Raw genomic sequence first — 252,791 nt, 5'->3', positions numbered from 1 at the left:
GCTGGTGTGCACTGACATAAATAATAAACAAGACAGTAAACAGAAGTCAATGAAGAGACAGAGGAAAGAAATGAAATGCAGGCAAAGTGGTTACTCAAGAAGGCTTGGAAGGACCTGGCCTTTAATCTCAGATTTAAAAGAGACCCAGAGCTGTGAGAAATCTCCTAATAGGAGAAAGCCTACATGTAAAGGCCCAGAAACAAGGAACTTTGCATTCTCACAAACTGACCAAAGGCAGTGTAGCTGGAAAGCAGTGAGCAAGAAAGTGTTTCTCCTGTATGCATGTGTGTATGTGTGTATGCATGCATGCATGGATGTGCACTTTATATATGCTGTCCCAGTGGAGGCCAGAAAGGGCGTCATGTCTCCCTAGAGCTGGGGCTATGATGGTTTCAATCCGGGGTCCTAAGAACTGAACCCAGGTCTTACACAAGAGCAGCTGTGCTCTTAACCAAAGAGCCATCTCTTCAGCCTGCGATATTACTTTTTGATTTACAAAACATGGTGGCAATTATCAATAATGGCCATACTGTGATAGTGTTAACGGATCTTTTTGATTAGACCTGCAAGTTCAGATTCACATTATTGAACTAGTCTTATTTATTGGCAGTTGCTCTGTGGTAGCAACTTTCTCGCCATAACATGTTACTGGGCACAGGCACCCCAAATTTCAAATCTCTATATACTAATTCCTGCAATCTTCTTTAATCCTTTTCAGCTACTACAGCAAAATGCTCTATACTTGGTAGCTTACAAACAATAGAAATTTATTTCTGATTGTTCTGGAGGATGAGAGGCCCAGAGTCAAGGCACCAAGGGCCCTGGGCTCTGCAGGGGTCCCTTTCTTTGTTCATGGATGGGCATGTTTGTGCTGCTAACCTCATCTGATAGATTTGAGAGATGAGCTGGCTCTCTGAGAGCTGTTTTATAAGATCATAACTAACTTGCCCTCTTCATCTAGTCATAGCTCAAGGTTCAGCCTCCAAACAGCAGAGACCAGGAATTCAGTGTTTGCATTTTAGGGAAACACAAGCATTCAGACCACAGCACCACTCTTCCAAGGATGTCAGACCTTGTAACCCTTATCAACTTCTATATGCCTTGTATATTCTCTTCAAATAACAACTTTCTTGCTACCACTTCTTTAAAATAATTGATTAATTCCCCCATGCAAAGTCTATAGCAATAAAAATGTATAACTCCTAAGTTCCTCATGATAAATAAATAAATTAATTAATTTAAAAAATCTGACATTTTTGTTCAGTATTTGCATGGGCGGGGGCCTTACTCCAATCTGTATTTGTACTCAAGTCAAGTCAAGATTTTGCTGTGCATCAACTTTTGCCTCAATAGCAGTAAAGTAACCATGAATAACCAATCCTATAGAAGCTGTTCCTCAAGAAAGCAAGCAGAATAAAATGGGTAAACACTATAGTTCTTATTCCCACAACTGTCACTAAGCTGTTGCTGGAATGCAAGCTTTCTGTCTTTTCCAGACCGTTAGCTGACCAAGGTTTGATATCTGGCCAGGTGACTTACACAGTCACACAAAAAGCATCAGAGCCTTTGGGTGGTTCTGCCTGTATGAGGTTTCCGTGGTTTTCATTTTGCCCCAGAGCATGGCAGTTCTAGGAAATGGTCTGGTGATTCTCTAGGTCCCATCCTTGCTCCCACACTCCACAGGTGACTCCAGTTCCTCCTTAGGATCTGTCATACAGCCACCCGAGTCTCTCTTGGTTTGGTCACTCAGCATCATGAGGAGTTCTCAGCCTCTAGTTCAATGAGTCCCTGCTGTTGTTATCTTAATGTCCTAATATCTTTCAATGCAAGACCTCATTTCTGTCAATTGCAAACACCAAGATGTCACCACTGGTTTAAGGTCCAGTATTGGTGTGATGATGATGATGATATATTTTGGCAGACAAAGAACAATATGATGGGAAGTCCAGTTCTACACACACACACACACACACGCACATGCATACACACACACACACAAACTTGCTTTGTTTCTAGTTTATATATTCTGACTACAGGAGGTAATGAATCAATATGAACTCTAGCTAAGAACAGCATGGGCCCTAGACTAATGAGGTGCCATTTCTTGGCTGTTGCTAGCAGGTTGTTGATAGCTTCTACATTATAGGGCAGTTCCCTCTTCAAACTGAAATACATAATAAGACTAATGAATTCCATAGGTTTAATACTTCTTTCATGGTAACTATTTTTTTAAGATTTATTTATTTAGTATACAGTATCCTACATGCATCTATGCCTGCACACAAGAAGAAGGCACCCGATTTTGTTATAGATGGTTGTGAGCCACCATGTGGTGGCTGGTAATTGACCTCAGGACCTCTGGAAGAAAAGCCAATGCTCTTAACCTCTGAGCCATCTCTCCATCCTCAAGAATTTTTTTTTAATGTAAGAAGAAAGTAGTATATGAAACTATAGTGAGGTAGGAAGTGTTCAGTAATTGGTGAGTAGCAGAAAACTAGCACCCTAAAGGATGACTAAAAGAACAAAATATGTCTCCCTCCCTACGAGAAGAAGACTAGTTATTCTATGCAGCCAGTCCTCCTTGTGTATGTGAATCTTCAGAGGCTCTGCTTTGGTTGCCCTTTGTAAATTGGGTGCTCAATAGTGAATGACAGGTGTAAGGACCTACCTGCTGCTAAATCCATACTCTTAACACTATTTTACTTTGTGCACGGGCCCCAATGGGTAACTAGGAAGAAGGGTGATGGACACTCAGAGTTGGTGTAGTGTGGCCTCTCAGAGGACTCAAAAATTAGTGTGTGTGTGTGTGTGTGTGTGTGTGTGTGTGTGTGTGTGTGCTGATCCCCAGGATGAATTATTGGTGAGATAAGAAGGCAGGTCATAGAACTGCAGGAATGATGAAGACCTGGATGGAAATTAACCAGCAGTGTGAGGTCTTGGGGAACCACTGGACAGATTTTAGGACTACTGGCCATTTTTCTGCTTTTGCACAACATTCAAAGTCTGGACACAAGCTCACTTTGGCCACGTGCCCATCTATTGATCAAGACTCCATGATTTACAGACCCAACCTGACATCATACAACTCAGGAGAGTTATTTCTAGTCAATGTAATAACCATAAATTTGTGGTTTGTGACACAGGTAAGAAAGTAATCCATATAAGAAAGGTGCAAAATCCAACTAGGTAGTAGATATTAGTCACAGCACTAGCACCGGGAAGTAGAAGGGTAAGAACCAATTAACTTCAGCAGTCAGTGGAGATTGATTGCAACTTGGAGGGAGGCAAGTTAGCAATAAGTTGTCAAGGACCCAAATTAGGCAGTTAGATTTATGAAAGGGGTTAGAGCAAGACTTGTGTAGGAAGTTGTAGTAAAAATAAAATAGCCAGATGAAGCCATTTGCAAGAAAGGGACTCTTTTCTACATTAATGGGTTCTGTGTATGACATGAAGCCTAAGTCAAACTTTCTGGAGAAATAGGCTCAGTCCCGGGTCTTTGTCCAGAATCACTAAGAACTACATCAAACTTATTGAACAGATGGAAGATAAATAACTTAGCAATTTTGGGCTGGTGTGAAGCTATGCACAGATGAAGACAATGCTTGAATCAAATCCAGGAATCTACATCTTCTTGTGCCAAATTTAGAATGGAAAAGGCAAAACTAGGTCACACAACACAGAAAATACAAGAATAGGAAAAGAAGGGGTCTTCACAGTGTATATCTCAATAGTATGAGCAATTTTGTTCTTAATTTTGGCACACTGAACTTGCTATTTTCTTTTTCTTTTTAAAACAAATTATTTATTCACTTTAAATTCCGTTCACTGCCCCCTTCCAGTACCCCCCTCACACAGTCCCTCTCCCCATCCCCCTGCCCATTGTCCTCTGAGAGGGTGGAGACTCCACCTAGGAATCCCCCCAACCCTGGTGTTAGACTTCAAGGCCATACCCAATAGTTACTTAGAAATGGCCAGGTATATAAGGACTATTCTGGCTTCTCTCTCCCCACTCCCTCCCTCTCTTTACCCCTCTCTCTTCTTCCCCCTCCCTCTTCTCTCTCCCTTCTTCTCTCTCTCCCTTTCTCCATCTCTTTGCCTCCCTTCCTCCTCTTTCCCTCTCCCTCCCTTCTTCTCCCCTTTCCCTCCCTCCCTTCCTCTCCCTTTCTTCTCTTCCCTCTCCCTCCCTCCCTCCCCCTCCTCTCCCTCCCTCCCCTCCTCTCCCTCCCTTTCCATCTTTGTCTTCTCTCCCCACATGTTCCCCTGCTGGCCTCTTCCATTCTTTCTCTCTCCTCTCTCTCTGTCCCCTTTCTTTCTCTGCCTCTCCTTCCTTCTTCAGACCCCCTTCCCAAGTCCCAAATAAACTCCCTCCTATAGTTGGCCTGTCACCTGTTATACAGCTGATACCTGGGGGGAATGCCTCAAACATGGGCACCCCCTCCCAATGCATCATACTTCATTTTATAAAATATATCACCTGGTACATCAAGTGTCTACAGCGCTAGACACATCCTCTCCCACGGAGGCCGGACAAGGCAGCCCAGTTAGAGGAGCATATTCCAGACAGACAATGGCTTTAGAAACAGGCCCCACTCCAGTTGGGGGACCCACATGAAGACCCAAGCTGCACATCTGCTACATATGTGTGTGTGGGGGGGAACTATTTCAGCTCTTAAAGTTTTAATTTTAATTTTTAAAGGTACAGAATTAATAGGCACATTTTGACAGTATGGTAGCCCCCACTTTAACTGCAAGGGATAACTTCTAAAATCCCTAGTAGATATCCGAAGTTGTGGATAGTACAAAACACTTCATATGCAATTTTTTCCTACATTTACAGATTTCCTTCTTTCACGGACACATAAACATGGGTTGGCTAATCTTGGTTGTCAACTTGATCACACCTAGGGTGAATTAAAACCCAAGCATCTGGGGACTCCAGTGAAGAGTTTGCTTGTCAGATTATCTCAAACAGGAAGACCCACCCTAAACCTGGCGCAGGCCTCCTCTCCACATTAGAGGAGACTGAAGAGGGAAGCCTTTGCTTTCTGCTTTCTTGTCCTCACTCTGCCTGGCAAGTTCATTTATCCTGTCGCTGTAGCTTTGCTTCAGGGTTCTTACAACCCACTGTCTCAGGATTGCAACATAGTCACTGTTTTGTGTTATATGTTCCTGGCATGTTACAAACATGAGATGCTGTGCATATTAGTATCTTAAACATACTGCAAGTTGTTGGCTGTAATCAAGGGGAAAAATACATTTTCACATTTAGTATCCTACTAATCTGGGCTCAGTTACCTTCATTATTCTGTCCTAAGGAAAAAAAAAATCAAATTTGTAAGATAACCTCAGATTCCTAAAACACATTCAATAAACTACAGGTGGCAAGGATGCTATTGATACCAAGTGTATTAATATGTGGTATATTTTAGTTAAAAAAATTTAGAAGAGAATTTTATGACTCTGATCTAAAAGAATTTAGGTTGATGAGAAAATTGGCAAATATTTGCTAACAACGAAGCTCCTAAAAATGTACAAGTTGCGACTCAAATATTATGAATTTTAAAAATGCTAAGTAGGGCCACAAAAATCAAACACAGATGGCTAAAAGCAATTTGTTTCATAAGCACAGATTTATGGCCTAGTTAATCAATATTTAAATTATATATGTGTAGTCCGGTTGTTAAGCCGTTTCTCCACAACTGCAAATTAATATTAACGAGCAATTCAATGACACCCAACAGCAGCATTCTGTCATTGTTCTAGAGCAAGCATTGATTTTAATTGAAAATATTAATGTTGTACAATTCTGTCAGTTTAAGGACATAATTGTCCAGAAGCAGCAAGACCTAATTCTGCTGTGACTCTAATGGATCTGAGAGCCAAGCCTCAATGGTGACTGGTTAGCAACTGCCAATCACTTTAGGTGACATTGAAGGATTTACACACGCATTGTAAATAGCTGATTCTGGCCTGACTTGGTGGTAGTCTGAGGCTAGTCTGCTTGAAGAACTGCCTGCTGTCTAAGATGGTCTGCTTTATTACGGTCAAGCAATTCAATCATTGCGCCATGGACACTGTCACTCAATCCAGCCGATAGAGAGATGAGCACAGAGAGGAGTCTGGGGAAAGCATGGCAATAGACCAGCAGCCTCTGCGATCCAGCATCCAATGAGAGGCCTGATTAAAAGATGGGCTGAATGTTGCCGGGGACAGAGTGAACCTGGGTTAGCTAACACTGGAGTAAGATGTACTAGCATCAGGATTACAAATGACAACCTATGCTGGTGTGGGCGTGTCAAAACAGAGCTCTTATACGCCAGTGGTGGGAATGTAAACAAAGGCAGCACTGGAGAAATCAGTCTCTCGAAACCTAGAGCTAGAAATGCCGTATGGCGCAGCTATGTACTGTAACGCCTGGCTGGATGATGGCTGATCTTGATTTTCAAATTGACTATACTTGGAATCAAGTGAAGCCCAAGCCCCTGGGCACTCCAAGAGAGAACGTCTTCATCATATTGCATAAGACAGGCATGCACACCCTAAATACAGGCTACATTTCCCATGGCAGCCCATGTATAAGAACATAAAAAACGAAACTTTGGTGTTTTGCCTGCTTGCTCTCATTCTTGCTAGTAAGTCTATCTGTCCTGGTGCTGTGGCATGTCTTCACCAAGAGTCTTCACTGCTTCTTCATGATTTTACAATGGAAAATTTAGACTGAAATTAGCATCCCTCCAGGAATTTTCTTAGAGTCAAACACCAGACTGGAACTGCAAAGATACCAACCTCATGGACTGAGCAACCGCTGTATAATCTGCCTACTGTGAGACAACCATTGTTGGACTATCCTGACTACTTCCTGTAAGCCAGTCTAGTAAATCACACACACACACACACACACACACACACACACACACACTTTCTCCCTCTCTTCATATGTACACATACACACACACACACATATATATAAATGCTTACATATATACTATATACTATATAATGTAGAATTATAATATATAATATATACAATATATTATGTGCAATATAGTATATAACATATAATGTATGACATAATGTATAACATATAGCATATAATATAATATGATATATAATATATGACAATAGAATATATAGTACACAATATATTTCTGTAATTTATTTTTATATTTATATATTTATAATGTACATTTATATTTTGTATATTATTTACATATTTATATTACATATCATATTTTATACTTTATATGATTGCATGTTACATATATAATTATAGCATATGTACCAGGTCTGTTCTTTTAGAGAACTCTAATAAAGCATGTACCTACTGATCTTTACCTTTTACTATAGAGACACTGTCTTAGTCAGGGTTTCTATTCCTGCACAAACATCATGACCAAGAAGCAAGTTGGGGAGGAAAGGGTTTATTCGGCTTACACTTCCATACTGCTGTTCATCACCAAAGGAAGTCAGGACTGGAACTCAAGCAGGTCAGAAAGCAGGAGCCGATGCAGAGGCCATGGAGGGATGTTCTTTACTGGCTTGCCTCCCCTGGCTTGCTCAGCCTACTCTCTTATAGAACCCAAGACTACCAGCCCAGGGATGGTCCCACCCACAAGGGGCCTTTCCCCCTTGATCACTAATTGAGAAAATGCCTTACAGTTGGATCTCGTGGAGGCATTTCCTCAACTGAAGCTCCTTTCTCTGTGATAACTCAGCTGTGTCAAGTTGACACAAAAATAGCCAGTACAATTGACCCCTTGTCAACTTGACACACAAACACATCACTAGTAAGCCTCAACCCTTACATTCTTATTCATCCCCAAGATCTAAATAACTTTAAAAGTCCCACAGTCTTTACATATTCTTAAAATTTCAATCTCTTTAAAATATCCATCTCTTTTAAAATCCAAAGTCTTTTTACAATTAAAAGTCTCTTAACTGTGGGCTCCACTAAAACAGTTTCTTCCTTCAAGAGGGAAAATATCAGGGCACAGTCACAATCAAAGCAAAAATCAATCTCCAACAGTCCAATGTCTGGGATCCAACTCACGATCTTCTGGGCTCCTCCAAGGGCTTGGGTCACTTCTCCAGCCATGCCCTTTGTAGCACACACGTCGTCCTCTGGGCTCCAGATGCCTGTACTCCACTGCTGCTGCTGCTCTTGGTGGTCATCTCGTGGTACTGGCATCTCCAAAACACTGCATGACCCCTTTAGTCCTGGGCCTTCAATTGCAACTGAGGCTGCACCTTCACCAATGGCCTTCCATGGCCTCTCACAGTGCCAAGCCTCAGCTGCTCTGTGTGACCCCTTCATGCCTTCAAAACCAGTACCACCTGGGTGACCCTTCCACATTACCAAGTCCCGCTGCAGAAGTACAACCTTGCCTATCTCTGGAACACAGCCTCTTTGTGCTTTCAGAAAACACTTCCCAGAAGATGTCACCTCAACAATGCTGGTCTCTTCTTAATCACCGCTAATTTCTTAGCTCCAGCTAACCAGCATCAATAGTCCCAGTAATGCAAAGTTTTTGCTTTAGTAGTTCTGGTATCTTGTTAATCACAGCTGATTCTTCAGCCCCAGCTAACCAGAACTACAAAATCTTTACAATCAAAACAGCAATGGCCCTGAAAAAGAGTCTTTAAATTTCCCTCTGAAATTTCACAAACCAGACCTCCATCTTCTGCACTGTTCTCAACATTATCTTCCAGGCTCCTACACAACATCTGACAGAGCTCTTAACAACGAATGGATCTTCAAGCCCAAAGTTCCAAAGTCCTTCAGCAGTCCTCCCCAAAACATGGTCAGGTTGTCACAGGAATACCCCACTCTGCTGGTACCAATTTGTCTTAGTCAGGGTTTCTATTCCTGCACAAACATCATGACCAAGAAGCAAGTTGGGGAGGAAAGGGTTTATTCGGCTTACACTTCCATACTGCTGTTCATCACCAAAGGAAGTCAGGACTGGAACTCAAGCAGGTCAGAAAGCAGGAGCCGATGCAGAGGCCATGGAGGGATGTTCTTTACTGGCTTGCCTCCCCTGGCTTGCTCAGCCTGTTCTCTTATAGAACCCAAGACTACCAGCCCAGGGATGGTCCCACCCACAAGGGGCCTTTCCCCCTTGATCACTAATTGAGAAAATGCCTTACAGTTGGATCTCGTGGAGGCATTTCCTCAACTGAAGCTCCTTTCTCTGTGATAACTCAGCTGTGTCAAGTTGACACAAAAATAGCCAGTACAGACACTTACAGTGTTTCCCTGTAGAAACACATCCACGTTCACTATTGCTCTACTCACTACTGTTAGCAAATGGGATCAACCTAGATGCCTATCGACAGATAACTGGATTGCAACAATGCGATCCATATATACAGAGAATGTTACTCAGCTAGGATGGGAAGTGAAATCATCAAATCTGCAGGGGAACGAAGTACCCGGGGGAAATATATTGAGTTAAACGACTCAAACTGAGAATGACAGAGCGTGTGTGCTCTCTCTCCTGAGTGGAGCCTACCTTCACTTTTCTGCTTTGTTTTGTCTGTTTCCGTTGGAGCCCAGGTGAAAGCCAGTAGACTAGGAAGAGGCCTTGGTGGTTATGTGAAGGGGAGCCATACACAGTAGGTGAGGACAAATGTGTTCAGGTGGATTTCTGAGGGTGAAGACCATGACCAGGAAGGGGAGTGGGAGTGTGGAAGAGATGATGAGAACTGTATGGAGCCTACTGTCTCACAGACCGACTTTAAAATAGTGGATGTGTAGTGGATCACAGGTGTCTTGAAAGATGAGGTGTGAATACTGAGGGTAAAGGACTATGTTAGGGAGAGGGAATAGGAGAGAGAGGAGGAGGTAGTGAGGGGTTAAACAAAATGAAAGGCCTATAAACAAATTAAAACAAACATCCTCATGGAAATTGATGGCTCTTCTAAGTTGTCAACTTAACTACACCTGGAATTAAATAAAAACCCCAGTCGCTGGCCACACCTGTGAGGAATTTTGGTTAGAAGACCCACACTAAATCTAGTCCACACGCTCTTGTCACAGACTATAGAAAGGACAAGGAAGAAAACAGCTTTCGCTCTTTGCCTGCTTGCCCTCACACTTAACTTACTAATGTGAGAAACTACGTTTCTGGGATTCCGGCATATTCCGAAGACCAGTTGAGACATCCAGCATCATGGACTGAACAACTACTGGACTCTCAGACTTTTCACTGGGAGACAGCCATTACTGAACTGGCTGGACCACAGCCTGTAAACCACTTTATAAATCCTCTTTTATATATAGATTAATTCTATCAGTTCTGTACCTCTGAGAACCGAGACTAATACAGAAAACCACTAGTTAGCAAGCAAATTTCAAAGTACAACTTTTGAAGGGTTGGGGGGAAGGCATGGAGAGATGGCTCAACAATTAAGGGCATTAGCTGCTTTTCTGGAAGACCCAGGTTTGATTCCCCACACTCATGTGGCAGCTCTCAAGTCTCTGTAATCACAGACTTGTTGGATAAAGACTTAAAATCAGTGACCTTAAAAGCTCTCACCCTTGTTACACCTCTAGCTAAGGAACTATAGGCAGTTGACAGCTGCTGGGAGAAGGCCAGAACACAAGTGTGTGGCCCCTGGTAGGTCCACCATATGCCAGTGGAAGGCCACATGAAGGTTATAAAAGCACACTGGTTAAAGTAAGAAATCTACCAGTCAGGGCTGGCAAGGTGCCCAGGACCTCCTGTTTCAACCGATGGAGTGCTGACCTTGTGTGGCGCCACACACAGTTCTCTTTGACTTGACCAAGTTCACCCTTTGTATTACATAAGTATCTAGGTTCTTTGAAACTATGTAATATCCTGCATTTAGATACTCTCTAAATTATTTCTTTTAAGATTTGTGGGTCCCTGTTTTATTAACACCTTGTGGTCTGCTTCTGTATGCTCTTTAAATGCTCAGATGTGGTTGGGGTCAGCACATCCATGCTGATCCATATGTCTGTTTGTTCTGATTGTGTGCTGCTGTGGTAATATCCTAGGAAATCCACCTATGCTCCTGATCACCAACACACATCACTGATGTGCCCACACACAGAGGACACACATCAGTGGCCATTGTCACCTAACCCTGCCCATACTCATAGGAATAAAAAAAAAAAAAAAGACTAGTTTTTAGATCTGAAAATGTCACGATTCTGAACAAGGAAGATAAGAAAGACATCTAGACTTTCCCTGTGTTTGGGATTCCTTTGTTTACCTTATAGCTGGGTATAATAGTTTGGGAAACTATTATAATTTGAGACTTCTAGGGAATTTAATATACTCATCTGCACTGAATTGTTTTTGCTAAAATATGTTTGAAAATTAGATTTAAATTTGAGTAGAAAGAAATTGTTAAGGGGAGGAATTTGATATGTAATTAAACATGAATTTGTTCATGTTCAGCCTTTACTTTCCTTCTGCCATGACTCAATACTGCTATGGATATGCAGGGATGGAGAAAGGAAAACTCAACAAAGACATTTCCGTGCAACACAGAGGGACGGTAGAGGATTTTTCCTTACCAGGAAGAACTCGAAGATGTCAGGGTGAAGTCTGAGAATAAATTCTCAAGTTTAACTTGTTTTTTGTTTGTTTGTTTTTGCTTCATTTTTCTACTCTCAACATATTCATTCTGTCATCAGCACTTGAATCCTCACATGAAGAAGTGAAATAACATAGATGTGTGAAATCCAGCATGCCCTTGGCAGTACAGGTCACGCCCAGTACAATCACTTCTGCTAGAAATCTTGTGACATGTGACACATGACACAAGACCTGTGGCTGGAGCAGAACTCGTGATGACATGTAAGAACCCCGTGGCTTGGCCCTCGGCTTCTTACTCCTGGCATGACGTCAGTCGGGTGGAATAAAACCCCTGAGTCTGTTTCCTCTTTGGTGGATGGAAAGAATCCTTCCGCTTGCCAGATACCACTAACTGAAACTTAAATGAGAGATAGTGCCTGCCTGTCTTGACAACACATGGACCTGCAATGTGTTTCTCAAAGGTGAGGTTTAACTAATCCTTAGGACTCACAACATGGAGATGGACATAGAGAAAATAATAGTCCTGAAATAAAATCTACTTTGGAATATTTGCAAATTAATTATGAGAGTTGCAAAGATAACAAGGTGAGCCCCCACATCCCCCCTTGACCCACGTTGGTGTCTTCTCGGGTCAACTAAATTTAAATTTGAGTAGAAAGAGAAATTGTCAATCTTATATTCCTGTGGTAAATTTGTTCACACCAAGAAACTGACATTGGTATTTTATTAACTAATAACCAAGCTTTCACCAAATGGACTTCCCTAGGCTTTGTTTTACTCTCCTTTCCAGCACAAAGATCCATCCGGGATGCTGAATTTGATCCTCATATTCCTCAACCAAACATCTTCAAGTTTCTTTTGCTGCAATGAAACTCCATGACCAAACGCCACTTGAAGAGAAAAGGGTTTATTTCATTCCCAGTTCTTAGAACAGATCACCATCAAAAGCAGTGAGGGCAGGCATTCAGTGCACGCAGGAGACTGAAGGTCATAGAGGGATCTGCTTACTGGCTTGCTCCCATGGTTTGCCCAGACTGCTTTCTTATAGAAGCCAGGACCACCAGCTGAGGGATGGCACCACCCATAATGGCCTGAGCCCTCCCACATCAATCACTAATTAAGAAAATGCCCTACTGGCTTGCTAATGGTCTGATCTTATGAAGGCACTTTCTTTTTTATTCTTAAGACTTATTTATTTTATGTCTGTAAGTACACTGTTGCTGTCTTGAGACGCACTAGAAGAGGGACCCGTTACAGATGGTTTTTAGCTGCCATGTGATTGCTAGAAATTGAACTCAGTACCTCTGGAAGAGCAGTCAGTGCTTTTAATCGCTGAACCATCTCTCTAGCCTGGAGGTATTTTCTTAAATGAGGTTCCTTCCTCTGTAATGATTCTAGCTTGTGTCAGGTTGACATAAAACCAGTCAGCACAACAACTTTCTCTGAATTTCCTTTTACTTTTCCTGGATTGAGAGGTGCAGACTTTTGCCCGTATTTCATACTCTGTCCCCAGGCTTCACCTTCTGGTGTGGTTAGCCTGGGTTTGGGCTCTCAGTATGGCAGAAAGGATACCTGGTATCTACAGAGCATCAGTGGGGATGTTCTCTTACTCACCCAGGTTAAGCCGTATCTGTCGACTTCTCCACTGCAGTTACATTGTTGCCCTTTCTATACATCAGCCTTCGAGGACCAGAGGATAAAATTATACCGGTGGGAAGAGTAGAGAACAGATAGTAGTAGTGTTTGTGTGTTGTGGTGGAGGGATATACCTACATATATTCATTGGAATTTTTCTATCAGGGAAACTAGTATTTTTTAAGCCGTCAAACAATGGAAACAAAGTTGATGAGCTCCTTGAAGTGCCAAACTATACCCCGGAGGCCCCAACAGGTGTCGCTGTTGAGAGAGATTGAGTCTGTCTTTGGCTGAACACTGAACTCCTTGATAGACCTGAAAAGTATCGTATCCATTATTCTTCCTCCAGGAAAGATTTCTTTTGTAAGTAAGAAAAAATAACATTCACGTTCTCAAACCTGGTCGACATGAAATGGTGTATGTGAGCTTCTAGATCAGCTTCAAAGTTAGTACTGTTTCAGCAGGCTTCCTCCTGCTTAGAACTCAGACCTCTCTACTCGAGGTAGTAAACCGGGACAAGAGAAGGGTAAGGGCATAAATTAGATGTGATACTGAAATGACAAACAATCATGTGAAGCGTCACAGCTTCTGGTCCGAATGGCTTCTCTAAATATGTAGAGGTTCATTGAACTTATGGTCTGATTCCTGGATTTGATTCATTTCAGTGTGTGAGCTTTTTTTTTCAAGAATTGAAAATTATTGATATTTTTGCAAACTCTTTTTTATCTGACCCAGTAATCATTTCCAAGAATAGTTATTAGAATTGAGAAAAATAGGGAAGTGGTATTGTGGTTTTGACCTAACGCCTCTTAGTAAGGACTCTGGAGATCATATGAATGTTTTCTGTGACCCAAAGGGCTTTTGCCTATCTAAATTACCTCAGTGACCACCTGGTCCTCAAGTTACAGAGGAGAATGCCTTAGGTGGCTGCCAAACTGGATTGACAAGATGGGCTCAGAGATAGTGCAGGAGGAGCAAAAGCCTCTTGAGCAGGCAAGCTTTCTGAAGCCTTCACACTGGGATGTCACGAATGCAGGGCAAACATTTATTCGTATATATGAATATATGTATATGTAAATATGTATATATGTACCATATAGATATACCAGATTATCAAAGACCAATTACAAGGAATTTTTTTTCCTGATCATCATTTTAATATTGCAAACCCAACAATACATTAAAATTAAGATGCATTCTGATTATTTATGTGGTTGGAATTTATTATTTAGAGAAAGATCTCATATAGCCAGGCTTCCCTTGAACTTCTGTTTGCACTGTCCAACTGTCTTTATCTCCTTGGTCTGAGGTTACAGGCATGCACAATTATACCTGGTATTGGGAACCAAATCCTGGATTCTTCATGAACTCTGTAGAGTGAATCCTCTCCTTCAATGTGTCTCCCTTGAATCACTGCAGGCCAGTAAGATGACTCAGCTGGGATAAGCACTCGCTTCCGACCTGACTGCCTGAGTTTGGTCCTAAGGAGCAACAGGAGAGAAGGAGAGATCTGACTCCTGTGAATTCTCTAATCTCCACACATGGGTGGCATGACATGCTTCACATGCACACACACACATGCACACATAAAATCAATAAATACTATAATTTAATAAAATAAATCATGGAAAACAATAGATTATTGGACCATCACCTAATTCTATATAACAATGTATCTTATAAGGATAGATTAGATAGGTTTGAACATGTTACCAGATGATTCTAAGATAGTAAAAGTCTTATTAAATATTATTTATCAATTTTTGAGTAATTACCATGTGCTGAAAATTTTCACATGCATTTTTTAGTTTTCAAAACAGCACTATGAGTAAACGTTATTAAATAACGTACCTAAAAGTCAGAGAGCCCGTGAGTGGATGCTATACCAGCCTGCAAGATCAAATCCAGGCCAGTCCAGTTGTGGGGGCAGGAATTCCCTGTGCTGCCTTGGCTAGTCTACCACTGACTGCAGTTACCCTTTAACATGGAAAATATTTGGCCAAAAAATATTTTTTGTAAAAAAAAGTTGGATTTATGTTTATGGCACCGGGTTGTGTTTTGGGACTTGATCTTAGTAAGCGCCTGGCAAATAAATCTTAGCTGAAATCTCTCAGAACAGTAGACAGAGTTTTTTTTTTTTTTAAATAACTCTTTTAGTTTTCTTTATTTTATTTTCTGTATGAGTGTTTTGTCTGCATGTATGCATGTTCACCACAAGTGTGGGTGGTACCCAGGGAGGTCAGAAGAGGAGATTGGCTACACTGGAACTGGAGTTAGTTACGGATGTTTGTGAACCACCCTCTGGGAGCTGGGAACTGAACCTGGCTTCTTCAAAATAGCACCAAGTGGTCTTAACCAGGAGCCATTTCTCCAGCCTCGATACATGGTTTTAAATGTAGATTTGCATGTGCTGGGTGGTCTTCTAATGCACAAACTTGAATATGCTATAAGAATCCAGCTGAAACTGTCCAGCAGGGGGGAAAAAAAAAAGAACAGATGATCTGAAATAAGGACTTGGAAAAACTTTGAGAAAAAGACAATTTCCCTAGTTCTGAGTGGTTAGAACTATTACCACAATGTCATTATCATTATGGCCTTAAAAATAACCATGATGCTATTTCTGTGTCAGCAATGGAGGAATAAGGCAAGGAGGAAAAGTTTGTCTGTGACAAAAGGGCCTGTCACCTTGTCTTAAAGCAGATTCCCCCAAGCTGAAACATTCCCTGGGGTGAGGGAGAGTGAGGTGGGGGTGGGGAAGACTGGCTTCAACAGAATGTCACTTTGTCTGGGAGGGTAAACACCTGCAAGATTCACAAGGCCACTCCCTTCCCAGCTATAGGAGGAGCAAACCACTTCAGGGGAAGAGATGCTGATCAATCGACCTAACTGTGGTGACTCCTTGGCTCTGTAGAGCTGTCTGAGTTGTGCAGAGGGCGGGGTGGTGGTGGGTTAGAGCCTTCACAGTTTGTGAACTGTGTTGGGGTCTGCTCTTCAGTTGATGTACCTGTTTTTGAGTCACTGAGCTCCTGTAACCCCTTGCTCATACTCCTACACTAAAACCCATTGGTTTGCCAAGCTGGGCTTTGCTACAGTAGTTATTTGGTCTGCTTTGGTTCCCTTTCTGGGGTTCATAGGTGTGTGTGACAGCTCACCTGGGTCTCTCCTAGGTTTTTGGACTTTCAACATTTTCTCAATAAGGTTTTAGTGACATGGCGAGAAATCTGCTACCAGCCTGATTGGCCATCAGCCTTGTCTGGCTCATTACACAGTCTAATTGCCCTGGCCGCACTGGTGTTTGGGAGAGGGTCTTTAGGAGATGAACAGATATGTGGGAAATACTTTTATAATCAGGGCTTTAAAAAAAGAAAAATTAAAAGGCCAGAGAGCTCCCTTGTCTTCTCTGCCCTGTGCAGACACAGTGAATGAGTGAGGGAGAGAGAGAGAGGAAGAAAAAGGAGGAAGAAAGGAAGGAGAGGAGGAGGAAGAGGAGGAAGAGGAAAAGGAAGGAGAAGAAGAAGATCGCGATGATCTTGACGAAGCTGCAGCAGCTGCAGCAGCAAGGGACCTCCTCCGTCCGCTCTGCCAGATAAGGTGAAGTGGAGAAAGATAAGAGGACCACTGTCTGTGAGCCCGGAAGCTAGCTTCAGCGGATATGGAGTCTTCTGAAGAACTCCACACCCACCACAACTATGAGGAAGACATTGGTGGTGTTAAGCCATCTCTGGGGTCCTTGGATTTTGTTTCTGCAGTCCAGTGGATCTCAGATTGCTGGCCCACTGTGTCTGGAGTGGGAAACAGGATGCTCCACTTTACAGTGTTACTTGTCCAAGGTCAGATAGCGATTTGGCAGCTAAATCAAGCCCAGAACTGGGTGTTCCTGCCTCCTAACTATGCTAAAATCTCACAAGTATCTTTTTTTTTGTGCCTCCCTTTTTTTTCTTTACACTTAAAAATGCAAATGAGAGGGCATCACACAAGCAGCAGAGGTCCATGTCTCTTCCAGTTCACCAGATTCAAACTTGCTCTAATCTAGGTGATCGGGTCCCCTCTCTCAGCTGCACGCATGCTCAAATAAGACCCATGATGGTCTCAACACAGCAACTGGCATGAAAGAATGCAACAATTTATCAGTAAGCATAATACGTGTGATTTCTGGTTAAGAATCATGACTCTGAAAGAAAAGCCCAGTGAGGTTGAAAACCAAACCCAACCAAAAGCAAAAAACGAGGACCAAAATAAGAGTTCATTTGTAAGCCTGGTGTGGTGACTCACACACTGAATCCCAGCATTCTAGAGGCAGAGGCAGGAGGATCTCCGGGTTCAAGACCATCCTGGTCTATACAGAGAGATCTGGGACAGCTAGGGCTACACAGAGAAACCCCATCGACCAAAGAATGAATACATAATAGCAGAGAAGGCAATTGATAACCTGTGGTTTCTTGGTATTTTCAACACTTCTGTTGAACGCTCGCAGGTTAAAGCGTTCTGAACAGAGAGGCCCTGGGAAGCTAGTCATTATTACCAGAAAAGTCAGTGTAGCTGCAGTCCACTACGTTCATTCCTCCCTACAGGAAACACGATGGAAGATGATTCCCCCTTTGCTGCACTTTGAACACTAGGGGGCTTCTAGTATCAAGAAACAAGCACAGGACATTGCAGAAAACGCCCTACAATCCTAGTGCCTGCATTTATTCAAGCCCTCACCCCTAATGGAAACACAGGAAGGGCTTGACCATCTCTCCTCAGGCAAGTGATGGGACATGTTGGTTTGATTAGGTAAAGGCTCTGACCAGAATATAAATAAATAATAAATAATTACAACCAGCTTCTGAGTCATTATCGGTTTGTTTAAGGTCCAGACCCTGCATGTTGACTCTTCATAGTGTGGCCAGAAGTTAGTTATGACTCTTTAAGAAAAGATACATTGATGTTCTGTCCTTAGTGTCATTATGTGGGCTTCCTATTTTTAATATTTTTTGCTTGAGATATCTAAGATGATATACGATAAAATGCTAAGTAGATGAAAAGCTACTGACTTTAAAGATATATCCTTTGGAATATAGTCATGTGCCTTATTCTGTGTGTTTGTGGTGTGTGTGTGTGTGTGTGGTGCATGCATGCCAGAGGTAAATGCTAAGTGTCTTTCTCTACATCTCTTAACTTTTTCATACAGGGTCTCTTACTTAGCCTGGAGCTCATTGTCTGGGGCTGAATTATAGCCAGCAAACTCCAGCAAGCTCCAGCAAGCTCTCCGTCTCCATACAGCACCAGGCCCTGGCTCTCTTTATTTGAGATGTGGCAGGGGAAGAGGTGTTTATGGTCCTGTTGTCTATGCCCTTCTCCTCCAAGGATGAGAGCGAACAATATGGATAAAAATGGGGAAAGCTGAAAATGCCCACAGACTAGAACCAAGACTCGGTTTCCAAGGGCAGCCTGGGCAAGAGGCACAAGACAAAGGGTTCATCTGGGGAGATGAGCCAACCTGGCTACTCACAAAGGCAGTAGACAGAGCTCCCTAATTAGGTGACAGTAGGGGACATTCTGCGGGAAGGGGCCATATAGGCCCCCGAGGCACATGCTTCCCTTTGAAGGGGTTGGTAATGAAGCTATAAAGAATGGACGTCTCCTTTGCCATGATCGGCTCCTGTGGACCCATGAGCAGGAACTCTCTTCCCAGTCTGGAGTCGACGTGAGTACTTACTGGAGAGTGAGACAAACCTGAGACCCACAGCCCAGTGAGAGCTTTCTCCAAGAAACAAATAGCAATGTGGGCACCTACATCAATAAAGGTGGAAGTAGGAGGCCAAGGTCAGCCTCCTGAGGTTTTCTTGTAGTTAGGCCTTCGGGCGCTTTGAGTCCAAAATAAGTTCAAGTAGAAAAAGAAATTATAGATCCCTCTCAGCTCCCTCTGCTTCCCCTTCCCCTCATTTTCTGTCCCCTCCCCCCGATCTTTCTCTCTCTCTCTCTCTGTGCTCAAGTATGCATGCATGCATGCATGCATGTGTGCGTGTGTGAGTGCTTCCTTGTACCGTTTCGGTGTCTGGCTGCAGACATATTCGACCCTGTATCCTGCTTCTAACTCTATTTTTATCCCTGTATCTTCTGCGCTTGTCACATTGCCTGCACTCTCTAGCTTTCACCATGCAGAGATATTGATCTTCGGAGATATAACTAGCCAACCACCATTCCATCTCATTCACCCGTTCACTCTAGTTTGCAAGTCAACCAAGTAGAGCATTTAGGATACAATCTTTGGCAGTTCATCTCAATGCCAACTTGGAAAATTAGTTTCCTTGTTTTCTCTGTGTCTTACGGGGCCCCACTCTGGAGCTCCCAGCAAACTCTCAGCAAAACAAACAAACAAACAAACAAACAAATAAAGGCTAAATGAACATGATCAATCCCCCTTGGTCTCTGAAGGAGGGCAGCAAATAATAATTTTCTTCATCTGAAATCCGAACAAACTGAAGGGGACAAAGTGACAGGTAGAGCCCAGAGTGCTGTCCATTTCACTGCTGGTGGCTAATCGAAGCCTGTCACCTGGTGAGGGGCAAACATGTCTTTGCCCTGAACCCTGGGCACTGCACGCACGGTCACTCTTCTCAGTCTCTGCAGTGTGATCAGAGCAGGATTCCTGGGTTCAGAGTCTCCTGCTGGTGTGGGAGAGTCACTAGGTACCCTGCTTCTCCTGACCCTTCAGTTTGTCTAGTTGACAGGCATGCGTGCAGAGGCCAGGGTTTGTAGGAAACCAGAGAGCTGGGGAGAAGTCTTCCATTTCACTACAGCTAAAATAGGAAACCACTTCCTCTGGGGAATTATGATATCAAGTTTCAACTGTAACTTTCTTTTGTTAGTTCAGTCTATTAACATATCGGTCCACAAATGTCCTTTATCGTGTGCTGGGGAGAATTAAGATTTCAAAATTCTCAGAGGTTACAACCGACTGCTAGTCTCTATTATTGTGCATAAAAATTAACTCTTTCAGGGAATGATGGTATATGCCTGACACCACAGCACCTGGTAGGCTGAGGCAGGAGAATTGCTGTGAGTTGAAAGCCCTGTCTAGGATGTCTAACAATACACTGCCTTAAAACCCTACAAAATATGACAACAATTCTTATCTACTGTCAACTGTCCTCATAAAATACATCTCTTTACATACTGTGAAAAGAAAAATAGAAACCACAGACCACTCCTGAGATGATGGTGAAAGAAAAGAATAATAATTTTATAGTAGCACAGAAACCATGATTCATTAGAAACCTAACTAAGCACAATGCATACTGGCCATCTAGCTGAAATATGTATTGTGGTCATTTCCCATTTTGACAGCTCAGTGTGAAGCCCTTAGTATATTAAATGTGATTTAATACCTCACATTTTCCAACTTATGAATAAATTATTGATTTAAGATTTGTCTGCTACTTTAATGTGTAAGGGGATAATATATAGAAATTACATGACATTTTACATTTTTAAGGTAATTTGCAGACAGCACCGCTGGGAGTGGATCAGAGGCAGTATACACATTATTTCCACGAGTGTTCTGGGGAATACAGTCATACAGATTGCTATGCTTAGAAATTGTACATAAGTAGACTGCTGGGTAAGGTGACTCAAGTCTACAAAAGCACTAAAGGACATTCACAGGAAGTGGGATGGGCTAACCCCATTTGGTATAGCTGTGCTAAGAGTATGAATGGCATGCTAGTATTGGTCACACGACTTCAAATAGGGGCCAGGAACCTTGTTCCCTGTGGCTAAGATTGACAAAATGGAGTAAGATACTTTCACAGTAGCCTTTCAAATCAGTCTCAAGATGGGATGTAGGAAGCAGAGGGGTCGGTTCACAATGAGGGAAAGAGAGCAGTTCACTGCTTCTGTACTGACTGCAGTTGTGCCAGTGGAGCAGTGCCCTTCAGGAATGTTTTCTCATTGGTGAAGAGCTGACGGGCATTACAGGAGTGAGTAGCCAGGTAAAATTCTCCCCCCTGGTCCCATCATCACCTCTCCTGTCTACAGTTTTCTTAGGTACCTACAGTCTTCCTGCCTGCGCTTCAAGGGAAACCTTTATATCAGAGAAACTTACAACAGTAAGAACTTCCCTCTCTGCACTGTTCCTAGTTCTGACTTCTATAAACTGTGTTTAAGACTATTCCTGTTTCTATTGCTATGCTTTGAGAAAGCTTGTGTTTCAAATACAATGACTATCCCTCATGCCCCAGATGTAATCCAGTAATCAACTGAAGGCATCAAGAATCCTGATTCTTGGGGCTGGAGAGATGGCTCAGCAGTTAAGAGCACTGACTGCTCTTTCAAAGGTCCTGAGTTCAAACCCCAGCAACCACATGGTGGCTCACAACCACCTGTAATGAGATCTGACAGCCTCTTCTGGTATGTCTGAAGACAGCTACACTGTACTAGGATATAATAAGTAAATAAACCTAAAAAGAAAAAAAGAATCCTGAGTCTTTCTATATCCAGTATCATCATTCCTGCAGTGTTGAATTTTATCGTCATACCTATCATCCCACGACCGGAACATTGGGCACTTTGTGGTTAGATGGCCATCATATCTGATTCTAGCCCAGAAGAGACTGCATGCAAAGGCCCCATCATCATTTCTCAGAACTGTGACATCTCCACTTGACCCTATGTGCGGGCTAGAAAAGGAGATTTTAGCTTTTGCTGCTTTCTTAAGAGAAAAAGATGGGGAAGAGAGAACAGGATGTGAAGGTGGACCAGCTAGACAACGGTGATTCCAACAGATAGGAACTAAAGAAATCTCTTGTTCCTCTCCCCAGGGGCCAGAAGTGCTTGATTCTGTTCCCCGTGTTTCGCCACTACATCAGTGATTTCATGTAGCATACCTTATTTGTTTAAAGGAAATTCCACTTGCACCACAGCAAGTATAGCAATCACATGATGTTAATCTGTTCATTAATTCTGTCCACGTTCAGTTAGTGAGGCTCTGCTGTACCCACCATGCCAAGCACCATAGTACCAAGTTGACTTGTGTATATTACTGTCATTGAGCATACGCAGTATCCATAGTGCTTAATGAGAGATACAGTTATTAGAAGGAACACTCAACTTACGATGATTTAAACCATATGGACACTTTATAGTTTACTCAAGAATATTCACAAGGGTCTAGGCATGGTGGCACATGCCCATCATTCCATCAGAAAGAAAGTTCAAAAGGAAATAAGGAGTTGACATTGTGAAGGTGTTGGGTCATGTCCCTATAGCCTTCCTATCCTCATGGATACAAGATGGTTGTTGTAATGCCAAACATTTAATGCTTAGGAAGATGGGGGAAACACGCTCTCAGGCTTCCCTGCTTGAGCACAGAGTATTTTCCTTAGTAGATTCATTGGCTACAGGGGCATTGAGTAACCGCCACAGAGTTTAAGGGAAGTGAGAGGAGCATCTGTTGAACAAAGGGGGCGGGATTGGAAGTAACATTGGATAAGCAACTGAAAGTGTTGTCATGAATGCCCACAGTCTCCCATACCTCCATGATACCATCTGACTACTCAACAGCCCTGCTTAAGCCAAACATTCTGCTCCCAAGACTGGAACAGGAGGGACACCAGCATCTGCTGTGTGGGAACTTCCGGCTGTGAAGAAACTTAGGGATACTTTGAAGATGTAAATCGAATGCAAAGGTTTTCAAAGATAGCATAATGCATGTGCTGGTAAAGTATACATGCCAGAATCTGGAGGGTAATTCAGAAGATTTTATAGCTTGAGAAGATAATTATATGGTGGGATGAAAAAGAAATGAGTCGTGATTCTATAGCTGCTTTGAGTGAGACACTGGAAGGATCCAGACCTGTCACCTCATCTGTGCAGTCACCCACTTGCACAGATTAGATGACCCCTAGCTCCCTTCTCCGAGGTAGGAGTGCCCATATTGCCATCACACTGACAGTTCAGAAACATTAAATGGAATTGGTTTCAAGCTCTGTTTTACAAATGAGGGGACAGACTCATCTGAGTTGGAATGTCGAGTCCCAGGAAGTGCAGCACACAAGGACTCCACACATAATGAATATTTCATTCTGATAGGATTCTAAGCTTTGACTTCTTCATTTCTTCCTTTTTCATATTAGCCAAACCTCTCCGGTGGTAATGTTTACATTACTTAATAGAATGCAAATAATGAGTTTTTTTTTTTTTTTTTTAGAAGTCTGTGTTTTAATCATATGCTTACAGGTTAATCAGTTGTTTCTCTGTGAAATGATAACTGCCTTCGTGGCTTTTCTCTCCCTTTTTTTTTGAGAATTAGATGAAGTCATCTATTCATACACCCAGTGTACTGACACGCAGTAATGAAAGAATTTGCAGTTGGCATGATCACAATGGATGCCTCCTTGGCAATCCATGTCACTTTTTCAAGCTCCTCTAAGCTTGAGAAAGTGTCCTAGACTGGATACCCAGTGGGTAGTGTGTGAGTGAGTGTGTGTGGGTGCGTCTGGCTGCCACTGTATAATTTTGTCTAGGCTGGTATCTGCTACCTCCACATTACATAGATATGAGATATGTGATAGCCAGGCGGTGGTATTTAGCTACAAGTCAGACCTGTTATTATATGGCCACCATGTTCAATAACTGGTGATTTGCACAAGCAGAGTTAAAAACGTACGTTAACAAAGGAAAACTTCAAATCCAGATCTCTAAACCTGAGGATCATGGGTGAGCTAAAAACCATGTGACATTTTGAAACATGACTTCCCAGCCTTGGCCCTACTCACACTTCAAGCTAGATGATTCTGGGCGGGCCCTGTGTAGTTACAGAGCAGACCCCTGGCTTTATGGACTGGCTGCCAGTAGGGCCTTCCCAGTCTATGGGTCATGCTTACCCCAAATATCTCCAGACTCTGCCAAATGTCTTCCAGGAGCTATTCTTTCCTCTTCTCAAGAATATTGTGATAAACTTAATGTGTATTACATCACTTTCCTGGGTGGCTTATTACCTGTATCCTATTCCTACAAAGGAAAGGCTTGGAATCAATCACTTAAAACCGTTCAAACAACCTGTCTCCAACTGATGCTGCCTAATTAAACCATGTACTCGAAATTTTATTATGAAATATATTCCTACCCAGTTATTACTTCCAGCTGCTTTGAAAAAGGCACATCACAAAAACTGCATCTAAGCAAGTATGTACTTCAAAAGTTGCTGGTCCCAGATGGCAGCTTCCTAAAATAACTGTCCTCTGTGGAGACTCCAGAGGTCAGTCAGTCACCCACAAAACACGGATCTGGCTTCCGAAGGGTTAAAAAGGCTGATGGCAAGTCAGAACTGGGCAGGTCCTAAGAAGAAATCAAAAGGAGCAGATTTTCAGAAAGGAAATTTAGAGGTTGTGTAGATAGATGTTAAGGCTGATCGTGGGTTGGGGAGTGGAGTGGGTAAGAGGCAGGGAAGGGGACGGGAGGAGAAAGGAGGGTAGCAGAAAGAGGAGAGAGGGTGAGAGGGGAGGTAAGGGAGTGGGGGAAACCCAGGAAAGAGGAAGAGGAAAGAGAGGAAGAGAAATATCTTGAAAGAAGTTCCCAAAGGTTTGCAGCTGTTGGGAGAGGCTTGGCAGGGGAGTAGTCTGCCTTCTTTCTCTCTGGCTTTGCCCCCACGGAATCCAGCAGCCTCGCGTGGCGTGCCCAGCCTTCTCTTTCCTACGTCCACACCCGTCATGCTCTCTGCCCTCCAAAGTGACCACTTCTCAAGAGCCCCTTAAAGCTCATAGACATCGCTCTCCCCATCTCTGAGGCTACTTCCCATCCTGGTCCTCATAACACTGCAGCCCCAGACCCCAGGGATTGACCCAGAAAAGCAAACAGGGGTCGGGTGTGGCCTCGGCGCCCCCCGGGGAGCTGCGGGGAAGGCGAGCAACTTTCTCCCTGGATTCTCAGTCTGTCTGCCGCCCCCACTCTCGCGCGTCCAGGACTGCGCGGCGGGGCCGAGGGGAGGGGACAGCGGCAAAGGGAGGGCGGGGAAGAGGCGGCGCGTGCCTCGCCTGCCAAAGCTGGAGCCGGCATCCACCGTGTTCCCGGGCCGCACGGCCGCAGCCGGCGGGCTCTCCGGGCGGGTCCTCCCACCCCAGCTCTCCAGACTCGCCTCGATCTCCGTCCGGATAGTGGCAAAGGCAAGAAAGACAGTCTTCTTTGGTGCCGCGCTGTCCCCGCCAGGGAAAGACAGCAAGTTGTGCTGCGCACGGGACCCGCGAGGGACCGCGGCCGCCGCCCGGCCGGGTAAGTAGAGCGCCCCGGGGCCCCGTGCCGGGCGCCCGGGTCCCTCCTGTCTTTCCGAGTGGCATGGTTCAGCTAAGGTCCTGTCGGCCTCCGGGGGGTGCTGCCTTCCTTTCCATCCTTATCCCTCCCTTTCTCAGAGCCGGCTGCAAGAACTTCCCCGTGCCGCTTTGCATCCAGAGATCATTGTGTGTGTTCCTGTGTGCTCCAGGGTGCGGTGCGTGCGTCTAGCAGTTTTGGGGGAGGATGGTGGCTTTAAGTTCATCTGGACTAGGGTAACTCACTCCAGCTGAGAAAGAGGCCTCCCTTCTTCCCACTCCCCACCTTTAATGGTAACCCCCAGACCAACTCAACTTCAGCCTCTGCTCACAGCTGACAAGATTTTAAAAACCGTAGCCAGAGGGAGCTCCCCTTTGGGTAGAATCCAGAGCAGAGGGCGAGCAAAGTGTATGAGACTAGAGTTTGGAAGCAGTTTGCAGATGAAACCCGACGGGGTGGGGGTGTTCTTCTGTGTTCTCTGTGGAGAGTGTAGCCAGGTGTGCAAGCCAGCCCACCTCGTCGAACCCTTTTGAATAGCTGACTTGACATTAGGTATTGGAAAAGAGTGAGTGCCTGGTCTGAAATGGCCAGCAGGTGAAAGCACTGAAGCCAAGGAGTCAAAATAGGAGGCGTGAACACATTTGCCCCGGAAAATTAAGACAGAAGGCGTTTTCAGTGTTATCGAGTACTGGGGGTGTGTAACTATGGGTTTATCCAATGTATACACCCGAGGGGTGAATACTGTTAATCAAATTTACAGTACTTCTGTAATTGTATGAGGTTCCCACTATCATGTTGCTTGGCTGGCAACTCATCAAGTGATGCCGAGGAGTGACAAGAAACTAAGTGTGAACTTGCAAGCCAAATAAACAAACTACTGTATGGTCCATTTTATTTTAATATCCGGAATTATGTCTCCTGCTAGTAAAAAAAATGCTACATTGCTTTTAATGTGAGTATGTGAAATGAATTCATTGGCTTGGCAAATAGAAGCCATTCGTTTCTTTAAGTAAATAGCTGTCAGAGTTAATTTGGGAGCATTTTTACAGGAGATAAAGACGTGGAAAAGTTTTGAGCTAGTTTGGCAAAACTTGTATAGAGATGCGTATGGAGAGAATTAGTTCTTCCCACTTTTGAAGCGTTGAAAGAAGTTTGAAGTTTCCTAAATGAAAATCGTGGAGCTTCTTGAGATGTATAAATATGCTAGACATACTTAGCTCTCCTTGTTTCCTATTCCATTTTACCAGGGGCCACCAGCCATCTTCACTCCAAAGTATGAGGAGCTGATCGCCGTAAGACTGAAGCTCTGTTACAGCCAGTAGCTACATACGCCTTGAAAAGCGGTGGACTACCTGGGAGTTTCTTGTGACCACACGCCTTCCTTCACACCTCTAGTGCAATCACAGTGGACCCTCATTGCACTGCCTGTTGGAAGATGGCGTCCAGCCTGACTTGTACTGGGGTGATCTGGGCTTTGCTTTCCTTCCTTTCCGCTGCCACCTCCTGCGTGGGGTTCTTCATGCCGTACTGGCTCTGGGGGTCTCAGCTAGGCAAGCCTGTATCCTTTGGCACTTTCCGAAGGTGCTCCTATCCCGTTCACGATGAGAGTCGGCAGATGATGGTGATGGTGGAGGAGTGCGGGCGCTATGCCTCCTTCCAGGGCATCCCCAGCACCGAGTGGAGGATCTGTACCATAGTGACAGGCCTTGGCTGCGGCCTGCTGCTCCTGGTGGCTCTCACTGCCCTGATGGGTTGCTGCGTGTCGGAACTCATCTCCAGGACTGTAGGAAGAGTGGCTGGGGGAATCCAGTTCCTGGGGGGTAAGTGACTTTGCCAAACTTGAGTTGTTTCCATAGAATCTCAAAGCAGTATAGAAAATTATGTTTCATTTATCTTCTGATGCTTGGTTGTAATTGGCATTTGGAGTGCAAGAAAAAAATAGATCTGAAGTGGCCATGGTAAGAGATCCAGCAAAGTCCAAGATTTTTGCCAGAATTCTTTTTACAGTGTCAGGGTTCTTTATGCCTGTTCATCCTTAAATATATGCATCCGTGGCCTGCTGTATACAACCTATGAGACACAAACATGTATGGGCTGTGTGTAACATATATGCTAGGGAGACAGTTGGTATTTCATAGCATCTTGGCCTTTTTGTCCAACAGTAGACCCATGGATTGTTTTTGCCTTGCTAAACACTTGAGGTCTTTAGAGGCAAAGACTTCGTAAAAAAAATGCAAAAAGTGTCCTATTCAATACTGTGATCATGATGAAAACCCCATAAGACTCTCAGTGGATATAACACTGACCTTTGTTTAATTTTATAATACTTTTCGAAGTAAGTTTCAGATGCCCAATTTCATCTTGGCAAGTATATTTTTTCACTATGTTACAAATACAGTTCTAGGCTGATTACAGTATGAGATCTTAACTTCTTTGGTAACTTTTTCTGTGAGGGGAAAGAAAAGAATACAGTGTTTAAAGAATGGTGTGTGCTGTCCCAAACACGCTGGATAGTCTCAGTAACACCAGACGAGGTCTGACTTTCACTTGGCGCGCTTCCAGCCAGGATTGCTTCAATATCTCTGGTCATATGGTTCTAATTGCACTTTATATGTTTTCTATTGAGCCTTTTCACCTCCATCCCTCAACCTGACTGGAGGAACTTGTCTGATTTGCAATATGGCCTGGTGAAATATGACAGCCTGCATAGATGGGACAGACGGAAGGGAAACAGGAAGCTGGGAAAACCTGGGAAAGTGTGTGCAGAGCTTCATAACAAAGGAAAAGTGTATTATTCTTCCACTTGATAGTTTTCTTGCAGTCTTTTCTGAAGACTCCAGAAGGAGAAAGGGCCCATGAAATGGCCATGTTTGAGGTATCCGATACAGATTAGAGAGCCCCTTATTTCAGATTACTTATCGTAGAGCTTTGTAAGTCAGCGTGCTGAGAATGGGTACAGCAAAGCCACTTTGTGTTTCCCGGCAAGACTTAGATTTATGTGCATGCCTTTGTGTTCTTATCTGGAATTAGCTTCCCTGGGGTTTCCCATCTCACACTGTGCCGGGACTGGGGGTGCTTTGGGGGCTGTCAGTCGCTCCTGCCTGTTTTCCTATTCCTTTATTGGCTTTAATACACATGTTTATACAGAAATGTAGTAAAACTCTTAGGAAACAAGCAGGTTGTCATTGAAGAGTGTAACTGTAAACCCAGTGTTTGAAAACTTGTTGTTGCAGACTTTCAGAGCAGAGCTAACGCTAGGGCGAGGGAGAGGAATCTTTTTCTTTAAGAATGAACGGAGCTTGCTGGTGTTTTACTTGGCTCAGGAAAAACGCTTAGGCAGTTCCATTCTCTCCTCTTATGGTAAATATTACTTTCCATTTTTTTTTCATTTTAGAGCAGAGACTGCTATTATTTCTGGCAGAATAGGAAAATGCTTACAAAGAGAAATCAGCTTTTATTGATTACCTTTAAACGTGTAAGGAAGGAAGGCCACAAGAAGTGAATCTGAGGCCCAGGAGACTTCTTCTTCTTCTCTCTCTAAGCTGGGTATAGATTTTTTTGAATTATGTGGAGCTAACTCTTCATTCTATAGAATACCCAAGGGGATTGACATTTGATATATATATATATATGCATATATATACATACACACATATACATATATATAATTTTATATACACATATATAAAATAACCATGCTTTGCTTTGTATATATGTTTCATGATCTTGTGTATAGATTTATTTTTGAATTATATGGAGCTAACTCTTCATTCTATAGAATACACTTGAGACACACACATGCATATATATTAGATAATCATACTTTGCTCTTCTCTCCTCCTTCTCTCCCTATGTCCCTCCACCCCTCCACCCTCTGTTCCTCCATCCCTCCCTTCTTTCTTCTGTTTTCTTCTGGTGTGCACTTGTGTTTCTGTGTAGCTTGTGTACATATGTAGGTGCCTGCACAAGGGCCAGGAATGGAATCCGGTATCCTGCTCCTTCATCCTCCACCTTATTCCCTTGAGACAGAGTCTCTCACAGAATCTGGAATTCGACCAGCAGCCTGAAAGCCTAACAATGCTGCTGGGTTGGTACAAGAAAGCCCGACTTTTCCCATGTCCTGGGACTTGAACCCAGGCCTTTACACTCATGCAGTGGGCGTTCTTACCCATCTCAACAGCCTCCAATAGGTGGCATTGCCTTATTTCCTATACATGTTTCTTAGGTCAGGCAAAAATCTTGTAGTAAAAACCTAAGGGAGTTATTTAAAAAACACCTACCTCTTAAATAGATGTGCCTGTTACCACAGAAAATTGTGTATTTATAGTTAATAAGTAACATGAAGTTTGGAGAGAGTTTGAAACTCTGTCGCTAACCATCAACAGCCAATAGGAGAAAAGATGACAGGACAAAATGCCTTCAGAAGGTTTTTTTTTCTCCAGTTGTTCACTACATAATTGTTTCTTATTTTTAAATTCTCAAAACGTATGTGGTTAGTAGGTTTATTTGATTCTTCATAAAATGGGTGAGTATTTTTAAAGACCAGGAGATGGCAAATCAGGGAGTTCTGAGAGTCTTGAGATCAGTGTCAGAATGGAAGAGCATTTAGGAGACTCTGCCGGGAGAGAGACAGACTCTCTTACTAAAAATGAATCTCCAAGCAGGGTTATGTTTAGCTAAAGTGAGGGTTGTTCCAAAAACAACAGGAAGCAGCGGAATGGTGAGATACAGAGGCATCTTGCTTACTGTGGCCTGCTGGGTCTGGAGTCTGCCCATATGGTGTGACATCGGGCAGCGTAACCCCTGCAGTATTTTGGAACAAGGTAAAGGACAGAGTGTCATCCTTGGATTTGAGTATTCTTGTGATGGCTGCTCGGAAGTTAAAATGTCTCCTTCCAGCCAGTAGGCCAACATAAAATGGGGACTTCTGTATAAAGACCTCCAATCTTAGGAATGTTTCATGAGACGAATGCCATATTCCCTAAGATAACTTGTAGGTGAACTTTATTGCTGCTATCTTTATTAGAAGTCATGCTGATGTCATAATTTAAAGACAGTGAGCATTAAGTTTTACTTATTCTTCAGTTTTTAAAAGGTCTGTAGAAAGGCTTTAGAAAATATGTATAATAAAAATATTAGCATGTATGGGGTGTGCTTAGGGTGTTTTGAAAAAAAAAAGATGTCTGACTTCTGTCTCTCTTTACCCAGTATAAAATTGTGTAACCATTAAAGACACACACACACACACAGAGAGAGAGAGAGAGAGAGAGAGAGAGAGAGAGAGAGAGAGAGAGAGATTCAGTCAATCATGCCTCCTAGGGCACACATATGGTATATGCTCTACCACTAAACTATACCCCTAGCTTCAGGTCCTTAACTGGATAGCAATCTCTGTCTCTCTGTCTCTGTCTCTATTTCTGTCTCTGTATCTCTCTGACTCTCTCTCTCTCTCTCTCTCTCTCTCTCTCTCTCTCTCTCTCTCTCACACACACACACACACAGAGGACTTGATATTTGCTTTCTTGACAACTTTCTAGGTGATAATGCTGCTGTTGCTTCTGGGGACACAGTTTAAACTGCTGCTTTGTGAACAACATTTCTTATTTTAGGATGACTTCCTAAATGGTAAATGGTTGACTTTGAGAACTTAAAGTGAGTTGTGCCATGACCACATCTAAGCTCCCATAATCTAGCTAAAGAGGGTTCCCACCTTTGCAGTCTGGTTTTTGTTGGGTATATCTGAGTTGCCTCATTCTTGTTACCTTTTTCTGGAATTGACTTTAAATGTATAATATGCATTTCTCAATATGTTTCTAATATCTATGTTATATAAAACTTCCCCTCATTTATCATTCTTCTATACCAGAGATAAGATTTTATAGGAGGAAAACTAGAAACATGACCATAGTTTAGCCTCTGTAGTTGGCACATAGTGGGTCTGGGTCTCTAGTAAGGATTTGTTCACTGGGATGGCTCAGGCAGCTGCTGGTCAACTCCGTAGCACCAGGGAAACCTTGTAATGGTTAAGTCGGGAGGGTACCTGAGGGGCAACATTTGATTGGTGGAGAGTTTCCTGGTCTTCAATAGATGTATGAAAGAAGATGGTCCCCTCTTGCTCAGTGGTAGGACTTTCTGCTCACCCAGTTCCACCTTTCATCGAACCTCTCGTGTGTACTGATGACCCACAAGGAATAAGATTGAGCTGGAGACATAGAGTGTGACATGGTGGGAGCAGGAAGACCCACTGTGTGGTATGACACTAACATTGCATGCCAGAGCCTGCCTGCTCCAAGTTCTAGGCTTCTTACATGCAGGAATGACAACACATTAGCTATTCATTCATAAAACCTGTAACACCAAAGTGTGTAGTGCCATACATTGTAATGTTTGTGAAAGGCAGGTTTTGTGTAGCCATTGATGTCAGTCCTAGTTTTCACTTGAAGAGCTTTTCTGAGCTTTGATCTAAGACTTTTCCCATTGTTTGGATACTTTGCTGTGGAGCTTCTAAGCCTCTCATGCAGGGATTCAATGTAGCATTCGTTTATTTCTACAAGGTGCCTAGAGATATCACCAGTGAGCTTGTTCCCCATGAACAGTCCAGAGCTCTTCCCCAGAGAGTGTTCAGTAGGGCTAGGTTAAGCCAAGGTGGAACAGGTTAACAAGCTTCTCCAGGAACGACAGGCCCAGCTGGTGCACAGAACCCTTGAACAATCCAATGCTACTCACCGAAACCCTCATTCATTACTATGTGTAAGTCATATTGCATAGGTCGCAGTGTAGAGTATATAGGTGTCAATCTTAGCGCCATCGGACTTGTTATTTGGGAAGAAGGTTTGAGATGAAGAACATTAGAATTGGGGCTGTGGAAACAGACATGTTAATTTGGAGGTTGCTTTCTTTATAGTATCCTATTTGCCTTAGGCGATAGTTACCCTAATGCATGCAATTATAAAGCTAAGAGAACCAACTGTTACTTTCCATGCTCTGCTTTGGGAAAGATTACATTTCGAGAGCTATGCTCGAGTCCTTTGCCTTGAGATCTTATGATGCAACCTCATAATCTTTTGGTTTATGAATCTTAGGCTCTTGGTTTCTTTTTGGGGAGAATTGTACTCAGCCCCACCCCCACCCCACTCCCAGTTTGAGTTATTGTTTTTTCTTTCTTTTTTCCCCCAATGTTGTATCTCTGAAATAAACAATAATAATGACAATAATTCTTAAAAATGACAGACTATGGCGTTGTCCATGGCACAGGGCTGGCCACATGAGCAGCACCACAGCAATCCTCCCTTCAATTGCTGAGATTTCTGACTTGCTTCGGTTCCTCTGTATTTTTTTTTCAAAGTGGAGAGTCATGTGGTTTTTTTCACATACCCACTATGTTGCCACCAGCTAATCCATTCATAGCTAGAGACTACAGAGGCTGGAGTCACGAGTGGATTAGTTAGCCTCACTAGTATATCAGCTGCAAACTGGTTTGTCGTCACACCGTGAACTGACTGAGGGGTGTGAATTAATAGCCATTTGTTAGAAAGAGCTCAAGAAAGACCATTGAGATCCTTACATTGTGTCCATATGGCCTCACAAGCGCCACATAGTTTGCATACTACACCAAGGTACCATTGTCCACCATCAGGACTTGAACCTTTCAACTTAGCCAGGGTGGCTCTGTAGGTAGGAGTTAAAAATCAGAAAAATAGTTATACAAGACCAACAGTTTTCATCCTTGATGCCTCTAGAATTGACCTTGCTGCTCTCTAAGTATAATTCTCAAGAAGGCCTGGGGAACGTTAATTTCTGTTTGTACTGAGATGTGTGAGCAGGAATAATCTAATTAGCGGGAGCAAGAAGAGTTCAAAGTGCTTAGTTATGAAAATGATCAGATTCCATTACAACAGATCTCTATAGATGCTTTGGCATGTTGAGGCATATACACAGTCTTGGGGGGGGGGGGGAGAATGGACTGGATATATAACATTTAACTTGGGTTCAATCTTGTGAAGAAATCTGAAGTACAATTTTCATGTCTAAGCAAGAAACTCACTCTTTTTATAGATGAGAACACCGAATTTAAGAGTGAGACCAAAGATGTCCCCACTTTTAAAAATCAGTGAAACTACAAATACTATCACTATCCTATGAAAGTGTTAATTAAATGCTGCCTTATGGAGCTGGAGAGATGGCTCTATCTAGTCCATGTTCTTGCAGAAGACCTGGGTTTAGTTCTCAGCACATTGGATTCTCAGCTACCTGTAACTCTGCCTCCTAGAGATCCAGTTCTCCCTCTAGGACCCTCAAGCATGTGCTCATACACACAAATACACATAAACAAAAATAAATCCTTTTACAAGCTATTTTATGTTATATATTGAATTTAGAGTTTCTGAGCATGATCAGTACTGAATCTTTTTAACACAGGTGATCAGTTTGAAGATTTATTTATTTATTTATTTATGTGTGGATGTTTTGTCTGTGTGCCATGTGTGTGCAGTGACTTCAGAGGCTGGGAAAGACATCAGATCCTCTGGAGCTGGAGTTACAGATGGTTGTGAGCTGTCATGTGGGTGCCAGAAACCAAACTCAGGTCCTTTGTAAGACCAGCAAGTGGTCTCAACCTCTGAACTGTTTCTTCTGCCTTCAGGTGAATATTTTTCTCTGTTGGACTCAGCTTATGAGTCTGGCAGAAACCTGGTAGTTGTATTATACAGCAACATTTCACAAAAATTCATTGCAGGTTGGTGGTAATAGTCCACTTGTTGGTAAGGCCGATCCTTCCTGATTGAACCATTATCCTAGCCTCCTCACTATAGGTTTTTAATATGGCTGTCTCACTCATCTATCATCTATCTATCTATCTATCTATCTATCTATCTATCTACCTATCATCTATCATTCATCTATCATCACCTATCATCTATATATCTATCTATCATCTATCTATCTATCTATCTATCTATCTATCTATCTGACTAGGGGGATATAACTGTTTCCATTTTGTACTCTATCTTCAATTTACAATCAGAGAAAAAAAGATATTATACCTCTAGTTGTAAACATTAAATTGCAAATGTCATTCTCACATAATATTCTAGGAAGGGGAAGAACAAAGTCAAAATGTTAAAATAAGATCTTATTTTTGGAGTCCAGCAAAGTGCCTGAGAGAATTGTGATAATAATTTGCTATCTGCTCCAAACTCAATAGAATATGAGCTCTTTGAAAGTTTTTTTTTTTCCAGAACAGCAGATGCTTGCCTTGTGTTGAATATTGATGTTAGCATCTGCTGTCAAGATGCCCAAACTATGGTATCAGAAATTGTGCAAACAAATGTGCCGACAGGGCTAGGAAGCTTTCAGTATCTGCCCAAGAGTATTTGTGTGCACCCTCTGCGTGGGTATGATAGAAGATCAGCCCATGGTGTGCTTATTCAAACTCAGCTTCAGATCCAAGTCCTTTATTCTAAATATTCAGTATTGCTAGGATTGAGAGAGAGGTAGGGGCAGGTGGACAGGCAAGGATATACCTTTGGAGCTCTGCAATGCTTTATTGCTGGCCAGATTCCCACTTTGGAAAGTGTTCTACAGAATCATATTGTGGCCATTGAGTTTCTACCCTCTCTTCATGCTTTGGGGAGAAGGCTCATCTCTGTCTTCATTTCCCTTCTCTCAAACCCTCCAGTCAGAATTCATACTGGATTTATAGAGCCCTTGGCTGGTGATTCCTCTGAGCTGGACTCTGCAAAATATATGAGTCAAAGAGGAATGTGGATGAAGAAGGAAAGGAAGGAACAGGGAGAGGGAGAGGGAGAGGGAGAGGGAGAGGGAGAGGGAGAGGGAGAGGGAGAGGGAGATGTTGGCAACTGGTTGTCACTGACCAGATAAATAGCAACGGTCTTTCTGGTCTCAAGTCCAAGTGACACCTCGAAGGTCACTGTCATTCATGAGGAGGAAGATATCTTCAGATTCAGAAAGCAAGGAGGTCAGCTCAGCATGGGGCATTTTGTTGTTCAAATTCTAGTGGGAGTTCCAGCTTCTTGAGGTCAAGGGGAAGTCGGGAAGGCTGAGCATGGAACTTATAAGAATGGTCAGGATTAGAACACACAGAGTTTCAAGGGTTGTGGTTTTGAAACTTCATATAAGAAGACATTTCTTCAGGTACTCCCAAGTAGGCAGAGCGTTCGCATCTCACATTGGCTGTGCTGGCTGAAAGGAGAGTGTCTAGCAGCAGCCATGTCTGACTGACTTAATGGTGGATGTTAAGCCTTCCCTGGAGAGTGCCAGCTGCTTGGCAGTTTTGTGATGGTTCAGGGTCACAGGGGACTTTTCACTTGATGGGAGTTTTTTGCTGCCTGGAGTAGAACACAATGGAAATCAAGGTGGGATAAAATCCTTTTGCATAATGTTCGTTAACAAAAGACCACCTTAGGGAAGATAGAGTCCAGAAATGTCCAAGTACTGGACAAAAGGCAGAAAGGTGAAGGGTGAATACCATAACTTTTTGTAGGCTTTTTTTTCTTTCTTTTTTTCTGGTCTCATGCATAAAGATGGTGTTCTATTTTGATCCCCTGGTGGGAAAAAAGTCAGTTCATTCATCCCCTCTCCACTGGTGGCTGTCCTGATTATAGCCTCTTGTAGGAGCCATTTAAAATTCAATTTGGCTGCCCGAGCCCTCAGTGCTCAGTGGGTTTATTAAATGACACAGCAGTGACTTCTCCTTCCCCGCGTGGCCCCTTTTGATACACATTTGACTTTGCTGCAATTTCAGAAAACTGTGTTCCGTGTGCAGTGGCCTCACCGTAATGGTGTTTCAGTCCAATTAAGACAGACCCAGAGATCTGAGTCTGAGGGAGTTGGAAGACAGTAGAAATGGCATGAAAGAAATGTTTACTTTTCTCTGAACTCTTGCTTCTGAGCTTGTTAGCTTGTTAGGCTTGTAGCTTGTTTGGTGGCATTTTGTTTTGTTTTGTTTTGTTTTGTTTTGTTTTGTTTTGTTTTATTGGTGTTACCGTTAGGGTTGTAGTGTTTGGTGACATTTTATTTTATTTTATTGTTTTGGTGTTACTGATAGGGTTGTAGTATTCTGTGGGCTGTTTTTGCGGCATCACCCATGGCCCAAGTGCAGACTAATATTTACCCCACGCGGGGTATGTCAGAATTTACATGGAGTTAGATTTTAAAACAAAGTCTTCCCGAGTTAGCAAGTCAAACGACACATTAGTATTTTTTTTCCCTCAAGTTAGCAGATCTTCAGGTACTGCTCACTGCCTGTGGGTCCCTGTGCAAACTAAGAAGGCAGGACACATGCGTCAGCCTGGTGTCTCTGACCCCCGCCTCTGTTTGTTCAGTTAGTACTTAAGAAATACTATCTCATTGACGTTTTACGTATATCTATCAATATACTATCAAGCCTGATAAAATAGATTACCAATAAACAATGTCTATTACTGATAGGCCACTGAATCAATCCTTACTGACTCCTGCTGTGTGCTGCTGCAGTACTATTAGAGGGGAAGCTGAGTAAGAGCACACCAGTAGGGAAGAACATGGAACCATAGCACTGAGGCTAAGGCAGGCACGGAGGAAGAGAGAATGAGGGACACAGGAGAGGAGAATGGGCTGCATTTTCACCTGTTGCTGGTTTACTGTTGGGCAACACCACAGCTCTCCTGTTGGTTTGTGAAGTATTAGTATTCTTATTTATTTACTTAATACTTTTTATTTATTTTATTAATCATTACATCATTTATTATTCATTATATATCATTATTTTATTACTATTTATTATTATCATTACTAATTTATTATTATATCTATTATTTAGTTTATTAAAGACATAAAAAGGTCCTCTTTTTGTGTGCACGTGTGCACGTTGGTATCTTTTTGATCACTCTCTACTATATGTATTGAGGTAGGTCTCTCCATGAACCGAGGCTTGTCTCTTTGCCTGGTCTTGCCAGCCAGCTCGTGCTGGTGATTCTCTGCCTCTGCCTCCCATGTGCTGGGGTCACATGGGGTCACCATGACTCCTCCATAAGCTTTGTGTGGGGCCACAAGCTTGTGTGTTAAGCACTTCCCCTGCTAAGTCATCTTCCCGAGCCTGAAACTCCATCTTTTTTTGTTGTTGTTGTTCTTTTTAAACTCAGTGTTTGCCTTCCACAGATCATGGTCTGAGATGCCCCGTGGGTATCTGGAATGTTCTCGGTGTCCACACAACTGTGTCTTGCTTCTGCAGAGTGTTGCCGATGTTCCTTCTCATTTATACTTTTCAGTCTTATCTGTTTCTTCCGAGAGACACTGCCTGTGGTGTCTACACTGGGTGTAGAACTCAGGGCTTTGTATCTGCAGAGCAAACACGTTACCTCTGAGCCACACCGGTACCAAGACACATTTCTTTTAACTGCCCCCCACCCCCGTATCTCTTCCAGTACATGTATTTTTAGCATGATAACAACTTGTTTGTATTCTTGAAGAATTCAAAATCACGTTGAACATAGCAAGAGGACCATGTACTAAACTTATGCTTTCCCACTTAATCTTGAGATGGCACAACAACTTTGTGGTTGCAACTGTGATGGGTGTAATAAAAGGAGTTTGTGATTCAGGGTATAACACTGAGGAGTTTGTAAGTTGACAGCTCTAGCTGCTAGACTCTTTCCTTCAGCAATACACCACTGTTATTCTACAAACAGAAGGCTTCAACACTGTTACTGAGTTGGATTGTCACCGAATGATGCTTGTAATGTTATTTACAGGTGTGTATTGCAGTGATGTGAGGATTGGAGCTCAGCTCAGGTTTTTTTGAGAGCTGGCATTTCTGATCTTCAGGGGAACTGAGAAATAAAGAGTATATATTTTTTAAACACTGTCACAAGTACAGTGTAAAGGAAAGATACTTTGACATTGGTGTTAGAGACGGGGCGTGTAAATTTCACTGTAAAAATGAGTCATTTTGAAACCAGAGACTGAATCCTGGAAATGAAAAGAAATTTTGTCTTGAATGTACTGGGAGGTAGTTACTTCATGTGATATGCAAATTATATGTAACTAAACCATGGTGCCACAACCATGACTCTGGCGTGCATTCACCATGTAGCATTCAGTATTGTCCCCAGTGTCCTGGTACACTTAAAACACTGGTGCAGTACAGAGTCAGCCTTCTGCCTGGACCCCCCTCTCAGTTTGTTTTATTCTTTTCCATCTATCTTCATGGTTCTGAGAGAATAATCTTGACTGATTGCGGCCCTACATTTCTCAATTGCCCCTGTAAGACAAGGGCTTCCTGTGATGCTTCTCCGGCCCCACTGGTGATGGGAGGAGCTTCGGACCTCTTGCCATATCAGCTAAACTGAATCCTTTAGGGTTTTCCTTGCCAAGTCCTATCTCCGTGCTTTCGAGAGCTCTGTCTTTCACCTTTACTCCCCCCTGCCTCCCACCCCCCACAACTCTGCAGAGCCAGCTCTGCCTCTTTCCAGACCCCCTGAGAGAGCAGACTTCCTGTGGCATCACCCCTGCACATCTGGTGAGGAGCCCCGCTGCCACAGCTCCTGTGGAGTCTATCAGCATCTTTCTCTTTCTAGTGGAGGTGGTGAGAGCACTGTGCCCCGTTGTGTGACTGTCATGTGCCCCTGCTGCAGTCTCAGCAAACTTTGCCCTGTCTCATTTTCCTACACACTGGATTGCTGACTCCCATAAAATCATTCAGGAAAACTTTACATCCAGGTGTTCATTGGAGCGAGATACAATATTGGGGCTGATGCCACGCTTGGTCCATGTTCTCGGCATTGTACTGCTGAGTTCCTGAGTTCCTTCCTTTGTCTGGACGAGTCACTTTGTGTCTCATACCCGAGTACCTCATTGTACAAGGCAGGGTGGGCATTTTCTCTTTTGCACTCTATCGGTGCTATGCTGAAAATAAAGCCATGTTTAAGTGTAAATATTTCCGATCCACATTCAGTATCCAAAGGTGGCCTTTTCTTCGGTTTTCATTTTGCAAGCATTCCTACCATCAGCCATTGACGATGTAGTCAGTGCCATAAGTGTTCCCTTGGAACGGTTCAGAGCTATTTCTTCCTGATGATCCTATCGGGGTATCTAACAGGCCAGGGTGCTTTTTATCTTATTCCAAGATGATTGACCCGGCCATTTACTTCAGACAAAAGCCAATTCCTTTTCTGAAAGGATAAAATGAAGATTGCCACTGTGTGTGTTAAAGGCAGTGGGTATCTTCAGAAGTCTTTTCTTGGTCTTTGTGGACATATATTTTCTGTCAGGCTGCCAAGGTTTTCAGCGCTACCCAACATTTCTATTTGAAAGAATTAGCCAATCCAAGACGTAGTGTTGGGCTGTGGAAGGATCCTGTAAGCTGTCTGTTGATCCTGACCTGTGCAAGTGCCTACCTATTCCCTGTCCCACCCATATGGAGCGATATAGCCAAGTTCCTCCAAGCAAAACTGAAGTGGTAAATATTTGAAATTTTACCTCTAGTAAATACCTCAATTGCTGTATTTTTCTTTGCTATCACCTTTGGAAGGTGACCAAAAGACATACATTGACTGATTGATTGATTGATTGAGGTCAGGGTCTCACTATGTAGTACTGACTAGTCTGGAACTTGATACGTAGATCAGACTGCTCTCAAATTCACAGAGGTCCACCTGCCTCTGCCTCCAGAATGCCGAAAATAAAGGCGTGTACCCCCACGCCTGGCTGACAAGGCGGTTCATGGAACACCTCGTAGCTCATGCTGATGCTTGGAAGCCGCTGCTTCTGTGACACGTGGGACTGCTGAGTGTGTGTGCCTTGCTCCCCTCGAGCGTTTACTGCTTTTGTTTTGCTTTGGAATAGCTTTGCTGTATCACTGCGTATGGGGAGAGGGGAGGGAATGACTTAAATATTATTCCCTCCTTTTCCTTTTCATTTGTCTTTTGACTCAGGATAGTGAGTGTGTCCCGTCAAACTTAATTTTCTCATACCTGTAGCACATCTTACATACTGAGACTTCATTACTGATTGATTGACACATTGATGGTCAGGTAATTTTGAACCTGAGCATGGTGGCACATGTCTGTGATCTCAGCACTCTGGGTGTTGTGGCAGGAGAGTCAGGAGTTTGAGGACAACCTTACCACGAGGCAAGTGTCTTAGTCAGGGTTTCTAAGTGCAACAAAAACACGGTGACAAAAAAGCAAGTTGGAGAGGAGAAAGGGTCTCTTTGCTTTACACTGGCAGATCACAATCCATCACTGCAGGAGCCAGGAAAGAAACTCAAGCAGGGCTGGAACCTGGAAGCAAGAGCTGGTGCAGAAGCCATGGAGGGCTGCTGCTTACAGGCTTGCTTTCCATGGCTTGCTCAGCCTGCTCTGATAGAACCCAGGACCACCAGCCCAAGGATAGCATTACCCACGATGGGCTAGGCTCTCCCTCATTGATCACTAGTTGAGAAAAATGACTTACAGCTGGGTCTCATGGAGGCATTTTCTCAGCTGAATCTCCTTCCTCTCTGATGACTCCAGCTTGAATCAAAAGCTGGACCCCCCAACCCAGCAAGTTTGCAGCCAGCCTGTGCTATGTATAACAGGGCAAGAAACAACGACTTTAATTCTATTAGTTGAAACAAAAGAGCAATTGGCTAGTGGCATTGGTCATCTCCAACATAGAACAGGTGACATAATTTGAAGAACAGTCAAAATGAACACACAGGCCTCCAAGGTAAAAAAAATATATATATATATATATATATATATATATATATATATACATCATACATACACACACACACACACACACACACACACACACACACACACATATATATATATATATTGGTAGGCAATAGAAGAGCCTTAAAAATTATGAGTGAGCCTGCATCCCTGTCCAGGATGCACATCTCTCTACTATTCTTAATGTGGAAAGTAGAGAGAGGTTTGAATTAGTAGTGCGTGCGTGTGTGTATGCACACGTGTGTGAGTACCTGGCAGTGTATGCAGAGGCCAGAGCAAGACTTTGGGTATCTTACTCTATTGATCTCCATTTTATTCATTGAACCTGGAGCTAATTTGTCAACCAGCAAAGCCTTGGGGATCCTTTTCTCGTGTCTGCTCCCTACAGGGCTGGACTTGCAGGCAGCATAGTCCTAGCTTTTCCTGTGCTTGCTGGAGATCTGGACTCAGAGCCTCATCTTGGGAAGCAAGCGCTCTTTCCCCTGCTATGTCCCACCAGCCCCCATCTCCTGAAATGAATGGACACCATCATTTCATTTCCAGGCCGTGGTAAGAAAGCTTCCTGCTTAGACTGTTTCTGGTCTAGGGGGAATGAATGTTTACGCTTCTACCTGTCCTGACCCAAATTGGCACTAATGCTTAATTTACCATCTTTGGCATGTGCCTTGTATCAGTAAGGACAGCATTTAAAGCCTTACACCTTACCAATCTAAGCAGCCTGTTCTCATCTGTAGGCCCAGGACTTTTAGAGGCTTTTTGCTGTATTGCACAGGTGAGTCAACAACCCAGCTCTAGTCTGCACAAACTCTGGTAAAGCTATTATAAATCAGAGTAGCGGAAAGTGAACTGAGTTCTACTTTAGTTTGAAACAACATAAGGATATGTCTAAAATGAGATAGTCAGAGTCTCTGGTTCCACGATTAGGAAAGAAAACTTCCTGTTCAGGAAAATGCCCCCAGGGGAGGTTTCATTTACACAAGAAATTGAACTGTAATAAGGCAGGAGGAAGAGATGTCTCCTTTAGGATGCCTTGCACAGTACATACACATGAATAAAAAGTAACTACTAGCTACTCTGTGATCTCCACAGACTTTGAGGTAAAGAGGCCTTCACTTCATATATCAGACTGTTTGAGTAATGGATCCCAAAGAAAGAGAAATCTCCCTGAAATACCACGATGAGGAAAGAGCAAACAACAAAACAAGCATCCCCAACGCCAGCCAGAGGCCCTGGCTTTCCAGGAGAAGATCCCATACAATTTTGATTTTGATAAGCAAGCCGATCCCTTTGTAAGACAGAGCAGGGCTGAGAGGTCAGTGATGAGCTATCTGTGTGAGGGCCAAGGGCAGCACACAGGATGTTCCTAGGGAAAGAATAAGACAGGAAGTGGGAAGAGTAGAGGAAACAGCCCCCCAGCACAGTTTAGATGTGAACACAGGAAACTAAGTGGCCTTTTGCACTTGGTGAAGAAAATTTGACAGTGGTGTGCTTTGCCAAAGCAGAGGTAAAGGTAGAAGGGGCGCATCCTAAGTGGATTCCATTGTATGTGTATGTGTGTGTGCATGTGTGTGTGTGCGTGTGCGTGCACGAACACATATACACTATTAGGAACTGTATAGTACTGCTGTTCAAAGCCTCATGTGAGTAACTGTAGTTCTTTTGTATCTTGCATGCTCTTTTTATGTTTGGCTGCTTTGTATCTAATTTTAGGTACCTTTGAGGCACTTTCTCGGTGACTTCCTATCATGCTATCTGGTTGCTGCTTGTATAGGTCACAGGCAGAGCTCCAGGACGTTCCTTGTCCTTGCTATGATACCTTATCCATCCCATGCCTTCCCTCCCTGGTTTAACGTTTGCATTTATAACCTTATACACATGACGAGCTTTAAGAATGACTTAAAGCTGCCAGGATCCTTGTCTTTGGTGCATTGATAGAAGATCTTTTGAATGTTAACTCCCAACACTGCATTCAGCTATTATCCAAACAGGTTTACAAAGCCATTTGTGGGTTACCACTTTGTAGAATACAAAAGAAACATAATTCTGGTCTTTCGCAATTTTGTCCACCTATCTGGAGATGCTAAGCCTCTGCTACGTGCCAGGAAGTGAGCTGAGGGCTAAATAGTTTTAGATGATCAAGCTAGGGTGCATGGATTTTGCTTTCATGCAGTTTCCCTTTTAAATTCTATGTATGTATGTATGTATGTATGTATGTATGTATGTATGTAAACTAACAGTGGAAATCAGGATAGAAAATTGTTCTAGGCCCCATTGAAAATTAAGTAATCAGGTTTCAGGACGGATGGATGAAGAATGTGCTGCATCTATAGAAAGCCCTCTGTGTTTGTGGAGTCTTCTAACATCCCTGATTTTGGGATGGAGGTCACTTTGCTGGTGCTGGGCCCTTTGCTTGGAGGTAGCACTTGATCCCTCTAAGCTGGACACAGCCTGGAGCTTCTGAGATGGATGGCAGGAAGAACTTTTGCTTGGTAATGCAGAAGGAATGTGAAACACAAACAGGATAGGAACAATCTTGTAGTACTTTCCAAATTTAATTTCTAGGGCGAAACACAAACAGAGTTGAGAGAAAGATGACCAGCCGAGAAATCTAACTTCTGGAAATGATTTGGCTTCGGTTCAATTTTTGTATGAGTCTCACAGGCACTTGGAAACTGCTTTTGATAATAAGCACCATCTCCTCCCTGAGGCCCAAAGAGTCACTCAGTGCCTGGGATCTCTGCCTTCCAGTAAGGACTCTAGACAGACTCTTGCTCGACTTGCATGCACATGGTCGTCCTTGAGGAGGAGTGCCTGTCTACCTGAACTATATCAACCCTTTCTGAGGCTGGAGACACAGAAGTTAACATTCTCTCTCTCTCTCTCTCTCTCTCTCTCTCTCTCTCTCTCTCTCTGTGTGTGTGTCTGTGTGTGTATGAGTGAGTGTATATGAGTGTGCATGTATATGAGTATGTGTCTATGTGTGTGAGAGTGTGTGTATGTATGAGAGTGTGTGTATGAATGTGTATGTATGTATGTATGTATGTATGTGTGTTTGTGTGTGAGTGTGTATATGTATGTATATATGGGTATGTGTGTATTTGTGTGTGTGAGTATAAGTGTGTGAGTGTCTATGTGTGTATGTTATTGAGCTTTCTGACTCAGAGCCTCTTTCTCTAAAACCCTGGCTAGTTATATTAATACTCTTTATGTCTCTGTCTCTCACACAAATGAGAGAGAGCGCCACACACAGCATTTTGCTCTGTTTACTAGTTTTATATCTTTTTATAGATCTGAATTGAAATTGATCCGTAGAAGAAGCATGTTAGATCCAAACAGGCCATTGTTCTGGGTAAAGCGAATGATTGTGCCCACTAAACTCTATTCAGACTCACCACAAACTCACGTTCCTCTGAAGGATGTTTTCCTGCCCCAAGTTTATACTGAGCATCCTCCTTCAGAATTCTAACAGGCTATTTTATTTTCATAAAACATTTCATAAAAGGCAGTAGTTCCCATTTTAGGTTGTTACAAGCTATGAAGATGTGTGCCAAGCCACCCATTTTAAGGAGCAAATTCTCCTCACACTGGTTTCCTATATAAAATTTATCATGCTTTGCCTTTTACGATATATAATATTGGCAAAAAGAAAAAGAAATTCCCCTCAACCAAGTAACTGGGACCATTTGCTCGAATTCTCTCTGGAGTTAAGAATTATGGAGAAAGTGGTAAGAATGAAGTGTTTTTGTTGCTCTAGAGCAGAAAATATCATTTCCATAAGAGTTTGTTAATAAATAGTATTTGGGGTGTCATGGGCCATATTGTCTCTGTGAAAGGCATTCTCCTCTATGGGAAAGAGTCTGGAGATAGTTTGTGGACAAGTGAAAGTTGTGTTTAATAGTTAAGCTTTATTTTAAAAACAGGCTGCAGGTTAAATTTACTCTCTGTTTTTGTACAATTTCTTGGCTCCTGCCAGCAAATCCATCCTGGAAGTCTCTTTTTGTCTTTTTTTTTTTTTTTTTAATGTTTTAACTTTTTCTCAGAGGAGAGGAAAGTGGAAGGAAGAAGGAGGAAGAAGATGGCAGAGGAGCAGAGAGGAGAAGAGAGGAGGGGAGGGGAGGAGGGAGAGGAGAGGAAGGGAAGGAGGGGAGGAAGGAGAGGAGGGGAGGAGGAGGGGATGGAAGAGGAGGGAGAGAAGAAGAGATGAAGAGAGCAGAGGAAATGAGGGGAGAGAAGGGGAGGGGAGAAGGAGGGGAGGGAAGGGGGAGAGGAGAAGAGAAGAGGGGAAGAGGAGGGGAGGGGGAGAGGAGAAGATATGAGGGGAGAGGAGAGGAGATAAGGGGTAGGATGGGGAGGAGGGAGAGGAGAGAAGAAGAGAGGAAGGGGAAAAGCGGAGGGGAGAGGAGGGGAGAAGGGAGAGGACAGGAGGGGAGAGGATGAAGAAACAGACCTTATGTGGTCTACAAGGTCTAAAATATTTTGAATTTTTTTGGAAAAATTTATTGTGATTGCTTACTTCTTTCTTAATAATCTCAAGTTATGTTTGGATTTGGGGGGTCTTTGTCTATTTCATTCTCCTTCAACTTCAATAATAGGAGATAAAGAGAATTTATTACAGAAAGTATGGTCTTTAAAATTTGTAAAATATCAGATTTCAGAGAAAGATAAACTGATAATTTTCTTCAGTCAGTCCTTTTCCTTATAATTTAATATTTTATAGAGCATTTAAAAATTTAGTTTTATTTTATATGTATGGGTATTTTTTTTCCTGTATGTATGTATTCAACAATGAGTAGAGTGTCTGTGGAGATCAGAAGAGGGCATCAGATCCCTGGAACTAGAGTTACAGATGGTTGTAAGCCACCATGCTGGGATCTGAACTCCAGTCCATTGGAAGAGCAGCCAAGTGCTTTGAACCACCAAGGCATCTCTCCAGGGCCTTTATAAGACATATATATATGTGTGTGTGTATGTGTGTGTGTGTGTGTGTGTGTGTATGTATAGATGTACATATCTATACATAGATGCTACATGTTTAGCCAATGTCTTCTCAGTATATTAAAGAAAATTGTAGTTATAAACCCTGGCTTTAGGGGAAAGCAAGTAGCAAGTTTAAAGTCACAGGCAGAAGCAGTCCTGTCTGGTTTTTCCTTCAGCTCTGTTCCCAGCAACTTGTGTTTGCTGTCAGCTCAACCTCAGTAACCTGGAAGGGACCCACAGCACAGGACACACACTCCACAGTTTCTGCCATAGAGAGATGGATGTTAATGTTTCCAAAGTTTTAGCAAGTAGAAAGTGCCTGGTTACCAAGAAAGTAAAAGGACTAGAAAGCTTAGCAGTGTTAGGTTCCTTTGTACTCGTGTGCAGCTACTTACTATTTCCACCCAAGAGAGCCCCATCTGAAGACACAATTCTTTTCCCTTTGTCACAAAAACCATGTGTCTGGGGCTACACACTAGAGAGGAACAACTTGCCATGAAATAAATAAATAAATAAATAGATAAAATTGTCTCTCAAGTTCCCAGAAGTCATCTCTGCATTTCTTTGCATTTGTCTTTCAGGTGTACCTCAGGGCACCGCAGGTTACAAATTGAGTTAAAAAAAAAATCTAAATACAATGGCCCCGGGGCTTTTCCGCCTTTTATTTGACAGCCACCTTTCTTGTAGAGTTGTTGTTCGTTGTGTGACTTCCCCCTAAGCCGGTTGGTGCAGCAGAGGGACAGAGGGTGGGACCCATTCTCTCCAGACTGGCTCGCTCGATGGCTGGGGTGGTAGCCCAAGCTGTGAGTCAACTCCCCGGAGTCTGTGAACTCCAAAGGGATGATCTCCATGCGAGCAGTTCTTCACATCTCAGAAGGGCTTCCAGCTTCACCTCTCGCAGCCACCCCGCCAGGAATTGGCCAGGGCTAAACTGTATACGGGATGCATTTTTCTAATAAGCAAATGTTCCTTCAGAAAGCACTGAGGGCTAAAGCTCCCAGCCTCCTGCACGGTCCCCAGAAAATGGTCAGTCTCTCTTCTGCTGTGTTTCTGTGACCATTTCTTCCTCGTTCTGTTGGGTTCTTTGCTGTCCTGTGGCAGTTTGCCAGCATTCCATCTTATTTTAACAACCACCTAAATATAAAAACCACGGCACCAGAATTGTAACCGAGGCTTCATTTCGCAATAACAATTGTGTTATCATATGTAGCCTGCAGTGAACCCAGCTAAATTCTAGCCTTTCCTTTTTGTCAGCAGTGCTTAGAATTGACATTCCTAACATACACTGGGTTCTACTTTTGAAGAAAGAATTTTTTGCCGCCCCTTGATATTGTAATGCAACTTTAACATCTTTCCTAACTCCTCCCAGTTTATCTTCCTTCTTTATAGGAGATGAGCTGGGTAGCAAGCTTGTTGGAAGAGTTTGACTTGGTTCTAAGCAAATGGTGTATTTTATTCTTCTATGCTCCACACACCCCTTTGCTGAGAATGCAACCCAGGGCCTGTGCATTTTGGTGACAGTCTCTATGTGCCTTTTGTACTATGAGTCTTACATGCAAATTGCAGGATTTTGATTGCCTTTGGGGAATACACAACAAGTCTCTGCCCCCTCATATGACAGACGGCCCTGGGAATGCTATCTATTCACCTCCCCTAACAGGAAAAGCAGAGGTTCTGGGAAAAAAAGAATCATGCCAGACTCATTCTTCACCTTGTTCTCAGGTCCCTGAGTTAGCCTCTATATTTTATGACCTCAAATTATTAATATAATCTGTTACCTGGCAGGAACAATAAAATACAGAGACATGACAGTAGATTAATAAAGATCTGATGAGGAACAAAAATCTCCTGATCACTCTATGAAATGCTGTTCCCAGGGCAGCAGAAATTATGGTCCAAGTCCCAGGCCTGTGCTTGCTTGTCTGTTTTACTCTTATTAGCCAGGAAGACATTAAAATATGTCACAGTGCTGCTCTGCAGAATGCCTCTGTGCTGCTGACTTGCAAACTTGGTCCTCTTAGCTTGTTCTCGAGCATCTATTTTGACCCGTGTAAGTCACTTACCAACCCCGTGGATTCATTCATTGGAGTCAACTAAGAATGTGTTGCTTTGTTGGATAATTCTCATTTATATTCTTTCTCTCTCTCTCTCTCTCTCTTTCTCTCTCTCTCTCCCTCTCTCTCCCATATTAGCCTATGTCTTTTATGACTCATAATGAGGAATTTTTTTAAAAAATTACTATCACCCCCACTGTGGTCATTACCAGTCTTCACTCATCCTTATGCATAAAATACTTTTTTTTCCTTTACATACCCTCTATTTCCCCTCTGTGTGGAATTTATTCCCCCCTTGGTGTGTGGGGACAAATTAAGTTCATAACAGTCATTAATGATAATGGGAAGAGTATATAAATCTTTGATGCATTGAAAACTGAATGGGGCTCTGGTGGGTCTTTTCCTGTATCTTTCCTTACCAGATTTTGTTTGACAGCACATACAGTAGGTTGTGTAAAGTATATTTACTCATATTTTTCTCCTTATTGTAGGTACACAATACACACACACACACACACACACACACACACACACACAGGCATAGTACTTCTCTATGTGTGAAGACTGCCCTTTACTGCTTGGTATCCCCGTGAGGAGGAGAAACTGATTTGGCTTATTCTGCTCTCCAGGCTTAATACTGAACACAACATTATGCTAATAGTGGGAGCTCGATAAGGTTTTATGAGCACAGGAATGAGAGAGACCGTGAACATTAAAGTGAGTGACGACTCACCCTGTCTGGGCATGATCCTAATGCTAAGATAAATACTGTAAGAGCAAGTGCATAGATGTGCATCGTTATGTGTGGGAACCCTGTAGGGAAATGACAAGAATTCAAAATTTAAAACTAGTGAAGCTTGGCGCTCATCCTAGTAACCACGGACTGAGTTTTTGGGGAATTTCCCTCAAGTCTTTAGACTCAGTTTTTCCATCTTTGGCAGTGAGTTGATAGCTCTTGTCCCTTAAGGGCTGCCATGAGAAGCCCTGGAAGTGTTTGCTCTTTGACTCACCAAACATCCCCATAGGCCAGTTCTCCTAGGCTAAGTTTAAAGACAGACAAGATCCAACTATTTTCATCCTGATTTCACAGACTGTGAAAGGGGGAAGGGGGTCTTGTCCAGGTCTATAGTCTACACATACCCCATGAGACTTTATGAACATGAGATCTCCTGTTCTAGGTTGTGGGAGGGCCTGAGATTCCTGAGAGACTGATGTTGCTGGTCCACGGAGCACAACTTGACTATAAAGGCTCTAAGGAGCAGTTAGCAAGCAACAGTGCAGAGCAGGAAATGCTGTAGAGGGCTTCCCAACGAGGGCTGCAGTGCTGCTCAGTCAGCACGTGCTCAGCGCCGATACAGCTGGGTCCAATTTTCAGCACTGTAAAGCACAAAGTTTGAGCATAAAAGTAGACTGAGAAAGAAAGCTGGAGCTATCCCTGGTGGGGAGGAGGGACAAGCTAGGCTACACTGCCAAGAAATGGGCGATCTGGGTGCTGAAGAGGTGCGGTGATTTCTCAGGCAGAAACCCAGAAAGGTTTTGGTTCTCCCGATGTAGGCTGCAGCTAACTGCAGCTAGGGAGTAAGAAAAGCTAAAGAAGAAGACTGTGATAAGAGAAGAGCCTAGAAAGCTAATTTAGAGTCAGATGAGCAAGAACTGGCCGTGTTTTCAAGGGTAATTCTGGGAATCAGTGTAGAAATTAACTAGTTAAGTAGGAGGGAGAAGGTTCAATAGAAATATTGCACAGTATACAGAAAACTGTTGGGAAATATTCATCACAAGGGAGATTATGCTTGGATACTGAATACTTGCAGGGAGCAAATGCCCCTTGAAAGAGTAAGGCTAAGCTGAGGGGCAAGTGTTTAGCTTTCCATAGGCTTTGGAGACACATGGAACAGGGATTGAGTTCTCCCGTGGTTTGTCATGGTAAATCTTGGTTCTCAGCTCAGTTAGATGAGACAGACATGCCTAGGAGGTCAGGAAAGCACACCGTGTGTGTGTTTGTGTGTGTGTGTGTGTGTGTGTGAGTGTGTGCATGCGCATCTCCTGAGATAACTAAAAGCTCTGACCTGAATGTGAACAGCTATACAACCTCTTAGGCTCAGGGCCCAGGGGAGATGGAAAGGAAGAAAAAAGAAATCTACATGGTGTGAACTATTCTCCCTCCCTGCTTCCTGGCCACCATGATGTGGGCTCTTTTACTCTGTGACGATAGATGGAAACCTCAGAAATCATGAGCCAAAATAAATCTTTCCTTTCTGGATTTCAGTTGACTTTCTGGGCATTGTGTCACAGTGTCAAGAAAGGCTAACACATAGCTATATAACCTTGATATAAGTTACTAGTTTTTTGACTTTCTTCTTATCATTACAGTGACGGTAATAAATACTGTCACCCTCTTCTGGGCTCTATGGGTGCTACACACATGCAGGACACACACATACATGTAGGCAAAATCTCTTATGCATGAAGTAAAATGAATCTTTAAGTCTTTTGGAGCTGGAGGTTGGCCTAATAGTCAGGAGCACTTATTCCTTTTGCAGTACACTGGAGTTCAAGTCCCAGTGCTCACAGTGTGGCTCACAACTATTTGCAACCCTAGTTACAGGGGGTATGATGCCCTCATCTGGCCTTTGTGAGCACTGCATGCATGTGGTGAACATACAGACAGACAGACAACATTCATACACATAAAATAAACCTTAGGAATCTTTAACACTTATATAGGTGCCCACTGTTATCCTGACAAGAATATTGTACTATGCATAATACCTAAATTAATATCATAAAAATGTTGCATTCCTTTATGTTCATTGGTGTGAACACCAGTTTCAGGAAACTAATATTTAATAAATTCACTGAAGCTTATTTTTCTGTCAGTCTCAGCTAATAACTTTATAGATGAAGGAAATGGTGACCTATGGTGATTCTGAGCTTTTTCTGAAGGTCACTGAGCTGCTTTCTCGAGGGATACCAACAAGGAGTTTATAGAACTCTCAGCTGAATACAGTTGTTTATATCTGAAAGTAGCTATTTCATGATTCTTCATACTAATGTGTCATTTTTCTCTCTTCTCTTCAGAGCAAAATGCAAAAACTTTTTCTTTAAATGAAAAAAAAACCCACAGAGTTTTGTTTTGCAAAGTTTGGTTGTTTGCAAAATCATCACTTATGTGTCAAATTCTGCCAAATGTGACAGACAGACAAAGAGTGAGACTAGAAAGACACTTCTGGAATGTCTTGATTCTAATTGAAATTAGCATAGTTGTTGTTGACAGTCTTTGGATCAGGAGTGGAACATCTGCTGCTGTATTGTGACATTGAAGTGAGAATTTTGAAAGAGCCAAAAGTAGCTTCATTTTGTGCAGAACCATAGTTCTGGATCTTGGTCATAGGTATTCATTTGCCCCAGGTCTTGCTATGTTTCTTGGTTAAACAATTACATTTTGTTCTGATCACATTCTCTCTCCTCTTGGAAACTAAGATCATTAATTTATTAATTTAGTGTTATATTTAGTAATATACTACATTAATATTAACCTTAACATATGAATCCTGTGCTATATCATGGTGTATGAAGGGCACAAAGATTCAAGAACTGTGTGGCCAACAGATTCACAACCTTCTAGCATCCTGACTAAAAAGAGATCAAGCTGTAATGAAGATCTTATCAGGATGGAGGTGTGGTTATAACATTAAGGGAAAGGTCAGATCTACCTAGGATGCACAGACAGGCGCAGGAATGGAGAATGGCAGGATGCATGCCTACACAGGAGAGCTCTTAGTTGTATCAGTTCATTGAAGGTCATTAACAGAGGAAGAAGGGGGATGACAACACTTCAGAGCTCTGAGATATGAAAGCGTATGAATTCCTTTGGTGGTGACTCCAGTTGTAACAGGACTGAAGAAGTCCAGAGGGCTGCAGTCGTTGAACAGCAAGAAGAGAAAGTTGGCATCAGATGATGGAGAATCTTGGCGTTCAGGCTAAGCAGTTCAGAACATCCTGTGGGATCCTGGGAGCTTTTAAGGGCCCTGACTTGAACTGGTGGGGTGATATGTCCTAACAGGTATTTTTGTAAAATAATGGTTCTGATTTAGCAGGAAATTGCTGCCATGATTAAAGAATGAACTAGAAAAGAGCAAGGAATGAGGAAAGGAGGTCTTTTATAGGGTAACGTGAAGAGCTACACTGGACACAAAGGATGGGGAGACATGACCTAAGTGACCCATGATGGGAAGAATGGGAGAGGGACAGGCTGGAGTATAAGGAATAACCCTGAGTCATAGCACATGGTGATACTGAAGACAGAAAGTGCAAGAAAAAAAAAAGACACAAAACAATTCTGAGTTTCAAGGAGCAATTCGGAACCAATCGTGATTGTAACTTTATTGTGTGTAATAAGCTATCCCCACATTTAACGTCTTTGAGCCACAATCATATGACGGCTGTGTGCATGGGTTGATGAGTTGGTAATGCGGTTCTTCTGAAGTGGCCTGGCTTAGGTTAGAATCACCTTTCATTCATGGGTCTATCCTGTGCAAAGGAAGAGTCTACTGGCCGGCTGGCTTGTGCTGACCTCAGCTAACATCTTTCCCTTAGTCTGGGTCTTATCACACAGCAGGCATGTTCAGGTTTTGTTTTCAAGATTGCAGTGCAAGATCCCAATGTGAAAATGGCCTTTGGAGAGGGAGTCTCTATACCGAGATGGTACATATCCCATGACACTCTCCTAGCCAAAGCAAGCGACTGGGCTGGGCTGTTCAGTTTTATAGGGCGAACTACAAGTATACATTTCATGTCTGGGTAAGGTTACTGCTATAATCAGCCTACCCAAATGACACATAATTATTAGGTGCATATCAAAATAATCTAAAAATTATATTCCATTAATTCCATTCATCTACTTCCCAGAGAAAAATTAAGATAAATGGTGTTCTAATGTGGGTATACAATTGTTGAAACATTTACTTTATTTTCACTTATGTTTTTGTTGGACATACCGAAATACTATTCTGCTTTCTCTTTCTTAGTTTTCTGGGCTTTATATGTCTGCATTTGGCCTCAATAAAGTCTCTTTTATATAGAAGAATATCCTGACAAGCGATCCTACCAATATCTCAAAGCATTCTTGACATTCTTGATTACCATTTCTGAAAAGGCATCCATTGAATAAAAGTATTTGAATATGCCAGTAAAGGTGCCTACATGGTCCTTGGGTGGAGGCCTCCAGTGCACAGGCTTCCTGAACTGCATAAGCTGACTTGCTGTGTTGCTGGTGCCTTAGAAATACGCAAGTACTCTGGTAGTACAGGCAAGGTGTGCTTTGTCTCAGTGACTTGACTTCAGTTTTATTAATCATGTTTAGCTGCCCCATGCAGAGTCTGTGAATAGCTTTTCCAGGAAAGACCACCTGCAGTGAAATTATTAAGTCTATCTGGTGGGCCTGAATACATTCCTTATGAAGTTCAATCTCTAATGTAGAATAGACACTTGGGAAGCAATTATTATTAATTACAGACCCTTTCATCACATCTTTTGATCCCATGCATACCCCAATCCTCTCTGCTCTTCGTTCATAACAAGGATAGCTCAACAACAGCTTCTGTGCCTCGAAGAACAAAGAGACTTTTTGAAAAATATCCAATTTACCAATTATCGTCACAATCATAGTCTTTGAATGTGGTCCCGTATGTTTCTCTCAGACAATACATTCTCCTTGTATTAGTGCTGGCCTTTTGCCTATGTTACAGGCTTCAAGGGATGTGTTTAAAATGCCCTGCTGATGTCAAGATTGGCCTGGTCATGTGTCTAATTAATTTTGATTAAAAAACTCTCATGAATGAGGTGAATGCATGTAGTTACTGATCCATGAAGACACATGTACCTGGCACAGGTGTTCAAATTTTGTGTTCTTGTGAATTTTTTTTTTCTGAGGTTGAAATGATTATGTTTGAAGCCTGGAAAGATGGTTTCGTTGGGAAGGTGCTTGCCACACAAGCATGAGGGCTGGAGTGCAGTGCCCAGTATTTGTGCAGGTCCAGGGCAGTGCACGCCTGTCACTTCAGTGCTAGAGAGGCAGAGACAGGAGGAGGCCTGGGGCCTGCTGGCCAGCCAGGAGAACCAAATGAGCAACCTCAGGCTCAGTGAGAGAACAAGAAGAGTAGAATACAACTGAGGTTAACTTCTGGCCCTCAACACATCATAGTCAACGCCACAGATTTTATTCATATATAAGTAAGGAATTTAGTCAAGACATTCACAATTTTTATTTAGTAGAAACTTGTAGGTACAGAGAACTATCATATTAGTAAGTAATGACTATATATTTGTTAATGATCAAAAATCTGGAAGTGGAATACTCTCATCAGAAACAGACTATAACCCCCAAAGGCCTTTCCCTCGTGACCCACCTCCATCAACCATGTCTTAACTTTTAAAAGTCCTATAGTATCTCAAAACAATTTCACAGATACAGGGGACCAAGTATCCAAATACACGATTCTATGGGGGGCCTTTCACAAGACAAGAAAAATAATATATAGTTTTTAAAATTCTATGGTAATTCTTGTAAATCCTTCACACATTTGCCTCTTTCCTGATAAAAATTCTATTTTCTTAGAAAAGGTTCATGTACTTGGTATCAAAAATTGGAATAATTCTATTTATAGCATTTCCCTTAGACTCTATTTGCTTTTCAAGAATACAAAGCTCACTGCTAACATAATAAGCGGATGTAAACTGGATTTATTTTATTCGTAAACAGTAATCAACAGAGGCAGGTCTAGTTAATAGCTTTATAATTGTTACTGGAAATGGGTCTTACTATATTACCTCATAGTTATGCAAAACTTAAACAGAAGACTGAAACCACTTTAGTTATCAAAATTTAAAGACAAATTAAGTATAAAGAAGTCCTCTATAATAACAGAGATGGGTCCACTGGCCAATAAGCTTTCTGGGTAGATATCCAGTTCACAATCTAATATATAAATTGAAAAATCATACTACTAAAGATTATTTCTTCCGATTGAAGGTAAAATTGTTTTTAAATGCCATCTTTAACAAGATGTTATTTGAGGGGGCCTGGAGAAGTGGCTAAGTGGTTAGAAGCATTTGCTGTTCTTGCAAAAGACCTGGGTTTGTTTCCCAGCATCTGAAGAATGCCTCACAAGCATCTGTCAGTCCAGCTGGGTGGACTCGATGACCTCTTCTTGCCTTCAAGGGGATGATCTGGGGTCTGGGATCAAACTCAGGTCTTCAGGCATGGAAGCAGGTGCCCTTGGCTGTGGAGCCATCTTGCTGGATCCTAGCCTGCTGTGTTTGGATTCATCCTCTGTACACCTCCAGTTCTTTTCTGCAGATAGTGAGCACTGGATGGTCATGGAAGACGTCTACAATGTAATGTTTTGTTCTTACATGCATAGAATGTTGTAAAGCAACAAAAGATCCCACAGTAACAGAGCACATGTGTTAAAGTTGACAGCAAGAAAATTCTGTCCTGTGGAAGCAGCCAAATCAGTTTTGACCCAAGGTTTATCTGTTATCAAATTTGCCCCCTCTTTTAGTAACAGGTTTGCGTTGTGTATCAAGATTTCAGTGAAAATAATGATTATTCTCTTTTTTCCTTCTGCTGTCAATGATGATAACCAGTGTATCCCAGTCGGAATGGATAGCTCTGTTGCACACAGAAAATGGAACTCTGCATAGTTTCCCAAAGTATTTGAACTATAAAGGAAGTGGTAGAGTGTAGTTGCTAAAGAATCTGTAAGCAAACTCTTTATGTAGATCACGAGAATGCTTTGAAATCTTAGACATCCTCCTGATATGTGTGACATTTTTCATCACGATACTGGCATGTCTTCATGCTAATCAGTTCTCAGAAGTGCAGAACTGCACAGGACCCATTCAGAATCTTTATTTTAGATTATATAGTTGTAGATTCCTGAGCCCCAAGGGACTGGTGGTGTCATGCAAGGCTGAACTAAAATTTCTGGCAGCCCCGAGCTCCCAGTTCCCACCACTTGTGCTTGCAGATCAGCCTGCTGCATCTTTGGATTCTACCTTTGTAAATTCAACCAAGTGAAGATTAAGAATACTGTATTTGGGAAGAATGACTGTGTCCATCCTGGCTGTACAGACTTCTTTCCTTGTCACAAGCAAAACAGCATAACTTCCATTTGCATAACATTTATTTTGAGGTAGTATTTTATTAATCTAGAGATGACCTAAGTCCTCAGAAGAATGTGTGTGTTATGTGCAAATGTTGCCACATTTCCTAGAAAGAATTGGGACGTAGGGAGATTGGTTAGCTGAATGGAGGCCTGGAACCTTTGGTATCCAGGTCAGCTTGCATGGGTACCATGGAAATAGCTATCATTTTGTTTAACTCTCATCAGAAATGATTCTAAAACAATCTTTGTGTCTTCAGGACCAGTTTCCACTGCACAGATGCAGGATAAAATAAGTGTAGACCCCAAATCATAAACTAAGAGGAAGAAAGAAATTGTAGGAAGAGACTCCTTAGAAGAGCCCAACCCCCAAATTGTACGTCTATCACCAAGCAACTGCTAGTAGGGTTTTTATTATATTTGAGTGACAACACTGCGCTGGGCAGTGGGCTAGACAGGCAAAGGAGACAAGTCTTCCGGCAAAACACGACACAGCTAACTAAGGGCCAGGCAGGCAACTTGTGATACGGTGTGCACATGCGCATGCCTGTATGTGAGAGAGAGCATGTGTATATGTGTATTTATTTTTCTACTAAATACTCTTACTTAATGTTGAAGAAAGACCTTGTACTTGATTCAAAACATCAAAACACACCACAGTCTGATCTTACCCAGTGTTACTTTGTGTACGTTCTGCTGGTCATTCTTTGATCTCTTCTGTCTTTTCTACAGTGTAACTTTATTTTCTACTATATAGCTGTTATTCTGGTGAAGGTGTAGAATATTGCTAACATGAAGAGTCTCCTAATTCTTTTTTTTTTTTCCACTTTCACCCTGCCTGGAGTACCTACTAACATAGTAACCTGTGATACACGTTTAGAGTGAGCACAGACTACATGCCAGATGGTGTGAGGCACAAAGAGAAGTCACCCCTGCTCTTGAACAAGTCACATCTCAGAAATGGAAGTAAGCGTGGGAGAAACAGTTTGCCAACTCCACCAACAGGTACCGTAGGAAGCTTTGTAAGCGGGAAGGGGGCACTGCACATGAGCTGGGGTAGGTAGGGCTCTGCTTAGAGTAAGGGTCTTGAGGGTTATTAGGTAGGACTTAGAAGCAGAGCATGGTACTGAGGATCTCACGTGAGGCTTGAAACCTAGAAGGAGCCACAGCACATGGTTAAAGAGGACGGGCAATGCAACGTCACAGGATTCGGAGGGCAGAGCAGAGATTTGAACCCAAGAATTGTGAGATATGTCTGCAGATTTTTATTTTCCATCTAAAAGTTTTCTTAAAGGGAAAATATGGGGAAATGACAGGACTTAATTCATCTTCCAGCTGTGGCTTTAAAGTGACTTAGACCAAACCCTTCCCAGGGTGGCTGTCTCTATGATGAGTCTCCTGCATGGAACCATGGAGGTGGAGGATGCTTTTAAGAGCAGGATTGAGTCACCCTGAGTGGCTTTTGTTCCCAAGTATGTGCCACCATGGTTGCCATCGAAACAACCTGCCAGATGACAGGAGACATAAACCTTTGCCAAGCTTGCCAGACTTCTGTGTTCCCAACAGAATATGTCTGTACGATTGCTTCTCTATAGCCGAGTACTTGCCTTGCCTTTCAACCTCTACCTGAACCAGAAATCAGAGGTCTGACAATTAAAAATAGGTTGAAGAGAATGTAATTTTGTTGTTTCCTCATTAACACAGTGGTTTAAATTCTTAGACAAGAATTGTCCAATGTAACCTTGTTTTGAGGTAGGGTAAACTATTTTATACTGATAACACTAATCAGTAACCCCAAAGAGCCCCTCAGTGGGTTGAAACTTCTATGAAGCAGACTATAGATATCCATAATGACCTTCTCCTCCCCCCAAAGCTTTTCTTTTTCAGTGAGAAGAACTGACCCCAGCTTCGTGTTCATACTAAGCAAGTACCCCGTCACTGAGTGCTCCCTTTATTAAATTGTGATGAAAAACCTCACTGCATTGCCCAGGGTGGCCTTGAACTTACAACCCTCCTACCTCAGCCTCTGGTATAGCTGGCAGCATAGGCACCATCCACTGCCAACAAAAGCCTTTTAATAGGTTAGGGTGGAGATAAATCTCCCCTCCTCTTGACAACACTGACATATGTTTCAAGCTACCAATTAGTGTAGAACTATGGTAATATTTCTAATAATGGCTGTGTTTTGTCCTGGGTGGGTGGGATCTTTGGAAATGAGTTTTTAAAAAAATAATTAACATGATTATAAACAGCCTTTAAACAATACTTAAAGATATTTTTTCTCTTATCTGTGAATTTAAATGACTCCTCGAGCAATATATCGAACTAATTAGCAATCTATAATGTAGCATTCTTTTTCCAAAGGCTCCTACTCACTATCCAATTTGAGCTACAAAGAAGATCAACATGAAAAATGTGATCTGGACTGTGTGAATTTATGTTCTATTTCATCTACTTTTATGACCTTGAAGCTTGGCAGGCATTCTACCCCCAACCCTCATATTCTGTGTCCAGAGAATTTATTGACCATTTAAACTCTCTGGATTTATAAAAAATATAAGTTAAATTATGATTTGACTTTCTTTGTATTAATGAGCCTATATAACAAGGCTCTCAGGTATATATATATATATCTTTTTATATGATATGTATATTTGCCTGCATGTATGTCTCTGCACCACGGGTGTGCAGTGCCCGAGGAGGCCAGGTGAGGGTGCCATATCCCCTGGAATTGTTACAGATTGTTTTGAGTAGCCCTGTGGGTGCTGGGAACTAAACCCAGAACTTCTGAGAGAAGAGCCTGTGCTCTTAGCCACTGAGCCATCCTCCAGCTCCCATATCTCAGTTCTTACTCATCATCTGATTGAAATTCCTTCAGAAACAAAGTCTATTTAACTTTCATGATATGTCACAGCCTATAAAAGTTTATTACTTTTGGTTTTAATAGCAAAGCTGAATAGACTGGAGCTTCTGCTGGTAGGCGAACCCTTAATGGGGAGTCTGAGCCAATGGTGTGACTTGATTAACTGTCTAAATATTTAATGCCGAATTTTATGTCTCTAATGTCATCTTGAAGAGCAGCCTGAGTTTGTGAGGGTCATTCTTGAAGATAATTCATTTATAGGAACCCAGAGACACAGACAAGTATATTCTAATAATATCTGTTTGGCTTAGTATGAGGTATTATCTTTTCTTTAAAGCATCCAGATTGAGGCTGGTTTATTCAAAAGCAGTGAGACCTGAATCTATTCTCCCAAGCCAGGGCCTCTGTGGCCATTGTCTAACAGACCTGGAAGAGTGTATTGGTTCTAGATGGGAGGGACCTGTTGACTTTTCCACTTGTCTTTGTAAGTTATCTAGTTGCTATAGCTCAACTCTGAAAATTTCCCTAAGGGGTCCATGCACTAGCCTCTAGCTTTATACCATCAGGAAGTGGTGGCCAAACTGGAACCAAGCGGGAAGGAACTAGGTGACTAGAGACAAGTTCTAGAGGGGATTGTGGGATCGCAGTCTCTTCCTGTTCTTTGGTTCCCTAACAGGGGGTGAGAGGACCTCTTTCTACGCACCTTACACATTACACAGCTCCACAAAACAATAGAGTGACTTGATGAAACCTACAGTACTGGCCTCCTTTAGGAAGGGTTGTTTCAGATTTTCATTATAGGACCAGAACAGTAACTTACATCGTGGTCAAGCCCTGATCATGCTCAGGCCACAGATCCTTGGTTGTGACCCATGAGCTAGGAGAACTTTCTCAAGAGCTGAATCTTCTTCTTAATGTTTGTCTCCTTTAACTACAGATTATTTTAAAAGGTCACAGAGATACCAGCTGGAAATAGGACTAGGGGTGTAAAGAAACACTTTGCAGCTTAATATGGACGAACCTCAGTATTGCTTTGGAGATAAGGCCTCGAATAGCCCAGGTTGACCAAGAGCTCTTCACCTGCCTGTGCTAAGAGGTTAGGAACGTGTCACTCTGGATGGCTAGATCTTCATTTTTAAGTGAAGGAATGTCATAGAAATGCAACCAAATGACTAAAGGTTATAAACCTCAAAGAGATGGAATAAAAATATGATTATTGAGATTTATATAGAGAAGATAAACTTTAAGTTCTTATTTACCTTACCAAGTGAATACAATGTCAAAGCTCAGAAATTTCCTATCACACAAGATTCTAGAACTTCAATCTTCCTTGGCATGAAATATACCAGGCATAGAAGAATAACAGGCATTCAAACCTGTGACCTTTTAAAATGGACTTTTGGTTTGTTGATCTTAGATTTTATTTTGATTTACATCTATCCTTGGATTTTTTTTTTTTGTTACAAACTTGTGTTTTATGGCCAAGACCGGTTTTGTTCACATGTTAGCTAGAACCACATGGATGTATTTGATAGTCCAATGTATTTAGCACCATGAAAGCAGAGTTATCAGTGACCTAACCTGCCCTATCATCTTCAAGCAGGAATGCATTTCAAGCAAGAAGAGAGCTGGAATGAGAGGGAGGAAGACACTGTAGACAGTGAATGAACTCTAAGAGGCCCCAAAGACCCCTATGAGTAGGAAGACAGTTAATTGAAATAGCCACTGCTCTCTCATAGGACATGGCCTATGATTGGCCTATGAGATGAGCAGGGGAAAGCCAGAATTTATTATTTCACAACTCAAGGTAGAATTTCAACCCTGTTCTTCTCATGGGCCATACACATAATTTGATGAGTAATAGGAAATGCTGGTGAATGATAAGAAGGGAGGGGGAGGAAAAGGGGAGAGATTTGCAAACTGGGCTGGCATCTGACCTCCCTGAAGTGACTGAAGAAGGACAGGCAGGAAGATCTCAGAGTACAGTACAATTCTGGTCTCAGCCAGGCCGAGCAGGACTCTCTGAATAAGCATTGCCTGCTAGAAGAACCTTGAGTTGGACAGGTGAGATTGAGTCTCATACACCTGTGCTGCTCAGTCATTGGCTGAGTGCTGTGGAAGAGGAGGGTTGAAGAGGTTGCAACTTATCTGTGGATGGACTCTGCATCCTTCATGCAGGCGATCTGAGTGATTCAACTCCACAGCTACCACAGATAATCACAAAAAATAACCAGGATCATGCCTCCTCCTCTTCTGTCATGGTCTCTATAGCTTCACAGTCATCAAATGGATGCATAATTGTATTGAATGCAAGACCTGAAGGGTGTCAAAGAGAGACAGGACAGTGTATATTTCTTTAACTCTTTAGAACTTGCTCCAGGGTAAACATGCTTTCCTAGTAATAGAAGTTAGCTGCTGGCTCATATGAAAACAGGGCTATTACCTGACAAGCAAGTAGATCTTCTGCCAACAAGATGAAAAGACACACGGCATACAAAGACAGAGGGATGTGATTACCCCGCCTTCCTCCTCCTTCTGACAAAGCATCAAGCACAGAACTGAAGTCATTAATCAAGCACTCTTCATAGATGGTTAAATATGCTTATTCTGTTCATTTATTCCTTGAGGTTTTATTTGGCTTGTTAGTGGTCTCTGTGGGACCCCATGCTCCCTCTTTCTTGTGACCAGAGCTTGATTGCTTATTCACTTTAATAACCAAGAACAGGTAGGTGATTGTGACCCTCAGAAAAGGATAAAATCACCACACGTGGATGATACCCTGCATTTAATAAATCTTCAGGTTAATTTATATTTTATTTACCTTAGCTATAACATTTAAAATAGTACATATGTATTTAGAGCATCTTCAACCAGATAAAAAACATCAGCCAGTAAAGCAGAGAGTATGTACTAGGTCTGAATGCATAAAGCAGCCTCATCAAGCTCTAGCGGTTGTCGCTCAGTGCTTTATACAAATGGTCTGATTCCCTATCAAAGTGGATACAAATGAATTTTTGCCAAGATTTCTTCCAATAAGAAATTAATCTGGGGGCTGAAGAAATGGCTCAGTGGTTAAGAACACTGACTGGTCTTCCAGAAGTCCTGAGTTCCCAGCAACCCAACTATTTGTGATGGGATGGGATGAAATCTGATGTGCCTGAAGACAGTGACAGTGTATTTACATACATAAAATACATAGATGTTTTTAAAAAGAAATTATTTTTTACTACTTATGATGTTAGCCAAATCACTAAAAGCAGATAGGTAACCATTAGGGTCACCTAGTCCCTTTGCTGTATTGTGCTCAGAGCAAAATGTAGGGGCAGAGAAAGGAGATGCATGGGCCCTGACCTGTAGTGGCGTGGTTATGGTGGTGCCATGCATTGAAAAAGTACTGAAGTCTCGCTCCAGGTACCTGTGAGTATGACCTTGTTTAGAAATGCCCCCTTATGGACATAGTCAAGCCAGGATGGAAGCATTAGAGTGGGCCTTAATCTAATATGACTGGGGTCCCTAGAACAATGGGGAATTTTGGAAACACTACAACAAATAAGGGAGGGGGTCCTTACCCAGAGCTTTCAGCACAGTCCTCCTGAACCTTAGGCGTTTCTAGCCTTTAGAACTCTAACAGAACAAAATCTTCTCCTTTTATGATGCCAGTTATGATAGCCATAGGAAAATAACATGGGTAACATTTCTAGTGGAAATAATTCACTAACAATATGAAAACATGTAATTATCACCACTGATTTATTTGAACGGGTAATGCATGGGTGTGCTGCACATTTATAGCATTATTAATGACATAGAGTATAAAAGATCACTATCTGCTCAGGTCTCCCCAGAGGACATCTGCTCTTACCATTCACGTATACAGGACATTTAGATATACTTACACTTTTCATTCCAATCCCTCTCAACAAATGACAACCTACCATTCACATATTTGAAATCTTGACTATTTAACTTGTAAGATATTTTGAGGGTTGAGAGGTGGATCAATAGCTAAGAGCACTTCCTGCTTTTACAGAGGGCCAGAGTTCTGTTCCCAACACCTGTATCTTGTCGTCACAACTGCCTATAGCTTCAGTTCCCAGAGATCTGATGGCCTGTTTTGTCCTTGGCAGGTACCATCCAGTGCATGTACAGACAGACAGGCACTAACATAGACACATAAAACAAAATTAGCAAGTCTTTAAAAAGACATTTTGAAATTTTTGAATATAAATTTTTGAACATTTATAGGGCTGCGCAAGAATTTTTTTTTCTTTTAGTATTTCGAGACAGGGTTTCTCTATGTAACTCTGGCTCTCCTAGTACTTGCTCTGTAGACCAGGCTGGCCTAAAACTCAAGAGATGTGCCTGTCTCTGTCCCCTGAGTTTTGGGATTAAAGCATGTGCCACCACTGCTCAGCTGCAAGAAGGAATTTTAAATCTTTATCCCAGTTAATCCTAGGAGTTTCCTTCATCTGCTTTCGGTCACTGTCTCTCAGCCCCACACAGTCACGTAAACGCTTAATACCAGCATGCTTTGCAAAGTTTGGATTAGTTCCTCTTGTCGTGGTGTCAAAGCGAATGAAAGAAGCTACGTAAGGAAGGGGAGGCTTTATTCAGGCTCATACTTAGGCAAGGTGTGGTCAGTCCTGGCAAGGATTCAAGGCAGCAGAGGGACGCGTGGCTGCAACTGTTCGCATCTTAACAGGCCAGGATGTGGAGAGGGATGCAGAAGGTCAGCTAGTCAATAGCCTCAGAAAGCCTGCTCCTAAGATCCTGTGTTTCCTAGCTAGACCCCATGTCCAAAAGACTCTACAACCTCTTAAAAAGGCTTCACCAGCAGGGATCCAAGTGATAAGATGAGATGCCCCGCCCCTTCTCATGCACGTGTGGTGTGTGTATGCGTGTGTGTATGTGTGTGTTTGTGTGTGCGCACGCACCCGCATGGGCATTTGGGTACGTCAGAGCATCAGGAGGGGTGCACTCCACATTCATACTTAGCTGCCACCCATGAGCCAGGAGCTTGCTATATAAAGCAGTCTAACTTGTTGGGTGGAGGTAGGAGAGTAACAAGAGAATACCAATTTCCTGACCATAAAGAACATAAAAGACAGATTTTCTATTGGAACAGGATCAACTTCTATTTGTGCTGTAGACTCCTGAAAAGGATGAAGGCTGGCAATTTTATGAGTAGTTGTGATTATTGCCAAATTGCCTCAAGGTGAGCTTCATGCTAAAATACTTATCTCCTGTCTTTTATTTGTCATCACTGAAAAACATATTTCTTTGCTGTCATAAATCTAATTTTCCTGTGTAAGAGGTTATTCTCAGCAAGAAAAAAAACTCAATTTTGATATTTCCGAATGCTCTAATAGGCTCAAGACTACAGGGGCACATACATGTTTTGTATTGAGGTTGTGAGCCCATGATAGGCATAACTCAGTGTGCTGACCCCAGATTATCATGACTATCACAGCCAGCCCTGTTTCAGTTGGAGATTTGACAGCTGGCAATAGGAGGGACTTGTCAGGGTTTAGATTAAGAAGTGTCCCTGTCTTAGAGTTTTACTGCTGTGAACAGACACCATTACCAAGGCAACTCTTATAAAGAACATTTATTTGGAGCTGGCTTAGAGGTTCAGAGGTTTTGTCCATTATCAAGGCAGGAACATGGCAGCATTCAGGCAGACATGGTGCAGGAGGAGCTGGGAGTTCTACATCTTCATCTGAAGGCTGTTAGCAGAACACTCAATTCCAGGATGATAGGATGAAGGTCTTAAAGCCCACACCTACAGGGCCACATCTTCTAATAGTGCCTCTCCCTGGGCTGAGCATATACAAACCATCACAGTCCCCAAGCCCCACCAGACAAGACTCACATATCTAATGGTTGACCTCTAGCTGGTGGCACTGTTTGGAGAGGTTCAAGAAACTGTGGAAGATGAGACATAGCAGAAGGAAATAGGTCAGTGGGTCATGCCCTTCTGCACTGAATCCTGTGCTGACCCCTCATGCTGCTTTCTGGTTTTAGCAGAAGGAAATAGGTCAGTGGGTCATGTTCTTGTGTAATAAGTCCTCTTCTCATCCCTCACGCTGCTTCCTGGTCACTATGTGGTGACCACCTTTGCTCCTTTCTGTTCTCCCTCCTATGAGCAGAGCCATGGACTGAGTCCTCTGAAGACAAGAGTACAAATAAACCTGAACCTCTTTCATGTTCTTCTGTCAGTGGGAAGCTCACTGACACAGGAAGCATTGTCTATGAAGTGAAGGAAGGGAGGTGTCCTTCCGTCACTCTTACCCTGAGGCACATATGGACATAAAGAAAGCAGTGCGATTTCAGAAGCGCTATAGATACAGGGAGGGTTAGGTCCCTGCAGATCACACCAAAAACCTCTGATCTACAGAAGCCTCAAGGGGTAGTAGGGCCACTAGCTTTTACTCAACTGTCTCTGTGGAAACACCATTGGTGTCCTGGCTAAGGAGATTGTTTCTGGCTCCTATGTGTGGTAGGTAATGAAGTTCAGACTAATGAGATGTAGGTGGAAGTCATGCTGGCACATCTGTGCTGTAAGGGAAATCATATCTTTGTTGGTGCTAAAATTACTGTGGGGATACACAGGTAATGGTGGAAACAGGAGCTGTCGCCTCAAGCTCAATGGGAAAGTCACATGTTGATAATGGTTATCTCACCAATCTGGGATGCTACCCCTCTCATTAAGGCTCCTGAATTTAAGGCTTGGGGCCATTCTTTGTTTTACCAATAAAGATGGTGCCCTAATTAATTTACCCCATGACCAGATGTTGATAGGAGCCAAAGCACCCACATCCATATCTCTTCTGGAATCAAATATTGAACATAATATGGGTGTTTTGGAAGCATCCTACAGTCCAAGATTGTTATGTATTTTTCTCCTTCTATTTATTCAATTTTGTGTTTCAGAAATATAGATGGCTTAAGGTAAGCCTGGCCATTATAGTGTGTATTAGTTATAGCATATTTTCCAAACTGCTTTTCAGAAACCTCACATTTACCAGCACTTCTACAAAAGCAGTGAGGGGCAGGGTTAGGGGATAGCAGGTTTGAAAAAGTCCTGGGTCAAATTACTTCAGCCGATTTTTTTTTTTTCAAGTCAGTGAGGATCCACTATGCTTCTTTTTTTTTTTTTTCCAGAGGTAAGAATGGTGTGGGATGTATTTCAGTGTTATTTGGCTGTGACCTCTCTCTTTGGAACACCTAACAAATGTTCTTACACATGGCTAAGAGTAGCAGCCTTTGGGGTTACCACCATACCGTACTTACAGGTTCTTATTAAAGATAACTATGCATCTTACGTCTCTTATTTTCAAACACAGAGAACAACTTTATTTTCCTTTCCTTTTGATCCTAGGAGTACGTACATGAGAAGAGGAAACAGCGCAGGGCTTTATAGAAAGGAGCTGATGCAGGTTTTAATCCTGATACAACATTGTAATGATATATTTTTATTTGTTTTATGCGATTTGGGTTATGTTTCAGATTTTTCTGGGAAAGATTCTACTGTAACAAAAATAAGTCAATAAACCACTGCTGGTATTTGTTGAGCAGTGGCAGTTGCTATATTGGAAAACATCAACTGGGGCTGAGCTGTGGCGGGCAATGAATTTAGATGTGTTGTAATACCCCCTTGGAAGCCACTGGGGGGTTGAGTGGGGGCAGCTGTAAAGTCAGCATCATTTTTTTTTTTTTTTTTTTTTTTTTTTTTTTTGTCTTCTGCTCTTTTATCACAACAGAAAGCAGTTTGGGCCGGGCTGGAGAGAGGAAGGGTTATCAGTCAGGAAGTTTCTAGCCATGCAGGGGATGAGCACAAAGGGAAGATGGTTCGGATAACTTCCAGACTTCCCATCATCCGTATCAACACTGATGGCGGTATACTTTGAGTAGATCTAGCTTGTGACTTTTCAGAACCACAAACTAAGAATAGATGATCAAAAAAATGTACAAAGGGCTCTGGAAACTATCCAAGCCAGGCCTGTCTTCATCGTGGCTTTTGGCAGCTGTATGTGAGGGGCACTGGCAAAGGGCACTCGGTGAGTTTTGGTTATGCCATCAGCCCTAAGCCACAGGATTCTCCTTTCTTTCTTGTGTGTGTGGGAAAGGTAGAGGTCAAGTCAAGGTGTCACTTTCCGTCCATCATCTTCATTTTCTTTTCCTTTCTAAGTTGGGGTTCTGGGAGTCGAACTCGGGTTGGGCTTGGGTTGTTTGCTTGTGGTGCACACTGTAACAACTGCACCACTTCCCAGCTCAGACTCTCTGCCTTCTTGAGTGTTCTTGTAGCTGAGGGTTGAATGGGAAATTATATATATATTAGCATCAACAGTTTGTTCTGTAGTTGAGCATCCTGTACTCCTTGTGTGATAGTTGAAGTTTGGAGGGGAGATTTGCAAAGCCTTGGGGGACACAAGCCCTGTTTCACAGGTGTGTTTAGGTATGGAAGGTCTCAAAGGGAACCTGGTTGAGATCTAAGGAGCCTTTGCCCCGCTACCCAGCTGTTTTACATTCTTGACTTAAATATACCATTGCATGGACACTTATTTGTCTAAATGCACATGCATCAGTCTCAGAAAAATGTTTTGGCTTGAGTTGTCTTGGAATCTCAAGAGGACATCAAGGAACATTTTGTTAATTTAAAATAATCTCTTCCATTTTTCCTGAGTGTGCCCTAAAGATTTCACTGGTTTTTTGTTGTTGTTGTTGTTGTTGTTTTGTTTTTAAAAAGCTATCTGCTCAGATGGGAACAAACTATAAGACCAACTATCTACACAGAAGCAACAGGTACATTAAAGCCTCCTCTATGCCCTCCTAAGACGCAACCTGTTTCCAACAGTTCTGCCCATTTTTCTGTTAGAAATAGCTTGCAATATATTCAGGAAGGCACTGTTCACTCAGAGCATGTCCCTGGGGCAGGGTCCATGTCCAGACTGTTTTGTGCCTGTTCTGTCAACCCGTTTTCCTCACCAATGTCACTGGTCAAAGCTGTGGCTTGCTTCATGTGGTAATGATCCTGGCCTGGCTTGGCAATAGTTCTATGAAAACTGGAAGTGGTTCATCGTGTCCTGCCCAAGTTGTTGAAGTCACCCATGCATACCATCCTTGTTACTGTGCATAATTAGCTGGTGTTCCTCTGTCTATAGCAGGTGGGGGATGCTTCCTTCCAGTGGGGCTTCTATTTCATTCTCTAACTAGCTCTCTACTCATGACACAATGCTGTCTGGTGGAGCTTTGTCTCTGAGTGTCTGTGGTTGGGATTTTTAATGTCACCAAGAATTCTTTCTTCTTTCCATATGCCATATTTCAGATTCAGCCACACGTGCGTAGCATTTCATTTTGCTTGTCAAGACTTACAACTGGCCACATTCCAGAGGATGCTCTTTACTGGAGATACAACACAACTTGGATGGTGTCTTTTGATGACCCTGGTCTTGATGGCACACCCTGGGAACTTTTCCAGGAAAGAATGTTGTCTCATCCCACATGGGAAGAAGCTCAACCCCATAAGTACAACCATGATACTCAGCTTGCTCGTGCCCTCACCTCCAGGCATACATCTTCCTACATCCCTTCTAGTCACTGGAGCTCCTACGTGGGATGTAGCAACATGTGGTTTCCTGGTTACCTGCCTTCTATAGTAACTTCACATATTGTTCACCTGATAAGTCTTAATTAGTTTAATTAATATTAATTAATTTAGCATTTAACAGTTATTTATTGAGCTTCTACTATGGACAGTGCCAATGTACATAGATGAAACACATGGAAAACATTCAATTTTGTTCATCATTTTAAAAGCATGGAAGCATCCACATCCTTCTTAGGCTACATATAGTCTGTGAATTGAATTTTGGGTTGAACTTTTGGGCTAATATCCACTTAGTAAATAGATAAAATATCCAAAAAAATTGTATTGATAAATAAAAACTTTCCCAACAATTAAAAAAAAATGGCATGCCATGCTATGCTCATGGGTGCAATAGTGATACAAATATTATAGGAGTAACCAACTCTGTTCTGGTATTATAGATCTAGCCAATAATCCATAGTCAGGGAGCTTATAGCACCCCACAAAAAATAAAGAAAACATTCAATTATCTTGGATTGGGTAGATTAATCTTTGGGCAAACCTCAGCAAAAAAAAAAAATACTTCTTTCATATAATTTTAGTCTTCCTGTCACTTTGTACAAAACTTTCTTTTACATTGTTACTTTTGTGTCATGTGGTGATTGCTTATTTCATCTGGGATCCCTCTCTGCCCATCACTCCTGACCATAAGAGCTTTGAGTTCATGGCTACTTATTTATTTGCTTCCAAGAAAACTGCTCGGTGCATTGAAGCACATAAAAGGGAGAATAGTGTGGGATTCACTGGAATCCCAACCCCAGTCCTTAGTCAGTTAAAGTTATTCAACTTTAAAACCCTGGCTTTCCAGTTAGAAGGTTAGAGATAAGAGTACCCATCTAAGTCAACTCAATAGGGTGTATTCGTTGCTTTTATTCTTTCCTTAGACTTTAAATGAGAGCTCGCCTTAGTACAGCGCCTTATCACGAGTGTCCCTTACATGACATATGAACATTTGAAGTGTTTGTCTATCTGTAGTCCCATCATTCCCTCCTTCTGGGACTATTCACCTAGTAGGAACTTGTGAATAATTATTGTTGAACGTGGGCTCTGCCAATGAGCATGGCTTTGGGTAGGCATGGGTCATGGACTAGGGTACTGTTGAGTAGGCATGGGTGTGTGTTTGCTTGGCTGTGGCACTTCTGTGGATTGGATGCTGAGAGAGAGTAAGGTTGCCCTGTAGCTGCCATTACAGATGCTATCCCTTACTGCCTTGGCTTCCTACCCACCTTTCTTTAGACAAGATAGAGTAATCCCTTGAAAATCAAGTCATGCAGGATTTTTTTTCCATTCTAAAAAAGAAAATCTAAGCAACAGAATAAATAAACTTATTATTCATTCATTTCATTCAGTGCTGTGCTAATTCTTCTTGCCAAAAGGGGAAAAATAAATTTATAAGAAATTCCAGGAAGACTATCTAGAGGCCTAAAAATAAAAATCCTGGTTTTATTTTAAGCTTGTCAACAGGGGTGACAAGTGCAAGAATTGTAGCCCAGCTGTGCGGGAAGCACCTCATAAATTCTACATCCCTCTCTGTTTTATCTTGCCAGTCACTTTCTCTAAAATGGAAATGATCTTAATGTCACAAGAGAAAGTGGGAACGTTCTATTTTCATTTGTAAAGTGGTAAGGTGATAAGTGGAGGTTTATAGGGATGCTGGACTGTTTTTGTAGCTGGACTCTGGGGCGGTGGGGTGGCCTACAGTCTGTCCCCCAGGCTCATCAGTATGCTCCTGCCCCTGCCATTGTTCCTTTGAGATCTCCAGTAGCAGGGGAGGGGTCCTGATGAGAAGTGTTTTCATTTCCCTTTCTCGCTCAGCTCATGCACAATCCAAAGGTCTAGTTCTTTTCAGGCACATCAGGGGAGGGATTGTCAGGAACGGGTGGGTGCTGCTGTATCTGTTAACAAGAATATTTAGCTTGACTAGGGGATCAGGCCAGGGTTAGAGTATATTTAGATGTCTAGAGCTGACTTAGACTCCAAGGCTGAGAGTGAGGAGTGGGTCAAGCAGTTCATCTGTTTGAATTCTGCCTTGCTTTATACTATGAACCCAAAGTCAAATGGCCTCTACCCTTCTCACAGGGGACTCGAATTGAAAGCAGATGCAAGCCTGTGTGAGCAGCCAGACCGTCAACGAGCAAAGCTTAACCAGGCAGAAAAGAAGTCAGAAAAATCACATTTTCTGGTTTAAATTTTATAACCATACATCTCATAGGAAAAAAAGATTAATTTATAATTGAAGAGGGCAATTAGAGATAGAAATAACTGGTTGTTACTAAATCTTTGTTTTTGACAACTTGGCCAATGCCTGGCACCTGAAAAGATGTTTCCATGATGAAAATAAAGGGAAGTGTGGACGTTTCCCCCATTCCGCTGGGTTTATATTCTCTTTGCAAAGGTTACAAGCAGCTGTGAAAGCAAAGAAGCAGAGATGCAGGAGGAGGAGGAACATATAACGTAAAGAAGCCTTTGTTTGCCACCAACACTGGGAAGTCCTTGGGCTCAGAGCAAGACTTCAAACCTCACATGTCTGCTATGACCAAGAAGTGTTTCATGGTTCAGCTACTGGGAGCCTGGTGTGGCCCTGAGGGATGAACACTGTCAGGTCCACGGGTCACAGCACGAGGCTGTCTTAGGAAAAAAGAAAAACACAACCCCAGATGTGTCATCTGTGTAAGAGGTAGATTGCTGGGTTGTGGGACATCGTAGGGACAGCCATGGGGTCAGCAGCTCAGAGGGAAAGGAGACAGGAACAGTAAACGTAAGGTTTACTCCAGGAAAGTGCTTGACTCTTTACGTTTATGGCAATCTATAATCAGACAGGTGACGTCTTACTAGTCAAACCATCTCACACAATGAAAGTCTTTGCTGCAATGTCGAGGCCAGTTCAGTGGTCAGGAGACAGTTGGGAACACAAACACACAAACCCCAGAATGTCATTATTAAATACAAAATCCTTATGGCTGTGGAGAAGAGGAAAACAAACTATTAACAAACTGGAAGGAAAAATTCTAGATATTTAGCATTTTAGTGTATCAAACATTGCTGAAACTTAAGGGCTAGCAAGCACTGAGAATGGGCAAAAAGGCAGTCATTTAAAGAGGAACGTATATAACTTGTAGTACAACTTAGCAGATTTTTGAACAAACAGAATATGCCATTTTGAACCTTGATTAAATATATAATTTAGAAGTGAATTTAGCTGAACATATCTAGCAGAAAGGGCCTCTCGGGATCTGCTGTTCGAGTCTGGAAGGTGCATCTCAACAGTTTTGGTTCTTCCAGAGCAATCACTTCAAGCCTTCAAATTACAGATTCAAAACAAGAGCGCTGTAATCTCAGTGGCTTCGATGACTACTTGGAAGCTAGATTGATAGGTCTGGAGGTAAAGTGCGCCGGGCAGAAAGAACGCATGTCTGGCTTTCCTGAGAACTGCTGTTCTCTGCTCTAGTCCTGTCTGTGGACTCAGCACAACAGCGTTCACCTGGAGGTGCTGCACAGTCCTGAGTAACACTCCACAGTGCTGGGTGGGCAGCCTACAAGCATATAAAGGCAGACATTAATACCTGTGACTTCTCCCATGGCTAGCCACCTCTTTGAGGCAGGGTCTTTCACTAGACAGAACTCACTGGTTGTCTAGACTCTCTGGCCAGAGAGTGCCTCTTGTCTCCATTGTCCCTAGTGCTGGAATACTGGTGCACACCACCATGCCTGGCTCTTTATGGGAGTGTGCAGGATCAGAACTCAGAGCCTTATTTGTACAACAAGCACTTTACTGACTGAGCCATCTCCCTAGCCCCCAATTCATTTACCTTTTATTATTAGTTGTGATTGCAATATTCTAAAGTGACTGTTATGATGGAATGGCCCCAAATGTTTCTGAACAATGATATTTATGCTGTTTATCCTGCAGCTTTGGTTCTGGTTTTGATGAAAGATAAAATCGTGTTCTGCCTGCAAGCCCCTCCCATATGCATTACTTAGCGCTTTATCAATATCCACATGCATATTTTCTATAAACACAGGCTGTTTAAAGTGCACTTCTGTCTATCTCAGATCAATCGGAATTTTAGTCTCTACTTGCTGATGTCTGTACTAGGTAAGGGTCTGGGTTTATAATGGGGAATAAACTCTTGAGGTTTTATTAGTCAGTCTGAGGCATGTTCTAATTGTTAAGATCTTTGTGATTTCTTTTAAAACATTTCTTCCCACTTGAGGAGATGATCATGCATGTATTTAATTCCTAACCAAGACACAGATAATATGAATCTGTTTTACTAAGGAGGATGAAGGTTTGCAGTTTAGCTGACAAGACTCAGTCGAGTCTAGAATCTTGACTTTCTTAAGGGTTAGTAACTGTGGTGTAGCATTTTGTCCTCTGCATCCACCAACTGTTAGGTAAAAGGGAGGATTAATGCACTGAATCTGTAACCTTGAATCTTTCTGTGACAATTATGCTTGCTGCATTGATTATCATAAATGCCCCTTGAATGCACAGGTTTCTGTCACACAGCTATGGACATTTCCTAGCAAGGCAGCTTACAAAGAAGCAAAACGGGCTGGAGAGGGGGCTTGGTGGTCAAGGCAACCTGGCTCATAAGCATGGGGACCTACCTGATTTTGGAACCTAGCACCCACATATGAAGCCAGGCATGGGCACATGTGTCTCGCCTGTATTCCCAACACTGTCATCGGGGTACACTAAGGGAATCACTGGGGCTTGCTGGCCACCACCCAAGGTCTAGGTTCAGTGTGAGACCCAAGCTCAAGTGAACAAGGTAGAGGATAATAGACGAGGTCACTAGTGTCCTCCTCTGGACTCATTGTACATGTACATGGGTGTGTGCACATATACATGTGCTCATGCACATGTGCTCAGACAAAACATGTACATATATACATATAACACATACACGTGCTCAGACAACACACACACACATATGCACATGTACTCCCATAACATACATGCACATGTGTTCACACACACACACACACACACACACACACACACACACAGAGAGAGAGAGAGAGAGAGAGAGAGACAAAATTCCCTAACTACATGAGCCTTTGCCTTCTGTCCTTGGCCTGGCCAGCCTTGTTATTTTGTGTGTGTGTTTTTCAAAGTATGTAAGATGAAGATGTAAGGGTATGGAGGATCCTAAATAACATTTACCAGTTACTGTCCCTTCCTGAGGGACTTTATGGCTTTAAGTTAACCATTGAGTGGTTTGTCTCCAGTGAGCAACTAAGAATGAATTTATTATGGCTGACATACAGACTAAAGATAATATTAAACACAGGGAGACCCATGGCATTGCTGCATTGGGTAAAAATCCTTCCAGAAATACAATACCATGATGAGGGACATTCTTATGGAAATTAGTTGTGTCATTATCTGTTCAATATAAATTTTAAGTGAGGAGAGAACTGTGCCTGGGTGTCATTCATTTTTGATCATTTTTGAAATCTGAACGTTAAGGAAAAATAGATAATACTTCTTCTCAGGTAGTGACCCCCGTCCACAAGCCCGTGATTGGAGATTGTGATAAAAATGGCTCTTAGCTGAATCTGAGAAAAAGAATCATGATTCTGATGTAAAAGACCTGGAAATCAAAGACAAAAGCCTGCCACTCCTGGGGCTACCTGAAGTCTGGGAGGCGAGCTGGCTTAGCACCTCTCTCCTGCCCTCTCCTCCATGGTTCCTTTGTGTAGACCTGAAATGCCCGCTTTGCTGTGCTGGGGTGAAATGTCCTTCCTGCCAGCCAGGGTCTCTTCACCTGCTCCATTTGGGCTCATCTTCTGGGCATTGTTTCCGCTGCTCGTGGCAGGGAGCAGAATCCCTCCTCAAGTTTTGTTTCCTTTTCTGGTTTTGCATTTGGATCATCCTGTATCCCTCAGACTCAGAAGCCCTAAGTGGATGGATGCAATCTTGTGTGTCCTGTCTACTTCTTCATACCGTTTGCCACAGGAGCAGTTAGCTGGTTCTGTACTGAGCTGTGTTAAGGCTCATTACGCTAATGGCCTCTGTGCTCCCTGATAGCACATGTGTCTGTCTCTTTCCCCACTACGTCCACTCCTCCACAGGGGGTGTAGAGCAAGTGTGGTAGGTATTTATTTATCCTCCAGAGTGTTTTTATCTGGAAGAGCACAGAGGTTTAATAAAAGCCCAGACATCTTCCTCTTTTTTTTTCTTTCTCACAACATACCTTCTACAGATCAAAATAGATTATGTGCAAAGGGCCCCAGGGGATTAAATCAAGTGCTTGCACCTTTATTGAGCCAGGTAGTGGTACCAGCCACAAGATGCCCACATCCTGGAAACTGTGTGATACAACATTGTAGTGAAGCTCAAAAGATGTGTAATTAAATATAGTTTTTAATCTCTCCCAACCCCCTACTCCTAGACTTACCTGTAATCTGTAGCTTCCCTTAAATAAATAGATAGATAGATAGATAGATAGATAGATAGATAGATAGATAGATTATTGATAAAGATCATGATTTTTTTTGAGGAAAATCCAGACTTTCTCAGTATTTCTTTCTTCCTCCCCCATTTTGTCTCTCTCTTATGTGCTCTTCTCTCTCTCTCTCTCTCTCTCTCTCTCTCTCTCTCTCTCTCTCTCACACACACACACACACACACACATTTTTACTATTTTTTGGGTACAGACCCACCCTCACTGTATCCAGGTTCTTTCTCATTAGACCCCTACTACTCCTCAGAAACATTCAGGAAACATTTTGTGTCCTTAACATGAGCCCTCTTTTCCTTGTCACTTCCCCCTAAGCAGAGGGACCTCAGTCCACGTGGCATTTGCACTATATCTGGGGTTGTAAGGAGTCTAGAGATGTCAGGACGTATGTGGAGATGGTGTGTGTGATGGAAAGTACCATCTGCCCTATGAGAGGGACGGCGTACCTGTGGGTTTGATGAGTGCTAGACCAAGTTCCACGCAGCAAGGGTCAATTGCATCTCATTCTCAAGAAAGCAATGGTGTCCCTACATTCTGTACCCTCTTCCCGCCCATTAGTGAAGCTTCCATGTAGTGTTCTGGATGCCTATCAGTTTCTTTACATCCCAAGAGTACTGCCAGATTCTAACTATCTTGTCATTGACTTGGCTTGACATGGCTTTTGCTTCTACTCTTGTGGTCTTCTCCTATCCCTCTGTAATATGTTTCCACAGTCCTTCCTTGTCAGTGTTAAGATATGTTAATTTGCTTTCTATTTCTTCTTCCTCCTCTGTAGAGAGAATCTCTTATAAGCACTTTCTGTCAACGAAAGAAGCTTATGGCCAATGAGCTCAGGTATTTCCTAATACGAGGGACCCTGGTAGGAAGAGAGGATTATGGGAAATAGTGAGAGAATTAAAGGAGATGCTGGGAGAGATGCTGAGGGGGAGACACTGCACTGGAGGAGATGCTGAGGAAGACACTAAGGAAGAAGCAGGTTGGGACTACAGGAGAGGTAACTGACTATGAGGGAAGACATGGAACCGTTTGAATGGGTTAAATAAGTTATGAGTTAGGTCAGGGAATGAGCCAAAGCTCATGCCCAAAGCATTTATTAATAAATAGTCTCAGAGCTGTCTTTCCAGGAGCAGGAGCTAGAAAAACAAAAGATGATTTTTTACACTCCTCCTTCTCCTCCTCTTCCTCCCTCTCCCCCTCCCCCTCCTCTCTTTCCCTTTCTCTACCCCCCTCACCTTTCTTCTTTGCTTTCCTCTGTCCTCCCTACCCTCTCTTGCCCTCTCCACACCACTTAAGTTCTTTTTAAAGTGAGGAGTAGTGGCTCATGCCTGCAGCCACAGCCCTCAGGAGGCTGAGATAGGGGGATTGTGATAAGTCTGAAGCTTTCCTGGTCTAAATATGGAGTCCCAGATCAGTCAGGTCTATAGAGTGAGACCCTGTGTCAGGCAACCAAAATTTTTAAAAGAAAAATCTTTCTTCTGTCACCCTCTTCTGACTTATTTTAATCCTAGCTTCCAATCAGGAACTTTGATTTATATCTCATCTTTTGTAAAGTAAATGGGTGTTATTTGTGTATTTATTCAGACAACACACGAGCCGTAGCATAAAATGGTACACAAGTAAAGCTACAGACCTTGAATTTTTCAGTAACACCTTTAGCCACGTGGTTTTTAAATCTCCCCAGAATGCTCTCCACAATCCAGTGCATTTGCAATCATAAAGTTATTTACCATTTGAGTGTAGTTGCTGAGTCCTCTTGCTATTTAGGTCTTCATGTCCATTTCAGTTGTCATGTGACACTTCTGGCTTCTACCTAGTTTCTAGACTCCTAAGTCCTTGTCAAAGTAATACATATTGGTTACCAGAGGCTACGTAATTCTGCATAGCAGACACGTTTGCATGGATTGGCTGTAAAACCTAAAACTAAATAGGGGAGGAAATGAAAATCCCAAATGATTATATAAATTGTACAGCATCATAGATTCGTTAAGAGTCACAGTAAGCCTTGAATTTACTGCAGGCCTCTCCTGAAATTAAATTTCCCTCGTTCTATATTTTATGGTTGCTAATGCCAGATACGCAATCATGAAGGATTTAAGTTATGTGGATTGCAACCTTCTCTTTCAGGCTGACTTTTATCATGTTTGTTGTTGTGTTTGTCACTGTGCTTACAGCTTTGCATTCTCCAGTACCTGAGAAATACCCTGTATCTGGTTATAATTTAGCCAGTGTTTATCAAGGCATGAGCAGGAGCAGGAACACAGGAGAGTTGTCCAGTCCTGGGGGGTTCGTATCAAGGTGACTCTCCCCTACTCAACACACTTAGTATAGTGTAAGTATACAAGGTGTTCCTAGGCACAGTGGTGGCCAGTTTGTGGTAATCTATGTGTGTGTATATGTGTAAGTGTGTGTATGTGTTAACTGTGTATCTATATGGGTGTGAGTAAATGTGTGTATGTGTGTGTATGTAGGTGTGTATGAGAGTGTGCATGTATGGAAGCATATATGTATATGTGTGGGTATGTAAGTATATGTATGTGTTTGTATATGTAAATGTGTGTATATGTGTGTGTATGTGTGTATGAGTGTGAGTATATACAAGTGTCTGTGAGTCTACATATGTGTGTAAGTATATATGTGTGAGAGAGTGTGTATGTATGTGAGTGTATATGTATGTGTATCTAAGTGTATGCTTATATGTGTGAGAGAGTATATGTGTGTGTGAGTGAGCATATGTAAGTATGTGTATATGTTAGTATGTGTGTATATATATGTGTGTGTGTGTGAGTGTGTGTATGTGAGTGTGAATGTATATGTATATGTGTATGAATATGTATATGTGTGTGTGAATGTCTGGTATGTTTATGTGTGTAAGTGTGTGTGTGTGTGTGTGTGTGTGTGTGTGTGTGTGTATGTATGTGTATCTTAGGGTTTTATTGCTATTCAAAGACACCATCACCAAGGCAACTCTTATAAAGGCAAACACTTAACTGGTGCTGGCTTACAGTTTCAGAGGTTCAGTCCATTATCATCATGGCAGGAAGCATGGCAACATGCAAGCAGACATGGTGCTGGAGGAGCCTAGACTTCTACATCTTATTCTGAAGACAGCCAAGAGAAAACTATCCTTCTGCTGGCAGCCAGGAGAAGCTCTGATTCCACACTGGGCAGGGCTTGAGCATAGGAAACCTCAAAGCCTATCCCTACAGTGACACACTTACTGACTCCAATAAGGCCACACTGACTCCAATAAGGCCACACTGACTCCAATAAGGCCACACTGACTCCAATAAGGCCACACCTTCTAATAGTGTTGCTTCCTGTGAGCCAAGCATTCAAACACATGAGTCTATGGGAGCCAAACTTATTCAAACCACCACAGTGTGTATGTGTGAGTATGTAAGTGTATGTGTATATGTGTGAATGTGTGTGAGTGTATGTGTCTTTGTGTATAAGTGTATATGTGTGTGTATATATGAATGTATGTGTGTGTATATATGAATGTGTGTATGAATGTAAGTGTGTGTATGAGTTTGTATGTGACTATGTGTGTATGCCTGTAAGTGATTGTGTGTATGTGTGTGTATGTGTATACACATACATGCAAAAGGGTTAGGATGAGTTGGCAGCTGGGAGAAAAGCAACTAGAAAGTCAACGTAATGGGGCAAGAGACAGTGAAGGAAGGTGGGCAGAGAGTAGTGACCACCTACTTCCTTTCAGGATTCCATTACCTTGTCCTTCATTGATTAGTCTCTCCTTGTTGGTTGATCAGAACTAATTAAACCTCAAATCACAAGGTTTCTTTTGTTCTCTTCCACCTTTTGAAACAACAGAGTTATCAGCCAACAGGTCAGCTGTCCAGCAGCTCTCAGCTGCTCTGCAGTTGGCACAGTAAGGCATATTGCTACATAATGACTACGCCTGTATAACTTAAGAAAAGGCTCCACTTGGTTGCTGTCCCTGTTAATGTGGTTGATAAACAGCAAGCATGCAGCATATTTTATGAGTACTCTCACTGGTATGAAAATCCTATGTCTTCTATTGATCAAATGGCATGAACCCAGCAGTGAAGCAGGGGGATCTTCAAATATTGTAGAAGCATTGAATCCTCATTTTTAGCCCCTAATTTCCTTTTCACTACACAGAACGCACATGAAACACATGTATAGGGAATTGCAGCCTGATGGTACAACCTGGTTATATGTGCCTTTGATAGCTTAGGGCATTCTGAAGGCCTCCTTGCTAAAATCCAATTCAAGATGAAAGGATCACACAGATATTGTACCGTGCAGCCCTAGAGAGGGACGGGATTTAAAAATAGGTTATCTTTACTTCAAACTTGGAAGAAGTATTGATTGAAGCTGAGAGCAAGGGCTTTTGTCTCTGATTTATCTAAATGGTCTATGTGAAAGGCTGCAGGTATCGTGTGCTCCCTCTGTCCTATGGAAGCAAGCCAGCTGGCAAGAAAGCAACAGTGTGATAGCTTTCTATCATGGTAACAGAATGCCCGAGTCAATTAACTTATAAAGAGAAGGGTTTATTTTGGGCTCAAAGTTCAGAAGTCCAAGACTACAACTGGGTGGAATCACTGCTTTGGAGCCTGTGATGATGTAGCTCTTCATGGTGGGTCCATGTGATGGAGCAAAAACCACCTCATGGCCAGGACAGAGAGAAAAGGAGGAAGGCGCAGGATTCCACATGCCCTCCAGTAACACAGAGGTCTCCTAGGAGTTTCCTGTTACAACACCTACCGTCCCCAGGAGTGCCACATTAGAAACCAAGCCTTAAACTCATGGGCCTTCAAGGGAGACTGGAGACACAAAATATAGAAGCTGCTATATTTGTAGAAGCAGTCCAGGATTATGCAGAATTTAACCATGGGCATTTCCTTTCAGATCATGTTGGATGCTGGTATCTTGGCTGTCATGGCCCCAAAGCCATGCTATGCATGACTTACCTGGAGTCAAATTATCTTCTGTTCTCTGTTAGAAACAGCCAAAACTACTTTCTTTATCCTTCAGGAACCTACATACATCCAAAGGTAACCCCTCTTGTATTATTGCAAAAGGTGGTATTAATACATGGGGCGCACCTAATGGTCACAAAAGAGTGAAAATGGATCAGAATTCCATTCTCAGCTTTGATGACACAGTTCTCATATATCTTGTGTGTGTGTGTGTGTAAATGCTCAATGGGTATTTTGTTATTAAAGTTATGAAATGAGAAAATTCCTCAGTATAATTGATATTTGAGCTCTCCTGCAGTTGTGAGGGCAAGATGAAAAGGGAAGCTCATTACTAACCATCCCTGAAAGTGTTCTAGCCCTCAGACTAGGCTAAGACTTTGATGCTAAATAACCCATCAGTAATGTGAAGAAATAGTCTCCACCAACTTTACTGAAAAACTGGTGTGTTCAAAAGTCAAGCTAAGGTCAAATGCATTAGCAACTCTTTAAAAGAGGATTTGAGGTAGAATTTCTGCCCTTATCAAATTTCCCAAGTAAATTTATATTTGAATTAGTCTTGTCAATTTTGTGGTATTTACAATATCATGTGTCATGCTTCTGTCGACGCGCTTATAGTCTCTGGTTTTGAGGCATCGGAGTAGAAAGACTTGTTTTAGTGATAATATTTCTCATTTTGGGAGAATGTTGCTGGTTTTCAGATGTTTGTTTTTGTTTTAAAAAATAGTTTTTCTGAGTGTCCTATTTTTGTTACTGTTTGGCAGTAGTCAGAGCTGGCTTGTGTTAGCTATTTGAAATGTTTGGGTTATTATTTGTCTGCCATTTAGCCCTTTCTGACCAAAGTCTCAATATACACGAAATGCATTGACTTGGCGAATCATTTGACTAGTCACATCAACTGTCATCTGAAGAGGAAATTGAATCTGGATGAGGAAGTCCTGAGTCGGGATGGTTTGGGGTCTCTGAAACTGACAGAAGGGAGAGCTGTCTGCCTTTGTGTTTGAATGGAAGTGTTATCAGTAATATTTTGGCTTGGGGTAGCTGTTTTATTTTTCAGGGATCAGGAACTACCTCTAAGAAGCTGGCTTTGTAGGGAGCTTCTGACAGAGAAACCTAGCTTATACTTTCGAGTTCCTATGGGGTTAATCATTTTTTTATCTTATCCCTTGGCCCTAAAGTATATAGAAATGGTGTTAGGACAATGGCATAATAACACACAGTGAAACACTTCTGCCTGTGTTATATTGAAAAATAAGTGACTGTTACCAGGGTAGAACTCAAAGTTATGCATCTTTTAGAGCCACCATGCTCAGCTCTATCATGGGCAGTGAAATGCATAAAGCTGCATGCATTGTAATAAAACGTGCAGGAGCAGCATAGAAAGCCAGTCTGAACTCCAGACCCAGCTTCCTCTAAACTGCTGACATTATAATATGCTTACTTCTGCATTGTTCTTAGTGTATGCAAACAGAGTTTTCATTTACGCAAAACTTGGCCAGTGTAGACAGCATAAAGAGAGCATAATGAATGAGCTCCGTGGGATTGTTTAAGTCGTTTAAAGCTTCTCCTTATTTAGGCCCTGACTTTCCAAGCAGCCTCATTGCTTAATATCTGGTTTATTGATTCATTTTCGCACTGATATCAGACAAGATGTGACTTACCTTTACAGTTTTACAGACATACCTGTTTTCTTCTTCTTCTTCTTCTTGTTCTTCTTGTTCTTCTTGTTCTTCTTGTTCTTCTTCTTCTTCTTGTTCTTCTTCTTCTTCTTCTTCTTCTTCTTCTTCTTCTTCTTCTTCTTCTTCTTCTTCTTCTTCTTCTTCTTCTTCTTCTTCTTCTTCGTTTTTGTTTTTATTTTTTGTTTTTGTTTTTTGTTTGTTTGTTTATTTGTTTCAAGACAGGGTTTCTCTGTGTAGCCCTGGCTGTCCTGGAACTCACTTTGTAGACCAGGCTGGCCTCAAACTCAGAAACCCACCTGCCTCTGCCTCTCAAGTGTTGGAATTAAAAGCGTGTACCACCACGACCCAGCTTTCTTTTTTTTTTTTTTTAATATTTTTATTACATATTTTCCTCAGTTACATTTCCAATGCTATCCCAAAAGCCCCCATAGCGCCCCCCACTTCCCTACCCACCCATTCCCATTCTTTTGGCCCTGGCATTCCCCTATATTGGGGCATATAAAGTTTGCAAGTCCAATGGGCCTCTCTTTCCAATGATGGCCGACTAGGCCATCTTTCGATACATATGCAGCTAGAGACAAGAGCTCCGGGGTTCTGGTTAGTACATCATGTTGTTCTGACAATAGGGTTGCAGATCCCTTTAGCTCCTTGGGTACTTTCTCTAGCTTCTCCATTGGGAGCCCTGTGATACATCCAATAGCTGACTGTGAACATCCACTCCTGTGTTTGCTAGGCCCCGGCATCGTCTCACAAGAAACAGCTATATTAGGGTCCTTTCAGCAAAATCTTGCTAGTGTATGCAGTGGTGTCAGCATTTAGAAGCTGCTTATGGGAAGGATCCCTGGATACGGCAGTCTCTAAATGGTCCATCCTTTCATCACAGCTACGAACTTTGTCTCTGTAACTCCTTCCCTGGGTGTTTTGTTCCCAATTCTAAGAAGGGGCACAGTGTCCACACTTTGGTCTTCATTCTTCTTGAGTTTCATGCGTTTATCAAATTGTATCTTATATCTTGGGTATCCTAAGTTTTGGGCTAATATCCACTTATCAGTGAATACATATTGTGTGAGTTCTTTTGTGATTGTGTTACTTCACTCAAGATGATGCCCTCCAGGTCCATCCATTTGGCTAGGAATTTCATAAATTCATTCTTTTTAATAGCTGAGTAGTACTCCATTGTGTAAATGTACCATAATTTCTGTATCCATTCCTCTGTTGAGGGACATCTGGGTTCTTTCCAGCTTCTGGCTATTATAAATAGGGCTGCTATGAACATAGTGGAGCATGTGTCCTTTTTACCGGTTGGGACATCTTCTGGATATATGCCCAGGAGAGGTATTGCTGGATCCTCCGGTAGTACTATGTCCAATTTTCTGAGGAACCGCCAGACTGATTTCCAGAGTGGTTGTACAAGCTTGCAATCCCACCAACAATGGAGGAGTGTTCCTCTTTCTCCACATCCTCGCCAGCATCTGCTGTCACCTGAATTTTTGATCTTAGCCATTCTGACTGGTGTGAGGTGGAATCTCAGGGTTGTTTTGATTTGCATTTCCCTGATGATTAAGGATGTTGAACATTTTTTCAGGTGCTTCTCTGCCATTCGGTATTCCTCAGGTGAGAATTCTTTGTTCAGTTCTGAGCCCCATTTTTTAATGGGGTTATTTGACTTTCTGGAGTCCACCTTCTTGAGTTCTTTATATATATTGGATATTAGTCCCTTATCTGATTTAGGATAGGTGAAGATCCTTTCCCAATCTGTTGGTGGTTTTTTGTCTTATTGATGGTGTCTTTAGCCTTGCAGAAGCTTTGTAGTTTCATGAGGTCCCACTTGTCAATTCTCGATCTTACAGCACAAGCCATTACTGTTCTATTCAAGAATTTTTCCCCTGTGCCCATATCTTCAAGGCTTTTCCCCACTTTCTCCTCTATAAGTTTCAGTGTCTCTGGTTTTATGTGAAGTTCCTTGATCCACTTAGACTTGACCTTAGTACAAGGAGATAGGAATGGATCGATTCGCATTCTTCTACATGTTAACAACCAGTTGTGCCAGCACCATTTGTTGAAAATGCTGTCTTTCTTCCACTGGATGTTTTTAGCTCCCTTGTCGAAGATCAAGTGACTGTAGGTGTGTGGGTTCATTTCTGGGTCTTCAATTCTATTCCATTGGTCTATTTGTCTGTCACTATACCAGTACCATGCAGTTTTTATCACAATTGCTCTGTAGTAAAGCTTTAGGTCCGGCATGGTGATTCCACCAGAGGTTCTTTTATCCTTGAGAAGAGTTTTTGCTATCCTAGGTTTTTTGTTATTCCAGATGAATTTGCAGATTGCACTTTCTAATTCATTGAAGAATTGATTTGGAATTTTGATGGGGATTGCATTGAATCTGTAGATTGCTTTTGGCAAGATAGCCATTTTTACAATGTTGATCCTGCCAATCCATGAGCGTGGGAGATCTTTCCATCTTCTGAGATCTTCTATAATTTCTTTCTTCGGAGACTTAGAGTTTTTATTATACAGATCTTTCACTTCCTTAGTTAGAGTCACGCCAAGATATTTTATATTATTTGTGACTATTGAGAAGGGTGTTGTTTCCCTAATTTCTTTCTCAGCCTGTTTATTCTTTGTGTAGAGAAAGGCCATTGATTTGTTTGAGTTAATTTTATATCCAGCTACTTCACCGAAGCTGTTTATCAGGCTTAGGAGTTCTCTGGTGGAATTTTTAGGGTCACTTATATATACTATCATATCATCTGCAAAAAGTGATATTTTGACTTCATCTTTTCCAATTTGTATCCCTTTGATCTCCTTTTGTTGTCGAATTGCTCTGGCTAGGACTTCAAGTACAATGTTAAATAGGTATGGAGAAAGTGGACAGCCTTGTCTAGTCCCTGATTTTAGAGGGATTGCTTCAAGCTTCTCACCATTTACTTTGATGTTGGCTACTGGTTTGCTGTAGATTGCTTTTATCATGTTTAGGTATGGGCCTTGAATTCCTGATCTTTCCAAGACTTTTATCATGAATGGGTGTTGGATCTTGTCAAATGCTTTTTCTGCATCTAACGAGATGACCATGTGGTTTTTGTCTTTGAGTTTGTTTATATACTGGATTACGTTGATGGATTTCCGTATATTGAACCATCCCTGCATCCCTGGGATGAAACCTACTTGGTCAGGATGGATGATTGTTTTGATGTGTTCTTGGATTCGGTTAGCAAGAACTTTATTGAGGATTTTTGCATCAATATTCATAAGGGATATTGGTCTGAAGTTTTCTATCTTTGTTGGGTCTTTTTGTGGTTTAGGTATCAGAGTAATTGTGGCTTCATAGAATGAGTTGGGTAGAGTACCTTCTGTTTCTATTTTGTGGAATAGTTTGTGAAGAACTGGGATTAGATCTTTTTTGAAGGTCTGATAGAACTCTGCACTAAACCCATCTGGTCCTGGGCTTTTTTTAGTTGGGAGACTATTAATGACTGCTTCTATTTCTTTGGGGGATATAGGGCTGTTTAGATCATTAACCTGATCTTGATTCAACTTTGGTACCTGGTATCTGTCTAGGAACTTCTCCATTTCATCCAGGTTCTCCAGTTTTGTTGAGTATAGCCTTTGGTAGAAGGATCTGATGGTGTTTTGGATGTCTTCAGGATCTGTTGTTATGTCTCCTTTTTCATTTCTGATTTTGTTAATTAGGATGCTTTCCCTGTGCCCTCTAGTGAGTCTGGCTAAGGGTTTATCTATCTTGTTGATTTTCTCAAAGAACCAGCTCCTTGATTGGTTGATTCTTTGAATAGTTTTTCTTGTTTCCACTTGGTTGATTTCGCCCCTGAGTTTGATTATTTCCTGCCGTCTACTCCTCTTGGGTGAATTTGCTTCCTTTTGTTCTAGTGCTTTTAGGTGTGTTGTCAAGCTGCTAATGTGTGCTCTCTCTAGTTTCCTTTTGGAGGCACTCAGAGCTATGAGTTTTCCTCTTAGAAATGCTTTCATTGTGTCCCATAAGTTTGGGTATGTTGTGGCTTCATTTTCATTGAACTCTAAAAAGTCCTTAATTTCTTTCTTTATTCCTTCCTTGACCAAGGTATCATTGAGAAGAGTGTTGTTCAGTTTCCACGTGAATGTTGGCTTTCTATTATTTATTTTGTTATTGAAGATCAGCCTTAGTCCATGGTGATCTGATAGGATGCATGGGACAATTTCAATATTTTTGTATCTGTTGAGGCCTGTTTTGTGACCAATTATGTGGTCAATTTTGGAGAAGGTACCATGAGGTGCTGAGAAGAAGGTATATCCTTTTGTTTTAGGATAGAATGTTCTGTAGATATCTGCCAGATCCATTTGATTCATAATTTCTGTTAGTTTCACTGTGTCCCTTTTTAGTTTCTGTTTCCATGATCTGTCCATTGGTGAAAGTGGTGTGTTGAAGTCTCCCACTATTATTGTATGAGGTGCAATGTGTGCTTTGAGCTTTACTAAAGTTTCTTTAATGAATGTGGCTGCCTTTGTATTTGGAGCATAGATATTCAGGATTGATAGTTCCTCTTGGAGGATTTTACCTTTGATGAGTATGAAGTGTCCCTCCCTGTCTTTTTTAATGACTTTGGGTTGGAAGTCAATCTTATCAGATATTAGAATGGCTACTTCAGCTTGTTTCTTCATACCATTTGCTTGGAAAATTGTTTTCCAGCCTTTCATTCTGAGGTAGTGTCTATCTTTTTCTCTGAGATGAGTTTCCTGTAAGCAGCAAAATGTTGGGTCTTGTTTGTGTAGCCAGTTTGTTAGTCTATGTCTTTTTATCGGGGAGTTGAGTCCATTGATATTAAGAGATATTAAGGAAAAGTAATTGTTGTTTCCTGTAATTTTGTTGTTAAAGTTGGCATTCTGTTCTTTTGGCTGTCTTCTTTTAGGTTTGTTGAGGGATTACCTTCTTGTTGTTTCTAGGGCGTGGTTCCTGTCCTTGTATTGGTTTTTTTCTGTTATTATCCTTTGAAGGGCTGGATTCGTGGAGAGATAATGTGTGAATTTGGTTTTGTTGTAGAATACTTTGGTTTCTCCATCTATGTTAATTGAGAGTTTGGCTGGGTATAGTAGCCTGGGCTGGAGTTTGTGTTCTTTTAGTGTCTGTATAACATCTGTCCAGGATCTTCTGGCTTTCATAGTCTCTGGTGAGAAATCTGGTGTAATTCTGATAGGCTTGCCTTTATATGTTACTTGGCCTTTTTCTCTTACTGCTTTTAGTATTCTGTCTTTATTTAGAGCATTTGTTGTTCTGATTATTATGTCGGGAGGTATTTCTTTTCTGGTCCAGTCTATTTGGAGTTCTGTAGGCTTCTTGTATGTTCATGGGCATCTCTTTCTTTAGATTTGGGAAGTTTTCTTCTATAATTTTGTTGAAGATGTTTGCTGGTTTTTTGAGTTGAAAATCTTCATTCTCATCCACTCCTATTATCCGTAGGTTTGGTCTTCTCATTGTGTCCTGTATTTCTTGGATGTTTTGAGTTAGGATCTTTTTGCTTTTTACATTTTCCTTGATTGTTGTGCCGATGTTCTCTATGGAATCTTCTGCACCTGAGATTCTCTCTTCCATCTCTTGTATTCTGTTGCTGATGCTGGTATCTATGGTTCCAGATTTCTTTCCTAGGGTTTCTATCTCCAGTGTTGCCTCATTTTGGGTTTTCTTTATTGTGTCTACTTCCCTTTTTAGGTCTAGTATGGTTTTGTTCATTTCCATCATCTGTTTGGATGTGTTTTCCTGTTTTTCTCTAAGGACTTCTACCCGTTTGATTATGTTATCCTGTTTTTCTTTAAGGATTTGTAACTCTTTAGCAGTGTTCTCCTGCAATTCTTTAAGGGATTTTTGTGCTTCCTCTTTACTGTCTTTTACCTGTTTACCAGTGTTCCTTTGTATTTCTTTAAGTGTATTATTAAAGTCCTTCTTGTAGTCCTCTACCATCATCATGAGATATGCTTTTAGATCCGTGTCTAGCTTTTCCGGTGTGTTGGGGTGCCCTGGACTGGGCGAAGTGGGAGTGCTGGGTTCTGATGATGGTGAGTGGTCTTGGTTTCTGTTAGTAAGATTATTACGTTTACCTTTTGCTATCTGGTAATCTCTGGGGTTAGTTGTTGTCGTTGTCACTGCTTAAAGATTGGAGCAGAAGCTGTGTTCCACTCACCAGCAGTCTCAAAATTTTTTGGCGGGGGTTGTGGGTGTCAGCTGACCCCGCGCTCTAGCTACCCCGGTGCTGGTCCTGCTGGAAGAGGCCTGTGGTCCTACTCAGGCCGGTTTTCTGCTTCCCTAACTAATGCAGTCTCAGGTCCCGCGTGCCATTGGATTGGAGCAGAAGCTGTGTTCCACTCACCAGAACTCTTAAGATCCTGTGGCGGGTGTTGTGGGTAGCTGGCGAGTGTCAGCCGACCCTGCGCCCTAGCTACCCCGGCGCTTTTTTGACAGGAGAGGCTTGTGGCCCTACTGAGGCCGGATTTCTGCCTCCCCAACCAAATCAGTCTCAGGTCCCGCGTGATTGGACTGGAGCAGAAGCTGTGTTCCACTCACCAGCAGTCTCAAAATCCTGTGGCGGGGGTCCTGGGTAGCTGGCGGGCGTCAGCCGACCCTGCGCTCTAGCTACCCTGGTGCTGGTCCGGCCGGAAGAGCTCTTTTTTTTTTTTTAATTAATTTTTTTTTACTTACTCATTTTATATCCTACTCCCAGGTATAAAATGAATAAGTAAAAAAATTGTGGAGGGGGCCTCCTCCTGGTCACCCCGTTCCACAATCCTTCCTTCATTCCTCTTCCTCTTCTCCTCGGAGCGGGTGGGGCCCCCCTGGGTATCCACTGACCCCGGCACTTCAAGTCTGAGAGACTAGGCACTTCCTTTCCCATTAAGCCCAGACAAGGCAGCCCAGTTAGAAGAACACCTCCCATGTACAGGCAATAGCTTCTGGGATAGAGCCCAGTCCAGTTGTTTGGAACCCGCATGAAGACCAAGCTGCACATCTGCTATATATGTGCAGGGAGCCCTAAGTTCAGCATGTGTATGTTCCATGGTTGGTGGTTCAGTCTCTGAGAGCCCCAAGGGTCCAGGTTAGTTGATACTGTTGGTCTTCCTGAGGAGTTCCTATCCCCTTCAGGACCAGTAATCCTTCCTCCTGTTCTTCCGTAAGAGTCCCCAAGCTCCATCCACTGTTGGGCTGTGGGTGTCTGTAGGCATCTGAGTCAGCTGCTGGGTGGAGCCTCTCAGAGGACAGCATGCTCCTGTCTGCAAGCATAACAGAGCATCATCAATAGTGTTAGGGGTTGGTGCCTGCCTATGGGATGGATCTCAAGTTGAGGACACACCTGTTTTCAATCCTAAGTCACAGGTGGAGTTTCTGAATATCTAAATTTTAAAATTCCCTCTCTCCAGTTAGTTTGAATGTATCAAAAAGCTGAGAGGTTGTCACAAGAGGATGTGAACATATAACAAGTTCTGGGAGATGTACTGCCAGTCCTGAAATTTCCCGTGGGTTTGTCCAATGTGAGCTGTCAGAAAAGGTAGAAAATATGAAGCTAATGAAATAGAAAATATAAATATTATATTAGACTCTTTCACCATTCAAAAATATTCCTACAAGGGCCATTTCAGCTAAAATGCTTCTATAATACATTCAGAACATGTGTTGGCTCACCATCTAGATTGCTGAAAGATATTGGCAAACTATTTTTCAAGGAGGTATCTTGGGTCTTGTGTTGTTTACCAGAAGGCAACTTGTATAAGGCCCAAAATACCCACATTTCAATACTTCAGTATCTTGGAAAAGTGCTAAGTACCTAGCTTCACTACTAACTGGGAAATTTCAGTGCTGTTGAAGTCAACAAACGTACAACGAGGATTTACTGAGTGATGGAAAAACATGGAGGGCTTTGAACAGTATGACCCTAAAGCATCTCAACTTCACTCTGAATGTTGGATAAGCCATTGAAGGCGGGATGGATGCTGGTAGATTTCCCCCTTTAGGAAGATTGCCTGCAGGGAATAGATGCGTAGGAAGAAAGGAAGGGTGCCACAGAGTCTAGAAGTCCAGCCAATAGACTGTTCCAGCATTTGAAGCTGGAGAGAATGAGACAGACTTGGCAATGCAGGAGGTCAATATGGAGGAGGCTGCAAATGTGGATATGGTGAACACATAGTTGTTTACTTTCCCTGGCTAGACGGTTCACATCAAAATAGAACACTTTAATAAGGACCCCTGAACCATGTATTAGCCCAAACTGAAAGCGCCCTAGACACCATGTATCAGAGGGGAATGGAATGGAAGGGTGAAATGTCTGACAGTAGACACTCGGTAGTAGATGATCCCAATAAAAGATGATGTCCAGAGGACTTGAGGTTATCTTAGATTTGGGATATAAAACAGGGAGACAATGTAACTATTTTTAAAACCAAGGTGGGGGAAGTATGAGTTACATCTGACCCCCTGACACGCTAACCTACTTAGAGCACAAGTATATAACAAGTGTTATTTTCCCTTATTCTCTTTGTTTTTCATTGTTTCTTTTCCAATCAGCAAATTGCGTTTTAAATAGACTTGGGTAGGCAGGAACTAATGATATAATTTAGAAGTGTAAATGTTCTCATTACCCCCCTACCGTCCACAGCATTTGTCTTTGGAGCTTTCGGGAGCAGTTGGCAAGCCCTTCCCTTTAGCACCATGGGAGGGTTCCTTTAAATCCGTTTCCAGAAAAATCTATTGTCTGGGGAATCACATAGGGAGAGGAGAAGTTTTAAAAACCCGATCTTCTAAAACTCCAGGTGTAGTCTGATTTCCAATATAAAACCAAAAGTTGCCATTCTATGGGGTGTTTAAAGTAATAGGAGGCTGATATAAGAGGCTTGGTGTGTTGGGCTGGACAGCAGTACTGTTATAGCTCCCTCCTGTGCTGGCACTTTGGATGTTTGCTTTGTGTTTCCACGATTGTCTTTGGGATTGTAAATTACTTAGGCAGGCTCATCACAGTCAATTAAATTCAACATCCAATTTTCATCAAGGTTTTCCTTTTATCTAATTTTACTGTGCAGCGAATTGAGGCTTGTGGAGGTCAAGTGCCTTGGCTAAGGTCATCTGGCACGTTAATGTCTTAGCTTAGATAAGTTTAGACCCTGTTGATTCCATGATGCATTCATCTGTCTGCTAATTAGCACCTCTCCATCCTTGTTGCTTAGCTTGTGAACTGGCTGTTTTAAGAGATCTCAACACCCAGTGGGATTTATGGGAAATCTGTAAGCTCATGAATTATCTTTTATCTGGAAAATAAGAAAATAGAGATCAATTATGATAATCTCTAGTGTGCAGGAAGGGGGTCTCTAGGGATTTGATAACCCCTGCCAGCAAAATCAGCACTGGGCGATTTGGGTCCTTGACTGGAGTTGAATGATAATCCATATACTATGTGGGATTCGAGGCTGGCATGGTGGAAGGTGGGAAGGCCCGCAAATGAATTACTTCATTCCAGGGGCATGAAGTCTTCCAGGGAACAAATATTCTGCATTCATTTCCTAGAGCCTGCTGGAAGTGTGGCGGAGCTGTTCTGTTGATGTCGGGGGAGGGTATTGTCTACAAAGACACAAATATGAAGCTTACAGGAATCCAGCTGAGACATGATTCCAGAAGGGTTAGACAACTGGATCCTGTAATTAATTAACCCTCTTCGTCTTTATCCTTCTAGAATTTGCTAAGACGCAAAACACACAGAGAGTTTCTTGGTTGTAATTTAATCGACGAAACTAAGTTACATACCATGAACGTAATGGTGGGTACACTGTAATTATATAACTTTTGAGGAATGAAATCATCTAAAAGCTTGGGCGCAAGTATGTTTTTATTTTTCGCCCACCCCTGGGAAACTGTTTCCCGTCTTGGTTTTCCCTTTGGTGAATAACGCTTTGCTTTTTTATTTTTAAGACACTCTTTCTTCTCCTCTGTCATCACTGCTCACCCATCACCCTGGCTGGGAAGATGCTGGCAGTGTTAATGCAGTGAGCCAGTTAATCACCTAGCTCAGCAGAGATGCAGGGCTGCTTCATGGGCTGGCCCTAAAGACATGATTTAAAACAATGCCTTAAAAAGATTATCAAACAAAGGGGAGCATTTAGTGAGCTGTTAAGCGAAGGAGAAATCCCCAGGAAGGAGAAAGGGACGGCCTTTATCTTGCCAGAAGGGCAAATGGTAAAGGTGAAGTGTCAACCGAGACACATTTTACGTCAGTTTGAGTGACTAAAGGCCAATTTGGCACTGCGTGTGTTTGGATCATACGCTGTAAAATGCATGACCTTGTTTCCTGCTGCTGATTTATGGCTCTGTACGCTTTGGGCTTTTTCTTTTCATTCCTGGAAGAAGAAGAAAAAAAACCCAATCCTCAGAAGAAAAATAGCAAACTTGAAGCAGTTGCTGAAGTTTGTAGGCACATCGTTCCTTGAGGGCAACGCTGGCATAGCTGAGGGAACAGAAGCAACGGGGACCATACCTTGTCAGAAATACCACTGAGTGCGAAATAGAATGAGATTCTTCTCCAGGTCAAGTGGGCAGAGCTGTCTGAGGTGCAGTCACTCCACTTAGAGGGGATTCTGGTCTCATCAGGATCAAAGGAGGCCCAGATGTGCAGCGAGGGCACAACCGGTTCTGAAGGAGCATGCAGGTTCTAGGAGGTCGCTATTTATCGATTTGATCTTATTCCTGTAAATGCCTTGAAAGCTCAAGTGCTCCTGCCGGCTCTTTGAGCTTTGTTTCTACTGTGTGACATTACACTACAAGAGCGGTTCCTGATCTTCAGCGCCTTGTTATTTTCCTCGAGATTTTGGAGGGTCGGAATTAAAAAAAAAAAGTTTACATCAATCAACATGTCCTTGGCTTGTCTTCAGCTTTGGGAAAATACTTTTCCCTTCCCGTGCAAGCTCAGAAATACATTTACATTTTAATTCTGCAGTTTGCTGCCCCTGCCATGGCCCTGCTTTTTGAGTGTTCTTGAGGGTAGCAGGTGCCTTTTCTTTCTTTCCTATCCCAGGGCACCCAGTTAACCTTCTCTGAATAATGATGAGCCCTATAGGCAGGATGTGGGGCTGACATTTCTTTGCTAAATCTTATTTTTACATGTAGCCTAATGTTCTTCTTGGGATCACTGCATCTTCCTTTGTAATTAAGTGAGAATAGTAACTTGCTTTTCAGGGAAGATGCACACATGGTACTCTGGGGACTATGTGGATATGAGAGTATCATCCGCTCAGCAGCGTAGAACTAGAGTCCAAGAAAATGGACTCCAAGGCCTTGACCTTCTGGCCTGCAGGTACAGAGAAGGGTTAGGACCTTCTTTCTGTGCTTTCAGAAATAGCTTTAGTAGTTAGACCTCTGCCATTTGTGGCTTTGCCTCTCCACCCTTCTGGCTTGTTCCTAGCCAGGGAACTAAGAAAAGATTGCAAAAAGCTAGACAGAGTCTGAAAGGGGCTGCAAAACCATCTACTTAGTTCACATATGAAGGGAAGAACACTGGTACATCAATATGAATATTCTAAATTATCCCTGCCTGAGCCAGGACCGGGATGTGAGTCTTCTGAAACCTGTCTCCAACTTCTTTTTACTCCTTCACGCAGCTTTTAATGAGATGGATACAGTCAAGGTTAATTGTTGGATTGCAAATATCTGGCTGTAAGGTCTGACTTCAAGGTGGGCTTCATCTTTATTTTTAAAACCATCTTTATAAGATGGCAAAGGAGATGGCTGCTCCCAAATACTCCTAGGTCTAAGTGTTCCCTCCATGCACCTTGCAGTTTTGCTTGGAGAATCTGGCTTCTAGCATTCATCATAATTAGCCAGGAGACACAAGTGGTCTACACTGCTTTTTCTTTCTCTTCCCTTTTCTTTTGCATCCACAGAGTCACAGCTGAAGTCTGGCTCACCTAGAGCTAGCTCATTGTGTATCATAGGCCAGAGACTCCCAAGCTTCCTGCCCCTGCTTCAGCCTCCCCAACTTGCACTTAACTCTCCTTATTCCCCCTTAACTTCTTTTACTAAACACTTGAGAGCATACCACACATGTGCAAGCACACATGCACCACCCTACACTCACACACTCACACTCAAAATATTCTATCTTTGTATTGCAAGGACATTATATTGAGAAAGAAATTCAGATAAGGAGATCATGGGAAGATACAGGATTAAAATACAAGCCAGAAGCTAGAATGAGAACAGAAGGTATAGACATGGGGCATCAGTGACAATAACTGATAAAACTGATGCTTAGAACAAAGGTCCGTGGGACGCCGTAAGAAACGAGTTATGATTTATGTGTAAATCATGCCCCCAAAGGTTCATCTGTTGGAAGCATGGTCTCCAGTTAGTAGATTCAGTCATTGAGAAGCACTTGATTCTGTGGGCACTAGCTCCACAGTGACAATCTAATGAGTTCACACCGAATGGGCTACTAGAGGTAAGGTCCTGGCTGGAGGGGACAGAGCACTTGAGGTGACTTTGATGGATATAACTTGTTCTGACTCCTTCTTCTCTGGCTATTTGCTTCCTGCCCACCATGAGCTCAGCAGCCTCTTCCTCTTCCATCACGTTTCCTAATAAGAATTCCAGCTTCATGATGGGCCCATAGCGGTGAAGCCAGCCATAGAACTATGAACCAAATGCCCATTTTCCTAAGATATTTGTCGTAGCAACAGAACACCTGACTAAGGCCAAGGACAGTGTTGATTTTGGACAGCCTACAGCTCTGTGTGCCTGTGTAGGTGTATATGGAAGCTAGAGGTCCACCCTGGGTGCTGCCCCCGAGGAGTTTACTTTTTGACACAGGGTCTCATACTGGCCTGGGGCTTGCTAAGTAAGCTAGTCTGGAGGACGGCAACTCATCAGACCCTGTCTGTTTCCACCTCCCTGGCTTTGGAACTAAAGGTGTGTAGCACCATGCCTGGTTTTTCAAAGTAGGTTCTGGAATTTAAACATGTATTTTCATGTTTGCAAGGCAAATATTGTATCAATTGATCTGCATCCCGAACAACTCTTTTAACAAATGGCTATTAAAGTATTTGTTGTTCTTTGAAAAACACTTTTAGATACTCCCCAAGAGTGGTAACTGGGGGTGGGGGAGAGATGAGCAGTCTACATCAGCAGATGTTGAGGGTGTTCTCACAAATGCTGGGATCATTTTGGCATTGAGATTTGACATAGGTGGTGGCCAGTATGAGAGGAATGAACAGGGCAGACTGCAGCCAAGACCTCTAGGACGCTGACTGACATCCCACCCAGTACGGGCTGGGGACAGTCCATAGTATGAAGCTGGCAGGGAGAGCCTGGATTCCTATCTTCTCTCCTGCCAGATTCCAGACATGCCCAGCGCTCTTTAGAACAGAACGGTAATCTAAAGATAAGAATATTTTCCAAAACAAGTGTGCAGAGCAAAATATTAAAACAGAGATTGACAGTCATTTTACAACTTATGGCGAAGAAATGCGGCACTATTTCGTACGTGTTTCACGTGCTCTGAGAGGTCTGCCTTTGTTTTTGGTCAAGAAGGAACAGACTCTGCATACAGCTGTATAGGTGATGTAGACACTTCATAAAGATAAGCATCTTTATGACTTTAAGCACTGAGTGGAGCGACGGCTCCATGGTTAAGAACACTGGCTGCTGCTCTTCCAGAGAACCTGAAAACACACACGCGAGCACACACGCATGACTTTAAGCACAATGAAGTAAGGTATTAGAAAAATTGGAAACCATCAGTAAATATTTAGGACTTAATTGCTTACAGAATCTTCAAATTAAAAACAAACAAACTTTTAATCACCCATCTCACTTTTGAAGCAGAAAACCGTTGAGTGCTAATTGGCAGCCACAGGGAGACCTGGGAGCCACTCATTTGTTGCCTGCCTGTGGATCCTCCCCCTAACTGGGCCCCCTTTTCTGGCCTCGGTGAGAGAGGATTCACCTAGTCCTGCAGTGATACCCAGGGCGGGAGGGGGGGAATCCCCCTTCTCAGAGAAGAAGGGGAGGAGCTGCAAGAGGGGGGCATGCAATACCATTCCTGGCATATACTCAAAAGATGCCCCACCATACCATAAGGAAACGCATACGTTCCACTATGTTCAGAGCAGCTTTATTGGTACATCCAGACACTGGATGCCCCTCAACCAAAGAATTGATTCAGAAAATGTGGTTCATTCACGCAGTGGAATACTATTCAGCTCTTTAAAATCAAGTTCATCATTAATTTTGCAGGCGAATGGATAGAACTAGAAATATCCTGAGTGAAGTAGCCCAGACCCAAAAGTACATGCATGGTACGTACTCACTTATAAGTAGACATTGGCCATAAAATATGGGTACCATGCTACACTCAGACCCAAAGAAGCTAAACAAGAATAATGGCACAGCAAGGATGCTTGACTCTCAGTTAGAAGGGGAAATAAAACAGTCATAGGAGGCAGATGGAGGGAGGGAACTGAGTGGGAAGAGGGGAAGGGAAGGGAAATGGGGGGGGGGTTGGGATCAGATGTGGGGAGAGACAGGAGAAAGGGCCAGAGAGCTGGGAGAAAAAGTAGAAAGAGGCAGCTGGTGAGGGTATGTGTGGGGGTAGGGGCATCTCTAGGACATGACAGAGACCTGGGATGGGGAGGCTCTCAGGAAGTCTATGGGGTGACTTTAGCTGAGACTCCTAGCAGTGGGGATATGGAATGTGAAGTAGCCACTTCCTGTAGCCAGGTAAGACCCCCTGTGGAGGGATAAGGACCAACCCACCCATAAAACCTTTAACCCAATATTTGTCCTGTTTACAAGAAATGAAAGCACAAAGATGGAGCAGAGACTGAGGAAATGGCCAACCAATTACTAGAGCAACTTGAGACCCATCCCACGGGCAAGCACCAATCCCTGACACTATTGATGAGATACTCTGTTATGCTTGCAGACAAGAGTCTAGCACAGCTGTCCTCAGAGAGGTTCCACCCACCAGCAGACTAAACAGATGTAAAGACCCACAGCCAGACATCAGAAAGAGCTTGGGAAGTGTTATTGAAGAGTTGGGAGAGGGATTGGGGGACTTGGAGGGGATGGGAACTCCAGAGGAAGACCAACAGAGTCAACCAAACTGGACCCTTGGGGCTCTCAGAGACTGAACCAAGAAGCAAAGAACATACATGAACTGGACCTAGGCCTCCCACACATATGTAGCAGATCTGCAGCACGGTTTTCATGTGGGTCCCCCAATAACTGGAGGGAGGCTGTTCCTAAATCTATTGCTTGCCTGTGGATCCTGTTCCCCTAACTGGTTTGCCATGTCTTGCCATTGTGGGGAGAGGATGGGACTAGCTGGGGTCCCATGGGGTTGCATGGGGTTGGGTGATTTGGGGTGGGGGTGGGGGTTCTATCTTCTCAGAGGAGAAAGAGAGGGAGTGGGAGAAGGGACTGTAAGAGGAGGCACCTGGAAAGGGGCAGCAATCAGAATGTAAAGGGAGTTAGTTAGTTAGTTAGTTAGTTAGTTAGTTAGTTAATTGGAAAAAAGAATTGTTAAGAGCAGCTCTAGATACTGACTGTGATGGTGAGAAGTATAGCTTCTAGAAAATTCTGAAAATATGAATGAACTGTGGAAGGGGTTGCATATTGTTGCTGTTCTCAAGGATGTTTCCTAAGGATATTCGGTATCTATTTGTATTCCACAATGCAAGGTAGAATCTACTCTGGCTGCCATTCTAGTGTTTTAGGTTGAGGCAGGAGGATCATGAGATTAAGGCCAGCCTGTGCTACATAGTGAGTCCTCTCTGAAAAACAAACTGATACAAAAACACTAATTCTTGATCCAGGGGAAACCTTGGTCTCAAAAAAATCTGGCTCGTGAATTTTACTAAAGTTCAGGCAAAAATAATCTTTCCTTCTCTTCCTACCAAGAGAAAAGGAAGTGGGGGAAAACTGCTAAAGAGAAAGGGAACCAAGGCTGAGAGGAAAGATCTGGACTTGAATTCAGAGACCTGGGCTGAGACTGACAATCTGTCACTTAGGTTTCCATGGTAAATTCTGTAACATCTCAGAGCTCATTTCTGTGTTTTATAAGATGAAGTTACTTTTATCACTCAAATAGAGACAATGTATGTAGATTATCGTTCCTTGTACAGAACGCTCCAGGATCACTTAAATGCCGCTATTATGGGTACTACTGGTGATACCTCATGAGTGGATCAAAAATGCCAAAGTTGTAAGCGTTTCCCATCCACAATAAGGAGAGGAGAGATGGCTGGAGACTTTTGGGGTGGATGTTAAAGGGGACAGTGGGGTGGAGGGAAGAGGCTTTTCTAAGGGATAGAAGGAGACAAACTTTGTCAGGCTTCTAAATGGAAAAGGAACACACAGCAGCTGCCATTTGGTTTGGAGTCTGCAGGTCCCAGCATGCAATGGTGCAATTTAATGTGGGCCAGTGAGCATTGCTTGTAAGGACAGGCAGTTTCTGTGGGCTACCCCCAACAGGGAGGAAATGAAGCAAAACCAGGCAGTAAATTCTTAATGCATTGCACATACTATCCCCCATGTTATTTTTAAACACAAAGCATACCATACGTGTTGGACTGTATATATGTTTACCGCTAGGTAGACAACTATGGGTTGAATAACTAAAGAAAATCTCTTCCAAGCATAAAAATGTTTATAAAGGAAATTATTTGAAAAGTACAGGCATTGTTCAAAAAAATTTTTTTTCAGTTTCTGTTTCCATTATATGTATACTTCTTGGCTAGCCCGGAGCAGGGAAGTAGGCGCCTTGCACTAAGCCATTTAAAATCTAAATCAGACTTTAATAAGGGAATGTCATGTTTCATTTAGAAGCCTCTCCTCACCTCCTTTTCTTGTGCTGTCAAGTGAGAGAAAAGCTAGCTTTATAATTACACGGCTGCCTCAGCTTCAGATAATATGTAAGGTCTCACGTTATTTTTCCACCACCCCCCACCTTGCTCTGTCTCCTTCCACCCACCCCACCCCCACCCCAGCTTTTATCCTGTGCTCCCTGCTTAAGGGCCTGACGGAATGATGGAAGTCTGTTGATTAAGATGCTGAACAGTGGTGGCCCTTATTAATTTTGGGGCGACAGGTAAAAAACTAAAATGAAAAATCAGATGGAACTCAACTTTGACAAATGTCTTCTCTTCCCCTCTCATGCCTGGTGCTGCTCTCTAATCTGTGTGTGTGTGTGTGTGTGTGTCTGCTGTCTTAAATCATGATGTTTGAGACCAGAGGACCATTGGGGATCTCACCTTTGTTAAGAACTTGGTAGGTGCTGAAGAGATGGTGCAGCCGCTAAGAGCACCTGCTTGATTCTATTACTGAGGAAGTTTGTCCTTCTTTGAGGAAAAGCCTTTCAACATTTGGTCCATTTGGTCATCATGTAGCCTTGGAATGAAACAGGTCACCTGCCTGAAGGCCCCTTGGCTTTTCACAGTTTGTTCCTCTGTGCTAAACTTCTTTCTTTCACCAACTACACCTGAGACACTCCGTTCCTCCCTCCTTTCAAAATGTTCTGTCTGAATTTGGAGGATTTTTGCCTTAACCCTTACAGAGAATAAGCTCTCAGAGAAGAGCTTGGCAGATGCCTGACACCATTCATACCCTGAATTCCATCAAAGGTCTCCTCCCGATTGCATGCGTAGAAGATTGTGCCCCATCAGATGTGGAAATAGCAGCCATTCCTGGGATGGTTTCCCCACTGATGTCATCACAGGATTGGCTCCAAACCATTTGTTTGACTCAGTGTTTCCTGTTACACTGGTTGGTGGACCCCTCCTTTCCTTTCTCACTTTAATTTGCGCCAGTGCCCACAGGAAAATGTGAAGGAAGAAAAGGCAAGTCTGGGCAAACTGATCAAAAACAAAAGATACCAGAAGGAGCGCTGACCACTGAGGAAAATACAAGTTATTCTATTGTAACTGATAACAGCAGCTAAAGATTTTAGTTACCATTAACGTAATGAGTTCATTTCTGTAATTGGGCTAGTTCATTTCTGTTTGTTCAAGAGAGGTCATACATCCATTAGGAAATTGTGTATTTTTCTCTTAGCTTTTTATCTACATAGATGATTAGCAGATGAATATGTGAAGGGATATGACTATTTCCAAGTAAGCCTTAAATACTAAAATTAGCAATGTGATCATTAAAGACTATATCCCTCTATAATGTTGAGGAATTAACCTCCAGGATCTCAGACTGCAACTGTCCCTGGTCAGTTGGTCTTCAGCATGGCCTCTAACAGAGTTTGACAGTTGCTCACAGGGTGTGGGGGAGATCAGGACCCGAAATGTTACAAAGATCTGTCTGAAAACAAAGGGAGGAGACTCTCTGTAAGCCACAGAACGTGGCTCCAAAGAAACCAACCCAACCCAAGTGTTTGATTTTCAGGCCCCAGAATTGCAAGAAAGGAAATCTGTTCTTTAAACCATACAGTGTGTGATGGTGACTACAGCTGCTTCTATATGCTGCTACCCTGAGGAAAGGCTGACAGAATGAGTTGCAAACCACGAAGCCAGACTGAGATTAGAGAAGACAGATGATTTAAGACCTCATAGGCTAACACGACAAACTCTTGGTCTATCATGATAATGATGGGTCTTGGATAGATTCTGCTCGTCTGAATTTACCCATCCAAAATAAAACCTATCCTTCCGATATAACAGTGCTGAAAGGCAGAGTCACAAAACATGATGATTAAGCTGTACTTTAAAACATTCTCTGCTATAACTAAGTGCATATAATTGAAACACATCCATAGTCCTGGTAGAAAGTGATGTGTCACAGGTCTAGACTCTGGTCTTTAGGTCTTTATTACAGCTTTGCTGTGCTAACCAAAGCTAACCTTTTTCCGAAGTAATGGCAAATTAATAACATCTTGCTGTATCATTTTGTCATCTTTCTTATATTGCTATGGTCTACTATGAATTATTAGTCTCCTGAAGGACATCCATCCCTCCTTGCCTTCCTCTCTTCCCCTCCCTTCCCCCTCCCTTTGTCTGCCATTCCCCCCACCACCACCACCACTTCCTGTCCCCTTCCCCTTTTTGGTTGTACTGACACGAGTCTGAGGCTTCATAAATGCCAGGTAAGTACTCCAAGGCTGAGCCCCACAATTACTTTCTCTTTTGAAACAGTGTTGCACCAAGTTGCTCAGGTCTGTCTTAAGCTCACCCTGTAGCCCTGGCTGGCCTCAAATAACCAGTCCTTCTGCTTCAGCCTCCTTAGCCGTTTGGATGCCATGTCATGCCACAACCTCCTGACCCAGAATCTCTTCAAGGATTTCCGGAAGATACTTTATTTTATTAGTCTGCTAAAAAGCTGCACTAGTGGAGTTTGGAGGGTGGGGTTGGAGATACGGTTCACCAGTTAAGAGCACTGGTTTGTCTTCCAAAGGACCTGGGTTCAGTTCTTATCACCCACATGGAAGCTCACAACCTTTTGTAACACCATGTGACTTTAAAACCTCTGTGAAATGCAAATGTTAATGTATTGGGAATAAATAGAATGTCTGGCACATGGCCTCCTAGTTTTTCAAACTGGTCTACAAACTTGAAGTCAGAATCCATTAGAACTTGTTCAAGATCCCATTTCGCAACTTTCTGCTCTTCTGTGTCTTTAAGGACAGCTCTGATGATTCTTTTATAGTTAGGAACATTTGAAATCTGAATTCAATTGCTACTACTTCCTAGCAATACGGTATTGATCAAGATGTGTAGCTAGAACACAGAGTTCCTGCTGCCTGTTACAAACATTGACGAATAGACATAGGGATTGGATCTTCGTTTTTATTTTAAGATCTATTTATTTTTATTTTATGTGTATAAACGTTTGCCTGCATGTATGTATATGCACCATGCACATGCAGTACCCATTGGAACCATAAGAGGGCGACAGATCTCCCGAAAGTGGAGTTACAGATGGCTGTGAAGCACCATGTAAGTGCTGGGATCTGAACCTGGGTCCTCTGTAAGACCAGTAAGTGCTCTTAACCATAGAACCAACTTCCGAGCCCTTGGGAATCAAATCTTTAAGTTGTACTTTATTCAGGGCTCTGAGAACCAATGAGTTCACACCCTAAGAGAGAAAAACCAAACCAAACCAAACAACAACAACAACAACAACAAATCAACCAATAACATGCCTTTGTTCTACAGCAGCAGGTTTGGAGAGGGTGGGAAGGAGAGAGAGGTAGTCAGTCATTCCAGAGCCTGGTCTTCCCGCTCTGGTCAGGTGGTCAGCCACATTTCTGAGTCCTGTGTTGTCTTAGTCTTGTTTTCTTTAACTCTTTCACTGATGTCTCGTTTTCTGTACATTTACGCCTAGGAATTTTTGTAAACCCCGTGTCTAGTTACTGTCTTCCTGAGAGCAACCTCCAGGGCCATCTGGAATTGAGTAGAATTTTCTCAAACTCAGTAAGCCATCAGCAGCGCACACACACCGATCTGTTAATAACATGTACATGCAGATCCCTTTTATGGGGTACAAAAGTGCCTCCACCCACCCTCTTGCCCCCATTGCTCCCCACCATCATCAGCAAACCTTCTATCCATACCATCTATATTATATGAGAGATGGCACCTTACTGCCACATACCTCCAGTAAGTTTCTGACGTGATAGGTTATAATTGAGGGAATTTCTTCTTCAAGCTGTGCAGTGTGAACTACACCATATGCAACATTGAGCAATGGGGAAGAAAACTTGAAAGGCTTCCTTGAGGCTATCAAGACTGAAGAAACCTTCGGTTTCTCCTCTAAACCGATGAGATTCTCCTGATGGTGCAGTTACAGTTACTTGACCTTAATGCCCACCTCAAAAGGCTCTGCGGAGACCTCTCTGAAGAATGTGCCCATGGCACAGGGGACATTGTGAATAAGATCCCAGCAATCGAGTAGGAGAGGTCTCATGCTTAGCACTTCAGAGTAGGAACAATCTAGATAAAGATTCCCAAGAGAGTAATTTATTTAAAAAACTGTTTCTACCTGTGAACAGTTAGGTGTCTTGCGGGCCTGCTGGACAGTTTTTGTCTGTTTTGAGAGTCATCCGGCCTGATGAAATCTGTAATTCCAGGTCCCCTTTGATCTGGCTAATTAGAGTGAGGCATGGAAAAAATGTTAATTGCTTGACTCTTGGCTCTGGCTCTTAGCATCCTGTTTCCCTGCCCAAGCCCTGTTAAAGTTTTGAAAACATGGTTGACACCAGCTCAGCATTTCTGTGACCAGCATAAAGGTATCAGGACTGTAGTTAGAGTAAATGAAGACAGAAACTAGTGAATCTCTTTTTGTTCTTTTCCTCCTCTTCCTCTTCCTCCTCTTCCTTCTCCTCCCCTTCCTCTTCCTCCTCTTCCTCCTCCCCCTTCTTCCTCTTCCTCTTTCTCCTCTACTTCTTCCTCCTCCTCTTTCTCCTCTTCTTCTTCCTCCTCCTCCTTTCTCCTCTTCCTCCTCCTCCTCTTTCTCCTCTTCTTCTCTTCCTCCTCCTCTTCTTCCTCTTTCCTTTTATCTTTCTCCTTTCTTCCTCTTCCACCTCTTCTTCTGCCTCTTCTTCCACCTCCTCTTCCTCCTCTTTCCCCCACTTCACTTCTTTCTCCTCTTTTTCCTCATTTTCTTCTTCCTCTTTCCCCCTTTTATGTTTCTTATCTTTCTACTTTTCCTTCTCCTGCCCTCCAGGTCATGAAACATCACAAACACCCAACTCCCTACAGGAAACCTCAATGTATTTTGTAGGGGAAATTTTAAGAACTATTAGGGGGAGACAGAGTAGGACTATTTTAGACCCAATACTTAGTTTCTTTTAATGCACAAGCCTTCTGGAAGTTGAATTGTAATTGACTTTAATGAGTTGAAATGTAATTGAGAATAGGGAAAAATGGATTCTCTGAGACAAGGGAAAACCATCCTCGTTCCTCAAAAAATGAGGATCTCGAGCTCTGTAACAGAATGCGGAGGAGCGGATGTTAGAGTCTCACCCTGTAATAAAAGCTATGCCCACACAGGAGATGCTGCAGCTGAGCTATAAGAACTCTGGGTTGGGAATCAGAAGCCATGGAGACTAATGCTGTCTCTGAGGTGGATTCCCTTGCCAACAGCAAAAATAGCAGTGTCTATAGTCTCGGGGCATGGACAAGGTGCTAACTGGGAGAGGCAATTGACCTTTATCCCTCACTTGTGACTTAGGTCCCGATGCTGCCTCATGCTTCCCATGAGGAAATGTAAACTGTTTCAGAACTGTCTTTTCTTGGCACTAGATCTTAAGGTCAAACCCAGGATCTAATGGATGCTACCTCTGAACCAGCCCCCTCCACCCCAGCCTGATCAAGGACACCTAGTAACAGAATACCAGGAGGCATAACAGTCTCTCCTGTGTGTCTAGAGATTTCTGCCATCGTTTCCCACAGTTGCATGGCTGAGGATAGCATTCTGAATCGTGACCTCAAATGTTTTAAGATGACAGTTAACGTTGAGAGAAAAGAAGGATAGCTGTCACGTCAGTGTGAACACCGGCATCACGTGGAATGTGCTGGAAATTCATTCTCTAGCCGCAGACACCTACATCTCCCCAAGCTTTCTGGGTGATTCTAATACTCTCTCAAATTTAAGAACCATTTATCTGAGAAACCACAACCCAAATTTCTCCAAGCTTAAAAACATATTTAATATTATAGTAAATATTAGGATTGATTTTAATGAGAGTGTTTGCTTTAAAGGTTCTCGTAATACTAAAATTGGCGCCAAATCTCCCCAGTTATTTACCAAAAGAAGAAGCGAAGACTTCAAATGGTTCAAGAACATTCATTGTACAGGGCACGGTCTTTCCCCTAAGAATTTTCCATTTAGTAGAGGAAGCTGCATTTGTATTAATCCATCATCAGGCGCACAGAGAAGAATGCAGCTAATGAACACGAGCTGACAGGAGGCCGAATGAGGACCTGAGGTGTGTTTGTGAAAAGTACTGGGAGCTGCAAAAGGGGCCTTTACTTAGAAATAGTCACGGAAAGGTGGGTTGGGGAGACATGCCAAGACATGGCTGCAAGGATCAAGCCAGAGAGCAACTTCTTTGTCTGAAAATAAAAGGAATAAATTGGAAGATAAGGAATTTAGAAAGAAATGGTAATTCGGGATTCTGCACAAAAGCCTGCTAGCATCTAGAACAGGATAGAAGTTTTTAAATTGTTCCTTTAGTAAGATTGGCATGTCAGAAAAATGTGCAGTTGTATCCATCACGATCACTTGACTGAAACCCAATTCAAAGTTGGTGAATGGGAAAAGAGTCCACTGGCTCATGGTAGACTCAGGGTAGATTGGCTTTGGGCCAGCTGCATCTGTGAGCTCCAGCAAGGTCAATTCTTGCCAACTCTGCTAAGCACTGTTCAGGGAAGCGGCATACCTGAGGTACTAGTCCCAGGAAGCTCCAGGTCTACACGGAGTCCTCAGAAGCTCAGAAGTGAGACTCTGGTTTCAAACAGGCTAGACCTGGTGTTCATGCTGTCTGAAGAATGTGGGCAAATAGGGTCGACGATATCTCTCGATTGGGAGTGAGCGTGCACTGGCTCCACAGTAACCTGGAATTTGATTCTCAGAAATGGAACTAAGACAGCTAAATGTCACATGTGTCCTAGATCATGAAGGGAGACAAGGACTCAGGAAGGGAGGTCAGTGAAGAAGCCACCATGACCCTAAACAGAGTGATGGCAGAGTCTGGCTGGGTGTGATTATGAAATGGCCCAAATAGCTGCGAGCTGATTGACTTCCCTGGGCTCTTACCTAGTCAATGGATTTATCATTTGGTAGACTCATAAAATGGTGCCATCGTTGGGAAGTAATAAAATGTGAGGCCATGTTGGGAAGAAACTGAGACGTGTTCTTCAGGCTGTATCTTGTTATGGCTCTTTCCTCTATTCTTATGGCTGATACCATCCCACAACTTCCCTACCACGGGACTAAAGTCTCTGAAAATGTCAGGGAGTCTTCCCAGCCCTGCAGTTGGCTAAGGCAGGGGTTTTATCTCAGGGATGAGAAATGATTCATACAGGTTATCCAACTTTGACCACGTTGTGAAAAATAGCCCTGGTGACATTCAAAGGACTTCCAGGGCCAACCTGCTCATTGTCATACTTGGAGTACAGGAGAATGGTTAACCCGGGCTGACATGGTTGTGGCAAGGCTGAGTGGGACCCCAAAGCCACGGAGGGAGATGAAAGAAAAACTGCAGCTGTCAGTGGCTAGAGATATGGGACTCACTCGTGAACCCTTTGTCCTTGAGTTCTGAATACAGAGAACTGCTTGTACCTTTTTGTTACTTTGTTGATTAGATGTCTGGGTCTCACACACCTCTTCCCAATGTCGCTGTCAACTTGAGTTGTTGAGCTGATTTGCACTTCCCAGCATGCTCGGTTACTTGGACTTTTCTTCTCTACTGATTGATTTCCATCTTTGAAATAAATTGGCACCTCTGCTACTCCCTATGTAGCTCAAAAATATGTAAATCGTTAAAAACACTTGAATGGGCAGGGCCAATCTTAACTCTAGTTAGCCAGACTTCACTTAGCATTCACAAAGCCAATACACGCTTCCTGCTTGTGTTCTAGCCATCTTAATTGGGAATTAGACATTTACCTCTTGTGGAATAGCTGGAAACCACACACACACACACACACACACACACACACACACACACACACACTGGTCAAGCATTGGAGCTAAAATGCTAAAAGTGCCAAAGTGAAGCCAGTCTAGTGATTGACAGGTGTTCTAGGTAGGGGAGGTTATCATGGTGTTCGCTGTGTAGGCTGCAATTACAGCTTAGAAGAGCTGCGTCTCAGGAGTGTACGCTAGCGCTGAAATCAGATAGAGTCTTCATTAGAGGATTAATCACAGGAGAAGTGGGAATTAGATCTGGCAATGTGACAGGAGAAGCCGACATCAGAGTTATTAAATTGAAAAGATTGCCACTCAAATCAAATCAGATAATGCTATTACTGTCATCTCTGGCACTCTCAATACTAAAAAGAGTGGAAAAACTAAGCCCCAAGTTAAACATCTGCATGCGCCTGCCCCTGTCTTCGGGATTGCTGTCATAATCCAGGAGATTAAATGCGAAATCAAAGCAAGAGGGCTTCCAACTGATTGAACGTTACAAACATTACAAATTCATTAGTTAGAAGATAATTTTTCCCCAGAGTAAAAAAATGAACATCTTACTGCTCAAAAGAGGTATGTTCTAGTAATCTTTGATACTTGTAAATTTTTTTAAAATTTTCATTTATTTTTAATTTTGGGAGTATGAGTATTTTGCCTGCATGGATGCTGGCCATGGAGTCCAGAAGACGGTGTCGTATAGATTCCCTGGAACTGGAGTTACTGATGGCTGTGAGGCTACCACGTGAGTGTTGGGAGCCAAACCCTGGTCTTCTAGTAAGACAGCACCAAATGCTCTTCACCTCTGAGCCATTTCTCCAGGTCCCCCAAACCGGGTTTGTTTGTTTTGCAATGCGTCCTTAGTTCTAAGGAGCTTGTTCCTCCTGTTTCTCTGCTGACATGGCTCTTGCTTGGGCCATGTTGGAGAGGGCAAAGAAGGGACTCCTGTGAGGAGGAGCAAAATGGAGGACCAAGATTCCTTCAGACCTCTCTCTGACCTCGACGTTTGCTTTGAAGTTCTGAGTCGGCGCCAGAAACTAAAATCCGGGTGCTTTTTCAGTTGTCCGGTTTTCCATTCACCTTTTTTTTTTTTTTTTTTTTTTTGCTAAACTTTATCATAAAATCTGACTCCATGCCCCAGTCTGATGCTCGGAACAACCGCAGTTAGCAGGGTCTAACGCCCATTGGAAGTGTCTGCAAGATGGGGCGCAAAGAGATTTGTCACTGAATCCATGCCGCTCACGATGGTCATGGTTGAATTTTCTTTTTCTGGTTCCATCCAGTGTGCAGCCAGCACTCAGCACCAGAGTGGGCTTCTGCGGTCTGGAGAGCACTGAGCTGAGATTTCAGAGGAGAGGTTTCACAGAGCCACCTGCAGCCTGCCAGTCAGGGAGGCCGCCAGGGCTGAGGTCTTCTCTGAGGACTGGGCAACACCCGGGGTTCTGTGAAAAGTAATGGCTCCTCTTTCCTCCCAGCTGGTCATTGGAACTGCTTCTGGCACAGGCGACCCCTGGATTTTTCTGGTGGTCAGTAGAGCGAGCCATTTCTCAAATGGGATGTAATTAGTCCTTTCACTGGTGACGGATTGCCTGCTATGTCGAGGTGACTGTTTCTGGTCCAGCCATTCTTTAAAGTTGTGCTCTTCTTTCTGGCTCTCTTTGGATGATTTACTTGGTCCAGCCAGTTTAGTCTAGAAAAAGTCTCTACCTCGTCCCTTTCTGATTTTGAGACGTGTAAATTTGTGGGTGCTTATGGTTAAAGTGCTAAGTTTTGAAAGAACCTTCTTTGGGGTTGTAACAAATCACATCTCATTAAATTGGCCTTATCGAGGCGTTGCAGTGTTGGAATCTCAGCCTTCAGGTGGTAGAAAGCATGCTGGGTAGTTAGGCCCTGCGTGCAGAGCCTTTACTAATCACAGAGGCTTATGCTTTAAAAAGGAGACTGCCCTGCCTCTTGTATATTGTGAAGACACAGCCAGAAGATGGTCCTCACCAGTTCTCAACTCTGCCTGATCCCAGACATCCCAGATGTTACAATTTTGAGAAATGATTTATGTTATTTATAAATATCAGCCCCAGCTGACCCAAGATACAAGGGACTGGGTTGTCTGGATTCCCATTTCCATTCTTTCCTCATCTCTTTCCAAAAGGGGTGCCATTAGTTAGGTCCAGACCTTCAAATTCAGTATCTCGTTTTACTTATTTTATCTGACTTGAAGAAGCTGAAGCTCAGAAAGCTGACGTGTCTCCCAAGGTCACCTTGTTCTCAGTTGACCTGGATGGATCCCAGTTCTAAAGCCTGAAACCATCCCACCGCATTGCTAGTCCCGATACTGGTTTATCAGAAGTGTGAATTAGCAAATTATCACCCCTCTGTCCCCTTATTCCCCCTACCCCCAATCATTGAGTTACATCCCTGGCATCTCAAATTCTCAACCTCAAGCTAGGTATCTGACCCTTAGCCATTTTATAAATATTGATTCCAGCAGCCTATCTGCCCCCCTCCATATCCACAGATTCTGCATTTATGGATTCAACCAACCACCAAGACATTCCTCTTCCAAATTGTCAAACATGTATAAATGGTGTTATTCCTGTCATTATTCCCAGAGCAATAGGGAACTTAACAATGGTTTACGTGGCATATACACTGTATTAGTTATTACTAAGTCAACCAGAGATGATTCAAAGTATCTGAGGAGGTACATTGGCTCTGTGCAAGTAGTAGAACATTATGTGAGGGATTTAGTGTCCTGGACTTGGGCATCTAGGGGATTTGAAGTCAGTCCCTCTCCCAGGTACAAAGGGATGACTCTATTTATGTCTTGGCCAGTGTAGCTGTAGAAGAAACATGCATGTAGATTGAGTGAATTTCTTCTTTTCTATGGTAACACAGCTCTTGTTTCCCTCCTCTATAAAGTGGTTTTAATACTTTGCCAAGCATATCATGATCTACTATGGTCACTCAGTGAGTGATTCCAAAAATATAAAATGCAATACAAACGAAAGGTATTATCAAATGATTTACAAGGTAAATTCCATTCTTGAGTGACTAGACTCATGGACTCCTATTAAATGAGATCAACAGACCATGGCCAAAGATGTTGTAAACTGGGACTAGAACTACGCAAGGGGTTCTTGAAGACAGGTGCCCTGAAATCTGAATGGACCTGTTAGGCTGAGATGAATGGAGCATATTACAGAGCTTCAAGGTGGTACGCAGTATGGATGCATCCTTGGAAAATAGGCTTTTCCTTGTATGATGCACAGCACGTGTCTCAAGGGGCCTGGTTTTCTAGAGTGACAGAGGCCTCTTGTTTCCATCCATCTCTTCTGCCAGCAGCCAGAGCTGTGGAGAGCACAGAGTGCTTCAGACTAAATGGGATGTAGATATTTCATGTTATAGCTGGATGCCAAGCCCAGCATAAGAAGTGCAGTCGTGTGACTGTGCATAGCTTAGTGCACAGGAGGAATATCGTTCCTGCTCCCAGCTTATGTGACCAATAGCACAAGCAAATCCTGAGCTACTTAGTTCATCTCAGTCAGAGAAACATTTATTTGGGCACAGCTTTGTTCTGCTTCCCCTGCCGCCCCCTGAGTATGGACATGCAGTTACATCTAAAGCATTTCATTAAAATTAAGTCAAAATAACTGTTGAACTTAACGCCAATTAAATATGCTAATGAATCTGTGGTCACTGAAGTGTGCCTACAGAAGGATTTCTAAAATGATCTCTCTCTCTCTCTCTCTCTTTCTTTAGTATGTGAGTATGTGCACATGTGTGCATGTGGAGGTCATAGATTTCTTCGTGGGGTCACTTTTTTCCTTTCACCATGTGGGTCCTGGGGGCCAAACTCAGGTTATTAGCCTTGGTGGCAGCTAGTTTTACCTGCTGAACTATCTGTCTCACTGGCCCTCTGTGGATTTTTAGAAATTCTAGTATTATTCGGATCCTCCCACCCCTACACACACAGAGAGAGACACACACACACAGTGAACCAAAATCACCTGCATAAAATCAAGCTATAAGGTATAATCTGATTATGTAAATAATATTCAGGGCAAAGTTAAGAGCACACTGAAGCTGTGTGGAAATGAGGAAAGTTAATGGAAGAGTCAGGTCTGTCTGGAACCTGATGGCGGGACTCTCTTTTCTGAATAAGTTATGTCTGTATTGCTCAGCATCGAGGGAAACAGCAAGCCCCTCACTATCTTCTCTTCTTCTAGGGGCTTATGGAGTAGGGGGTGGGGGAGTGTAAAATGAGGACACGGATCAAATGATGTGAACTGTCAAGGATGCAGCGCTGAACAATGTGTCCATGTCGGCCATTGCCTTTCAAGTACAGCTGTGGCTCTGTGGGGCCAGAGCGCTTAGTGGCCTTACTTGCTGTTCACCGGAGTGAGCTAGATACACAAACAATACCTGATCAGAGTGCTGCAAAGATATCAGGGGGAACCCTTGACAGGACCCCCAACATTGGGACTAACGCTCTTTGACTTAGTAACAAAGGATTTTGTTTTCTTTTGGGATGCAGATCCATTGATATCGAGGCAATTATTTGTTGTCTAAGGTCTAAAGTTAAGCGTCCAAGGTCTTGCACCTTCTCAGAAGGGGATGCAAGTGTGTACCATGTTCCAGATCTTCGCGGAGTTTCTCTTTGCTTAGAAGCCAAGCTTGTTAGATGGATGCTGCTGGGGGTGGAAGTGTATGAGGTGGGAGGGGTGGGAGGGAGAAAGGAGAGGAGAAGAAGAGACAAAAGGAAGTCTTGTTCAAAAAATGCTATTGAGAAACGGAATGTTTTGTGTGGTAATTTAAAAATAAGTCCATTGTGCTTGCTGTTCTCTGCAGGGTCAGGGAGAAACTGTTCACAGTGTCTTGAACAGTCAGAAGTTACTGGATGCCACCATGGGTATGGTATCTTCCTCAAGTTCCCTGTGTCCTTGATTCTAATAGACCGTTAGAACATTCTAATAGTTAAGAGCAAGTTCACTAACAGAAGATTGTGTCTTTTAGTAAACTTTCAATATATGGAAAAATTAGAGGATTAAGCAAAGTTATCATTTCTTCCCTAAGGGCAAGTGTTAGCCATATTTTGCCATTTTTGTAGTTTCCTGTGATTATGTTAGGATTTCAAGTTGATGATTATAAATCTTTTAAGATTTGTTTATTTAATTCATGTCTGTGGGTACACTGTTGCTGTCTTCAGACACACCAGAAGACTGCATCAGATCCCATTAGAGATGGTTGTGAGGCACCATGTGGTTGCTGAGAACGTAACTCAGGGTCTCTGGAAGAACAGTGTTCTTAACTGCTGAGCTAGCTCTTCAGCCCCTGATGATAAATCTTTTAATAAGTGGGGCTGGAGAGATGGCTCAGCAGTTATGAGCACTTGCTGCTCTTACAGAGGACAAGGGGTGGGTTCTCAGCACCCCCACACAGCTCACAACCATCTGCAACTCTGGTTCCAGGTCTGTCGCCCTCTCTGGCATCCTTGGACACTGCACACATGTGATGCACATACATACAGGGAAAATGCTGATAAGTTACATAAAAAATAAGTAAATCCTAAAACCCAAACATTCTAATAACTATGTAATTTGAGTCTCTATGTTTTAGTTTTATAAGTGTTTTCTATCTCATTTACAACTTCCTGTTGATATGTCTTGCATATAGTGTGGTATTTTGTGATTGACTTGATGGTTTTTGGCTTGGTGTTTTGTCCTTAGCTGTCTGGCTCTGTTATCCACCATGCTTTATTGACCACTGGGGATTATTTGACTACTATAGATGCCTAGGAGTTGAATTTTCATGTCGGGGATGTTAAGGATTTTGATTTACCTGATATAAGTAGCCAAATGGCATTTTAAAACATTGGAAAAACCCATGTAGGGGCATGACTATGTAACTTATGGCAAAATCATATGATGGGACATTTATAGCTATTGGATTAGTTTAGAAGAATATTGAGATTGTTAACAATATGATGATTTACCTTTTTGAAGAAAACATATGTACATTTTTTTAAATTTTTGTATGTTAAGAACAATGACATAAAGGAAACATAACATTATTTGGTTAGAGTAATGTGGATGAGCCTCCAGGGAGGTGAATGCTTGTTATCTCAGCACTCAGGAGGTCGAGCCAAGAGGAGTGTGAGTTTGAGGCCACCTTAGGCCACAGTCAAGACCAGTGTCTCTAACGAAGGAAGGAGTAAAAGAGAGGGAAGGAGGCGGTGGGAAGGCCAGTAGGAGGGAAGAAAGAGGGAAGGAGATGGAATAAGTAACTCTTATTTCACTAGATTCCAAAGTTTCTGGAAGAGCTATGTATTGCATTTATAAACCCGAATGCATACAGTTAAGAGCCTGAAGGTCTTAAGATTCATCTCCATCTGAACTCTTCAGTGTTACTTGAGCAAAGGTAGCAGCCCCTGTGTTACCAAGAGAGGCGAATGCTGGGTCTTCAGGCTGCTTTGTTTATGTGCGCAAGAGCATTGGTTTGGGTGTCCCTTGGGAATGACTGACCGTGCGCTTACCATGTGACCATGCATGACCTCAGACATTTACTCCTTCGTTGAGCGCCTGTAGTTCACTGAGTCACCGTATTAGGGATGAACACATGGAAGAATGAATGAAAACGATTTCTATTTTCCCCACTAAGGGCCATAGCTTGAAATATTTTTAAACTGACACTTGAGTCATACCAAAGTCTTTGAGAAATTGCCAAAAGTATTATAAATCAACACCTTCAGTTATTTTAACCACTTTAATGGTATTTTCTTTGGTTTACCTGTTATCTATGGTAATATTTATCACCTGAGAACTGGATTGTCCTCCCAGTAACTGCAGGGAGCTATTCAAATAGAAATTAATTAAAATTAAGTAGAATTTAAAATACAGCTTCCCTGTTGTCCTGGACACATTTCAGTGCTAAGTATCCAGAAATAGCTGTGACTGCTGCACTGGACACCACATGAGGTCTTATTGCAGGCACCTACATTAAGAGCAGACACTTCTCCTTTCTGCTATCCCCAGTCCAGGACCTCATCAAGACTCTCATAGACTTAACTGTCACCTTCCCAGAGGAGCAACTGATTTTGTGCATCTTCATTAGACAGATACTACTGATTCAATCCCAGTAAATCTAGAGAGCACCAGCTCAGAACTAGGGACTGGCTTACCTGTTAGCTTTCAAAGCAAAAGCAGGCTTCCTAGGAGGGCCATGGAGCCCTCTGTAAGCCACACTCTGCCTCTCCTTGAGGCTCCATCCATCTATGGATTCCAGTAGTTGCAACCATCTCTCATTTCGAAAGCTGCTGCTTCTTGCTTACTCAGCTAATCAGAATGTTGTCTCCCTTGATGCCTGTCTTAGTTAGGGTTTCTATTGCTGTGATGAAACACTATGGCCAAAGCAAACGAGGGAGGAAAGGTTGTTGTTGTTGTTGTTTTTTAAATATTACAACTCTGAGGTCATACTCCATCACTGATGGAAATCCGAGCAGGAACTTAAGACAAGAACCTGAAGACAGGAACTGAAGCTGAGAACAAGAGGAAACATTCCTTATTCTTACTGGCTTGCTTCTCATGGCTTGTTCAGTCTGCTTTCTTATACTACCCAGGACCATGTGCCCAGGGATAGCACCACCCCTAGTGGACCGAGACCTCCTATAGCATAGCAATTAGTCAGTTTACAATATACCCCACAGATTTACCTATAGGCAATCTCTTGGGGACATTTTCTCAGGTGAGAGTGGCCTTTGCAGACAACTCTAGCTTATGTCAAATTGACAAAAAACTAACCAGGACTGCGCCATACTAGAAATCACTTCCAGTGCCACCTATGTGGCCAGCCATTCTTTGATATCCAGTCAGGAGTCACTCTTTCCTTTCCGCTGATGAACTCCAAATCTGTGACAATGACAGGCATCATTGGCCAAAATGTGTGTTGTATCTAACTTGCATATCCCATTTCCTTGCTATGCTGTAACATTCTGGCAGAGTGTATACATGTCATGATAGGACTCACAAGTCATTGCTGACTAAATCTGGAGGCATGCTGCGGTCATTATTTTTATTTTTATTGCACAGCTTGAGTGTACTGCATAGCAGAGGCATCCTCATTCCAGTGGGGGTGGAGTTGACTGTCCATTTTAGAGGGCTATTATTCTACCCACCTGCCTGGTATGATTGGAAGTACCCAGATATAATACTGAGCTCTTAGGAAGACTTCCAGGAAAACCAGAGTTCATTAAATATGGAAGAGAATTAACAGTAACAAGAGAAAAGCCCTAAGCCAAATAAGGAAAATAAGAAATGGTGAATAAAGAAGGGATGTATCCTTAGCATCTGTCTTTCTTTGGCTTTGCTTTTCAGATAAATAAACAATCACAGCATCTTTAAGACTTTGTGATGCCATTGTTTTAATTGTTCATATTAGCAGCTCGCATAGCGATCAGAGTTGTGATTTTATGGTAGCTGCTTGGCTGCACAGCTAATTACATGGCCACAGATGTAGCTGTTACTACAGACTTGTTCCCAGGACACTCTAACAACCAATATCCATTGTACCCAGCACGATTGCTTCCCAGAGTGGAGATAGACTGTCCCTGTTCTTTTCCTGTTGCTGCAATGAAATACCTCAATGGAGGCAGCTTTGAGAAGGATTTATTTTAACTCATGTTTCAAGGTACAGTCCGTTGTGGCAAGGAGGGCAAGACTGCAGGGGCCGGAGTCAGCTGGTCCCATTGCATCCACAACCAGAAAGCAGAGAAGAGTGGGAGCGTGCTACTGCTTGGCTCTTCTCCATTCAATGCCTACCTGCAACCATGATGAGTCTTCCCGAATCCATGAACATAAAGATGATCTATTATGGGCAAGCCAGACACCCAGCTCTCAGGGTGACTCTAGGCTCTGTCAAGGTGGCAGCTAACCCCATCTAAGAGTTGCCCTTTGAGACAGTTTCCCTGTCTTGGGGAAAGTTAGGATTGTCCCTCTTTGGAACACGTCTTATAAGGCTTATTTGTGTCACTCAGTGTGAGTTTTTCCAGTTTTGAAAGAGGTTGAGATCTGTGGAGAGGGAGAAGAGAAGTAGAAGGTGGACTCCATTGCTCTCGGCTCCTCCCACGTTTCTTTGCTGTCATTGCCTGATGCTTCTTCTCTGCAGGTTTCCAGCCATGGTTGGAGAAACAGAGGCTTACAACTGATTTCAATGGCGCTTGCTTTTAATTTCATCTCTACTGCCTTTTAGTGTTCACATGGACTATTGCTGTTATGGGTCTGTAAACTTCTCCTCCGAGTCTGAATGTTGTATAGGAAACTCAGAATTGGTCATTCAGAAAGCTGCTGCACAGTTCTTCATTGCTTTGGTCTGTATGAAAGCAATGTGTACACTCACAGATCATGAAAACTGTTTTTTTGAGAAAAACACTGCTTCGTAAACTGTGAAGCATCTTGCTTGCCCTAGGGACACCTGACCTCCAGGCTAGTGCTGTATTAAAAAGTCTTCGTAAGTTCTAGAAAGAGAGGAAGCTGTCAGCTTTGCAAAGGAATTCCCCCCAGGAGCTTTATCTAAAAAATTGTAGCCCTACCTACACATGGCCAGGTTTTTAATAATAATCTTTGTGAAGTTTTGATGTGAGCATTAAATAACCACTTAATGAGATACCACAGAGCACTGTGCAACAGAGTCCAACAGGATTGACTAAATGCAAACAGGTCTGTTCTTTTTTTGGTTTTTCAACACAGGGTTTCTCTGTGTAGACCTGGCTGTCCTGGAACTCACTTTGTAGACCAGGTTGGTCTCGAACTCAGAAATCTGCCTGCCTCAGCCTCTCAAGTGCTGGGACTAAAGGTGTGCGCCACGATGCCTGGCTTAAGCAGGTCTGTTCTAACAGGAGGCTTGAGATACAAGCCTTTGATACTGTGTAGAAGTGGGTCGCACACAGGAAGAAAAAGGAGCCACAGAAACCCCACACATTTCTATAATAGACCCTTTTTGTCCATACCTTCCAATTTCATGGTAAGGAGCATAAAATGCAAATTGTGCCTATAAACCCTCATTATAGCAGCTAAGAAGTGGGCATGGAGCCTTGTTTGGAGCTAGAGCTGTGATAAGTAACTAAGAAGGCCTGAGATGAACCAGCACCATTCACTTTCCTGTGGCCAGGAGCTGGGGAAACCAGCTTCCTGTTCCGCCTCGGGTAACGGGAACCATGGTTTGGCTCTAGAAACTGAGTCTAAAGGGACAAATGCCAACTTAAAGTGTATTGCAGTCAGCTGCGTATTGTGTAATTAAAAAGGCACAGTCATGGCTTCCGTTTAGAATCGTGATTCTATTCATGTGGCTAGGAAAGTTGGTCCAGTCTAAGGTCATCCCAAACATGTCTGATGGAAGAAAAGGATTAGAGAGGTGGAAAGAGAAAGAGAGAGAGAGAGAGAGAGAGAGAGAGAGAGAGAGAGAGAGAGAGAGAGAGAGAGGAGAAGGCTTGTAAAGGGTGGTTTGGGGGAAAGGAACAGACTTCCTGGACAGAGGAGAGAAATCAACTTACCAGTTATCTACCCCATCTTCAGAGTTGACATCATAAGTGCTAGGGTTAATACTTCATGGTTCCCAGTAAACTGGCTTCTGAGTTAAAAATGACTATAAATATTTATTCCTAATGGTTCTAGAGTCTGTAAAGTCCCAGTCTAAGCCCTATAGGGCACAGACTGGCAGAGCCCTGTTCCCACGGACTGTGCCTTCTCATAGCATTGGTGTGAATTGGAAAGATAAATGAGCACCCTTGGGCTTTGCTCCCCAGGGTACTAACCCCACTTGTAGAAACCTTATGCTGATCGTCTGTCAAGTGACCTCACCTTTGTGAGAGAGATTCCAATACATGAAGCAGGAAGTGGGTGCACTCCACCGTTAGTGATGGATAAGATTGTCTAACTGAAAATTTCCCTCTTCTTCTCTAGAGTAAATAGCATAATCAATTAAGCAATGCATTTCTTTTAATGTTCCCTAAGGCCTTCCCCACAAAGTAACCTGAAGGTAGTTTACCTCGCGCAGTCCCTGATGTAATTCTGTGGGCCATCGAGACTACATCACTCTGGGTATTTACTAACTGTTGTCACAATCTTTAAGGCATAGAAGCACATTCAGAGACAACATGATTAATCCATAAAACACTTCAGTGAGGTGCGTAGGTGTAAGACCTTATTGTCATTATCTTTCTTATTTTACAGTTGAATATATGAAAATGCAGGAAGGTGAAGTGCTTTGCTCAAGGTCCTTAGGGAGTCAATGGTGCAGTCAAAGAAAAATAGAGGCGCCCTGGGCCAGAAGCACCATTCTGTGCACTCAAGATGGGAGAATGTCCTTTTGTGCTCTTCCATTTTCGATTTATTTGTTTTGTTTTATATGTATGAGTGTTTGTCTGTTTGTGTGATTACGCACACCATATGCATGCCTTGTGCACTCAGAGGTTAGAAGAGGGCATTGGATCCCCAGGGACTGGGGTTACAGATGCTTGTTAGCTACCACGTGGGTTCTGGGGACGGAATCCAGGTCCTCTGCAAGAGCAGCCAGTGCTCTTAACTGGTGAATGGTCTCACAGATTTTGAGGACTGGAGAATGTAATCCTTCTCTACTGCTCTTTTGAATAGTGCGAGACGAGACAAGCACTGCCTGTTTGGCTGTTGACCCGTTTGTCACTTTTAACAGTGTGGACAAAGCTGCCTCCTGGAGTAGACTCTTGTGTTTGTGACAGTCTCCAAACCTCCGGTATTATACTCATTTGAGAATCAGCTCACATATCCTATACTAACGAGCTCTCGATTTCTACTCCATGAAGTTGAGCTTTGACACAGCATCAAGTTAGCAGTGCCTAAAAAAGACAGCAGAATTGTCCTCTAGTCTCTGACACCTGCTCATTAAGCACAATCGAATGAATTAAGGACATTCACACAATTTTTGTAGACTTTTAATAATAAACAAAAGCATGACTTCTGGCTGTTATTTAGGGCCAGCCCTCATTTGGAATGATGAAGACTGGGTAATCCAGCAGGGATTAGCACTGTTCCCTCTTGACATCAGTTTCCTTGGTATGCTAGTGCTTTCTTTTATTCTATCAAAGGGGCTCAAGGTGGCCCCTGCTTTTCATGCTGGGGAGATTGTGCTTTCTCTCTGCAGTGACAGACTGCAGCGCCTCTCCTATCTTGGCAACTCTGTATCTGGAAAGGATCAAGATACCCTGACCGCAGTTGGCAGTAATACTCAGTAAACCTCTTGGGATGATACAGTTTATACCGATATCCCAGAACCCATCAGTGGCTGGCAATCGCCTCTGTCTGCCTCTGAGATGTCTGTTGACACTACCTGAGATGGGCTTGTATATCTCCCTCCCATTTAAACACAATAGAACAGGATTGAAATGCATTTAGCTGATCTGATCTATACTGTTGACAGCCAAAGCTCTACCCTCTTTTTAGAGCAACTGTTTTGCCTCAGGTAGCCGTGCTGTGGGAACAAACAGCACTCCAGCAGGTGGAAATTCCCTACCCAAATGGAGGCTGTCAGTAGTGTTTATTGAGCGCTCCACCAGAAAGAGTGCAGTGATGTAAAGACATGGAATTAATTCTTGCACTTCACACCCAGGAACAGCCCATCCCCACTCGGCAATGAACGCTTCCAGTCTCACTAAGAGAATGAGACCTGGAGAGGTTGTACCAGGCATTGACAACATCATGTAGGTAAGGAACAGTCAGCCAGACTTGGTTCCAGACCTGGGTGACTCAGTTGTCTTTGAAGCCTTGAGCTGGTCACTTATCCCTGAGTGCAGGTTTTCTTCTCAGCTAAACAGGAAGAGCAATAGGTTGTTGCAAGGATTAGACATATTGGAGTATATGTCACGTAGCCTAGTACTTAGCAGAGGATCAGTAAATGCCAGTCATCCTCATCACCACCACCACCATCATCACCATCACCACATCAACCACCATCATCATAATGGCTATCATTCTAGCAATAAGTTAATTCTGATCGCCAGCCCAGGTGTTGAATATAAATGCTCTGAACCATCAGAGTCAAATCCTTTCATCGAAATTTCTAGATTGTAAGAATTGAATTCATTCATAGTTTCTTTTACTTCCCTTTTGGTTCCTTCTCCTAAAAATGACCTCCTTTTCATAGCTACACCCACGTTGGCTAGTTCTTGTTTATGCCATAGTAGAAGGAAGGAATGTGTAAGCATTTGACATTTCAAGGTTCTTTATAGAAAAGGCACCAAGAAAACTCCCTTAATCTGTTTTCTATTCTAATCTTGCATTTATCTGAAATCTAGTAAGCAGCAAAATGAGTTTTTTTTTTTTTTAATCTTCTTCCTATTTCACCCTACTGACCTGCGGTGTCAGCGGCGAGCTGGGCAATGACTGCAGGTTGGCTGTGAGATGGGAAAGGGAGAGATTCCTGTTGCGTCCTTTCAGAACTGAGTAACTGTAGAATACCTTAAAAAATGCCGAACCTTATTTGTTGAATCTGACTTACAAATGAACTTTCTGGAAGGTATTAAAAATCCCCAGAGGCATTGTTGGAGAATAGTGATGCTGATGTTGAAGGTTGTGGGTTGCGCCTAAAAATGTCGCTGTCTGCGTTTTGTATGCGACATAATCTTTCTCGATGATTTATCATCCTTCGTATTTTGCTTAATCTGATATCAAATGTGGTTTGTATTCCTGTAGCGCTCACTGACAAATGAGAGCAGGGTGAGCCCGGAACACACACACACACCCACACACAAGGGATGAGCACATTTCGGGAATAGGAAATGGGCCATGAGGAAGTCAGAGGTTTCTAAATGGATAACTGTGCCTCGTCTGCAGATGAGAGAGGCCGCGGTTGGTCATCTGTTTGCCACTGTAAATATCAGTAAGTCCCTCTGGCTAAACAAGGGAAGGGAGAATGCCCATCAGTCATTGTGAAGGTAATGGCAGTGGAAGGCAGTCAGATGTGTGACTCCCTCCAGGAGGGGGTGTGTCCACCCCACAGAGGCTGTATATTCACCCCTTTCCCAAGTGAGAGACCCTCTGCACATAATGAAAGACAACCCTGCTAGTTGTGAATGTTGATTAGGTCCAGGCTGAAAAAACTCAGGATTTAAAACTCCCACAATTGAGTCTAATCTCCTGATTGAATTCTTATTTCTCTTAAAGGACGTCTGCAATGATAAAAAAGGGACTCCAAAGGAAAAATACATCATCGTGTGCATAACGAGAGAGGGAACAGGGGTATGGGGTCGGGGGGAGGAGGGGTCTTTATTGTCTATCCATACTTGATTTCTGTGGTAGCATCAATACTGCTTAGAAATGGGAATTCAACGAAGAAATTATTTTTCTGACCAGACAGATTTACCCTGACTAAATTTCTAACAATTTCAGCAAAACAAGAGACACCTGATAGAAATTGTAGTTTATAACAAGTATGTAAGAGTTGAAGCCTGTGTGTCCGTGGTGGAGCCACGCTGTGTTCACCACTAAGAGGGAAGCATCCGCTGGGTCCACACAAAGAATGTGTGAACTGGGCACTGAGAGTCCCTGCTGACTGTCCAAGTGCTTAGGAGGCAACATATGAACCTGCGGCTTGAGGAGGCTTGGATTGGCAAAAAGAAAGAGGCTTGTGGGCATAAAAATGACACTAAAACCATGTCTCAGATGGAATCCCATAATTAATAAGTATAGAGAAGCAGCATCCTAGAAAAACCAATTTTTGTATTGGTCTTCCTCTTAATGGATGTTTTTAGATCTAAAAAACCAACAAAACAACAACAACAAAACAAAAAACAAAAAAACCCTAATCATTTAACTAAAACTGTCAGTGATATTTCTTGTGACCCAGTCAGTAATATGAAAGGTAAGGATTGAGCTATCTTAAACACCTGAAATCTGCCAGAGGGGAAGCTAGACGCAGTCTGTCTCGTGTCTCTCCCTTCCTAATGCAAGATCCGAGGATGTGCTGGGTGAATATTTTGGCCCATTCCCAGATCTTGGTCAATAGCTATTTACATTGGTGTCTCTATCTTCTTTCTCTGCTCATCGATTTTTGATGCTTCTATAAACTCTTAAATTGGGTCCACTTGGATTCTGAAACCAGGGAGGAAAACTGCATCAGTTTCCATCTTTAAAAAAATAAAAATAAAGGAAATGGAATCTATACCACGACTTTACCATGATATTATCAAACGCTATTGTCTGAGGCAGAATTGGATGATGTGTTTAAAAAAAAAAAAAGTAACCAGGAAGACAGGGCTTTGGACTGTGTGTGTGTGTGTGTGTGTGTGTGTGTGTGTGTGTGTGAAATGTTTTAATGTTAGACTGGAGTTAGGGACACAGAAAGGTTTCGTTTTCTGGTTGAGCTGCAAAGTCACAGTAACTGGAGCAGTGTCTCAGTTCTTTGCAACCAAACACAGTTCCCTAAGGGAGAAACAGGCAAGCAGGGATGCTCACTGACAGCTTAAGAACTGAGACATGGCAGAGATTAGGCCACAGAAATCCTCCCACCTTTTAGTGGATGTTCCAATAAGTCTCCTGTGTAACATAACCATTTTCCAGATTTAAGTTTCATTCCGCAAACTCTGTTCATTTTTAAAATATGAAGACATGTTCATAATATGAACATTTGAAAACAAAAGTTATAACTATAAAATAAAATGCAATAGTAATACAAGATATGGGATTACTCTATATAATGCATACATATAAAAATCTGTCATCTATCTGCCTATCATATATTAATGCACATAGAAATGTCTATTGGGTCTCCATTACATATATGAACTGTCTCATGTAACTTTAGAGCTGAGAAGTCTCATGGGACCTTATGTGCAAGTTGGAGACCTAGGAAGATGGATATAGTTCTTGTAAAAGTCAACTTCTCTCAGGAGCTTGAGAACTAGGGGAGTATGAGTGTTTGCATATGCTCGGCCCAGCATGTGGCACTATTAGAAGGTGTGGCCCTGTTGGAGTAGGTGTGGCCTTGTTGGAGTAGGCGTGTCACTGTGGGCATGGGCTTTAAGACTCATCCTTGCTGCCTGGAAGCCAGTATTCTACTAGTAGCCTTCAGATGAAGTTGTAGACATTCTTAGCAGCTCCTCCTGCACCATACCTGCCTGGATGCTGCCATGTTCCCACCTTGATGATAACAGACTGAACCTCTGAACCTGTAAGCCAGCCCCAATTAAAAGTTGTCCATACAAGAGTTGCCTTGGTCATGGTGTCTGTTCACAGTAATAAAATCCCAACTAAGACAGGGAGCCATGGTGTGAATCCAAGTTCAAGAGCAGCAATAGGCTAATGTTCCTGCTGACAGATAGAAAGTGAGAGGGTGAGTTCTGCTTTCTCTACTTGGGATTGTAGAATACTAGCTCAAATAGGGAAAGTTTTCTTACCTACATCTAGTGACTTAAATGATAATGTCATCTGGAAACATACACTTATAGACATACTCAGAAAAAAATGTTTAAGTACCACTTGGATCAGTCAGGTTGACATTTGTGCAATGGAGCCAGACTCACAGACACTCCTTTAGGCTAAGAACAGCATAAATTATGTGTTTGGCCACAGTTGATTAATAGAAACAACAAATACTCCATTTATATGAAAAAAATAGCTTTTTTTAGATGGCATAAAGCAAAAAGCACTGCTGGTACCATGCATAGTCACAGGTGGAAGCTCATGGTTGTTGTTTTCTGTATTCGTTTTCACTTCCAGTGCTGTGAACTTCTTTATCTGAGTCATCTGCTGCACTTTGAGACCAGAGGGAGTAAGTACAGTCAGCACTCCATTCCTCACGGCCGGCCCACATGCTGTTGTCTGTTCTGCTGTGTGGAGATGCGGGGTGGAGGGCCATGATAACATAACTTTTCACTAGTAACTGCTCTGGCTTTGTTTGTTCTCTGACCACTGAGACGCCTTTCCTATGATGTCACTCAGCATCTCCAACAGCCATTCCTTCGGGTTGCACAGTTGTACTGGTATCATGGTGCCTATGGAAAATGAAGGTTGTCTTGGAAAGTCCTGTATGTGGCTTATAGATGGTGTCTGTAGCATTCATGAGCTGTCTGATTTTATCTGGGGTCAGTCATGCTGCCAACACAGCACCCTTTTAACTCATTCTATTCTGACATTAATGTTTACTTTCAAAACAATGCAACAGGTATTATTGTGTAATTATTCCACCAACTTAATCAAATTTATAAGAATTGAGCCTCTACTTATCATTACGAATTATTCGTTGGGTGTGGGAAGCCGTCCCTATCAATCTGCAATCGCCATTACAAGATGGCACCGTTTTCTGCTGTGCATACGTGGCCTAACTGGTAAACAAGCAATATGCGCATGTGCAAGAGTATGTTCGTGCCAAGTCACTGCCCGTCCCGGGGCGTGCTGAGAGAGCAGCCAATCAGGTGTGGACATGCCGCACTGAGGTGTATATAAGCAGTGCCTTTTTGGGGCTCGGGGTCTTCCTCTTCATGCTGAAGCTAGCGTAATAAAGAATTGCTGCAGAAGGATCTGGTTGTTCGCGTGTGTGTTCTTGCTGGCGAGACATTGCGCTAGAGTTGGTGTCTGTCAACTTGACCCAACTAGAATCCCCTGAGAAGACAGAACCTCAATTGGGGAATTGCTTCCTTAAATTGACTTGTAGACATGTATGCAGGGAATTTTCTTGATTGGTGTTTAATGTGGGAGGGTCCAGCTCTCTGTGAGTCGGGCCACCTCTGGGCAAGTGGGCCTAAACCATATAAGAAAACAGACTGAGCAAGCTAGAGGGAGCAAGCCAGTAAGCAGTATTCCTCCTTGACCTCAGCTTCCATTCCAGCTTATGAGTTCCTGCCTTGAGTCTCTACCCTGGCTTCCTTTAATGATGGACAGTTGCCAGGAAGTGTAAAATGAAATAAACCCTTTTTTCTTTTAAGTTGCTTCTGGTCAGGGTTTTATCACAGCAACAAGAACCAAATGAAGACAACACTTAACAACTGAGAAACTATCACTAGATGCACAAATAAAGAAAGTGTGCTGTATGCATACCATGGGATCATAGGATACCATCCAGCCCTAGAAAGGATGAATGCCAGTCTTGTGCATCTGCAATGTGGGTGCACCTGCAGATGACTGTGTTAAGCAACACTTGCCAGTCGCAGGAAGAGCAGATCTCATTCATATTTGGCATCTGAAAAAGCATGATTTAATTCAATGTAAGAACATAGGGGAGCAAGGGCTGGGGAGAACAGAGGAAGGGAAAAGGCTGCTCTGAAACTACCAAGCTTCAGTCAGGAGTGATGGGTAACAGTGTGTAATTACACATCTGGGCAATACAGGGAATAATCTACAAAGGTTAGAAGTCAATATTTCAAGGTTTCCGCCATAAGTGACAATAGTGACATAGACAATAGACTATGCATATATTTACCTTGACCTAATCATTAAAGGATTCATACCTATATCAAACCATCATATGGCACGCTGTTGATATGTACAATTTTATGGTGGTTGGTTTTCTATTTGTTTTCTGGTTAAATACTGATTGCTTGGGGTTTTTAAAATTATTATCGTTTTTTCCATTTTATTTTGTTTTGAGATAGAATCCTGCTATTTTTCTAGGTAGTCTAGGCTGGCCTGAAAACTGTGGTCCACCTGCCCTCTGAATGCTGGGATTATAGGCATATGCCATCATGCCTGGCTCAATCTTCACGTATTTGTGAATCAGCTAAAATAAGTGCTAAGAGGTTATTAGGTACATGTAATCTCATTTCTCATTCACATTATGCCATTATATAGCTTAGGGTCATATTTAAGCTCCTGCATGTGGTAAGTAAGAAGTCATGATCAGGCCCCACTCAGCCTATGGACTTTTTCACTGCAGCTTCCCATACATCCCATTCCTGTGTGGCCTACTTCTCTCCCAGATGGCTTTTTCTGCCTGATATGTTACCCCCACCCCAACTCCCCATCCCATCTGCTGTGTAGCTCTCTGAGCAGAATCCTGGGGCCATTTGGAAAGAGATCAGATGGAAAGCACATTGGAAGCCCAGATTTCTGGGTCACATCTGAGCTAGGGTATATATGAGTCTCTCAAAAAGCAACGTTGGGCTCTATTTTTAATAAGCTCAATGCAAAATGTAAGGAGTACTGAACTGCAAAATGAATTACTTCTTTGAAGGACCAGATCTACCATGGACATCAGGGAGGCTCTCATCGGTTCCCCACAGTCTGTCCCATCTCTCCTTCCCACCTGCTGTTAAGACATTGCACATCAGGAGAATTGCTGCTGTTTGTAGCCTGTGCCTGTCCCTGCAACCCATCCACAGGCCCTTGTGAGCAGAGATGTCACCTTGCTGCCTCCTCTAGCCAATATGTATCTCAAGGCCTCATGTGAAACGGCTCAATAGGTGTTTGTTTTCAGAGCCAACTCAGCCTTTGTGTTTCGTGGTATTAAAATTAACCTAAGAATACTTTAAAAAGTCAGAATAACTTAATGGTTTGAGTCTAGGAGGGTGAGGAAGAAGGAAAGAAAGTATTGTTTTCTATATAAAAAGAGAGAGTCGCTTAAACAATGGGAGAAAAAATGATAATACTGCATTTCAAATCATGAACTAGAAGCCAAATCCAGATATAAGAAGCTGCTACCTATTCAACGTGCCAAATTTCTTCTCCTGTGAAAAGTGACATTGCCTCAGTTCAAAGGACAATAAGAAGATAAAGACAGGTTCACGATGAGTCTGGAAAACAACTTGTGTTGCCGTCTAAACCCACAAAATAGGAAGCTGGGTTGTTACCACAGGCCTGTGGCACCTTTCTTTCTTCCTAAAGTAATCGTGTATAAACCTTTTTGTATGTCATTATCACCAGAAGGTATAGAGTGTTCCCTACTGTGGCTCAATGGGGCCATAGTCACAACATAACCCTAAGCAAAAGCTTTAAGGTCAAATTCTCCTGATGTTCCAATTGTCGTCCTATTCAGGAGATAAAAGTGCCCACCATTGCTCCGGAATCAGTGGCTGAGTGTTTGCATAGGCAAAGCTCTCCAGTCTCAGTCCCGATATATTGAGGACAGTTTGTGTAACTAGAAACTTACTAAATGACCATCTAGTTCTAGGATGGTCTTTCTTGTGTGTCTGTTTTTCTGCAAGAGTTAACAAAAAGAAGTCGGACTTCAGGTCCTCTGGAGCAATACAGGAAGAACCAAAGGAGACACCAACATATTGGTGATAATTCAATTTTAAATTGATTTAAATATCACTCTCTCCCAAGATTCCACACTGCACTTCTGACTGTTGATTATAAATCTGTCCCTAGGGGAGTTTGGTGTAAGTTCAGCAGCAAGCCACGAGGTTCCCTGCTGATATTTACAAGCCCTATGAAGGTTCTTGTTCAGAGCCACTGTTTAGGAACGGCCTCACTTGGGCCACTCAGCCATTTGGAATGTTCTTTTGGCAAACCACTTTCACCAGTACTGGACTAGTGTTTGGCATGCATGCATTTTAAATAACCTTTTTGTTTTTTCCTTTGCACTTTCTACCCATACCTGCAGAAAAGTTACTTCATTGTTGAATGCAGGTCTGTTGTAACAGATCCTTTAAAAAACGACTCAAGCAGAGATCTTGGCAAACAAGGGTCAGGGGGCAGGGCAGACTGAGTCAGTATATCTGAAATAAATTGTCCTTGGGCTTGACAGTGTGGATCAGAAATCTAATGAAATAACTGAAATTGAGCCTTGCATTAACTATTTCTTTTTCTTGTTGCTGTGGCAAGATACTTGATAAAAAGCAAGTCAAAGAGGAAAGGGGTTTGTTTTGACTCACAGTTGAGAAGATACAGTCCATCCTAAAGGAAAGGCATGGAAGCAGGGGTGTGAGGCAGCTGGAGCAGGAGGCAGCTGGGGTGTGGGGCAGCTGGAGAGGGGGAAGGGGACAGCTGGGGTGTGAAGCATCTGGAGGTGGGGAAGGAGGCAGCTGGAGAGGGGGCAGCTGGAGCCCAGGGCTGCTTAGAGCATGAGGTAGCTGGAGTGTGAAGCAGCAGGCCACACTGTGCCCACAGTTAGCAAGCAGCGCCTCAGTTTCTCTTTTGTACCTTTGTTTTCAGTCTTGGACTCCTACATTCAGGTTGCATCTTCCCTCCTCAGTTAAACCTCTCCAGACACCCTCACAGACATGCAAAAAGGGTTTTAGAATTTAGATTCTAAATCCAGTCAAGTTGGTAATGAAGAGGAACCAATACAGACATACTTACCTTGGGAGAAATTAACCACATCTGAGTAGCTTTGTGGACAAAGATGCCCACTCATCACCTGTGCTGTGGTTGCTGTTCATTCTCCAGGGCTTCTAAGGACGAGGGAGGATTGGTGCCTTCTGAAGGGAGATTGGAGAGGTTAGTTCCTGTTTGATAAGAGATGCTCCCATAGTTACAGCTGAGCAGCCCTCTAACTGAACACAGCTCATCCAGAAAGTCCTGAAAGACTGACAGCCATCTAAGTCTCCTGGTCTCAGATTCTGTCTTCAAGCCTCTGCCTCCCAATATCACCTCTAACCCCTAGGTACAGGACTTTGAGATCTATGGGCTGCCGAGTTGGCCTGTGCTATGTGTTACTACTTAATGCATGTATAGTTACTCATTCTGGAGTCCCTCATGATCACAGCAATTACCTACAAGGTTGTACCATACATCATAGCCTAGAATGGTAGGTAATAACCTTGTGTGTGTGTGTGTGTGTGATGTGTTTGAGAGAGAGACTTTTATTGTCCTTACTTTATAACAGGTGGCCGTCTCCCTAGTTACCTGATATTCTTAATGTGTACCTATTCAAGTGGGTCAGGGGAGGTCTCATTGAGCCCTTTGCATCATGAATCACAGATATAAAGGTGTAGAAAAATTTTAATCCCATAACATAGCTTCTCTGGCAAGGGATCATATCCAAAGACCTTCTAGGTCTATGTGATCTTGCTGGAATGACACACCTTTAATCTTTCTGGCTAGAATACGGACATACTCTTAACACAAACCTTTAATCCCTAACAATGAAGGTAAAGTTAGTTTGTAGAAGGAAGCAGTCAGTCATGTTTGAAAGTGAAGTCTAATTGAGGGGCATACAAAGTGATGAATCAGAAAAAGATTTGACAGAATGAGTCAGAAACAGGTTATGCCCATCTCTCAGAAGAACAGGAAAGAGAGGCTATTTAAGAGCAGTGTAGAGAGAGAAAGGAGAAGGCAGTTTTCCTTGGACAGTTTTACAGAGACAGAAGACAAGAATGAGCCAGAGATTAGAACAATTGCCATTGTTAGTTTGAGGCTAAGCAGAGCAATTCATTGAGAAGTCGAGAGACGCTGGTTTGAATCAGTCAGCTTGGAGAGGAGTGTGAGCCAGAACAGTTGAGTTGAACCAGCCAGCCAGAGTTCAGAGGGAACTAGAAAGGGTGAGTGTATTCAGTAGTAAGCCTCTGAGATGACAATTCCATCTGGCAAATAAAAGTTACATTTACATAAAGAGAGCCTAGGTCATCTTAGAACTTTGCTCAAGAGGAGGACTCTGTGGGACTTCTACTACCACCTGCCAGCCCAGGACACATAGCTGTGTCCCTGCAGCTTTAGAGCTTGACTCTGCAGATGCATTGTGGCTTTGCTCAAGCTGATCCTGTTAGCCCACAGTTGCTGCCTGCACAGTGCGGAACTATGACAGAGTGGCTAATACTGGTGTGTTGGGTTGCTTTTGATGGAGAAAGGAAGAGCACTGTGTTCGCTGAGAGGAAAGAAATGCTCCCGTTCTCACTGCTCAGGCATGGTGTATCCCTCGGAAATAAACCCCACAGAAGCTGCATTCTGTTTATCAGATTTCAAGGCTCAGAGCATGTAACAATGAAAACACCAAGAGAGCTGGAAGTGGGCGCATTCTCTGTGTCCAGACTCATTACAGTTGTGGGAGTGAGAAAGGGACATTGCAAAGATGCTAATCACTAAGGGGGAAAGGGGGCTTTTAAAAGGTATCGGTGCTTTTAGTTGTTACCATCTGACTCCTATCTCCCATGCTGATGACTGAGTCTCTACAAAGGGGACACGGATGCACAAGGAGAAGGTGTGTTTATAAACCACAAGACCGGACCCAGTGAGAGAAGATGAAAGAAAGATGAGTCAAGAGCCAGAAGGCTGCCAGGTTCTTGTCATGCAATGCTCTGTCATGCCTCATCTGCTTCATCTTTAGAGCCTCTGTTCTTCTACATGGAGTCTTTATCCTCCCCCTGTGATACCTGCCTAGAGTACATATATTCTGTGTACTTTCTCTCCACCATTGTGTGAGGAAAAATTGACAATGATTTGGCAGTGAGCTAAAACTAGAGTCAGATTCTTTTTCGTTGAAGTTAACTTTACAATGAATGGGAATGGCAGTCATAGTTAGATCCCCTGAAAGTTGTGTGTTTAAGGAATAAAGTCTAATGCTACAAAAATGAGTTCAACAACCTTGGTTAGTGTCTCTCCAAACCTACTGCCTCGGATCTTGCTGTTTCAGCACACATAGTAACTGTCTATACATTAGTAATCATACATAGCCCAAGCCCAACTGGGCAGTTCTCAGAGTCCTGTGCTCCAACCTTGTAAGTAATCGCTGTGGTCATGCGGGACTCCAGAATCAGTAACTATACATGAATAAGTAGTAACACATAGCACAGGCCAACTCGGCAGCCCATAGATGCATGTAGAGGTTAAAGGTGAGGTTGGGAGGCAGAGGCTTGAAGACTGAATTTGAGACCAGGGGACCTAAATGGCTCTCCGTCTCTCAGGACTTCCTGGATGAGCTGTGTGTAGTTAGAGGGTTGTTCAGTCAAGGGCATGTCTCTCATCAAACAGGAACCAACCTCTCCAATCTCCCTTCAGAAGGTATCAACGCTTCATAGTCCCTAGAGGCCTCCAGGACAAACGCTGAGGGTCTGAAACAGCAGCATCAGGCAAAATAGAGAGGATGGCTGACTTCAGCTCTGTTAAAGGCAAAAAGGTGCAAATAATAGAAACTCATGTCCTCTTCTGACCACACTGTCTGCATCCTTCAGTGATTGGAGGCTCATTACGGGGCATCATTTCCTCCAGAAAAACCTCTGTTTTCAGATGATCTGGGTAAATCCTTCGGCATCAGGCTTCTATGCCTGCCATAATGGAGTAGTGGGAGTAGTTTCTTGGCTCTCTCTGGCTGCTCCCTACCTCCTTTCAGAAGTATCCCTGGAATGTATGTATGTAGCTTGCGGCAGCTAGAGTAGAGCTCTGCTTTTAAGGTGACAATTGGCAAATGCAACGCATTAACTAAAAGCATCACCTAACATCTGCGTCACTCTTTCCTATGTTTTGAAATCCGTGGTTTTGTTTTTCCTTTAAAGTCTCCTTATTTTTATTCAAAGTCCCCTTATGGTCATCTCCCAAGTTTGCCAAGTTGTGGATGCAGAAACCATCTCCTCCATCGCTTGACATGTTTACCCCAGTATTATCAATTTATTGTGAATAACGGATCCATATATCATGGACAATCAGCTTAGGGGGTACCGGTCCCTCTGCTTGCTAGGGTAGGAGCATGTGTGTGCTGATAGATTGGGATCTATTATATCCCGAAAAAAAAGGGGAATTTCATTTTGACTGATTAGGATTTTTTTTTTCAAAGTCTGTGTTTGTCACTGAGAAGTTTTCTTTTTAACTTAGATCTTTATAGCTGATGCTTAATTACCACATAGGAAAGTGATACACTACAGGAAAACAGAATATAAACTGAAGATAAATTGTTAATATTACTAAAATTGAAATGAAGCTCATTATTCTAAGTTTGACAAGAATTTTCTTAGCAAATTAAATATAGTGGATGTTATTCCTTTGCTTATCTTTAATCTTTTTGTTCTTTTGTGTATTGGGGTAAATGGACGTATAAGAGCTTGTATATGTGAACTTGTGTGTGTTGTGGGTTGTACACACAGAGGTTAATTTTGAATATCTTCCTTAATGGCTCCCTATCTTAGTGTTTTGATTCAGGGTCTCACACTGAACCTGAAGCCGACCGACTACCTGGTCAGTAATCTGTGGGTGAATCCTTCTGTCCTTCTCCCCAACATTGGGATTACAGATACATGAGCTGTGCCTTGCTGTTCTCACAGGTACCAGGGATGGAACTTGGGTCCTTAGGCTGTGTGGCAAGCACTTTATCAACCGAGCCATCTCTACAGCCAGTGTATGGTATTATAGCTGATAAGGGAAAGGCACTAAAGGAGAGGGGTCTTGCTGAGTCTAACAAATGTTTACAAAAGGACTTTTTCTTTCTAGCAAACCTATTTTGACTCTATATCTTATCTACGTATGCATTCTTCATTTATGTTTTGAGATAAGGTCTCACTATGTAGCCTAGCTGACCTGGAATTCACTATGGAGCCAGGGCTGGCCTCAAACTCAAAAAGACATTCATCACATACTCTGAAATTACTTAATTACCCTTTAATGCTATGCTTTCCTTGGTAAGGAGATGGATGGAGCCCACTCTACCAATGTTCATTAGGAGTTCATTCTACTAACCTACTTAATCTACATTAGATGGGACCTAATATATCTCTGATGGTTTTCATGGTTAAGTTGTGGCCTTGACTATGTCATCCACTTACTTGGCTCAAGGGCATCGAGGAAGCAAAACTTTGTCTCATGAGCGAGGTAGCAAGATGGAGCTTACTCTCAGGAAGAGACAGTCTGGGAATCTCTTATGTTCCATACGTCATAGTAGTGAAAACCAATGAAGAAAGGGGAGAAGGTACCAAGGGACTGTGAGCAGGATGATTCTAGAAGGAGAGCAATAATCAGCGATGCCTGTGACAAAGAAGCCACGAGCTGAACTTCCACGATGGCCCAAATCCATGAGCTAAACTTTCTCAATGGCCCGAATCTCCCGAGTGTTTGAAACACTACCTTCCCAGCTGTCCATCAAGAGAATGTATTGTACAGTGGAGGGTATGAGTGGGATGGGAGAAAAGGCCAAGGGCATGCTGGGAAGCTAGTCCAACAGGAGACCCTTGAGGGTAAAGCTCCTGCCATGAGTTAAGCAATGCTAATGTTAAGCAGTTAGATGCTTTGCCTGCTCTTGGCGAGGGTCTGGACTTGTTTCTCAGCACCCACAGGAAGGCTCACAACTACCTGCAACTCCAGCGCCAGGGGATCCAATGCCCTCTTCCGGCCTCTAAGAGCAATTGATGCGTATATAGACTAGTAGACACAAACATGTGCATAAATGAAAAGAAATGGATTATGTAAAAAAAAGAGAGATGTCTTACTGTAGAAACTTAAAGTTAAAATCTCATAGAGAGAGGTTTTCTCCTAGGATATTGTATTAGTCAGGGTTCTCTAGAGTCACAGAACTTATGGATAGTCTCTATATAGTAAAAGAATTTATTGATGACTTACAGTCAGCAGCCCAATTCCCAACAATGTTTCAGTCGCAGCTGTGAATGGAAGTTCAAGGATCTAGCAGTTACTCAGTCTCACACGGCAAGCAGGAGAAGGAGCAAGAGCTAGACTCCCTTCTTCCAATGTCCTTATATTGTCTCCAGCAGAAGGTGTAGCCCAGATTAAAGGTGTGTTCCACCACACCTTTAATCCCAGATAAAAGGTGTAACCCAGATTAAATCTCCTTAAACTCGGAGATTTAATCTTCTGGAATCCATAGCCACTATGGCTCAAGATCTCCATACCAAGATCCAGATAAGGATCTCCAAGCCTCCAGATAAGGGTCACTGGTGAGCCTTCCAATTCTGGATTGTAGTTTATTCCAAATAAGTCAAGTTGACAACCAGGAATAGCCACTACAGATATCAATAGGATGGATGATCCTGGGGTATATAAAGTTGGCTAAAATATTCCTTGGGAAACAATGCATGCATAGGCATTTTTTTATGGAATGTTAGAATCTGAGCCCCATTATAGACTTTTTCTTACACCTTAGCACCTTTCTAGCCATATAAATAGGAAACATACAGTCTATTCATGACACTGTTTCCCTTGTGAAACCAGGGTTGGATTTTTGATGAGGGAAATACGATTCAGTTCAGTTTCCTCTGAGAATTTTTATCACGGATAGGGAAGTCATAAGTGATTGGTAACGACAGGGTAAAGGCAGTTGGATGGTTTTGATCAGGAAACAATTTTCAGATAATTTCCTTCTGATGATGAGCAGTCCTGATGGACTTTGGAGAACAGATCATGATGTTGGTTTTGGAACGTGGCCAGGGATGAAGAGTATCATGTCAAGGAATTGCATGGTACTCGACTCAGTCAAAGAGTTCGGCCTCTCTCTCCCTTTCCCCCTCCCCCTTTCTCTCCCCCTTCCCTTTCTTCTCCCCCTCCCTCTCCATCTCCCCCTCCTTCTTCCCCTCCCACTCCCTCTTCCTCTCCCCTTCCCCTTCCTCTCCCCTCCCTCCTCCCCTCTCCTCCTTCTCTCCTTCTTCCTCCCCTCCCCCTCCCTCCTCTCAAGAAACTGTTCAATATCAGATGATCTACCAGCTCCCTGGAGCAAGATAAAACCAATCCCTCTGTTCTCATTCAGCTCACTCTTGGGAAGAAAATTACCAAAGCGTGACGGGAACATTTATGGTTTTATCACATACCCAGCAGTTCTTTGCCTCTGTCCAGCAAACAACCAGTATTTTTCAATGTAACTTATGCTGATATCAAATAAAGATGTAGCTGAAGGGATGGCTCCCTGGCCTGCAGTGCAAACCTAAGCTTTGCAATTCTCACTTGCTGGGGCAGTGTGATGGCCAAATAGTAAGAGAATTTTAGAAAATCAGCCACCCATTTTAAGTGTCCCTAAACTGTGTCTCCACATCTCGTCTCCTCATAATTGATACAGAGCTGAAAAACGGAAAGAGGTGGACTTTCCCTGTCAGGTACAGCTATCCCTGCTCAAAGGAGGACCTTCCAAAGGGAACAAAGGCCAAGTGAGCAGTGCTCCAGGAAAGACCATGAAACTCAACCCAGTATCCACACACAGAATGAGTTCACAGGGTCCTAGGGCATGTCAACAGGATCTTCTGAGCCGTGGGAGGAATGCTACAAACATTTACCTCAGTGGGTCATCGTTGCCTTCTGGTAGTGAAAGGCATTCAGACTGGGCAGCTACCTCCTTTCCTTCTGACATTTGACTCAATGAGCCATTTCTGCCCTCTGAGGCCACATGGACATTCCACACCCGGAAGTCAGTGTGAGACAGATATGGTGTGTTGTATTGGTTGTTGATCCCAGCAGTTGGAAACTTCAGGTATCTCCAGAGAAAAGCATTAACAAGTCATTTTGCAGTTTGTCCTTTCCCAGTGACCCTGTCCAGTTACACTCTAAGTCCTCTTTTCCTCTTTTCCTCCTGGAATTGGGAATCCAGGCTGCAATCAGCAGTTTGGTGGCATATGATGTAAGACTAGCAAGACAGTTTCTTTAACTATGGAAATGGTGAGACTGTGAAGCTTTGAAGGTGTTGAGGAGCTGCTAAATGAGGGAGTCAGCTGGACCCCGCAGGCATAGACAGGAGCAGGATTTCTGAAGCCTACCCCACGTTCTGTGCGGAGGTTGTCCTGCTACACATCTTGTTAATTACAGGTGGGAATGTGACTGCTTATTCTCTCAGGTCAGCTTAAACATTGGCATTGGTTAAAAACATTTTTTAGGAGAATAATTTTGCAGAGAGTTATTACTTTATAGCTAAAGTTAGTAAAACAGTGGAGATTTTCTCTGCGTCTTCCTGGTTTCCATGAAATCCGGTGAGAATAAGGACTCCGGCGGGGGACCACAGTCTCAACCCTCAGGTTATTGCCACGGCAACAAAGTCTGTGTTGCTGCTCGAGTTAGTCAGTCAATAGTGGTCTTTGATTTATGATGTTTGACAGCAGCCATCCCTGAAGATCATTGGCCCTTTGTTCCTCGTTAGCTAATAAGTGCCCCCGGTTTCAAGACAGCAATTCCCAAGTAAACTATACACGGAACAGCCTGAAGGACTCCTCTGGAGTGTGAGTTTGACACCTCAGAGCAGGCTAATTAGCTGAAATATCAGCAAAGGATGCATTTCCTCATATGTATGTCATTGATTAAGGACAGAAACAAATTTTCTGAGAAAGATCATATACTTTATTTCCATTCTATCCATATATTCAAACCCCACATTAAGACATGAAGACATGGAGACTAAAGAGATGACTCAGTGGTTAAGATCACTGGCTGCTCTTTCAAAGGAACTGGGTTCAAGTCCCAGCACTACCATGGCAGATTACAACCGTCTGTAACTTCAGTTCCAGGGTATCTAACTCTACCGTTTGGCCTCCAGGGGCACCAAGTGTGCACATACATCCATGTACACAGATATCCATGCAGACAAAACATCTATATTCATAAAAATAATTTTGAAAAACACCTAAGGTCTGACAGAAGATATGAATTTTACCTGGTAGTTGAATTTATCTATTGATTTATTGGGCTTGTCAAATGTTATAATAATAAAAATCATATCCAGCTTACACCTTTATTAGTTAACAGGCTTCATAGAAAAAAATTCAGCTTGTGCATGTATAAATTATATGTATTGTATATATGAGAACAGCTTAGTCTTAATCTACATTTCTACTTACATTCTCTCACATAGAATCAATGTCTATAGATCACTAAATTCGATACTTGTAGGCCTTAGCAACCATTATGATTATGGGTTTACCTTCAGCTTCACTTAGCTTCTGTCTCCAGATAGCTATTTTTATCTCATGGGTATGGGTAGGGCAAATATGGAATGGTGATTAACCTTTGTGAGTTTATATGAACCAATTTCCCAGCATCAACCTGTCAATTCACTGACGTATATATATATCAGGGTTATCATTGGACAGAGCTAATTGACACTAAAATAGTGCTTCCCGCTTGCCGCAGCCACCTTTTCTCACTGGTATGTCTGTGTTGAATCTGGAGACTTTTTAACTGCATTAATTCCTTTGAGTCCAAATTTGCAATCTGTTTCATCTTTGAACTCATAAAAAGAAGCACAGGTCCCAGGTCCGCTGGAAACCTTGCCTCTCTGGGCATCTGCTTAGCTCATGGCTCTCTCGGTCCCTGGTGGGTTGTGCTCCATGGAGTGTATGTAGTGGGTGAGCTATGAGCACCACTTCTGACAGAGCCTTGCCAATACCAACAGAGTTTCCTCATCAAAATGAAGGCATTTGCTTTTAATTGGCATTAGCAGATAATGCTGTCTCAGTTTGCATCTCTGGAGATGATACAAGCTTACTGGTTAGGAGGATCAGGTTAGACACAAAGTGTCATATATCTACAATCCATAACAGGATCTGCTAACTTACATACAGTCTGGGTATAGCACAATGGACCACACCAATTGCTGCAAGAGAATCCCTACAGGAAAGAATTGTGAGCATCCACACCTCCTTGCCCTTCTCAATCCTGACTTGCTTGGTCGACACTTCCTAACAGAAATATTTAGACATTTACCCAGCAGCGGGGAGTCTCTCTACCACGTGGGGACTTGATTCATGGGCTATCACAGCCATTACACAGAGGTTAAGGTAACGTGAAGGGTGACCTTTATCCCTACCCAATAAATGTAGTTCTGCAGTGTGTCAGTATGCGCTTTGGAGAGATTAGAGCATTTTATACAGGCTATGTTTCTGCCATGCACACCACTCTTCTTCCTGTGAGTCCTGTACCAAGCTCGCCACTGAGCACTTTCTACGGAATTTTATCCCTTAGCTCAGCTGTGCCTGCTTCCAGCCCAGTGTGAAAGTATGTAAATTTACAGTGAAAGGTGGGATTTGATAGTTGGGAGGTGGTTATAGGCATGATGCTAGAGAAGACTGCGGTCATGCGAGGTTCTAATTTCTTGGTCAGATTCATCAGTGAGTGAACTGCAGTGAGCATGTGCTGACGGACTGTGTGCTGTTGCTATAACCAGAATCATTACAGCCCATCACTCTTGATAGTCTATTGCTGTGAGCTGATAATAATGATGGAATCTGTTGTTTTTTTTTTTTTTTTCTTGTGGGTGATGTGGAGAAAGACTGCATCTATAGAGCTACCCTGTGGCTCATCTGAACTTGTCTCTTTATATATAAACCATTGACAGCACTATCTACTCTCCAGTTCATAGAGGCCCTAAACAGAAAGTCCATAGCACAGTGTGTCACATTTATTTGTTGCCTAATAAAGGCTTGTTCCCTTTCCCTAGAAGTCTTAGGATGGTAGAATTCAGGAATGTTAATTTACAGAGAGGGTTGTGACATTAAAACATTTGACAACTACGTGGCTGAGAGCAAAAGCCAAACATTTGGGATTTGCTAAACATTACCAGAGACACAATACGGAACATGGAGGAGTATGCACATCAAACATCGGCTAGTCACCAAAGCATAGAGATTGTAGCAGAGTCTAAAAGCAGCCCTGCTAAGGGAATGGTGCTTTGGAGGCTCAGGTCCTAGCTTAACAGTTAGTGTAGATAAATAAGCCTTTGGGGACATGTATCTAAAGGTTGGACTACCTCTTCTCCCTGCAAAGATGGTGTTAAGATACTGCCTTCCCCAATCCCCAGTCTTTCAGAAGAGAAAGATAAAAAGGGAGAAGGGAAGAGCTGCTGAGGTTCTGCTCTCAAACACAGAGAACTGAATAACATACTCCTCCCATGGTACATTTGACTGAGGCAGGAGACTCACAGACAGAGAGACCTCTGTCAAGCTGTGCGCTGTGATGGGTGCTGCTGACTTAGTCTCCTAGGAAAAAATTATGTGGCTTCGTTTCCCATTGCAAAGCTGTCTGTTGTGTGGTGTCTAACTCTAAAAGGCAATAAGGAACTCCTAGCAAATGCTGTAGTAAGCTTAGGAAAGATTGTGTACCATTAGATGTAGGGCTGAGACTTTGCATAGGGGAAATGCGCCAGCAGCAGGTTTCTAAGTAGATTTTATTTTGGCTTCTCAAGCTGTTAGGCCTTGGTTTGGTTTGGTTTTCTCCTGGTTGCTGGAACACAGTGCCTGAGGGAGACTCATTTAGCTCAGTTTCAGAGATTAGAAGTCCAAGATTTATGCCATTATTCATATGACCTCAGGGGAAGGTCTGGTGGTGAATGGTACCACAAGAGAGGAGGAAGCACTTTGTGATGCTTTGTACAAACTTGGCCCAGGGAGTGGCACTATTAGAAAGTGTGGCCATGTTGGAGTAGGTGTATCACTGTGGGTATGGGCCGTAAGACCCTCATCCTAGCTGCCTGGAAGCCAGTATTCTGCTAGCAGCCTTTAGATGAAGATGTAGAACTCCCAGCTGCTGCACAATGCCTGCCTGGATGCTGCCGTGTTCTGCCTTGATGATAATGGACTGAACGTCTGGACCTGTAAGCCAGCCCCAATTAGATATTGTCCTTATAAGAGTTGCCTTGGTCATGGTGTCTGTTCACAGCAGTAAAACCCTAAGCCATACCTGAAGAAGCCTGGAGGGTGGAGAGCAGCTAGGTTTTTGTTTTGTTTTGTTCTGTTGTCAGCCTTCTCTCACTGGTAATCCTCCTCAGAGCAATATTTCCAGTAACCCAATTTGCATGCTTTAAGGCACACTCCTTTAAAAAGATGGCCATCTAGCTGGGTGGTGGTGGGACACACCTTCAATCCCAGCACACCGGAAGCAGAGGCAGGAGGATCTCTGAGTTTGAGGTCAGCCTGGTCTGTGGAGTGAGTTCCAGGACAATCAGAGCTATGCAGAGAAACTCTGTCTTGAAAATCCAAAACAAAGAACTCAAAACATCTCTTAGTATAATTCATTGGCACCACACCTCCAACATAAAAACACTCAGGAGACAGCCCCATCCTTCTTATTAGAAATCAGGCACTCCACCAGTGTGCCCTTCAGGGACCAGACACATCATCACCTGGCACTGCCAGGCACAGCACATTTCCACAGTCCCTAGGAGCTGTAACACTCACACCCTTTAAAAGGTCCCTCTCAACATCATGACTCTCTCGCATCCTCTCTGTCTTCCAGTCTGTCTTTCTGTCTGTATGTCTCTACCTTGTAGAAGTTAGTCCTGGTTCTGCCTCCTGGTTTCATGCTCCCAGAAATAAGACTCAGACTCAAAATATGTTTACAAATACCTTGGCCATAGAGCTAGGCTCTCTTCTGACTAGATCATAACTAAAGATAACCCATTTATTTTAATCTACATTTTTGCCATGTGGTTGGTTATCTATATTCAGGTACCTTGCATCTGTCTCCAACATCTTCCAGGGTAGATCTTTCTGCTCCTGGCTCTATGGCAGCATTCTTTTTGCCTCCCTGATGTCACACCTTCTATTTCCTGTCAAAGTCACAGGGCATAGACTTTTTAATTGACAAGTGATGTACCCACACAATACACATGATATTCTCTCCACACTACCTCTCATGTCCCCACACCAAGATGGCCTTTCGCTTCCCTCTCTCCCAGTAAATCTATTGTGTGAGAACTTGCATGGTATATTCTCTTTGAGGCAAACCTTGGCTCCAACCCGCCAAGGTGCTTCTAAATCCTAACACCTCTGCCTATGTCCTTCTCTCTTCCTCTCTCTTAGTGTCAAGTGGGGTCAGATAGATCTTTTCCTTAATAAAGACTGTCCTGCGTCTCTTCTTTTGCCTACTATGAGTGCACCCCAGTAGGGAGGCTATCCCTGAATGGTATGGAAACTGTCCCTGATGATGTCACAGGATAAGAAAAAGTTTAAGACAGAGTAACTTTGTTATCTTATTGCTTTGAGACAGGAACTTGCTATGTACCCTATGGTGGCATCAAACTTTGATTCCTCCTGGGTCATACTCATCAGTGAGGGGCTTACAGGCATTCACCACCAAGCCCATCAGGAATAGTGTTTAGGCTCTGCAGATGGGTTGTGAATTATGAAATAATATTCACTTGTCACACATCATTCAGGAACCCTGTTACGGAAAGTACCAGTAGTTGCAATTGCACTATAACCACGCCCCGTTTACTAGTTACCCACAAATGCTACCTTGGGCTCTGCACTAAGTGATTTGAAAGAACCAGTTGCTATTTATAATCAGGGACCACTGAGAGAGAGCCTGAGTCTTAGGTCAGCTGTTTGTCATGTTTCTGTTTGGCCCCCTTCAATGTCCCCTCTTGAAACTGAGTGCAACCTTCTGGGGCAGAAGCCAAAGGAAAAAGATCGGACTTTCTTTCTCATTCAACCAGAAGACTTTTCATGATCTCAATTTAGCTAAGCAACCTTGAATCCATGAATCTCGAGTCCAACAAAGAGCTTTGCTATTTCTGAGGCTTGGCAGCCTCTGTAGGTATAGCATATGACTCCCCCATACATCTCTTAAAAAGTTTTCATCGAACACCTGCTAATTGGCAGAGATCCATTGGTCACAGGGTAAAACCAGAAATTTCCACAGATCCTTCAGGGATGAGTTGAATAGCACAGAGTTAAGAGAAGGGATTAAGATATATAAAGGTATAGTATTTGTTATGTTAAAACAACTTTATTTCATGTTCCTTCTGAGGAGAGTTGAAAGGAGGGCTGTGATGCTAATACCAGTTAGGATAGTCTCAAACCTAGTTTAAGTGATTTCTAGCATACCACGTTGTTGGCGGAGCAAAGCATGCTTTTCTGGAGGTGTCTGTAGTTAGGTCGGTGCGGCTTTTGATGGTGTCAGAAACGATTGCCCTTAAATTCCCATGATTGTGTTTACAGCCTCAAGTACAAAAGCACCCCCAGGCTTTCTTGTCAGGATGTATTTTAAAATTTCAGGCTGAAATGGAAGACACGACATTGAGGAAACGTAGAGATAAATAAGAGCGTGTAACTAGAAAAAATGTTGTATACAAAAGGCTGATGTTCCTACAGGAAAGAAAAACATGCGTTTATCTCTGACAGGATTAATATTTAGGACAGAATGTCTGATACTTGCTTCCCTCTTACGTCAAAGCATTGGAAGCTCTAGCTGGCGTCCAGCAAGTCCAAGTGCTTAGCAGCGCTGCGTGGCTTGTGGTTCTGTGTCCTTGGCAGCAGCGGAGTGTTCAGCCTGGCCCAAAGCATCATTTAATGGAACGAAGAAACAGGGCATGGGGGGAGGAGAAAGGGAGGAAGGGGTTAAGGGAAGGGAGATACATAGGAAGGTGTGAGAGGAAAAGAGTTAAGTGGAATCATTGAAGTTGGCAAGGTGTATCTCCTTACCGCAGATGCCCCAGTGTGCGCCCGTCTCGCTGTCCTGACAGAACTAGGAGTAGAGCACAAATTGGTTCCACCATCGTCTCCCTCTTGCTGGTTCTCCGCTTCTCAGCACAGCATCGTTTCTAAACATTTTAAAAGATTCTTGAAAAAAAATCATTAAAATGTAAAAATCATTGGACCAAAGTTTGATTTAAGCTGAGTTTAAAAAAAAAAAAATCCCCCAAAGGCTACATTTCATAGATGGAACAAGATCGTACTGAAATTATCTGAGAAGAAATTCCTCTCGTTATTTCTTTGGCATTTCCTTGTTTTATTTTTTATGGGAAAATAATCTGCAGGCATTTCCATAGCTCACATTTGACTCCAGATGTAAACCTTGCCGCCTTCTTTAATTTCAGTCTGTGTCTCTCTTCATTTCTTCTCTCTCTGTTGGCTCATCTTGGCTTTGAGTCTCCTTGCTTTCTTTCTGCCGGGCCCTCGTGACCTTTCTCACGCCTCTGCCTTCTCTTCCACCATTTCTCCTCGCACTGTCCCAGCTTCATGACCTCTTTCCCTGCCAGGCAGTTTTCTACAGATTACAGAGTCTGTGCTTTTCTAGTTGTCGTCCCCTATTTCCTGTTCTTCTGTTGATGTCTTCCTTTCATCCTGTCCCTCCCTGCCCTTTCCCTGTCTCCAAGGATTACTGATGTGGACTGTCATGAGCGAGCACTCTGTGACAGGACTCAGCTGTTTCTCCCTTATTCAGTCAAGACTATTTTTCTACAAAATAAAAGCCCCTGGACGATCTTCAGAGAAGGTAGTCTGTCTGATCTACATTCTGTATTTTGGGGTCTCGGCTTCCAGTCATGATCCTTAGTCTCAGCTGTTACTCCATACTACGTTCCTATTGTTTTCTGTGCCCATGAGCAGCAAATAAAGAGGGATCTTTACCGAATTGAAGTTGAGATTGCGAAGCATTACTTGGTTCAGCGCAGTGCACGCAGGCCATGGTGAGCTTCTCTGAGATCTGCCACTGTGTGCAGTTGCTTGGTATATAAAGCACCTCCCTCACCTTAGAAGGTTGCCTTGTGGTCTTTTCTCCTTAGTGTGCATTTTGTCTTGTGGTTTTTCTTTTATGCAAATGTAAGCAAGCCTTTGTTTTCCTTGAGTATATTCCTAAGGATAGACTCTCTGGGTCATACCTATAATTTTACAAGGATTTACCATTCCAGTTTCTGGAATATGTTGATAATTTTGCATCCTCGACGGAAGTGTCTGAGAGTGCCGCATGATACATGTCCTTCCCATAGCTTAACAACTGCAAGCCTTTTGAAACAGAGTCTGCTTGTAGGTGTGTGGTAGAGGCTTTGTCATCTCATTCCTAACTAGAGGGCAGAATTTCCATTTGGGGGCCTTCTTTAGTGGTGGCCTTGTTCAGACATTTCTCTCCTTCTTGAATGTGTTCTTTTCCTAAACTGTGAGACTTCTGTATACATTTGGGGGATTTAAGCAATATGAGGAACAGAGCACTGCAAATATTTTCTTAAGTCTGCTGCTTATGCCTCTGTTTTCCCAGCTGCCTTTCAAATAATAAACTTTTTTTTTTAAAATTTGGATTAAACCTATTTTAGCAATTCTTTCTTCTATAGTTTGTGTTTAAGCAATCCATGTCTAACCAAACAGCGTGGATATTTTTACTATAGTTTTATTTTTACATGGAGATTCATAATCTTAAAATTACTTAGAGTCTTAGAAGATGTAGAATACATTTTTTAACACGTATGAGGTCATTTTGTTTGTTTTCTGTGTGGTTGTTCCAGCCCCTTTATTGACATGTCTGGCCTTTCCTCCATTGGATTATCTTAACATTTTATCAGAAACACGTAACAGCAAAGTACTGATTTGTTGTGTGCCCGTGGAACAAACTCACTAAGTCATTTGATGTCCCAAGTATATAGTTCAGAGTTTAACTTAAGGTTTTGTTTTAATTTTTTTGTTTTTATTGATGCCCGAGGCCTCTGACCTTTGACTCTGTTCTCTGTAATATCCTCAGAACATGAGCTGCATCTGTTCCATCTCTCTCTGCCTATGAAGGAAGCTCTTAGCTTTGTTGTTATTTCTTAATTTGCTTTTGAGATGCAGAGATAAAACTCAGTGAAAACACCAGGACTCTGTAATCCTTTCCACCCATGGTGTGCTGGTTTGAACAGCTATGGCCCCCATAGAGTCATGTGTTTGAATGCTTGGCCCATAGAGAGTGGCACTATTAGTAGGTGTGGCCTTGTTGGAGGAAGTGTCTTACTGTGTAGGTGGGCTTTGAGGTCTCCTGTGCTCAAACTCTGTCCAATGTGGAATCTAAGTCCCTTCCTGATGGCCTGCAGATAACAGCCCCCTTCTGCTGCCTTTGGATCAAGATATAGAACTCTCAGCTCCTCTAGTACCACACCAGCCTGTTTGCTGTCATGCTTCCCACCATGATGATGTTGGACTAAACATCTGAAACTGTAAGCCAGCCCCAGTTAAGTGTTGACCCTTTATACATAAGGGTTGCCTTGGTCATGGTGTCTCTTCACAGCAATGAAACCCTCACTGCCTTATTTTTATTGCTGTGAAGAGACACCGTGATCAAGGCAACTCTTATAAAGGACAACATTTAATTGGGGCTGGCTTACAGATTCAGAGGTTCAGTCTGTTATCATCAAGATGGGAACATGGCAGCATGCAGGTAGGCACGGCACTATAGGAGCTGAGAGTTCTACATCTTCATCCAAAGAAATCCAGGAGCAATCTACTGTCTTCCAGGCAGCTAGAAGAAGGGAATCTAAACGCACCCCCAGAGTGACACACTTCCTCCGACAAGGTCACACCTACTCCAATCAGTCCACACCTCCTAACAGCGCCACTCCCTGGACCAATCATATGCAAACGACCACAGTAAGACACCTGGGCTTGTCCAAGATCCTGAGGCTGCTGGTTATAGGGATACACTAACACACTGAGGTGTGTTCCGGAAAGGAGATATCTGTCGATGCCTTCGTTTTCCTCAGCTTATAAAAATGAGCGTGTGCTTCTGCTTTGTGATGTGACCAGAGGCTGGGAATGGAGTGAAATACATAAGTAGGCATCCTCGTCATAGTCTGAAGTCTGGACAAGCAGACACAGTTCTCCACAAGGACCTCCATTCTCCTCACTCTGTAAGTCACCCAGGAAGGTTGGCTGAGGTTGGTTAATAAGCCCTTTCAGGAAGTTGCCACTTGACTGTATGTGACTTCAGATATGTCACCTAGGGTATTTGCCCTCAAAAAGTGTGTGTGTCCATCCCTTGATCGACACTGGCCTCTTCTTGCCTTGTTAATACCTTTGAAAGACTGCAGCTTTCTGAACCTTCAACCTTGAGGGCAACTCTAAGAATCAATGTCTTGCCTTGAGTGTTTAGGAAATAAAGATGTGCATTTCATGGCCAAGTGGGAGTATTGCTTCATATGATAGGGCTCATCAGAAACGTAATGAAATTTCTATAATTTCTTTGCTTTCTGGATATATTCTGTTCATTTATGGAATGCTCTAGCTGTATTCCGGAAAGCTCTTCTTTCTCTCTTCTCACACACTATCACTGATGATTACAGCCAATGAAGTAACTGCTTCCTAACATTTGATAAATACATTACAGCAACCGCAAGAAGTAACAGGAGACTTCAAAGCTTTTCCCCAGTTAAATAAAACCAGTTTATTGTTCCCATAAACTGTCCCCCTTCCCCCACCCTGGTTTCTGGACCGGCCTCCTCCTAGCTGCTGGGTTAAACATGTCTGCTTTCTCTAGAAATAATGAAACTCCTGGAATCTTGGGATTTGAGTCATTCTTTCTGGCAAAAACAAAACAAAACAAACCCACAAGGATAATTTGTTTTTTAAACAATATAAACATTTGTTATCTTATCAGCATTGATGACCTATGGAACTAAAACCACCACTACCCTTTCTTTTTTTTTTTTTTTTCTTTGATCTGGGAGAAGCATGTGTGGAGTTAGCTCAGAGTATGCTGTGGGCACTCCCATGTCCTGTGTTCCTCAATGACTAACCCAGATTGCAGTTCTGGGAAGCTGAGACTGCTGCTTCTGACATTTGCAGCCATTCCAGCAGGCCTACGCTGCATACTCAGTAAATGTTATTAAATCGTTTAGACACACAACATCTGAAAGACTCTAAACTCTTATTAGCAAACCCTTCAAAGGAAAAATAAAGGGGGGGAAGCAAATAATAACATATAAAAGTGCTAGAGCTTTACTTTTTCCAAATGACTTAAAATGCCAGCAATTACATACATTGTGTGAAACCCTTCTGTCTTTTACAACAGTATCACTAGGAAACCAAGAGCAATGGACATGTATAATTATACATCCATTCTGTCCACAAATGCCAGTTACTGAGATATTCTTTAGTAATGTTAAAATGAAATTTCAGAAAGGATTTGAGTACTATACTTTAAGTAAAACCAACTCATACTTGGGTAGCCCTTGATGACCGTTCCTCTTATTCCTTTAAGGATTTATTTTATGTATGTGAATGTTTTGACTGTTTGTATGTATGTGCAACATGGACATGCAGTGCCCTCAGCTGAGCGCAGAAGAGGTCAATGGACGCTCTGGAACTGGAGTTATAGGCAATGTGACCCACCACTGGGGTGCTGGGAGTTGAACCTGGGTCTTCTGCAAGAGCAACGATTGCTCCTAACCATTGAGCCATCTCTGCCGTCTCTTGATTGCAGCCCTCCAGGACACATTGCTGAGAAAAGACATGAGAGTTCCCACCCAGATCAGATGATGCTGTGCATCCCTAGTATCCTAGTTTCATCTTGCTGGGTTCTTAGGCTGATCTACAGAGATAGAATAATTGCAACAAAGTCACACTGGAAAGGTATAATGAGGAATGGGCAAAGGGCTTGGTGGGTAAGACACTTGCCACATGAGCGGAAAGAGCTAAGTTTGGTTCCCCACCCACATGTAAAGCTGTACAAGGCTGAGGGCACAGGGTCACTGAGTCATGGCTGTGCACGCGCCTCTAGCTCCAGCACTAAGGGCGCAGGGTCACGAGGGTTGCTGGCTTCCGGTTTGGCTCCAGGTTCATCAAAAAGAGCCAGTTGCAAAAGAAGAAGGTAGGCAATGATAGAGCAGGACACCCCAAATCCTCTGGCCTCCACCCACACGAGTGCATCCTCACATCAGCATGTGCATGTTGCACACAGATACACATAAACAATAATAAATTTTAAAGTTATAATGGTAGCTTGAGATCAAATGTTCCTTAGTTTCTCAATTTAAACATTTTTTAAACCATAACCAACCCTGTAATTCTTTCGAACAGGAACAATTATGGGTCAGAGACATGACTGTGGGATGGCAACCCCATCTCTCACTTGATGGCCTGTCTTCCTGCCGGAGGTGGGCTCTGTAAGTTCCCTCTCCCTACTGTCTGGCATTTCATCTAAGGTCCCTCTCTTTGAGTCCTGAGAGTCTCTTACCTCCCAGGTCTCTGGTGCATTCTGGAGGGTCCCCCCAACCTCCTATTTCCTGAGGTTGCCTGTTTCCATTCTTTCTGCTGTCCCTCAGGGCTTCAGTCCTTTTCCCTCACCCAATACCAGACCAAGTTCCCCTGTCCCCCAATTCCCCCCACACACACATCTACTTTCCCTCCCAGGTCCCTTCCTCCCTCCCAACTTGTGATTGCTTTCTTCTCTCTCCCAAGTGAGACTGAGGCGTCCTCACTTGGGCACTTCAGCTTGTTGTCCTTTTTGAGTTCTGTGGACTGTATCTTGGGTATTCTGTACTAATTTTATTTATTTTATTTTATTTTATTTTTTGTGGCTAATATCTACTTATTAGTGAGTACATACCATGCACATCCTTTTGGGTCTGTGTTACCCCACTTAGGGATGAAAATGGAGAGGAGCCTGAGGAAAAGAAGGTCCAGCAACAGACCCAAAGAGGGATACAGCTCAAGGGGAGGTCCCAAGGCCTGACACTATTACTGAGGCTATGGAGTGCTCACAAAAAGGGACCTAGCATGACCACACTCTGAAAGACCCAACAAGCAGCTGAAAGAGTCAGATGCAGATATTTGCACCCAACCAATGGACAGAAGCAGCTGACCCCTGTTGTTGAATTAGGGAAAGCAGAAAGAAGCAGAGGAGAAGGGCGATCCTGTAGGAGGACCAGGAGTCTCAATTAACCTGGACCCGGAGATCTCTCAAACACTAGATCACCAAACAGACAGCATACACCAGGTGATATGAGGCTCCCAACACACATACAGTAGAGGACTGCTGGGTCTGTGTTCATTCAGAAATGATGCACCTAACCCTCTAGAGAATGGAGGCCCCAGGGAGTTTAGAGATCAGGTGGGGTGGGGGGTGGGGGCATCCACATGGAGACAGGGGTTGGGGAGGAGGTGTGGGATGTGGAGTAGTTGGAGGGTAGATGGGGGGGGGGACTGGAATGTGGAGTGTAAAAAATTAATTAATTTAAAAAATAATAAACCATAACCAAGGATCAGGCAAAGTGGCAGCACCATTCAGCACAGTCAATAATTATAAAATCAACTGCATTTGCTTGGGGACTGAAGGAGAAGAATCTGAGAGAACTATGTTCAGGCAATGCATATCATCGACTCTCAAAACTCCTAGGCTGGGCCTTGAGCTGCGTCTCGTCCAGCTATCTCACAGCTGAAGGTCTGGGGTTTCAAAAAGGAAGTTGGATATTTCTTCTTCCATCATTTCCTGGTTTGCTTACTGGATCTTTATCTAGTCTTGGGAAATATGTTTCGGCCGTCCGTGTCCCACAGTCTCTGGGTGTTGAAGGTTGAATGAAGGAAAGCACAGCTGTCCTAGCAGAGAGAAGGCGCTCACTTCAAGTAAGGCACTTTCCAGGGAGTTAGAGACCATCCCATTACTCAGTGTGTTGCCCTCATTTTTCACTTCTTCAAATATCAGCTTCTAGGCTGAAGCAGAGGTAACTTGTCTTCCCAATTTCAAATAGTTTAATGAAAGCCAAATATTACCATAGGGTTTTTTAAAAAATTGAGCACTATAAAATGATACATAAAATTTGTTTGCTTTTTAAGATGAAAGGCATGAATTTAAATGTGAATCATGATATACTTCAGGCTTATTTACAAGAAAACTACAAACACTGCATAAACCTAAAATTGATGTGGCCTAATTAATCTTCCTTAATTTGCCTACGTTTTTTTTTTTCTGCATGCATATTCAACGATAGGCTTCTTGGGTATTTTATTTGAACAAAGTTAGTCTTGTTAAAGCTAGAGTCACCATGCCCACTTGGATGTTGTTTATCAAGGAAAGTCTGTGAAAATGGAATCTTTTCAGTGAAAAAAAAAAAATGACTCAGCTCCCAGGGTAAGGTGACAATAAGAAGAGCTCTGTGTGTTTCTCTGCCTGGTCTATGTAGTTGAGTGAAGTTAGCCGCCTGCCCTGCAGAAAAAGCCTGCAAAGGTCAGGCTCCCAGGGAGACTCTTTGCTCCTGGCATCTCAGTTTTTCTGCAGGCTGCCTCTGTGACACAAGTGTATTACCTTTTTGGTAGAATAGCAATGATGTCATCCTCTCCAGAGAAAGGAGGTAGATGGAAAAAGCCCAGGGTTGGCTAGTAGGATGGAGAACGGGGCCAGCTAGGCAAACCATGAACATCCTAAAATAGGACAGAGTGGCCATGATTGAGGAGTGGTCGTAGCCAATACACTTGATGCTACTCTGATTCCTTGATTTGAAATGAGTCTGTGATATGCAACCCCGAGTGTCTGAAGGAGAGATTTTTAAAGAGGCACAGAGGGCGGATGTGTGTGAGATGATCGTCATCTGCTGTTATCATAATTAGGTCCATATGAGAGTCTATGCACAGTCCTCTGTCACCCCACACTGTAACAGAGAGGAGACTCCACTGGCAGAGAAGTGCAGGCTCATTGCCTCATTGCTTTTCATTGTTGTGAGAATGACACTTGTCATAAAGTGTGTGACTTTCTTTTTCTTCTCTATGCCAAAGGCTGTGTTTTGGAATTGGGCTATCCCTTCACAATTGGGCTTAGCTGGCTTCCTCTTCAAGAGTTTCACTTTGATGGGCAAGCTATCTTTGTTAAGTTCTGGGAGTACTCCATGATCTGGAAGGGCTGAAGATGGCTTTCAAGCAGATTTCCATGCTGCTCTTCCTTTCCTTTGAGGCTTGTGTGAATTAAACCTCGGGTATCTTCTGAGTTACCTCCAGGCCTTCAGTAGCCCAGTAAGGATGGCACCAGCTGGTACCAGTCTGCTGACCTCTTTTAAGCTGTCTGATGTTGTTTTTTTTTTTTTTTTCCTTTCAACTTGATAGAGGTGTATATAATGCCTTTACCGTAGAAACATTTTGTTCCTCTAACGACTCAGGATCCTCTCAGGGCTCCAAGAGATCCATGCCCACTTGGATCATGGCTCTTGTCAAAAAACATTTCTTTCTTTCTTTCTTTTTGTTAGTTTTTTTGTTTTTGAGACAGGGTTTCTCTGTATAGCCCTGGTTATCCTGGAACTCACTTTGTAGACCAGGCTGGCCTCGAACTCAGAAATCCACCTGCCTCTGCCTCCGGAGTGCTGGGATTAAAGGCATGGCTCTTTTGTTTTTGTTTTAAGAATTATTTATTTAATGTATGAGTACACTGTAGCTGTACAGATGGTTCTGAGCCTTCAAATGGTTGTTGGGAATTGAATTTAGGACCCCTGCTGGCTCTGGTCAACCCTGCTCCCTCCGGTTGGTCCCACTTGCTCTGGCCCAAAGATTTACTTATTATAAATAAGTACACTGTAGCTGTCTTCAGACACACCAGAGGAGGGCGTCAGAACTCATTACGGATGGTTGTGAGCCACCATGTGGTTGCTGGGATTTGAACTCAGGACCTTCTGAAGAGCAGTCAGTGCTCCATCTCTCCAGCCCCCAAAAACATTTCTTAAGCATACTGATTCTCCAAACAGCACTACACAAATCCGCTGGCATCTTCTGTCATCTTTCATTTCTGTTTCCTATAGTTTCATTACCACGCTGAGATAGGATCTTTTCCCCAATAATTAGCAGAAAGTGTTGGAATATATTTTAGTCTTTTGGAATGTTTGTGAAGGGTGTTAGCTGATCAAAGAGGAAAATGAACCCTGTTTGGTGTTTCCTTACTGGGTGAGAGTAACTAGAAAGAAACTGTTAGCAGTCAGGGTGTATGCTAATAGAACTTGAATTAAAAATGGTTCCAATAAAAAGGTGGGTCGTAAACAGCCTGCGTGTGCTCTAAAGTTTACTCTCTTGAAAGTTTACTCTTTCTTCTTCTTCTTCTTCTTCTTCTTCTTCTTCTTCTTCTTCTTCTTCTTCTTCTTCTTCTTCTTCCTCCTCCTCCTCCTCCTCCTCCTCTTCCTCTTCTTCTTCTTCTTCTTCTTCTTCTTCTTCTTCTTCTTCTTCTTCTTCTTCTTCTTCCTCCTCCTCCTCCTCCTCTTCCTCCTCCTCTTCTTCTTCTTCTTCTTCTTCTTCTTCTTCTTCTTCTTCTTCTTCTTCTTCTTCTTCTTCTTTACAAATAAAAAGAAGCATTTAATTGAGGACTTGCTAACAGTGTCAGACTGTGAACATCATGATAGGAAGTATGGTGGCGGGCAAAAATGGTGCTGGACCAGTTGCTTAAAGGTCACATCTATCTTCAAGTTGCAAGTAGAGAGAGAATGCTCAAGACTGGGTATCTTAGTCAACGTCACTGCTGTGAAGAGACACCATGGCCAAGACAACTCTTTAAGAGTAATGCATTTTTGTAGGGCTAGCTTACAGTTCAGAGGTTTAATCCATTATCGCCACAGCAGGTGAATATGGTCCTGGAGAGTAGCTTAGAGTGCAGGAAGGCAGCAGGAAGAGAGAGACACTAGGTTTGGCTTGAACATTTGAAATCTCAAAGCCCACCCCCAAGTGGCATACTTCCAACAAGGCCACACCTCCCATTGAGACTATGGGGGTTCATTTTCATTCAAACCATCACATTGGGCCTGGTGTGGGATTTTGAGATTTCAAAGCCCATCACCACAAAGCCATACCTTCTCCAACAAGGCCAGACCTCCTAATCCTTCCCAAACAGCTCCACCAACTGGGGAGGAAGCATTCAAACATGAGCCTCTGGAGGCCATTCTCATCCAAACTCTAGTAATCTCTGAAAGATACTTAGTAATACCCATGCTGATTAAGCCAGTTAAAAGGTTTAAGTCAGCCAGGTGGTGGGGCACGCCTTTAATCCCAGCATTTAGGAGGCAGAGGCAGGCGGATTTCTGAGTTTGAGGCCAGCCTGGTCTACAAAGTGAGTTCCAGGACAGCCAGGGCTACACAGAGAAATCCTGTCTCAAAACAAAACAAACAAAACAAACAAACAAACAAATGTTGTAAGTCCTTTTTATCGATGTCAGACCAAGAGCAAGCTTATGCCTCTGAAGTCTCTTGGTGCCCATGCTAGGGTTAGAGAGCTCTTAAAGACAAAACCACAAAGACCATAATTTACATTAGTGTTAGCTGAGAGTCAGAGTAATGTTAAAACATTTATTCCTGGCAGAGCATAGTAATTATTTTAGGTATAAGATGTCAATTATTTTTGACATTTCTAGTTATTCCAGTTTACTAATTATTTTGATTGATGCATCTAGGCCATAGAAATCCCAAACATATTGTCAAGGCAGATGTGACCATTACAGGGAGGAGGGTAGGGGGCTGAGAACTGTCTAAGCAAAGTGAAATGTAGTCAGGACAGAATAGCCTCCCTCTAGTCATCTCAGAGTCACCACTGCTGAGACCCCTCTCCCTTGACTCCTAGGTGCCTGCTGGATACTGTTAGATAAGGACTGAGTGAGAGGAAGAGCTCCTTTGTTATAGACACTTACGGAATACATTACAGATAAACAGAACTTTCATTTGCACTGGAAAACACAAATCCATTCCACCCTAGTTCCCAACCTACGGAAAGTCTTAAGGGAGAATCTAGGGAACAAAGAGAATTTCTTTTAAGTTCCCCCAAAGGTGGGTGCTCCCTTCTGGCAGATAACTCACATCCCTCTCACACCCACACAAACAAACACACTCACACACAAAGTAATGAATAAATAATTTTTTTAATGTTTATAATTATATAGTGTAGGTTTTCCACTTTTTGTTTATCTTGGCAGGATGGGTGTGTAGATTTGCATTTCTACACTAGAACTTCTAAGTCCTGGGTTTGATCACTAGCACAGCTGCACTGAGAAACTCAGGACAGAAAAGTTGGTTTGACTGATAACACCTGTGGGCTGATAGGATGTGGGGAAACTTCTGCTAAGATCACATACCAACCTCTGTTCGGATCCCAAAAGTTCCTTTTCTACCCTATAAAACCTCCTTGGTTTTTTTCTAATTAAAGGACAATATGCTTCTAAAGACATCAGTCTCTTTCTCTTATTCCCATTTTCAGGCCTCAATCAGTCCTAATTTAAGAACCTTCCCTAGGGTATACTCTGGGACCAGACACTTTAGTTTTGCACTGCTTTGAGTGAACCTGATGCCTATTTTATAGTAAATATTTGTTAACTGAATATATCTATTCCCTATATTTAGAAAGGAGTTCCCATTATTTATAACATACATGCGTATTACTCGCAGAGAATCCAAATTTAATTCCAAAGAGACCCACCGCAGATTAATAAAATGCTGCTTTATATAAACTCCTAGAGTTGAAAAAACATGTAGAGTGTGAAATAATGTAAAGACGCTTTCAAGGTTAACCCTGAGGGGAAGCGAGGTGGCCGGCTGTGCACCGTTTGCAATTCTTCACACTCCTAAGATGGTCCAAAAAAAGGGGGCAGCTGGGGACTGGAGATGTAACAGGGTGGTAGAGCACATGCCTAGCCTGTGCAAGTCTTCGGGTTTCATCCTGAGCATTGATAAAGAAACAAAAGCAAAGAAATAGAAAAGTTACCCAACAAAGGAAACAGCAACTAAGACCACTGTTTGCCAAGAAGCACCTAAAGGCCTTTGAAAACCTGTAGTCTGCAAGGGCCCCTGGAATCACAGCAGCGAGTACAGTAGGTATCCTGGCCAGGCCTCCGGGCCGGGCCCTCTCCTCTTTCATCCACTGACTGTGCACGAGGACAAGCAAAGCAATTTTGTTCAACATGTGCAAGATACTGTGCGCATCTGGTAGTGGCTTTTTGCAAGCCAGTTTCTCCTTTTAGTGAGGTCATGTAAAAGACCCCATACTGACCGCTTGTCTCCTTGAAAAGATTATCAATAATGAATCCTCATCTTCTTAAACCAAACTACACATTTGCCCATGGAAGAAATGCCTTTACAATGAAGTCATAATGACAATTGGGGTTTTCCTTTTGTGTTTGCTAATCTCCCAGTATTAGTTACCCAGAGGGGGTTGGGGGGGGTGGAAACAACAGATTTAGCTTTATTTTGCAAGAAATACAAACAGATTTAATAATTTCTTCCATTGACTCAGAAACTTATTTAGAAACTCTTGCCCCTTGCTGAACTAAGCAGACCTCATACCCACAAGAAAACATTCAGTTCCCGCTTCAGCCTTGCTGCAACCCGGGGGGCCAGCAGCCAGCTTCATGTCTTGCTATCTGAAACACAGAAGTAAACTGCCGCACAGTGTCTGTGTGGACTGGGAACAAGCATTCCTCAGTGCGTTCATAGGGTTGAGCATCTCAATATGTTCCCTTTCAAGCGTCAGCATTTTTGTTCTCACTCTTGTTTCCATTAGGACACTAATTATAATTTTCATGCCAAGTCTGAGTCCCGGCTACCAGGTTATGATAGCCTTATAGACTAATCTAATTTTTTTATTATTCATTTTATGTGTATGAGTGCTCTCCATCTGCATGTACACCTGTATGCCAGAAGAGGACATCAGAACTCATTATAGATGATTGTGAGCCACCATGTGGTTGCTGGGAATTGAACTCAGGACCTCTGGAAGAGCAGCTGGTGCTCTTAACTGCTGAGCCATCTCTCCAGCCCTGTCTAATCTAATTTTTATAATTGGGTACAGTAAAACATAACAAAGCAAAACATACAAATTATAAGATGGTCCATGATAGTTTGAAGTATATACGATTAGCTACAGCTACATATGAAGGCTAAAGCTTGATGGGTTGGACCAATAGAATGATATCCACTTAGCTTAAACCTAACAAAATCCAGCTCTTCTTGGTAGAGATCCAGAAGCCACCACTGAATCCACCCCCGGGTGCACGAGCAACATTCTTGAGTGTAGCCAAAATGACCTTTACTTTCTCTGACTCTAAGCACTGCTCTATAGCTAGAGATGTAGACAGGTAAGGGTGTTTCCATGTATCCATAGAGAGAGGTTGCTCACACAGACAACACAAACACACATGCATAGGTGCACACACACACACATACTACTAAAAATGTAGTCATTTCTTTTCCAAGAATAGATGTCAGTTCTCCCCACCAATGAAGTTGCATGTTCTCCTGCTATCCTTTGCATTGTGTTGAGTTTCCCTGGAGCACTGCATCCTTTAAGTTCTTGTTCTTTTAATAATGGGTTTTCAGTTTTCTCTACTATTGCTGGCCATTGTTTCTTTTCTTTTCTCTTCTTTTCTTTTCTTTCTTTCTTTTTTTTTTTCTTCTCATAGGATCGATCTACGTCAAGCCCTAATCCCCTTTTTTCATGGCTTCTAGTATTCCTGGGACTTAGCAAACAGGATAGCAGCAAGCTTGCTACATTTTCAGATAAAACATAAAGGAAAATATACCTGTCCTTGGTGGTAAGGATCCTCTCCTCCGAGACATAGTGAAGACTCTCATTGCTTGGCTTCAGTGTCACTAGTTGCTGATTCCAAGTTGTGTCCCTAATGTACAAGACTGATGAACACAGAGCCCAAAGTGGCCAGTCTGATACAGAGCTGGTTGTTCAAACCAAATTATTCTATGTCAGAAGCACTTTAACCACTGGCCGTGGGCCGCTTGGCGTTGGACTCAGTGTTTGTTAGTAATTCTAGGGAAACATAATTTCACTTCATTTCTTATGTAGGGTCCATTGTTGCCTTTCTTAATAAAATATTCACTGCTTAGATGAGTTGGTTCATTATATATCTAGTCCTCTATCCTTTGAAAAATACCATTGTATAAATCAAAGGCAGGGCAGTGTGCTGCGTAAATCTAGGCTCATTCTCTAGACAGATTTTGAGGTGAATGTTAACAATTTTTTTATGTCAAAATATTTAGAAAGGACAGTTGTAAATCTACATTGGTATGTAATTATAGAAAAGTGACTTTAGCCTCAATATTTTTTCCTTTCAATAGTACTTTCCAGTAATTATTAATAGTATGTCCTCTTATACTCTGGCCCGTTTCACATTAATAAAAAGACTATAGTTTTAAATCTTTCTAACTATATAACTAAAATGTATAATTTTCATGACTTAGAACTGAATGGATATTTGGCCTCCCATTTTAAGGGCACTTCAAGCACATTTGGGTTTAGTAGATGTTTCATTGATACCGACATAAAATATAGTAAGATAACGCCGATGGGCATTCAGTCTAGCTGGCTTCTAGTTCTGTGCATGTGAAAGACAGATATGAAGTGTGCTTGAAAGCTGTGTTCCCCCTTGGGATGCACAGACTTCCCTTGATTATATGAAACTGAAGACTAGGAACAGGGGTCCATTTGTATATAGACTTGATTCAGTCAGTTAAGGAGATACGCTCCGCTGGGATGCATTTCCCACATATTGTGTCTGTCCCCATGTGTTGCCCGCTTCTTGCCCTTCCCTGGCCTCATTCTTTCTCTAAAACTCTAATCCTATTAGTTTTTTCCCCTATTGTACTGGCTGGTTTTGTGTGTCAACTTGACACAAGCTGGAGTTATCACAGAGAAAGGAGCTCCAGTTGAGGAAATGCCTCCATGAGATCCAGCTGTAAGGCATTTTCTCAATTAGTGATCAATGTGAAAGGGTTCATTGTGGATAGTGCCATCCCTGGGCTGATAGTTCTGGGTTCTATAAGAAAGCAAGTTGAACAAGCCAAGAGAAGCAAGCCCAGTAAGTGGCACCCTTCCATGGCCTCCGAATCAGCTCCTATCTCCAGGTTCCTGCCCTGACTTCCTTTGGTATTGAACAGCAATGTGGAAGTGTAAGCTGAATAAACCCTTTCCTCCCCAACTTGCTTCTTGGTCATGATGTTTTATGCAGGAATAGAAACCCTGACTAAGACACCCATTAACAACAACAACAAAAAATTCCTTTTTTTGCCTTGCAAAAAAACACACTGAAGAATTCATTGTGATTTTTCTGTAAGTCATTGCTGTTAAAGACGTTCTAAATATCTTTAAAGGTCTTGTTGGACTAATATCTGAAAACAAAATATTTTACCTTTCTGGATTTAGTCTTCTCTCATGAACAATTTATAAATTCTAATAAATATAACTGTCACCATGTCTAAGTGAGACTTGCCCATGTTTACTTATTTATTTTTGTCAAGTGGGGTCTTTTCATATTGTCCACACTGACCTCAAATTCAAACCCCTCCACTTAGTCTCCTGAGCAGCTGGGACTGCAGATGCCATGCCAACACAGCCAGCCCCCCATCTTAGCTACCAGACATAATCATAGTAATTTTATACATTCTATTGTACTTTGTTTATAGAAAATGAAAGCAGAGATACTGAGAATAACAATAATTTCAACTCTGTCTAATATCTGGTCTTGCTTTTCATAATTATAGAAAACATCCAATGAGCCAGATTCTTTAAATAGTATCATCCCTTCGTTCTCGAAGTCTGGGGCTTCTGTTTGTCACACTTCCACTCCATAAGAAAATGCATACAACCCAGTACAACAATGATCCAACAAAAAGAGTGGACGGAGCTTCAAAGCGTATTTACTTGGAGCTAAAGATGATACTGTATGTTATTCAGAATGGAATATCCACAGGTCAACCTGTTTAACTCAACATGTGCCCTGAATTAACAGTCCCTGTGGAGCTTTGTAATTTGGAGAATGTTATTTCCATAAAGAGTCAAGCTTCTAGATTAAAGACGACTCGCAAAGTATGCATTTGCTGAAATTCTGTAGCTGTGAGCTCTGTGCCCTCCACTTTTCTGGAGAAGGGGAGGCAAACGTCCCAACCCTAATCACATGACTGCTGTAGTTGAGCATCTGGCTACCATGAAGACGAGGGATTTGGGAGAAGGTGGTCTGAGTATCTTGATTTAAGAAATTAGGATGAATATAGGAAATGAAGTGAGGCAGTACTGCCTGAGGAAGAAGGAATGAAAGAATAGCTTCTGGATTCTCTTCCCCTACTTCTTGTGATAGCTCTGTACGTCCTTCCCCCTCTTCCTTTTATGTGACTGTATTCTTTGGACATGTGAACAAATATCTACTCATCCCAGTTAGGGAACCCATGACAAACCAAAGTAAGGATCCCACTGGTTTCTAACTTGGTGAACCAATGAGCTCTACTGAGGTTACTTATGGGAATGTGAGTGAGGGGTTCCTTACAGGAGCAGAAATGACTCCAAGACAGATGCTTCACCAAATCTGACCCCAGCATTGATGACAGATCATAAAATCTAGAACCCCGGAGCCCACTACAGCCAAGTTAGAGTGTCTTTCAGGAAGCTCAGGAGGTCTCTTTGCCCCTTCTGGGCAGTTGAAGTGGTCTGCAACTCTTCTAGGCAACTTGGCTTGTCTAGGAGTGTCAGTAGGCTGTCCTCATTGCTTATATAAGCTTGTGGAGGGGTGGAGCTAGTGAATCTTGTCAGTTTCAGGGACTTCCTGACACTTTTGAGTTGTTTACCTCCTGAACTTAAGGAACTTTCCTACATGATGAAGTGTTTCCCTTCCTTTTACACATCCTGTGTCTTAAAGTAGCTTCCCTCTGAGGCGGACTGTTTTATCTCAGAGGAAATAACCCCACTCCTCATCTTACCCTTTCCCTTATGTTTCTCATTTTCCATCCCGCTGAAAAATTATTAGTAGTTCATACAGGGTAAAAAGGGCAATGACCCAAAGCTCATTCTATGTGAATGACAGAAATTCCCTCTTCTTGCTGCTTCTTCTGACTTCAAGAGCCAGACCTTGAATTACTCAGTTGGAGACAGATGCAGGTGGATGATGCTGAGCCTGCTGTGGAGAACTTGCTCCATGTGATGTTGAATTCCAGGCCCCCAGATAAGGGACACCGGTTTGACCATACCAGTTCCTAATGTGGTTACATTGCTTCCCACTCGGGACACTCATTATCTCTCATTGAGACTGTCTTAATAATTCCAGGAGCTAAATAAGTCTGGTGGAAAGTCAGTTGTTTGCCTGAGGTTTTGTTTTAAGTCCACATTCTTTTAAATATCCCTAGGTACAATGAGTTAATTCCATACCCCCTTCAAAAAAAATTGTAACAAGGCATAAGCTTCATTAGTATGAAAAAAATTTATGGATGGTGTTGTAGTCATTGCTCCTCCCATCCTCTGTAAGCTTATAATTTTAAAATAGACAGAAAAGAAACAAAGAAAAGGGGAGAGAAAAAGACCCTGTATGTATGTGGCTATGGCTTATAATTCAGAGAAGCTGCATCTTTGCGGCTCTAAGCGGGGCACCTTCAAACCAGTGCCCATTAACTGTGCATTGCTAAAGTGCCAATGCAGTGGCTTAAAGGCTCTGAGTCTGATTAGTCTATAGTTAATTAACAAGCAGTTAGAAGTCAGCACCAGAGAGCCCAAGGTCAAGAGTCAGCTTTCTCTGTGGACAGTCACTGATGGACACCTCATCCCAATTCAGGTGACTTGTCATGTTATGTTATTGATGACAGAGAACAGAATGTGGATGGATTCAAGCTAAAACTATCACCAGTACAAAATCACTGAGTGCACTTGGTCAAAATGACATGCTTCTAAGGTTAGGGATGTTTGAATGGTAACAAGCTGAGAAGTCTAGCTTTGCCACTTTATTAGAATCCTCTGAGCAAAGCATTTCGCTTGCTAAGTCTTAGTGTCTATCTGTCAAATGAAGATGTTATCAGCTCACTGAGGACATTGCATGGGCTGAAGAGGATATAGGTACTAGTCTAACCGGGATGGAGAGATCCTTGCATCTGTCTATCTGACCAGTTCCTGGGCTGGTCCTTGGTCTCAGCATGACAGTGTCTTTACCTCTCTGGGCTCCGGCAATGCTCTCTGCTTGGCCCTCTCCAAGCTGTCTGTATTGCAGTTGCTTCCTCCAGCCATGCAGCTGGAGAGGGCAATTTGGTGAGTGATTTCATTTACTTAAAGACACACTTACACTTGATGGTTCTGAGTGATGGGGATCACCTGGCACTAGGAGACAATGAGAACCTTACGGATATGTGCACAGAAATTAAGTGGGCCTATTAGATTGGAGGCTATTGCCTCGGTGGGCCTTGAGGTATATCTGAGTGTCCATATGTCTTCCATGTTATGGGGGCTGTCCAGTTGGTTCTAGTCCTAAAGTCACTTTCACACTGGCTTCCGTGAGTAACACTGCCGACTCTCTCTTCACTTACAAGTTTGTTCCGCTCCTCAGGAGTAATAGGCACCATAAAGAAAAAGGTCCGGCATACAAATTATAAGTAAGATCAATAAAAATATGATGGAATGATGCTTTTAAATTCTCCTTCTAAAATTATTAGCTCATCTTGTGGAGAGAAAAATGCAAATGTGGTGCTAATTATGAAGATCCATCTGTTATACTTAAAGTACCATGGGAGGGGAGCGCTAAATTGAAAGCTTTTCTGCAGTTCTTTGCCATCTTTGAAGATGTATTTTTATTTCCATTTCAAGCAAACTTTGACGACCTCTAAGGTGGCACGTCTACCTGGAAGAGTCGGGATTTCCATTTGCAGAAGGCTGTTCTCTCTCTCACTCCTGTTCTTGGTTTGATATATTCTGCAGCAAGTATGTGGGCCGCACTCAATATCTGCTTAATGGACACTTGAATAATTACTTGAAAAGGGCTGTTAAATAAATTATAAACAGCAAGTACTCAGTGCCCACAAGCCCCTAACTACTTATTCAGAATGTCTGGCATTTGAAATCCTCTACTTAGCAAGGATTCCAAAAAATATTTATTAACAAAAGCGTATTGACAATCTGCTCCCTAGTAACCCAGTAATTCTGTTCAGGTCAAATTTAGTCTTGAGTCAGGAACTCATCCCCAGTTAGGTTTGTAATATTGGTTATTTCCAAATCGATCATCATTAATGCCTGCCTACAAGGCCTCTCTACATACCGCTAATGCTCAAATACATGATCTTCTCATTGTTGAGTTCTGACTGTGCAGTCTACGAATAGAGATTTGTAAAACTATCAATGCAAGGGGGGGGGGAGATGAAGATACTAAAAGCTGCTAGTAATCTAAAAGGAGAGAAACAGGGGCCTGGGTGTGACCACAGGGACTAAAGGTGCAGGGCTGGGTGTGAACATGTGGGGGGATGCTGAGGGTTCAGGTCTAGGTGTGAACATTGGTGGGGGGGCGGGTGAGGATGCAGATCTGGGTGTGATCACAGGAGGCGGCAGGGTGTTATTTCCCTCCAGAGCTGAGCCAACCATTACAGACATAAGTACAATAGTTCTGTGGTTCTTTAATGAAATGTTGAGTAGAATGTGGCATTTGAAAGACAATTCCCAATCATGCCAGGTTGGGAAGCAGTGATTTACAGACGTTCTAATAGCACAAACAGGAACGTAGCCTATGGATTTCATCCCGGGTCTGTTGGACTCTGATGGCTTACATACTAGGCAGCCAGTGTGTGTGTACACCTAGAAAACAAGTCACTCTAATCTTACACTATCCATGGGACAGCACTTCCCAGCTACTGCTGGCTGTGCAGTGGGGATGCTAAAAACCCAGACTCCCTCAGGAAATGGCAATGATCAACTTAATTTGATGGGTAACCAGATACAGATGTGGTTTCTTAAAGCAGAACATTGCTGTGCTCTAATAGATAATTGTTCAGTATTGTGGAGAGCTGACACCTTGTTTCAGATGAGGTTCAGAACCTTTGAACCCATGACCTGGAGGCAGGCATTGTGGAGTGGAGATGACCATGTTAATTAATCCCAGCACTTGGGAAGCAGAGGCAGGTGGATTTCTGAGTTCGAGGCCAGCCTGGTCTTCAAAGTGAGTTCCAGGACAGCCAGGGCTACACAGAGAAACACTGTCTTGAAAAAAAACCAAAGAAAGAAAGAAAGAGAGAGAGAGAGAGAGAGAGAGAGAGAGAGAGAGAGAGAGAGAGAGAGAGAGAGAGAGAGAGAGAGAGAGAAGAAAAAAGAAAAGAGAAAAAAGAAAAAAGAAAAAAGAAAGAAGAAGCTCGGTCAGGGAGCAAAGAAAGGCAGGCATCAGCCAAGGAGGAAGTGGACAGTGAAGAACACTTTCTTCTCTCCACCAAAGCAGCTACCCTGTTTGACTGACTCACTTCCGATGTTCGTTTGTTGACTTAAACAATCTGTGCTCATTTTATAAAACTGTAACAAAATGCCAAGAATAAAATTACTTACAACTTCACATCTTTGCAGATCCTGTGAACATTAGCCCTCTCTCTTCAGTATTTTTTTTTAATCTATGAGATATTTTTTGGAGATATTTCTGGAAGCATTTCTCAGAATATTTAGCTACATAAGGCTCTTGTGTATCACTGGTTCCCAAACAGTTTGTGTTCAAGACTGTTTTGTATGCTTGGAAATTGTTGAAGACTTAAAAAAAAAAACAAAAAAAACTCTGGTTTATGTATGTTATAGCCTCCTTACTTTTAATAAAAACTGACAAAAGTTTAATGTTATTTTTATTTATCTCTTATCTTCCTACCATCCATCTATCATCCTCTAGCTGTCTAATATCTCAGTTTTCTCTCCCATCTTGCCAGGAAGGTACCCCGCTCACCTGACAGATAGTGAAATTTTTCTGGCATCTTAGCTCCTTCCTAAGGGTTCCTTTACTAGCGAATTCTATATCTTATTTACTCTTGCATTTCCTTTACCATACAATGGGCCCTTTCTTCTGAGGAAATGGCATGTAAATACAATAGTACATCAGGCATTTTGTGGGTCTCTAGCTGGTGGCATTGGCAGAGTCACCGTGCAGGGAAGGTGGCTCTTTATGCCACTGTGGGACAGTATGAGTCTCTGCTCTCTGAAGTGGAAGGGGTTTGATATAGTGACTTGCCGCCAGCTGGTTAGCAGGTCTTCCCCAAACTGGCCACCTTAGAGGCTTTACGTAAGTTGGCAGGGTGGGATTTCATAGCAACTGCAGCTGCTGGAGGAGCCTTGAGAGTCAGAGGGCACCCATGTTTGATTGCCACTGACTTTCCACCTTTGGCACTGTGGCTTCTTGGTCCCCTTGTACCTTAGGTTGTTCCAGTGAGGAGCTGGCTGGCATCCAAAGGACAGATCATGCTGTCTCCTTGCCTTTTTAAAAAATATCCCTTGTGTGTGTGTGTGCGCGTGCGTTTACGCTCATGTGTGTGTGTACCATGACATGTGTGTGGAAGTCCAGGACAACCTTATAAAGTCAGTTCTCCCCTTCCATCAGTACAGCGATTCTCCGGATCAATTGCAGGCCATCAGGCTTGTGTGGCAAACACTTTTACCCACTTAGCCATCTTGCTGTGCTGCTGTCTCCTATTTTTGATATATTTGTAAGATAGCACTATCTTCGTGTCTATATTGATATGAGACAAAGGCTGTATGCACTGTGTCCACTTCCCTACCTCTGTGTGCATAGCCTCCTGTTAGAAATTCCTGCACCACGCCCTCAAGTCACCGTCTGTGTCCATTCGTCTAGGCTTGTACTCACATAGCTACTTAAATATTGCTCTGGATGTTTCAGTAAAGGGAGGTTCACACAAAATTAACACTCTGAATTGATCTGCGTATAACTGACTGACTAACCGACCAGATTATTTTCCACTGCGTAGTTATGTTTTGCATAGTATTCTGTTTAAAAATAGATCAAATATACTATGATTCCAGAAATCTTAATTTAATATTATTAAAATTAATATATTTTATAAATATACCCTTCCACCTAGAGTTAAGAGCAGAATTATTTTGTAACTTTTGTAATCATCATTTTCTTGACATCTGTCTAGTTTAAGAAAGGAGGTTTAAGTTGCCATATCTGTCTGTGCATTCAGTTCATTGCAAAAAGTTGCTTTGAGGACACACATGACAGAAATACGAGCTTGTGCATATCTGCAGTTGCCCCTCCCCCAAAAAGCAGTATTTTAAATAACATTTTCAAATGGTTAAACTCTTTTATGATGCCATCAGACAATTTGACGAGTGGTTGTCTCTTAAAGTTTGATTGATGCTGAGCCCAGGAACGGCTGTTTTTCTCTAGCTGTGGTGACACACGGGGCATGTGTCAAATCCACTCCGGCTCACCATCAGGAGGAACCTTTACCCACCTGTGGTTTGCAATGCCATGTAACTGGTATAGAGTTTCCCAATATTTATATGTATCACTTTGCGACCAAAAAAAAAAAAAATCTACTAACACCACTAGTGACCTTTTCTTATCAGCCTCTCTCTACAGATTAGTGGCCAAGCACACTATAGAAAAATCTTATTTTTTTTTTGCTTGAAAGTTCATATTTTATTTTTGGCAATAAACAATGGTCAGCCCTGTGCTCACCACAGAGAAAGCGTTTATCAAATACTCAGGTCTGAACAATATCACACTGATTCTTGTTGTTCAAGTAAAAACGATATTTTGTGGGGGAGAAAACAGACAGGAAGAAAGCAAAAAGATAGCAAAAGCAAGCCCATGCCCTGGCTGCCTCATCTGAAAGGGAAGAATATGAAGTTTCTGTTTGGTCAGAACGTTTAAAGTGTGCACGTTTCAGGGTTGACACTAATAGGTATGGTTTTAGTTTGTTTCGTGAAGGGTTTTTTTTAAGAGACACTGGCATTTCCTCTGGTTCTTTGGGCATGGAGAGAGGATGTCACGTGCGTGTCACTTCACAACAAGCAAGAGTGCTGAACAAGAATAGCACTCTCTAAAGTAGGTTTCTCCCAGACCTCACTCTGAAAACCACAGTTTTAATGGAAATCGCATACCTAATCACTGCCTTTTTTGGAGGGGGAGGGGCCTTTTTGTGAGTTTTAGAAGAACTTCTTGGAGTCTGTTCTTACAAATGGTAAAAGCCCTTTGAAAACAGTTTGGGACTACCTTCAGAAGTTAAGAACCACGCAATTACTCCTATAATAAAGAAAACATGTGTCCATACGTAGACTTATATATAAATATTTATTGCAACCTTGTTCATAATAGCTGAGACCTAGAAACAGATGTTATCAGCAGGTAAATGTGTGAGCCAATTTTGGCATCTCCATGTCTTGGACTGTTACCAAACAATGACTGGATGAAGTACTCATATATCCAATATGGGCGACGCTCGCTCGGGATAATTATGCTCCATGACTCAGGGCCAGGTTTATGTACTAAGTTTCATTTACACTCTCTAGAAACCAGCCAGTGTTTGTCCCGAGATGAGGCAGAGGTCTAGGTGGGGAAGATGGGTGGGTGGGGGAGGGCGGTGGGAAGGAAGAAAGGTACAGAAACAAAGAAAGGGATTCTGGCAGAGAGGGAGATGAGTTACAAGTTGGCAGAAAGACACTTTGAGAGCTGACAGAAGTGCTCATTAGCCTGACTGTAGCCTTGATTTCACGGCATCTGCCTAAACTTACCAGATTATACGCGGTCAAGCCGTGTGCTTGGCTATGTGTCATTCCTACCCTAATAAATCTGTCGAACCCGGTTTAGGAGTGCAAAATTAAACCCCGGTTCCAGTATGCAAATCAGCTGAGAGTTTATCCTCTATTACTTCTGAGTCCTCAGAAGTTACCTGGGGATGTATAATGCCCTCGAAGACATGATCAGCACACAGGTTCCAGATCTCTGTAATTATACCCAGCTCTTTTCATTCGCCTGGAGAATTGTAACAACACACTTCAGCTTTGTAAAAAAAAAAAAAAACTCCGTGATATTCGATCGGACACTATCTTGCTGCTTATTTATGAGAATGTAAAGTGGTACATAGCAGGTGATAAATTTTCCTTACCCACTTTGCAGAGCGCCTTCCTCGCCTGCCTTGTGCTTCCCACTCATTCAGTGTGGGGGGGAATCTCATTGTCCTCATCAGTGTGAGACCCAAGTCACAGTAGCTTCCTGATTACTTGATTAATGTTTCATCCTCGGTGTTTATTTTTTTTTTACAATTTTCATTTTATTTATGCTTTCTTAAAATGTTATTCTTCCTGGCCATGCCTGTATAGCAGGACTTGGGAGACAGAGGCAGGAGTCTGTGCGAAACTGGACTATATAGCTGCAGACCAGGCATAACTGGAGAGTAAGACCCTGTCTTTAAAAAGCAAATAAGGGCTTTGCTTAATCAGTAACGTATTCGAATGCAAGCATGAAGAACTGAGTTTGGATCCCCAGCATCCATATAAAAGCCCGGCATGGCGGTGGGCATCTGCAGCCTTATTTCTGAGGGAAAGGAGCAGAGACAGGCAGGTCTCGGAAGCTCATTGGCAAGGGGACCGTAAAATAGTCTGTCTCAGAAAATAAAGGTGGTGAGTGGTCAAGGAAAGACACTGGGATGACCTCCAGCCTCCACACACACATACACACACATACACACACACACAAACACAAGTGCACACCAACAAGAACGTATACCATACACATACACATATATACATGCCCCACACACCATCAAAAAAGAAAAACAACAACAAAAGAAAGCCCCTTCATTCTCAGAAATAGTGATATTGACTGTAAAAAGGAAATCTAATTTTTCTAATGTTCATAGAAGGTTAAGCTATTTTATAAAAACTTTCATTTTATTGAGGCATTTCTCATAACTGCAGTTGTATTTTCATCTGGCTGCATGAGCTACTTCAGGAGAAACTACGGTTTTGGTGAGTGCCTGGTATGTGGTCTTTTAGAATGTGTTCTACGCTGTATTTATTTACCAACGCTGGTTTATAGGCAGCCTGTATGGAGGAGGTTCACTGCCTTAGTTTCCCCTGTTGTATCTCAAGCTTCACCTGCAGTGAAGGCACCTGACCCCCAAATAAACTGCTGAGGGAAAAACTCTGAGCGGAAAGAATGTATTTTAGTGCAGAACTTGTGGATGCTCCTCAACTCTGTTTCCTTCCTGGTGTGGACTGTGCCACGTTGATTCTTCAGAACCTGTCATGGTTTACAGTGAAATGTGGCACACCATTCTCTGCTACTTAGGCAGGAAAATATCAGAGGAGCACTGCTTCCCTTCAAACTTAGCCAGGAACTTGCCTATCAAGTACCGAACCCTAATTATCCCTGAAAATATCATCTAGAAGTGGCATGAGCTGGGGTTCCAGCACAGGATTCAAGCAGTAATCACAATAAAGGGAGAGCAGTAACCCTAAGCCAGTTGCTGGGGCTCAGCCCAGACTTGGCTTTACTGCACCAGTCTGGTACTTAGTCTACTGGACTCTTCCTCTGGTCTCTTTTGCACATGTGCATTTTACCAGGTTACAGGAGTTCAAGTGTGTTACAGAAGAGGGTTCATGTGTAGTCAGCCTCCAGACCATGTCCGTCTGAAACCATCTTCCACCTTGCCCCGTTCTTTGGAAAGTCTTTTGTAGGACTGAGTGAATTGACAGCTGAAGGTTTCCATTAATGACCTCCATGTTCACAGTGGGGTCACACGTCCATTCTGTGACCAGGGAAGCATGCCAAGCAACTCTCTTCATTTAGAAATAATGATCTTTTTTAGAGTGAAATGTCTGATTTTGTACTTTGTAAAACCATACACTGTCAATGAAATCTAAATGATATTGAAATGGTTTTTAAATTCTTTCAATATGTAGGCACCGTCATAATGCTACAGTCTAGTTCATCACAGTATATGTGTCATTAGAGTACTGTAAGCTCATGGTATAATGGTATGGAATTCAATATTTGGTGATCTTCCTAAAAAATTAGACTGTCATTTGTATTTTGTAAGGTAGTTCAAAGGGAGCATGTTTATGACTGAGGAATTTAAACTAAATGAATATCATGATCTGTTGTGTCTTGAAATTTGTTTTTCAAACAGTGTTCTTCAAACTGAGCAATTCTGACAGCAAAAATTTTCATTTTAGTTTTTTGGGGTTTTTTGTTTGTTTGTTTGTTTGTTTTTATCTTTCTCTGTGATTGGCAGTGTCTCCTTAGGGGACAAACAGAACATTGGATAGACACACTTATGATTCCATACTTTGTCTGTCTCTGTCTGTCTGACAGGCAGTTACTAGGTTGACCACCAGAAATAAAAATCCCCCCACTGCAAGACAGAAATGATAGCACACAGAGCCTTTTCAATTGCATCACAAAACTATCTCCTAGATTGGGAGAAAATTTTTAAACAATGTTGCATGATATTGCTGTTTGTGAGATTCAACTGCAGGAAAAAAGAGAAACCCTCCCAGGACAAATCATTTCCTAGCTAAGCAAACAGTCTGAGAATGTATGGGGCAAACACAGACAAGAGAATGTGCAACAGTGTGCATCGTGCCTGTGGCCTTCAGCACCCTCTGCAGAACATCCCCTCTCTTGTCTGGCATGCTCATCTCTTCCAGGGGTCTCTCACATCCAGAAGGAAACACCATCTGTTCAAACTTCTCCAGCATTCTTCTGAGAGCTTTCTGAGAAGAAACGCCTCCCCTACTTAGAGTCTTGAGGTGTTAATTCTGGACCCGAGCGTCTCTGGGCTCCTCAACCTTGATAGTCACAAACCCATCCTAAGAAACTAGGCTGGATTAACTCATGGTTTTGCTGTTGGAGATGCTGGGGGGGGGGGGGGGGTTCTGGCAGGTGAGAAGGAATTTCTTCCTGAACAATTCTTTGGCTTAACATTTTTTTACTAGATATTTTCTTCATTTACATTTCAAATGCTATCCCCAAATCCCCCTATACCCTCCCCCTGCTCTGCTCCCCAACCCACCCACTCCCACTTCCTAGCCCTGGCATTCCCCTATACTGGGGCATATAATCTTTGCAAGACCAAGGGGCCTCTCCACCCATTGATAGCCTACTAGGCCATCGTCTACTACATATGTAGCTAGAGACAGTTTCTGGGGTTACTGGTTAGTTCATATTGTTGTTCCACCTATAGGGTTGCAGACCCCTTTTGGCTTAGAATTTTTACTGAGACATAGTATTTACATCTGCACTGAATATGATACAATAATAGAATATAAATATTTGATTACATTGGTCAAATAAAGGTAAAAATTACTACCATGTCTTATGATGGTAATTTTTCCTTTGTGCTGGGAGTTATCATATCTTGTAGTGATTATGCAATGTATTGTAGGTTGTTACAACCAGTACTTAACTCTGATACAGGAAGCCAGAGAAACCCCTCAGATTTGACTGTTTTTATTAACCCCGCATCTAATTCCACGTATCTCCATTTTCCGACAGGCCTGGTGTCTAGTGGCCACCATTCTGTCCCTTAGTCATTTTAAATGCCTGTTTTATGCTTTTCTCAGAACACTGGCAACATTGGGTGCTATTTACAAAACAAAGACACAAGGGTCAGTGGCTTCTCAGTCAAACCTGTTTAAGAAGTTCAAACTGAAGTGCAGATCGCTTGGATGTTCATGGCTATACTCTGCATGGTGAGGATCGCTTGGATGTTCATGGCTATACTCTGCATGGTGAGGATCGCTTGGATGTTCATGGCTATACTCTGCATGGTGAGGATCGCTTGGATGTTCATGGCTATACTCTGCATGGTGAGGATCGCTTGGATGTTCATGGCTATACTCTGCATGGTGAGGATCGCTTGGATGTTCATGGCTATACTCTGCATGGTGAGGATTGCATGATAACCAAAACTCTGAAGGCTTCGAGAAATAAACGTCATTTTTGATGGCTGCTGTGGGCTCCAGTTAGAAAACAAGTCTTGGGAGAATAGTGGCTGTTGACCCCAGAGGACCAGAGCTCCAGGACATCTACTGTAACTGGGTCTCCATTAGCTCCACAGGCCTATGTATAAAGGCTTGTTCCCCAGACTGACATCACTGGGAGAGTGGAGTCTGCAGATAATTAGGGAGACTGCGACCATCTATCTTTCTTTAGCTCCAGGCTGAGGTGCAGTGTCAGTCTCTCATCTGTTCACTCCTTGATAAGCCTTGCCTCCAGCAATGAAGCCGAGATCACGGATTCCACCTTGACAACGTTTCCCTCATAGGCTAATTATCCCGCATATTGGGTCCAGTGAGGAAGACTGGCTCACAGTACTCTATGAGACATGCCCCAAGCAGATCCGGTACTGCTGGTGAGTCGGATCTTCCTGGAACACAAGGCTGCTAAGCCGTGTCATCTCTAAAATCCTCCAGTGTCTTTGGTCACATTACTGAAAAGTATTGCTCCCTGTGTTTTTTAACTTAGACTTTTAAAGTATTTTTAGAAAAAAAATGCTAAGTACTAACATATTGTTAAGACTTACTTTAGGAAAAGATTCTTTCAGGGGAAAAAATTAAAAAAAAAATGTTTTATGGACAGTATGTTTTTGTTGGGACCTTGTGTAGAAATTACAATAATTAAAAATTTGATTAAAGAATGCTATTTAGAAGGAATTAGGAGCTATTTTCCATAATTAAGAGTGCAAGAGGCTTTAATAGAAGTTGAAGTATTTTAGTTCATTTCAGAACAGCAACACACTCCTCCTGCTCAACAGAGTGAGCAGACACTTCTAGACTTTAAAGGCCATTTGTTTGTTTGTTTGAGTTCCGGGTGGTTGGTCGTGTGTGGATGCTGGGAACCAAACCTGGGTCCCCTGCGAGAGCAGCCAGTGCCCTTCACTACTGAGCCATCTCGCCAGCCCTAAGAAAACGTTTCAAACCTAAGGCCATGTGGAGATCTTTCTGTCACCAAATCAAATGCTCCATCTGTACAACTGTGTAGGGCACAGCGCTGCTTGGAGCCGAGAGGAGCTCAGCTTCGGAAGGGGCCTTGCAGGCGTTTCTCTGATAGCGTGTGATGACATCACTACCGCACATACTGAAAAAGGCCTCTTCCTTGCTTTTAATTATTTCTACTCTCCTGCCTGCCACATGAGTTCTAAGCCAATTCTAGATAAAATGCAAAATGAGAGCAGTTCTCTTAAAACAGGGTCTGGGGGTCTGGGGGGTGGGTTCCTTAATAGAAACGTGACCTGTTACCAGTTAGACAGATCTGTTGTACCCTAAGAAAATAAGTTAAGTTTTTTTTCCTCTTTTCCTTACAATATTCTCGTAAGTATCAAAGTATATTATCAGCCAACCAGGTTTTTAAGCTCTGAATCTACTGTACTCTATGTGGATACTTCCCTGTATAAATGAGGATTCCTAAGTAAACTTTCAAGTGAATATTTAAACATAATCACAGTATTTCTTCAAATCCCATGAGACTCTGGTTATCGGGTTGTTTCTTTTTTTCCTCTCGCTCGTTTGCTCATTCATCCACGCAGGCCTTTGTTCTGCTAGGACAGACTTGGAGGGACAGGGAGTGTGGCGAGGAGATGAGGGTTTGGGTCTGCTTCATTTAAGTTTGAGAGCATCTTATAACGCCCCGGAGTGTCATTCTTCTGGTACATTCTCTTGCTATAGCTCTGCTTTGCAGAGAGGCTGCTGGGCCACAGATGAGTGTCTGCCTCCCCAGGATGCCCCAGCTCTCGATTCCATGACGCACTCCCAATCCCATGCCTCTCCGATTCATTTCCTGGGCGTGTTTATGGTATGAATCACTTGCAGACACAGGACCAGTTTGGAGGGTCTCCCCGTCTCATCCGTTCACTAACTGGAACGGAGCCCACAAAGTCAGCCCAGCCAGGGGCCCAAGCACCAGGCCTGGCTGGCTGCTTGAGAGTCCCTAAATGTGCTGAGTATCACAAAGACTTAATTCTAACCCAAATGGTTAAAACGAAAGGAGGGGGAAGGGCAGAGAGAACAGAATAAAGAGGTCTGAGGAGAATGGTTTATTCAGCTAATGAACTTTTGCATTTGGGTAAGGAGGGAGAGTTTTGCTAAAGGATGTTGGATGTGACTTCTTCCTCCTCTCATTCACCTTTTTGAACAGGAAGGGAGTAGGGAACTCTGAGTTACATGGACGAGGAAGATGCAAAACTGCATCTTCAGCAGGAAAAACAAAAACTCCCACTTTGGATCCTCCTTCCAGCTTTGAGGAATGGAGGTGTCTAGCCAATTGGTTTGGGCAGCCCTGGCCTCATTAAAGAATGGTGACGACCACAGTCAGCCTGGTTAGCCACTGCCGGCTTCCCAAGGATCTTGCACCATGTCTGCCAACAGTGCTTGGGGCCAGAAGCCTGCCGGGCTAGTTGCTATGTGGAGAGCTGTCTTGAGTGGAGCATGTGGCAGCATGGATGGCTTGCTGGAAAGAAGGGACAATGATGAGGCACATAACAAAGGCACGTTGGCTTCTTCTATCTTTGTTCATTCGACATCTCTATCTGCCGGTGGGCATTGCTAAACTTGCTTTACGTCTCAGCGGGACACTTTAAAGCAAAGCAGCATTCACAAGCAACCTTGTGTGAGCACATAAAACATATTCGTCATGAACCGCCTGGTAACAAACTCACATGCTTGTCAGAGACGAGAAGGTGGTAAGTGTTAGGGCTAGCAAACTGCTTCAGGAGGGGGGTCTGAGTTGCAAGCCACGTATAAGTTATTTCTTCAACCTCTTATAGCAGAGCTGTGGAACTTTTAAAAACTGCTCAGTGACTTTATAACTTCCCTGTGTGTGATTTATGTTCGTGTAAACTGTAAAACGAAGCCAGCGTTTTATCTTTTCTTTGAGACTTAAATAATGCATTCTTGCATCAAGTGGGTAAATCTGATTCTGGTTTCCTCCAGATGCACACATGTGATTTTTATTGCCCAAATACTTAAGGGCCTGCATGGGAAAAGAGGAGGTCTTTTTATTCTCTACCTTTTAAAAGTAAATTCTAAGTATCACTTTGACACTCCGTTAACTAGGTAACTAAGGCCCTTACTGTCATGTGGTTTTCTCTCGTCATCTACACTGAGCCAAGTGTTGCCCTAGACCATGGGATACATTGACACACATAAGGAGTACACCAGCTCTCTTGTGTGTTATCTGAGGGTGTGACCTTTATTGGAATCCTAGAGCCTTCTCTGCTTATCTCCCCCAGACGCTCCAAGCTCCCTGACTCCCAGCACAGAGCTTCAGTTCCCACTCAATTTTCTGGCCTCGCTTGCAGTTTTTCCAAGCTCAGTACTCTGCCTTTGTTTGCTATCCCAAAACATTTTCTTCCATTTGAATCCTTTCTGTCCCCATAGATGCCATATGACACAGAGGAGCAACAGCTGATGGGCAAATTGCCTTTGCTCTGAGAGGCTCACACTGTTAACATGTTGAAATCACATTTAGGGTTCCAGGTATGTGCAGATATGTGCATACTGCATACACAAATTTTATTTTTCCTCAACGTTGCTGCTCTGTTCTGCCCTCCACTGTCTGGTGAAGCAGTATTGTGACGGGCGAGTATTCCTGAGGCCAGAGGAATGACTACCCATCCGTTTCCATTGGTCTAAACCCTGTCTGTCTCTAAAAATTCAAAATTGGTTCTTTCACTTAGGTCTTCTGTCCCACCAACTCAGTCATTTTATTTTTCCAGATGTTTCCACCATCCGTTACTATTACAAAAAAAGGCCCAGCACAAGTTAAAGCAGGCCAAGTGGGCCTGCCCCTGGGGATGAGGAATGCAGTCTCCACCAAATGCACTGGCCATCTGCTACATTCAGGTTAGGGAAAGGAACCACTAGACTCATCCAAGGGATGCTTTGAATTCTGTTCTTAAAAAAGAGGACCATGCTCGGCATTTTACACAAGCCCCTGTAGCTTCACAAAGGCATTGATTTGGCCTCATTCTGGTGAATTATTTATGTTTTTAAATAAGTTAACATGCTAATTTTCTCTCAGTTTAATTACCTTCAATCTTTCCAATACTCTCAGGAGTCTAAATGCCAATGGGTAAGGAGACCTTAACCACTAATATGCATTTAAGTTGTTAGGCAGAGATAAAACAGATAACTGGCAGTTTTATCCCTTCTACCAAAGTTTTCTATGCAAGACGTTCACAGAATGTTTTAACATAAGTAGTCAGATGGAGCCTAAAGCAATAGGGACTTGAGTATTATATCTAACACTCATTAGTGTGAATCAGAAATAGGGTGAATACGTGACCCTAAAGAAATTCCTGGAAGATTCATCTAGACATTTGCAGAAGGAGAGCCTGGTTAGTCAGCTCATCTTCCAACCAAAATACACCATGAGGATTCCTTCAGCTGAAGCCCAGTGGAAAATGACAAGATCAGTCCCTCGGTTAAGCTGCCACTGGTGTGGCTAAAATCTGATAGATCCTGGCATATTCCCACATGCTGTGAAACCATGAAAACAAGCCAATAATGACCGTACTTGGTGTGGGGGTTCACCAGCACACACATCCGTGAGTGAAGCAAGCCACAACAGAACAGAAGAGTGGGAGATTTCTGCTCCACTTCTGTGAGAACAGAGACAGAGCAAGAGTTACCCTGGGGAAGAGGTCCTGATTCCAAAGGAGCAGAAGGACGCTGCTGGGCACTGGGCACTGGGAACAGGGCACTTTTTTTTTTTAATCTGAGTAAAGGTCACACGTACATCTGACTCATGAACAGCCTGAGCCCTGTCCTTGTGGGTATACATGTCAGCATGCATGCCAGATCGAAATCACTAATACAAATACAAATGTGTTCACTTACTAACCAGAGCGACAGCAGGAAAACCTCATTTGAAATATACTTGCTTTGAAAAATAGAGCTCTTGTTTGCAGTTTCAATAGAAGCATCATTTATGAATATTCAAATTCATTTTCCTACATTAAAAGCAGGATAGTTCCCTGAGAACTGGCTCTGTGGTTACATTTTGTAGTTATTTGGCTACAGAGCTTTTGAAGACTTGGCATAAAACAGTTCTCAACAGAAGAATGCTCAATTGACGTAAAATGATTAACAAATGCTGTTTGTTCTGCATAAGGTATTACTCATCTTTTGCTAGTTAGCATTTCTTCCTCCCCACCCCCAACCCCAAGCAGTTCATGGGATTTTGTTTCACTTAGAGGTATATACAGTATCTTTGTATTGCATGTAATTTTGTAAACTTCTAGGGCTAGGCCAAGCCTCTTCATCACTGGCTTCTGTATTGCAGGTGGTCCAAATGGGAATGCAACTGAGACAGTGTATACACATGCTACACTGCTTGGCTCCCTCTATGCTACATCTTACAATCTGTATAACTTTGGGTAACCATTTAGCCTTGTTCTTAAGTTATCTTATCTCTTTTAATTGGGACAATGTGGCACGAGCCTCAGGCTTGTTTCAAAGGTAAAATGAACTAAGGTATCAAGCTCTAAGGACAGGTCTTGACACACAGAGTCAATGCTCAACAATTCCTATTTTTGATTATCATTGAGGTGCCCTTGGGATTCCCAAAAAGAATAAAGAGAAGCATTAACATAGTGGATCCAGGAGTAGCTCTCAATCTAGAACAGTGCACAAAATAAAGAATTGAGCAAGTGAGATGGTTCAAGGGGTGAATTCACCTGTCACCATTTAAATGGTGGTTCCTCTGGTATCATTGGGCTGACCTTCAGTTACTACCTACATCAGACTAAAGAACAGCTGGGAATCATAGTTTCAGGTTGAATTTTGTGTCTGCTTTTTTTTTTTTTTTTTTTTTTTTTTTTTTTTTTTTTTTTGAGTAAAGGGAGAGCTATTGGAACATAGACGTGCACTCAGACCATGTACTAAGTCCCAGCCCTTGCGGTCACAGTATGAGACCAGTGGACAGACATCTAAGCAGTCTGTTCTGCACTCACTCTGAGTTGCACAGTGGGCATGGGATGTCACTGAACCCTAGAGATGCCATCTGGGGACTGAAGTCCCATGATTCATGCCTGAATGCCATTTCAGGAATTGTTTCTAAGGGCACACCCTCCATAGCTCAGTAGAATGCCTCTAGATTCCTTGCATGTGTTGTGAAAGAACAAAGAATATCTTCAAATTCTAGTCAATGCATACATATTGAGCTTTATGAAATCATATTTCAGGACCTCATACTTCATATTCCACTTTTACAATTATAAAAATTTTACAAGGTAACCTGGAGGTTAAAATAGCTACAGTAAATCTGCAGTAGCCATTTAGGATGTGGCTTTCTGATAGAATTCTTCCTAGCTGCGGTTAAAGTTGTGTTTTAGTTTAAAGTAAAATTATTCAACCTAGGTTATAATCAGACTACTCACACATATCTATTCTTCTGCCATATCATAGGCAGTAAATTCAACCCTTCATTAAGTCTCTTGACAGAGACGCGACCTGGGATGGTTCTCACTATGATGGCTTAATATGTAATTTCCCATAGTATAGAATGTTGGCTGAAAAGCAGCCATTGACCAGAGCCATCAGGAGGCTGTAGATCTATGCCATTGTGTTCCTTTCCCTGTAAAGATCAATGAGTCTCAGTGATTTCCTGATTTTTAACAGCGCTCAGAATAGGAAGTGATGAAATGTTAAAATTTTCCATAGACTTTGCTGTGGAATGCCTGTTGAAGCTACAGGAGACTGATTGATCATGCCAGTGGGGGGTTCCTTCGGGTGGTTTTGGAGAGAAGTTTCCTGGTTAGATTCTGTGGCAAGGAACAGACCCTTCCTAAGATGTGGGAAATATCTATTGTAAGCCTGACTAACGTGTCTGGTGGGGGTGGGGTCCTGGAGAATTCCTATCTGTCTAGATGATCTTTTGTTAGTTTTGTATCCTTGGTGATTGGATGGAAAGAGGTGCTATTTCCATGGAATAATATTGGATGTAAACGGATTTCTTGTTAAAGTTATCATACAGAATGATAGGTTGCACTATGTCGTTTTTCATCCTTTGCTCTGTCTTGACTCCTCTCACCCACTGCCCTCTCCCATGCCCCTTTCATCCACCTTTGGCCTGTTCCCTTCTCCCCTAATATGCCCTCTTCTGCTTTCATGTCAAATGCATGTGTTCCATCACACACACACACACACACACACACACACACACACACGCCTTAAGATCTCTTCTCTCCTCTTATGATCTGCTTTCTCATTCCCGTATTGATATTTGAAGTATCAAGTATCTTTTTAGAGCCTAGACAGAGGGCTCCTGTCTAACGTCTAATATTGCTTTCAAGTTCAGTGGTGAGGTTACAAAAGAAAAAGGAGACCACCCCACTTGTGGGGAGTGGGTGGAGGGCTTGGCGTCTCGGCTGCCCAGTTTTCACCATGGCAATAGGAACAGAATTTTCAGTCCTCTGTGTTCTGCTTCCTTTTTAAGTGAGCTTGCACAATACTGCAGGGACAAAGCAGTTGCCTCCTGAAAGCCAAACGAATGAATAAATTTGGCCTCTGGATTTTTGAGCTGTTGTGAAAGAGGTTTTGTTCTTGACTCTTTTACATCTCCACCCTCCCTTAAATCATAGTTAGAACACTTTTTCTCTTTCTTCAGATGATGTCCTTGTTATCCAAAACACGTCGTGTAACCCAGACAGAAAATTCTAACACACAAATGTTATTCATATAACTTCCTACCTGAGCAGTACTTGGAGGGGCTAGCCACTCTTTTAAGAATTTTTAGCTTAAATTAAAACTTTCTTTTTAAGTGCACCACAGGTATTTCATGCTAAGAAAGATCTGGGACAGAATTATTGTGCTTGGAAGAGAAACAATAAGCCCTCCAGAACCTGACTGAGTATCTCTAAATGTTATTGAATTATTCTTTTTCTGGAACAGGGGTGAAACTGGATGGAGGCTATTCTAGAACAAATTATTTTGAATTACTTCCCCCCCTCTTTACCAATACTATCTCTTTTTTAATAACCAAGTAGCAATTTTAAACACTGTTATACTGTTACTTGAATATATCCCAGTGAATTTTATCCAATTAATTTAATGGTTACTGTAGGAAACAGAGAGTCGCCCCTATGAACTGTTAGTGTGCGTGGTGGATGGGAAGCACGGGAGTCAGCAAGTCCAGCTTGGCCCAAGGACATGCATGAGTCCCTAGAGACACCTGACCGTCATCGTGTCCTGTGCATTTCAATTAGAACTCTAACATAGCTACTTTCCCACCATGCACAATAACCAGCATGTTCTTCCCGCCATGTCATGATGGCTCCTTATAAGACATTCTGCTTGCCTTAAATAGAATATAGAAAAACAAGGGGAAATTTCTCTTTTTCTTATAGGTCACCAACTTAGCCAGTTTAAAGTACTAATACAAACTTTTTAATTATATTAAAAGTTTCTCTAAATGGGGGCTGGAGAGATGGTTCCATGGTTAAAGCATTTCATGTTCTACCAGGTTCACTTCCCAGTACCCACATGGTAGTTTCCAACCAGGTAGTGGGTGCTAGGAATTGATCCTGGGTCCCCTGCAAGAGCATCAAGTGCATTTAACCATCGGGTCATCTCTCCAGCTTCCCCAACCCCTTTTAAGTGAAAAGGGAAAAAAAATGTATATTGCATGTTTGGTGAAAATAGAGGCAAGCATCATACCCAAAATAGAATGTCCAGATTGTGAGGAGATGAATTATTGATTAGTATTTTAGTTTCCTGTAATGAGAGTGGGGATGTCTCTGGATATTTATAATTGGCTGTGTGCAGCAACAATCTTGGAAGGTCTGTGTAAGGATCGAATGAATTGTGCTTAATTAAAGCGATTATACTAGGAACTTTGTGACATTGTTTCTAATTTAGAAGTGAAAGGATATCTTCATTACTATACAATAATTTCTGCCTTCTTGTTCCCCGTCCTAGGGCAAGGCTTTGGTCTGCTTAGCATATTTAGCTAATGCCTAATAAGCTAGACCATCAAGATACTGTCAGAAACAAAACAGCAATTGTAATTTATGTACCCGGGCTGTTGATATGTTCATCATACGCATGGCTATTTCTTGGCATCATTGAATTCTTTATCCAAATGTTTGTGGTGTCCTTATGGACATGCGTTTATTGTTTATACTTAAGACCAGTGAGCAGCTGCTGCAGTCCACTTGGGTTGGCCTTGAGGAAGAGGGCAGCAAGCTGAGTGTGTGTCCCAGACAGGCGCTGGCTGCCTGTAGCTCCCAAAAGAGAAAGTCCCCTTATTTCTTCTCCAGGGAATATCTGATGCTAAGAATCACTTTTTAAATATTAAACAGCCATTAATTATTCAATAAATAAATCAACATTGTAACAAGTTCCTAAAGAAAACCTTGATCAGCCATGCATTAGGTTTTACTACAAGTCATGAGCCTAAATGCACAATATATGATGTGTGTAGTTCCTTGTTAAAGTGAAGCCGCTTTTAAACAAGCATTAATGATGTGGAGTGTGCTTTCAAGAATTCAGTACATCTGCCTCCTATTTGTGTCTTGGGTCTTTTTTCTCCTTTACAGGTGGATCCTTTCTAAGGTCATTTTCCTTAGCAAATACCAAGTTTTGATGACTTGGTCCAGTTTGTCCAGTTTTCAGCTTCTGAGCTGTGTGGTGTTTGGTTCGTTTAACACTTTACCTGGAAAGTTAAGAAAAATTAGTGAAGCTATTTGTAGCTAAAAGTCTGCAGAATGGGAAATTGCTTGCTGTTGGTAAATGCTGCAGCTAGAGTCAGGGTGAACTTCATGCAGAGGTGTGGCCAGAACAAGGGGTCAGTGGAGGGGCATGGTCAGGAAGCATCAGAGCCTCCAGGAATCCCTTCTCAGGCACTGAGAGCTTAGGAAAGTCCTTAACCACGTGGTTGGTATACAGCAGAAGATAAGGGAAAGAGGGGGAATCTGTGGGACCCAATTGTAATATGTGTGTACCCCCAAATATATGCAAATAAATGCAATTGAGCAGTGAAGACAACCAGCTGAGAGCCTCACAGGGGCTGCAAAATTCTACTATGAGTAGCAAGTTAGTCAGACAGCCTGTGCGGCAAGACCACCATATGTGGCAACTCTGGGATCTGTGTTGACCCAGTGACTCAGGTAAGGGTCACATGGCACTGGTGGCAATAGTGAGAGGCACTTCTAATCTCTGAGCTTACCTTCAGAGTGAGATCCAGAGCTGGTGTCCAGCCTCCCCTATCAGACACCAACCCCAGTCACTCATCTGCAGGACTCATTTGCTCCCATAACAATAGAAGAGTAAAGTCACCCCAGCTAAGAAAAAGTGTTCTATTTGATCAACTACTTTTATATAAATGAATCTCCATGACCTCTTAAGTTTTGCGTATCTCCACTGAGTGTGCTGATTAAATTTTAAGTGGATATCTGATGCTTTTATTCAGAATTAAAAAGATACGTACTTATTTTGATGTGAGGACGAATCTGATCCTAATTTAAATGCCTGCCCTCCCCGCGGTACTGCTAAATCCCAGCCTTCTCAATACAAACAGGGTTTGTTTGTTTGTTTGTTTTTAATTTAAATGGGCTTATTGAAAAGTATTTTTGTCAGTCATTAACTCTAAACTCTAATTTGTTGTATTTATACAAATGACTTCTTTTTATAATAGGGTTTGTTTGAATTGAAGCCACTGAGGAGATTAGGAAATGAAACCCTAAGTGTAATACAGTTTGAAATGTTTAAGGAATTTGGTAACATTTAAAAATGTAGCCAGCTGTTGAACAGAGATCACCAAAAGGGAATTGCTAATCCTGCTACGTTGCAAAAGAGGATAAGAACAATTTTATAAGTTAGGATGTGAAACTTCATTTGAAAACAACTCTTAAAAAGTTTTCGGGCTGGTGAGATGGCTCAGTGGGTAAGAGCACCCCACTGCTCTTCCAAAGGTCCGAGGTTCAAATCCCAGCAACCACGTGGTGGCTCACAACCATCTGTAACGAGATCTGGCGCCCTCTTCTGGAGTGTCTGAAGACAGCTGCAGTGTACTTACATATAATAAAAATAAAATAAATCTTAAAAAAAAAAAAAAAAAAGTTTTCGCTGCGCACCAAACCCCCGTATCTCCATTCTTCTCTGGTACAATTCTCCCTCAGATGGTGCTTTGTAAAGGCATCCAACCAGACAGCCCTGGCGGGGAAAGGCCGTCATGCTTTCAAAGGCATAAGGCTGAGCTGGATCAAGTGGAGAAAAGGCATCGTGAATCACTTATTGTGGCTCCATTCACCCAGTGACCACACAGAGTAATAAATCCACGTCAGCCACACCCTCGAGGCTACTTTAATGTCACCCAGTGGCAAAAATCAGATGGACATTTTTTTTTCCTTTGCTTTAATAGTATGAGCCCAGCCATTAACTCAAATTTCTCCTAAAGAAAGGAAGGGGCTGTTAGTGCCCTGCGGCAACGCAGACTGATCTTGCATGTCCTTCATTAGTACCATCTCCACAAGCCTTGGTTCACCCTGGAGGTCCCTAGAATGTAGTCACTGTTCCTCTGATGTAGCCTGGGAGCATAGCCTTAATTTGCTGCACCTGTTTGCGTTAGGAGACAGCTGTGCCTGAGAGCTTCCTTTGGACTGTTCTTGGTGTGTGTGTGTGTGTGTGTGTGTGTGTGTGTGTGTGTGTGTGTGTCTTAACATTGGCAGCTATGCTCACCAGCCCTTGCCCTTGGTCTGGGTTTGTGCCTGGAGCTTTCTATCCATGCCAGATGCAAGCATGGTTGATGGGACAAACAGCCCAGAAAATGTTTGCGTGGGAGGGATTTGGGTAGAAGACAGGCAAGGGAGGAGAGGAAATATTTTCAAGTTCCCGAACCTGCCTCTCCAAGCAAGCACTGTTACTCCAACAGGCTGATCATTTAAACAGCATCACAAATGCTTGATAGAAGCCAGACAAAGATGATGGCTTAAAACGGGAGCTATTTCATTACATGTGTAGGTGAGTCTGCTTTGCTGACTCAGGGAAGCAAAAGGCCACGGACTTAGGCAAATACTGCATAAAGGTCAAGAAGATTTACTGAGAGTGAAATCACATTCAGTTACGAATACTGGCTACTCTTGCATGGGGCCGGAGTTCCTTCTCCTGCCTCTGCCACCCCACACCTACATGGCAGCTCACAGCCATCCTTTATTCTAGTTCCAGATGACTCCTTCTTCTGGCTTCTGTGGGTGCAGAGAAACCTAAGTTATTGGGGGTGATTTGTGAAGTCTTTACTGCAAAAATCGCTATGAAATTGGTGCTCCCGGACTTTACTGTACAATGGAATCAGGGCATCTTTTAAATTTTTTACATTTATTCATTCATTCCTCTGTGTGTGTGTGTGTGTGTGAGAGAGAGAGAGAGAGAGAGAGAGAGAGAGAGAGAGACATATAATGTGCCCTTATCCCAATGTACATGTGTAGAAGTCAGAGACAATTTACAAGAGTAAACCTTGTGGGATTTTTTTTCAGGGATCAAACTTGAGTTGTCGGGCTTGTTAGCAACCATCTATACCCACTGAGACATTTTATTAGCCACCTAGGTAGGAAATCATTGAGAAAAAGAAAGAAAGAAAAAAAAAAAAAACCAATGCTTGACTCCCATCTCTGGATGCTCTAAGGGAATTTGTGTGGGACACGCCTTGGGCAGTGAGGGTTTCAGAAACTCAGGGATTCAGAGATGCAGTGAGGTTTAAGAGACGGTGCTGTAACCTAGAGAAGAGTCGGAATGGGCTTGGCGAAGAATGCAAAGGGAATGTGACTGACAGTCCCCTGGAAGTTGAAAGGATTACACTCCAGGATGAGGGAAGGTTCCCTTGCCTCAGCATAGAAAATGTAGCTGTACTCCGCTGGCCTACGCCAAACTAGGGGGTCATGTACAACCCTGGAGAGCAACTGTAAGAAATGTAAAGGAGTTAGAGAAATCGATCAGCTGGCCAGCAGGTTGCAAAACCTTCACATTTCAAACAAATTCTATCACATACTTATTTAATAACAGCCCATACCAAAACAAGAACAGACCAGTCCCTGCGGCCTATCAAGTTATGTAAAGACATTGGCTGTCTGTGTAGGTACGGCAACCTTTCCTTGTAAGAGGTTCAGTTGAGGCAAAAGTGGCAGCATTCACCAGGCAGGAGTCCAAGTCTCTTCTATTTGCCAATAAAAACCAGAAATCATCCCAAACCCATGGCTGGCTGGGCCCAGATCCAACTGGGGATCAAATAAAAACACCGTTTCTCTAAGAAGTTTATAGGACATAGCACTTGCTGGATGTTTACACCCTTGGACAATGGAGTGGGATTTCGAAAAGTTTATTCATGTATATATTTTGCATATCCTAAATGCCCCCCAAATGAGATCCTGGCTTTGCAATTATCATGCTAGTTAACAAAACATGACTTTCACCAATAAAACCTCATTGTTGATATTTATTTGCTCCAAGTTTCTGCTCTTGATTGATATGTAGCAGAGAAGAGCTGGCTATCGCTGCTCTAGAGTGTGTTTCTGGATGTGACCTTCAGACTCTGGTCTGGCATCCTTCATAGTGTGAGCACTTGAGGACTCTGGACAAGAACGTTTAGACCAACTGGCCAATGCACAGTATCATATAGGCTATGCTGATGGTATTTAAATACCAGGCTTTGTATCAAGGAAGTAATGGGTATCCCTAAGCTTAGGAAGATTTGAAAGGAGACAAAGATAACATTCTTGGGTGATGAAGGTGGACTTTCTTCCTGTCTAAGGAAGACTAGATAAAGACATGGGGGAGGAGGGGGGGCAGTGCTCCTTGCTCCTTGGCAAACCTGGCCAATGCCTTCATTGACTAGTTCTCATTGCCGACTGAGAAAAGCCTGTGTCTGCTGCTTCTCACATAATGTGTTGATTGCTAGTTTCTCTGATTGTTCAATACCTGGAGATTTAAATACTGGTCTGAAAATTCTTGATGCAGTTATTAAATTATCTCGCTACGTCTCTGGGCCTTTGTATATCTTGCTGGGGAACTCCTTCCTGGGGCCTTTAGCCCGCTGCTTTTCATTACCGAGGTCCCATCTTTGATCAAGAGAAAATCAAAGTGAGGATTTGTGTGCTGTGGGAGTCAGGCTCCTCACCTCTGCAGGCTGAGAGCTGCTTTCTCTCAGCCAGTTCAAACGACAAGGCAGGGATTTTTGAGATCCGTGTTTTATTTCTTTTTGATATTGAGGCTTTGGGTACTGGCGGCACATATTCAGAGCTCTCTGTAGCAGAGATATTTTACGCCTTCTCCCACTCCTAGTAGGCCTCTGCTTTTGTTGCCAAAGGATGCTTGCGCCTTCTTACAGATCTTTTTTTTTTGAGGTTGTTTTTTCATGAGTCAGCATTTTCAAGCTCCTTTGCATTGCAGACAGGCTAATCCTGGTGCCTATCAGTTTTGTCAATAGAATCTTGTGGGCTATACATGGCATTTAAAATTCTCTAGCTGCTCTATTTTAAGAGGAAAATGAAACCAAGTTTATTAACATTTGGCAACCCAAGATATTAAAAATGTAATTTTAACCTATAATTAATATTTAAAAGATTAGGTTTGTATTTTACATTCTTTTTCCATATCTTCTTCCATTCTGAATGGTAGTATCCTTCAAATTAACAGTAACAGACTGGTTTTGGTGGATATAAAGCATGTAACTCTAACATCTTAAATTTCATCCTCTCAATATTTGGGTTAATTGGTCAACTCACCAAAATGATATAAAAATAAAGAGTAGACCAGTGGCTTCTCATGGCGGCCATCTCAGAAGCCAGGAAGATACAGGAACAGCCAAGCAGCGAAGCTCAGGGTAACTGAAGAAGGCTCTGCGTATACACCAGAGCTCACAGACCTGGACAAGGCTCTGCATATAACTGAGTGAAGCTCACAGATCTTTATGTAGCTACCTTTCTGCTTCAGCATCCATCTGCTCACAGCTACCAAAGAAGCAGATGCAGATGGAACCTGGTCCCTCCCTCCACATGCTTATTCAATCCAACCAAAAGAGACAGTGATGTCATCTTGGTCTCGGCTAATTCCTTCCTTTGTACCATGATGAAACTGGAGTGTGAACTGTAGAATGGAAGGCAGGGCGAACAAGTGGTACTTACTTTCTTCTTGTCTAGCCTCTACTCTTGTTGTGTGTGAGAGAGGCTCAGCTAAGCTGTTCTGCAGGCTGGCTGCACATATCCAAAAGCCCAAGCAAATGATGTAAATTCAAAGCCAGGGAAGGGGGCTTTCAAAATTCCAGCTATCTACATGAGTTTTTGATTACAGTTTGCAATGACTTTTTTACCCCTCTCAGCTTCGTCTTTTTACTAATAATCACTTTCTTCTTGTAGTAACTGCTAATTAAGTCATTATTCTTGTTATCAAGCCTAATGCTCAACCAAAGAAATTAAACTTAATTCTCCTCTGGTCTTTTCAGGTCATTTTGAAGATAAGTAAATGTATGCATACATGTATGTATGTATGAATAAAGCATTGAGATTATTTCTGTAATATCAATCTCAATCAATCTCAACAGGATGGCTACAAATTATGCATAAAATGGTTAGTTGCAAATGTGAATGCAAATAGCAGAGTAAGCCAGAGTGTTAAGTTCTTTTGGCTTACAAAAACTTCTTTGTACTGAAAATTTGAAAGGCCATTGCTGAAATTCTTATAGTTTCTGAGTAACCACAGGTTTTAAATTTTTGTGAGTTCTGGCACCCACTGTTGGATCTAGGGAGAGGAGACTGGCCATAGACACAGTAGATGGCTTTAAAAACGACTGGGCTGGAGGCAAGTACCACTTGTTCACACCGCTGTTCATGCTAGAATTCACATTTCAGCTTTATGATGGAACCAACCAGTGGTAGAGAATTTCTCTAGCATGTCTGATGTCCTTGGCTTCACCACCACCACCACCACCACCACCACCACCACCACCACCACTACAAGTAAAAAGTGTTTTCCTGCATTAGGAGGTAGTGGCATTTAGTAAAGTCAATCACTGAAAAATATTTAGGAAGCTGAACCAGCGCTATCAAGGTTTCCAAGCCTGGTGAGGCGCGTCATCTCAAAGGCAAGCCAGCAAACATGGAGGTGCTTTCTTCTTCTGCCTGTGGTGGAAGAGCCCTAAGCCTGAGGTTAGGAGAAGCACCTGGTTGGTTAACAGTCCTTGCTGTTCAATAAATGCAAGGAAGAACCTCCAAGCTCAGATTCAGAGCGCTAATTTTCCAGCATCATTGGGTTGGGACCAGAGTCATCTCTTCTGCTTCTTTACAACTGGTTCTCAGAGGGCAAACGAATGAGAAATAATCTGAAGGCAGGATATATATATATATATATATGTGTGTGTGTGTGTAAACACATATATGTATATATATGTATATATATATATACCCACTAAGAGTGGATATATGATATATATCATATACATAACATATATTCTACAGATAGAACATATATAATATATAGAACATATACTATATAGAGAACATATATAGAATGTTCTATATGTTATACATATATTATATACATATATACATATGTATACACACATATACATATATGCACATATGGAGTGTCTGCTGAGATACTGAGAGTTCTCCTCTATCTTGAAAACATTTTTATGCCATTTCAAAGTAAACAGGGCCTTTCTGAGGAAGCCCCACTGCCCCCAAGAGGAATCAAAGAAGACAATTTCTTCTGTCAACAAGGAGCTCTCAGGAACAGTTCAGTGGAAATGTGAATACCAGCATCACAAATGTAGATGTGTACCGACAAAGGAGAACCTCAACAATCATGAAAACAAGAATAAAGAGGAATGCAGCCAATGGCCAAACCTTGAGGTGCCAGCAGCAAGAGGGATGGATGGATGACCTTACTTCCCCTTCGCCATGGATGGCTTGCAAGAATTAATTAAGTAAAAGTCTGTAAATTTCTTGAAGCTCTTTGGAGAAAAGAGCCATTTAAATATAAATGATGGCTACCCCATTTCCATCTCATGTCGGGCATGCATGGCTAGCCGTGTCTCGTGTGTAAATGATGTTGCCTCCAGTTTATCAAGAAGGACGTCACACGCAGCCCGACCTTCCATCCTTGACCTGGTAGTAAGGAGATTTACGCTGCTGTGTAGCATTTGAGGACAGGCCCACCTGTGCCTGTGAGCTGTGCTTAGAGAAACCAGAGCTCCCATGTGTGCCTCTTGCTGCAGATGTTTGCTTTAAGGGCGGATGAGGCTGGAGATGCAGAATAAGCAGTCAACTTAGAACGTGGTGTTCCCTTTTTAAAAGAAAAAAATCAATTCACGGTATATTAACTTTTCGCCTAAGGGAAGAAATGCATCAAGCAATGAGAGAAAAATGTCTTCAAGCAACTGTTGAAGTTTCTTACGGCTTTTATAAGACAGGATTACCAACTGTGTGGCCCAAAACAATGGGAATGAACTCTCTCAAGTGAAGAAGAAGAAAAAAGAAAGTGCCGGAAGAGGTGCATCCTCTGGAGAGTCTAGAAATGAGCTTGTTCTTGCTTCCTCCGTGGAGTCCACCTTCTGCAATCATCCCTCTCTATCTCCATCTTATCACATGGCTGCTTTAGCATAAGCACTTATTCATGTTGTACGAAGGGCCCATCTTCCTCCAGTCATCTTAACAAATCACACCTCCAGCAACTATTTCCTTCATCCACCCATCCAAGACTCCTTACTCCATCCAACCAATGAGTGTTCTTCGGACGCCTTCCCCAGTCTCTCCAATGGGGCAGCACCAAGCCATAGAACTCTGTGCCCGTTTCTCTTGGCTCCTTTCTCTAGGTGAGGAGAGAAACACAGATTGCACGTTGAGGCCTGAACCCAGGCCCTCATGCCTGTAAATCAAGGACTGCACCATTGAATCCTTGAACCTCCAACCCTTAATCTCCACCTTCTAACATTCCCATGAGGCTAGAAAGAATGGAGTTCCCAGACATCCTGTTTGCTGGGTAGGTAGCAGCAGACAGGTCTGCCTCTTCAGGACAGCCTCACTGGAGTTCTTTGCCATGTTCTTCCAGTGATGCAGCCCTTAGGAGCACTGCCCAAGATCCTGAGGGGGAAAAATGCAAACTCACTTATCAGTCACTGGGAGGCAAGGAAAAAGAATGGTATCATTCGTATTCTTAGATGCTGGAGGAGGGGGGCCTGGGAAGTCCACAGCAGACCCTCCGGGAGATTCCTAACAATAACTCCTTAAAACGAGGCTTTAAATGGTCTCCGCTGATCCATATTTTTAGAAAATTGTTTTGACGCAGCCTGCTTGTCTGTAATATCACTGCCAGAAACAGGGCTGAGAGGGAGATAAACACACAGCTGTGATCGCTCTTTTTATGCCTCCCGTGAAGCTCTGTGTAGTACGCATCTTGCTTGACAGCCTTTGATTAGCAGCTGCTGGGGTCTTCTAAGAGGAAGGAGCATTTCTCTCAGGTGCTGGTGTCCAGTCCTGAATAAGCCAGGGATGCACCATTGAGGACAGCTCCCCTGGAGAGAGTCCAGGCTAAGCCACCTTGCCACAGCTGGGAAGGATGCTCTCTTTGCAACCTTGTAATGGGATGTTGTTGGCTGGCTAGCTGGTATGTGCACAAGGAAGACTGGGTCTTCTTTAGAGTGACCATGACCTCTTTAAACACGACGTGGCCTATACCAGTCTTCTCGGGAGCTTTTATCCTTTCTCTGAGACACTGTGACATTACAAAAACACAAGCTACATTTTGCTTTGGATGTTTTTGTTGTTGCTGTTCTTGTTTTGTTTTGCTTTTTACTTTCTGTGACTTGGGGCTGCCATTTAATCTCTGCAAATGCAGCTTAGCTTCCTTCTGCTCACACCAAGTGACATATGCTTAGAGAAAAGTGGATCATAAGATATATTACACAGACAAAAATCTGAATAGCAGATACAGACTCAAGGTTCAAACCATGATATATAAATATATCATATATATATGATATATTTATATATATATATATATTTTTATATATGTGTGTGTGTGTGTGCAAATATATCTTATGGATATATGTATACATATAAATTATAGATATATATGTATCCATAAAGTATATTTATATCTCATATATATCCATAAGATATATTTATATGTCATGGTCTAGACCTTGAGTCTGTATCTATTATTCAGGTTTTCATTTGAGTGAAGTTCATATTTAGGTATTTAGATCTTTAGGCTATTGATTCTGGAGAGACGGCTCAGCAACTAAGAACGCTGGCTGCTCTTGCAGAGGGCTTATGTCCAGTTCCCAGCACCCATGTAGCAGCTCATGACCATCTGTAACTCCAGTTCCAGGGGATCTGCCACCCTCTTCTGGCCTCCATAATATTCATGCAGGTGACTACCCTTACATGTAAAATAAAAAGAAATATTTTAAAAGGTTGATTCTGACTGCATCTTCTACCCATTCTTCCACTCAAATGCAGAATTTAGTCTTTCCAAAGTTTGTTCCTAGTGTTATTTCAACATGCTACTTATGATAATGGTTTTTAAATTATGAGTAACTTCGTTGCAACTGCCTGTCCCTGAATATGAAATATTTATTTTTGTTCTCTGCTGCGATATACTTGGAAGACACACTAATATATACATTAACATATACTGTGTATTTTATAGTCAAATGTTTAAAAATCACCAAAGACAATGTGTTAGCTAAGAAAAATTCAGTTGAAGTTTTAAAAACTGAACCCAGTGGAAACAAAATTCTCAAAAAACTTTGAAAATGTACTTGGGACTGACCGTGAAACCACAGATGGGAAGTAGAAAGTGGTCGTCATCCTTGACATTTCAGGAGGGAAGGAGAACAGAGAGGAAAACCATTATAGACATCCTGAAAGAAACTTCTTCCCAGTTGCTGTCTGTCAGCTATTCCAGATGGCTGAGCGGTGCTTCAGTGGAATTTACAGTATTTTTAAAGGACCTGAGGAAAACACATGGGATTCTTACTCTACAGTCCCACAGAGTAGAAAGAAGGAATCTTTCTCTCTTTGTCTCTGTTTCTGTCTCTCTCTGCCTTTCTGTCTTCTCTGTTTCTCTCTCTCTCTCTCTCTCTCTCTCTCTCTCTCTCTCTCTCTCTCTCTCTCTCTGTGTGTGTGTGTGTGTGCGCGCGCACATGCTATACTCATCAATAATATTATAAGATGCTCAGATTTTCTAATACTTCACTAGTGAAAGGGTAGTTTATAAGGAAAGTTAATTTAAAATTCAGTTGAAACCTGTTGTAAACATTATATATATATAATATATGTATATATTATATATATAATACAGTCATGGATATTAGTGTGATAAGGTTTGTTAGCTGTTTCTTCCTGCTACATCTGAGATTTTTTTTCCTGCCTTTTAATTCTTTAATTGGTGGAGAAAATGAACCTGATCAAGACCTGAAGGCTGTAACGTTCTGGCACTTGCTGTGTGGGTTCAGGTTGTTAGTGAGGCGAGAGTTTTCTTATTCAGGCTCAGCATTTTGATTATGTCAAAACTGAAATAAGCTCCTGCAGTTGAATCCAGACTACCAGACCACCTGAGTAAGTGTCTCAGCCATCTGTCACTGCTTTAGTAGATTCTTTTACTTTGGTTCTCTGCTGTCTTCAGTAATTTCATGCTGTTAGGATATCAATACTAGGGAGAGGAGATTGGTAAAACACTGTGTGGCATTCACAAAGTCCAGGGGTCAGTCACTATCACTGAAAGCCAATGATCCCGGAAAGGGATGTGGTTTTCGCCTCTGGTTGGTCCTCTCCCCATGTGCCTGTACTGAGAGATGCTTTGTGCAAACATGATGGACCACCAGCTACCGCACATCAATTATGTGCTGTGCTATCATGTACATTCCTTTGATGCCACACCAGCTACAAGTCGTCCAGGTAGCCTTATTCACAATAGCACTGACAGTATTCTGAGGCTCAAGGACTGGCTATCCTCCTCCTTCACTCATTCTGAGTAGTAACTGATGCAGTAATGCTTTCTGCAGCTACATCAGGGTCAATCTAGGTATGATTCTCTCTGGTGCACATTCCCACTTCTCTTTTCTCCCCATGGAACTTGGCTACTCAAATCTCTCTGGTGCCCAAGTCGCCAGCCCTTCCCAGGGGTCACCAGTCCTTGGGTCCTCTGGGTATTATCAAGACAAGGTACTTGGTGTGTTCTGCTTAGAGCTTCTAGGTCTTCCGCCTGTCTCCATTTAAACAGGACACAACTCCTAAATCTGCCCCAGTTCTTGCAAGAGGCAATGTGACAAAAACCTGTTCTCCAGAGTCCGTCTGACTGGCCCTTGATCTCACCACTGAGGTCCCTGGTGTCAGTTAGCCCAGGGATCCTGGGAAGATTCATGATGAGGGCATCAAAGTGCTTCCCACGCTCAAAACAGGGCCCTGTGAAGGAAACTGAACTGGTTGTTTATCAGGAATCAAAGCAAAGATCTGGGTGCCTGGCAGGCTGGGAGGTGGCTGGGGAGAGCATTTGATCTCAGGATGCTGAGTTTTGCTGTCTTTGAGGCCAGATATCTGCCCTCGAATCCCAGGATTTTGCAAATCTGTTCTATAAAACAATGGGCCCTGAAGGTAGAGCACGTCCCTGTTGTATAACCACTGTTCTACAGATAAATGCTCCGTATAATGTTCCTTCCACTTCGTCAGGCTATCACGAGGTGGGAGCTGCATGTCTTAGTCTGTCCCGGGGCTTTAGACATGTTTTATCTAACCCTCATGATGACTCTGTAAGAGGCAGTTGTATGTCCATTTTATGAAGAAACTTCTAGAGCTCCAGTTTAAGACTTGCAAGGCCAGTATCTAAGAAGCAGCAGACCAAATATTTGAATGCAAGGTTGCCAGGCTCCAAAGCCCTCATCCCAACAGTTTCCCACTGGAAAAGTTTTCTGCGGTTGGGCACACACTTACTGGAGTACTGTTGGAACCAATACTGCATTTTCCAAGCAAGGAGAGAATGAGCCAGAGTTTGCAGTGTACTTAAGAGTTCAGCTTTTTATTTTTGTTTAATTTCTGAAAGGGTATTGTTGGAGCCTAGCCCTGCTTTTTTTTTTTTTAAAACTTGCATGCTTAATTGTGATGGTTGTTTGGCTTTTTAAAATCATTTTAAGAATAATTCATTTTGCACACAGGGATCCTGAAGGAAGGAGACTTTTACTTACAAGTGAACTCCTCTGTCACTCTGGGCTTTCTGAAGTGTCTTGTGAGCTCCCTTGGGGATTTCTGGGTCGGAGAGCCAAGGCAAGATGTTTCTATTTTAATGTGCAGGAGAGTCGTTTGGGAACTGTGAAAGGATTAGAAGTGCCCTTTCTTGAGATTTGTGCATAAATGATTTTCCAAAGTTGATGGGTCCCAGTTTCAGTGCCTTCTGGGCCAAAGGATAGAGAATAATGGATGGATAATGGCAAACATTTTGCATACTGCAAGAGGACAGTGTATGAGAGATGACAAGAATTATATTAGTTGAGGCTCCATACCTCCTTAACAAATACTCTTTCCCCTATGTGCCCCCCCCCAAAAGGATGGATTTCCAAATCCATAGAGAAATGGGAAAATGGGCAGGTCAGCAATAAGCAAACGGATAAATAAGTTCTAAAGCCCTGCCGACCTTAGACCCACTATGGTCAGTGAGCAGATGTTGGCTGTCCATTTCTATCAACTCTTCTAAGAGTTGAAACTTTCTACTATCATGTTAGAGGAGGATATAACAATTCCCAGCCACAGATCTGTGGTTGGCTCTAGAAAAATGTTTCTATTGTGAAGCCATGAACAAGCAGTAAAGTATCTTTGCTTTTCATGAGATTACAGTATTGTTTATGTGATCATCCACTCATGAGCACCTGTAGCCACTAATAGAGACTCTAAAATCAACCGGTACCAACTGAAGTCCTTGTGTTTCTCCTGCAGTAGCATGATTGTTATAGCCTCCAACACAATCCACTGCCATCCTAAGCTGTTATTGTATGCCATGCTCCCAATGCTACCGTCATAAGCCCTTAATGTATGGCTAATGACAATGATGCAGGTTTAGGCACCATGCTAAGGGACAGAAATTATTAGGTGTACTTTGTGCAAGAAGATCTGAGCTCAAGAGAGGTCAAAGGCTCATGATCACATATCTAACTAGGGTGGTATCTAAATCTGGCAGAAAGCACTTTACAAGGCCCTTGCTGATTTCTGTGGGTCCTAGCCAGTGGTCTGGGCCTCATCGGGATCTGTTCCAGAGCAGCAGCAGAAGCTGCATTTTAACAAGTGCCCCTAGCCCGGGAAGCTGGTCCTCACATGTATCGCTCTGTACAGCACACTGAAAATCTGAAACTCCTGTAACTTTGATTTTACTCCCAACACAATGGGACACCATTGGGTCAGTGAAAATAACTGTCTCTTTTGTGAACATGGTCCAGAAACCTTACAGTAAAAGCCAAGAACCAAATGTGTCAAGCCATAGCCATACACTACCCTTGCTTCTGGTCATCCCGGTGGTGGGTAGCACCTAGATAGCTCCACATGCTCCACCTTATCAGTTCTGTCTCTACTTGACTGGTATAAATGGCGCCTCCTCTAGACATAAAACAGTATCAAGAAAAATAGAAAATGAGCAAGTCAGAAAGGCATCAGTGCACCCACCCTCTGCACGTGCAGCAGGGTTGTCAGGCTATGATTGTTCCATTTGCGCTGAGCTGTGTGCGACTGATGTGACTTGGAGAGCAAGTGTCCGGTGCTCACTGTGGTAGGGATAATCCTGCTCAGGCCCTCTCTATTCTTTCTTGTAAGAAGAGAGAAAGAAAAGGACACTACCAGCATCCTGGCCGTATATATATGACAGCACACTCACCACACTCTCCTGTCTGCAGGACAGACTGAAGGTTTCCAATTGAGACCACTCACTGACTCTTGTGATCAAGGACTGTGCCACTTCTTCACCAACACCATCTTATTCGATCCCTGCCGATGCCCAAGGCAAAGCTCTTCCCTCATTTTGTAGCTCCTGGAGAGGTGGCTGATGGAGCTGAAGTGCTTGTAGCCCAGGGCTGGGAAGCTGATGCCTTGACTTGCCTGACAAGTGTCACCTGCAAATGGCAGTACCCTCCACACTCTCCTCATCAGAAACAACTGGTTTTCTCTGTACCCGAGATTGCCTGGGACCCTGGAAAGAGAAAAGATGACAAGCCACTCATGGCTGAAGTTAGCTCGTGAGGTTTCTCTGTGCGCTAGGAAGGCATCCTGGTGCCTGACACCCTGTATTTGTCTTTTGCGTCTTGTGTCACATGATCTGGAAAAGGAAACGAAACAAGGGTTGATGGACCATTTGGAAAAACATTTTAAGAAAACCCAGAGTTGTCTGCAGGATGATTAAACAAAGAAAGACTCTGCCTGCGATTAGATCACACATGGGTGTCGGCGCAGAAAAGAGCACATTTTCCTTTGCATTGCAGCTCTGAGGTATTACTTGTGATGACAAAGACCACTGCTCACTATGATGCCTGCAGGTACACTTACTAGACAGAGACTCTCGGAGCCCTAGAGCTCACACTGGGGTCACTGGGACCCCCTAAAAGGAGGGATTGGCAGGTTTTAAAGGGCCTGTCCCTTGTCTGGGGTTGCAAGCTGCCAGCTGGCTAAGACTCACGGGACTACTACACATGTTGATGTGGAGAGTGGAGCAGAGAGCACGTGGCTCTTTTAGGGGACTCTGGGGGATGGACGATACTCCGAACACTGGGTGTGTCCCCTGGACGCTCTGCAGCACATTTAGAAGTACAGGCCCACTTTGATAAGCTTCTGTATTAAATACAGGCAATTATATGTCATATTATTTATTGATTATGAACTGTTGTGTCATTTCCTCAGGCTTTTGAAAGTGAGAAATAGTAATGTCACAATGACTTGGTATTTAACAAATATTATAAATGAACGTATGGAATGGAAGTAAGCCCACAGACGGGAGATGTAATACAGAAATAACTGCAATGCAATGCAATATACAACCTCAAATAAGCTGTAATGTGTGCAGGAGCTCCTGGGGGGTGGGAAACCAGTAGCTCACTGCTAGGCAGCAGGGAGGGCTGAATGATGATGTTTCTAGACTTAAACAGCACGGATTTTCGTGGCCAAGTCGGAGCATTAACCTAAGGAACGGAAGTGTACCTGGCCCTGCATTAATGAAGATGTTCCAAAAAAGACACTCATCTCTTTCAGTCTTCCCATCAGCCATTGAAATCACAGATCCCAAAGAAATAGGAGTTCTCCAGGAATCGGATGCTAGGAGAAGTCAGAGGGAGAGGAGGAACTTTTTTCCCCAGAAAGAGAGTCCACAGTGTCACAGTGTTCTAACAACCTGTCAGGCTGCCTTAAGGATGAGAGTGAAGCCCAGATCATGGCGATCAGTGGTGGATGGACCATACCTTGACCATGACCTCTTCCATGATCATATGCTTAGCTCTCTATTTCAACTTCTCTTTCACTTCAGGACCCAGGACATGGACTTGGGCGGCGGGGTCCAGAATCTCTCTTCCCATCGAGTATGCCTCCTTTCCCTGCTTTCCACTATGAACTTGGCTCTTGATTGTCTTGCTGAGGATCCTTGGTGACCAAAGCTGGTTTAGGTCACAGGCTGTGATCCCCCAATTCAATAACAAAATTCTCTTATCAAAGAGAAAGAACCCCACTTTCAGAAAAGCGAAGGTCTCAAGACAGAGAGCCAGTGGTGGATGCCGTAGTCCGGGATCTCTGGGGCACCTTGGCTAGTTAGCAGTAGGTAAGATATTGGGAGAGAGCGATACTCAGATAGGGCCAAAGCCACCATGTCCCTGTTTGACCTCACGCTGTGCATGTGGCTTGAAGTGGACTCATGTCCAACTACTGAGATGATAACAGATAGGAAAGAGTCCTGGACTGGGATTCCAGAGCTCTGCGATTAACCTGAGATCTCTTTTTCTTGGACAAGCTTCTTACAGTCCCTGTACCTCAGTTTCTAATTAGTACTCAGAGGACCATGGCTTACTGGAGCCTGACCAACCTATCTTGCTATGCAACATATAGTTTGCTTTTAGCTACATTTGGGGGGGGGGTTAGGGGGGATCTGAAGAATTACAGCACTAGAGCTCCCTGGCGATCCCTCTCCGTGGCTGTTTATTCTGCTCTGTTTTGTAAAGGAGTCCTTATCTGCTGTGGAAACGGAGAGCATCTCCTATACAAATTGGCATACGGAGGGAGACTTTGAGATGGAAGCTTGCCAACCCATTCCAAAGGAAACGTCCAGATAGCTGGCTGGAAGATGGAGCAGCCTTTATGAGAACAGTAAAGAAAACACTTTCCCTCGGTGCTTGTCACAGAAAAGGAGATAAAGGGAACGAGGGACGGACGAAAGTATCCAAAAACCATAAAGGATGAATTGATGGGAAAGGCGGTGGGTGGAAAAAGTCACACTATTTAAAAAAAGAAAGAAAGGAAAGTGGAAAAAATTGCTCAATAGTCATGGAAAAGAAGTGGGGTCACATACAAACTTTCAAGAGTCGCCTGGAAAAAAAATAATAAAAATAAGGCTTTATGAGCTTAAGGAGGACGCCAGTCTTCCCACGTGGGGAGAGTGATTGGCAGTGGCTGACTGGGGGGTTGTTCTGTCTCCTGGCTGGAGCAGAGTTGTTACGGCCAAGTGTTCGGTGCGGGAGTTTGAATAGAAAGAGCTCAGCAGCAGGGAAGGTTCCCAGCCCCAGGTTTGATCTTGAACCTCTGAACCCTTCACAGAGTTAAGGCTTGACATTCACATGCTAAGACTTAACTAGCATTATGGCAGAGAGCACTAGCCTTGTAGGGACACTGAGAAGAACTGGGAGTGGACAGATGAAGGATCCACATTGAGGAAGGGGCTCACTGGGCTAAAGAGTAGACTTCTACAGTTTTTATTGAAGTTATTGTTTTTTTAAATTTTTTTGAAGTTATTTTTTATTCTCTATAAATGAGTGTTTTGCTACATGGGTATAGAATGCCCATAGAGACCAAAAGAGGCTCTTAGATCTCCAGAACTGGAGTTGCAGTTGGTTGTGAGCCATGTGCAGGTGCTGGGAACTGAACCCAGGTCCTCTGCCAGAGCAACAAGGGCATTTAGCCACTGAGCCATCTCTCCAGCACAGAAAGTCGATTTTTAACTTTAGCCAGCACCACTAGGGAGTGTCTGGATCTTTGCATTTATCAAAGGTCTTTTTTCCCCATTAACACTGGCTTCTCTCGAAAGGTCAGTCCATGGATGTGGCTCCTAAAATATTTTGATTTGTCCTTGAATAGAGTGAGCCCCAAGCCCTGTGTAGTCAGGATGGAATGGCCTAATAGCCACTGCATTATTCAAATGGATTTGTTAAATTGCAGAATTATTCAGTCACCTAGCTCTCTCTCTCTCTCTCTCTCTCTCTCTCTCTCTCTCTCTCTCTCTCTCTGTCTCTCTATTCTTTTTTAGGAGGCAGCATCTCTCTGCAGTCTACAGAATGACCTTATTCAGGATGTGTTGCCCCTACCCCCCCAGCAGACTACAGTGAGAAGGCTGGGTGAAAAGGGAAGGCTTGTCTGATGTATAATTTGTGACTTACTCATGACCTGTTAAAAGTTGCAGAGTCTCTGGGATGACAAAAATAGATTCCTTCCTAGTCCCAAGTGAGCCCGACTCTCATCGCTCCCTGGCATCTCACCTCCATTAGCGCTTCCAGAAGGCTGCTGCCCCAGCTCCCAGGACCCTTCCTAACTTGCCCCTGACTACACAGCTTTTTCAAAACGTGTGATAGTGTGATCTTTTTTGTTTTTTATGATTTGTTTTTAAAGTAGTGGCAAAGGAACTTGCTTTAAATTAAGCCTGGATGGAAACAAGGTCTGTAAATATAGTAAGGAAAATCTCTATAAGTCGTATTAAAGTTTGTAAGCTAGAGGTTCTATCGAACCTTTTATTCCTGGTGAGAAAATTAAGCAGCCAGAGCTATCAGAAACCCGTTGGGTCATTAAGATACCACCTGAGCAAATATTTTAGCTGTGACCCCATTTTGGCATAGGGTGTAATGACCACACAGACAAGCCAGGGGCTTCCACACTGTGCTTTGGTTGAACATTTCTACATCCCGGCCTGGGGTCCAGCAGAGCTACCACTGGATGGTGGCAGGTCTCTCTCCTCTAAAAGGATGCTCTTGCCTTCCCATTTTGTGGCTTTTCTTTTACAGTGTGGTACATTCCATGGAGACCATAAAATTCTGGTTAACTGCAAGCCACACCTTTAGGGCAGTTAGCTGACATTTGAAACATCTGCTCAGAAGCCTCACTCCTAGAGAGGTTAATCAGTATATTCAATTCCCTAGCCCAAGAGGTCTCCACAGAGACAGTTAAAGGCTAACCTTTCTGAGGCATATATCACTGTCCGTCTATCCCTGAGAGCTTTAAAAATTAGTCCAAACCTTATTCAAGATGATGGTTAATTGAACATATACATACTGTTTGAGCAGTATAAGAAGATTTTTTTAAAAAAAAAATGTATCATGTATCTTATATGAATGAGGTATGAGTCAGCTATGGACTGAGCCATACTAGGTCACTTTAGTAGGAAGCCTGTGGATTCAATTTAAGTTTTGCAGGCCTGTTGGAAGGTCAGAGAAGCTGACTTGAAGAATTCCAGAAATCAGAGGTCCAGAGATCAAAAGAACCTGATGTCCAACTGATGTCTCTAGGCGATGTGGAGCAGGTGCCTGCAAGCCCCACCTCTTAAGTCAGCTGTCTGCAAAAAGGCTTACACCTGACTGCAGGTGCCCGTGTCAAATGCCCAGATTTCCCTGTCTCATCTTCTAATTCCCACAGGAGAGCATCTCACTGTGACACACTGTGACACAGAGCTCATACTAACAGGACAGTGTAAAGAACAGATTTGAGAGTTACAGTTCCTACCCATTGGCCTTACCCGAGAAAGGAGACGGAATAGCTGGGTTGGCTTTAATTATTGCAAAGCAGCCCCAGAGCCTGCTCGTGTATCTGGTAAGCCTCACACCCTTTTGAAGTGTGGCCTTACACCTAGAGCAGGTCTCTCCACTAGAGTTTTCTGAAGCCATTAAAATGGTCAATATTTGCACTGTGCAGTGTGGCACTCACTTGCCACCCTACCCTTCTGTAATGAGACCGGCAGAAATGACAACATTCTAAAGAGACGTTTGTGGCTCTCAGTCTATCAGACAATTGAAGCAATAGACCCCAAAGAAATGGGAATTTCCCCAGGAATCTGATGCTAGAAAAGACCCCACCAGAGTGGGACCTTGTCTCCTAGAAAGGGAAAGAGATTTCACCAGTTCTAATAACACGTCAGATCAGCTTACAGAATGACAATGAAGCCCAGACAGGATGGGTCAGTAGTTGAGCAGGACACACTGACTGGGTCTGTTTAGATGTGCATCTGTGTGGTCTTCTATTTAAACGAGTCTCTCCTCAGGACCCTAAGACTGGAGGGAATCCCCAGATCTCTTTCTTCCTCTTCCAGTGTGGCCACATTGAATAAATCTCATCTTTTTTTTTCTGCTTTCTACTATTAATTTGACTTTTTAAATTGGACTATTGGGAATAGGTGAGTGGACCTGGCTTGAGACACAGGTTATGACCCCAGATTCAATAACACTTCCAACAAATGGGAGATGGGTATTGTCCGTATGTCCTAAAGTTTTTTGAGTCTTTGGTCTGATACTTTCATGATAGCTTCAAATACTGATAAGGCTGAGTACTTGAGGGAGTTGCCAGGACCCACCACTGTGAAGCAGAATTGAGTTCTTGACTATCCTAGGTTCTTACCCGCTAATACAGACATTCACCACCATTGGTGTTCAGCCACAGATCCTAAAACTCTGGCTACCAGTGAACCCAAAGTTATCCTCTTGCTTTCTGGAGATGTTCCTCAAAATCTTTAGCATGTAGAGCATCCTTCCTGTGGGCAGACAGTGGTAGATGACAAGATGCAGTCTATATAAATATTAACATAAAAATTCACATGCACTACTGAACTCCACGGAACAACTAATTTTTAAATGTGAGCATATGTTTGTAGTTGCTGTCTAAAATTCATGCACAGGGCTGGAATGTAGGATAGTGAAGGAAAGTTTACCTAAAATTCACACATGCACCATGAGTTTCCTATGTACAAAATTATTGCTAATTGACATGGCTGAGTCTGCGTTTCATGGTCTCACAAAAATGGTCCCCGATTTCAAAAAGGAACAGATTTTCGACTGCTTTGCTCTTTAAGGAACTGCTGTTCCCCTTCCTATATGCACAGGAATATACAGACATAGCTAAGCATGAGTCAGCTCCTTTCTGATCAGGGTACAAATCCAGCTAGCATCCAAGGGGACAAGAAAGTTCTTTGGGGACTTGGTGATTAGTGAATTAGAATATTTCTTTCCAAGTCAGACAAGGAGCTATTGGTGACTTACATGTTAACATTTAGAAGTGTTTTTCACACTTGAACAAATTCTATCCCAAACATTTCTGTACTCGTTATCCTTTAAAATTTACTCACAAAAAAGGTGTCACCTATTAAGAACTAAGTTTCTTATAATGTTCTTGCATTGATTAATAAATATGCTGGGGACTCAATTTGTACAAAATTTGGTATCCTGCATAATTAATTCTCTTTTTATCTAATGGTAGGAAAACTAGCTTGGGAAATATTTTCCCAATGGGAGGAAGCAGACCAGTGGGGCATTTGTCTGCTCAGCAAAACCTTGCCTCACTGCTTTGTGGACAATGTTTCAGACAAAACATGGCACCCGTCATTGCGCTGTAGACAGGTCACACTGCAGCTGGTGATTTATATAGAGAATCCAGAACTCTCAGCTCAGATCCTCTGATCCATTTTTTTTTTTTTCTGAAGACCAGGGGATAGGTTGAAAGGAAGGATACTAAGGCAGGAAATGAGTGCCACACTGTGGGGACTGTCTCTCTTTGTGGCTTAGCTCAGTGTTGGTGGCAGGGTGTTGGGAGGGAGGCATGAACAGTTCTGCACCAGACAGTGGTTAGAGAAGCAGACAATCTACCCAATAGGGGTAAAGAAGAGTAAACACTGGCCAGAGAGACAGGATTCAGTGTGTCAGTGTCAAGTCCCCTGTTGCCGCATTTCTCAGCCATGTTACTGTATTAAAGTGTGTGCCCATGTGGGGCTGCTTCTGTGGTGTCTGAGAACTCCCATTCCTACCCATCACACAGCTGTATGTCGGTGCTTCTGGGTTAGCATCTTTGGGTTGTGGTGGATGGTAATGCTCACTGATTGACTAGATCTTACTGTCAGATTAACTTATAGAGTCTGGTGGTGAGAATTTAAATCTCTTTCTGGCTCTTGTAAAACCGTATGCAAAATTAAAGACTCACAGGAAGCACTTGTCATAGTCTGATTTACAATTGATTTACATTACATAGTTTGATTTACATTAAAATAAAACCACGTTGCTTTTACAGGGATGTGCAGATTGAGTCTTCTGCGTGTCCGCCTTCTAGATCATTCCTGAGCTGTGAGGAACAGGCAGTGCAAGTTCACAGGTCAAGGGCCCTGTAAAATTTCACAACACTACAACATTCTATGTTGATTCTTATATTGGAAACAGAAATCCCACTGAACAGTGCAGTGTGACTTACTAATGTTGCTTGCTCTTGAATTTGTTCTCCATGGGATTAACGGGATTGGTTGGCTTTTTGCAAGTGTGATTAAAAGAAACTCTTTTTAGTTCCTTAACAAGACTCTGAAGGCTTTTTTTTGTGCTCTTAAAAGGTAAAGTTGGAAACAAACTGAGTTGTTACTGTTTTTATTCTTATTTTAAGCAGACTCAATATTGTTCTTGGAATCTAACTGACTTTACATTGCTGAAAGGAATTTAACCTGGTGTTTTTAAGGAGCAGGCGCTATGGCCCTGTCATGTTCTGCACTTTGATTTGTAAAGGCTTTCTGTTTTACCTCTTCTCCACAGGCTTGCTGATTGGTGCTGGCTGTGCCCTCTACCCCTTGGGCTGGGACAGTGAGGAAGTCCGACAGACTTGTGGCTACATCTCCGGCCAGTTTGACTTGGGTGAGTTCTTGTTATTCTTCCTAGAAAAGGGGCTTCTCTGGGAGGAAGACAGTGTGGGGCTGTGTTTGGCATGCATGCATGCATGCATACATACATACTTATGCATGTATATACATATATACATACTTACATAATACATAGATACATTTTCACTTGTTGATTGAAGAGTCACTGATACGCTACTGTTCACCAGCACTATGATCTATATTGCAGAGTCTAAGAAAAAGAAATGGCCTTGCTCTCCTGATCTTTTATATCCTATGATTCATTTGTTCAAAATCATATATTTATCACTCATTATACATGCAAAAAATATCTCGAGGGAACTCACAGGCAAACAAAGCAATCAAGGAAATTACGACGAGGGTAAAGTTTCTCTCTGGGATGTGGAGCACTTTGTGTAAGGGGAGAAGAGGGGCTGGAGGGATGGCTCAGTGGTTAAGAGCACTGGCTGCCCTTCCAGAGGTCCTGAGTTCAATTCCCAGCAACCACATGGTGGCTCACAACCATCTGTAATGGGATCCAATGCCCTCTTCTGATATGCAAATATACACGCAGATAGAGCACTCATATACATAAAATAAATCTTTTTTTAAAAAAAGAAAAAGAAAGAAATGAGAAAAAAAGTAAAGAAAGGGGGGAAGAGAGCAACAGGGTCCTGAGCACAGAGCACGTGGGTACCAGCAGGGGATAGACGCTCCTGGCAGCAGGGCCCTTTTCGACTCTGCTTGTCTGTGTGCTAATGAAGAAGTTCGGGTGTTTCCACTTGTTGCTAAGTGCATGTCACTCGCTCTGCAGACTCATGCCGTGATTTCTAACGGTGTGCATGCTACATAGTATTCAACATTTTAATTTGTGGTAAATAGGGATGGTTTTATTCAGTCGATAAAACTTATTCCGATCTAACTACCCCTTATTTCTTTTCAATTGAGGAAATAACTAAGTTTATTTCATTTCCTGTTGCTTTAAGGTGTGCTCTAATGAAGTGTTTGATTGAATAAGTATTGTCTTTACTGAATTATGTTCCTTGGAGTATTTTTCTGAATTTGGAGTTAATAGATGAAAGAATCAGGCCTTTAAACACTATTACCTAGGTTCATGACGCAGGCCCCTGTAGCAAAAGGTAGGTCAGTAAGGGAAAAGCATGTGCATGTATTTAAAGTAAGTGTTACAGGACCTCTGCTCTGACGAGAAGGTAAAGACATTGTGCAGATGCTAAACCCATGGCTTTCTGGTGCAGGGTTAATGGGTAAGTAGGTAGTCACAGAGAGCTGTGATTGGACAGGGCTGTGTGGGGTGTGAGCCAATGGTAATAGCATGAGTAATTAGGGAGTCGCAGAGAGCTGTGATTGGACAGGGCTGTGTGGGGTGTGAGCCAATGGTAATAGCAAGGCCACGTGTCCGACTCCCTCTGTGTATGCCTGTGTTAACGAGACATGGATACCCTTCAGGTGCAGACACGTGTGGCTTTTATGCCCTGCTTAGCGGGAGTTCACAGTCTTCTTGGGTTTCATGACCTGTCTCTGGGCAGAAGGGCTCAGGCAGGTCAGCATATCTTTCCTGCCTCTGCTCTTCTCCAAAACTCCAAGGTGTCATATGTGGGGCAGCTGTGCTGCTGTGACTGCCAAGGGCAGCCAGTCTGTTCCCTCTGCCATGTGAACCAGAGGCTGAGGTTCTCCCACTCAGGCCTCCCCTATCACGTGCAATTTACTGTGCTAGACATCCGCCGCTCACATAAGGCATTGGATTCCAAGAAGAAAATTGTGAGAGAACAGGCCTCATGGTGTTTATCATATCCTAAATCAGTATTTTTGAATGTTGATGTTATGGTGTTGATGACTGTCTTTTTCCTGTTAATATAATGAGCTGCATAGCTAACCCGTGTTTAAAGAAAATAAGCAGATAACTAAAAAAGTAAAAAGAAGTGAGACCGTGAAAATGAAGTAGCTTCTCTATGGGTTACTGGATGACAGTCACCCTGCTCTCCTCAGGGGGACACTGGCGCCCTCAGTAGAAAGCAGTGTAATATGCATAGCTACTGAAAGCAACAGCTTGAGTCTCCTCTCCCCTCTTCCAGTACAAGCTTGCCGGAGTTTGGATTGCTTTTGCATAGTGCATACTATGTCCAGGGGTAATATTTTAAGATGTTGCTTGGCTTTTCCTTTCCCTGGTGTTTGAAGCATTCCTAGCTTCTTAACACGGGCCCCAACTTGACCGGAATCCTGTCCTCTGCTGACCTGTTGCTTGGATGCATTGTTGAATTAATTAGCAGAGGGTAACGAGACTGGCTGGACCCTAGTATCCTATGCTTTATCAACACTGCACATCAAAAAAAATGTCCAATTTTAAAAAATTGAATGTCCTCTTTACTGGTTCTTTTGTTTACAATAATTTTTCAAGATTTAAGTTTACATATATAAGTAAAAACATCCTCTTCTGCATGTGTATGTGTCAATGTGCCTGCAGTGCCCTCAGAGGACAGAAGAGGGCACCAGATGCCCTGGACCTGGAGACGCATGGCTGTGAGCTGCCATGTGGTTGCTGGAAATAGAACCAGGTCCTCTGGAAGAGCAGCCAGTGCTCTCAACCTCTGAGCAGTCTCTCCAGCCTCTAATTATTTATTTACTAAAAACACATTAGCTATTCAAGAGCCTATGCGATTTAATTTCTGCCCATTTGTTTTTAAGTTTCTCTTAGACTGGGTGATGAGGGGGGAAGAAAACTGACTCTATCTCAAGATTAAAACAGCTCTAGGTCCCCTGAGTAAATAGCTTTTGCTTATTGAGCTCTTTTTTTTTTTTCAGGTTCTATTTTTAGGAACTCTGACATTTCTTTTTCTTTCAAAAGACTTCAGAGGAGAAGCAGAGAACCACTATTAGACCTGTCCCACATAACTGCTCTTGCTTACCTCCCGTAGGAAACTGTCGCCCTCCCTCACTACAGGGATCATGCTGAGCTTCGGGGCTTTAGTGACGTCTCAAACTGTGATGCTAACTTGGCAAGGCCCCTAGGACAGGGTAGATAAGCCCAGCAGTCGGGGAACACTCAGAGTCCTACATTCAGCGGTACCTGATGAGGACCACAGTCGCACAGTCGCCCCTTGCTTCTGCCATTTATGGGAACCTGAGTTTACGTCTCCTTCCTCTGGGGTCTCCTTCTTCTGGAAGAAGACAGTGTATTGGCACAACTTCCTCCCATAGGATAATATAGATCCTGGAGTTCACCAGGCCATTCACAAGGGGCCAGGGAGACAGCATCAGTAAAAAATAAAACAAGTCACTATTTATTGCCCTTTAGGAACTTAAAACTAGAAAGAGAGACAAATATAAAACATATAATATGCACCTGTACGGCTCGGTTTTAATTGTTAAGTTGACACTCCAGCATCACCTAGCAAGAGAGTCTTAGTGAGTGATTGTCTAGATTAGGTTGGCCTGTGAGCAAGTGGGGGTTTTCTTGATTGCATTAGTTAAGGTAGGGAGCCCTGCCCACTGTGGGTGGCACCACTTCCTACTCAGGGTATTCTAAACTGTATGAGATTAGAGAAAGTAAGCTGGGTTTGGCATGAATGCATTGTTGTTTTTTCTCTTAATTATGGGTGACATGTGGCCAACTCCCTCAGGCTCCTGCTGCTCTGACTGCATTGCTCTGATGGACTGTGAGCTAAAACAACCCCTTTATCACACCAATAGGTGTGATGGAATTAAGACTTCTGAAGCGTGTTAGACGAGAAGTGTGGCTGTTACATCATTCATGCTGATTGCCTTGCTGATGCTGTTCTACTCCAGCTGCTGAGATTCAGCTAGAGGTGAGACAGCATTTCTAGAAAGAGCCAGATTGTAATGCTTCCAACATGGTGAATGATGCATCTCTGCCACGACTACTCAACCCAGCAACTAGAACATGAAAGATTATGGACAAAGGGCAATATTTATTTACAAAGGCAGGCAGTCGGACTACAGGAAGATGATGTGTGATCCCAGCCAAACATGACCTGTCACACGTTAGAAAATTGTTCCTCTTTGAAAGGGTATGCTCACTCACTGATCCTTATAGCAGCCGGTGATGCCCTTGGGACAGTGGAAAAGCAACTGCACACACAGCCCTGTTCTGTTACGCTACTGTGCTGTATAAATGCCTTGATGGGCAACAGAGGAAAGTCATGTGGTGAGCACTGCAGATCCACTGTGGCCCACACCAGCCTGTGCATCAGAGTCAGTGACTCTGGAGATGTTCTCTGAGGTTTCAGAGGAAAGGGTCACATGCTTATAGGAGAGGAACCAAAACCATGCTGTCCTACCCTGGCCTTGACACACACACACACACACACACACACACACACTCACACTCACACACACTCCAGAAAGGAGTAAGTAAGCAGCAGAGAGGAGCAGAGGTGGACAACAGAGCCAGCCCAAGATCTGTCACCTCTGAATCTTGCCTTCCCTTGGACCTTTCAGACATTGCTCACACACAGATGTTCATTTCCCTAAGGGCGCTGTGTGCTTCCATTACTTACTTGTAGCTAAAAGCAGCTTGATGTTGTGATTTACCAATAATAACTCAGGACTGCATGACCTTCCCTGGGGCGGGGGGGTGGGGTCACAGCTGAACCCTCATGGCTGTATAGGATTCGCATCAGTATGGATTGAGCCTGGGTGTCCTTGAGGGTGTATGGAAGGTTAGGCTGCAGGGAGATGAATGGATTCGGCCGGAAAGGAGCCTTCTTTATGTTTAGATTTTCTGTTTCAGCAGGGTTTTGTAGAAGCAACTTCAGAAGTTAGCAAGGACCTTCAGAGCAAACATTTTAACTGTCCCAGAAAAATGTATGTAATAGGCAGGAAAGGTCTTCCTAGAAAGTTTACCCCCAATGGAGGAGCTAGAGAAAGTACCCAAGGAGCTAAAGGGATCTGCAACCCTATATGTGGAACAACAATATGAACTAACCAGTACCCCGGAGCTCTTGTCTCTAGCTGCATATGTATCAAAAGATGGCCTAGTCGGCCATCACTGCAAAGAGAGGCCCATTGGACTTGCAAACTTTATATGACCCAGTACAGGGGAACACCAGGGCCAAAAAGGGGGAGTGGGTGGGTAGGGGATTGGGGACTTTTGGGATAGCATTGGAAATGTAAACAAGGAAAATACCTAATTAAAAAAAAAAAGAAAGTTTACATTCGTGGCCCTAATGCAGTATAGAAAGGGTCTAGCTCAGACATGTCTATGTCCTAGAGAGGAAAGAAAAAACTGTTTACTAATGATGGCGGTGTTTTGTTCTTTGCATGCCTAGGTGTTTTCCTGTCACTGATTTGTCCAGAGTTTTCATATTAACGCTGGAGCTTTGAGCCAGCTTTGCAGTAGTCACTGCTCGGACCAATCAGACAGTGTTGCAGTGCTAATCTTTGAATGACACTGATTTGTGAGGAAGAAAGAAGTATTTCTAAATTTACTCATTTAAAAACAGGTTGGACAGGGAGTGTCTGAATCTCCACTAACCTTGCATCCACCTTGACCGTAGTTATCAATCTTTGACAAGAGAATCAGAAGTAGTCATGTTGAGAAAATAAATGCTTCATTCTCATATCTCACAAGTTATCATTTTCTCAGTGGTTTTTATTTTTTATAGATTTTTTTATGTATATGCGTGTTTTGACTACATGTATATATGTGCTCTGTGTGTGTGCCTCATATCCACAGATGTCAGATTCTCCTAGATCTGGGGTTACAGACCATGGGGGCCTTGTAGGTGCTGGGAACAAAGTCCAGATTTCTATAGAAATAGTGCTCTTAACTGCTTAGTCATTTCTCCAGCCCCCTCACACTGGTATTTTAAATACTGACCATTTACGTAAATTAGGATGCTTTTATGGTTAGATTACAAAAACCTGATTTTAATTGACAAAAACAAAGAGGACATTTCAAATGGCATAAGACAAGACCAGGCAAGGCAAACTTACCTGGGCAGGGCCTCAGAGATGCAGGCTGGGGTCCATGTTTGAGAACCATCTGCAAAATGGCTGCAACCATTTGTTATCTATAGGCTGGCATTAGCCTGAGCTCATTCTCCTCACAGATGTGTTTGGCACTGGTAGCTCCGAGCACCATAGTTCACATTGGGCAAGCTGCTCCCCAGTAATGCAATATCATCTCTCCCCTTCTCTCTCTCCCTCCCTCCCTCCTTCCCTCTCCCCCTCCCCCTCCCCCTTTCCCTCATCTCCTATCTCTCATCTCTCCTTTTCTCTCCCTCCCCCACTTTTCAAGTTGGGCCAGCCTGGCTGCACATCTACCCTCGAACAGCAATCTACTTCCAGGGATAGTTTGTCTGAGTTAGTTTCTTATGGAGATTTGTGAGTTGCCATCAATGCTAAGAAGAGAAAAGCCACCACCGTTGTCTTCCTTTGTCAGGCATCAGAGTTTATTTCATCCTTGTAGCCTGTGGTTATAACAAGGATCAATGGTGGTTTGTGCTGTCTCCATTATTTGTTGAGAGAACAAGAGTGTAAGTGATAGAAACAATTCAGGGAACAGCAGAGCACCTGACATAGAAAGAAAGCCTGGGAGAGATTTGCCCTTGATGGGGCTGTTTTGAATATGTGCTTTTAATGTGTTCTTTTTTTTTTAACATATTAAACCTGGGGTGCCCATAATCTGATTGTCAAATTGGTTTAACTCATGCCTCAGAGATATCTTTATCCAGCGAAGATTTTATAATTATATTCTTATGTTCAAAAGGAGCATTTCAATTAATTTGTCTTGCTAATTTGCCAAGTAAATTTGAGTAATTATTGCTTTCATTTTGCTATTTAATTTGATTAAGAAGCTACTGTGTGTTCTGTCCTGGAGATTGTGCTGCTGGTGTGTGCTAAGCATCCCAGTAGTAGAAAGATGGGGGTAATTCTTTGTATTTCCAACCCAAGGAAAAATCCTTCTCACTGCCTATTAAATAATGACCACTGTATTTGTCAGGGTCCCATAGAGTCGCCAGACTTATAGAATGTGTCTATGTATTAAGGGAATTTATTGTAATGATTAACAGTCTGCAGTCCAACTAACCTGACAATGGGTAGCTGTGAATGGGACGTCCAAGAATCTAGTAGTTGTTCAGTCCCACGAGGCTCATTGTTTAAGCTGGTTTCTGTATAAGCTGGAATCCTAAAGAAGTAGGTTCCAACAGATGTGCTGGCAAGTAAGTGCAAGCAGGCAAAGAAAAGTGAGTCTTCCTTCTTCCAATGTCTTTTTGTTGGCCTCCAGCAGAAGATAGGGCCCAAACCACATCTGGATTGACAATTTTAGATCTGCTTGCCTTAGTCTCCTGGGATTAACAGCATGTTCCACCATGCCTCGGCCTAAGCTTTTCATGGTCACTATGCCTCAAGATCTGGATCAAAAGTGTGTGTCACCTCATGTCAAGATCCAGGCCAGAAGCCTGTGTCTCCCAGCCTCAGGATCTGGATCACAGGTGTGCCTCTTACTTCCGGATTGTAGTTCATTCCAGATGAAGTCAAGTTGACAACTAAGAATAGCCATGACAATCACATACCTCTAAATGCCTCTCCTTTAGCTGTCTGACCCCCGAGTCATACGTTCCCTCCTTAGACCTAGCTACCCTTGATCTGTAAGTTAGATGAAGGACAGTGGGTAAAGCTGAGGAGGAAAACAATTCCTCCTACTCCCCCACCCTCCACCAATCCTTTTCACAGTTTTGAGCTTTTTCCGAGCCTGGCATTCACGGTGCCTTTTCAGCTGTCTTCCCACTGACACACAGAAGCCTCCATTAGTAGAAACAATGACAGAGACACCTCTGCTTGACCTCTGTGACATTTACTATGACCTACATAATTTGGGCTATTTTTACAAGTCTCCTGTGCCTCGTGTGGACGTGCTAGCTGCTCCACATGCAGGCAGCTCCTGCCTCTGACTGTCAGGTTACAGTCAGATGTTGTCTTGTTTTGCATTTGTTTGTTTCCTTGTCTCAGGCAGAACTACTTTTCCATCCTTCTGTTTAGCAGCAGACTCGTCTTAGCCAAAGCAACAGTCACTGCTTAAAGTAAGCGCATAGTCTCATTATGAGACAGCTATTTGTGAGGATAATGAATGTGTGTGGTGCTCCAGCAGAAGACTGGAGTTTGGTTCGCAGCATCCAAATTTAGTGAGTCACGGATGCCTGTCAGTCACTCTGAGCCATCTGATGCCCTCTTCTGGCCTCTGCCAGCACCCTCACTCATGTGCTGCATGTGGCTCATCTCTGGACCAGTTCCAAACTTTTGAGGCTTAAGACCAAGTTACTGAATATTATCTAGGAGTTCCTTCATGGACCTGGATTCTCAACAAAGACCCCAGAGCAGGAGAATGTTAGAACGAAGTCAGGCAGCTGTTGGGGGTTCAGCTGAAACCTGACCTGCATATTTCAAGGAACCTTGGAGAACTCAAGAACCAAGCTTTAAATGATACAGAGAGATTGGCCAGGAAAGCCCAGTTGATTGAGAAAAGCACTCAGGTACCACCAAGGCAAAACAAAACAAAACAAACAAACAACAAACAACCCATCAGCTTTCTGGCTATTTATGCTTTCTGGTAACCTCTGCATACTCCCCAGCAAAGGGAAGCGCAACAGATTCATTTCTGGAACATTCACTCAGCCTACCCTTTCCAGTGGTCCCTATGGTCATGACATTAGAAAGCAGTCATTTCTATTTCAAGCTATCAGTTAGTAAATGTGTCTAGTCCCTCTAAAAGGAGAGGTTGCTGTGTTTCGTCTGGCTGAGTGCCTAGCTCTGTCTGGTTCCCACAACACACTTCTGCAAGTGCATCTCACCCAACGGCAGGCATGCATGTTCAAGTAGCAAAGTCACAGAGATGGTTCTCACCTGTGCATTGTGTGTGTCTATCATCCACAAAGGGGAGAAAAGGGTGTGTGTGTGTGTGTGTGTGTGTGTGTGTGGTAGGGGACCAGGAAAGGAAGGAGAAAGGGGAGTGGGAGGTGGAGACACCTGGCTGCTAATTCTGAACAACAACAAAAAATCTGATGGTTTCCAGCTTATACCTTGTTTTGTAGATTTTGGTATTTGACACCCAGATAGGAATAAAGGCATAACTAACTCCCTGAGGGACTCAGCCTTGGTCACTACTCAGAAAACAGGCAAAGTATATAGTTTAAAGAACCAGGCAACACGTTTTGAGAAGTTACAATTTTTGCCCCTGCAGCCTGAGATGGAGTACTGCTGCGCCCCCTCCCCCTTCCGCCTTCCTCGGTTCCTTGAAGCAATTTCTGGCAATAAAATTCAGCAATTCCAGAAAAAGAAAAAAAAATGTCATAATTGTTTTTTGAAACAAGGTTTCCCTGTGTAGCCCTACCTATCCTGGAAGTTGCTTTGTAGACCAGGCTAGTGTAGAACTCACATAGGTATGCCTGCATCTACGCTGAGACTAAAGTGTTGCACCACCACAAAACCCGTGTGAAGTAAGATTTCTTGATGTTCAACCAAGGAGTGCTGGGATTGTGCTAATCTCCTTTAGAAGAGTCTTCATTTATTATAGTGCCTGTTAGTCATGTGTCCCTTTTAAACACCATAAAAAGCACTTACAGAAACTTAAGGTCAATGCCACCCTAATGGTTTTTATATGCTGTTGATGGCTCCCTGCTGTCTTCTGCTTGGATGTTAGTTTGTCCAGAAAACATTTAAAATTGAATTGGTCTTGGGGTGTATTTTTGAGGTTTGGGTTATTTCTCAGAACTTGATCCTCTTCAAGTGACAAGAAGAAATGGACCATTGAAACAAAGTATCAACGGTTAAAAGAATCCCACCTTTGAAACAAAGTATCAAAGGTTAAAGGAACCCCAGCATTTTTTCTGGCTTTTCTGTTGCCTTTCTACAGTCACAGTCATTTCAGAATTGTGTTTTATAGCACCACCTTGTTCTTTGTTCCTGTGTACTCTGTGTCTTTTAGAATGTTATATTTTACATTTATTTATTTATTGTGTATGAATGCACTCACTTTGGTGAACAACTGTATATTTCAGCCCATGGTACTGCATATGAGACAGGAATGCTTGACCCACAGATGGATGGAGAGCTTGTGGTCTCTAGACAACTTAGCTCATTGACATAGGTTTCAGAGAGCTACTGAAGTTTTGTGTGATTTTTACATGTTCTGTGCATGTGTGCTTTTAAGTTTGTATTTCTTTATGCATTTATTTTCAAGAGAGACCATTCATAGCTTTGTACTTTGTTCAAAGACATTCTTGATGTCTGGCGATTCAGCCCTTCTGGCAGACAACATTGGTTATCTGATCTCAGAAAGTGTAATGGCCTGAACCTTAAACTTAAGACCCCCTTGGGAGCCTCAGATCTCTCCAGGAAGACTGGACGCTGTCAAGACCTGATTCATTATCTGTGAACATGCTTGCAAGGAATGCTATGAGGAAAACATCCTTATTTCAATAAGTATTGTGCAAATAAGTCCCATGTACAGTTCTGACTTTAAGTCACAGCTATGAAAACATGACCTGTCTTCCAGGTGAATTGACTATCTGTCCAGTTACCCCTGATCCAGTTTTATCTGCACTGTGTGGGCATAGCCCCATGAGTATTGCCATGTTTCTCAGACTCAGAGTTGAGGTACTTGATTCTGGACTGCTGTCTCAGTGTCTGCAGTGGTGATTTGAATGAGAAGTGTCCCCTAAGGGTATGTGAGCATTTGGTTCCCGGTTGGTAGCACAGTTTAGGAAGATTATGGAGCCTTTCGAGATGGGGTCTTGAGGAGGTACATCCCTGGGGATGGGCTGGAAAGGTTTATAACCTCAATGGACTTTCAGTTCTCTCTGCTTCCTCCTCCCCCTGCTGTTGCATTGGCACCAGGCCTTCCCAACCACAATGGACTGAATCCCTCTGGGACCATAAGCCCAAATAAACCCCTTCCTCTGTAAGCTGCTCTATAGTTGTGATATTTTATCACAGCAGCAGAATGGTAACTAACACATCTTTCTTGTCAACTGACTTAAGAGACCCCACAGAGGTGAGGGTTTTTATGAACATAGCAGTTGCCAGACATGGATCTTTATTGGTGAACTGTGTGCCATGCTTAATTAGCACAATGAATCTTTTAAAATGAACGTTCACTGATAAAGACACTTAAGAGTGAAGATTGCATGAAGTAGCAGAGTCTCCCTGTACTTTCATGGGAGGCATCTAGCTGCTGTCTAGGAGTAGAGGCATCCCACCAACCACAAGTGGTGTTTAGATTTACCAACCTGTATGGCATAGGTTCTGAGCAATCACAACCCATGTGGCCACAGTGGTGAAGTAGGCTCACAGAGACCTCTTGCACGGAGGCATCAACTCTGGTTTGTGGGATATGAAGCTAGGAATCTCCACCATCTTCAAGGGAAGAAAAGACAAGTGGGATATTTGGGGAACTTTGACAAAGGCAGTTTGATGAACTCCAGCTATGGCCTTCTGCTTAGATCGGTATCCACCACTTGATCTATCATCTATCTATCTATCTATCTATCTATCTATCTATCTATCTATCTATCTATATATATATATATATATATATATCTAGACAGGGTTTCTCTGTGTAGCCTTGGCTGTCCTAGAACTCACTCTGGAGACCAAGCGGGGCCCCAAACTCACAGAGATCTGCCTGCCTCTGCCTCCCCAGTGCTGGGATTAAAGACCCTACTGCCTGACACCACTTGATCATCTTAGAGGGTGTGTTTTAGTCTTTCTATTGAAGGATGTATGAGTGTGAATGGCCAAGGGGAACACAATCCTTCTTGACCCCTGCAGTATTTGCCAGTGGTGTCTTTCATGCACATTGGTGGCCCAAACACAAAGAGCAATCTTGAACAGTTTGATAAGCCACTTATCTTTTATTTGCTTCAGTTTGCTTTGATTCCACTGTGTAGTTCAGGCTAGCTTTGAACTTGTGACCTTCCAAACTTTCTGCCTTCCAAAACCTGGTCTTACAGACACATGGCACCATGCCTTGATGAATTTTGTTACACCTGCTTGCTGGTGTTTGTTTGTTTGTTTGTTTGTTTGTTTGTTAAATAAGTGTATGTACAGTGGAATTCTGTCTGAGGCTTGCTTTTATTTATATCTTGGAAATAAGGTCTTCAAAAAAGAGTGGCTAACCATTCACCATCTGTCAGATTTTACAATGGGTGTTGGAATTTACCATAAAGAATTACAAGATTGGGGGCTGGAGAGATGGCTCAGTGGTTAAGAGCACTGACTGCTCTTCCAAAGGTCCTGAGTTCAAATCCCAGAAACCACATGGTGGCTCATAACCATCTATAATGAGATCTGATGCCCTCTTCTGTGTGTCAGAAGACAGCTACAGTGTACTTACATATAATAAATAAATGAACATTTAAAAAAAATCAGAAAATTGGGCCTAACTGGATTTGGTTTGATTATATTCCCTTGATTTGCCTTCCAAGCATAGTGAGACTGTAGAGGGAAAAATCTCCTAGCTCGGGGCAGATAGCCAGCATCAAAGTCCTGCCTGGAGCCACTGGGTTCCCAATAATTCATTGCCTATGGAGAGTGAGCAGACGCCACTCAGTGTTCGGTGGAAATGTGACACAGACAGGGTGGGAGACTGGTGCCATCACAGTTGAATGCCGTCTTTCTTCAGACAGGGTGTGACAAAACTTCTGTGGATCTCACCAAGCAACAGCACTGGGAGACAGACTTGGGGTTTTGGGAGATATATTTTCTTTGGGTTCACCCAGAAATCAAAGAGCAGGATTTTCCAGGAAGACTCTGCCTTTATCAAAGCACCCCAGACAAAAACTAAAGGACGATCTTCACGGTCTTTGAGACATGAACTAAACTAAAGGAAGCCTTGCTGGTTATTTTAGCCATTCCCACCTGGAGCTCAGCTTTTGTGTTCATTCACAGTGTGAGCACAAAGGCCACCTCTGTTCACGCAACCAATGACACCCGAACAGCAGATATCTCTAGTAAGGCTTTTAGGTTGCTTCAGTGTTAAGGGGCAAAGATCATAGTGCATGTGATGGCAGATACCCAGCTGGCCAATGACAAAGGGGAAACAGCATTTAATAAGAATGGTACAAGGATGTATGTTAACAGGTGTGTCTAATGTGTCCCATAGAGCATCTTGGGAGTCATTCCACGCGTCCTAGCTTCACTGTATTTTTAAGGGGGTGTTTGGAGTTCTTGGCATCTGTACTAGAGAATTTTGGGTGGGTCAGGCATCTTTAACTTCCCTCTAGTGATTATGTGGGTCTTACTGGTTTGCTGGGATGGAGGGATGTAGAACCTCTATTCAGTGTAAAGTGCAGAGGAATTACTTCTGGATCAACCTGACACCAAAGAAAAACAAATAAGTGCATTGTAAAGATGTTACCTGGGGAGTCTGAGATGTTTGATGAATGGTGTAGCTTTGTTCTATGCAGCCACAGCTACAGCATCACTTGGTTACCCAGTTCCTAGACCCACTGAGTACCCTTCCTAGACCCATGGAGTGTAGGATCCCCAGCTCGGTCCTTCCCTGCCAATAGATTTCTATCCCCTCCCTGAGGCCATGTGCACGTATGGGAGGATTGCACACAGCTGGTGTGGAGGAGTGACTCATAACAGTGTGATGGGCCTCCTCAGGGAGGCAATACAGACACTCAAGACACCCAGCTGTGCTGATATGTGGAACCTGGCACAGCTAAATTCTTGAAAACCTGGGCATTTGGCCCAGGAGAGACAGTCATGTATGACAAAAATATAACGTAGACCAAAAAGAGCAGGAGGTCTAGGGTCTTGACTATCCATATTGCCTCCCCGAGGAGGCTCATCACACCGTTACCAAAGGATGAGTCACTCCTCCAAACCAGCTGTGTGCAACCGTTCTCTACATGCACAGGGCCTCAGGGAGAGGATAGAAATCTATTGGCTGGGAAGGACCGAGCTCTGCAGCTGTCAATTCGAAAAACACAACTCTCACATCAAAGGGAGTGAGAATTTATTCTAGAGCCAAATTTGAGTGACCAAGGCCTAGAAAATACGCAATGAGGTCATCTCAGGTTCCCATATTCCTACATGGAAGCAGCTTCATAAAGTAATTTTTAAAAAAAATAATAGCTGCATACCACAGAATTGTTATAAGGCAATTTTAAAATACAGCAATGAGCACATCAGAAAGGAGGCTAAAGCGAAATGGAGGAAGCCCTGCTATAGACCTCAGATGCTATCTGACATCACTGGTAGCTTTTGAGTTGGTGGAAGTTAGTTATCTGCTAAGTTAATAGATTCCAGAAAGGTGAATCTATGGATATTAGTTCCAACACAGAGGTAGGCAAAGAACGGCTTCTCAGGGGGCTAAAGCTAGCCCAAGATAAGGTAGCCAGCTTCTGGTCCTGCCACATTCCAACCACGTTCCACACCACTGTAGCGCTGATTAGTCAATCAGTCTTTGAAGAAAGAGCTTTTTGCCAGGAATTTTCATTCCCTCAGCTAAAGAGGTGTTATCATCCCCAGTGGGGCTTCTTTAAGCCCTCCCACACTCCTGCCTATAGCCCCCATCATAGCTAATTGCTTGGTAAATAAGCCTAATAAGCAATTTACATTGACATGAAGTGCATGCAGTCATCTTTAGCATTCAATGGCAATGATTCCAGGACCCTTGCAGACACTAATCTCGGAGAATGTTCACATTCCTTATTGAAATTGGTGTAGCATCCTCACGTAGCCTCCCTACAGTTTCCTGTACATTTAATTTCCTCTCCAGATGACTTACAATACCTGCTCCAATGTAATAACCCTGCTAGTACGCTATGAGGGGATAAGGGAAGAAACAGTGTACACACATGTTCACTGCAGACACCACATTGCAGGTAAGGAGTACCTTTATTTTCAGTTAAATCAAATCTATGTTCCAAAAGTCCGTAGGTACCAAGGTCAGACACGATGTCCAGATGATCTAGTTTGATGACGAAAGATGATGGTGGTTTATTTATAGCCCCACCCCCAACTTATACTTATTTGCTTTGAGCATGTGAAATTACTTTAAAGAATGAAGGCATTCATTCTTTAAAGGGCTGACAAGAAGTGTCAGTGGTTAAGAACACCTAAGGTTCTTTCACAGGGCCCAGGTTCATTCAGTTCTCAGCTCGGAGTTCTAGGAGATCCAATTCCCCCTTCTGGCCTCTGTTGGCATTGCATGTAGTGCACATATGTACACACCCACACACAAAAAATTAAAGTAAATACTTTTTAATGAAGTCCAATATTGTGGTTCTGTTTAATGCTCCTTCTGACACACGCATGTGCACACACACACAGAGGCTCGTATGTTGGGACACGCATTCTTAGAAGGCATGCTGTTTTGAGAGGTTAAGCGACCTTCTGGCTAGCTAGCATGGGGTAGGTTGCTGAAGGCAACCTTTAAAGGTACAGCTCTATACACTAGTTCTAGTTTGACTCTCTCACCTTCCTGTTCTGTCCCCCTTGAGGGGCTTTGCCTTACGCTCACCATAACAAAGAACTGCTCACCCACACCTTTTCCATCCAGTGGACTGAAAGCCCCAAAAACCGGGAGCCCAAAGGAATCCTCCCTCCCTTCTGTCAGAAGGTTTGTCCTAGGCAAGAAGTAGTAACTGATACAGCACGTAGTCACGGTTGCATATACAGCATAGGTAAATAGTCAAGATTAAGTGTTTCTCTGTAATTAGCTGAGACACTAGCTTGCTTTAGTGTGGGAATCGGGACGTTATATATCATAAACAAAGCCAGCCGCCTAGTGTAGTGACATGCTGAGGAGAGCACTTTTGAGAGACCTGGGAAAGTCACCAGTGTCCTGGACACCTATCCTCGTGATTAAAACACAAAAAGTGACCTAGATACAGGGCTAGCAAGCTATGGGCCAAATCTGCTCTCTACACTTCTGTAAATTACATTTTATGGGAAGGCAGCGATGCTCACTGACATACTTGGTATCAGTGGTTGCCTTTGAACTAAAATTTTTACTGTCTCTTTACAAAATAAGATTGTCAGACCTGTGCCTTCCTTTTCAAAAATGCCTTTAGTGCTGAAGTCTGTGGCTCGGTGATATGCTCACTTAGTGGCAGAAATGAGAGGAAAAAGGCAAAGGTCTCAGAAATAGAGGAAGGATGCCCTGGTTCTGGGCAGGTTTTGAATTTAAAGGAGGCTCTGTTGTGTTCAGACTTAATCCCATCACAGCGTCCACCCTCATCCCTGCTGCCTTCCTGTCTTGCCTGAAGCATTTGCCACCACTGCCTGGGGACCATTTTAGTTACATATAAAAGCCCTATAGTCATTCTGTGTGGGGCTCATGCGTTCCTTGTCTTTCAAATATATCAGCTCGGAAAAACACCTTTCATTCTCTGGAAAGCAATGTTTCCCACGTGGAATATAAATCGACTTCATTTTGCCAGACTAGAGGCATTTGGTGAGGGAAATGGGCCACGTGTACCCCCAGGTGCTGCCCGGACACACTCCGTGGCTTCTCCCAGGGGGCTGGATTGGACCTTGTTCCCTCCTACCTGGGTATGGAGAGCCTGCACACAGGTCTAATTGACCTGTCACTTCACAATGAGATTACAGGAATAAAGCTAAGATGTCTTCTTTGTCTCAGGTGATTTAATTTGTCAGCTGTCGGCTCAGTTGGCTCTAGTTAGCTGTGACTCCCTTAGACAGGATGCATGTCAGAGTGCCTGGACCACGGAGCTGCCCGTAGCCACTCCCCTACACTGCCACACGTGCCAGTGGAATGTAAGGGAAGATCAATACTTTTGATTCAGAAAATTTTAGAATTAAAAAAAAAGATCTGTGGCGTATAGCTGTTGCTAAGTTGTACAATACTTGGGTAGCAGGCACACATCCCTGAACTTGACACACACCCCCACTTCAGATAAGGAGTGGTCATTATGTCAGTTTTTCATTTTGCATGTATCCATGTTGATTTACGTGTTGTGTGCGCACACACACGTGCATGTATGTGCATGTATGTGAGTATGTGTGCATATGTGTGTGCATGTGTGTGTGTGCATATGTGTGTGGTGTACATTCAGTGTGAGCTGGGCAGTGAGTTGCAGTGAGCTGCCTGTCTATACTCCAGCTCTCTGAACCCAAGCCTGGTGTTTTAAATACAAATGCTATGCTCAGCTTTCCCTGTGTCCTGGGGAGTGGAGCTCAGTCTGGTGTGTGTGTGTGTGTGTGTGTGTGTGTGTGTGTGTGTGTGGCAGCACTTTAGTGATGGACCTGTCCCCCAGATGTCCCCCAGTCATGTTGCTTATCAATTTCTTTCTCCGTAGACTCGCAAGCATGAACCTTGCCCCCATTTGAGGATATATGTGTATATGCATCTATAGCTCATATATGTGTATATGCATCTATAGCGCATATATGTGTATATGCATCTATAGTTCATTTTCTTATTGAGATTTGCTCCATTTTGATCTTGAAATCATTCTATAAACAGTGCACACATCCTTTCCATCCTTTGTCTCAACACGTTTGCAAGAAAAGGAGGGCAGGGAACTGACTGTGACACTGTGTGAGGGATTTGGAGAGAAAGGCCTGTCTTTCTATGGTATTTAAGTGCGTAGTTTTTTTTTTTTTCTTGTTCCATTGATCCTTTGCTTCTTTCTACCTTTGTTCCTTGTACAACAAAAGAGAATAAGGTGAGGCATGCCTGCTTCTTCTCTACCCAAACTTTATATTTGCATATCAGTATGCTAACTGTCAAAATGTCTCAATGAAAGATAATGTGCTTTGAAATCAGACATCTTATAAAGTCCCGACTCAGGACCAGACATGCCGGATGGCCAGCAGTGACCCTGTGAGGAAAGAGAAAGAGGCAAGGACACTGTGGAGCTCACATTCCCACGGGGAGCACAAGAAGGCACAGCAAGGATAGAGAGATGGGGTGGGGGTGGGGTGATAGCAGTGTCAGTCAAGTTTTCATTCGGAAAGCAAACACCCAAAGCAGCTAACTTTATACAAAATAATAATAATAATAATAATAATAATAATAATAAAGAAAGAAAAAAAAGGAAGAGGAGGAGGAAAAGATCAAGACTGGGTGACCCTGCTTGTTTGGAGAGAGTGTAAACAATGCAGAACAATCACATTTTAAACTAGAACAAGAGACTGGGCCATTCTGTTTCTTCTAGGGCCTCCAGTAACATAAAGGCTTCCCACAATAACCTATGTTGCCAAGGCTCCACCACCCATTCCTGATGCCCACACTGTCACTTTCATTAACAGTAACCCACAGGGGACACAAACTAAAGCAAATGGTGCCTGAACCATACCAGATACCAGGTAGTCCAGAGACATGGGTAACCTGAGTTTTTCTGCTTCGTTCTGTGTCTAGCAAAGCCTGTGGGACCCGACTGTGGGCCCTGCATTGCCTCTCAAGGCAGGAGCTAGGACAATCTGGGGTTCCAGTTGTACAGCTGAGTATCCATAGCAGGTGGCAACCCCAGTGTGGAATTGGGACACTCCTCATGACCTTTGTCGAATACGATCATCATCAGGGTGGCTAAAGGAAGCGAGTTTGGAGCATGTCAAATGCTAGGTTTTCAGGCAAGGACTATCTGATTTCCACAAGCTCAGTTTATGTTAGACCTGGCTTGCTGTTGTAGAATGAGCATTGCACAGCATTGCCATCTTAAACAGAGTTGCAGCTGATTCCAGATAAAGACCCCCAGCAAGTCAGGGCCATCCCGAGAGTCCTTTATAGGAGGAGGGATGGGCAGGGCCGTTTGACCCTCCTCTGAGATTCTTGCCTCCTGTACCCATGTGCCCTCCTGCTGTATGTAATTCTGCCCCAGCTGAATGAGAGTGAAACTTCCATTACTAAGGGAAGAAAGGCGACTTTATTCTGGAGCTGACTATGAGAGACCATGACCTAGAAACAAGGATTTGGGTTAATGCAGATACCATACGCCAAGCAGGTAATATTTTCATGAAACTGTTAATTAAAGGGGAAAAAAAGAGAAAGTTATAAGTCAAGGTACTTTTCAAATACTTGGTGGGCACATAGGTAAGCTGGTTACAGCAGAACCGGACTTCAAATACCATCTGACCACATTCTTAGCTTTTGGGTTTGTGGAAGCTAGTGGTCTGTTAATCTAACATTTCAGTCGATTGTCACAAGGTCAGACACAGAGGTCAACACAGAGAGTGATGGAGCTATGGGTAGTTCAAGATAATGTTCTTGCAACACTTCTACCCTCCCAACCCTCCACAAGTGTGAAGCACAAATCAGTCAATCTACTTTGTGGAATCTTTGACATAGCTGTGGCTTCTGGGTTCTTCTATTCTTGAGTTCATATGGTGGTCTCGGGAGATAGAAGATTAACTGAAGGGGAAGGGGGTGCTGTTGGCTTCCAAACAATTCTGCTAGGCTCCTCCCAACAGCTACCTAGCAATAGCTTGCATCTCTGTCAGCAGGTAGAGCCAGGAGACAAGTATATAAAAAGACTACTCCTTAGTGTTTCTCTCTCTCTCTCTCTCTCTTTCTCTCTCTCTCTCTCTCTCTCTCTCTCTCCCTTTCTAGGTCTGCTTCCCTCCCCCCACCAATACATTTTCCTTATACTAGGTCTGCCACATGACTTGATTGCTTAGGGGGATTCCTGGGCATGGACCTACAGCGATGCTCCCTCCCACTGTACTGTTTTATAAATCACAACCGGTGCAGTCTATACGCTTTCAGGAGGTCACCTTGGCTCTGGTGGGACTTTTGGAGAATCATTCACATTCCTGCTGTCCATCACCTGTAATGATGCTCCTGCAGATAAGCCTGAAAAAACTTGCTCCCCCAACCTAGATTTGGGTGGGGTCTGGCACTGCTGCCCTACAGAGATATTTGCTCATGTCTCCCCAGGAAAAGCTAGAAATACCGTCGGGTTGCCAAGAGAGTGCCCACTGTGGTGTAAGAGGCTCAGTGATCAGGTGCTAAATTCTCAAAATGCAGATCCTTCATAACTGGACATATTCAAAGTGGACATGGGAGGGGATCTTGTACAAAGACTGGAGAAACTCAAAGGGTAAGAGAAAGTCCATATTCCCTCTAGCACATAAGTTCCAACAGAACGGGTGCACCTCGCAAGAAGAGGAGGATCAGCCTGGACCTTCCTCCTACACCATCTGGCACAAAGAGAAAGTTCTATGATTAATTTAACCCAAGTTCACGGCCAAGTAAGACACTTGCTGGAGATATGGGGCAAGTTAGTCATCTTGCAGGGAACTAGAGATATCGTCGGTCATCTGAGAAGTGAGCATGGCATTGAGAAAGTATAAATGGATTTGCATCTCTTATTTCCTAAAAGAATCTTAGATAAAGAGAAGAAAATGAAGTGCCCCTCCCTGTTTAGCCCCTGGCTTGTGGGCTTCCTCTGACAGCTATTATACAATTATAAATGTTTGGATTTCTAATTGCAGCCCCAGCACAGTGTATGATAGCCACTCCTGGCACAAATGGGTATCGATTGCCATCGGGGACCTCAGGCATTGTACCAAGCATCAGAATACAGAAAGAAACCAACCAATGCTATCTCAGCCAGAGTATGAAACATGAGCTGAATTAATTCGTGAAAAGATAGAGGTCATATTACATGGGCGAGAAGATCAGGAGAACTCCATGAGATGGATCTAGCCTAGCATCTTTTTACCTCCCGTGTCCCTTATTCCTTCCAAAAGCTTCACAAATAAGACTAAATGAAATCACCCTCCAACGCCAACCACACCTTGCTCCACCCTGGCCCCCCACCCCCCACTGGAGCTGCCCTGGATCGCTGCCAGGGAACGTTTGCCTGTGGACTTGGCGGCTGGCTGTGGTGTGCTGCTTTCTGTCCCATTAACCTCTATTTTATCTGTCAAGAATGGTATTCCCCATTGTTGAAAGCAGCAATTTGCCAAGCAGGCAGGCTTAGAGTCCTGTGTGATGGAGCATCGGAGGAGAGCAAAAAGGGAAAGTTTAAACAGATTTGCTTCTCTAATTTCCTGAAAGATCACAGAACAAACTTGCCCTCTGGTAAAATGCTTTCTGTTTGCGTTATAATAACAAGCGTTTATTGCCCTGACAAGGGGAGGGAGAGGCCAAGAAATGGCCCCTATTTCCTGGTTTAATTTGGTTCCATTACAACTCAGCATATCCTGCTTTTTAAAGCACAGGAATTTAAAGACCTCCTCTTTGCTAATGGCCTAATGTGTCCCAAAAGACATTTTTCTTCTGCCGCTATGAAACACGGTGATATTATCTGTGTTAATATCACAATGTAATGTTGCTTGTTGGGTTTTAAGCATAAAACCATAGCCAGAGTAGATTTTCTACTTTCCTTTACCTTTGAAGAAGTGTGGACTTTGTGACCAGCAGACCTAATACCTCAAAGTTCTAAGTATTGCAACTTTACAGTCTTCTCTTCATGAGGAAACAACAGCAACAAAACATGGCAACCAAAAAAACAAACAAAACGACTCCTTTCCCCCATTAATATATTCACTCACGTAGTCACTTTACATCCCAATCACGGACCCCTCCACTCAGTCCCCTGCCTTACATAGCTCCTCCATCTATCCCATCCTCCCCTTCACTTCTTAAAAGGGGGAGGTCCACCCTGGGTATCAACCTACCCTGACACCTCAAGTTAATGCAGGACTTGGCACCTCCTGTACCACTGAGGCCAAACTAGTCAGCTCAGTTAGGGGAGCAGGATCCATGGGCAGGCAACAGAATCAGGGTAAGTTCCCTGTCTTAGTCAGGGTTTCTATTCCTGCACAAACATCATGGCCAAGAAGCAGTTGGGGAGGAAAGGGTTTATTCAGCTTACACTTCCACATTGCTGTTCATCACCAAAGGAAGTCAGGACTGGAACTCAAGCAGGTCAGGAAGCAGGAGCTGATGCAGATCCATGGAGGGATGTTACTTACTGGCTTGCTTCCCCTGGCTTGCTCAGCCTGCTCTCTTATAGAACCCAAGACTACCAGCCCAGAGATGGTCCCACCCACAATGGGACCTCCCCTCTGATCACTAATTGAGAAAATGCCTTACAGCTGGATCTCAATGAGGCATTTCCCCAACTGAAATTCCTTTTTCTGTGATAACTCCAGCTGTGTCAAGTTGACACAAAACTAGCCAATACACACACACACACACACACACACACACACACACACATACACACACACACACACCACCTTCTGCCGCTCCAGTTGTGGCTCCTGAATGAAAACCAAGCTGCACATCTGTTACATACATGCAGGGAGCCTAGGTCCAGCCCTTGGATGCTCTTTGGTTGATGGTTCAGTCTCTGGGAACTCCCGAGGGTTAGTTGAATCTGTTGGTCTTCTTGGGGAGCCCTATTCTCTCCAGGTTCCTCACTCCTTCCCCCAACTCTTTCACAAGACTTCAGGAGCTCTGTCTAATGTTTGGCTGTGGGTCTCTGAATCTGTTTTGGTCAGATGCTGAGTGGAGTCTCTCAGAGGACAGTTATGCTAGGCTCAACAAATAACAGCCCTCCCCCCCCAACCCCTCTTGTATCTAGTTTGTGAGCATGAGGAAGAATCAAGAATTGAGGTCTACTAAGGAAACCAGTGACTTAATCTCCTCAGGTTGGCCTAAGTCTTGACACCTCAGGCTGATCTGAAATGTTTCTAGTTTCTCCAAAGGGAGGTATATGTTTGCATGTGTGCTGGTATTGCATATGGGTGCATGAGTGTATGTATGTATGTTATATGCACGCCATGCATACGGATGTGTACTTTTGTATACTTTTGAGGTCATTTTGATAAGCTGGCAATATATCTTACACGAGAGGCATTTTAAAACAATATAACTGATGTGAACACTCGAAGGAAACCACATGGTGTCATACACCACAATATTTCCAGCTCCTGTAACAGTGTCAAAAAGATAACTGCTAAATCAGAGTTATGTGAAAACCTAATATGTTTATCTCATGGCACAAGTGAAAATTCAGAGAGAATCTCAGAGGCAAGCTCTCAATCGGTGACAAGTATGCCTCTGGGCCATCCCCAGCCACGAAATCAAAATGGTATCCATACCTCTTGTGGAGCAATGTGCTTACAAGATCCAACTCTATCTCCATTTCTCTGTGACAACCTCCTTCATCCAAACACTTTTCTCTGGCCTCCCACATCTCTACTCGATATGCCCTTCCTCATCTGCCACGGCTCTGCTTCAATGTCACTTCCAAATGAAGCCATTCCTTCAGCTCAATGACCACAGGTCTCTCCCGATTTGCTGCCTCAGCATCCTGGTGTGGATTTTCAAAGCAACATCACACTTATGTGAGTGCTATGTAATGCTTATCTTCATGATTATGTAGCCACTTCTTTGAAGGGAGAGAGTGTATTCATCTTACTCAACCAAGTCCACAGCACTCAACTTGAAACAGCCATCATTCCACAAGTGTTTGCTAGATCAATGACTGGGTTAGCAAAAATAAGAAGAGAGGAAACATGAAGAAAGGGCGAAAGAGCAGGAGGAAACCGAAGCACTAGGGAGGGTAGGTCAAGAATCCCCGCTGGGAATGGAGATCAATGGCTAAGGCTGCTTGCAGCTCACAACTGCCTGTAACTCTAGCTCCTGGGCATCCAACATCCTCTTCTAGCCTCCTCAACATTGCACACACACACACACACACACACACACACACATCTTTTTTAAAAAAAAAATAAATCAGGAGTTGACCAGTTAGCATTTTTAAAATGTGTGTAAGAACATATACATTCATATATATATATATATATATATATATATATATAGTCATGTGTCCATATAGCATTCACAATTGTGTGCGTGTGTTTGTACGTATGTGTGTATTTGGGGCTAGTTTGATAGGCTGCCCATGTTTTTAATTAATAAAAATACTACAAAGTATTAAACCACCTTTGAGACAATGGGTATTTATTTCATGAGTGAGTAAATGGAGTTCTTTGTATCTGAAAGAATGGGATATTTTCCTTTTAAAGCAAACTAAATCTTAGTTTCTCATATTGCCTGTTAACCAGTTGCTGAACTTTAATCACAGAGCTTTCATGGCATGTGTCATTCGTCGGGGGGGGGGGCATATTTTTTCACATTTTAAAACATTTTGAGAACCTTTATTTAGCTTCCACCCAGCTTTCACCCACCTGGTCTCCTGAGCTGACTGTATTTTAAGAAACAGGGAGAGTGACAAGTCACAGTACATGGGGCCAAAACAAAGAAGGGGATTTGCCTCAGGAGGGTGGTAACTTCCTGGGGCAGGGATGGTGTGAGGCAGATACTACATTTGCCCCCACGCCCACCCCTGGCTGTCTCTTTCTCTCCTCTCTCCTTAGCCTTTCGGGGCTAGCAAAGCTTATGTGAGGGGTGCATGATGAGTGGGGTTGTTAAGCCTTTGGCAATGAAGACACTTCCCAGGCCCTCTGATAAAATCAGGCATCATCCCCACTGCTGGCTTGCATCTAGTTCATCAGAGCAAACCTTCAGGTGAACGCTCAAGGAACTCTGCCAAGGTGGGCTTGATCAGTAGTGCTCACAGTGCAAGCAGGAGCACCAGGAACCATGTGAAAGGCCTACCCTGGGAGAACCATGCAGATCCTGGGGCTTGCTGACTGGTCTGCCTTGCCTACTCAGTGAGCAATGGGTCAATGAGAGAGCCTGACTCAACAAACAAGGTAGACATCTCCTCCTGAAAAAGAGCAGTCAAGGTTGGCCTCTGGTATGCATGTATCCATTCACATGAACACACACACATGACATATACAGTGAAGAAGGCAGGGAGGCAGGAACACATCAAAGGTGATGAAGAACTAAACACAGAACAGGGGGACAGCTTGATGTAAGGACCAACCAAAGCTCTCAGGTGATCTGGAAGATTCCATAGGGTTGTAGAACATGTCCCTATAGGGCTAAGAAGCCACTGGTGTTGACCTTGATAGCCGGTTTTGAGTCGCCCATTGACGACAGCTATTTCCGAGGCAAGCTCGGCTATCAGAGTGGAGGAATGTTGTATCTAGTTTCCCATGGACCCCTGTGTGTGTGTGGGGGGGGGGGAGGATAAAGTGTAAGTTGTTACAGGTCAAATACAAACAGATGTTGGCGACTAGTGCCCAGAGCCAGCAAAGGGTTTCAAGGGACTGTGGTGCACGATGCCATCAGCTGCAGCTCCCTACCAGCTAAAGGCTCCTGTTGAAACTCACTGACCCCGCTGCAGGAAACAATTAGAATGATACCTGCCCTCACCCTGGCTCTGTGATAATCAGCCCTTCGGTAGCTCCTTCATCATCCTTAATAGATGTAACCTGCACCCACATGCACATCCTCGAGTTAACTACCCAGGCCAGCTATGCTTTCCTGAGAACGTGTCCAATAATTAATATACTCTGCCTTCTGCATTAGGTCATAGGACTGTGCATAGCTCAATATCCGTTAATAATGAGCGATGGATTGCCTTCCACATTATGCGCCCTGTGTGGAACAGAGAGACCACACATTCTGCTGACTCTTTGGAAGGTTCTAAACCACTGGCTACTCTTAGCTGCCTGTTAATTCTCCCTCCTAAATTTATTTAATATGGCTAACGAATCCCTCACAGCGGGCAATGGCTCCCAAGACTCGCAGCCTGTGGTCGTCAGTAAATGTGGTCATGCAGCAGAGATCCTGTCACCCTTGAAAATCACTCACTCCCCCAGTTGACCAGTATGAAGGAAGGTTACTGTGCCTGGGACCTGCCCCAAGCTGGAGATTTGATCCTTCTGAATATGTTATCCTGTGAACTACGGCACAGCCTGTGGGAGGCAGAAATGCTTGGGTTGGAAATTTTCCCTTTAAAGTTCAGTGCCAAAGCAGAACTAGAGTTACTCTTAAAATAAAATCTCAGACTTTTCTGGAGCCTGCCTGCCCACTCTGCTTCCTTCCTTTCTGTTTTTCTTTGCCCCTGCTTTCTCATTCAGCAGTGATTTACTGAGTGCCTGGGCTAGGTCAAGCACTGTGGGGAGAGGTATGAGAGGGAACAAAGGCATGCAAAGATCACCCCCCCACACACACACACACACACACACACATACCTTCTTGAAACTTCCGTTCTAGAGAGAGATGTTTGCCTTTGTTCTCCACCCACAGCGCTGAGACGCTGAGACGAGGCAGGACCTCACACAGCTGGGTCTGTACATGGGGCAAGTTAGACACCCGGCTGTAAATGTCTAGTTAGGTTTTCTCTGAGGTTGGTATGTTCAATCCCTGTCAGATCTAAGTGTCTAACACAATATGTAAGCAAGAATAAAAGAGAGGAGGAAACTGCCTGCCATTGGAAGATGATACAATTGGAGAAAAGAAGGGTTAGGTTCTGAATATGCAGCTCACACACAGGCACTTTCCCAGCATGCCCTGGGATCCATTCCCACCCCCACCCCCACCCCCACCCCCACCCCACCCCCACCCCCACCCCCACCCCCACCCCCACCCCCACCCCCACCCCCAGAAAGTAAAGGAAGGCTGTAAACAGGAGTAACTAGAACTAAGAACAGATAGGACAGTGGCCAGTGGAAGAGACAGAGGGCTTACGTCCTGTGCATACACAAAGAGTAACTCCTATGTCACTACAAAATAAGATGGCCACCGATGGCGACTCATGCCTCTACGCCCAGCATCATGGAGACTGGGGTAGAAGGACTATGAGCTGAGCCAGTCTGGACCAGGTACTCAGACTGTTTCACAAATAAGGGATGCTCTCACCAAAGTTCACAAGCATGGAGACCCACTCCACCAAACCAGGTAGGCTTTTGGGGATTTTTATTTAGGATTTTTGTTCTATTGCTGGTTTGAACCCTGCCTCCATTCCTGAATAATTATATGAGCTTGAAGGGCAACTGAAGGGTCACCAGTTTCCAGTCTCTTTATCAACTACACCCCACCTTCCAGTACTGTGAGAAGAATCAACCTAGTGGGCATATGGTAAAGACATCTAATCTTTTAGGGTTTCAGGTACATCATTACTACTCTGGTCCTTGAAGAATTGTTTGGACCCTGGTCTTGGTGTTCTCATTTAAATAGACATTGAACTGACAGTGGGTTTCAGCCCCAGTACAATCTGGGAGGCTTTGATTCCCAGTTTAGGTGACACAGTGCAGGGTATTTGACACATTCCACATGTGTCGCAGTGACTACTTCAGTGATGTCCTTCAAACGGGCCCCCTCCTCAGGAGGATTCTTCCTACAGTTTAAATGTTGCCCTGTTATACCTTAATATGCACACAAGTCTGGGCTAGGGCGTCAGGTGAGAACAGATACCATCATGGCTTCTGTCCTTATGGTTGCTATTCCTTTTTTGCTGCAGTCATGGGTGAAAGGGAATAGCCAGTCTTTAGTCCTAGCTGGCGCGAGGCACCGAGCCAGGGACCTGTGGGAACGCACATGTCATCCCTGCATCCTTCCTTCTCATGGTAGCATTTTCTGCAAGGACTCCATGTCACTAGTGGATATGTCAAAGTGCACACACTGGAAGATGAACTGCCCTCTTCGGAGCCATTCTTACCTATGTCTGTTTCTCTCTCCTTGCTCTGTCCTTAGGCAAGTGTGAGATCGGCTGGGCCTACTACTGCACCGGGGCGGGGGCTGCCGCTGCCATGCTGCTGTGTACATGGCTGGCTTGCTTCTCAGGCAAGAAGCAAAAGCACTACCCCTACTGAGGTGGTCGAGATCGAGCTGAAGAGAGGACAGACCACTGGAGACCAGAGAGCCCGAAGCATCCAGCGACTTTCACAAGGTGGAATAGTGGTTGTAAACCCCGAACAGTGTTAATGTGATGAAATTCGGTTGAATCTGGAACATTCTATAGGAAGGGAGGGTGGTGGGGACATTGTCATTGTCAAAAGCATGGAGAATATGGGACGGTGGAGGAAAATGGACCAAAGGCTAAAAACTTTGCAGGGCATTGGTGTCTCTATTCCACAGAGTACCGTTAATGTACATCATATACGCAGCAAATCTATATATGCAAATGAGGATCTCATTTTTGTTCTCCTTCAAACAGATGAGGACTAGGGGAGTCAAAAGGGCTAGTAGAAACAGTATTATCTTAGGAAGCAGGATGAGTACCCTGCAGACATTCCCTGTAGATGAGGACTGAGCCTGAAAGCACATGAGTAAGTGCACACATATGCACACATCATATTCACATACCACATGCACATGCTATATGCACAGGTCGTACGCACATGCCATATGCATACATCACGCGCACACATCATACGCATACGTTGTCACACCACTGCACAGGGGGTCAGCTGTGTACTGTTGCTCCTGTTTCTTTTCTTTTTTTTTTTTTTAATATACATCAGGACAGCATCATCCCTAAGCATACATTAAGCCTAGTCCATGGACCAATATGCCACTCTATCAGTATTTTTGATATCCTGCATAAATTCTTTATGCCCACAGCATATCTTTAGTGTTTATGCAAATCTTTAGAGGGAAGCCTTCAAATGTCAATGTTATTCAAAGACACACAGTAGTGATCTGAGTAGCTTCTGCTGTAACAACCTCACGTAGAACAGGACAGCTTTTGTCTGCTATAGGTGAGAATTCAGTTGCAGATTTGAGAGTGAAGAGAGCTCTTTCTCCAGTTGTTGGATCTTGTTTTCTTTTCTCCATTATGCTACTGTGCTATACCATGATTATTTCAATATTCATTTTGTAAAGGGAAAAAAAAGTACTATTTTGTTTGTATTTGAAAAGCTCTGTGAATAAATTCTCTTTGATCAATAGCTTACTGAGTCGCCGAGTTTTATTTCACTTACCAGGTTTGCCTAATCTCTTAAGTAAAGCCTGCTCACCATGGTGGGCAGCTCTGTTAATCTGATTTCTTCCTTGAAGGACTCCCATTAGTTCCTTCACTAATTATCCCACCAAGCCTTATAAGCACAGAGGGCACGACAGGTACCTACTTTCAGTTAGATTCTTTGCCACCTTAGCTCATTTGTAGCAAAGTCATGGCAGATCCTCAGAAGAGTTTCAGGTCTGTTTTATGAAAATTTTGGAATACAGGCGGGGTTCCAACATGATTTGGGACTTCAAGATGAATGATCACAAGCAGCATGCCACATGCTGTCTTCCCACTGTCCATGGCACACAACACGTTTATCAACTTAACCTGAATTAGTGTTATGCACTCCAAAGTCCACACTGCCTCCTGGCCCTTCCCCACCCCCTAGCTACACATCCTCCTTATAAACCGTATGACCTTTCCACACCCCACATCTCTAGCCCGGCCATGTCCAGTCTGTCTCTTTTTCTCTCTGCTCTTCCAGATGCCTCTGGACATTTTCTCTCTCTATCCATGATTTAAACAAACAAACAAACAAACAAAAAACCTCCCTCCTAATAGAGCATCCATTTTTGCTTTTTTTTTCCCTGCACTCATCTTTTATACACTAGTCGATGGCTCAGCAGATATAGCAGTTGGCACACAAACGTGTGATGATCTAAGTTTGATACCTAGAAGCCATGAGACAGAATCAGCTCCTGAGAGTTGCCCACACTCACACGTACAATAATAGTAATAAAATAAACATAACAAGAAAGAAACTCACAACCTGTTAGCTCAGCAGTGCATTGCTCACCCGACATGCACACACTCACACCCCAAAATCTAGCACACACCACCCTGGATGTGCAATCGCCAGTGTCTTGCTTGCTTTCTCCTAATGTGTGTGTGTATGTAGTTATTCTCATCTTCATAAACCAACATATAAAATGAGAGTGAATCAAAACTAGGGCAGGCTACATGTTCAACAAAACCTTACATACAGAATACATTTAAAACTGTTGTAGGTAAACAATTTTTAAAATTCAGTATTTTAAATGAGTAAAACCTTGAATACGTTGCTTCTAAACATTTGAAAGATATTCAACAGAATTGGATGCCAAGAAAATGGACTCAGCATACCGTGATTAAATCACAGAACACATCCTAGGTAAGAGTAAAAATACTAGCAGCCCTGCATATTGAGGGGCCTGCGGATTCACAGTTAAAAGACAACAGGCACATTTCTACAATGTTAAACATAATAACATATACTCTCCTGGATATTGTAATCTCAAAAAACAAACAAAAACCTATGGCCACAAAATGACTACATAAGAATGTAAAATAACCTGTTTTAGTCTCACAGACATTATGATGGAACCTGGGACAGCAGACACACAAGGTCATATGTTGACAGAAATTGCAGCAGTAGCTGGGGAGGGAGAGACGCTCACTGAGTAATCCACTGCCCTCAGCCATTCAAGCCACCCCAATTAAACTCACTGGGTCACACATTCAAAAAGAACAGGAAGGCAAGAGGGGGCTAGCTGGCAAGAAGGAGGGGTCAACAGGAGTAGTAGAGGGCGAGGGAGGTGAATAGGATTCAAATGGTGGCGGGTGTGATACTGCCAAAAATGATACAAATAAAACAATAAAATTATAAAATATTATTGAAGCAATAGGAATGATGGCAGTGGTAAATTGAGTACAGGGATAGCTGCAACCTCGGCTTTCAGAACATAGTTTTAGGAGAACAAGCATCCAAAGCTTGCCTTAGCTGTATAGCAAGTTCAAGACCAACCTGAGATATATAAGCTTGTGCCTCAAAAATAGAAGCAGACAGGAGCCAGTGAGATGGCTTAGTGGTTAAGCGCACTTGCTACTCTTGTAGAGGACTGGAGTTCCAGCACCCATATTGCCTACAATTGAAGCACCATGTGATCCGACACCCTCTTCTGGACTGGACAGGCAATGCCATGTGTGTAGGCACATGTACACACATACACACACACATTCACACTTAAGTAAATAAAAAAATATAAGCAGACAAAAAGATGACAACTGTTACTACTCTCTATGGGAGTGGGGACAAGATATCCAGTCCTAAGGACACAGGAAACTCCCTAGGATGGCAGACACACCCCATGTATATTGTTTGGGGGGAGGTACAAATGCTTGCCAAAGCCCATGAATTTGTTCTCATGAAATTGGCATGTCCTTGGTTATTGTGTGCTAGTTGAACCCAAATGAGAAAAAAAGGTAGGGCCTGCTTAGAATTTCAAGAATTAAGAACCATCTAGAATGCCTGCTGTAGTAGTGCATTAGGTGTGGCAAGAGAGGAGGATGGAGAAGGGTTGGAAGCACTGTGTTCCATGCTATGGGAAATAGAATTTAAACCTGATCCTGGCAGCAGTGGAAGAGTTTAAGTAGAGGGTGAAGAGGTCTAAACAGCCTGTGTGTCCTCAGTAGATTGCTGGGAGCCAGGGAGAGGGAAAGAAGCAAGAGAGGAAGGGAGCAGGTACCCAAGCCCTTGATGTGGTGCCTGTGAGGTAGCAGGGACAGAGGCCCAGGGAACAGTTGAGGACCAAGGCCTGAAGCTGGGAGACATGCTGGATTCCTGTGATTGGAGAAAATGAGAAATGAACGCAGGTGAAGCTTTAAGGAACAGCATCACTGAACAAAGGCCACAGGCATCTTTGCTGAAGGACCAATCGGGGACAGCAGAAGAAGGTGTGATCACACACCAGTGACAAGGAAGAGGCTCCTAAGGGGCAGAAACACCCAAGAAGTGATTAAAGAGAGTGTTGGGGGAGTTTGGTTTATGGCACCAGAAGCGTTTCAGGAAAGTGGTGGGACAGTAACGAGATTACTTCCATTACAGAATAATTACAGAATTATCATAGAAATTGACATGGGGAGAGGAGGGAGAGAGAGCTAAGAGACAGATGAAGAGCCTTTCAAGAGCATTGCTCTTGCAGAGGACCCAGGTTTGGTTCCCAGCACCCACATGGTACCTCATAACCACTTCTACTTCATCCAGCTCCAAGGGATCCACAGCCGCCTCCTGGCCTCCATGGGCCACTTTATGTTCATGGCACATACAAATCACACATACATACACACACACACACACACACACACACACACACACACATACACATACATATATACATACACACATACATACATGTAAAATAGTAATATACAAAATAAAACTAGATTTTAAAAAGGAATATATTAGGCCAGAATGTCAATAATAATAATAATGGATAATAATCATATTTATAATATAATACATCTTTACCTTGTAGTATGTGTACTAATAAGCTTTATGGGAAGGGGCTTATACAATAGACTGTTTTCCTATATTTATCTGGAATGAATTAGAACTTGCTTTCGGCAAGTAATTAAGCAATTAGCCTCCAAGCTGCTCTACTGACAAACACTGGATTAAGGCCAATGCCAAAATAAAGACAGGGGTAGGGTATTCAGGGCTGGTAATCATCATGAACACATTGATACCAGTGAGGGCTTCAGAGGCAGAACGGTTGAATTTGAGTCTTCAAACTCTACAAGTTTGGACATGTTTATTAATCATAGTTCCTTCATTTGTAGATTCTGAATACAGACCCTTCCTTCCTCCCTCTCTTTCTTCCTTCCTTTCCTCCCTTTCTCCTTCTTTCCTTCCTTCCTTCCTTCCTTCCTTCCTTCCTTCCTTCCTTCCTCCCTCACTCCCTCCCTTTCTTCCTTCCTTTCCTCCCTTTCTTTTTCCTTCCTTTCCTCTATTTCCCTTTTCTCCTTCCTTCCTTCCTTTCTTCCTTCCTTCCTTCCCTCCCTCCCTCCTTCCTTCCTTCCTTCCTTCCTTCCTTCCTTCCTTCCTTCTTTCCTTCCTTCCTTCCTTGCCATCCTCTTCTCTTTTTTTTTTTTTTCTTCTAGTACTGGAGATTGGATCTGGGGCCTTGCATATACTAGGCACACACTCTACCACAGAGCTAAACCACCAACCTTTACATTTAAAATAAAAATTCTAAAACAGTTTCACTAAGTTGCCTAGGGTGGCCTCAAACTGGCAATTCTGCCTCAACCTCTTTCTTACCTGGGCCACTAGGCCAGGCTCTAACCTTATTTTCCTAATAAAGTTTGAAGAAACAGAAATAGAAAGCAACCCACAGAGACCTCTTTGTGATAGTTAGCAAATGACAAGCACATGCCCTACAACCAAGTATGTGGTATCGTCAGCAATAGAGTCTTACTGTATAGTCCTGGTGGGCAACCAAGATTATAGACCTGGGGGTGGGGATGGAGCTTTCTACTGTGGTTTTGCTAGTTAGACATGGTGCCCATCTGCTTTCTAAATAATTATGTTTATATCCACAGACGAAAGCTACTTTCAGCCTTCATTACTGAAGTTTCCCTTCGCAGTAAACAGGAGTGGGTGCAGAGACTGGCAGTTGCTCAAGGTTCTGAGAATGAATGGTAATGGAATGCACAGCACTAAACAGGGCCACACCATGTCCTCTAAGACACAAGGAACAGCACAGAGGAGAGGGTGGAGAGAACATAAGATCCAGATGACAGAGAGACAGGCTGCACAACACTATCCTTGGGCCATCCCATGGCCATCGGAATCATGAGGTCATAGCCATCGTCTTCTTCACTGGGCTTGCACAAGACTGGACAACAGTTAGTCACAAATGGGGGAGGGGCTCATGAGTTACCCTTCTCTTCAGAACTATTGGGTAATCGTGGCTACCTAAGGGAGTCACTGTCTTCAGTCGTGTGCTCACTGGCAAGCACACCAACCTCCAATGGTTCTATATCCAGGGCTTTAGGGACTACTTGAATTAAACTCGATGGCCAAAAATAAAACAAATAAATATGAATGTGGAGAGGGGATTTGTTGGGAGGACACGGGTTTGACAAAAGTGGGAAGGAGATGAAAGAGGGCAGAGGAGTTAAAGTAATGGAACGCATTATATACATGCAAAATAAATAAATTTTATTAATAAAACATTTATTCTTATTATTCTAAGGTAACACAATAGGATGACTTAGAACTTGGTTATAATGTGATAATTATGCATATCCCTCAACATCTATGGACAATAATAAACACAAGTTGAGTTCAAAGCCAGCCTGCAATTTTATGTTAATTTTGGGGGGAGATGTTTTCAGTAGCCCTCTCAGCCCCTTCTGTTACAGTGCAAGACCCTGAACAAGCATAGATGAACAGCCGAAGTCCCTTTCCTGCCCCTCATTATAATGTTGAGCTAAGTAATCTGTCCTCTTCTTTACTTTGAATAGCAAGCAGCACTCCTCTTACCTCATGCACAGTGGTCCTGGGACTCCATTCCATCACTCTGGGATTCCCCTGAAGCACACCTCAGAGGCTCAGCCCCTCAGTTTGAACATCAAATGTCCCCAATAAAGGGAGCTTACCTGAAAAGGAACTTTGCTGTCAGGCTTTCAAATCATGTGAAATCTACATAAACACTACAATGACATCAAGTTCAGCATTGACTTGTGTGCTCCAGTACTGAGCACTTAAATCTCAGTGTTTCAGGTCCTTTCTAGATCACTGGTTACCTAGGCAACCTCATGGCATTCATGGCTTTGATGGCATCATTTACCAAAGCCTCCCACAGCACAAATGTAGCATCTAGACTTCAGAAACACACACATCTTTGCCCAAACCCAGTCTTTTGCCTAAACCAAGTGTCTCCAGTGTCTTGTCTGTCTGCTGTATTTCTGTGGAAGATGTTAGTGCCAGAAAGCTGTCATCTTTGGCACTGCTCTGGTTCTCATATATGTATATTATGTTAATCCAGTTACTTATGGCTGATCTGAACCTGGACCAATCTCAACTTCAGGTTCTTATTGGACCTGCTGCCTGTTCCTAGAATGTTTAGATGAAATAAAAGTGACAGGCATCCCACTCACAAATGTACCGCTGCCTGGGATGTTACACCAAGAGGAAATCTTCAATGTGACCCTGCCATGTACATGATCATTTATTTGCAAGGAAGTATAATGCCTGTCCACAGTCAGTTCCTCTTCTGTAAGTTTGAGCCTTTGGAAAGCACTCAGACTGAAAGCAATGTCATAAAGCTTTTGGCCCAGAGGTTGAGTAGCCTGGAGACCTAGGATAGAACCAAACATGAGTAGAAAGAAAAAACAACAGACGTCAGCGAAATGATTCCTAACAATATTCTCCTATAGCCATAGATTGGTGCCTTGTTTAATTGTCATCAGAGAGGGAGGCTTCACCCAGCAACTGAGAGAAACAGATGCAGAGACCCACAGCCAAACATTAGGCAGAGCTCAAGGAATCCTGAGCAAGAGGGGAAGGAAGGATTGTAGGAACAAGAGGGGTCAAGAACACAACAAGAAATCCACAGAATCAACTAACCTAGGCTCATAGGGGCTCACAGAGACTGAACTGTCAACCAGGGAGCCTGCATAAGATCGACCAAGACTCTCTGCACATATGTTATACTTGTTTAGCTTGTTCTTGTGGAACCCCTAACTGTGGGAGCAGGGGTTGTCTCTGTTGCCTGCTTTTGGAACCCCTTCCCTCATGCTGGGTTGCCTTGTCCAGCCTAGGGAACAGCAGGGGAGGTGCCTAGTCTCACTGCAACCTGATATGTTATAGGATACTTGGTTGATATCTATGGGAGGCCTGCCCTTTTCTGAAGAGAAACAGAGGAGGAGCAAATGTGGGGGGGGGGAGGCAGAGGAGAGGTCCTGGAGGGGGTCTGGGAGGAGAGGAGGGAGGAGAAACTGTGGTTAGGACGAAAAAGAGCAGTAGCATTCAGCTCATCTGGACTGAATACCTCTGCGAAGTAGAATGCAAAACAGATGACTCTAGGCTTGAATATCACTCCTAGAGGTGAGAGACTTCTGGCTCAGCAGATTCTCAGAACTCTGTTCACGCGGTCCCAGAAGTGTCTGCATAATGGACCAGAGTCAATTCATTAATTTTGAAGGCCACTTATGTTACCAATGAAACACTCTAGCTGACATTTTTTTTAAATGTCAGTCAACAAGCTAGTGAAGATTTATTGTTGATATTCAAAGTCATTTTCTGGAGCCATTTTATCTGATGAGCATATATTGAGCATGAAGTTATTATCTCTAAAGTAAAGATGACAACGATTGACCTGTATTTGCATGTAGTTATATATGCAATACCCACCTGCATCTATAGTTACATGTATTTATACATCCCATCTTATATTCTTTTAAGCTTTCTCTCTTCTCTCCCTGGTCCAGACTTGCCTTCGTGCCTGTTCCTTTCTTCTCTAACTCTACTGGTGAAGCATGGCTATCGTCAAATGTCCTCATCAGCCATGACTTAGCCATCTTTTCTGACTGCTCTGTACACATCTCCGTTTTCTGCCATCCTCTTTTATGTTCCTTTAGTCGCTGTGACCTTTTGTCCTTTGTACATGTGTACCCCCTCCTCCTTCCTACTGAGGAGCATCTTTCTCTGCTCTCTGGGTCTTACTGGACTCCAGGAGTGACTGAGGTCACAGCGTAAAGACCTTAAGGAAATATATCACATCTCAGTCTTTGAAGTAAGATCCAGTGTTTAAGGAAATGTGCCTGACTCCTCACCTAAGCTGCTAGAGCTTCCTGGCAGATCCTCCCTTAAACAGAGTCACAAAGGCTAAATTGCCAAATGTCTACTGCCATCCATGAGTCTCGTCATTACAAGGACAGGGCTATGTCCTGTCTCTTCTGTTTTGTGCTGTCTGTATCTCAGTGTTCAGTATCTGCCACATGCCTGAGTGAATTATTGACTGTGGTATAGCTGAAGAACTTTAGCCACACGCCTGTGTTTTGTTTCCTATTGCAAGACAGCTTGCAAGTCGTATCAGCTGCGATAGACATTTAAATGTTATTCTTTAGCAAATGACATGACACCTTGACTATTCAAATTAAATGCACAGAGACGGTATATACTTCATGCCTTTTGAAACTTAAATCCTAACACACACACGCACACACACACGCACACACACACACACACACACACACACACACACACACACCTTATCTAATGGCTCCTAGTAGCCTTTGTGAAGTAAAAACAATGTTCAGGACAAGAATGAAGCCAGAAAACTGCATACCGTGTCTAGAAAGGGTTTCCTCTGCCCCCCCCCTTTCAGATTCTTTTAAAGGAAGTGTGTCAGAGGTCCGGGTGGCATGGGAAGAGCTTTGCAAGAGCAACAGGAGGATATGGCCTGCAGACCCAAGTTGGAAACAGTGCTTTAAATTGATTCCATGTGGGAAATACTACAAAGTACTGTGTCTTCGCCCAATTTGTTGCAGCAAACCAAGACTAGAAACAGATTTGCTTACATTGCAAGGGTTGCATGACTTTTATAATGTCACTCCACAGTGTATTGGAGGCAATGGGAGAGATAATTTAAATATTAGCGGACTGTCATTTGCAAGGGAGAGAAGAGAAAGCAGGTAATTAAGGCTGGAGAAGTCGGAAGGGGTAGAGAGCACTAGATCCTAATAGCAGAGAAGCCTTGTTCAGTTCCCAGAACCCATGTGGAGGTTCATAGCCATCTGTGACTGCAGTTCCAAGTGACCCAGTGCTTCCTTCTGTCCTCCTAGGGCACTGAACGCATATAACATACTTTCAGGGACACATATAAACACATAAAACAAAAACGAACTATGTCTTTAAAAATAAACAGGTAACTATTTCTTTTTCTTTAAGGAACATACAGCGTTCCCCTTTCAGCTATATTCATTAACACATTTAATATTTATATCCACATGTGTGTGTGTGTGTGTGTGTGTGTGTTTGTGTGTGTGCACATGTCCACACAGACTGGCACATGTGTAGAGATCAGAGAACAACTTTTGAGAAGAGTAGTCTGTTTATGCTTTTCAGGGTAGTAATTCAAAAAGACATGTTCTTTTAATGCATTTAACGTGCAAATATCCCTACCTTTTTCTGACTGAAAAGTTCTCTAGGAAGTCTCAGGTTTATGAGATAGCTTTCCTTATAAATCTATTTTCAGATAAAAAGAATGAAGCATTCCTCAATGTTGGGGTTAGTCTTGTGCACTGTGTACTCTGAAGCTTTGGGTTAGTCTTGTGCCCCTGTCCAGACTGCTACCCGATCTTAAGGGTGTCGTATTAACCAATGTTCTGGGAAGAATTCACCCCAATAGTCCCCGATTGATTAATAAAAGGCTAGGGCCTGTGACTGGGCAGGAGAGAAAGGAGGCAGGACTAGAGGCTGAGTAGGAGGTCTCAAGTAAGCACCACAGGGAGAAGAGAGGAGGAGGAGGAGGTTGCCATGAGACAGGATGAACCATGAGGACCTGGCCAAAGAAAGCTCACCCTGAGGACACACAGGAAACAGAGCGAGACTCAGTTGGCAAGTAACAGTGCATTCTCCTGGTTATCGATAGCCTAGCTGGGCTAGAATAGCTCAGAACCTGCTCAGCACAGGGCCAGCAGCTTGTAAATAAAATACCAGGGTTCTGTGTCTCTGACTTGGGAGCTAAATGGGAAAGAGTAGGGCATAAACTCCCCATAAATAGCATCAACAACTCAGTCAGCAATTCTGGAAAATTATACTATTATGTGGGTGTTGCCCACAATGTTGGTATAGAGCTATGATATGAAAATATAAAAGGCTAGTTTTCCTTTTGAAGGGTATGTAGGCTGAGAAGAGCATGTGTTAGGAGAAGATATGAGCACACACAAACACACATGCACATGTACACACATGTACACACATGCATGCACACACACAAGCACACACACAAACACACACACAAACACACACACAAGCACACACACATTCATGCACACACACAAGCACACACACACACAAACACACACATTCATGCACACACACAAGCACATACACAAACACACCCACAAACACACCCACATTCATGCACACATACAAGCACACACACACACACACACACACACACGATATCCACCTTATCAGAGATTCCCTGGAGACTTTTGGGAGGCAGTTCAGACTCCTTGACTCAGGTTTTCTCCTGAATCCCATATTCTTAGGAAAATGAAGGATTCTCAGATGAACAGAACTTTTGAGAGGAACTTGGGTGAAGCTGCTCAGAGTCCTTGGGAATTCAAATGAATTCTCCTGCCATACAATAAATGGCAAAGAAAAGGGAATTGAAACTTTCCAAAATTTTACCTGCAAACTGATTAACTAGATGTGTTTTCAGAGAGGGTGGCAGGTCGGTGATAAGCTCAAGATACTGTGAGTCAGTCTGTCCCAGTTCGTAAGTACTTTCCCATAGCCTGGCAATACAGCTAGGGCAGGAAGGAATGGCAGAGATGCATTCATCCTAAGTCGCTGATGCTTGCAAAGATGATGATAACATATGGACCAGACATAAGCCACGCCTCTCAGAGCTGACCATGGTGGTAATGACTGAGTGTGTACCCGGATGCTGACCAGCACTGTCGGGCTGAGGGCCGAAGCCAGTGATTTCCCTGGAATTCCTGACACAAATCTCCAGTCTCTGTTAAGATTTTCTCAGGGAAGGTGAAGCCAGAGGATCTAGAACAAAATGATTTTACTGGATGGTTTGGGTCACAAAGGCAAAAAATATTATCAAACCGAGTATCTTATCCACTTCCTGCATGCCCAGCATGAGCTGCGAATATGTCTGGTCTGTTTGTTCCTTTGTGCTCTGGGATGTGGCAGCAGGTTAGGGCTGGCTCTGCATGCCATTTCTATAGACTCTTTGACCCTACTAGACCTCCCAGTGAACTGTACGGGATAGCTTTGACCCCTTCTGTTTCTGTCATTTTGGTTTGTCTGGGTTCTTTTAAGGTAAAACCATTCTTTTGTTCTTGTTCTATTTGAAACTCTATTTTAGCTTGGCGTTTAAAGCCACCAAGTGAGTACTAACTGCATCTGTCAGTGAAAAACATGCTTAGGGTAGAGACCCATTCCTGCCTGGACAAGGGCTGCTACCTGGGAACTCGTCTTCATCCATTAGCAAGTGACAGCTCTTACCCAACACAATATGTGGCACATACTGGATGCTCATTGAGTGATAGTATTCTTATTCAATGATTCAACATCCTGAAGTTCTAGTGTTCTGTTGTGAAAAGGTTTCTAAAAGAATCCCCCTTTCTTGACAAGGAGGGGAGAGGTCAGTACAGGGAACTGAATTCAGAGCCCCAGGAATGGGCCTGTGCTATTATGCTGAGCTACATCTCAACCCTAATGACTTAGTTTTCCCTACTGCTGTGCTCCTGGTGTGCCTGGCTTCCACAGAGAACATTTTAAGGCCTAGGAAGTGTTCTGGACCTGAGCTGTCACAGGTACGGAAAGTCTAGACATTTATATTGTTACTTAATGAAGGAATGTATCTCCTTCTGTATCATCTTTCTTTTAAATTACATCTCCCAGGTATATACACAATAGATTAGTCCTAAGTATGTTCAGTCAAGAGTTGGAGGCCCTGTCCACAGGAAGAGCTGCAGGATAGGATGTACAAGAAATTGGAAGAGAAACCCTTCACATTGTCCAAAAACCATGCACACAAGAAGTTCCCACTGTGGTTACACCAATAGAGTGTTCTAGAATGTGGGCAAAACACATTCGGTACAACTTAGAAGTCCTCATTGCTTCTAAGCTCAGAGCAAAGATAGCTAATGCCAGGCCTAACCCTCCTCTGCCTCCTCTCCCCTCCTCTTCCCATCAGTCCTATCCCCCCTCCTTCTCCCTCTCTTTTCCTCTTCTCTAGCATCTTCTTTTGAAGTGACACTAGCCAACCAACCACGCTATATGGGCAGACACAGTATACTACAAACAGATGCAACCAACCATGCTATGTGAGCAGACATACTACACTATAAACAAGAGAGCTCTGCCCAAGTCCTGGTGTGCAGCCAGCCATGTCTACAAGTTCAGCTATGACCACAGATGCTTGTTTGCTGTCTGAGGAGGAGAGAGCAGCCCTTCCTTTGTGACTCCAAGAAAAGCTGTGTAGAGCATTGCTCACTTTATCTTTGTTCTTGTTAAAGAAAAAGCAGTCACTGAATCAAACGTTTGTCAGGGTTTTGTCTTGTTTTGTTTGTAAACATACACAGAAGTAGGCCAAGGATCTTACAATGTGGTTTTAGGAACCATAAGAAAGAATTTGCCAAGACCTAAGGCTGAATTTCTTCTTGGGCAGAAGGCTTGACACACACCCTTACTGCCTACCTTTAACTTCATTAGACACAACTGTTTAGTCATTGTGTTTTTAATAGCTAAGTGAAATCACAGGATAAGGTATATTGATATACCTGAAAAATCTCTCTCTTCAGTAATAAAGATGGATAGATATTCACTGGTTGGATGTGAGAAGAGAGGGGATATCTGAAAGCAAGTGCAGAGCAAAGATTTTGTGCAGGGGTAGGGGAGCCCCCATGGCAGGAGGTGGGCAGGATGGAGTGAGCTGCCCAGCCTCCCTAGGAATGAGTCTGAGCTTTTCTCTCCATGGAGGGCCTTATCCTCCCATTCTCCTTCCCCTTTCTTCTCTCTTGGTATCACCACCAGTCTTGTGCTGGTGTTTAACAGTAAAGCACATCTTTGTGAAGCTGTTCACTTCCTCCTCCTCTTCCTCTTCCTCCTCCTCCTCCTCTCCTTCTTTTCTCCATCTTCCTCCCCTCCTCCTCTTCCTCTTCCCCTTCCTCCATCTCTTCTTCCTCCTCCTCTTCTTCCTCTTCTTGGTTTTGCCTTTCTTCAGATTCTATTACTTCTGTTATTTTTCCATCCAACTTTGGTCACTCATTCTCCAAACTCACATATATTATTTAACTTTTAAAGTAAATATTTCATTTTGTTGTCTCTGTGTGCATATGTGTGTATAGATACATCAGAATATGGTACTAGAACCAATGAATCATGTCCAGGTGCACCATATTTTTTTTACTTTTCAAAACTGATTTGTCTTTATGTGTATGAGTGTCTTGCCTGTATAGGTATTATGTATATATGTATTATTTATATATGTATTTATATGTATGTGTTTTACATATACATATATATATATATATATATATAGAGAGAGAGTATATGTGTGTCTGGTGCTGGCAGAAGCTGTAAGAGGATATTGGGTCTCCAGGAACTGGATTTATAAACAGTTGTAAGCTGCCATGTAGGTGCTAGGAACAAAACCCAGGTCCTCTGTAAGAGCAACAGATGCTCTTAACCACTGAACCATTTCTCTAGCCCCCATATGTTTTTTTTAAATAACCAAATTTCCACTTGGTTCTTTCTGAATAAATGTCTGCTGTGTGTGTGTGTGTGTGTGTGTGTGTGTGTGTGTGTGTGTGTGTGTGTGTGTGTTCAGGAACCCCAGACTAACAGTGCATAGGGATCTGTGAGTATAGAAAGACTTAGTTCACAGGAGTGAGAAGCCCTATGGCCTACCGCCTGCACAGTCTAGGAAAGCTGGTAGACTTCTGGTCTTAGACAAAAGGCCTGGGAAGCATGGGTGTTGATGTTTGAGGAAGGAGAAGGCAGGAAAGAGCAAGACCTTCTCTGCCTCTCCATTCTGTCAGTCCTCCACAGGAAGGATGATGCTCACCTACACTGGGAGGGAGACCTCCTTCACTGTCCGGTTCCCAGTGATAATCTCCTCCAAAAGAAACACCGGGATTGATGCTTTTGTTGCTATCTGTCACCTAGCCTCGCCATGTCAACACATATAAAACTGACCACTAACATATCTGTATAATTCTTTCTTTGCAGAGCCCTCATTATTAGACCTTCCTTGAATGCATTCAACAGGATTTCCTTCAGTTCTTGGATCACATTTGATAGCTGCTTTGTCATCTTTTGTTCTAGTCACAGATATTTTGCTGCTTCCCCTTGTATATGAGCTATGCAGTTTTACTCCGCTGTGTGTCTGCTCATTTTGTGGTGTGTGTGTGTGGGGGGGGGGGGGTTCAGATTCTATCAGTACAGTCAGCAAGGCTGTATGACCTTGCTGTATGGGCTTACCTCACTGGCACAGAATCTGTTACCTGTGATCAGGCCACAGTGGAGACCATCAGTCCTCACTGACAGCACATGGGCCTGGGCTCTCACCTGTGAGTGTGAGCTGGGATGACTGAGAAAGGTGTGCTAGCTCCCACTGCCATGTCTATTCAGAACAGAGGGTCTATAACATGATTCTGTGGCTGACGGATGGTGCTAGTGGCCCGTGCTTTGAGAGTTGAAACTGTAGCCTCAGACTAGATGCTAAGGAAAGCAGAAGACACCATCTTCTTTTCCTGTGTCCACTGGAGTCATTCTCTGGTCAACTGGAACTAGAATAAGAGTGTAGTGATGGGGATAGTCCTGACTCAAACACTAAACTATTCATATCAAGGTTCATTAACTAGATTAAATACTTTCCACTTGCTATTTGCTCTTGAAAAATGTCCAGGAATATTAAATGGTATTTTTTGTTTTGTTTTTATATTTCATACCAATTTTTTTTTCTGGAGATTGTCCACTTAGCCTTATGTTGCCCTTAGCCAAATCTAGTGCGTGAAGTATTACAGTTTTGACATTTGAAGCTAAGTTCATTGTCATCCGGCAAACAGTGTCGGTGTCTACAAGTACAAAGGGACTGCCATTGCTATTGGTAATGAAAACAATTCTAGGTGGTTCTAAAACAGTAAAAACATGTCAGTTAAATACAGTGTTTTCTAAGTCGCTATAGCTATACGGGAATCCCACTAGCCGCCTGTCAGCCTCAGCCTTTGCCTTTGCCTGCTACATGTCACCTTACTCATGATTTGTGGCAAACTAGAACCCAGAAGCTGAGGGGATGCAAGCGGTTGTGACTGTTCACTAATTTACCAGGCAATGCCGTGACATGGGATCACATTGTGAAGTAGAGAACCATTGGGGCTTGAGCCTGTGATAAAATAGCCTGAGGTTTTGGATTTGACTTTTAAAATCATATCCCATTCTCAAGCCCTTTTATTTTTCCATTTCCGCTGTGTCATGTGGAGGTGATGCTAAAATATATCCAACTCATGGCTTTTACTAATCTCTCTGTAAAGAGGAGTCCTGGTAGTATTACCAGGAGATAGTTACATCCTGAAACGTTAGTCTAGCAGTGGTAGCTCCTTTAAACACTGCTGAACCACGCCATTCAGACAACTTTCACAGAAACAGCAGTTGAACATGTCAGAATAATTCAGTTTGCTAACGTTAGCTTTGAATGCATTTGTATTTTTGGGTGATTTGCAGACATCACAATTACTATCACCAGCAGATTAAAATGAGCTGTCATTTACCGATGCCAACTGCTGCCCCTGAGTAAAGGGCGTGCTGGGTGGGACAGTGACAGTGACATTCCTCCTGGAGCCCTCAGCTTGTGCTTCATCACTAGCAACATCAACAGTATTTGTCTAGTCTACTGCAAGATGAACAACAGAGTCCTCAAATTCAAATCTGTCCTTTGTGTGTGTGTGTGCTTGTGTGTAGTATATGTACTTGTTCGTGTGTGTGGAGACCAGAGGTTTATGCCCAGTATCTTCCACCACTTTCTCCTCTATTGCTGTCATATATGTGTGTGAATGTGTATATATATATGTGTGTGTGTGTGTGTGTGTGTGTGTGTGTATATATATATATATATATATATATATATATATATATATATATACATATACACACATATATACATGTACATCATATCCTTCTATATTATTTACATATATACATACACATATTCATATAAGCTTGCCAATTCAACTAGGATGTCTTATGTGGTGCCAAATTCTGCCTCTCCCCTGGCGGTGTCTGGACACAGCCAATTCACCAGTTCAGGGAAGCCAGGGTAAAGTCCGGAGTAGGGAGTCCGAAGTCTGAGGTTCTCTTCCAGGCATAAGAGCACCCCAGCATGCCAAACCAGGGAAGACAAGGTCTGGAACAAATGCTATAGCTCTCAGGCTCCTCTGAAGGTAGCCAGGCACCACCCAGAGAGGAAATCAGGAACAGAGGTCAGTGGTCTGAGTCTCCCTTGAGGCATCAGAGAGCCTCTGTATGCACTTGCAGGCCTGCAGCCCGGAGTGGGGATGAGCTGACCAGGATCTGGTCCTATAGGGAGCGACCGCAGAGCGCTGGAGGGGTAGAAGTAGTCTTTCTCTGGGTTGGCTCTTTTACGAAGGCCTTCCCCGTGGGAATCTAATGGCAATCTCTACTGAAGCAGCTCTCTGAGACGATCTTAGCTTGTTCATGTTTCTTTATTTGGGTGAATGGACACATATGTTTTATTCAGGGTGAACTAGATTTCATGTACTTTTGGGAAAGGGCGTGAGAATATCCAGGAAGGGAAGGTCATTGGCTGAAGGCTAAGGCTATTGAGATGCCTCATTGGCATGTAGAAGAACTCTAGGTGCCATGCTACCTGACCGAGTGCCTGTGGTCCTCACTCCTCTGAGCTGGTGGTCGCAGTTACTTGTTCCAGAGCAGGCATGAAGAGGTTGGGAGGGGGCAGCTCCACTTCTGCCTTCTTAGATCCCTGAGATTCCCAGGGTATGAGCACACCCACCTCACAGTTCATATGAGTGTCTGATAGCACAGTCTACATGTCCTTCTGTCTGAGAGTAAACTCTAGTGACACTTTTATCTTTGCCTCCCTAACATTAGGATTACCACATCTGCCTGGGTTTTAATGGCTTCTAGGGATCTGAATTCAGGTCCTCATGGTTACACGGCCAACATCTTACTGACTAAGCCACATCTTCAGCCCCCCTACATCTCCTGTTTTCTACATTGAAATTCCTATGTTAAAGACATGTGCAAATGTCAGCAAAGCTCTTCATCACGATGAACATAATACACAAGTATCAAGTCGAGTCTATGGGAAAATTCTACAGTTCAGTTCTGACACTGACTACCCAAAGTGAGTCATGCAGGTTGAAGGCATAGATCTCAATAGATTGCATTTTCAGGGCTAGAGGGAGGGCTCAGAGGTTAAAAGCATTGGCTGCACTTCCAGAGGACCTTGGTTTGGTTCCCAGTGCCCACACAGTAGTTCATAACTGTCTGTGATTCCAGTCCCAGGAGACCCAACTCCCTCTTCTAGCTCTCTCTGGCACAGCACACATGTGTGGCACAGACATACATGCAAGTAAAACACCCATCCACATAAAAAACTTAAGGAAAAAGAAAATATCTTTTTTTTATAAAAGGGCTTCACTTACTTCTCATGACTGCTGTGACCCCAGGCCACCTGCACCTCTGACTGACTGGCCTAACACTGAGGAGTCCTTGTAACATAAGCCCTGAATGTAAGTAAATAGCTAGAACAACTCAAAGAAATCAGCAAAGTGCTGTTATTACAGCTTACATTGTATTTTGTTATAAGAAAAACGAATCTGAGCCATCTAAAACAAAAGGCACACAGGGTGGGATCTGGGGCTGCCAGTCCAGAATGCACAGCTCCTATTCCCACTGTATGATGTCATGATGTTGGGTCACCTCACTGTCCTCCATTGTGCCCTCGGCATTCAACTGAGTGCATCCTATATGAGTGCTTGCTGGGTATATTTCATTACGGGGCATATTGATTGAATCCTTAGTCAAGTGAAATTAGTCTCTACCCACCCCATTCCCTCCAGGAGGTATGTCTGAAAAGGTTACATGGTTCAAAGCTCTACCATTCTGTGTTCCTAGAACAGACCTTACTAACATGGAACTATGGAACTCCATCCTGAACTATGTAGAGTCCTCTCTTGAATCACTTTACTAGAAAGCAAAAACCATGAATCGCAGAAATACCCCAATGTTTCAGAGAATGCCGAGTGTTTAGAACAAAAGCCAAACAGCCATGCTCTTTCATCTGCTTGTGAGGATTATGCCCTCAGCATACACACTGATCATTCCGTTTCTTGCTGTTCATAACTCGTGGTGTTAGTGTTCCATTTGATAAAGGGCACATGCTAATCTCTTACTAATCACAAGTTCCATTAAGATTATTATATCATTACAGGACTGGAGAGATGGCTGCCTAGTTAACAGTGCTTACTAGTCTTCCAGAGGACATGGATGCTGTGGCTGATGGCTCACGACCATCCACAATTCCACTCCCAGGGGATCTGATACCTTCTTCTGGCCCCTGTGGGCACCACGCATGCACAAGGTACCCTTAACTACATTCACGAGAAACACTCACCCATAAGATAAACATTTTTGTTTAAGATCATCAATAAAAGACATAGGAAAAAGATTCTTGGTGTTGGTCTAGGTGAAGATATTCTTGAATCTGACTCCAAACCCAGGCAAGCAAAGGGCAAGTCAACCAGGCAAACGACAAATGACCCACAAGTCAAAACAAAATCCTAGGTAGAGCAGAAAACAAGAGGATAAAAAAAAAAAAAACCTACAAAGTGGGAGAAGAGATCAATGAGCCGTACATCTAACGAGGGGCTAATAAGCAAAACACAGAGGGAGCTCAAACAACTTAATAAAAGGAAGCAAATTGCCTGATTTAAAGACAACCAATGACCCAAAAAAGGACTTCTCAAAAAAAACAAAATACAAAGAGACCAAAATGCCCACTATCACTAACCACCAGGAAAAAGGGAAGTCCCCGTGGGATCCCACCCTGCACGTGCTGCGAATGTTCCGGTAAAAGAGACAAGACAAAGAAGGTTGGCAAAGATGTAGAAGAAAGTGCTGGTCCAGATTGGAATTAAAACAACCAACAAGGAAACAATGGTGATACCAAGGATGCTCATATAGTGTCTCTACCAAGAGGTATCAAGTGGCATGGGCAGACAGGGCCGCCATCTTGATTGGTAGCCAGGAGGTGCCAACTGCCAGCCCATCTTGCTGTAGTTTGTCTGTGGTTTTATGTCTTGGCAACTGCTAAGAAGGGAAGTACTGGTCTACCTGGCCAGAGAAGAGAGAGTGAAGTTTTTGACCAGAAATCTGACTTGGAGAATAAGTGAAAGGCTCTGGAGCTAAGCACTTTAGTCCTTTGCTCTCTGGGAAGTGACAGGCATGATTTTATTTATTTATTTATTTATTTGCTTACTTACCTATTTACTTATTTATTTTTCCTTCCTTCCTCTCTCTCGCCCTCCCTCCCTCCCTTCCTTCCTCACATAGAACAATAAACACCTTTATTACTTGAGCTATGAACCATAGCTTATTTGTGTCTTCCTCAGATAGATCTCCAGTTCCTTGTCTTTTAGCATACAGTCATCATCTGCTCCATGACACTGGCCTGACCTTCAGGTGACACAGACAAGAAGCTTGCCCTTCTGGAACTGCTCTCCCAGAACACTGCTGATCCTGACATTCTTGTTCCTTTTATCATATTTCTTTTGAATTTTTTTTTATCTTTTTTGTTGTTTGTTTGTTTGTTTAAGATCTCTTCCTCCTCAGGTGTCATCTTGGCCCCTTGCTTGCAGCCCAGGGTCAGTGCATTGTGTGACTGGTACCATTGTCAGTATCGTGTGCCATCAGTAAGCACAATGCAGTTGTTCACCAGGGTCTTGGTGCAGACCAGCTAGTTATGGGATGCATGGTAGACAACATTAATAATCTTTGCTTTGTAAGTAAAACACGCATAGCCCTAGGAAAAGTTCCCCATGTTCCATGTCAGGGCACGGTACTCCTTCTTGCTTTCTGGAGCTCAGACTGCATGTATATTCTGAGGGACAGGCCATCCCAGCTCATACTTTCCATTCCTGTGATAGGGCTTTCTCTTACCTTAGTCATGTGGCACTTCTGCCGGCTGCCCTGAGAGATGCCCAGTGCTTGGTGTTGGCTGGAAAGAGTAGTTTTATTTTTCAATTTGTTCCTTGTCACAAAACTAGGAACTCTGAGAGAACAAACTATCTGATTTGTTTTTACTGTGGTACCCTTAAGCACAGCACTGTGGATAACAAATATCAGAACCAACAACATTTTCTGGTTAAATTTTTTTTTTTCTTCAAAAATTCTCAGCCAGACTTTTATGCCTGGCTTCCTTGATTTATCTGATTGTTACAATTCAGATTCTCAGTGGCATAATCCTGTAGATGACATTGAAGGAACAGCCCCAGCTGTGAAGACTGTGTGGTGAATCCATCGCAAGGGCCACTCACAAATAAACTACATTTAGATCATAAAGAGGAAGGAAAAGCAACAAAGTAGCTCCTCCTTGGAACTAAGTCATTGGCAACAGTTCATGGATGTCTGAAAGGTAGACCTTCTTTGACTCTGTGCTGTAGCTGTGTGAGAGAGACCTGTACAATTGACAGAGTAATTGGATTTTGAACCACTTAAAAGCTCCGACCTCTGTCTTATCCCTCCCACTTCTAAGCCGTTTATTTTCTTTGATAGTTCCTGATTATTTCTTGTCCTCTTTTTTTAATGTATTTTGAGATTTTTGTTTCTATTTAAGAGCACCATAATTTGCACCTGCAAATGAGGAGGTAACATGGTGAGAGTTCACTGATTTGAGATTAAAATCCCAGGTCTCCCCTCACAATCTGTTAACAGGAGAGATTACTTATCTGCTCTCAGTCTTGACTGCTTTGTTTGTAAAACTGTAGCAATCCTATTTGTTATATATAACAGTGAAGTAAATGAAATAAAATATGTGGGAAGGTCTTAACACAAAGTGTGGCACTTATTAAAGGCTAGTGGTTTTTATAATAATGATTTTCTTTTCTTTTCTTCTGTATCCATTGGTGCATAAAGCCTTTCTGGAAGTCTATGAAACTATTTCCTGCCCAGTGACCCATGATGCCTGTCTCAACAGATGTCAACTGATGGACAGTTCTCCATGGTACACAGGGTTAGAGCTGAGTTCTTCCCGCCCTCAGTGCTATCCGTTACTGCAATATCACATGTGCAAGTGTGCAAGTGTGGTACACCTCAGCCTACATTTCCAGGCTTTCTTCAAACCACCCTCTTCCTGTCCTGCAAACAGCCACCACTTGGCAACTCAAGACTAAAGGTGGGCTGCCCTTTTGCTGATCTGACAGCGATATGAACCTTTAGAATTTCCAACAGGGACTTTTATGTTCCCAGATAGCTAGGAACGTGGTATAACTGGATACCTTGGAATTCTACCCCTACCCCGTGTGTATGTGGGTACAGCTGGAAGAGACTGGAGCAAGGGGATCCAAAAGCAGAGTTCAGGCTAGAGCTTAATTTCTCTGGGGTCAGTAATGCTTGGTCTCTCTAGGCAGCCAGAGTCCCTTCTGTCTGATACTCTTAGCAATGCCTGTGTTCCAGGGCATAGGGGCTGGCCTCTCCCACCAAGGCCTTGGAAGCTACCAGGAAACCTCATAGCTTCTGCTGGGCATGTCAGAGCTGTTCCAGTATCAACTGATGCAAACTTCCTGTGGTGCCCATTCCTCAGATGTCCACTAGACTCTCCTCACAGCTCCTCCCCTTTGAGAACATCTCTTTCCCTTAACATTTGCTAGGTGGACACTTAAATAACATGAAGATCAAGTCAAGCATGGGGGCCCAGAGAAGAATCTCGGGATTAACAGAAGGAGAAGAGATCTGCTGTAGTCCAGTACCCTTGGATTAAACCCTGAAGACCAGGACCCTCCTCCTTCCCTCAGGATACAGTCTGTGGTCCCTCTGCTTTAAAATCTTCGACTTTATTCGCAGTAGTTGCTCCCCTTTTATTGCTGAAAAGCTTGGCCTATGACTACACAAGACTAGGGATGAAGTGGTACCTTGTTGAGAGGATTTTTTTTTTAAAGAAATAATTCAGCAAGAAAAATAGCCATGAGCATAATTCAATAAGCAAACACACGGTGAGGATGAAGCACACGCGGAAGGTCATAAAACTTCCCAGCAAAGGAAATCAATGTCTTTAAGTATGATTTGTCATTTGGAATTTGGAGTCTAAGCCACAGTGCCGTCCCTGGGGTACTAGCATTTAGTGCTAGACAAAGAAGATTAGCTTTCTTTCCTACAGAGCAGAAAAAAGTACGCTTTTCTGGTGAGCCCAGCAATGGAGGTCCCTGGGGATGGCCTT

The 252,791-nt window shown here is 43.0% G+C and overlaps 1 protein-coding gene and 1 long non-coding RNA gene across 2 annotated transcripts; one reads left to right on the top strand and one right to left on the bottom strand.

Annotated features, from left to right (window-relative positions):
* The first annotated feature begins 25,213 nt into the window (after positions 1-25,213).
* Positions 25,214-230,733, top strand: Lhfpl6 (LHFPL tetraspan subfamily member 6). Its single transcript, XM_021158103.3, has 4 exons — positions 25,214-25,454; positions 26,738-27,310; positions 201,879-201,977; positions 229,545-230,733. The coding sequence occupies exons 2-4, from the start codon at positions 26,926-26,928 to the stop codon at positions 229,661-229,663; spliced, it is 603 nt and encodes a 200-aa protein (XP_021013762.1). The 5' UTR covers positions 25,214-25,454; positions 26,738-26,925; the 3' UTR covers positions 229,664-230,733.
* LOC147005644 (uncharacterized) lies at positions 141,231-142,371 on the bottom strand. Its single transcript, XR_015046627.1, has 3 exons — positions 142,247-142,371; positions 141,895-142,032; positions 141,231-141,742 (listed from the first exon to the last, which is right to left on the bottom strand). It is a non-coding gene; the product is annotated as an uncharacterized LOC147005644 (long non-coding RNA).
* Positions 230,734-252,791: the final 22,058 nt, after the last annotated feature.

The sequence above is a fragment of the Mus caroli genome, unplaced genomic scaffold, assembly GCF_978045245.1.
Source record: "Mus caroli unplaced genomic scaffold, Mus_caroli_1 scaffold_3, whole genome shotgun sequence".
NCBI lineage: Eukaryota > Metazoa > Chordata > Mammalia > Rodentia > Muridae > Mus > Mus caroli.
Note: the sequence above shows the minus strand (reverse complement) of the source record. Positions and strands in the feature narration are given on the sequence as shown.

What these genes read in the sequence shown, in the direction of transcription:
- Lhfpl6 (XM_021158103.3), top strand. Translation starts at nt 26,926, where the DNA reads ATGGCGTCCAGCCTGACTTGTACTGGGGTGATCTGGGCTTTGCTTTCC. An exon ending in GGGAATCCAGTTCCTGGGGG is followed by an intron (nt 27,311 to 201,878) that starts GTAAGTGACTTT and finishes TCTTCTCCACAG; the next exon opens with GCTTGCTGATTGGTGCTGGC. An exon ending in CTCCGGCCAGTTTGACTTGG is followed by an intron (nt 201,978 to 229,544) that starts GTGAGTTCTTGT and finishes CTCTGTCCTTAG; the next exon opens with GCAAGTGTGAGATCGGCTGG.